Source organism: Cryptomeria japonica, chromosome 10, assembly GCF_030272615.1.
Source record: "Cryptomeria japonica chromosome 10, Sugi_1.0, whole genome shotgun sequence".
Lineage (NCBI taxonomy): Eukaryota > Viridiplantae > Streptophyta > Pinopsida > Cupressales > Cupressaceae > Cryptomeria > Cryptomeria japonica.
The window spans coordinates 70,660,068-70,948,425 of NC_081414.1; the positions used below are offsets into that span (position 1 = coordinate 70,660,068).

Consider the following 288,358-nt stretch of genomic DNA (forward strand, 5'->3'; position numbering starts at 1 on the left):
CTGAATCAAGAGACACCTAAATCCAAAAGAGTTTTGTGTGTCCCTTCTATTATGCGTTACTAGAGCAAAATATTGAGAAGTTTCTGCAATTTTCAAGAGGCAAGACACATTTGTATACTCTTGTGCAGTTTTATGGAAGCTTGGTGTGTATGTTCTAACCATTAAACGAAGACATTTTTTAAACAATTGGTGGATGGATTAAATAACACGAATGATGTCATTCCATGTACATTGCATCTGAAGTAGAAGACATTAAGGTTTTCCAGACTTTTCTATCATCATGGTTGTGGTGTGTGGAGGGTAGGTTAAACTGTAATGAAGTCTGCTAAGGTTACGTTGATGTGTTTTCATAGTGCCTATAGGTTAGGCAATGTGCATGGTTATATGTACAATAAAATCCTTTAAGATTTTGCACGAGCAATAAATAATGTTGCAAATAGCGGTTATTGCACAAGTAAAGAGGATTGATTAGCTAAACCTGCCAAAGTTGTGTGGACCAAATTAGTGCTATGCAAAGGATTATGGGTGTTGTTTGGCAAAATATTTTAGAAATACACCTCCTTAAGAGTGAAGAAAAATGTGGAGTCCTCAGCAAAATGCTAGAGAAAGATCAAAGGCCAAAGCTTATTGAAAATATATACCACTCTTATTAGTGGTCATCACAGGAAGGCAGTTAAATTTTTTATCTAATGCTTTGCAATCATTGTCGTTCCATTAGAGATCATTTTCTATCGATAAGAGACAATGATGAATGCATGAAGGGCTCAAGGATTTTGACGAGAAGAAGATTGTTGAATGTCCGAAAAACTAAGAGGGGGGGTAAATCAGTTGTCAATTACAAATTTTAACTATTCCATAGATCTATTATAACCAACTAATTGATTAATTAACCTGAACAGATGTAATCATGAAAGCACACACATACACAAAGAAATAATACACAATGAACACCAGTTATGACATGGAAAACCCAAGAAGGGAAAAACCACAGAGAATGTTAGTTCTTAAATATATAACACATAGTTAGGGTGACACTGGTTAAGGTGATTTTTACAAAGGTGTCTCACTTCAAGAATGCTCATTGTAGGAGGGCTCGCTGCCAGAAGAAAAGAAAGATAAGAAAATCCACTATTGTGACTCAGTTGTCACTAACTACAATGTTAGAACTACCTTTGGTGTCTAACAACACTCTACACACCTTCGTAGAACTTCTCACATCAAACATCAGTCAAATTTAGCTTTTCAATCTCGCATATCTTCCATACATCATTCATTCAAAACATCTTTTACTTATAATGTCCTCTTGACTACATAACTGTAGTGTCATAAAATTGCAACCCTAGCAATTTTTTACTGCATTAGGGTCCTCATGCATGTGAGTGCAAATCCTCTAGCCTAATTGGAGACCAGAGATTGCTCAGCCTTCAAAAATAACTTCTTCATTAGCCTCTGCATCACCCCATCTACACTCTGCCCTAGAGAAAGGGGTAGGACAAGGGCATGGTGCCACTATCCCCCCTTTGGATAGGGGTGTGGTACCCTTGTCCTCCCAGGATAAGGGCATGGCGCCCCTATCCCTACCCTATTTTGGGGGCAGGACCCTTCCTAGGGTTGCATTGTTGGTTGTGCATCGAGCGGGAAACTCCACCGATGTCGGTCTGTGATGAAAATCAGATCCACTAACATGTATTTAAGGGGGCATTCTTCCTCTCATTTGCATAAGTTGGATAGGTCTAGGTTGGATAGATTCAAGTTGCATAAGTGATCAAGCATTCAAGCATTCAAGCATTCTTTTCCATCATTAAGCATTCTCAAGTCTCCCTTCAAGGCTAGGTGTTGCATTCAAGTCAAGGATTCAACCATTGAAGAGAAGATTGATTTCAACATTCAATTTCACACAACAATCTCTATCAACATTGCTATCACAACCTCCCTTGAGGTGATTTACAATTCAGTCTTTCATTTACAGCTACTTGCAAGTACTTTCTTTCATTACTTGGTTAATTCCAAAACTAGGGTTTGACCTAAAGGTAAACCCCCAATCCCAACCCATTTTCCTCTCTTTTCTGTGTGTAGGTTGCAAGTGCGCAATTGTACTTCTAGATTCAGGATCCATTTACAGAGGCAAAAAAACCCTTTTCATTTCACGGATTTTTTCGGAGGACCATGTACATTCCCGCCATGATCTGGGCAACTTTTCCTCAAATTCGCAGGGCGACTTCATCTCAACATATTACTACCAGATCTAGGTGCACGGCTTCATCCCATATTCTAATTTCAAGTTATAATCAATTCTTTGTCACTTTTGCACTACATAATTCAATCAATTTCCTTTCCATTTCCAACAAGGAAGAGGGGATCAACTTAACATTCCCGATTCATTCATAATTCAATCTACCATCTTCATGTGGAGAGATTGAATCTAGTGAATTATCCTATCCTCTTCCTAATTTAACATGGTGAAAAGTATTTGAAGGGTAATCAATAGTGAAACTCTCATATCTCTTTCAGGGAAAGGGTAGTTTTCCTCATGATCTATCATTCACCATTTTTCCACGATTACATTTTGATGAACCTAGCGTCCTGCATGCTTTCCTTTGAACAACATTCCATATTCATTTAAAAGTTTCAAATTTCTGCAAACTTAGTGGTTAAATCATTAAAAACCCTAGTTTTTAAAATTAAAATTAAACTTGTGATTTGTAAAAATTGCTTGTGGTTATCTTAGATGTAAAAAAATTGTTTTGATTGTCAAATTCAATTTCCCCATTGTCTTGTTTAATTTGCAATTAAAATTTATAAAATTAAGAGGTTGCTTGTTAAAACCCTAATTTTCAAAAAAAAAAAAAAAAACATCTTGAACTTGTGCAAAAATTGGATTTCCATTTAAATTTTAGATTTCTGATTGTTCTCGGATTGGTATGTAATCTTACAATTCAAATTTTCAGTTTCTCCTCTTTTCCCCAAAATTCAAATTTCAAAATTAAGTGGTTAGGTCATCAAACCCTAATTTTCAAAATTAAGTGGATTTTGTGCAAATTTCAAATCAATTTCATTTATATTCAGATTTATAAACATTTTCCAAGATGTCCCTATCCATTAGGTTTGACCCTTTTCCAAATTTCAATTCAATTCCTCTTTTTCTTCAAAACCCTAATAGGGTCCTATTTTCACATTTGCGCCTTCATTTCACCCATCTAGAGATCGTAAAATTCGTCGATTTTGGGGGGTTAGCTTTGAAATCATCGTAATAATCATCCTTGAAAATTTTGACAAAAAATGGTTGGGCCATGTGCGTTCCCTCCACAGTCCTTTACTTTTTCCTGAAATTTTGGGAGATTGTTATGACTGTATTTAATAGCCTAAATTGAGAAGATTGGTTGATTTTGTCGATTTTTGATCCCTCTAGAATTGGAAATACCTTCAAAATTCAACATTTCAAATTTCAAGAATTTTTTTTAAAATTAAGAAGTTAATTATAGTCTGCCCTGATTTTAAAAATTTTGCTTTTAAAATTAAGTGGTATTCCTTTGGCCCTAATTTTAAATTTTCAATTTCCTTTCATTTTTGGGAATTGTGTCATTCCCTTCTTCCAACAAAGTTCAAGTTGTGTAATCACTATTTTCTTAAATTTTGCATTACTCAATTTTGTAAGCTTTGTTCCACAATTCAAAATTCAAATTTTCCCTCTAGTGCATGATTTTTACTACTATTAGTCCAACCTATCTCATCCCTGTTAGACGAAGCATTGGAATTAAGGCTTCCCAAGGTTTAATTACTAAGGAGATGGAACCTAATTTAGGTGACGTTTTTAACGAGGATCATGCTAATTCTTCCCATCTTAATCATGTGCCTATTCACCCCATTAATGAATCTCATCATGAAGAAGAAGCTTTAACTAAGGTTTCTTTAGATCAACTTTCCACATTGGACAATCAATTTGATAGCTTTCAACAATGGATGTCCCAAGAATACCCTAATAGTGAAGCTCTTCCATTAATTGAAGGCCTGGAATGCATGATTCAAAGTGATAAGAATGGAATTGATATATTATGTGACATTGCATATATTGTTGATTCTAATGTCATGCCTATCAAGAGTTGTGTCGAAACCCTAGGTTACTCACAACCTTCAACACAAGTCAATCCTTCAATTCCTTTGACTACTCCTATGACTAGTATTCCTACTTCACATCTAACATCATGGCTACTTCAACTCAAAATATCATCCCTACAACAATTAGTGATGGGAGCAATCCCTCTTCTTCATTTAATCCTCCATCTTTACCTATGTCTTCCATGAGTGTTCATACTATTCCTCAACCAATTAGTGTGACACAAGGGGGCAATTCCTTCAACAACTTTATTCCTCCTTTGAGTGTCCCTTTTCCTACCCAATCATCACCAATACCTACTTATCATAATGTCCCACCACCTTATTCTCAGTCCATGCCTTCTTTCAATAACATAACACCACCTTCTCAATCACCTATGTCTAACATCAATTATTCTACCGGAATGGCAATTAACAATCTTGCTCAAACTGTGTCTTCTTTACAACAAAAAATTGCTTCCATGAGTCAATCCAAGTTTAGTGTGCCCACCTTTGATGTTGGGATCTCACTTTCTCTTGATATTGTTAAAGTCGTGTCACCTAAACATGTCGAGATCCCTCAATTGTAACTCTATAATGGAAAAGGTTATCCTCTTACGTATGTCAAAATATTTCAAACCTTATGTACCGATTTTTCTTACAATCAAAGATTGCTTGCAAAACTGTTTACAAGAACATTAAGAGATAAGGCTTTACAATGGTATTGCTCTTTTCCTTCTTATTCTATCACTTCCTTTCAACAACTAGCAAATGCTTTCATCCAACAATTTCAAAACAACATTGGTCCTAAAATCACTTCAACTGATTTAATGCATTGTAAATAAGGTGTTAAAGAAAAAGTGATTGATTTAATTGGTAGATATAAGCATTTGTGTGCTCGAATTTCTTTTCATGTACCTGATAATGATATTCAAAGAATTTTCATTTTTAATTTACAAAAATATATCAGAGAAAAGCTTATTTTGTCTGAGTTTACTTCCTTTCCACAGTTGTGCACAACACTCCACAATTATCAACTGGTTGTGAGTCAAATGGAGCAATCCACTCCTATGGCTCCAAGTGATAAGGGGGAGAGTGTTCAACAACCATTTGTGAATTTCAAACCAATAAAAAGCTTCATCAAGTTCACTGATCCAATCAACAACAACAATGTGAATGCTATAATAGGTGTGCCTTCTATTTCAAAATTCTTCCAAAGAGAAAGACGGTTTACTCCTTTGAATGAATCTTTACATAGTATTATGTCTCCTTTGTTGCACAGAATTGTTATCAAACTCCCTCTTATAAAACAAATTGATCCTTCTAAACTTTCATCCCCTTATTTTGATAAAAATTATTTTTGTCAATTTCATTATCAACCTGGTCATGATAGTGAGAAATATTTTGCATTGAAGAATAAGATTCAAGACTTGATTGATAATAATACTATATTTGTGGTAGGTGTGAATGATAAAGGGAATAAATCAGTGGCTCCTCCTAATAAAAATCTTAAGATTTTCACTAATCCCTTGCCATCTCATACCTCTAACCTTATTGAGATTGTGCCTAATTCTCTATCTTCTGAAGAATTCACCTCTATGGCTCCAAACTTAGTTGATATGGTAGAAACATAGGATATGCCTAAGGATCCTTGTATTACATTTGACCCTAGTGAGACCATTAGAGCAACCGATGGCCCTTTATACATAGTTGCAAAGGTTAAGGATATCCCTTGTTGTGGTGCCCTGATTGATCCCTCTTGCATGGTTAATGTCATAACGGAAGAGTATCTTTTCACTTTATGATTGCATAAACCAATATATGATGCTTCTAATGTGGTTGTGAAGTTATTTGATGGCTTATTTTGTCCTACCATTGGTTCTATCACCTTTCTTATTGAGGTTCATACTAAATCCTTGGATGTTGACTTTGTTATCATACCTTCTTCTGAGAAATTCCTTGTGAAGTTGGGCTATCCTTGGCTATCTTCCATGAAGGCTATTGCTTCTCCAATACACAAGTGTTTGAAATTTCCTCACAATGGTGAAATCATAACCATGAACCATAGCTTATTTCATCCATCCAAAAGAAGCCACGGTGTTCCTATTGATTGCTTTTGGCCTAAACAATTTCAATCTCTTCCATTAAGGAGTGATTCTCTTTTCAATCTTATCAAAAATTGAACTATATGATTTTATCCTTAAGTCAACCTATATCTCCAACACTTGACATTCTTATTGTTCTTCATGATGAGGTTCTTCCCCTCATGAATAGAACTAATCTCCCTCCTAAGGAAGATCGTCAACCTATTCCTATGGATGTAACTTTACCTTCTCTTAAGGAGAACAACAATATTCTTCCTAAGGTTAGACCTATACCTCCTCCTCATGATGGACCTGGTCTCCTTCCTACACCTAATATTCCTCCTTTCTATGGCGCAATTCCACCTCCTTCCTCTTATCGAGAGAAGAGACCTACTTCTCCTATTGTTCAACTAAAAAGACCTCAACCTAAACCTTCCACTATCAAGGAGAGAAATATTCCTATTTTTTCAAGTGTTCCTCCTCCTTCTCAGCCTTCCACTAAGACTTGACAGAATCATTGTGCAAGAGAACGCCGATGAAGACACTATGTTTGAGCTCATGAAGCTATCCCTCAAAATATTCAATCTCCTCGGACTTCGACAATTGACATGATTCCCTTTTCTCCTAAGCAAGATGTTCAACCTATATCTCCAAATCATAAGTTTCACAAAACATGTGATGGTTTTACTCCTATTCATGCTCTTGCTCCTCTTTCTCTAAACTTTGATGAAGAAATGGGTGAAAATGTTATTTATAATGGTAATACAATTCCCAATGCTTCTGATAGTGGGTATGAATATGTTGACATAGACAAGCTATTCACAAACCCTAATCCTAGCTCCTAAAATTGAACAAAGTGACTTACAACATGAGCATAGTTCTTGTTTGGATCTTGTGATAGCTCCATCTGCTATGCTTGATGTCGCTCCTCTAGCATGTTTCTCACCTTCCCAAAATAGTGATCAACAAGATCGAGAGGTGGATGTCGTGCTAGATTAGTAATATTAGAACTGCAGATCTTTCTATCTCTCCTTTCTTTCTTCGTTATAACCATTCTTCTATGTGTACCCCTGTTCTTCTATTGTTCCCTTAATGTCTACTTGGGGACGATGCAAAGCATTGAGATCTTTTCTTTGTCTCTTTCATGTTGACTCAAAAGGCATCCTCTCTTCCCTTTCTTCTAAGGTAGTGTCCTTTGGGGAATGCAGATTATTATATGCATATACATACATGATATACATGAGTTATCATACAACATACTGACCTCGAGGAAAGCAAAATTACCTCATGTTTTTTGTTCTTTATCGTTGGGTTTATTCCTTGACTGGGGGCTAAATCCTTGCAATAACGTTCTCCCTCCTTCTCTCTCTTAGGTGTATCCTACCTTAAAGCAATCACTCCCGATAAGGCACGTGCGATCGGTTTAACATGGGGGCATACACTCCGCTCATACTTTCCTTCTTGTGCTACTTAGAATTACTAAGTGAACTTTGTTTTGCTTTGTAATCTTTTGTATCCTTGCTTTCATGACTCATAGTGAGGGGAACTTTTCTACTTGCAGTCATGGTTCTTCCCTTCTTCGTCTTCCCTTTTGCTTTGTCAATCAAAGTCGTAAGATCCTAAGTCCACTAGGGGCTTGGCGCATCTTGCCTCCTTGACGTGGTAAAAGTCTTTCAATCTTGTTTCCTTGTACTTTACCGATAGTATTGGCATACACTTATACTCCCGCTAATGTGGGGGCTAAATGTAGTTTCATAAAATTGTGACCCTAGTAATTTTTTACTACATTAGGGTCCTCATGCACACAAGTTCAAATCCTCTAGCCTGATCCAAGACTAGAGATTGTTCAGCCTTTAGAAATAGCTTCTTCCTTGGCCTCTACATCACCCCATCCACACTTTTCCCTGGAGAAAGGGGTAGGATAGGGGCATGGCGCCATTGTCCTCCCTTTGGATAGGGGTGTGGTGCCCTTGTCCCTGCCCTATTTTTGGGGCAGGACCCTTCCTAGGGTTGCATTGTTGGTTGTGCATCAGGCGAGAAACTCCCCCGATGTCAGCCTGTGACAAAAATCAAATCCACTAACATGTATTTAAGGGGCCATTCTTACTCTTATTTGCATAAGTTGGATAGGTTGAGTTGGATGGGTTCAAGTTGCATAAACGATCAAGCATTCAAGCATTCTTTTCCTGCATTGAGCATTCTCAAGTCTGCCTTCAAGGCTAGGTGTTGCATTCAAGTCAAGGATTCAACCATTGAAGAGAAGATTGATTTCAACATTCAATTCCATAAAAGAATATCTATCAACATTGCTATCACAACCTCCCTTGAGGTGATTTACAATTCAGTCTTTCATTTACAGCTACTTGCAAGTACTTTCTTTCATTACTTGGTTAATTCCAAAACTAGGGTTTGACCTAAAGGCAAACCCCCAATCCCAACCCATTTTCCTCTCCTTTTTGTGTGTAGGTTGCAAGTGCGTAGATGTACTTTCAAATTCGGGCTCCATTTGTAGAGGCAGAAAAACCCTTTTAGTTTCACAGATTTTTTGGAGGACAGTGTACATTCCTGCCACGATCGGGGCAACTTTTCCTCAAATTCATAGGGCGACTTCGTCTCGACATATTACTGGCAGATCCAAGAGCATAGCTTCATCCCATATTCTAATTTCAAGTTATAGTCAATTCTTTGTCACTTATGCACTACATAATTCAATCAATTTCCTTTCCATTTCCAATAAGGAAGAGGGGGTCAACTTAATATTCCCAATTCATTCACAATTCAATCTACCATCTTCATGTGGAGAGATTGAATCTAGTGAATTATCCTATCCTCTTCCTAATGTAACATGGTGAAAAGTGTTTGAAGGGTAATCAATAGTGAAACTCTCATCTCTTTGAGGGAAAGGGTAGTTTTCCTCTTGATCTATCATTCACCATTTTTCCACCATTACAATAACCTTCCAAGTTGGCCAAACATAATTTGAAATAGGTTTGCACTAAACATTCATATGGTGGAAAGGAATGATAAGTGGACCACAACACAACATACTTCATTGATTAGATCAACACGTCACACATCCATTACAAATACTAGAGCCAAAACAAGACTCATACACTATACAAATGTCGTGACACAATATCCAATTCTTGATCGAACTAAACTTGAAATAATGCTTCTCAACTTAGCAAAACAAGAATGGAACCAAGATAAACATGAATCCAAGCAATCAACACCATATCCAAAAAATAGAGAAATTCAGATCACAAACAATACTATCAATTACCAATCAACACTGAACATCATCCAGAGCACCAAATAGTTTGAGAAACATATTTCGGATCACCAACTCAGAAAACCAGTACCAATACAGTAGTTGACATAAATGACAACCATATTAGCACCATCAACATTGCATTTTCAACATAAGATGCCTCAAGTGGCGATGTCTGAACGGTGCTTATGGATCATTCAAGGATAAGTTTGCAGTGTTTTTTGAAGATGAGATACATTTTTTTAGTTTGCATTCAGATTGAAGACAAAATTCATACTCTACAAGTTGAAAATATCGTAATATTTTGTGTAGTGGTTGTGCTCTAATGAGATCACCTTTGTTTGATGATATTGCAATGAGAAGTTGTTTTGAGATACTAATTCAGATTGTAAGATGCCAAATTAGAGAATAATAAGTAGAACAATGACAATGGAGAGCAACAAAGGATACGAGTTCATAAACATTTGGTAGTGAAATAAATGTAAGAAAAGTGAAAATGTTTCCTCAAAGTGGGGACTTATTTTACTTAAGGAAGTACTACATTTGTAACATTTTCACCCAAGAATGAGACATTTTGGCATGAATTGCTAAGTGAGTGAAAAGGGTAAAACTTTCGGTTACATGTAAATGAACTCGAGAATTTATTCTACTCATAGGGGAGAGTAAAATTATTCAAAAACACTATTTGTTGGAAATTGACACTCATTGGATTCATATGTTGTCATTGATGGCAACATGACAACATGGTAACTTGGCAACAACATTCAAAGGAAGCATACACCGGCATTAGGAGGCATTCATCGGCAGACACCGACATTGGAGAATCCAGGGTTACATCGGCACCAGCACCAACATCCAACACTTCAGTGAAGCCGACATGAGTCTTGGACCCGAAGGAAGTTTTATTTGTAAAATCATTTTGTATAAGGCCGACATTGTATATCTTTTGTAATGCATTGTAAGCTGACATAAGACATATTTTTTGTGAAGGGTATATAGGTCAGTTTGTTAAGGTCATTATAAAACAAGATGAGACAGATTGTAATACATATATATGAGACTGTGTAATGTGAAGTATATGTATGTAGATCATTTGTATGTGAATATTATATCATGCAATGATTTGTAGATAGTTTGAAAAGCATTCTTGGAGGAGAGGAGATACCGGTAGAAGTGTTTAGGGTTTATGAACCGGTACAGAGCGGGACTATAACCGGAACTCTTTTTGGCATAGCAGATGCATTTTGTGAGTTCATTATTACTATTTTATTTCAGCAGAATCTTGTAGTCAGTAAGACTCTTTTGTGATGAGCAGTGTGCTCTAGGCAGTGTGCCTTCCTGTATTGCAAGCCCCCATTTTATGCAATATCTTTCATATGGCCTATGAACTAATATTGTGGGTCACAAATCCCACTGTAGTTTTTCCTCTTTGAGATTTTCCATGTATAAATTATGTGTTATGGTGTTCATTTATGTGGATGGTTTATTTGCTTCAAGTTATATGTTTCTTCATTTACCGGTTTATATGTGTATGTTATAAAAGGGTAAAATCATATCTTACTAGCAGAACATTGATTCACCCCCCCCCCCCCTCAATGTTCTTGGATCCCAATAATTGGTATCAGAGCCTGGTTCCTTGGAAGAAGTTTAACAGCTTGAGGAAGATCCTGAAACCAAAATCATTGAACATGGATATGGAGAAGCAACTTGAGATGGCTCTTGAGGATTATGATGCTGAAAGGATGAAGAATTCTGCTAATCAATTCATTCTTGTCCTGCAAGAAAGGTTATCATCTGCTCAAGCCAAGAGAAAGGAACTTTTGCAAAACCAAGATGATGAAGAGAAAAATGCACTTAAGGAACAATGTCAGAAACTGAGTCAAGCAAACATGCTCATGAAGAATGAAATGCAAGACTTGACTATGAGGCTATCAAAAGATATTGAGGACAGAAAGAAGAAGGAAGAAAATCTTGTTATATCTTTGAAGAACAAATTTGATGAATATGGCAGATTGACTCAAGAGAATAATTTGTTGAGAACTTATTTGGTACACTCCCGAAATAATGAACAAGAGCTTGAAAGACAAATAACTACTCTAAGAGATGATCTGACTACTGCAAGTGAGTAAAAAGAAAAATTTAGGATTAGTGTTGCACAGTTGGATGACTCATTGAAAAGACAAAGGCAGAATGATGATTCTAGAGGACTTGGATTTGTACGAGGTGAAAGCTTCGATACTGCAAATGAAGATCAGACAACTAGTATGCAGAACTCATCAGACCAGAGGAAACTAGTAAGGAAATCTAATGCTTATAAATTCAATGGTAGACGCTTTGTTTGTAATAAATTTGGGCATATGGCTAAACAATGTAGAAATAGAGCAAATCAAAACTACAATTCTATTCCCAGTCAACGCACAAATTGCAAGAAATATGGTCATAAATCGGAAGATTGCAGAATGAATGTCAAATGTCAGGCATGTGGAAATTTTGGTCATTTGGCTAATCAATGTAGGTCAAGGAATGACACTGGATATGTTAAAGAAAATCAAAAGAGAAATGTTACATGTTATGCATGCAACAAAATAGGTCATATTGCTAAACACTACAGAAGAAAGACTCAACCAGTTAGCAATGATAAAGAAAATGAGAAAGGAAAGCAGAAGGTAGATGAAATACAACAATACCACACCAAGAGATGGGTTAGAAAGTCTGAAGAACCAAGTGGAGATGGATCTACACCGGTAACTCCACCGGTAGAAAAGAGCATTCCTACACCGGTAGGAAATTCTACCGGTAACTGAGCCATATGCCTTAGGGGTTGGCAAATCTATTGCAAATCTTGCATATTCCCCGGAGGAGATCTAAAAGAGATCTGGAAGAGATCTGGAAGTTTTCTTAATAATTGAATAAGGTTTACCCAACATAAGACTGTGAAACCAACATCCGGTAGGGTACATCATGAAACATTTATGACAATGAAGGATTAAGGTTTACTCGTTGATAAAAAGGGAAAGTGAATTCATTTTCACTCACCCAGCATTCAAGCAATCCAAAGTGAGCAAAGGCATTCTAAAAGGATTTCCATCAATCATCTGAGAAGCAATCAAATCTTCACACCGGTGATCATTTTCAGGTATTTCTTCGAAATGGCATCCAAATCATCTGCTCCTACTTTCATTGCAAATCCCACCATTGTTGAAGTTAAGGATAGGCTGAGACCCATTTTCAAGGAAGTTCCCCAGATATCTAAGAAAGAAGACTTTGCGGGTGCATTCTCTAGGGTTCTCGACAATGTGATGTATGTTGAAGATGTAAGGGCATATATTCATTGCACCTTGGAGGATCTAGGTACAGAAGAGATAAGGGCATGTATCAATCTATGATACAAGAAAGCTCCAAAACAATCAAGACGAAATATAAGATCATCGAGGATCTAGGGTTAACCGATATCCTTTACATACCAGAATTCAAAGATGAGGTGATCAAATATGTTATGAGCAGGGTTCACAAAGAGTTCATCTGGATGGATCGACCCTACATGATCACAAAGGAAGCAATGCAAGCAGTCACCGGTTTACCCAAAGTTGGACAAGAACCTGGCAAGAAAATTTCCACCACTGCAGTTGAGAAGCTCACTAGTGCAACCTGTGATGGAAGATCTGTGAGGGTCAGCACCATCAAAGACACTGATGTAAAATTTGTCAGCATAACAATCGGCTATAAGGTAACGCAATCAAGTCGATTGAACTCTGTTGCTAGTTCCTGCATCCATGCTGCTTATCAGATGTTAAAGATTAATGAGAAGTATGATTTGTGTGAATGACTGAGAAGTTAACTAATGTTGAATCTCGAAAAGATTAAGAGTGTTAAGAAAGGAACTTTTAGGTTTGGAAATCTCATTGTTTGTTTAATGCTTTACTTCATGAATGAGCTACAGGGTTTAGGGAAGAAGCATTGGGCTCATGACATACTAGTAGGAATGCAGATCAAAGAAGCAATCACCAGTCTTGGTACCAGCAAGGATGAAAAGCTTTGGGGCTATTTCAAACATTTCAGGAAAATATGAGACAAAGGGAAAGAATATCAAAGCACATTGTGGAGAAGTACTCCATTGATATCTGTTTTATGGTAAAGACTGATGAAACTCTTATGGAGGCAATAGAACCTAGGACCATATGGGTCATTGAGCTTGGATATGAAGTGGATGATAGCATTTTTGAACTTTATGCAAAATTTTTGCTTGAAGCTCCATTGGATGATAAGACAGAACACTTTGGTACTGCTGAAGAAAAGGCTCTTGAAGTCAAAATTGGCTTCAACGGGAAAAGAAGAGAGAAGAAAATTGATAAGATGTATGCATTTGTACAGAATGTAATCCATAAGATAGACACTGAACTAGGTTCTGGATCCAAACCGGCAAAGTAACCGACAATGGTTAGTGCTCCTGAGGAAAAGATGCCTAAAAATTTCATTTCTTCTATCACTTCTGACTCTGATCGAGAGGATAATGAACCTCTAGCATTCAAAAGGGTACAAAGAAATAAAGTTGACCAGCCTCTGGTAGAGGAGAAGAAGGTGGAGCCAAGGAGGAAGCTTGTGATAAAAGTAACAAAACCTACTGCACCCCCACCTCCGGCAAGGAAACCTATTCAGAAGAGGAAACCAATCACATCCACTCCGACAACCCACAAGAAGAAGAAGAAGAATAAGAAGAAGAGTGATGATGCTACTGAAACTGGTGAGGCTACAATGACCTATGCCAAATTGATTGATGAAATAACCAAGGATTGAATTTTGAAGAATGTATCCATTTATTATGAAGATTTAGAGGATAATGAGCAGAATGAGATTGAAGAGGCAATTTTGTTACACATAGATATATATAAGAAAGCCTTAGTAGAAATTTTGAAGGAAATTCCTCTATCACTGTACAATGAATTAGATGTTAGAAGACTTGATGCAGTCAAGAGGGATAGAGAAATTAAGGAAGTAGAACTTTTGGGTATGTGTGGTTCAATAAACAATGAGGAAATGAAACGATGTGTTGATGTTGCAAACATAATAGTTTTTAGTAGCAAACCCCGACAAATAAGCCTAATGATGGGTAGGGTAAATGAGGTAGTAAATGGGACCAAAGATGGTTGGACCAAATTCTTCCAAAAGAATCATGATTTTTTCACCTCCCAACAAGAATTTGTAAAAGCAACAACTTCCACCATCCCAGACAGATCTAAAGGGAAAGGTATTTTGGGTATTTCATCTCTAATTTTGAATAAACCAGCAGTAACTATAAGTATACAGACACCATCGACAGTAAAGGAGCGTGTACAGACAATACCGACAAAGACAACTTTTGAACAAGGCAATGTACAGGGTACTAACAATATTGTGGATAATACTCCACTGACGGTAATTGATACTACACCAAGTGGTGAAGTCACCGATGCTAAGGAGGATAAGGCAAAGGGAACTGAAACTATACCGACAATTAATATTGATTCCCCAACAAAGGTTTTGGCAATTGACACTTCTCAAGTTGAGAAGAAATCAATCACTAAGATGAGTCCCACTGAGTTAATGATGATGGCTACTCAGAAACTAATAAAGGAGGGATCAACAAATAAAGGAATAATAGATCACTCAATCACAGTTTTGCACAGACTAATTCCTGATTGTAAGATTGAAAATAAAGCAAGCCTTTCCGACAAGCTTAAGGCATTAACTGAGCATATATCTAACAACTTTCAATCTTTGCAGCAAATTTTAGACTGACAAGCACTTGAGAGATTTACTATGGCTAAGAGAGTCACTTTTGATCAGATTATTGAAACAGAGAAGAAGAAAATTAAAGGAAAATTGATTCTTATTGAGAATTGTTTGAAACAGTGTACAAATATCTACAGGGTCTGTTGTAACATAGAAACTCTTACAGCAAATGTAGATAGCAGATTAAAAGATTTACATGATAAGGTTGCCAATGTTGCAAATTATTTTGATGGATTAACCTCACTAACAACATTTGTTGATGGACAAATTTTCTCTTTGGAGAACCAAATTTTTGCTTTTGAAAAGGAAAGAGACAAGATCATTAAGAGAGAAAGGAGTCTTAGATGGTTGGTGAGTCCAAGATTGGATTCACTTGGTGTACATAAAAGGGAATGTATGGATGTGATTGCTAAGCCCACACCAACAAAAGTCAAAGAGAAGGAAACATTTGCACACTTACTGAGTGGATTTGTATCCATATCTGAAACCTTCAAAACCACTTGGGATACATATTTACAGTTGGTAGACAAGGCTTACCCAGAATTTTTGAAATTGGTCAAGCTCCGGTAAAGTAATATGTATTTATTCATTCTTTAAATTATTTCACCGGTCTTTGGCATTGATGCCAAAGGGGGAGTGTATATAATGTGAAAAATATCAGACAGAAAAATATGGGAAGGATATCAAAAAGGAGTGTATTGCTCAGGGGGAGCATACTTCAGGTTGAATCAACAGGGAATCCATTTTTCACACGAGTGTTGCCATCAATGCCAAAGAGGGAGATTGTTGCCAATTGACACTCATTGGATTCATATATTGTCATTGATGGCAACATGGTAACTTGGCAACAAGATTCAAAGGAAGCATACATCGGCATACACTGGCATTAAGAGGCATTCACCGACAAACACCAACATTGAAGAATCCAGGGTTACACCGGCACCGACACTAACATCCAACACTTCAGTGAAGCCGACATCAGTCTTGGACCCGAAGGAAGTTTTATTTGTAAAATCATTTTGTATAAGGACGACATTGTATATCTTTTGTAATGCATTGTAAGCCGACATAAGGCATATTGTTTGTGAAGGGTATATAGGTCAGTTTGTTAAGGTCATTATAAAACAAGATGAGACAGATTGTAATACGGATATATGAGACTGTGTAATGTGAAGTATATGTATGTAGATCATTTGTATGTGAATGTTATATCACACAATGATTTGTAGATATTTTGGAAAGCATTCTTGGAGGAGAGGAGATACCGGTAGAAGTGTTCAGGGTTTATGAACCGGTACAGAGCAAGAGTATAACCAAAACTCTTTTTGGCATAGCAGATGCATTTTGTGAGTTCACTATTACAGTTTTATTTCAGCAGAAGCTTGTAGTCAGTGAGACTCTTTTGTGATGAGCAGTGTGCTCTAGGCAGTGTGCCTTCCTGCATGTGCAGGCCCCCATTTTATGTAATATCTTTCTTATGACCAGTGAACTGATATTGTGGGTCACAAATCCCACTGTGTTTTTTCCTCTTTGAGGTTTTCCACATATAAATTATGTGTGTTATGGTGTTCATTTATGTGGATGATTTATTTGCTTCAAGTTATATGTTTCTTCATTTACCAGTTTATATGTGTATGCTATAAAAGGGTAAAATCATATCTTACCGGCAAAACACTGATTCACCCCCCCCCCCCCTCCCCCTTCAGTGTTCTTGGATCCCAACACTATTTTGATGCGTCAAAATAATTAATATTGTTGGGTGATTAAGCTTTATAAATGAGTAAAAATATTTTACAAAGAGGGAGCATATTGGGGAGGTAGCATTAAAATATTTCACTGTGAAAAATATTTTCAGAAGGGGTTGAGTGTAAAAGTATTAAATATCTTTCACATGATGTTAAAATTATTTTCGTAAGAGTTTTGAAGCAAAGGGGATTATTTGGCCTAAAATAAAGTGCAAGTTACATGCAAAGACAAAAGACAAGATACAAAAAAGAAAAAAATATTTGTTGCAAGTAAAAGTGGGAAAGCTTAGTTGCAAGAAAGGTGAAGAGAGGGGGAGAGTGTAGGAGTTGTTTTTGACTACCAGGTGTCAAAGGAATGTCAGGGAAGGAGCAGATTTCAGTTGCAAGGGTGCATAAAGAAGAAAGAGAAGATTGAAATTTAGATTTGAAGATCAACAACATAAAATAATGCCAAGTGTCATGTTCAAATAAATTTTAGGGCTTCTTCTTTCTGTCTATTGATTGTTCTCTTCTCTTCATTTTGAGGGGTTCTAATGTAATGTTCTGGAACTAAGGATTTCATGTACAAGACTAGAATTAGTGTACGTAGGATGAAATTTCAACATGTAAATGTTTTACTATTTTAAATAGCTCTTTACCAGAGTGCATGAAGGTTTTATATGTTTTATGTAGTTGTCTCCTAAATGTATAATCACTATTTTATGAGATAAATGATCAAGGATCCTTTGTTTTGTCTCTGCAAATATTTTTGTAGTGTTTTCCTTGTTTTTGCTTCTCTTCAAGGAAGAGATTAAACTGCTTTTAACAAGTTAGAGAGATAGTGTTGTGTATGGGAAGGATTAAGAGGAATGGCTATATAATAAAACTAGAATAGAAGATATTTATGTAATACATTAATAAATTATGAATTCACCCATTTAGGTTTAATCTATTTGGGTAGAATATTTGCATGCTATAAGTTGACTCTATTGCCCTAAGGAAGGCACTGGTCATGGGGTTTATACCCAGTTTTGAGCATCAAAAATAATCTCAAAATACCTTTTCCCTTTCTATTGTAGGAGTAGTTTTAGTATGGAAATCAGTCCCAATTGCTCAGTGAATGTTGAAAAGCTAAGATTATAACCTAATTCAAGGTTTGTAGACCTTCCTTGGTATATTTTCATTAGGAATATCTACTGTAATTTACGGTGCCATGAGTATAAAATGCAGTGAGTCATTTAGGCATTAATAAGGGAGACCTTCCTTGGTTTTGTAAAGCCAAAAGTGCATTAACAAATCAATATCAACATTGTATTCATCTATTTTATTACTAATATATATACTCCATCTGCATGAACAATGTAAATAAAAATCATCAAAATACACACTTAATCATTTAAAAGCATTCAAAACAATCTTTCTTTAAGTTAATGATATTAATTATGAGCACTCCATATAAGAATTCATCATTCAAATTTAAACAAATACTCCATTTAGAGCCATTTAAAACATTTACTTATGCAAGATGCATTCTATGAAAACTAATGTGGTGTGTGAGATTCCATCTCCATACCAAATTCAAAAAGCTAAAACAACTCTACCTGAACCAAGTTCTCACCTTCATTCACTTTCATCTGTTCCTGCATTCACTTGCACTCGATTGTTCATTAGCAATGACAATCCCCAATTTTCACAATAAAATAATTTAAATAATTCATTTGCATTTGAATTTCCATTTCAATCCAAATTCAATTTCATTAACAATCTTAATTCAATTTCGATTCCAATTTCATATCAAATTTGATCTAGTTCAATTTCAATTTCATTTCTATTTTAATTTCATCCATATAACATAAAATATAAATAATTTTCATAATTTAATAATTGCAATAAATATGGATATAAACGATACATGACAAGGAACATATGTCCCAATCCTTCATTCTTATGTCTCTTGTCTTTCTTCCTTTTCACCTCCTTCCATGCCTCTTCCTACTCCTGCCTTACTAACGGAGCTTGTCCCACTACATCTTGACTCTCCACCTCACAACCTTATAAAGGCATATTACTATTTCTCTCCAAACATTCCAAAGATATTGAACCTTGTAAACGCCTCTTCTCCGTTAAACATCTTGCTTTGACACCATTCAAATCTGGGTTCAAAATCCTATCATAGACTTCAATAGAAGGTAAATCATTCTCCAGATCCTTAAGACAATTGTCTTCTCCACAAAAAGTTTTGGGATCACTCTTTTGGCTCTTATCCTTTTTCTCCACATAATAATGAAGAGGAGACATATCTTTCCACCAAGTAGCTGCTTTTTCTATTTTGCATTTTGTACATTGAGCTAAAATGTGTCTTGTTTGGTAACACCTTCTACAGTTGAAAGGGATCCCTTCATAGTCCAAAGATTGTATCTAACAACCATTCATTGTTTTAATCGAAATCACTTATGGGAAATCTTTAGGGACAACCATCACCACTAGAAGTTGAGCATATATTGAATGGAAAATATTGGAGGAGCCCTTTGTTGGCAAGATACATTATTCCAATGAAGATTAATGCATGGAAGATGCTTAGGGGTTGTCATTGATGGTAACTCAATTCGCAAATCCCATCCAGTGTACATAGATTTGGTTTACTGGAAGTCATTTTGTTCATAGACATAAGTCTGGAAGGTGGAACGCAATAACCGCTAGAGCATGAGATCATTGTGTATATCTTGATTTTGGTGATGCAATTTTGGTTACAGTGATCAAGGAAGTTGATTCAAATTTTGAGGTAGATTATCTCGTGATCCTGATATTCGGTGTTGATTCATGAGAAAGTTTACAGGTCTGGTATCTGGTAATTTCGTTAGGGCAGAGCTATTTTGGTGTAACATGTGTTGCGGATTTGTTGGGTTGATTTTGGTGGCCAATTCCGTGTTCGAGGTGATTGGGTCGATTTATGGGAAGCTTGTTATCATCTTGTTTTGGTCCACATTTGGATTTGTGGATGGATTGAGCTGAGTTGGTGATACACTTTTTCATGTTACATGTTATGCAGTTTTTGGAAGCCGACTTAGTAAATGATTCTTTTTGTTGGTGTGGATATATAAGATTGAATTGGTTGATCATTTTGATGCATGTTATGAGTGAAGGAAGTAGGTGTGAGTGAATTTATAAGGTTGGTGAATGTAATTGAAGATTTTGGTGCTTTGGTGTGTGACAAAGCAGAATAAAAAATCAGTTGCAGAAGATAATAAGAGCCAAACCGGAACTACTTTTTGGCATCTAACTATACTTCAATTTATTCATTATTGTAGTTATTTTTAATAGCCTGTAAGGTAGTGAGTCTTCCTTCGGGTTGTAACCCTTTTATAATTGAGCAATGAGCTCTAGGCAATGTTCCTGAATGCAAGTGCATTCCCCTCATGTAATATTATCATACTTCTGGCCATAGTATAATAATATTGTGGGTTCAAATCCCACAGTGGTTTTTCCCTTTTTGGGTTTCCACATAAAAATCTTGGTGTTATGATTGTGTGTTTTCTTACTTTATGTTTCTGCATTTTGCTTTCACTCTTATGCATCTAGTGGTGTAAGAATCAGATTAGAAAGTTTGAAAATTATAAAACACTGATTCAACCCCCCCCCCCCCCTCTTAGTGTTCATTGATTCCAATAATTGGCATCAGAGCTTTGTGCCTCAGAAGAATCCTAATAGTTTGAGGAAGATCTGGAAGATTGAATCAATGGACTCCGATTTGCAGAGACAACTTAGTGTGGCACTTGAAGATCTTGATGCAGCAAGAAACAAAGTAAGTTCCCTGAAAAGAAATGTGAATGCAACTGAAGACTTCATTGAGGCATTGAAAGATCAAGTGAGGAATTATAAAGAAGAGAGAAAGGAAGTGATGGATAAGTTGAAAGAGAAAATAGAACAAAGCATTGACAATCAATCCCTACAAGACAAGAAAGATTAGTGTGACAAGATTGCTAGAGAGAATGCAGTCCTGAAGAATGAGATGCAATCTATTGTGATGAAGCTGACAAAGGAGATTGAAGACCAGAAGAAAAATGAAGAAACCTTGACTCGGTCATTAAAGGATAGATCTGATGAATGTTGTAGATTAACAGATGAGAATCATTAGTTGAAGCTAGAATAGGTGCAATGCAAGAGTGATGCACAAGAACTTGAAAGGGAGATCATAATTCTGAGAGATGAGCTTTCTACTACTAATGAGTACAAATAAAAGTTCAAAGCAAGTTCAACCTAGTTAGATGAGATGTCAAAAAGTCAGAGACATGGAAAAAACATGTGAGGACTTGGATTTGAGAAAGGAGAATCCTCCAGTTATGGAAAAAAAAATCATTAGAAGAATAAGAAACCTCTAGTAAGACAGCTTAATGCCTATAAATTCAATGGTAAGTATTTTTTTTGTGGTAAATTCAGTCATATGGCAAGTCAATGCAGAAGTAAGATGAATAATGGGATGATGAACAATGTGATGAATAATGGCTCTACCTTTATCGATCAACCTTTCATATGCAACAATTTTGGTCATAAATCAAACATGTTCAGAACAGTGATGAACAATTTTTAGAATAAGAGATGTTATGCTTGTGGAATGTTTAGACATATTTCTAACCAATCCATGATGAGACCAAATCAAATGAACATCAGGCCTATGCAAAGAAGTGTTGTTTATCATGCATGCAACAAACCTGGTCATATTGCAAGATATTGCAGAAGCAGGAATGCTCCGATAAACAAGAATAAATCAGATGAAAAGGGCAAAGCTGAGGTGGAAGAGATTAGAGATCAGCATAAGAAGATGTGGGTTAAAAAGGAAGATTCAAATGTGCATAATGGTTCCACACCTGATTTTGGTTTTGGAACCTCATCTGGTAACTAAGGCGTATTGGCCTTAGGGGGAAGTTTCTCATGCAGATCTTTAAAACCCCCTTTTGGAAATTTGTAACTGGTCAAGGATGGTTGCAGATGATGGAGATTTGTTGTGCAATTGATATCTAGAATATTTCATGACGGTTTGAGTATCTGGTGATGAATTCCTAGAGATGCAGGGTATTCGAAAGCTTTTAGGGTTGTGCATTTATTACAACTTAAAGTTAGGTTTTTGGAGGATAAAAAGGCATTTCACTCATTCATTCCTCACATTGCGAGTAAAGAGTAAAAGCAGAAGAGCGAAGCGAACAAGATTGAGCAGTCATAACAGAGCTTGAAGTGATCAGTCAAAGATTCTTTACATCCGGTTGAGAATCAAAAGGTATTTGTCCATTTGCGAGTTATCCTTTCATACCCTAATTTCAAAATGGCATATGCATCTGGTCTTGTGACCACACTTGTCATCAAGATTACTGAGAGAGCTAGGCCCGTATTCAAGAGGCATCCATTCAAATATGTGGAAGATGATTCAGAAGGTGCTTTTTCCTCTGTCCTACATGGTGTGCTACATAACGAAGATATTAGGGCATACATTCACTACAACATCGAGGAGCTTGGAAATGCGAACATGCTTTCACTGTATACCAAGCATATGATGGATAAAATGGGAAATTTGAAGCCAAAATTCAAGTCATTGTAGGATAAGGGTTTCATCCAATTTATTCATTTTTGGTGTTTGATGAACCCGAACGGGTCCGATACATCTTGATTCAAGTCCACGATGAGTTCATATGGCTAGACCAACCTCACAAGAGCACCAAGAAAGCCATTCAGGCAGTTACCTATTTGAATGCATCTAGTGAGATCCCCAGTCTAAGAAAAGTTTAGAACACCGCAATGACAGCTGTTATCAGATCCCAATATGACAACCAGTCAATGACAATTAGGGATATCATTGAACATGATGTGAGATTTGACTTGATGGTGATGGGATAAAAAGTGTACCAATCCAGCATGCAAAATTCTGTATCCAACACTGCTATATTTGTAGCTTATCAAATGCTAAAGGAAGACAAGAGGTATGATCTTTTTGTAGTTCTTCTCAGTGAGTTGTTGAGAAATCTAAAGAATATAAAGCAAGACAAGAAACTTGTTTTCAAATTTGGTTCCCTGATTATTTGTATAGCACTGTACTTCTTGAATGAGATCCCTGGTATTGGAAAGATTCAATAGGGTTGAGATAAATTGATGGTGGTTCAAATCAAGGAAGGATTATAGGGTCTAGGTTATACATTTACACAAAAATCTACTTTGTGGGGATATTTGAAATCATTTTAAGCCATGATGCAAAGTAGAGAAAGGATCCCTAAAGAGATTGTAGAAAAATATGAGAAAATCATATGCTTTATGGTTGATAAGGACCATGTTGGCATTTTTGATGATTATGTTGTGATTGTCATTGATGGACACACACTTGCATTGAGATCATTTTTGTATGTATTAATTAAAGCTCAACCTATACATGTTCCAACTGGTATGATGCATTATAGTCCTTAGACTATTAGTGTTTTGCAGAAAGTCTTTACTGATCTGAAGTGGTATGTTAACCCCAAGCGATTCAAGGATCTCAAGCGGTACGAAGGATCAAAGCGGCATAACACATGTTTCCCAGTCTTCATTTTGTCAAACCGTCAACCGACATTTTGCTTGAACTGGTATTTTGTATGAACCGGTAATACTCTATGATGAGTTACCAACAGGCATTTTGTGATGAGTTACCATCCACCGATTGTTTGACGGTGCTGACACTTTAACGATGCTTTTTGTGTCGTGTTACCAGATACGTATAGATGCATTGAACCTAGGAAATTATATTGTAATCCTATTGGACTAACATGAAATTAGATTCCTTTATAAGGACATCATGTCTAGGGTTTTAGGTTGTTGTTGTTGCGGTTGATGTTGTTGCTAGGGTTTAAGGTGGTTGAGGAGTCAAAGAGAGTATGAATGTATAGAAGACTGAAGTAATGCTAGAATGCATTAGGAATGAGCTATCAAGGATCTAACCAAGAAATCTGTGCTATTTGCTAGATCACTCACTTGTTGATTACTCACATCTTCGACACATTTGTAGCCCTTTTGTAAATCCTCTAACAAGGTGGTTCACATCTGTGGATCTAAAATCCTCTAGCAAGGTAGTCTTTAATCGGACTTATCTCCTAACAGAGATTGAGATTCCTAATAGGATCTGTTCTGGTAAAGAACATCGTAAGACCTTAACCGATCTGGTTCCTATTCTACAAATAGTTACTTGTGAGTTCCATCTCACCGTGGTTTTTCCCATTTGGGTTTCCACGTTGAAATCTCTTTGTGTTATGGTGTTTGCGCTTCTGTGGGTGAATGAATTATTTGCTATTTGGTTTGCATGTGTGCTAACCGGTTTGTCTGCTAAACTATTTTACCGGTTTACTATTAGTCTTGCAAAGTGTTTAAGTACAAATATTGTTGGCATACTAATTCACCCCCCCTCTTAGTATTCATCAGACCAATGTCACATGGAGGCAGTTGACCCAAGAACAGTTTGGACCATGCCCATGGGGTATGATGTGGATACAACTACACTTGTTGCATATGATCAACACCTGTTGAGTCAGCCAATATATGATAAAGAAGAAAGGTTTGATACCTACAAAGAAAAAGATCTTCATTTGCACAATAAGTTTACTAGATCGACAAGAAAGAGGAAAGTAAGGAAGGAGGTTGAGGAGCTAGCAGAGCAAATGGTTTTATCAAAGGAGGTTGTGCAAAGGGAAAGAGAACAAAACATACTAAAGGAGGAAGACATGGTGAAGCCCAAGACTAAACCGGTCCCCACTCCTCCCAAGCAGGCCAATCCAAGACAATGTCAGTCTGCACCTACCTCCGGTATGTAGAAGCCTGTCCCTCCACCCAAGTCACAAATAACATCAACCGACAGAGCATAGAAGAGAAAGAAGGAGAATCCAACAAAAAAATATGTAGCTATTGAGGAAGAGACTAAATCAGATGAAGAGGTTAGAGAAGTAAAGAAGACAACCACTTATGCCAGAGTGGTGAAGAAGCCTCTATCAAATGGAGCTCAACCAACAAAGAAGCCTAAAACACAAAGTGAATCATCTTAAAAGGCCAGAGCAAAAAGCATAAATCAGAACTTGATGAAGCTCTTAAATCGGGTAAGCTTGAAGGTTCTTATACTATTGTGCCCCCGAAATCCTTGGATGAGATTATTAATTAAATTGTAAAAGAAATAAACTTGAAAAACCTACCTATATATTATAAAAAAATTGATGATAAAGATAAGAGAGCAATTGAGGAAGCAGTTGTTGAATACATGGATGTTTATAGTAAGGCATTAATAGAACTATCATCTATGATTCCAAAGGAGTTATATGACGTTTTGGATGCCAGGAGGCGTACAACTAGTCTAGAGGATGAGAGAATAAAGGAATATGTATTAGTAAATCTATCCTCTGTCATTTCAAAAGATGAAGTTATTAGATTGCTAAAGCTTGCAAAGGAAAGATTCTGAAGCAAGAAGAGAGTTAATAAGATTATGCTCAGGAAGATAGATGAGATGACTAAGAAGATAGAGACAATTTTGAGATAATTTTTGATAGATCAGAGATATGATGTATATCTGATGTACAATGACACTCATCCGACAGAACAATCTCATGACTCATCTAGTCTGGAAGTGCATAAAGTTGTTCCTACTAAGCAAAAGGATCAAACACCTGAGGAGGCCATTTTTGAAGGCACAATCAAATGATCAAACCCTAGTTGATGATGTTGATGATGCCAATGATATCTCTGGTGAAGCTGAACATGAACTTTCGGTAATTGAAGTTGTGTCAGACAAGGATTCGAGGAGATAGATGAAGCGAAGAAGGGTAAGGATGGTGATAAAGATGAAAGTACAGTGGAAGAGAAAGAAGAGAAGAAGGCAGACCAGGCTCGGGTAATAGTGGCAAGAGGCACTGTACCTGATAAAGGGAAACACGTTGCTACTAATTTAGATGATTTTGGTCAAGGGCCGATTGATTTGAGCTCTGTCTAAAGTTGGCAACTCTTGCTCAAGCCAAAGCCAGTGAGGACTTACTTAAGTCCCACTATGCTGACAAAGAGTTGATATCATTGGCAGGAGATGTGTTGGAGAAAATTATACCATCTTTCCAACCGGACATATTTGATCCCTTCGGTAAGCTTAAGAGTTTGTTGAATGTTGTAGGTTCTCATTTTGAGTCCTTGGAGAAGGAAGCAAACACTAAAATTTTGAATCAATTCAATGTTATGGGATTAAAACATTTTTTGAAGATGATTGAAGATGATAGAGTTAGTTTAGTGTCTGCCATGAAAAGTATTCAGGATGCACTTGATGAAGGTGGTAACTTATACAAGTCATGTTTAATTTTGCCAAAGTTCACTATAGACATTGACAAGAAAATAAGGGGACATGAAGGCCAGCTAGCGAACATATCTCAGTCATGCACACCTTAATCAGTCCTAACCAACAGTTTTGAACCCCAACTTTTGAGTATATTAGATAAGATCAAGAGTTTAAATCAAGAAAAGGAAAGAGTTTTGGGTAGAGTGTTAGAAGTGAGGAGTCTTATTACTACCCGGATAGATTCATTGATGAGTAGCATGCAAGATGCTAAGGATGCGTTGGATAAGCTTGTTCCAACAGATAGAAGAGGAACAAAGATGCATGCTTACCTTTTCAGCAAGATGATCAACATTTTGGAGAGTTTGAAGAAAGCATCCAAGATAACCATTTGTTGTCCCTTAGAACAATTTTTGCAGACATATTCAAATTCTTGTGAGCATCTGTACATATCTTTGTATATCAATTTTGGTAGATTCCTATTTTTGGCATTGTTGTCAAAGAGGGAGAGAGCAGAGTGAAAAATGGTGCTAATTATTAGGGGGAGCTTGTAGATTCTTGGTGAGTTTGAAATTTTGAAGTTTTGCAATCTTGAGTCTACATTTTATTTTTCACAGTGTTGTCATCAATGCCAAAGGGGGAGATTGTTGGCAAGAGACAATGTTCTGGTGAATATTGACGCATGGAATATGATTAGGGGTTGTCATTGATGGCAACTTAGTTTGCAAATACCATCCAGTGTACATAGATTTGGTTTACCAAAAGTTATTTTGTTCATAGGCACAAGTCTGGAAGGTGGAACACAGTAACCTGTAGAGCATGAGATCGTTGTGTATATCTTGATTTTGGTGATGCAATTTTGGTTGCAGTGATCAACGCAATTTATTCAAAGTTCGAGGTAGATTATCTTATGATCTTGATATCTGGTGTTGATTCATGTGCAATTTTATGGGTCTGGTATCTGGTAATTCGATTAGGGTAGAGCTATTTTGGTGTAACGTGTGTTGCAGATTTGTTGGGTTGATTTCGGTGATCAGTTCCATGTTCGAGGTGATTGGGCTGACTTATGGGAATCTTATTATCATCTTGTTTTGGTCCACATTTGGATTTGTGGACGGATTGAGTTGAGTTGGTGATACAAGTTTCATGTTGTATGTTATGTAATTTTTGGAAGCCGACTTAGTAAATGATTCTTTTTGTTGGTGCAAATATATAAGATTGAATTGGTTGATCATTTTGATGCATGTTATGAGTGAAGGAAGTCTGTGTGAGTGAATTTGTAAGGTTGGTGAATGTAATTGAAGATTTTGGTGCTTCAGTGTGTGATAGAGCAGAAAAACATAATAGAATAACAAATCAGTTGCAGAAGATAATAAGAGCCTAACTGAAACTGCTTTTTGGCATAGTTAGATGCTATACTTCAGTTCATTCATTATTGTAATAATTTGTAATAGTCTGTAAGACAGTGAGCTCTAGACAGTGTGCCTGAATGCAAGTGCATTCCCCTCATGTAATATTATCATACTTCTAGCCATAGTATAATAATATTGTGGGTTCAAATCTCCCCATGTTTTTTCCTTTTTCGGGTTTCCATGTAAGAAATCTTGGTGTTATGATTGTGTAGTTGCTTACTTTATGTTTCTACATTTTGCTTTTACTCTTATGCATCCAGTGGTGTAAGAATCAAATTAGAAAGTTTGAAAATTGTAAAACATGATTCACCCGCCCACCCCTCTTAGTGTTCATTGATTCCAACACCCTCATCCACCATCAAAAAACTACCTAAAGAGTTTCCTATAGCCTCGAGACAAAATTCAAACTAGAAATGTAAAGGAAGGTTAGGAAGCCTAACCCATATGGGAATTCAATCAAAGGATTTAGTAGTTGGGTTGAATGTTGGATGCCAAGGTTTCAACATGAGAAAATGGTTCCCATCCCAACTCCACTAATGATTGTAGAGAATCTTATCCCTATCATCCACCACTTCAAAAACTACTACAAAAATTCCTTTGGCATTTGGGTAGATTTGAACACATCCATCCAAAATGTGTTCCCAGTTTGTAGAGATCCAATGGTAGAATTCTCATAAGCTCGTCCATAGACATTTGTGTGTGAGCTTGAATTTCATCCTTAGAATGTTACCTATAACAAGTTAGTTTCACAAAATACAATGGAAATGCATACAGGAAATCCAAAATCCACCAATGAAACTGCATGAAATACATACCAAAATAAAACATTATTTTACCTTCATGTCTTATGTCTCATTGTGTCCTAACTCCATTGTTCCTGGTTGTAGATGGTGTGCTCTCAGACAATGCATTGTTGGCTTCCAAGATGGCATATGAAGAATGGACTGATAACTTGTAGTTAACTGATAGTATGATATGCAAAGCTACATGATTATGCTAAAATGCTATATGATAATTGTTATTTCTATTTGCTTCAAAAACTCACAGATGCATATGATTAGCTTGCAAAATGCACTTGAAGTTTCTTGAAGTCTAACTCTCTCTCAATTGAAGCTCTTGATTTTATAGACCTTGAGAGGATAAGATGATGTGGCTCAGATCAACGGTCATGATCAGATCTGCGAATTTGAATGGTTGTGAGCAAAGGTGAAGGTTGAGAGAAAGGGGGAAGGAGAAGACAAGTGTCACTCATCTCACCTTGACTGGGTTGCTGACTAAGAGAATCTAGGGATGGTTGGAGGAAATTTAGGCATGGTAGGACAAGTGGACTCAAGTCCTTCCTAAGATGTAGAGGGTGTTGGAGAGAATATAGGAAATGGTTATGAAATGTGTGTACGCACACAATTTTCATTAAGTTTGGAAGTTGGAGATAAATGATGAATTAATATTTAAGGAATATTAATTTCCTTAGCCACATGTTTGATGAGTTGGCAAAGGGAAGATGGAGATGAAGGGTGAGTTGGATAAAGGGATTAAATAATTTAGGAAATCATTTAATAGTCGAGACTATAGGATAGGAGAATAACCATTAAATATTGGATATTTAATTGATTGGAAGAGATAATTAAATATTAGATATTTAATTAACTTGGTTAGAAGGAATAATTAAATATTAGATATTTAATTAAATTAGAAGAATAGGATAAATTAATTAATTAATAAAATATTAATTAATAGAAAGATATGAAAATGAATTAAATTAATTAATCTTTTCGAATTAACTATTTAATAGAAGAATAAATATTAAATATTTATTGAATTGCTCATAGCCAATTTTTAGGTGTATACATTTTGCCCCTCTTTGAAATGATGTCGAGACAACATTGTTTCAAAGATTAAATCAAGTCTCGATAATGCTTGATAGAAATTGAAAATCCAGATTGTGTGCCCCCTCAGGAGATTGATCATGAAATTGTCAAAAATTTTAGTGTGAATGATTAATCTCGTGATAATGTGATAAGAAATTTAGTCAATTAAATTCATTTGTAAAAAACAAATTAAATTGCCCCATTGTTGAAATTAATTACTCTTGAAATAGTAAATATAAAATTAACCAAGGCTAATTTTAACTTCATTGTTATCCTTGTCAGCTTTTGGAGAGAATATTATTGTTGAGGTGGCCAAAATGGTGATTCCAATGGAGTGTCATCGATTCGAGCAAGTTCAGCGATATCAGTGGCCAGCCGAGTATGGGTATCCGGTATGTATCTTATCCCGAGCTTTGTTTTCAAGTTTTCGTTCAAAATTTCATGTTTTAGGTGCTCTTTTTTGAATTTTTGAAAATTTTGATTTTTTCAATTTTTAGATTAGCGCATTTGCAATTTAGTTTAACACATATGCAATTTTGGTTAGCACAAATACTTGATTTAGCGCTTTTGCTTTGTATGTTAGCACAAATGCATAGATTGTTAGTGCTTTTGTGTGTTTTAGCGCGTTTGTTTGATTTGTTAGCGCAAATGCATGAAATGGTAGCGCTTTTGCATAGAATAGCGCATATGCATTGTTGTTTAGCGCATATGCTTCAAAAGATAGCGCTTTTGTTTATAATAGCGCATATGCATCATTGTTTAGCGCATATGCTTGATAGGATAGCACTTTTGTTCAAAGTTGGTATTTTTTATAAGTGCGAAGGTTTAAAATCACTTTTGATGATTAGATTTAACATGTGTAATACACAATGTGGATGAAATAGAGTCTTGATTGAGTGATTGCATGATTGATAGATAGTTTTGATTGCTCGATCGAGTATCTTTGAGTAGCTTGATTAATAAAGTAGCTCTGATTAGCTTGAGTGATAAATTGGATTATTGAGTAGCTGTGATTAGCTTGATTGATAGATTTGATGATTGATTAGCTTTGTTTAGCTTGATTGAGTAGCTCTAAGAAACCGATTTAATTTCTGATGCAAGAGCTTAGCAGAGTTTTTAATCAAACTCAGTGATTGATAATAAACCATGGTTGATAGGTTTAAAATGATTTGATAGCTTAAGTTGCTTCAATTTGATTTGATTGATTGATTTGATTGGTCGATAGCTTGATTTGATTGATTGAGTCAGTTTGATTTGATTGATTGGTTGATAGCTTTGATTAGATTGATTGAGTAGATTTGATGATTCAGTCAGTTTGATTTGATTGATTGGTTGATAGCTTTGATTAGCTTGATTGAGTAGATTTGATGATTGAGTCAGTTTGATTTGATTGATTGGTTTCTCTGGAAAAACGGGAGAAACTTGATGTTTTCCAGTGTCGGGAGAAATTACCGGCCATATGTCATTTAGTTCCAGAGTTGTCCCAAGATGAGATTAGACACACAGATGCCTATGGTTTACGTCATTTATTGTTTATGCCAGAGATTACGCATAATAGAGGTTTGTTGACTGCATTAGCCGAGAGATGGCATAGTGAGCATAACACTTTCCACCTATCGATGGGTGAGATTAGTGTTACCCTAGAGGATGTCTACAGGATTCTGCATATCCCGGTGATGTTAGTGAACAAATTTGCTCTTTGTTTTTAAATGGTTAATCTTAAACTCTGTTACCTTATTCTAAGAACAAATGATTCACTGAACAGTTGGGTAAGTGTTATTCTAATCACTTCCCTCTGAATTTTTGCATAGGTACAGCTCCCTATCTTGGTTTTTCATGAAATGTGTTTTATTTTTATTTATATCTGAATGAAAGCTTTTAACCAGAAAGCGTGTAAGGCCACCTATTTCATTCTTGGATGAAAGGCTGCAACTTTTTCTCATGTCTCATAAAATAATGAAAGCTTTTTCCTTAATTTTCAAAGCATGTAACTACAACAAATGAAACAAAGTTCAATATACTTCTTCCACCTAAACTAATAAAAGATGAACAGATTCAAGGAAAATAAATCTGACCTCAATCATGAATCTTTTCTAGAGTAAACAACACATTCAAAGGAAAGAACATCAAAGGAATAATGAAATACTGCAATGAAACGATCAATTACTGTTACTTGATCAGATGAACACATGCAAAGAGATGTTATCTATTCGGATTCAAAATACACAGATCTTTCTTCTCCCCCAAAACAATATGATCAGATTTCATATATATATCCTTATGCAACAAAGGCACAAAAATACATCTGCCAATCTTTTTCCAAAACAGATCCCAATCATCTGATTCTTCCTTTGGTTAAGAACAAAAAATACCAAAACAAAAACTTCAGTCTAAGTTCACAAAATTAGTTACTAAAATCTAACCCTTCTACCATCTGTTTTACTTAATTTATAGTCTAAACGGGGGAGGTCTCCCTGAAAACTCGACCACTCCCCGATAAAACAGTTATAAAACCAACAAAGAGTATTTTGGGACCCCAAAGTTTCTGTATAACCATAAGAAATGTTTTAAAAATAAAGAAAACTAGCCCTAAGTGAATGCATTATGTCATATTCCATCATTATCATCTTCTCCGTCTTCGCGGGCATCATGAGCAACTGTGAGTTCTTGAACCATGGATTGGCTCGGGACTTTCATTGCATTGAGTTTCGCCTTTGCCACCTCTTTATTCCACTTATGTTGCACCATCTTCTCTGAGTGTTTCGGCAGTTGATCGTTCCCAATGAAAACCATAGATTCGATCCTAGCCACCTTGGTTATATCCTCCGGCATGAAGCTACTCTTGACTCTGATCTTCTCCATGTTCAACCGGAAAGATTTGATTGCTTCCTGTGTGCTTGACCCATAGATTCCTAACTCCCAGTCATGATCGGGATTAACCACTTTATTATCCTTGACTATACTGCTTTGCAAATCCTGGAGTTCATAGACAGAGGTTCTTGCATCCGTAATCACCGATTGAAAGGTGAGCACTCACCACATGATAGTTTTCTTCAACACAAAAAGTTGACATTCATCGACCACCAACTTAATTGAATGTTCTGTCAGAAACCTGGTACTTTCATATTCTTCGATTTTGGCAAATAGAGGCAGGACATTTTGCCATTTGTGCTCTTCTTTCTCCCATGGTACAAGTTGGTTTTGGATTTCAGAAATCAAGCTCTGTACTTCATCACACAATTTCTGGGAGTCGGTTATGTACTTTTCACCGTCTTTGATTATTTGTTCAATCCACTTCTCAACCACTTCAGCGATGCTCTTAGCCCGTTGAACTTCGTTCATCAACTTCTTGTTTTCCAGAGAAGTTGGGTCGAAATTCTCAGTGGCATGGGATATTGGAATTGCTCCAAAGCAACCGATACTTTCGATGAACTGAGCCAAAACACTTATGTGTCTTTTAAGTTCTCTTTTCTCCCGTCCATCCTTCTCTGACAGGGTAAGTATTTTCTTGCTGACACTTGGAAAAAATGGTTATCTGTATCTTTGCTCATCTTTCCCAACTCTACTTTTGTGATTTCAAAATCTTCAGAACCAACCTCTCTATTTTCATCTTTCGGCTTGTATGAGGCAATTTCGGCCATCCATTTTCCAGTTTCTTTGTCATTATTTAGGTGAGCAGTGGTCTTGAACCTTTTCGGCTTTGGATTCTTCTCGGAGTACTTAGCAACCATTTCCTGAATCAGAATGGTCACAGGGAGAAAGCTCCTTTTCTTGTTCACTGAGGTTGTTAACCATTTAGGGGTCGCAGCGAAATGAGTAGTTCCTTCAATCATTTTTGGTGGTGGCGTCATTGCCATAGTCACTGTTTGGGAGTCTAGAGCACAAGCAACTTCACCATCCAAATCTTCAATTTCAAAAATCTGAGCCTCAAGCATGACATCTTTTACTCCCATATCCTTGACCTGGTCCATCTTCCTCTGGGTGACACTACGTGATCGAGTATGCTGAGGGGTACTGAAATCCAGAGTTGGGCTAGACCTGTGTCTAGGCTGAGCCGACTTGATTTCCTTACCTACATGAATAGGAGCACTGGTAGAAGGACGTTTTGGTGAAGATATATTTTGTGCAGAAAGGGACTTGGCACCTGGCTTTATTGCTTTCTTTTTAGCCACCCATGCCATAGTTCTTTCCAGAACTCGTTCAGTCCTCAATTGTATGTCATCATTTTCCTCCTCATCCCAATTAATTGGGGGCATTTCAGTCTCTGCATGGGCTAAATATCCTGGTTCAAACAATTCAAGATAATCCTCTTCGAGCCCTTTAACATCTAACTTTATTTGCAAAGAGACAACCGGTTCTAGCACCAATCTCATGTTTTCCCTTTTGAAAACTTCAAGTTCATCTGTACAGTTTTCCCAGAAGTCTTCTAACTATGGTGTGGGAAGATAAGGCATTAAGCCAAGGCTCCGAGAAAATCCCTTATTGTCAAACCCCTTCCTTTCAGAATACAAAGAAAAATTAAAATTCCTAAGGTCTACTCCTATACTTAGTGCATCAGACATTGAATTATAAGACAACACTCCCAATTGTATTAGAAAATGACCTTCCCACTTGTCCTTAGGCTGTGCCTTCTTGATCACAGAGGTCAGTTGCCTGCATACTTATGCTAGAACAAAACAATCAGAACAGAAGTGGGGGAGCTTGAAGGGTTCCTCTTCAAAGCCTCCTACTCGTATATAGCAAAAGCGTGGGAACTGGATGTAAAAACTGCCAAACTTCTTAATCAAGGTCTGTGCATCATCTGAAATCCGTTTAGCCTTTGTACCCTTCAATTCATGACACATATCACCTAGGAATGCATTGTGTATCCTTCTGAAATCTTGTAGGGCATTGTCTTTTTGCAGCATAGGATAGAACTCATACACCGGAACATCTTCCTCAGTGGGCTGCTTTGGTATACCTGTTAACTCTTTAACACAAGCTAGACAATACAAGAGATATGAGGACATGAAGAAGTTTTGTTGAAACTGCTTGGCTAGACTCAACTGCTCTCTCATTGAATCAACAATTAACTCTGCCCAATCCAAATATTGTTTTCCTTCCAGAACTAATTGCACATAGCAATATATCCAATCATCAAAGCTATAAGCTTCGACAGAACCTCTGGCTCGATGCAATAGAAGCATCACATCATGGATATGTGACAACATGTGGTTCTTGTTAGGATTTTTAGGTAACCTAGAACCACCTCTCTGAGGGACCTTCAACCAGAATTTCACCACATTATTTCGGTGTCCGGCTCTATCTGCATTGAACTCATTGATTGACTGGGCAGGAGAGAAATTAGAAAACTGGTAATCTGGTATCTTGAAAACTGAAGCAATCACCTCACGGTCAATGGCAAGAAGGATTTCACCATTATCTCTCTTGATAGTTTCAGATACAGGGTCATATCTAGCAATACACTCCCGAACCAACTCTGGACAAGGAATTACTGAAGGAAAGGTTGCGGCTTCTAAAAGTCCACTACTCAAAATCTCTATACAAAAAGATTTATCAATACCCTTGAGCACCCTTTCTTTCAAATCTTCAAGGTTCTCTCCTTTCAGGTCAGTATCACTAACTATGGCTTCTGTGGATGCCAAGCTAAAGACGTTTCCAAACAAATGCAGAGTGGACCTCATAACTTCAAAACAAGAAACCAAATTGATTGCAGTGAAACCTTCTGTATGAGAGAAAATGCAAGGGAAAACACTGGAGAAAATAAGGAAAAACTCACCTTCACAGTTGTCTAATCGGACGACGGCTAGCAACAAGAAAGACTCCTATCTAGGGATAACATAAACAAAAGTCCAACAACAAGTAACAAATGCAGAACGCAAATGATTTTCATACCTTATTGAGAAAGGTAATGATACAGAGACATTAAATGCAATGATTTCACAATTTCAATCTGGACACGGCAAGTTGATAGATTAGACCTTCGCATGCATGCATTGAATGCATGGCGGCGTGCTTTTAGAAACTGCCAGTTCCCAAAACGTTCACTTACTTCGAAAAAAAAAACTAAAGAATGACATCACTTTAAGATATGGTTCTCCCTCTCCGTATTTAGCAATGAATGCACTTCCCAAAACATTAGAAACCACGGGACCCACCAACATTGAACCCAGATGAACATCTTGAACCTATTTCTTGAGTGTTCAAGTAGTTCAAGATGTACGCCGCGTCAAACTGTTGACCACTTGCTGTGTTGAACACGTTGAACATATTTGAACCCTTTGAACTCAGTTCAATAAGTTCAACACAGATGTTATATCACCGAACAGGAAAAACTTTTTGGAAGAGCCGCTGCAAAACACTTAGAGAAAATGCTAGTACAAAAAAACTTTTTCTAAACACCTTGGAACCTATTGAACCTAAATGAACCTGTTGAACCCAATTCAAAATGGTTCGACGTGTTCAAGGAGTTCAATCAATTGTCTGAACCTGACTTAAATGACTAGAAAAAGGATTTGAGGATGCATTAAGGACTTGAACCAAGGTAATATAGCATGAACTAGGACTCCAACATAAAAATGAAAAGATGACCCACTCTTGCCATGAGGAATAAATGGCATGGTAACAGGTGACTAGGGAGCTAGTGTAGTACGATTATTAGGATCGCGTTGGAACCAAGGCTTGCAAAGTCATTTTTGCTGATGAGAGCATCAGTAGAGGAGAGATCTGATGGGTAGACATGGTGATGTACTATGAGACTCTTCCTGTTATTCTTGCTGGTTTGATTGGTGGATTTATATATCTTGATAGTAGATCTCGAGGTTTATCGGTTGGATGGGGTGAGGTTCTACTGAGTATGATGCAGCATCGTACACGATATGCTTGGGGTGTTTGTATGCTAGCACATTTATATCATGATCTACACCAGGTTGTGTATGATGAGAGTGCTAGTTTATCGATAGGATGTACTTTATTACAAATCTGGTGCTAGGAGCACATTGCTATTACTCGGCCTATCCATCACAGAGTTCGTGGAGAGAGGCAACCATATGTTTATTTTTATGTAGGTATCGTTACTCAGCCCAAGCTGGGTAAGATGGAGTATTGGCGTTGGGTTCTTGATTCTTTAGATAGTATTATTTGGAGACCATATGTTGATTGTGAGCGATGGATGATGCACAGACATTACCATTTATCATGCAAAGTAGATATCTCATTGGTCGTACACCCTTCATTGTTGAGTGACAGTTGATTGGTCGAATTTTGAGACAATTTGGTATCATTCAGCCTATGCCTACTGGTGTGACAATTTATGCTCGGCAATACGGAGATAGGCGAGACTAGGGACCATCTTTGTCATTTGAGATTGCTCGTGCAGAGTTTGTTGCTACTCCGAGAGTGGCTTACGATATGAGATTACACATTCTTGATCCTAGGGTTACTGCAGAGTATGCTCAGTATTTATTAGCTCATCCATTTCCTCAGATTACAAATCCAATAGATCCTCCTCTTAGCTCAGGAGATGACGATGATGATTCAGATGATCCTGTTAGCAGGAGACAAAGACGTAGACGAGAGCTTAGAGCTGCACATAAGGCTAGGAGAGGCGGAGATGATGGTGGGGATGGAGGTGGTGGTGGACCTGGATGGAGAGGACGTCGATTGAGAGTCCATGGAGGACCATTTGGACCGGCTGGCAGGATTGATAGACCTCGTCCTATGGGTGGGAGATATGGTGGACGGATTGGGAGGGATACTGGCAAGGTAGGGGTGATATCACCTAGAGGATTACCATTGAGAGGGGGTAGGGTGACTGGATTGGATGGGGGTTGTGGGAGAGGTATTGATTTTGGACTGATTCAGCCAAATCCTAGAGTTATTGCAGCTCATGGTGGTGATGATGAGGATCCTAAGGATCATATTCCCCTGATTAGACGACGGGTTCAGAGAGTTACTCGAACTGAGGTTCCAGCAGTTGGATAGGTTGGTGGTGAGGGAATTGGGATTCATGCACCACAACAGGATCTACCAGAGCAGGTTGCACCAATGCAGGATATGCCAGATGTAATTATATCAGAGCATGATGTGCCAGGGCATGATACTATTGATAGTCTGAGAGCATAGATTGATCAGCTTCCAACACAGATACAGACTCTTATGACTGAGAGAGACACAACTGTTAGGAGACAGCAGGATATTCAGGGTCTTCTAGATCATATTCAGTAGGTTGGATCAGGTACTCTCTCAGCGGACACTGTTAGAGCATTATTTCATGTCGGGAAGGAGACTTCCTACTGGCGACGACGATATGAGGAGGCAGTTGCAGAGAGCCAGAGAGCAGGTAGTTATCAGACCACCGTGTTGATGGACACTAGCAGTGGTGGGGTCATAGGACCTCCTTAGAGGCATGGTGAGCATGGTGGATAGGCATCTAGAGGATCTTCTTGCCCACAGCCATAGAGACAGACTAATTCAGGTGGTAGTGGTACAGGACAGTCGTGACTTGATTTGGAGCATTTGTATTGTTTATTTGATATCATTGTATACTTGGACTTTTATTGTTTTATGATGATCTATATGCAGACATGGACTCTATATGATGATGCTTTTATTATGCATGTTACTTTATTTGATGATGTTCTATATGCTTATATGATTTGATTTTATGGATGCTTAGATGCTTGGATTAGATGGATGCAACGAGATGATGGATAATGATATGATGATAATGACTTATATGATGTAATGATAAATGTTTTTGCTTTGATTTTGATGATTTTGGATGCAAATGAAATTTATTACTTAACTGATGTTAATGCAAATGATCTATATGAAAACGCAAATGAATGATTGATTAATGTTTATGATGATGTACATACAAATGATCTATATGAAATGTTTCTTTTGAATTTTTTATGCATGCAACTAAATGATAAATGGAATGATAATGCAAATAATAATGATACACTATATGGTTAATGAAATGCACTTAATATAATGATAAAATGTAGCTAAAATGAAATGAATAATGATTAAAAATGAATGCACCTACAACGATTAAATGCAATTTGTTTTTATTTGTCCAAGTATACTCAATCTTTATTTATGACCGTTGATCTGCTAATGAAATGATATGCTTATAATGCAGCTGACAAATGAATGCTTATAATGCAAATGAATAATGAGCTAATGAAATGATCTAACTAAAATTTATACTGCCATTCTTCATATGCTATCTTGTAACAGTGCTTGATTTCATCATTGAGCTTTAAAATGTTGTAAGAAAATACAAGCAACTTGACATAATGATTCAAGATGACCTGAGTATTTCTTACATGGATTTTGATATAGCAAGTTAATACAAGCAAATTGATATAATGAATCAAGTTGACCTGAGTATTGCTTGCAGAACACACAATGAGTATCTCCTTTCATGCATGACTTGGAACGTCCTCCTTGATCTTTTGCCGATCATATCCTAAGACAAGTTCATACCATAGTAAGAGATAAACCATAGACAATAATCAAAGAAAATAATCATGCCCCATCATAGCTCCTCTAGTCATGGACATCCTTGAGTCGCATAGAGTACATGATTAGTAAAAATCAAGATATAAACATTGAATCTTGTATGTCATTCACATGTTCTTATGGTCATTAACTAATATAATCATCTTGATGAATGATCTTTGATAATCCTTTATAGCTTGCGGGTTGATTCTTCATTTTCTAAGTTTAACGATTCAGATGTTGATGAGATGCCTTGATTGATTTGTTGCTTTTTTGCTTGTTATCTGTTTCAAAACCCTAGATGTTTTTGGATTTTCTAAGTTTTTCGAATGTTTTTGGATTTTAAAGATTCAAAAGATCACCTTAGCAAAAGGAATTAGGATTTTGCCCCCAACGGAAACAAAAATTATTATGGATGTATGAATTGATCAAGATCCAAACCATGGCGGGACACAAATGCAGATATGATTGATTCTGATAAGATCTAAGACAGTGACTACGACAAGTATGTCAAAGATTAATAACTGTTGGTAAGCTGCATATTTTATATTTTTTTTAATGGTGCAGAGCAATGGATGCGAAAGATGGAATGGATAAGCTAAGATAGATGGAAGCGATAGGTGTGATAGGATGGAGCGGATAGGTGTGCAAAGTGATCTCATGGATGGAAGAACTCACTTTTTAGATAATACCTATTTACCAGTTTTTCACCATCTAAATTTATTGCATTTTTTTTGTTTTATACTTTTTAGGGCTTTTTTGCTTTTCTGATTTTTACTAATTTCTTCAAGACTTTATATCTCAAGCATAGAATTTCTTGAGATGGATAGAATTGATAGGTTCATCAAACCAATCACCTTCAGGGGTAGATAACTTGTATGCTCCCGATCCATATGTTGCTACTATGACAAAAGGTCCTAGCCAATTTGGTTCAAATTTACCTTCTTTTCTCGGATTCTCCCTTAGAACTATGTCTCCAATTTGGAAAGTGCGCGGCTTGACTCTATGGTTATAGCTTCTTGGCATTCTTTATTGGTATACATTCAAATGGTCTGTTGCATTTTGGCAACGTTCCTGAATTAGTTCTAGTTCCTGGAGTTGAGAGACTCTTTGTTCTTCTTCTGGTATAAGACCATGCAAGGATACTCATAGAGAAGGTATCTCTATTTCTATAGGTAATATAGCTTCTGATCCATAGACCAAACAATATGGATTTGCCCCTGTTGGAGTGCAGACACTAGTTTGATATGCCCAAAGAGTAGGATTTAGTTGAATGTGCCAGTCTTTTCCAGTTTCATTGACTATTTTCTTCAAGATTTTTAAAATAGTTTTGTTTGATGCCTCAACTTGACCATTACCTTGTGGATAATATGGAGTAGAGAATCTATGTTGGATATGAAACTATTCACATAACTCTTTCACATCTTGATTTTTGAATGGTCTTCCATTATCAGTGATAATGGTCATAGGAACTCCATAGCGACAAATTGTGTAATTCAAGATGAATGATGATATTTGTTTTCCTATCACTATTGTTAAAGGCACTGCTTCAATCCACTTAGTAAAATATTCAGTAGCAACTAGAATGAATTTATGGCCGTTAGAGGATGAGGGATTGATCTTTCCTACCAAATCCAGGCTCCACTGTGAAAATGGCCATGATCTTGTCATAGGATATAACTCTTGTGTTGGTGCATGAATTAGATTTCCATGAATTTGACATTGTTTACACTTTTTAGCATAGGTGAATGAGTCTCTTTCCATAGTAGGCCAAAAGTAACCCATATGAATAAGTTTCTTAGCCAATGTTAAACCACTTGAGTGTGTACCACAAATACCCGCATGAATGTCATTAAGAACTCTCTCAGATTCATCTTTTTCAAGACATCTCAACAATGTACCATCTAGACCATGCCTATATAGGATATCAACAATAATGGTATAGCGAGAGGACTGACGGATAAAATTTCTTTGTTGATTACGAGATAATTCCAAAGGAAGGATATGATCTTTTAAATATTGGTAGGTTTGACTGTATAAGGATTGACTGGTTCCTGATATATGACAAATTCGATAGGTATGCTGGGATTGAATGGTAGGGGTTAAGATATCTTCCACAAGAAACTCGTAACGTTGTTTATTCTCTTTATTTTGTAAGAGAGATGCTATTGTAGCCATTGCATCTGCTGCTTTATTTTCATTTCTGGGAATCTGGGTGAATGTGATTTCTTTAAAATGTCCTTTAAATTCTTCCACTAGCTGTTTGTACGACATAAGCTTATCATCCTTTGTTTGATATTCATTATTTATTTGATAAATGACAAGTTGTGAATCACCATAGACATGTAGTTCTTTGACATTCCATTCAATGGCCATTTTGAGCCCTATAGCCAATGCTTCATACTCTGCAATATTATTGGTGCATGGAAATCTTAGTCTATATGATTTCGGAATTGTATGTCCTTGAGGTGTGATGAAAAAGATTCCTGCACCTGATCCATATTGAGTATAAGAACCATCAAAGTACAATTCCCAAAAGTTTGTACTTATTGTCAAGATATCTGCATCAGGAAATTCGATGTGCAAAGGCATGTCATTTTGTAGAGGTGCATCAGCTAATTGATCAGCAATGACTTGTCCTTTGATGGCTTTCCGGTCAACATATTCTATGTCGAATTCACTCAGTATCATAACCCATTTGGCTAGTCTCCCTGTTAATGTTGACTTGCTTAATAAATATTTGAGAGGATCTATCTTTGCTATTAGTTTTATAGAATGACTCAACATATAATGTCGTAGCTTCTGAGTTGCAAATACAATTGCTAGACATATCTTTTCAATTGATGAATAATTTAACTCATATCCAACAAGTGTTCTACTGATATAATAAACTGCTCTTTCTTTTCCTTCATCATCATGCTGAGCTAGGAGAGCGCCTAATGATACGCTTGTTGCTGAGACATAGAGTAACAAAGGTTTCACTTTGGTTGGTGCTATCAGTACTGGAGGACTCATAAGATATTCTTTTATTTTCAAGAAAGCTTCTTCACATGTTAGATCCCATTTAAATGGAATATTTTTATGTAGAAGATGGGTAAAGGGAAGACATCTATTGGCCAATTGGGACATAAATCTTCTGATTGATTGCAACCTTCCTTGTAAAGATTGCAATTGACTTATGTTCTTAGGTGATTCCATCTCCATGATAGCTTTAACTTTCCAGGATTGACTTCAATTCCACGAGCTGATATAATGTACCCAAAGAGATTTCCAGAGGTTACCTCAAATGCATATTTCTTTGGATTTAATCTTAATCGATATCTTTCCAGCCTGTCAAAAATCTTGCTTAGAATGTTCAAATGTTATTTTCTTGTGTGAGATTTTGCGAGTATGTCATCGACATAATCTTCCATGAATGTATGCATCATGTCATGAGAAATTGTCGTCATAGCTCTTTGATATGTCGCTCCTGCATTCTTAAGCCCAAATGGCATAACATTCCAGTAGTATGTTCCCCATGCACAGGTGAAAGTTGTCTTCTCTTGATCTTTAGGTGCGATTCTTATTTGATTATATCCTGAGAAGCCATCCATTAATGAAAACATCTCATGCCCTGTTGACAAGTCTACTATGATATCAATGTTTGGTAGCGGGAAATCATATTTTGGACATGCTTTATTCAGATCTCTGAAATCTGTGCAGATTCTTATGCTCTTATCTAGTTTTGATACTGGTACAATACTTGAAACCCATTCTGGATAAGCAACTGGTCTTATGAAACCCACTTCCAATAGTTTCTTGAGCTCAGTTTTTACAAGGAGAGCAATATGTGGGTGCATCTTTCTTAGCTTCTGCTTAACAGGTTTTGCTTTTAAATCCACATTAAGATGATGCATGATAAGATCTGGGTTAAGCCCTGGCATATCTGCATAAGACCAAGCAAAATTTATTTGTCGTTGCTTAAAGAATTCCATGTATTATTTCCTCTCTTTTTCTGATAATGAGGCAGCAAAATGAAGTATTTTAGGATCCTTTGATGTATCAATGTTTACCACTTCTATTGGTTCTATCAGGATAGCAGATCTTTCTTGAAAATATGCAGGAAAAATGTCAAACTTTCCATCTTTTGACGCCTCAAGGAGGTTTTCATCATCAAATACACCCTTTATTTTCTCTTTTGATTGATCTAATGTTGCCATGAAATGGTTTTCAACAATAGGTCTCTTTCCTTGTTTTATTTCACTTTTGTGATTGAAAAGTTTGGCATTCTCCTGACTATGAAAAACTTTACTTGTATGTAGTAGAAGATATCTTAGGTGGGATGGGTTCAATAGCGTTAAGGTACACAGCTAAGTCATGATCATTGGAAAAGACATTTAGTTCGGGGTTGTCTAAATTACCCCAATCAATTAGTTTAGGATGAAGAAGGGGTAAATCATAATCACTGTCATCATTAGGTGTTTCAATATTCATGACATAATGATCATAATTTAGCATAGAATAGGTATTATCATAGATTAGATATTTTTGAGGATTGTCTTTCTCAAGCATTTATGAATTAGTCTCGACAAGATTAATATTAGCATTTTGTAGTTCACACTCAAGTGGTTCTTCAATTGACGTTTGTCCCTTAAATGAATGGATTATATCAACACACACGTCTTTGGTACTACAATTTTCTTCTTGATTGACTTCATTTGCATTTTGGAGTTGATAGACTTGTGTACATGATAAAGAGGATTCTTTTAATAGATTTTGTCTCCTTTCAAACTCAGCTTCTTCTGGACTAATAGTTAATCCAACTTGACTATCTCTTATTTCTTCTATGGTTCTTGCATATCTGATCCTTGTTTGCACTTCTTGTGGCATTGTGTCATTGTTTTTGTCATTTGCTTTTCTTTTTGCATACACCTCTTTTCTCTGAATTCTAAGTTTCTCTTGTCTTCTTTCTAATTTTATATTTTGTTCTCTAATAGACAAGTCTTATTTTGTAATAGCTGCTTGATCTTCATTATGTTCTTTACTTGATGTAGTAGATAAGGCATCTGGTCCCCATTCATACTTATTGGAATCTGTTTCTGAATTCTGATCTAAGATTACTCAACTATACCATACTGGAATGTCATGTGGTGCAAAAAGTTCCTTGATTTCTGTCATTTCTATTTTTACTGCCTCTAGAATATCTTGTTCAGATTTTGCCTTTGTTTGTATTTTCAGAACTTGTTGACAAGATTTTTCTTCACCTTTGACAGTAGTCTCTTCTTCTTTCTTTTCATGATCTTCTTGCTTCTTTTGCTTATTGGCTACTATTTTGCCGCTTGATGTAGCTTTTCTTGCCAATTGTCTCCTTTAGAAACTGATTTCTTTCTCCATTTTTGTTGTTGAGTATTGTGTTGCTTTTGATTAGACTTCAGGTATCCCAAACCGGATTTATCTTCTGTGGATTGTGAGTGTGGACAAATAGGTTTTGAAATACCTTGATGTTGCTTACCAATTGGTCCTTTTCCTTCATATCCCATCTTTTGCATGATTTCATATCCTTTGCCATATTGTTTTATGGGAATATTGCCTTTTGCTGCTGTTGCTATAGTTTTATCTTCATCTTTGTATAACCAACCAAGAATGTCTTTGTCTTCATTTTCCTCTTCAAGGGTTCCAACACTAACAAAGGTTCCTTTAAACATATGTTTTGATTTCTTGATGTCTGTGACTGAATATTTGCAGATTTTCCATATGACTTAGGGGAAAGTGGAAATTTATTCAAAGAATACTTTCCCATTCCTTCATCATTTAACTTGAGCTTTTCTTCAAAAGTTTCCCATAACTTTTCTTGAATTTCTTTAGTAGGATATAATAATTCTCTGTTATGTGGAACTGTGGTATCTTGTGTTGGCTTCAAATTATTGCAATATTGACTAGAATCTGCAATTACAGTGATCTCTTGCCCTTCGTGAGGAAATTTCACACATTGATGATATGTAGAAGGAACTGCTTGTATCTTGTGAATCCAGGGTCTTCCCAGAAGAATGTTGTAGGAGAGATTCAAGTCTAAAAATTGACACAATGTATCCTTTACCACGGGTCCTATCTTTATTGGTAGCACAACAGTTCCTTTAGAAGAACGTTTTGCTTCATCGTAAGCCTTGATGGTTATTTTCTTTTTCGGGTCCACTGCATTCTCTGAATATCCCAAAGCTTTTATCAAACTTAATGCACAAATATTCAAGCTAGCTCCTCCATCTATGAGTACACGTTTGACACAAGTTTTATTAATGGAGACTTCAACATACAAAGGAGCATTGTGAGGATGTTGTAAAGATGCATCATCATTTTAAGAAAATGATAAGCAATGAGGGGCTATAAGGTGTCCTACCATGTTTTGGAACTGATCTATATCCAAATCTTTTGAAACCGTTCTTTCCACTAAAGCTTTCTCCAAAATTTCCTTATGCATAGGTGAAATCTTGAGAAGTTCCAGAATTGATATTTGAGCGGGTATTCGTTGTAATTGCTCTACTAAATTGTATTGTTGTGATGTGGATGTTGAGTCTTTTGCTATACGTGGAAAGGCAACCTTTGCTTTGCTTCTTGTGATAACGTTGATTGGTTTTGAAGATTGATTTTCGTTAATAATGATCACATTTACTACATCATCGTATGTATAAGTGTAATTTACTTTGGGTTTTCCTTTGTCATTTTCCAATTGGGATGATTCACCTTTATCATAGTTTGGAAGCGGAGTTTTAAAAGCTAAGTGTGATTCATTCGTCTTATGGCTATCCACCGTGATGGTTCCATTATCAATTAGATCTTGGATAATGTGTTTCAATCTTTGGCAATCATTTGTTAGGCGTGCTTTATTCCGATGATAATTGCAAAAGTGATTGTCATTCCACCAATTTGGCTTAACTGGTGGTTCATAAATTCTTGCTTCTGGTAAAACAACCAATTTGTTAGCAAGCAAAGTTTTTAGAGATGATTCTAAAGATTCTCCAATATTTGTGAATTTTCTCTGAGGATTAGAGAAAAAGGATTTGGCTTTATTGTTTTCCAGATTGTTGTTGCTTGGGATTTGACTTGATAGATTGAAAATTGGTTGTTGTTGTTGTTGTTGTTTTGCAGTATTGTTATCATCATTTCCTTCATTGCTGACATTCATATTCTTTGGCCAGAACTTGGGTTTGTCATTGTTGTTGTTGTTGTTGTATGAATTATTGTAAAGTTTTAGTTCTCCTTTCTTTACCATTGCGTTCTCTATTTTTAGACCATTTTCGATCATTTTGGCAAAAGAGGGAGGACATTGCATCCTTAGTCGATAACTCATTTCATTGATAAGATTATCAATGAATATGTCCATTTTTTCTTGATCAGGTACATCCCGGGGATACCTATTAAACATGTGTTTCCATCATTGTAAAAAGATCATACAGGATTCTCCATTCTTTTGTTTAACATTGCAAAGATCTAGCATTGTTATTTCATTCCTTATATTGTAGGAATATTGTGAAATAAACCTATTCACAAGTTCTTCAAAGGATTTGATTCTGGATGGCAATCTTGAAAACCACTCATTTGATTGTCCATTTAAACTCCTAGGAAAAAGACGCATAAGGTAAGTTTCCTCATGAGCAAATTCTATTCTCATAGTACAAAACTCCCTAACGTGATCTTGAGGATCAGATTTTCCATCCTATTTGTCATATTTAGGGATCTCGCAATGTTGCGGAAATGGCATCATATTCAAATTTTTATCAAAAGGATATAGGCATATATCTTGTAACGAATATTTCTTGGAGCTTGTCCCATTTTGCATGTCTTGTATTTGCTGTTGTAGAGCTTGTATTTGTTGAGTAAGGTTTGATAAGGGATTATCTGCATAGTCTCTCCTTGTTTCATCATGAGTCTTTTTGTCACTACGCTCTTTTCTTTTATCATCCCTTTCTTTCCTTGTTTCTTTGTTGTTCATATCTTCATTATTTTGCTCATCTGTGTTTTGGGTGTTACTTGTCTCCGCGTCTTGTTTTAAGCTTTCTATGTTAAAGTCTTGTGGTAGTTTAGCTCCAGATTTTGCCAACATCAAGAGATATTTTTCTTTTTGTTTTGCCAACAATTTTTCCATTAGCCTATCAAATTTGAAATCTTGTTCAAGGTCTCTAATGGTGCTATTGACTACTTCTTCGTCAACAGCGGTAAATCCAAAAGTGGTATCTTCTTCCTCCATTTGTTGTTGTTTTCTAAGTTGTTTGTATTGGGCTCTAGTCCAAACTGGCATGTGATTATTTCAAAGTTGTCAAAAGTTCCCAAGGATAAGGTCAATAGGTGATTATTGGTTTAGGAAGATATGCTTTATTGATCTTACCACTATTGTTTGTTCGTTGGCATAAAGCATCTCTTTATTGAAAAGCACGTCTTTGTAGAGTTTCACTGTCAAATTCTATACCGCAACCATGTAAGTAGCGATGAAAATGGTGTAGGAATGTCCTACGTTTCAGCAAGATCTTGCGATTGATATACAAGAATCTTATTATCTTCTGAGTAGCTTTGTAACTGGGTTTTCTTTTCTTAAGGTGATACTTAAAAGTCATATAAGCATTTGACAGTTTACAAATTTGATTCCAATGTTGGTGCAATTTTGGTTTTGATGTAACCTAAGTTCAAAATAGGAAAGATATATCCAAGATTAGGAACCTAGTATAGATAGATCAAGCTTCGTGATAGAGGATTTGATTATCCTGATGAGAGACTTGACAAGGATGTTGATTTTTGCACTTAAGATGTTTGAATCAATAGTTTGCTGAATGTTGATGTTTATAGAACCTTTTGGGAATAACCTATAGGATTAGCAACCTAGTTGTTTTGAGCTATCTTGAAAATACGTGATGGTTTAGAGACAAACATACTTCAAGGATTATTTTGATATTTTGATGTTTTGATACTTTGATTTTGAGTTGGTGCTTCAAGTGTTGGAATGCTTTTTGTTTTATCCTTTTGATCACACTTTTTAGAAATTTGTTGATTTTCGATCTCTTGTAGATGATAATTTTCTTCAATTTTTTACCATTTGGAACATGTTACAGGTATAGAAGACACAATTTTTAATAAATGAAAAGCACAAGCAAGTACAAATCCCTATGGCAGGCTGAGACAATAGTTGTTGAATCTCACATGGAGTTTCCCCCGAGGCTACGCTATTCAAAGCGAATATTTAGATGCTTGACCCCATTGGCTCCACCCTCAACACTCACTTCTTCGAGGCAGCCAAGCACCAGTTTCCATGAAATCTCCTCATGGCAAACTTTATATCTCTACTAGGAACCGTATGTGTGTGAGCCACTTTAGAGGTCCGACCTCCTGCGCCAACAACTAGAAGGTTTTTGGCAACTAGTACAAATAGTTTTTAGTAAAGGCTTCCGGTCATGTGGCCATACATGTGACACTTTCAACTTTGTAAATATAGAAGGTTCCCAGCCTATAGAGTTTACGCTCCATAGGGTTTATGGGGAAACATAGTGTCGGCATGAACTTATCAGCACATGTTGTTTGAACTTCTGTCACAAACACGATTTATTAATAGTGGATCGGAAGGACTCGGTATTAGCCCATTTCCACTTTAGGTCGTTCCCCTCTCACTAGCCCCCTCAAGGCAGCTCGAGAAGGTAGGCCCTCTAAAGGATTCAATTGCTTGAAAGTAAAGAAAGCGTAAAAGAGTGGGTTTAGCTTTTTGATCACCCAATTAAGGGGAGAGCATATACCTACCACTTTCGAGATACAAAATACAAGTGTTCTTTTTAACTTTCCATAGCAATGTGATCTATCCTCTACTTGGAGATGTTGCTCCAACAAGCATGGTGTTTATTTTAGCCCCATATAACAAATGATTTTCTAAACTAGGAATTGAAAATCCTGATCAACAAAATGAAAATCGTTGCAAAAAGTAACTTGCTTCGTAAGAATAGACAAGTTAAATGTTCTTTTTATCTTGCAAAATATAAGATTGATTGTGCTTTTTACCTTTGCAAGAAAATGAAAGATTGTTGTTCTTTTTAGAGCCCAAAATTTGAGGTGTGAATCCTAACTTTGCAAGAAAGTAAATGTTTGATTTGTTGTTCTTTTTACCTTGCAAATGTGATTATTTTTATAGCCCAAAAACAAGTGAGGTACTTTTTAGAACACCAAATTTGAAAAATGAAGTTCTTTTTACCCAAAAGGAAATATGAGTTCTTTTTAACCAACTTCGAAAAAGCTAGAAAATAAATCACTAAATCCTAACTTAACTCCTCCAAATCTACAAGAAATTGTTAAAAACCTGCAAAATAGTAAAAAGTTAGTGAAAAACCTTAGGTGGGCTTCTACAAGCCTAATTTCAAATCACGGTTACAAACTTTTCTGTCAAATGCGCTAACCTACGATGCAAAAGTGTTAACATGCGTTACAAAAGCGCTAACCTGCATTACAAAAACGCTAACCAATGATGCAAAAGTGCTAACCTATGATGCAAAAATGTTGATTTTCAAACAAAAGCGCTAACCTACATGACATATGTGCTAACCAATTATGCAAAAGTGCTGATTTTCAGACAAAAGCGCTAACCTACATGACATATGTGCTAACCAATTATGTAAAAGCGCTAACCTATGATGCAAAAGCGCTGTCAAAATTCACACATGCGTGAATCTGCATTACAAATATGTTAATTTTATTTTTGTGAGATTTTTAAAGATATATTCGAAGTCCAGCCCCACGGTGGGCGCCAAAATGTGTGAGCTTGAATTTCATCCTTAGAATGTTACCTGTAATAAGTTAGTTTCACAAAATACAATGGAAATGCATACAGGAAATCCAAAATCCACCAATGAAACTACATGAAATACATACTAAAATAAAACATTATTTTACCTTCATGGCTTATGTCTCATTGTGTCCTAACTCCACTGTTCCTGGTTGCAGATGGTGTGCTCTTAGACAATGCACTGTTGGCTTCCAAGATGGCATATGAAGAATGGACTAATAACTTGTAGTTAACTGATAGTATGATATGCAAAGCTACATGATTATGCTAAAATGCTATATGATAATTGCTATTGCTATTTGCTTCAAAAACTTACAGATGCATATGATTAGCTTGCATAATGCACTTGAAGTCTCTTGAAGTCTAACTCTCTCTCAACTGAAGCTCTTGATTTTATAGACCTTGAGAGGATAAGATGATGTGGCTCAGATCAACGGTCATGATCAGATCTGCAAATTTGAATGGCTGTGAGCAAAGGTGAAGGTTGAGAGAAAGGGGGAAGGAGAAGACAAGTGTCACTCATCTCACCTTGACTGGGTTGTTGACTGAGAGAATCTAGGGATGGTTGGAGGAAATTTAGGCATGGTAGGACAAGTGGACTCAAGTCCTTCCTAAGATGTAGAGGGTGTTGGAGAGAATATAGGAAATGGTTATGAAATGTGTGTACGTACACAATTTTCATTAAGTTTGGAAGTTGGAGATAAATGATGAATTAATATTTAAGGAATATTAATTTCCTTAGCCACATGTTTGATGAGTTGGCAAAGGGAAGATGAAGTGGAGATGGAGGGTGAGTTGGATAAAGGGATTAAATAATTTAGAAAATCATTTAATATTCGAGACTATAGGATAGGAGAATAACCATTAAATATTGGATATTTAATTGATTGGAGGAGATAATTAATTATTAGATATTTAATTAACTTGGTTAGAATGAATAATTAAATATTAGACATTTAATTAAATTAAAAGAATAGGATAAATGAATTAATTAATAAAATATTAATTAATAGAAAGATATGAAAATGAATTAAATTAATTAATCTTTTCGATTTAACTATTTAATAGAAGAATAAATATTAAATAAATATAAAATATTTATTTAATTACTCATAGCCAATTTTTAGGTGTATACAATTTGAATCTCCCAATTAGACATAGCCTAAAAAAACTCTTTCATTATGCAATACCTCATTTTCAACCTCCACATCTAAAGTCACCAAAAGAAATTCAGCAGGGAGCGATTTAGCTTGAGAAAAATTGGCCCTCTTAGAGAACATCCCAAATTGCCCATTAGTACCATTGAGAACATGCTTTTCTTTTGAAAGCCCTATTAGGTGGTTCTCACGGTGCCAGTTTATCTCCCTTTTACCCCATTTGGAGCACCTTGCACCCGAGAAGGAAGGGTGCTCCAAACCTCCATCGAACAGGGGTTTTCCCCTACCAACATCATTTAAGTCACCCTTGCAAGCATTTATCACTACAACATTCTTCTCTCGCCTAAAAGCATGATCCTCCCCCCACCAATGTTGGTTGTCTCGGGCAAGAGATAACCAATCCCCTCAAAATAGACTTTACAAGACACTCGTAGAGCTTCTTTGCAATGACACAACCCTAGCTCCAAAAGTCGTCCACAACGGCTACATCACTCCCTCATATGGATGTATATTTATCGTTTATTAGAATATATATTATTTTATTTAGATTCAAAATTTAAATAAATAGGAAAACAACAAGTTTAATATATAAGTATAAATAAAGGAAGGTGTTAAAGATTTTTTTTTTTTTTTTTTTAAATTAATATAAAGTTAAATTTGTAAATATTCTATATTATTACAATTCACTTTAATAAATAACAAGTCTATCACAAGTCTATTGTTATACAATATTTTTGATATTTTAATTTGAGATTTGCAATTATATTAAATTTTAAAGATATTAAAATGATAATCTAAAAAACATTTCAATTCTTTTATTTATTTAAAATGTTGAAGGGATTAATAAATGTTCTTTTCAAATCAATCATTTTTAATGTTCTTTTCTTAAGTGCATGTTCAAGTTTCAATTTCTTTGAATTTTCTTCTATATTTCATCTAATGTAATATTAAAATACATTTAAATTTTATCTTTAATTTGAATAAACATTAGATTTTAATTAAATATCAGCATACTTCACATATATTTCTCTAAAAAAATGTAGCATTAAATTTAACCAAAAATATCTGAGAGCATACTTTACATATATTTCTGTATAATTAGATATCTGTATACTTTACATATATTTATCTAAACAAAGTAACATTAGATTTTAATCAGAAATATCTGACAGCATACTTTACATATATTTCTCTAATAAAAATATATTAATTTATTAGCTAAAAACAGTTAATTAGAGTTAAAATGTAAGATAAAATAAATCTAAATACACTTTTTTTAAATCGACTTACTACTTAGGTATAAACTCAAGGAGTGGAATTGCTTCACGGCTAAACTGTTATGCCCATGCTGGGCGTGTTCAAAATCTGGCCTTAAATCCAATGCATTAAAATTTGAAAAAAAAACAGGAAGTACCAAATATTTCAGAGTTGGGGAAATTTGGCGCGTTAAGAAATTGAAGGAATCACCACACTCTTAGATGCCACGCGGCCCTTGGATTCAGCGAAGTAGTTCAGTATCGGCGAGGACCTGGTCAAAGCAACCCCACTAAAATTTGTAATCGATGGAACCAAATTCTGTCCGCAGACATTAGAGATGCGCCTGTTTCAAAATCAATCCAGTCTTCCTATGCTGCCCTTCCACGAGCACATAATCGGAGAGCTCCTCCAAGATGACAATGGCGGGCTGGTGGTGCTGGGTTCGGGTCTCGGCCTTCATAAACTCATCGCCTCTCTCATACGACTACACTCCCATTCAGATGGCCTCCTTTTTATACTCTCCACTTCCGACTCTCAGCGCAGAGCCCTCACAGAAGACCTCCGCCTGGCGGCGCCCATTGATATAGACAGTCAATATACGTCTCAAGACAGAGTCGAATTTTATTCCCAGGGCGGAGTTTTCTTCATCACGTCGCGCATTCTCGTTGTCGACTTGCTCAACGAAAAGGTACCTCTCAGCAGAGTCGCAGGTCTCATAATTGTCAACGCCCACAGATTGACGGAAACCTGTACAGAAGCCTTCATTGTGCGTCTATATAGATTTGGGAACAGGAAGGGTTATGTTAGGGCTTTTTCCGATAGACCCCAGTCCATGGTTGCGGGTTTTTCCAAGACGGAGCGTATTATGAAGTGCTTGTTTGTGAGGAAATTGCATCTGTGGCCGAGATTTCAGGTAGGTAACATGTTGAGGAGTATACATATTAATTTTGTTTAAGGTTTAGGGTTTGATGAGTTATCAATATCGAAGTATCTATTTCTTCATGACATTTTAAAAACATATGCTTGTGTCATTTTTTCTAAAACTATGGTATTGAAACTCCTGTTCAACACAGACTGGTTGATCATATTTTAGATTTGAACTACTTGGTAGAAAACACAATAAATTCTCGGGACGTCTTAGCAAACTGAAAATCTGTAAATATTTGACGTATGTTTCATTGAATTAATTTGATTCTCATGTATTGCCAAGCAGAACAACATTATCAAATTCACAATCAACCATATGCCCGTATTGTTGATGATTAAACAGTGAAACTAGGAAGGAGCTGCAATATAGTTGTAACTCAGTTTGAGTCAAAGACATGTATTCTCAAAACTGTTGGACCGAGCTACTTATATTGTTTGCTAAGTAGATTTTTCATAACCGTTTTCCATTTAGTGTTGCCCAACAAATGCTAAGGCAATTCATGATTAAAGAAGGAAACTTTACAGACTAGATATATAACTATATTTCTTAAGAATGTTTGACAGTGTTTAAAATTTCTCCTTTTATCTGATACATTCTTCTCAAAGTGAGTGTAGGAATCACATGCTCTCAATTATCTTGATTTAGTACCAATCGGTGCCCTGTATGTTAATCCTACATACTGATAAGCCTAGGGGAGTGAGTATATGATATATGAGCTCATGTAGAACGTCTTCGTTCGCTCAAGCCTCCTGAGTTGCAAATCAATATTGTCACTGATAATCCTTGCCCAATTGATCCTCTCTTTTCCTAGTGACACGATCTATATGAAGTAGAACATCCAAACCTCGAACTGAAAGGCCTGTGGGATCCCAAAGACTCGGCTGATAAGTGTGACTAAGTCACCAAATTCTTCCTTGAAGTCAATCTTGTGGAGCCTGGATATACTTTGCCTGCTCTTTGATAACCAATACTTGTTGATAATCTCTTGACACCCATTTGGATCATTGTCGTAGACTACCTTTGCGCTATTACTGCTCTTGTATATCATGTTCTTGAATTGAGGTATATGAAAGGCCTTGCTGATTGCCTCTTCGGAGATGTAAGCTATCTCCCTTCCGTCCAGTGCCACAATCACTCTCCTATTTGAATCATAATGTCTCGCACATTCAACGATGAGCTCATTGCTTGCACTGCCAAAGGGAAGCTAGCTGCCTTCACGATACTGCTATCCATCATTGCCTTAGTGTACCCGATTGGTTTGGTGGTGTAGAGTGGGCTTTGAAATTTCTTCATGTCAAGCTGGCCAAGGTTGCGATCGCCCACATTGCCCCAATGCGATGTGATCTTTGACTACACATTAACGTTCTTCGAATCTTCTTTGATGGGTGCCAATTGTGCTCCCGCCATCTTGCACCTGTGAGAATTGGCTAAGTTAGTGCCATGTAATGACATTTGCTTGCAAATATGTAATTGATTACCTAGGCATGAAAACCCTAATGAAAATCTTGTAACCCTAGGTTACGCCTTCAACCATTGACTAAGTATGAGTGATCAACCTAAATGATAGTAATTCCAAAGATACATATTTTAATGGCTGACAAGGTAAATCAATACTGAAATAAGATCTGATATAACAAAACAACTTGACTTAGACCTACAAATTGATCCAAAGCAAACTGATATATAGATTGGATTGCCTTCTTTGGATATTTTGATCAAACACAGTGATCAAAATATATACAAATTTGCTGCCATCAAACAAATAGTGCTGTCACCTTTATATATTTGCTGTCTTCTAATTGTTTTCAGATGAAATCACGGACAGTCAAGCAATTCGCTTGGGGAAATTTGTTAATATAATCAGTTCCGCTGCCCCTATATGATGACCTGCAGTCACACTCAAATGTGAATTACTGTATGTATGATCAGATTCACACATATTCATCATTTGAATATCATCTTACCAGTCACCAACTTTGCCGATCTGAAAATAATATCACCACTCTTGATGGAGGTATTTGCTGATGACAAGGCAATTTGTCTTGATGAATTGATAAAGTTAAGCTTGCTGCCTTTATGTTTGCTGTCAACTGTGAACAGCCATGTCTTGAATTGGAATCGCTTTGTCCACAAATTGACCACTGAATGTCACCTTAGTCCCTTTGTCAAATTCGTTGCATGTGGTGATGAATATGCTGCAAGGTATTGGTGTCAAAATCGCTAGATACTGAGGACAAATCAGAATTGCTATTGAAATGGGATTCGCTGTATGATTGCAAACCATTGAGATCAGAATTGCCGTGCCTTATGATCTTGCCAAAATCATTGCCTCTCAAACATGAATCGCTGTCAATCACTGAGTCTTCAAAATCACTTGTGCATACAAGGTTTGAACAGCATCGTCACCTTCCAAAGTCGTATTGCTGATGTTTACAAGAATCGCCTTCATAAGCTTGTCAATTTATGTTGCTATCAAGTTGATTTGATGGTGTAATTGGTTAGCTGATTGAATCGTAGATATGAGAGTAATGTCGATTTCAAATTGATCAAATGAAATGATCAATTTCAAGGTTATAGTCGCTTAACGAGATTGATACTCCATCACAAACCTTAGGCGATTTCATTAAATGAATTGCATTTAAGATTTAACCTTCATTTACTGGCTTCCACTGATTTTCAAATATGGGTGCTTCTTTCTAAAATCGCATTACCTTGTTGGAAGATTGAAGGGGGGTTTGATCGCCACCTCTACTAAATGAATTGGGGCGCATTTGTAAATGCTTTACAACATATATTAAATGATCGCCCTTGATGCAAATTGGAAGGGCTTTGAACTTTATATTTCAATCATCAAATGCGATCCTCCATTCGCATTAATTCAATCATTTGATTTCCATTATCTTAAATGCGTCATGTTGTGTGATCCTATTTAAATGGGATTTCATCATTAACATCTCACCTTGAACTTAGCCTTCTTGGATTTGCAATCGATTGACAAGAGGTGAGCATCTCTCATTAAATGCGATCCAATGATGCTTCTATGCAGTGCTTCGAGTTTTGCAACTCAGGTGACTTAGTGCAATGAACCATACCTCATTGAATGCCATCTTTTATATTCATCGAGTTGACATATACATTGTTGCTAAGCTCACCACCTTTATTAAATATCTCTTAATCAGTCACCATTGAAATACATCAAACTTTGCATTCAAATCATTAATCGCCTAGGCTTAGCATTCATAGAACTTTGGTTGTGATAATGCTGGTTGCCTTGGATTTAATGAGTCCCATCGAACTTTCACATCTCAAGCATCAATTTTGAATACTTGCATTTGTATAACACCCCTTATTAAATGCCCTCTTATCGACCTCTTGAATCGCTTTTGATTTCCAAAATTTTGCATTGAATGCATGGTAGGCGCGTAGGCAATGCATGAGATGTGCGAGAGCTACACACGATAGGTGCGAAGGCTACGCACGATGGGTGCAAAGGCTACACACGATAGGTGCGAGACCTACGCACGATAAGTCATCTCCATGCCTAACCCATGTGATGTATGCATCCCCAGATTTCCTAGGTGCACCGCAAATGAATATTAATTTACATTATAAGCATTATGCAAGGTGAAAAACACACCTTATGCCAAAAATAAACAGGCTCAAAGTTTAATTTATGGCCTTGTTGGGTCAGCTTCTCGATGCTTGATTTGGTTTTAATAAATTGAATTCTTGAAGAGTAACAAAGCATATATATAAAATATTCCAGTACTGTAACTTATGTAAAAAAGACATCCAAAACATAGATAAAGTAAAATTTACATGATTAGCTGCATGCTACCCAACAGTCTAAGCGCACTTAGATGTGAGAAAACCAAGGCATTGTGAACCTTAAAAGAGCCTTGCCTTTCCTTTCAAAGAAGAAGAAAACAGCATTTAAATGTGATAATCTGTTATTGTTAAGTAATTTATTTTTGCAATGTAATATTCTGTAATCATTGACTAATTATGTATTGTTTCTATAGGGAAAGGTTAAAAAATACTGTCTAGTAAAATTTGTGGCAAATGTTGATTTTCAAAGAATTAACTTTTTTGATAAAAAATAATTATCAATAAAGAAAGCAAACTGGTAGATATTAGCCGTTAACCCTTTTTTTTTCTGAATTCAGGTTTTTGTATCTGATATACTGGAGAAGGATCCTCCTGAGGTTATTGATGTTCGAATGCCACATACCTCTTTAATGTCAGGAATCCAATCTGCAATAATTGAGGTCATGGATGCTTGCTTGAAGGAGCTTAGAAAGACTAATAAAGTTGATGTGGAGGATCTGACGGTAGAAAGTGGACTTTTCAAGTCTTTTGATGAGATTGTGCGGCAACAACTGGATCCAATTTGGCATATTATAGGGAAGAAAACGAAGCAGCTGGTCAGGGACTTGAAGACGTTGAGGAAACTGGCTGATTATTTGGTTAGGTATGATGCTGTGACTTACTTGAAGTATTTGGATGCATTGAGGGTTTCAGAGGGTGTGAGATCAGTTTGGATTTTTGCTAACCCTAGCCATCGAATTTTTGAGTTAGCAAAGAAACGTGTTTATCAGGTTGTGAGATCTGATGGTGGAAAAATAGGATCTGCAAATGGTTTGATTAAAGGTGTCAGCAGAGTAAGAGGAGATGCAAGCAAGCGCAGGAAAATAAATGTGAACGACATAAAAGAAAACAAGGGTAAGAGCCTTTGGTCCTTGCTTGGCTGATGCTGTAGGTTGTGTACAAGTGAAATGTTCTGTATGTAGAAGTTTTTAGGTAGTAGGTAAAAGAGATCTTTTAGGTCATGGGCTATTACAAACTTGATGTTTGATGTACTCCTTGTTATAACAAGAGAACCTTTTTACTTTACCTAATCTTTACTAAGCTTGTGAGTAGACCAGGTCTTGGTAATACATCTACACCACAAGTAAATAATTTAAGAAAACATAAACAGAAGCTCAGAAAATTTGGCAAATCTTGATCAAAAAATTTATTCATATTTTATAAATTTTGCTAAAATGTTAGAATTTTTTTTCAAATTTCTCAAGATTTTAAGCCTTATTTACAGAAATTTGCGAAATTTTTATTGCTTGATAAATCATAAATATCAGGTGAGAATATGGGAAAATCTTCCAGCATGGTGTAAACTTGAATGTTGCCACTTATGTCATCTTATCCACTGTGTGGGGATTTGAACCCCGACTATCATAATACTGGAATCTGTTAACAGTGATATGATAAGTTTAGATACTGGGATCAATTATCTTCGTTAATTGGCCAATATTAGACACACTGATTTCTTCTGATTTTGTAACATCTGGTAGTCTAGTATTAGGACTCCTGTTGTATTGTGTATCCAACGTGAAATGTTGTTTGATGTGTTTACCTCTGGTATTTGGTCACATGCCATGCTGTTGGAGATTCTCAACACATCGTGTTTATGTTTGTTATTGATGGCCATGGTGGCCACGGTTGTATAGGATTTTATGACATGTGGATATATATTGCAACTTTAATTTAATGATTCATAGGGTTCAAACCATCTTTTCTGACAGCAAGGTTCTCTTTTTCTTGTACTTGTATAGGAGCTGAAGCATCGACTTTAGACAGGAATGGAGAAACTTCGAATGATTTGTCAAAAGAGGCCTTGGGTGTTGAGCTAGAGGTTGTTGGAGAGGAAATGCCCAAATGGAAGGTGTTGCGAGTGAGTGAGTCCTTCCCCTACATTTAAGTTTTCTACAAATTATTATGGAATAATAACAGACCGACTTTGAAAGTTTTAAGGTCCGCTTTTCTGTGTGCTTGATATTAAGTAGTCATTCATTGAGAATAGACTTTATTTTCATGTCAATATGTTGCCTTACCATGATAACTTGAAAATTGATTTAAACTATTTTTTGTGACCAATCAGTATGCTAGAATCTTATGCAAAAAGAATACTGACAACAATGTTAGCCGCATTATTGTATACGGGAATACGACTAGTTAATTAAGTTGTAATTGGGTTTGTTAGTTAGCAGCCGAGCGGTGGTAGTTGCGGTGTGATGGTTGGCACTCACACCCCCTCGGTATCTTTATATACTTCAAAATGTAACTTGCAACACACAATTAGGAATGGAATAATATCTCTTATACTTGTTTGATATCTATGGTGTTATTATTCTGCATTACGTGCTTTATGTCTTAAGTTATTCACTCGAGAGGGCAAACATTTGGTGCCGTTGCCTAGACGTACTCGGGAACGGAAGACGCGGATGGCGCACGGACACAATGGGCCTACCCATTGGTGAAATAAACCCAGAGGCCGACGACACGCGAACAGAACTTTACACAGGAGAAGACACGGCAACGCGAGAATTTTCAATTTTGCTCCAGGTAGCCATCCAGACCTACGTCCGACGACAGGCGGAAATCCCACCAAGTGCTGTGTGGACAACACTGGAGGTTAGCCCGGTAGTAAACTGGTTGATGATCCACCTCCCTCGGTTGCTTGCACAGGCATCGCTGGCACAACAGGTCCGCCTGGAGGAGATTGCCCAGGAAGAGCGACGACAACAAATCCTACAACGCTACGAAGAGAACAGTCGACGGGAAACGGAACGAGATGGCGCCAGGCCAGGAGGGAATTGAACCTTGAACTTTTTATATTCAAATAAAAGTGTCATTGACACGAGTTGTATTGGAGGAAATGAATTAATAAAGACGTGTTTTGATTTATGTATTGTGAGTTATGGAAATGTGCGACAATTAATGCCAAACCTATTGAATAAAGATAGAAATAAAAAAGCAGAAACCGACGAGTGGGAGGCCGCGTAGAGGGCCTTGATTCTGGAGCAGCAAGTAGAACGTAGACGGAGGCTGAGGCAATTTGTCGAAGGACGACCTGCCGAAGGGTGGCTCGAGGGGAACCAAGGAGGTGTCACGGAGGGTGCAGAAGCCAATGGAAATTTCTACGCGTCGCCAGAGCATCGTAGGACGCGGAGCCACGAAGAGTTTCTGGAAGAAACAAGGTTACGGCGAAATCTAGTCGAGGAGACTCGGGATCAGTTTAGAAACTTATCCCTTACACCACGGAGTGAAGAGCACCAACGGGAACCAGGAGTGGGCGTGGGTGAGAGCGAAGGGGAGGGCAACTGTACGGCTGTAGGTGCAACACACGGCAGACAGAACACGGTACCACCAGTCACCCACGCAGGACACACCACGGGCGCTGGAGGAAGCTGTGCAGGGGCTCAGACACAGCAACAACCACCACAGGGGAGACGACCCCCATCAATGGTAGGTAAACAGAAACTGATTCCCAACAACCTTGAGGGGAGTGGCCATAGACTGGTACTCAGATATGGACAAAGCTAAAGTCGACACATGGCCCGACTTGAAGGAGGAGTTTGGGATAGAGTTCCGTCTCCTGAGAGATGACAACGAAATAGTCGCCGAGATCTATGGAACAAATTAGAATAAGAACGAGACAGTGCGAGCTTATAGTCGGCGGCTGAAGGAACTACTGGGAAAAATGGAGAGTCAACCAGCAGATGGGTTGAAAAAGCGATGGTTCGTGGAGGGACTAAAGCATTCCCTCCGAAAGAAGATGAAAATCGTTCCACCTACATTGTACGAAGACACATATAATAGAGCGATGGATCTCAAGAGCGAGACCAAGACATCGAAGAAAAAGAAGAAGGATAGCTCGTCCGAGGAGGATGACTCGTCACAAGAAAGCAGCAGCGACAGCAAGGTTGCCAAACGGGTGCAAGCGCTCCAGAAAGACATGGAGCGAATGAGAAGGGAATTCAAAACAATGAGAAGCACTAGTCGGACCGAAGGGGACATATGGTGCACTGAGTGCAAAGAAGAGGGGCACACAAAGGGTACTTGTCCGAAGAAGGCATTCTGTGAGATTTGCCAAGTGATGGGACACTCCACCAAGGAGTGCCCAGACAACATGAAAACCCGAAGCACGCAAATGAACCAGGTGCTGTTCACGGAGCAAGCTACAACATCCGCACCAGCGGGTACGGGCCAACAAACTAACACAACGACATCATTTGGAGGATATCGGGATAATAGACGTGGCGGCGGAAGAAATAATAACAATAACAATAACAGAAACTGGATCCAGTATGACGCCAAGGGCCAGCCAATGATTCAGTGTAGGGCCTGCAATCAGTGGGGACACTTCGCCCGCGATTGCACGAAGGAAGCCAACCCTCGGCACCTCTGCCGATGGTGTGGGCCAGGCGACCATGAGGATGCAAATTGCCCGAAGCTTGGTGTAAACCTTCTAAACATAGAACCTACGAAGGCAGAAGTGTTGGCAATCACAAGGGCGCAGGCTAAAAAGATTGCCTACCCAAATCCCCACACGGAGACCGAGAGAGTGTGGGAGGCCAGAGACGAGATCGCAAAGGAAATGGCCGCACAAGGATAGAATAGCCACCAGACAGCAAGTCCACCACAGACGAGGGGAGAAGAGGAAATCTTACGGCAAATACTGTAGGTAGAGGTACTCGTGAGAATTCAAGACCTCCTGGAGACCATGCCGCAGCTAAAAACGGCTATCTTAAACTCTGTACCCCCACAAGTAAAAATGAGGGAGGTCGTGAGCCCCACAACCGACCCCGTGTTTAGGGAGGTCGTGAGCCCCGCGGTCGACCCCATGTTGTTGGTAGTCAACAGCGGACGCCACCCGGCGATGGTAGAAATGGGTATGCTGGGGACTACCTTGACAGACACTATTGTGGACGGAGGGTCAGGAGTAAATGTACTCCCAGAAGCGACATGGAAAAAATTGGGAAAGCCAATGTTGTGGCCCCCTACGTTCAACCTGCTAGGGGCAGACCAACACGGGAATAAACCCCTTGGTACCTGTTGACGTGTATTTTGTACACAATCAAACACAGAATAAAATACCCAAGGGTACCTTATCCTCTCTTGAATAAAGCCTCTGATTGCTGAAGATGTCGCGAAAAAGGATCAATCAGGATGACTCCAAGGTTCTTTGATGTAGAGTCTCTACGTGTGGATAAGCACCAGTGGTCGTTGTGAATGCTGTTTCATCAAGGGGCCTTACGTTTCCGTTATTGCAGGAACAGGATTTCCTAAAACTAACAAGTTCTCAAAAAAGGATCAAAAGATAAGGTTTGCAAGAGATGAATACTAATCTAATCCTAAGAATGACTCAATGTAGGTTAGACTTGGTAAGATTCTACCAATTTCAATATTGCCAAAACATAACAACTCAACTAAAATTGATGCGATCTTCTAAGGTGACTAATGATTTTCCACTTCATCAAGGATCGTAGACACTACCATGAAGGTACATATCAATGGTTCAATGATGATTGAAGGTTTAAGTAATCCAAATATCTCCAGTTGACCACACAAGGCGTTCTTACAATCAGTAAGAAGCTAGTGGTTTGGAACGTGAATCTCACCAAAGATCAAGCCCAACACTTAGTCCTTCAAATTTAAATACTACTTCGACCAAGAATGATTCAAGAAAGTAAGCAACCATGAAAGTAGCCACAAGATTTGCAATAAAACACCATAACTTCAATATTTTATTGATCTCAAAGCCAAAATAGACAACAATTGCTTGAAATTCTCTCTTCAAAACTCAATCTTGCTACAAAATAACTTTCTTCTCTCCAAAAGCTCTAATTCTATTCTGCTATTCTCTATCTATACTCTAATTTCTAATGACAAAATGAAAATGAATGAGGGTATATATAGCATCCTCAATTACAATGAACGGCCCAGATCAAAAGAAGATCAACGGCTGAGATTCTGACACCTAAACCCTAATTATTGTTTTATTACAAAAAGTTCCCCTTTTATTGAACAATATTAAATGCATAGCCAAATATTTAATTGGCACAAAAATCTAGGAAACATAGACCAATGATAATTAAGGTGCCACATCATCTATAACAACCTCTCTTCTAGAACCTTGTTCCCTTTTCAATGCTCCTTCTTAGCATATGCAGTGAATCTAGACACAATTCCTTCAATCTCAGCAATAGGAATCTCTGGAAGATTCCTCATTCGTTCCTCCAAGTGGATGACCTGATCAAAAGCCTTGAGAAGAGCTATGTCCCATCCAGGCTCGAGTTCTTTGATTTTCTCAATCAGGAGCATAGTAGCGAACATTTGATCCCTTTGCTCATCTGTGATAACATTCTCATCTTTGCAAAAGATGACCTTGACCTTCTCCTCCAACTCTTGAAGATTCACATCTGTCTCATCTTCAATCCTCCTGCCAAGAATAGAACATAACACCTCAAACACCTTGTCCTGAATTGGATGGATGACCTCCTCAACTTGATTGCATTTCGTACTAATGTCTTCGAAAAGAACTTCCTTCATCTGAAGTAGAGTTGACCACTGGAGTAAATTATGAGCTCCTCCATCCATTATCTTTTCTTGTGCTAAGATCTTCCTTGGTGTTTGCCTGATTACTTGCAGAACAGGAATGATAACATCTCTAGTGTGGGCAAAGGCGGCTACTGTTATCATTAGGTTGTGAATGATCTCAAGGACCTGGATAGCTCGATGGGTGGTTTGCATCATTCTTGTTATGAACTCAATGGCAACGGTATGGGATTTGTCAATCCAAGAGCTCATAAGCTGGACCAAGCTCTTAACTCTTTCTGCCTCACCAATTGATTCAAGGGGAAGTGCCTGCACGGGAGATACTGCTGGATCCTGACGTCCCAAAGGCTGATTGAGATGGCTAAAGTAGCCTCTCCAAGCACCGACCTCTCGCTCAAGCTTTCTATTCTTTTTCATTTCTTCTTTAAGCTTGTCTTTAAGTGCCTCAAATGAATCAGTTGCCTCATCCAGTGTCTGCTCGGCTGTGAGTGGACCAAGTTCAAATGTCTCTACATCATACTCTTCTGCAAGGATTTCACCTTCGTACTTGTCCACTGCTGGTGTAGCTATCTGCAACTTCCTGGACCCTGTCTCATCTCTGATCATCTTGGACATCTTGGTAGCCTTCCTTCTCTCTGTTACTCCCTGAGAATTTCCAACAAGGCTCTCTAAGTCAATTACATTATCTTCATCTTCGATCACAATCACCCTTGTTAGCCTCTCCTTAACCAATCTGGAATGGCGGACCTTGTCTCTCTGACTTGTATCTCTTTAGGCAATGGTTCTTCTTCTCGGAGAGGAGATGTCACTTCATCATTATTCTTGTCTTCATGTAGCTCATTAACTTGAGGAGATTGACTTGATGAACGTTGAGGTGCTTGCCTTTCTTCATGTTTATCATTCTAGACCATTGATTCCATAGATTCCTCAACTTCAAGTACCCTCTTCTCTTGTCCTTGACTTGTCCTTTTTTCATGTCGGGAAGATGTGCCAAGTGATCTTGATGGGCCTCCTGCTTCTTCTTGGAGGGTTCCCTTTTCTTAGGTCTTTCTTTCCTCTTCGTGCTTCTAGGATGAGGATTGCCTTCACTTACGCATCTAGGGTGAGGATTGTCTTCATTTGTGCTCCTAGGATGAGGATTGCCTTCGCTTGTGCTTGCTCCTCCTTCCCTTGGTCTTTCCTCCAAAGTAAAAGTCATAGGTATGTTCTGTTCTCTCAACTTTTGATGTTGAACATCAACCCATCTGCGAGTACAAGACAAAACTGGAGCCATCAAAGCTTTTAAGTCAAAAACCTCAGGTTCATTCCAATCTATCTTTATTGCTTTGTCTTCTCGGTCATAAGATGATTGGAGATGTTTGCCACTGTCCTGAGCTTGATCAGCTACTCTGTAAACTTTGCATTTCCTGATGAGATCCAAAGGTATCCTGGAATGCATCTTTCTTTTCACTTCTAAATCATCTGAGAGATTCATCAAAAAATCCTCTATCTGAAATTCATGCTTGTACTTTCTACCAACTGTTTCTTCTATATATCCATAAGGATCAAATTTCTCTCTCAAGGCAAAGAATGAAAATGAATATAAGGCCAACTCTTTCTTTGCGTCATCCATGGCTGGAGCATTAGGACATACCTCAATTGAATTCCCTAGTATGATAGGCACAGGAATTCCATTTCCATGCCTGTGTCTGAATGCCTCTGCATAAGCTGCCAACTGCCTAGTCACCTCAAGTAACACTATCCTGTCTGTCGGATATCTTGGCAACATATATGGAGGTGAAGGACACCCATGAACTCTAATATATGTGAACTTCTGGAATTGGATAAACCAAGCACCATACCTCTTCACAAGCTCTTGTGCATCTTGAGATATCCGATTGTGAATCCCGCCTTGCAATGTCCTGGTGATGTTCATCGTGAAGGTATCATTAACTAACTTGTAGTTACTTCCAGGTGGATGATGCAAATGAACATAAGATTCACAAACTCTGACTTCCCCGGGCCCTCTTCCGATCACTCCTCTGTGAGGTAGCCCTGCATATTCAAAACTCCTGATCAAGGCATATATGATGTATGAGCTCATGTGGAATGACTTGGTAGCCTTCAGTCTTCTCAACTGCACGTCCAAGCAATGGCTAATAATTCTAGCCCAATGAATTGTCCCTTTTCCTTGAACTATCACTTGGATGAAGTAGAACATCCACTTCTCAAAATAGAAGGCTTGAGGAGCCCCTGTAACTTGATTGAGTAAAGTTATCAAATCTCTGTAATCCTCCTGGAAGTCGATCCTATGTGGTGTGTTGGGAATCTTGCTCAGGCGAGGACGACTTCTGAGTAACCAATTCTTATTGATGATGCTCAAGCAAGTGTCTGGATCATCTTCGTACATGGACCTGTTGTGACCATTTCACAGATCGCCCCATTAAAATGGGGACCCCCTCTTTTTGCTCGTTTTTGCTCGCCTTTCTCTTTGCTTTTTAGGATTTTGGTTTAGTATGCCAGTTGTCTGGACTAGGGTCAAGCCTTAGGGTTTCTGTTACTGTGTTTTCAGGCCAGAGTCCAGTCCAATTTTGAATTTGAGAGCTTCCTCCCGAGGGATGCAATTTTGGAAATAAAGTGAATTCGCCAGAAGCTACGTGAGTTGTTCTAGTTTCAGTCGGAATTTTGAATGCAAAGTCCAAAATTTGTCTAAGTGTGAATGATGAGATTTTTGATTTTTTTTGAATGATTTTGACTGAATTTTGGAATTTTGATGATTGATTCTGGGCATTGGAAATCACTTGTTTTTGCTTTGTGAAGTGTTTGAACTCATAAAATCATGATATTTTAGCCTGTAGAAGCAAAATCGCTCCTGTCCCTCCCTGAAGGACCGGAGCTTGTTTTTCAAAATTTTACTGTCTTTGCAGGATCAAGACGAATTTCGGATTGGAAGTGATAAAGGGAGGCATGTTCTTTCCGTTGAATATAATTTGAAGAATTTCACAAGCATGGAAATGTGCCAGGAGCAAAAATCGCTCCTGTCCCTCACTGAAGGACCGGAGCTTAAAATCCAACATTACCTTGTCCTTGCAAGATTTGAGTGATTTGACGATTTGAGGAGAACCAAAGAAGTGCATTTTATCAGTTGAATATAATTTGAAAGCACAAACATGAGGAAAATTAGACCTAAAAGCTAATTCGCTCCTGTCCCTCAGCCAGGGACCAGGGCGAACTTGATGTTAGCTCCTGTCCCTCTCCCAGGGACTAGAGCGATTTTCCTCATAGGGCAAAATTCGAGCGAAGATTAAGTAAGTTTTGAGTTTGAAGCAAGTAAAGGAGGTATAACGAACCTGTTGAAGCCAAATTAAAGATTGAAAGACGCCTGATGAACTCCATATTGGCCTAGGCGCTCCTGTCCCTCAGTCAGGGACCAGAGCGATTTCTTCCTTAGATCAATTTCTTGCCAAGTTAAAACGAACTCCAGGCCAAAGATGAATGAAAGGGGGCAGAACGAGTCCATTGAAGATAATTTTGGAAGTTAGCAAAGTGTGATTGAACTTGAAAATGAAAATTCGCTCCTGTCCTTCAGCCAGGGACCAGGGCGAAATGTTAGTTATCTTGCCTTCCACCCAAATTCAAGTCACTCCAAGTCAAGGTGTAAGGTGGCAATGACGTTTTGAGGTGTCTCGACGAAGAAGGAAGTTGCAAGGACCGCCAAAGATGAAGGAATTGCACTATATGCTCAAGTTCGCTCCTGTCCCTCAGTCAGGGACCAGAGCGAAATTTGTAAACATGCTTAAGTTTTGGATGTTGATCACGTTTCAAGCGTTCAAGAAGGATCAAAGGACACTGTTTTACATTGTGAAGGCGATTGCAAGTTGATAGAAACAAAGATGAGCCCAGGATACCAAGAATCGCTCCTGTCCTTCAGGCAAGGACCAGGGCAATATTCATTATACTAGCCAGTTCTTTCAAAAATCACGCTAAGTCAAGGACGTACAAGGTTGCACAAAGTCTAAGGTGTCTTGAGAAGATGATATGCGAAGGAGTTAAACATCAAAAGGTGATCAACTAGAGCAAGGAGACAAAATCGCTCCTGTCCTTCAGGCAAGGACCAGGGCGATATTTACAAAATCACTCATTTTCTTCCAAAGATCACGTCAAAGCAAGATTATATAAGGATGAAAGCGTCATTTGGCGATGAACAAGAAGCCAAGGTGTAAAAACGACGAATTTAGGCTAGAGCATAAAGATCGCTCCTGTCCCTCACCAAGGGACCAGGGCGAAAATCCTTCAAACATCAAATGTGCCTCGTAAAAGCCGAGTAAAGCAAGCGTGGAATGGAGGGATGGCGTTGTTGCTTGCCTCATGATGAAGATTGGTGATCGAAGAAACAAAGATCAAGGAGAACATAAGGTTCGCTCCTGTCCCTCACCAAGGGACCAGGCCGATATCAACCTTAGAAAGTATTCGTCTACGAAATCAAGTCAATCAAGCTCGAGATTCCTTGCAAACATGCCAGTTTCAACGTGGAGATGATGGTTTTGAACGTAAAAGGCAAAAGAATCAAGACTAAGATGATAATTCGCTCCTGTCCCTCTCCCAGGGACCAGGGCGATATGGTTTGTACCCTTACCTCTCCAAATTTTGGCGCTAACACATTTTTTGAATTTTATTAAATGTTAAAAAATCGATAAAATTTGAATATTTAATTAATAGCATTTAAAATTTGCGCATGAGCATTTATTAATTAATTTTGCCTTAAAAAAAAAAAAAATCGAATTAATTAAAAACGAAGGCATTTAATTAATTAATTACTATTTTAAATAAAATCAAATTGAGTGCTTGGATTTAAATTCTTTTATTTTTACAAAGTCGGCCCTTGGTTTTTATTTAAAAATTGCTTTTAATTACCTTATTTTTACCAAGTTGGCCTAGAGTTAATGGAGGGGGTGAGCGCCTATAAAGGAAGGGTAAATCATTTCATTTTAAATCATCATTCAAACAATCTTTGCATGCGAAATTATCATTAAAGGAGAAGTGCGAATTGTGTTCAAGGAGCGAATTTCCATTCAAAGGAAGGCGCGAGCATCATCAAAGGGAAGTGTGTGTTTGTTTCAAGTGAGGCGAACTTGCTATCATCAAGACATTGAAGACCCCCCCCCCCCCCCCCCCAAAGGTGGCGAAATGCTAAGGGAACGTTCATTTGAAGGGAATCACGTTGAAATCTTCCAAACATCAATTTTTGCCTAGGCAAATCTCTTTATTTTGCATTTTAGAGTTAAGCTCTCAAGTGAGGTATGGCGATGTGATCCCTTGTCTTATTTTGAATTTTGATCGTCATAGCCTTAAAATTTGAATTTTGAAATTTTTTTGAATTTCAGTAGCTCAATCGCATTTAGGAAATGATAACTCGAGGACTTATCATGAAGTTTCCTAAAATTAATCTAATCTAGTTATGCATTGCAAAATCTGTTACTTATTATGAAATGTTGTGTAGGTGTTACAATGGCGACCCCGAAGGCGGGAGCATCCACTAGTCGTCCAGCTCTCATGAAGGAAGATCAAAAGAACGAAGAACTGGAGACCAAGATCGTGTCTAAGTGGAGCAACATTGGAGATACCAACTTGGGCAACTTCAGTACGAAGAAGTTTCGAGAGGTCCCTTACATTGGCAAGCCATCACCTGTCGCCAGGAAGATAATTGAGAGTGGCATCATTAAGGCGGCCGGCTTCCCTCCAGCAGTTCAATGCCATGAGTTGATGATCGAGTGTGCTCGTCATTATGATCCACAGTCCAGAACGATCATGTCCAAGGAGGGAAACACTTTAGCTTATCTTTCGGAAGAGGCTATAAGTGAGGCTTTCCATCTTCCAGAGCACAGAGATATGGTCTACAAGAGCATAGAAGGAGCCAGGTCCATGTACGAAGATGATCCAGATGCTTGCCTAAGCATCATCAACAAGAACTGGTTACTTAAGAGTCGTCCTCGCCTGAGCAAGATCCCGAACACACCACATAGGATCGATTTCCAGGAGGAGTACAGAGATTTGATTACAATGCTCAACTGAGTCACAGGAGCTCCTCAAGCCTTCTACTTTAAGAAGTGGATGTTCTACTTTATCCAGGTGATAGTTCAGGGAAAAGGAACAATTCATTGGGCTAGAATGATTAGCCATTGCTTGGACGTACAGTTAAGGAGACTCAAGGCTACCAAGTCTTTCCACATGAGTTCATACGTCATATATGCCTTAATCAGGAGCTTTGAGTACGCAGGACTACCTCACAGAGGAGTGATTGGAAGAGGACCCGGTGAGGTCAGAGTTTGTGATTCCTATGTCCACTTGCATCATCCACCAGGAAGTAACTACAAGTTAGTTAATGATACCTTCACGATGAACATCACGAGGACGTTGCAAGGTGGGATTCACAATAGATTATCTCAGGATGCACAGGAACTAGTAAAGAGGTACGGTGCTTGGTTTATCCAATTTCCGAAATTTACTTATATCAGAGTTCATGGATGTCCTTCACCTCCATACATGTTGCCGAGATATCCGACAGACAGAATAGTGTTACTCGAGGTAACAAGACAGTTGGCAGCTTATGCGAAGGCATTCAGACGCAGACATGGGAATGGAGTTCCTGTACCTATCATCTTAGGCAATTCAGTTGAGGTATGTCCTAATGCTTTAGCCATGGATGACGCAGAGAAGGAGTTAGCTTTGTATTCTTTTTCATTCTTTGCTTTGAGAGAAAGCTTTGATCCACATGGATATATAGAGGAGACAGTCGGTAGGAAATTTAAGCATGAGTTTCAGATAGAAGATTTTATGATGAATCTCTTAGACGATCTTGAAGTGAAAAGAAAGATGCATTCTAGATTGCCTTTGGATTTCATTAGGAAATGCAAGATTTACAAAGTGGCCGACCAAGCTCAGGACAGTGGCAGACATCTCCAGTCATCCTATGATCTAGAAAGCAAATCAGTAAGGTTAGATTGGAATGAGCCCGAGGTTGTGGATTTAGATGCTTTGATGGCTCCAGTCTTGTCTTGTACTCGCAGATGGGTTGATGTGCAGCATCAGAAGTTGAGAGAGCAAGGCATAGCTATGACTTTCACCTTGGAAGAGAAACCTGCCGAAGGTGGAGCTAGTGTAAGTGAAGGCAATCCTAATCCCAGAAATGCAAGTGAAGGCAACCTTCGAAGTGCAAGTGAAGGCAATATCCATCCAAGAGGCTCGAAGAGGAAAGAGAGACCTGAGAAAAGAGAATCTTCCCAGAAGAAGCAAGGGGCCAACCGAGATCGCTCATCCGGCACATCTTCTCGACAAGAGAAGAGGACACTTGAATTAGAAGAGTTTATGGAGTCAATGGTACAGAATGATAAAGAAGGACAGGCACCTCAAGGGTCACCAAGTGGATCTCTCCAAGATTATGAGCTACATGAAGACAAGAACAATGACGAAGTAACATCTCCTCCCAGAGAAGAAGAAACATTGCATAAGGAGATACTGGTTAAAGAAACAAGATCTGCCATCCCAGATTGGTTGAAGGAAAGATTAACTAAGGTGATCGTGATTGAGGACGAAGACAATGTAATTGATTTAGAGAGCCTTGTTGGACATTCCCAGGAAGTGACAGAGAAGAGGAAGGCTACCAAGATGTCCAAGATGATTAGAGATGAGACTAGATCCAGAAAATTACAGATAGCTACACCGGCCGTGGACAAGTATGAAGGTGAGATCCTAGTAGAGGAATATGATATAGAGACATTTGAGCTAGGTCCATCCACAGCTGAACTGACGATGGATGATGCCACCGATTCATTTGAGGCCTTGAAAGACAAGCTTAGAGAGGAAATGGAGAAGAAGAGAAAGCTTGAGAGAGAGGTCGGTGCATGGAGAGCATATTGTAGTCATCTCAATCAGCCTTTAGGACGTCAGGATCCAGCAAGATCACCCATACAGGCACTTCCCCTTCAATCAATTGGTGAGGCAGAGAGATTCAGGAGTATGGTCCAGCGTATGAGTACTTGGATGGACAAATCTCATACAGTCGCCATGGAATTTGCAACAAGGATGATGCAGACCATTCACCGAGCTATTCAGGTTCTTGAGATTATCCACAATTTGATGATAACAGTAGCTGCTTTTGCTCATACCAAAGAGGTTATCATTCCTGTCTTGCGAGTAATCAGACAAACATCGAGGAAGGTCTTAGCGCAGGAAAAGATCATGGATGGAGGACCTCACAGTTTGCTTCAGTGGTCAACCTTACTCCAGATGAAGGAAGTTCTCTTCGAGGACATCAGTACTAGGTGCAATCATGTTGAGGAGGTTATCAACCCGATCCAGGACAGAGTATTTGAGGTACTACGTACCATTCTTGGCAGGAGGATCGAAGTTGAGACAGATGTGGATTTGCAGGAATTGGAGGATAGAATCAAGGTCATCTTTTGCAAGGATGCTAATATTATTACAGATGAGCAACAGGATCAGATGTTTGCTACCATGCTCCTGATTGAGAAGATTAAGGAACTTGAATCTGGTTGGGACGTTGCTCTTCTCGAGGCATTTGATCAAGTCATCCACTTGGAAGAGAGAATGAAGAATCTTCCCAAGATTCCAATTGCTGAAATCAAAGGAATCGTGTCTAGATTCATTGCATATGCTAAAAAGGAGCATTGGAAAGGGAATAAGATTCTAGATGAGAGGTTGTTATAGATGACATGGCACCTTAATTGTCATTGGTTTATGTCTCCTAGATTTTCGTGCCAAATTTAATAATTGGCTATGCATTTAATGTTGTGCAATAAAAGGGGAACTTTTGTAATAAAACCCTAATTAGGGTTTAGGTGTCATAATCTTGGCCATTGATCTTCTTTCGATCTGGACCGTTCATTGTAATTGAGGATGCTATATATACCTGTTGTGACGTTTTCACACATCGCCCCATTGCAAATGGGGACCCATGTTTTTTGCTTTTTAGGGTTTGTTCTTTAGGTTTTTTAGGGTTTTGTTAGTTAGCCTTTGCATTTTGAGTGTTGCCTAGGTGATCAATAGGGTAGCAAGTTCGGCTTGAGTGAGGTCCTGATCCTGAATTTTGGCTAAGTCTGGAATGTCCTGATCCTGAAATTTGACTAAGTTTGGAAACTAAAAAAAAAACCTCCAAAAACTAGATTTTGCAATATAACTCCTGGAGGTTTGAAACCACTCTCAAACATCCTGAAACTATATATGGAATATAACTTAAAGTAAATGTTATATTCCATAAAAATTATCCTGATAGAGAGTGCGAAAAGTCAAATTTCGCTCATGTCCTTCACTGAGGATCCAGAGCGAATTTCGCTCCTCTCCCTCTCCAAGGGACCAGAGCGAATATACTTATTTGAGCTATTCCTGACCGTGTTTGGACGAATTGAGACATCAAAGGCATGGTAAAGGACGAAATGAGCATGATAGAGCATCCAGACTTGATCAAAAACAATGAAATGATGAAGTTTTTGCCTAGAGGGTCAAATTCGCTCCTGTCCCTCACTGAAGGACCAGAGCGAAATTCTTCATAAGGTACGATCTGGGCAAAGATCAAGCAAGTTTTATGTTTGAAGGCAAGAAAGGAGATGAATTGAACCCATTGAAGACAAATTGAAGATTATCAAACGTCAACAAGGGACCCAAATGCCCAAGTTCGCTCCTGTCCCTCTCCAAGGGACCAGAGCGATTTTTGTCTTAGACAAATTTCTTGCCAAGTTACAATGAATTCCAAGGCATGGATGAATGAAAGGGGACATTACGAGACCGTTGAAGATAAATTTGGAAGCTGGCGAAATGTGATGGAGACTACAAGTACAAATTCGCTCCTGTCCCTCTCCAAGGGACCAGGGCGATATCTTAGTTATGTTGCCTTTTCCTCAAATTCAAACCACTCCAAGTCAAGGAGAGAGGTGGCAAGGACATTTCGAAGCGTCTCAATCAAGCACAAAGTTACAAGGTTCGCCAAAATGAAGGATTTGCACTTAAAAACCTAGGTTCGCTCCTGTCCCTCTCCAAGGGACCAGAGCGAAATCCTCATGAAGCTCTAAATTTTGAAAGTTTATCAAACATCAAGTATCCAAGGGGATCAAAGGGACTTCATTCTACGCGATGAAAGTGATGGCAAGTTGATGGAAGCAAGGACAAGCTCAAAAACTTGAAGTTCGCTCCTGTCCCTCAGGAAGGGACCAGAGCGATATTGATTATATTGGCCAAATCTCTCAAAAATCACGTTAAGTCAAGGTTTTGCGGGGTCATACAAGGTCTAAGATGTCTTTTGAAGATGATATACAAAGGTTTTTGACGTCAAAATGTTATCAATTGAGCCAAGGAGCCTATATCGCTCCTATCCTTTGGACAAGGACCAAAGCGATTTTTATTAAAACACTTATGTTCCGTCAAAACCAAGACAAGGCAAAGATAGGCATGGTCAAGGATGTCCTTTGGAAGACAATGAACGAAGAACAAAGATCAAAAGTTTGCAAATTTGAGCCAGGACACTAGGATCGCTCCTGTCCCTCAAGAAGGGACCAGGGCGATATTTGCCAAAGCACTCATTTTCCTTCGGAGATCATGACAAAACAAACTTGCAAAGGGTTCAAAGCGTTGTTTGAAAGGTAATAAAGGAGAAGTTGATATCAAGAAAGGAGAATTTCAAGCAAAAATTGATGGATCGCTCCTGTCCCTCTCCAAGGGACCAGGGCGATAATAGTCATGAGATGCATTCATTCGCACAAACAAGTCAATTAAGCTCAAAGATCCTAGCAAAAATGTCTAATTCAACGTGGAAATAAATACTTTGGACGTCAAAATTGCACGAATCAAGACCAAGAAGGTAGATCGCTCCTGTCCCTCAGTCAGGGACTAGGGCGATGAGGTACGTATTTTCATCTTCAAAATTTGGCGCCCAAAGCAAGTATTTTTGAATTTATTTTAAATGCTAAAATTCGATATGTTTTGAAAATTCAATTATATGGCATTTAAATATTGTGCTTGGTATTTATTAATTATTTTGCCTTTAAAAAATCGAATTTGATAATTTAAAAACAAAGGCATTTAATTAATTATTAATTAAAAAATCAAAAGAGCGCTAAGATATGGAGGTCGGCCTTTATTACTTATTAAAAAATCGTTTAAAAATTGCTTTACCAAAGTCGGCCTATATGGTGGTAAGAGGTGAGCACCTATAAAGGGGAGGTGAAAATCATTATTTTCACATTATCATTTTCATCTCATATGCGATCAAAGGAAGAAGTGCGAATTGATATCCAAGGTGGAGCGAATTTCATTCCAAGCAAGATGGTGCGAACTTGAGGTTTCCATTTGTGCAAACTTGCCAAGGACATTGAAGAACACATCAAAGATATCCCCAAGGGTAGCGAATTGACAAAGAGGACGTTCCTTATCATTGGAGATCACGTCAAAGTCATCTAATTTCAAATTTTGCCTAGGCGATTTTCTTCATTTTGCATTCTAGAGTTAGCTCTCAACTAAGGTATGGCGATATTTGTTTTATTGTTTTAGTTTTTGATCGTCATAGCTTAGATTTTGAAATTTTGAAATTTTGAAATTTTGAATTCATAGCTCAATCTTTTTTAGGAAATGATTAATAAAGGACTTATCATTAAGTTTCCTAAAATTTGCTCTCTAATTTATGTTATGTATTGCAAAATCATGGTACTAATTTTGAAATGTTGTGTAGGCATCAAATGGAGATCTCTTCAAGGAAAATCAAGCCGGATCCAGGACGGTCTTCGCTAGGACGGTCTTCGCCAGGACGATCAAGTAAGGACATGGGCAACCTCTTTCAATCCAACGTTCCAAGGCGAGGTACATCATCATCTTGCACATCAAGGACAAAGGGAGTTAGAACAAGAGTTAATTAAAGATAGCCTCTCAACGACATCAAATTGAATATCTACCAAGTTACAAGTGTCAGATGAGGTGGCATCCTAGTCATCACTCCTCCAGTCAGTGTGGTCCACCTCAGCATGTCCAGATTCAATGTACCTAACTCATGGAAGGTGGCACAAACTCCGATGTACCTACCCCGGCTATCCATTGGTCGATTTTTCTAGAGGAGACATGTGTCCAAGCAATACAATTTTATCATTGGTTGAGCATTAAATGTTATGTAATGGTTGTAACAAACCCTAATTAGGGTTTTCATTGTAAAATCTTGGCCATTGATCTCGAATGGATCTAAGCCATCAAATTGTATTGTGGGCACTATATAAGCCCAGGCATTTCATTTGTAAAGGGTAATTAGCAATAAATTAGCAATAGCTAGAGAGTTAGAAGATAGAAAGTAGTTAGAAGGTGATTAGAATAGCAATTAGAGTAGAATAGGAGGACAAGGCAAGAAATTGTTGCCATTGATTGTAAACAAACTCCATTTTCATTGAAGTAATGGTGAAATATGTCGTTTTCTTGCAATTTGCATGGTTTCTTGTTGAGTCTTCAATCTTAGATGGTAGATGATTAGATGAATGGAGGAAATGTGATTGATTGATGGTGGAATTCGTATATCCATACTACTAGCAGTTTGTTGATTGCAGACTTGCCTTGTGTAGTCAACTGGAATCGTTCAGCTTAAGCTCAATTTCAATTTGTTGCCTCTTCATTGATATGCATCAACTTGGATGGTATCTATGCCTGCGGTGATGATTTGAACATCATAAAGCTTCCCTTAGAAGATCGCACTAGTCTTGTGTAGATGTTCCATTGATGTCAAAACAAGATCTAGTTAGAGTTTCATCAAAAATCAAGTCATTGCTCCTACATTCTTAGTATTAGGATTAGATCCTCTCTTCGCCCTTATCCTTTTTTTCATTTTTTTTTCAAATCCAAGTTAGTAAGAGCCTGTGTCCAGCAAAGCAGATCGGAAGTTCAATCATCACATGTAAGTCCCCTTGTGATCCCAGCAAATCACATCATACCATTGGAGCTTGTCCACACGTAGAGACCCTACTAACAGAACCTTGGAGTCTTCCTAACTGATCCTTTACGCGAATCTTCAGCAATTAGAGACTATTTTCTCAAGAGAGGATAAGATGCCTATTGGTATTTTATTCTGTGTATGATTGTGTACAAAATACACGTCAACAATACCCTCATTTCTTTTCATTTTGCATAAGGAGAAAACTAGAAAATCATAGAGTTAGAAATTATTGATGTATTAGAGAGATTAGAGTTTAGAAGCAATTTACTTTTGTAGCAAGATTGAGTTTTGAAGAAAGAATTCAAACAATTGTTGTACATGATGGCTTTGAGATCAATGAAATATTGAAGTTATGGTGTTTTGTTGCAATTCTCTTGGTTATCTTCATGGTTGTTCATTTTTCTTGAATTATTCTCAATCAAAGTAGTGTGTTAATTCGAAGGACAAAGTGTTGGACTTGATCTTTGGTAGGATTCGCTTTCCAAACCACTAGCTTCTTGCTGATTGTAGGAACGCCTTGCGTGGTCGACTGGAGATATTTGAATCGTTTAAACCTTCAATCGTTGTTGTATCTTGGATATGTACCTTCGTGGTAGTGTCCTTGATCTTTGATATATTGAAAAATCATTTGTTACCTTAGAAGATCGCATCAATTTCAATTGAGTTGTTAATTTATGGCAATATTGAAGTTGGTAGAATCTCACCAAGTCTTGTCCACGTTGAGTCATTCTTAGGGTTAGACTAGATTAGACCTCTTGCAAACCCTATCCTTTTGATATTTTTTGAAAAGCTTGTTTAGTTTAGCAAAATCTTCGGCAACGTAAGGCCCCTTGATGACACAGCAATCACAACGACCACTGGTGCTTATCCACACGTAGAGACCCTACTAAAAAGAACATTGGAGTCATCCTAACTGATCCTTCTTGCGATATCTTCAGCAGTTAGCGACTTTATTCAAGAGAGGATAAGATGCCTTTGGGTATTTTATTCTGTGTATGATTGTGTACAAAATACACGTCAACAGGACCTAGCTCCTTCCAAGCTTTTGTAAATCATATCTTTATGTTCTGGTAAATGAAGAGCTTCACTGATAGCCTCTTCTGAAAGGTAAGCCAAAGTGTTTCCTTCCTTGGACACGATTGATCTTGATTGTGGGTCATAATGGCGGGCACACTCGATCATCAGCTCATGACACTGGACTGCTGGAGGGAAGCCGGCCGCCTTGATAATGCCACTTTCAATTATTCTCCTTGCGACAGGTGATGGCTTTCCAATATAAGGGACCTCTCGAAACTTCTTCACACTGAAGTTTCCCAAGTTGGTATCTCCAATGTTGCTCCACTTTGACACGATCTTGGTCTCCAATTCTTCATTCCTTTGATCTTCCTACATGAGAGCTGGACGACTAGTGGGTGCTCCTGCCTTTGGGGTCGCCATCTTGACACCTACATAACGTTTCATAATGAGTAATATATTTTGCAATTTAAACATTTAGGAAACTTCATGATAAATCGTTGAATTATCATTTCCTAAATATGGCTACGTAATTTGAAATTCAAAATTTCATCAATTTCAAAATTGAGACTAGGATAAATCTCGCCATACCTCTTCTTGAGAACTAACTCTAAAAAAACGATGCAAAATTAGGCAAGTTCGCTAGGCAAAATGGTAGATTGAAGTCCTCTAGCAAAATGCGCTTCCTTATCAACTTCACCACCTTTAGTCTTCAACGCCTTGAGGAAAATTCGCTCCACCTCTAACCTTCAATAAAATTCGCTCCTCTTAAATCAAATTTCGCACTCCTCCTTGTTCTTCCAAATCGCACTTGAATAAATGATTGAATGATGGGTTAAAATGGTTCAACACACCCCCATTATATAGGCGCTCACCATTGCAATTTCCCATAGGCCGACTTGGTGAAAATAGACCAAAATAAACAAAATTTAATAAAAGAAGAGGCCGACGTTATTAAAATATTAAAATAATACCCCAAGCGCTCTATCTTTTAAATTTAATTTAATAATAATTAATTTTAAATGCCTTTATAATTTAAAAATTTTGATTTTTTTAAGGCTCAAAATTAATTATTAAATGCTATGCGCACTTATTAAATGTCAATTTAATTTTTTAAGTATTTTGGAGTTTTAGCGAAATTGACATTTAATGTGATTTAGAGGACATTGGCACCTAGGCATGGTAAAAATATCACTTTGTTAAGAACCTCGCCTTGGTCCCTGGGAGAGGGATAGGAGCGCCCTTTCATTTTTGGCCTTGTATTTCTTGCTTTTCACGTTCAAAGTCTCTTCCTGGACGTCCAAAATAGCATTTTTATTGGGAACCTTGAGTTTAATTCATTCCTTCTTTGGAAGGAGTGTGCCTTAAAGCACTTTCGCCCTGGTCCCTTGGTGAGGGACGAGCGTTTTGTCCTTGGTCCTTGTCTTCCAAATCGCCAATTCATGTGGTGGGGTAAGCAATGATCCTTATTGTCCCTTCAGTGCATTTTCAACTCGTTTTCTCAAGACAAAATGAGCACATCCAAGGATTTTCGCCCTGGTCCTCCAGTGAAGGACAGGAGCGATTTTTACATTTGAGCCCAGGATCGTTGATTTTTGGGGTCAATTCTTTGTCCATCATCTTTCGAAGGACATTTTCCATCTTGTATCGCCTTGTCTTGGCGTGGCTTTGGAGGAAAATGGTTGATTTTATAGAAATCGCCCTAGTCCTCCAGTGAAGGACAGGAGCGATTTTTAGTCCATAGCACAAATTCTTAACCATATCAATATCTAATTACCTCCAAGGCGTAAAACATCATTCCTTACTCCATCTTGAGTCTTGGAAACAAAAGTAGCATTCAAAATGTTAGGCTATTAGGCAAATTTGAAGATTTCGCTCTGGTCCCTTGGTGAGGGACAGGAGCGCCTTAGCCAATTTTCATCAAGTTTTATGGTCCTTGCAACTTCATTCTTCTTTGAAGCATTTTAAATATCATCGCCATCTTGTGCTTTGGCCTGGATTCGTCCAAATTTGGAGGGGAAGACTTGATAATGTGTTTTTCGCCCTGGTCCCTGGGTGAGGGACAGGAGCGCCTAGGCAATTTTGAGCTCACTTATGTTTTGCTAACTTTCCAAAATTATCTTCAATGGATTGATTACGCCTTCCTTCATTCATGTCAAACTTGAAACTTGCTTTTCCTTTGCCAAAAGTTTGTCGTGTGAGAAAATCGCTCTGGTCCCTTGGAGAGGGACAAGAGCGCCTATTGCAACTTGGGTTGATTCTCTCCTTTGTAGGCCACTCAAGTTATATTCAATGAATAAAACACACTTCCCTTGACCTCTTCAAATCGCAAAATTACTTAGATCTTGCAAGGATAATGCAAATTTGGAATTCAAGCTCTGGTCCTTCAGTGAGGGACAGGAGTGCCTTTTGTCCTCAAGGCCAAATCTTTTCACTTTTCATCTCAAATTTCCTTTGCTGGGGAAGATATCATCTTTTTACAATCCGTGAACGAGACCCCAAATCCAAAGATGGTCCAAGAAGGTGTGTACAAAGAAAAATCGCTCTGGTCCCTTGGTGAGGGACATGAGCGAATTCATCTTTCTAGACAAAAAGTTCAACCTTCCATCGCTTTCGACTAAGTCTGGATACTCCATTATGCTCATTTCATCCTTCATTGTATCCTTGGCGCTTCAATTTGATCGATCAAGGCCAAGAATGACTTAAGTAAACCATTTCGCCTTGGTCCTTCAGTAGAGGACAGGAGCGAATTCACCTTAAACCTTCAAAATTTATCATTTTCGAGTCTTCAAAATCTTCAAAATCTTCAATTTACGTCCGATCATCTCCTGGCGACCCTGCACAAAACAATTAAAGGAAGTTAGAGACAGATATGCACCAAATAACATTTTCGCCTTGGTCCCTGGGAGAGGGACAGGAGCGATTTTGCCTTTATAAGCCAAAATATCGAAAATTTAGGTCTTCAATCACTTCACAAGGCAGGGTTAGGTCATTTTCAAGGCCAGGAATCAGTTATCTTGCTTCCAAAATTTGGTCAAAATTTACCCAGACAAAAAAATGCACAATTCTATCATTAAAATGCTAACACTTAGACCTAACTTGAATTTGCCCTCAAAATCCTGACTGGACCTAACCTGAGACATACTTGACTTCCTGGCAGGCTCATCCTATTTCAAAAATTGCAATCTTCGGGAGGATGCTTAATAATCTTTCAAAATTTGACTGGACTTGGCTTGAAAATATCCAAAAGAAACCCTTAAGGCTTAACCCTAGTCCAGACGACTCACTCACTTACTCAAAACCTTAAAAGCAGAGAGAAGAACAGGCAAAACAAAAGCAAAAAGAGGGGGTCCCCATTTGTATGGGGCGATGTGTGAAATGGTCACAACAGTACCCTCATGGGCCAACAGGTGATGGTTGGCACGTAGCCATTCGTGCTGGATTTTGTAGTAATCCCCCTGAAGCAGAAAGGATATGACGCCATTCTCGGGCGTGGGTGGCTCATTGCAGCAAAAGCAAACCATAACTGGAAGCAGAATACCCTTTCTTTGGAAAACGTCGGGAGGAAGTACGTGATCGATCTCCGTATGTAGATGGTGAGTGAGGAGTTAGCCTCCTCCTCCGACTCGGAATCTAAGGGAGACCAGTTAGCGGAGGGTGGAGATGGACGCTGCATGGAATCTAGTGACGAAGGGGTGTTAGAACTGGAGGCATGCTCAGGGGACGACGGGGACTCTTTGAATGGCCTCTTCCATTGGCAAATGGGAGATTATGAACTATTTAAACCCTCGTGCAATGTATTGAGCATCGAAGAAGAACTAGATATATTTCCCCCAGAATATGGCGAGTACAAGGAAGGGGAGGCATCAGTGAATGAGACGCCGACACACCAATTCCCGAAGGGGGAGCCCATTAAATATCAGGAAGCCAATTTAAAGGAAACAAATCTCGGGGAGACAAGTGACCCCAAGATCATCCTTGTCGGAGATGACTGGAATCCAGTGCTGAAGGCCGCAGCCTTCAAAATTTTCCTTGAATACAAGGATGTCTTTGCATGGACATACAAGGACTTGAAGGGCGTGCCCCCAGAGTTATGTGTACACTGAATAACATTGGTACCGGGAGCCCAGCCGGTGAGGAAGCGGCCTTATCGAATGAACAAAAATTATGCTGCATGGGTGAACGACGAAATTGAGCGGATGTTGGAAGCGGGCATAATCTTCAAAGTGCAGACAAGCGAATGGGTGTCTTTCATTGTGATTTCCCTCAAGAAAGAGGCCAATCAGATCCGGATCTGTGTAGACTTCTGGTGCCTGAACGTTGTCACTATTAAAGACCCGTCTCCCATACCCTTCACCGACAGCATCTTGGAGGAAGTAGCTGGACATGAAATCTATTCCTTCATGGATGAGTTCTCTGGGTACAACCAGATATCCATCACGGAGGAAGATAAGTTGAAAACAACCTTCGTGGTGGAGGACGGTGTGTACGCATACAACCGAATGCCCTTCGGTCTATGCAATGCACCTGCCACCTTTCAACGCATCATCTTGCACATCTTCGACAAGATGTCGGTGGGGAACTTCAAAGCCTTCCTGGATGATTGGTCTATTTACAACGGACAGGACACCCACTTAAAAACTCTCGGGGAGTGCCTAGAGAGATGTCGGAGGGCACGGTTGGCCCTCAACCCGAAGAAATGTAGATTCATGGTACCACAGGGAAGATTGTTGGGACACATTGTGTGTAAAGAAGGATTGAAAACGGACCCGGACAAGATTCGGGTGATAGCAGAAATGGAACCTCCTACGGACGTCACGGGGATAAAGTCCTTCCTTGGTCATGTGGGGTACTACAGGAGGTTCATCAAGAACTTCGTTGACGTGTCCCACCCGTTGGATAAGTTGACAAGGAAAGGGGAACCATACATTTGGGCAGAGCCACAGAGCAAGGCCTTTGAAGAGCTGAAGACAAGGTTGATGGCAGCGCCCATACTGGCATACCCGAATTGGGATAAGGAATTCCACGTTCATGTGGATGCCTCAAACTATGCCATTGGGGCTACATTAGCCCAAGTAGGAGGACACGGGTTGGACCACCTCGTTTATTTTGCCAGCAGGTTGCTCTCGAAGGCGGAAAAGAACTACAGTACCACAGAACGTGAAGCCCTCGGTATGGTCTATGCCGTACAGAAATTCCGTCATTACCTCCTGGCCACACCATTCACATTTTACGTAGACCACCAGGCACTCATGTACTTGGTAAACAAGCCCATTATCCAAGGGAGGATAAGCCGTTGGCTATTGCTACTACTGGAGTTCACATTTTTAATTGTGGTAAGACCAGGGCGAAGCCATGTCATAGCCGACCAGCTGTCTCGGATTAAGTCGGGGGAACCTCCAGAGGGAGTAAATGATGATTTTCCGGATGCTCACTTGTTCCAAATAGCCGTACTCCCTTTGTGGTACAGGAAGATTGGAGAGTACCTATCGACGTCCTAATTTCCGGAGGGTATGCTCCAAGGGAACAGAGAAAGCTCGTATTAAGGAGCAGGACTTTTTCGCTCATCAACGGGTTACTCTACAAAATGGGGCCGGACCGCGTTGTGTCATGGAGGAAGAAGTCTCGAGCGTATTAAGGGAGGCACACGAAGGACCCGCAGGGGGACATATGGGCCCAAACACTATAGCCCGCAAGGTGCTTCTAGTAGGACTGTGGTGGCCAACGGTACATCAGGACGCCAGGGAGTGGGTCGTGGGGTGCGACACTTGCCAACGGGCGGGCAAACCTTTGAAGCGGGACTTCATGCCCCTCAACCCGTCGCATGCACAGGAACTCTTTGAACGATGGGGACTCGACTTTGTGAGTCCTCTTAAGGCCAGCCGCACACGACGGTGCCGGTACATTGTAGTTGCGATAGAATACTTGACCAAGTGGGTGGAGGCAAGGGCTCTCTCGGATAATTCGGTAGTAAGCATAGCGAAATTTATTTACGAACAAATCATTACGCGATATGGTATACCTATTAAGTTGACTAGTGACCGGGGGGCCACTTCGTGAACCATGTCATACGGCTGTTGACATCAGAGTTCAAGATTTTTCACTCATTATCGAGCCCGTACTACCCACGTGCCAATGGCCAGGCGGAGGCCACAAACAAAATATTGGTATCGGTAATTTACAAGTCCTGCGGGGTAGAAAAGGAAGATTGGGAGGAGAGGTTACCCTCTATACTATGGGCCTACAAAACGACTTACAAAGTGACCACGGGTCAGACCTCGTTCCAACTCATGTACGGACAAGAGGCGGTGGTGCTAACGGAATTCATGGTGCCAAGCTTTCGCATTGCAGTAGAGAACAGACTCGGGGATATGGAGAGTCTGAGGGAGAGACTGTATGCCTTAGGTAAGTTGGACGAAAAAGAAAGCTGGCACAATGGGCCACAGAGGCAGCCCAACAAAGATGAAAGGTGTGGCACGACAAGCACCTGTGGCGAATGAAGTTTACTCCTGGACAGCTAGTGTTGAAATTCAACGGGAAGAACAAAATTAAACCTGGGAAATTCAAAGTGCGATGGCTAGGACCCTTCCGGATACGCGAGGTCAATACGAACGGGGCGATTAAGTTGTGGACGCTGGACGGGAAGGAGATACCAGATGCCGTCAATGGGTCGAAATTAAAGGTCTATCACGAACGGAGGGAACCTGGACCCTCCAGTCAGTCAGTCCGCTAAAAATTGAAAAAAAAAATTCAAAAAAATTCAAAAAAAAAAAGAAAGAAAGTGGCCACCGAAGGTGGAACCACCGTGCGGTGGTCCCACCGTGCGGTGGTCACACCGATGGTGGGGCCATCGGCGGTGGATGCCACCGAAGGTGGTCACCTGCACACAGCCCCGCACACAATAAAACCCCCGCGCAACATTAAAACAAGGAGGACAGCCGCGCACACCGCACAGCCCAGAACACCACGCAAAGGGAAAAAGAGGCACATGCCGTACAGCCCACACAGTCGCACATGCCGCATAGCCCCGAACACCACGCAGCCACACAAAAGGAGCAAAAGAAAAAAAAGGCGAAGGAAGGGAAAAGAAAAGGAAGGGAAAAGAAAGGCATAGCAGTCATGCACGAAGACAGCCCAGCCGCACAGCAACAACCACACAAAAAAAAAGGAGGTCGTTACGAAGGTGTCCAACGACCATACAATTTTTTTACGAGAAATAAGTTATACAGAGATTAATGGATTCAACAGGGAAAAGAAGTTGGAAAAAACAGTTGCATGCTTCCTCCAATAGCAGCCAGAGGGATAGCAATATCAGGAGTACGTGTTGCAGGCGACACCATGGATGCCAGCGCCTGACAAAAGCAAAAACAGAAGGCACCACAGGCTGCCATAAGTGCGAAAAACACAGTGATGCCCCAGAACATCACCTTTGAAGGCTTGAATGGGTCGGAATGCCGGAAATGGTGGCAGGACACTCTCGAGGATGATCTAGTAAAGCGAAACCTCCGAAAGGCGGAAGTGGAGTGGGCTATTCAGATGCCCGTGTTTCCTATCCGCGAGTATGAGGGTGCCCTACGGTTCATGGTAGACACCTTCGACAGGCACACATGCACCAGCACTTTCGAATACCTCGGGAGGGATGTTACCGTATCTTTCAAAGCAGGGGACTTCACGAGAGTATTCGGCATCCTAGGCAGACAGGGCAAGAAAATAGAACTGAAGGCTAAAAAGATGAAACGGTGAGAGGAGCGGTGGATTAAATTAATCTCCAGGAACTTGACGACAGCAGAGTTGGACAACGTGGCTAGTGCCACGAAGGGTCGAGGAATCCATAAGACTTTGGTTGCGGAGGGCCACTGGATATGCATTATGGATGTCATCAAGAGCAGATTGACAGGGTCGGGTAGGGCGTCGGACATCGCCCTCCCTCAGATTATGCTGATGAACGGGTTGATGAATGGCATCGTGTATGATTGGGCCGCGTTACTCGCAGAGCGCATGTATGAGTTTTTGACGTTGCAACATTGCACATTCTATATGCCTCACTACGCTATAGGGTTGTTCCTGGAGGCCACACGGGAAGTAGTGCCCGAGAAAGAGTTGGAGATACGACCACAGGGACCGTTGACAACAGGTTATTGGAGGCACTTGGACATTGGGCACTCTTCCGCGAAGCGAAAAAGGGTGGTAGATACGGCCTCGGCTTCAGGGGAGCCTGACAGTGGGAGGGATTCCAGTAGCACAGAGGAATAAAAAACGGAAGAGGAGGACGATAGCAGCCGGGCAACGGAGGAGCCGGTACGAGTCCTGTTTGCCTGTTGTGACGTTTTCACACATCGCCCCATTGCAAATGGGGACCCTTGCTTTTTTGCTTTTTAGGGTTTGTTCTTTAGGTTTTTTTAGGGTTTTGTCAGTTGGCCTTTGCATTTTGAGTATCGCCCAGGAGATCAATAGGATAGCAAGTCCGGCTTGAGTGATGTCTTGATCCTGAAATTTGGCTAAGTCTGGAAACTGAAAAACCTCAAAAAACTAGATTTTGCAATATAACTCCTGGAGGTCTGAAACCACTCTCAAACATCCTGAAAGTATATATGGAATATAACTTAAAGTCAAATTTCGCTCCTGTCCCTCCCAGGAGGACCAAGGCGAAGCGCTCCTGTCCCTCTCCAAGGGACCAGAGCGAAAATACTTATTTGAGCTATTCCTGACCGTGTTTGGACGAATTGAGACATCAAGGGCATGGTGAAGGACGAAATGAGCATGATAGAGCATCCAGACTTGATCAAAAACAATGAAATGATGAAGTTTTGCCTAGAGGGTCAAATTCGCTCTTGTCCCTCACTGAAGGACCAGAGCGAAATTCTTCATGAGGTACGATCTGGGCAAAGATCAAGCAAGTTTTATGTTTGAAGGCAAGAAAGGAGATGAATTGAACCCATTGAAGACAAATTGAAGATTATTAAACGTCAACAAGGGACCCAAATGCCCAAGTTCGCTCCTGTCCCTCAGGCAGGGACCAGAGCGATTTTTGTCTTAGACAAATTTCTTGCCAAGTTACAATGAATTCCAAGGCATGGATGAATGAAAGGGGACATTACGAGACCGTTGAAGATAAATTTGGAAGCTGGCGAAATGTGATGGAGACTACAAGTACAACTTCGCTCCTGTCCCTCTCCAAGGGACCAGGGCGATATGATGATTATATTGCTATTCTTCCAAGTTCAAGCCACTCCAAAATGAAGAACAAGGAGGCAAGGACGTCTTAAGACATCTCAATCAAACACGAAGTATCCAAAGTTGCCAATATTGAAGGATTTTACATCAAGACTCCTAGTTCGCTCCTGTCCCTCAGGAAGGGACCAGAGCGATATTTCCATAAAGGCATAGATTTCAAAAGTTAAGCAAGTGTCAAGAGACCAAGGAGAATCAAGGGACTTCATTTTACGCATCGAAAGCAATGGCAAGTTGAAGAACGCAAGAACAAGCTCAAAACCTTGAAGTTCGCTCCTGTCCCTCTCCAAGGGACCAGAGCGATGTTTATCATATTGGCCAAATCTCTCAAAAATCACGTGAAGTTAAGGTTTTGCAAGGTGGTAAAAGGTCCGAGGCATGATTAGAAGATGATATACAAAGGCTTCAAACGTTAAACGATCACCAATTTGTATAAAGAGCCTATATCGCTCCTGTCCTTTGGACAAGGACCAAAGCGATTTTCATTAAAATACCCATGTTCCTTCAAAATCACGACAAGGCAAGGGTAGGCAAGGTCAAGGACGCCATTTGGAAGACTATGAACGAAGAACAAAGATCAAAAGTTTGCAAATTTGAGCCAGGACACTAGGATCGCTCCTGTCCCTTAGGAAGGGACCAGGGCGATATTTGCCAAAGCACTCATTTTCCTTCGAAGATCATGACAAAACAAACTTGCAAAGGGTTCAAAGCGTTGTTTGAAAGGTAATAAAGGAGAAGTTGATATCAAGAAAGGAGAATTTCAAGTAAAAATTGATGGATCGCTCCTGTCCCTCTCCAAGGGACCAGGGCGATAATAGTCATGAGATGCATTCATTCGCACAAACAAGTCAATTAAGCTCAAAGATCCTAGCAAAAATGTCTAATTCAACGTGGAAATAAATGCTTTGGACGTCAAAATTGCACGAATCAAGACCAAGAAGGTAGATCGCTCCTGTCCCTCAGTCAGGGACCAGGGCGATGAGGTACGTATTTTCATCTTCAAAATTTGGCGCTCAAGCAAATATTTTTGAATTTATCTTAAATGCTAAAAAAAAAAATCGATATTTAATTGAAAGCATTTAAAAATTGCGTTTGGTATTAATTAATTATTTTGCCTTGTAAGAAAAATCGAATTTGTTAATTTAAATGACAAAGGCATTTAATTAATCATTTATTAATTAATAAAAAAACAAAAGGAGCGCTAAGGTTATGAGGTCGGCCTTGTTATTGATTAAAAATCGTTTTAATTGCTTAATTTTTTCAAAGTCGGCCTATATGGTAATTGTGGTGAGAGCGCTTATAAAGGAGAAGTGAACATCATTATTTCCACATTATCATTTCACCATCTTACATGCGATCTTGGAAGGAGAGGTGCGAATTATATTCAAAAGGGGTGCGAACTTGAAAATTCTATTGGTGCGAACTTGTCAAAGGCTTGAAGATCACGTCAAAACTTGAAAGGTGGCGAAATTGCTATTTTGAAGGGAGATCACGTTGAAGACCATCTTATTTCAAATTTTTGCCTAGGCAAATTCCTTTGTTTTGCACTCTAGAGTTAGCTCTCAAGAGAGGTATGGCGATATGGATTTGTTGTTTTGATTTTGATTGTTGATCGTCATAGCTTAAATTTTGAGTCTTGAAATTTTGAATTCTAATAGCTCAATCGTTTTTTTTAGGAAATGATTAATAAAGGACTTATCATTAAGTTTCCTAAAATTTGCTCTCTAATTTATGTTATGTATTGCAAAATCATGGTACTAATTTTGAAATGTTGTGTAGGCATCAAATGGAGATCTCTTCAAGGAAAATCAAGCCGGATCAAGGACGGTCTTCGCCGGGACGATCAAGCTAGGACAGGGGCGACCTCTTTCAATCCAACGTTCCAAGGCGAGGTACATCATCATCCTGCACATCAAGGACACAAGGAGTTAGAACAAGGGCTCGTTGAAGAAGCAAATAATTCCAGATGAATTAATTAAAGCAAGCTTCTCAACAACATCAAGTTGAATATTTACCAAAGTTACAAGTGTCAGATGAGGTGGCATCCTAGTCATCACGTCTCCAATCAGTGAGGTCCATCTCAGCATGTCCAGATTCAATGTACTTAACTCATGGAAGGTGGCACAAACTCCGATGTACCTACCCTGGCTATCCATTGGTCGATTTTTTTGGAGAAGACATGTGTCCAAGCAATACAATTTTATCATTGGTCAAGCATTAAATGTTATGTAATGGTTGTAACAAACCCTAATTAGGGTTTTCATTGTAAAATCTTGGCCATTGATCTTGAATTGATCTAAGCCATCAAATTGTATTGTGGGCACTATATAAGCCCTGACATTTCATTTTGTAAAAGAGAGTTAGAGAGATAAAAATAGAAATAGTTGAAAGCAGTTAGTAGATAGAGAGTAGTTAGAAATTGATAGAATAGCAATTAGAGTAGAATAGGAGGACAAGGCAAGAAATTGTTGCCATTGATTGTAAACAAACTCCATTTTCATTGAAGTAATGGTGAAGTGTGTCGTTTCTTGCAATTTGCATGGTTTCTTGTTGAGTCTTCAATCCTAGATGGTAGATGATTAGATGAATGGAGGAAATGTGATTGCTTGATGGTGGAATTCGTATATCCATACTACTAGCAGTTTGTTGATTGCAGACTTGCCTTGTGTAGTCAACTGGAATCGTTCAGCTTAAGCTCAATTTCAATTTGTTGCCTCTTCATTGATATGCATCAACTTGGATGGTATCTATGCCTGCGGTGATGATTTGAACATCATAAAGCTTCCCTTAGAAGATCGCACTAGTCTTGTGTAGATGTTCCATTGATGTCAAAACAAGATCTAGTTAGAGTTTCATCAAAAATCAAGTCATTGCTCCTACATTCTTAGTATTAGGATTAGATCCTCTCTTCGCCCTTATCCTTTTTTTCATTTTTTTTTCAAATCCAAGTTAGTAAGAGCCTGTGTCCAGCAAAGCAGATCGGAAGTTCAATCATCACATGTAAGTCCCCTTGTGATCCCAGCAAATCACATCATACCACTGGAGCTTGTCCACACGTAGAGACCCTACTAACAGAACCTTGGAGTCTTCCTAACTGATCCTTTACGCGAATCTTCAGCAATTAGAGACTATTTTCTCAAGAGAGGATAAGGTGCCTATTGGTATTTTATTCTGTGTATGATTGTGTACAAAATACACGTCAACATTGCCCCACCCCTGCTACCGATGGACATGCCTGTGCCATCATCTGGAGTGGGCGGCCCCTATATTCCGGCCTTCGGGCAGAGCCGTACACCTGTTACACTTGGTCCCCTCCAGCATGAGCACCAGGAAGCATCACCGGGCCCAACCACGGCAGCACTTACCGAGGACATGGCAGAGTCAGGGACGGAGGAGTCACCGCATTGGGTAGTGGTTGCTGAGGAGCAGGGGCTGATGGAGGTGGTGAATACCGAGCCCCAGGTGCGGTTGGACGTCGTGTGTAGTGACGCAGTGGTGACTGTTTTTGCTTCCTTGTTGGAGGAGCCGACGACAACGAACCATCCCCCGGTCGTAGAGATGCGTGTCGACCTCGTGGCTATGCAGTGTTGGCTCACACAGCGGTTTCAGATGACACTGGCACAACTAGAGGGAGCTGTTGTATTCTCACCGTGTCGAGAGACTAGAGCAGAGGTAGTAGACTTGGATGACTCATCAGGAGAGGCACATGGACTCACAGTTGGGAATGAGGCAAGGGAGGTCGCCACTGCTGGGCAGGCGTTGGGAGATGGTACACCTTCGGTGGCAGAGGAGGTACCTTCACAGCAGGATGCCGTTGCGTTCGTTCCACCAGAGACTTCACAGCCTTCAGCGCAGACAGTGGAGGATATTGAGACCTATCTAGTTGACATGGCTGATATTGAGACCTATCTAGCTTACAGTTTATGCGGGTGGGCTGCCCGACAGCCTTTGCTACCTGCTTTGAGTCTCAGGGTTGGCCGACTACTGAAACAGAGGAGATGCTCCAGGCTTGGAGGCTGCGTCAGCCCGTTGTGGAGAGTCGCGTGACAACAGTTGTTCGCGAGATCGAGCAGGTCTACCGGGATGCCTATTATACATTGAGGTGTACACAGCAGGAGTCTACAGTCAGGGAGGCTGCACGAGTAGCGTTGGAGAAGGAGGTGGCCAGTCAGCAGGCCTCATGGGCAGTCGAGAGAGCGCAGTTGTTGGCACAGTTGGAGGTGGCCCGTGCGGAGACGGTTGAGACCCGGGGAGAGAAGGCCGAGGTAGAGACTCGTCTGGCGACTGAGCAGAATTTGAGGAGCCACGTGCAACAGGAGTTGGATGTCGTTAGTGCCGAGAGGAGTTTGTTGCAGACTCGGTTGGTTTGCACGACGGATGCAACGGATAAAAAAGTGAAGGAGTTGCTGGAAGCCGCACACATGGTGAAGACAACTTTGGAGAAAGTATTGGTGGCAGAGCGAGATGTGACTGTACGCACTCAGCAGGTGTATGAGCTCCGCGCCCGTTTGGCGGCCCAGACACCGGCATCTCAGCCTTCTGTTTCAAGGACGCTCCTTCAGCCCCCTCCCTAGTTTTTTCTGATATGTCTATAGTCTAGGTGCATGATCTCCATTTTTGTTGTAAGTCACCTGGAGACGACTTTTCTTTTGGGGGGGATGATGTTAGCCGCATTTTTGTATACGGGAATACGACTAGTTAATTAAGTTGTAATTGGGTTTGTTAGTTGGCAGCCGAGCGGTGGTAGTTGCGGTGCGACGGTTAGCACTCGCACCCCCTCTGTATCTTTATATACTTCAGAATGTAATTTGCAACACACAATTAGGAATGGAATAATATCTCTTATACTTGTTTGATATCTATGGTGTTATTATTCTGCATTACGTGCTTTATGTCTTAAGTTATTCACTCGAGAGGGCAAACAAACAATAAGAGTTGAAAATATCATTTTTTACTTCAAAGCTTCACAGAACTGTGAATTTCAAATCAATTTTGGCTAATCTTATCTCCAATTTTATTTATTTTGCTCTTTCTCAAATTTAAATTATCTTGTTTTATATCCATTGTATTATAATTAAATCTTTCCTTACATTGTTGGCGGGTGATTAGGACTTTTAGTTATTATTTTTTGTTTAGTGCTATTATCTGATCATGGATATGATAATTATGGGTTATATGTGATAGAGGAGAGTCCATTATTTTTTCTTGATTATAAATTTTTCTGAATCGAAACAAAAATAGTGGCCCCTCCATGATTCATCATCGCATTTTTCCCACCCCACATTTTTAGTTCTAGATTTAGTTAGCTGTTAGCCATTTCTGCATTTCTTGGAAATTTGAAAGCAACAACCCTCTCTCACACATCTTGATGAGTCACTATCCTAAATAGGAATTGACTTTTTATTTAATAAATTTAGAAGAAGATGTTGTTCGCCTTAATGGGTTACCATCCTAAAAAGGTATCGATTTATTATTAAGTAGATTTTGAAGAAACAGTAAATAATCAAATTGTTGTTTAGAATATTGTGGAAAATAACATAGTGACAAAATTTCTTATTAACACATCATTTGTAGCAAGGGTGCAGTTGCTAGTTTGTCCTTACACTAGTATAGAAAGTTTTAAATATTATTCTAACTTGATAATTTTTTTAATGTGTGATCAGCTTCGTCATTACACATTCAAATTTCAGACCTTTTCAAACTATGGCCAATACAACCTCTGAAAAATGTGTAACATGCTTAACTTACAGGAATGTGATAGAAAAGATGTAGCAGAAATTTTACTGTGAAACCATATCCAAGAGAAAAGCATCTCCATAGTATAACTCTATACAGTTCAGTAAAGTACTTTTTGATCTTTGCTGCAGGCTGAATCCTATTGATCATCATGGTAATTTTGAATATCATGCTTGTCACGACTGAATTGATTACCGCAGTATGCATTTAATATATCATGCAATTGATATGGTGGTAGTTGGCCTCCAAGTAAGCTGTTAATAAGCTGTGGAAGGATGGTATACATAGTGATCTTTAATTGCTGAAAACAACCACGAGAATTCTCACACATTGTGAAACAAAAGTGATTATGCTTGATTCATGTAATTTGCACTAGGTAGAATAATAAAACAAGCTTTTCTTATCCTACCAAGAAATGTATTACATTTAGCAATCAGAGCTCCTTGAACCACTATGGAATATAACATGTTCCATATTTGCACCTAAATTATTTGATGGTTAAGGCTGTCATGCAATCTGATATTTCATATTGCTTTTCCAGGCATTGGAAAGCACAGCTGTGTATTAGAAGGGTCTGTGCACGGGTTAGCACAAATGGGTCATTAAAAAACTATATGTTAAGTCTTACATGAAGATTAGTTTGGTTATTTAGGTGAGAAAATGATAGGATTAAATTTCCTGTGTAAAAGGTGACTTTTCACAAAAAAAACTTGATAGGAAAAAATAATGTCTCCTTTGAAGCTTGAATATGTAGTACGTTTTTTTTACTGAACAAGACTACCTTTTTCTTTCTGCACCGAAGGCCCCTTAAAGCCAATCAAATCATGACAAGTCAAAGTCTCCAAGTGCATTGAATCTGACTCATCAACAACTATACATGTGGAGGACTAAGTTCAATGTACCCAACCTCATTTCATATTGGTCCTAGAAGGATGTGTAATCAAGCAATGTAATGATCTCATTGGTCAAGGAGGAGTTACTTGTAACTAACCCTAATTAGGGTTTTATTGTTAAATCTTGGCCATTGTTTTAGAATCAATCATGGCCCTTGAATTGTAAATGGGATGTCTATATAAGGTCTAACCTTCTCATTTGTATAGGATAATAGTTTATTTGTAGAAGAATAGTTGGATAAGTAGGAGTAGAATAGGAGTGAAGACAAAGATTGTTGCCAAGGCTCGATGGAATAAGCATACTACTTTCAGTGAAGATATGGTGGATATTGTGTGTTATTTCAACATGTTGCATGGTTTCTACTTCTCAAGTTTCAATTCAAGTTTTAGATAAAGTTCATTGATCTTAATAAAGAAATGTGATGATATGTGATGAATTCCTTGGTTCATACTTTTGTGGTTTGTTGATTGTAAGCTACAATGTAAAGTTAGCTTGAACCTTGTTATTGTGGCTAAGTTCAATTGTGGATATTTGTTCAAGTTGCACCAGTATTGGGTATTTGTATGAATATTTGCAATAATGAAAATCATTCACTACCTTAGGAGATCGCATTAGTTTTGTGTATTTGTTGTTTCATGACAAAGTAAAGCTTGGTTTGAGGAATTTGTCTATCAAAGCATTATTCATTATTATCATTGTCCTTAGGATTATTATAGATTACCCCTAAACCCTTTCCCTTTTGATATTTCTTTGTTTAAGTGAAGTTAGTTTGCAAGTTCCAGCTGCAATTCATAAACATAAATCCCTTTGTGATTACCTGCAATATCACATCATTTCAACTGAGTCTCCATTTTCAAAGTAAAGACCTGACTAAAGAAACCTCCGGGTTACCTTATTTGATCACAATGTTTAGCATATAAGTTAGTATTTTATTTTGTGTTCAAAACTTCAAAGTGCATAAAAAACACGTGAACAGGTCCTAGGCTTAGTGCTTTGTTATGCATTTATAAAATCCTAGCCTTAGGCGGGGCATGACAGTCTGCCCTTTATTAGAATATTAAAATAATGTTAATTTTAGTATTAATGCTCAATAGTGTATATTCTATTTTAGTAAGATCTTCTACGATCTTCTCAACAGTTTCTTATTAGAAACTTGCTATTCTTGTAAATACCCTTGTATTATTTATGAGCGTCTTGCTCATTTTGTAAATCAATCAATTTTTTGAAATCCATTGCATGTCTTGCACTGTTTTATGGTATCAGAGCTTGAATAAAGAATTTGTGAATTCTTTTCCGAGATTTTTCGAGCCTCTTAGTTTTGCTGTAGATTTTCGAAATTTTTTTTGTGTTCAAAAGTCCGTTTTGGACTGTGTTTATGCCGTGTAACAGAATTCTTCCTGTTTGTGTCTGTCTGGTGAGGGTTTTCGGCATTTTTCGGCGCGGTATAGACCCGCCATTTTTTCTGCAACCTGCAACTTGGTCAAACCCGCGTTTTTTGACTTTCGGCTAGGGTTTTGACCCTCTAATTTTAGTCGAAATTTTTTTCTGAGTACAGATTCGTGGTGGGTTTTTCGAGATCTCAATTGGGTCGCCGTCAGAATTTTCTAGGTGCCTTGATTTTCGAGCCAGTAGATCTAGATTTCGACAGTAGATTCCTTATGGGTTTTTCGCAAGGATTTCTGGGTTGTCTTCGGATTTTTCTGGGTTAGCCGGAAATTTTTTCTTGAAATTTGTGCCAGCTGTACTTCATTTTTTGAAGTTTGTACCTGCATCTGCCACTGTTTCTGCAGTGGGATTCAAAATTTTTGAATTTTGTGCCAGCGCCTCTTCTCAGTTTTTTCGTTTTCAGTGCATTGGGAAACGTGCAAATGGCTTCTCTAACCAACCTGATGTTAGATGGCAGTCTACACTTTAATGGCAACAATTACAACATCTGGAAACAACGTATGTTGACCATTTTCGAATATAGGCGTCTTGACCAGCTTGTTTTGGGAAAAGAGCTCAGTCCTGGTACACCTGGTGCAGATCAAGATAAGTTTGATGAACGCAATCGGGAGGCAGTTATGCTTCTCAAACTCTCCGTGATTGATGATCAGTTACCGCAGATTCCTTCCGGCAAGACAACTTCCGACAACTGGAAGCATCTGAAGGAATTGCATGAGACATTCGACAAGAGCCGAGCATTCTTTCTGAAGAATCAGCTGTTCTCCATCATGATGGACGAACACATGTCCTTACAGGAACACCTCACGAGGATCAAGGACATTCGAGATCAGCTCGAAGCTATTGGTCAGACTATGGAGGAAGAAGACATGGTAGTAATCACTTTGAAAAGTCTTCCGAAATCGTATGAACACTTCATTGAGACCCTCAATATTACTTCAACTAATGTTGACTTGAAGTTTTCAGAATTGTGCACCAAACTTCTGCAGCAGGATCGCTGGAAACAATAGTTTGGTAGTAGTACTACGTCAGCCTCCTCGGAAAATGCCTTTACAACCAAATCCTTTCACAAGGATAAAGGCAAATTTCAGTCCTCTCAGCCTTTTCAGTAGAAAGTCTCTTCTCAGACACAGGATGATGCTAAGAAGAAGAATGTGTAGTGCAATTACTGTCACAAGTACGACCACATGAAGAAAGATTGCTGTCAGAGGCTCGCTTCTGAACAAAAGAAGCAAGGAGGGTCACACCAGAAGGCGCATGTTGCTGAACATTCCGACCAGACCAAACTTCTTCTGCATTCTCCAACTTCTATGATACCCATGGCATCAAACGCCAGTTGACTACACCCTACACTCCTCAGCAAAACAGTGTTGTCGAGCGTCTCAATCGTACGGTTGTTGAGATGGCTCGCTCAATGTTACAACACAAGAGTGTTCCGAATAAGTATTGGGCTGAAGCAGTGTTTACTGCTGTCTACCTCCTTAACCGCTCCCCTACTCAGCTTGTTAAGGGGAAGACTCTAGAAGAGGTTTGGTCTGGTCGGAAGCCTAAGATCAGCCACTTGAAGGTTTTTTGCTCTGTTGCCTATGTTTGGATTCCAGATGCTAAGCGCTCCAAGTTGGATTCCAAAAGTCAGAAACTGATGATGATAGGATACAATGATCACCATAAGGCCTATAGACTGATAGATATAGACACTGAACGTCTTATCTTCAGTCATGACGTTGTATTTGATGAAGACAGAGGATTCTTTTAGTCCCCTTCTTCTGACCAGTGTTCTGAGGATCAGCCTGTTGACGTGTATTTTGTACACTATCAAACACAGAATAAAATACCTAAAGGTACCTTATCCTCTCTTGAGTAAAGCCTCTGATTGCTGAAGATATCGCGAAAAAGGATCAATCAGGATGACTTCAAGGTTCTTGTATGTAGGGTCTCTACGTGTGGATAAGCTCTTTGTGGTATGATGTGATTTGCTGGAATCACAAGGGGACTTACATTTGATGCCTGAACTTCTGATTTGCTTTGAATATTGCTGGAACACGAGATTTTCACTAGCTTAGATTTGAAAAAAGGAAAAAAGATGAGGGCGAGGAAAGGATCTAATCCTAACACTAAGAATGTAAGAGCAATGAATGATCTTTGATGAAATTCTAACTAAGTCTTGTTTTGACATCATAGGAACATCTCCACAAGGCTAGTGCGATCTTCGAAGGAAAGCTTTATGATGTTCAAATCATCACTGCAGGCATAGACACCATCAGGTTGATGCATATCGATGAAGAAGCGACAATTGAAGTTAAGCTTAAGCTGAATGATTCCAGTTGACTACGCAAGGCAAGTCTGCAATCAACAAACTGCTAGTAGTATGGATATACGAATTTCACCATCAATCAAGCACATTTCTTCCACTCATCTAATTATAAAATCAAACATGAGAAGTATAAAGACCATGCAAATTGTCAAATCGACCCATAAATTTCACCATTTCTTCAATGAAGTTACAAGTCTTTTACAACAACATCTTGGCAACAATCTTTGCCTTCTCTCTCTACTCTACTCTAATTGCTATTCTCTCTCTATCTTCTAACTGCTCCCAACTATTCCTAACTATTCTAACTATTGCTAATTATTTACAAAATGAAACGCCAGGGCTTATATAGTGCCCTCAATACAATTCGATGGCTTAGATCAATTCGAGATCAATGGCCAAGATTCAACAATGAAAACCCTAATTAGGGTTTGTTACAACCATTACATAACATTTAATGCTTGACCAATGATAAAAATTGTATTGCTTGGACACATGTCCTCTCTAGAAAAATCGACCAATGGATAGCCGGGGTAGGTACATCGGAGTTTGTGCCACCTTCCATGAGTTAGGTACATTGAATCTGGACATGCTGAGGTGGACCACACTGACTGGAGAAGTGATGACTAGGATGCCACCTTGTCTGACACTTGTAACTTGGTAAATATTCAACATGATGTTGTTGAGAAGCTATCTTTAATTAACTCTTCTGAAATTATTTGCTTCTTCAACGAACCCTTTGCTTTGACTTCTTGTGTCCTTGATTTGCAGGATGATGATGTACCTCGCCTTGAAACGCTGGATTGGAGGAGGCCGCCCTTGTCCTTGCTTGATCGTCCTTGAGGAGAACCTTCCGACTTGCAGATCCTTCGAGCTTGGAGTCGCCATCTTGATACCTACACAACATTTCAAAATTAGTAATATATCTTGAAATCTAAAAATTAAACTTTAAAAGGAAGATTCAAGATTTTAATTTAGGAAACCTCATGATAAATCTTGAGTTATCATTTCCTAATTTAGGATTTTCAAAGCAAAATTTAAATCTTCAAAAATGGTGCCAAGGTGATTACGCCATACCTCCACTTGAGAATTAATTCTAGAAAAAGATGCACAAATAAGGTGAATTCGCTAGGCAAAGTGTAGATCAAAGCTCCCTTTAGCAAAATGCGCCTCCTTTAGTCTTCTCAAGCATCAACTCCACCACCTTAAGTCTTCAAAAAATCTAGAAATTCGCCTTCAAATGTCTTCAAAAAATCTGGAAATTATCCTCCAATCTAGCAAGAAATATGCCTCTCCAATGGCCTTCAAGATGAATTTCGCCATCCTTAGCTTCTCCACACTTAGTAGAAATTCGCTCCTCAAATTGCTCTTCCAAATCGCACTTGAAATGATGAGTGAATGATCTGAATAATGAAAAACATGCCTCAAATATATAGAGCGCTCACCATTTTATTTCCATGGGCCAACTTGGAAAAATAGGCCAAAAGATAAATAAAAATTCATAAAAGAAGAGGCCGACTTGATAAAAACATTAAATAATACCCCAAGCGCTCCAATTTTATTTTTAATTTAATAATAATTAATTTTAAATGCCTTTATAATTAAAAAATTCGATTTTTTAAAGGCTTAAATTAATTATTAAATACCATGCGCCTTTATTAAATGTCAATTTAATTCCTTTTAAAACATCTTGGAGTTTTAGCGAAATTGACATTTAATGCAATTTGAAAAATATTGGCGCCCAAGCATGGAAATAATGGTTATTAACAAGATCGCTCTGGTCCCTTGGTGAGGGACAGGAGCGATTTCATCTTTTGTCCTTGGTCTTTGTCCTTCATTCTTCCGTGAAACCTTTTAAATATCATTTCGACCTTGTGTCTTGACTTGGATTCGTCCGAAACTGGAGAAGGAGGTTAGCTAATGTGTTTTTCGCCCTGGTCCCTGGGAGAGGGACAGGAGCGCTTTTGCATTTATAAGCTCACTTGTGTTTTGCTATCTTCGAAAATTATCTTCAACGGATCGATTGTGTCTTCCTTCACCCACCTCAAGCGCGAAACTTGCCTTCCTTTTGCCAAAAACTTGTCTTGAGGGAAAATCGCTCTGGTCCCTTGGAGAGGGACAGGAGCGCCCTGGCCTTTATGAGCTCATTCATGCCTTGTTAACTTTCAAAACTATCTTCAATGGGTTGATTACGTCCTCCTTCATGCCTTTGATGTCTCAATTTGTCCAAACAAGGTCAGGAATGACTCCACTAAGCTTTTTCGCTCTGGACCCTTGGTGAGGGACATGAGCGATTCGCCTTGGACCCTTGGAGAGGGACAGGAGCGCTTTTCGCTCTGGATCCTCAGTGAAGGACAGGAGCGAAATTTGACTTTTCGGACTCTCTATCAGGATAATTTTAATGGAATATAACATTTAAGTATAAGTGACATTTCCTTCCTTCTATGTTTCTTCTTTCTTATACTTTAAGTTATATTCCATATATACTTTCAGGATGTTTGAGAGTGGTTTCAGACCTCCAGGAGTTATATTGCAAAATCTAGTTTTTTGAGGTTTTTCAGTTTCCAGACTTAGTCAAATTTCAGGATCAGGACATTCCAGACTTAGCCAAAATTCAGGATCAGGACATCACTCAAGCCGGACTTGCTATCCTATTGATCTCCTCGACAGTACTCAAAATGCAAAGGCTAACTAACAAAACCCTAAAAGACCTAGAAAACAAACCCTAAAAAGCAAAAAACATGGGTCCCCATTTGCAATGGGGCGATGTGTGAAAACGTCACAACACAGCCTCACAGTGATCTTCTTCCATTAGGTTTGCCTGATGGGCGGGATGATGCAGAATCCATTTTTGATGATGCACTACCTGAGTTCCTTGCGGAGAATAATCCTCCTCCTACTGCTCCTGTTCTTGATCCTAAGCCTCTTCCAGCTCCTCCAGATGTTAGCACTTCTACTCTCCGACCTAAATGGTGGGCCAAGACCATTGGTGATCTCAAGGATACTGAGCTCATTGAGGGTAGAACATCCCGTAATAAGAGCAAACAACAACATATAGTCAATTTTGTTCTCATGGCTAACATACATAGTGTTTTTGAGCCTCAGACATATTCAGAGGCTAAAGGTATACTTGAGTGGGAACAGGCTATGGAAGCTGAGTTCCAGAGTCTTCAGAAGAATCATACTTGGGCCCTTTCCGATCTTCCTTCAGGGAAGAAGCCCATTAGCTGCAAATGGGTGTACAAAGTAAAATACAAAGCTGATGGAACCCTAGACAAGTATAAGGCTCATCTTGTTGCTCGTGGGTTCTCACAGAAAGAAGGCATTGACTACGAGGAGACTTTTGCTCCTATAGCCAAAATGAATACCATACGGCTCGTTCTTGCCTTGGCAGCTCAGTTCAGTTGGAAAGTCCATTAGATGGACATTGAGAGTGCTTTTTTGAATGGTGACTTACAGGAAGAAGTCTACATGATGCAACCCCCAGGATTCAAGGTTGCTGGTCAAGAACAGAAGGACTGTAGACTAGTCAAAGCACTCTATGGTTTGAAACAAGCTCCTCGGGCTTGGTACATGAAAATTGATAAGTACTTGACAGATCATGGTTTTTAGCGGAGTCCATCTGATGCAAACCTGTATATCAAGCATACTAGTAATGATGTTCTGTTTGTGGTTGTCTATGTGGATGACTTAATCATTACTGACAGTTCAACACATTTGATCACTGGGATCAAACAAGATTTGTGCCGCACCTTTGATATGACAGATTTGGGACTTCTACATTACTGCTTAGGAGTTGAAGTCTGGCAGACTGAGAACAGTATCTTTCTCTCTCAGTCCAAGTATGCCAAAAGTCTTGTGGACAGGTTCAGAATGCAGGATTGCAAACCTGCCTCTACTCCTATGGAACCCGAGCTCAAACTTTCAGCTCAGTCATCTTCACCAGTTGTGGATGAATCTTTGTTCAGGCAACTAGTGGGCAGCCTCATCTATCTTACTGCCACTAGACCTGACATCAGTTTTGCAGTGAGCTACATTTCACGCTTCATGACAACTCCCAAGGCTGATCATTGGATAGCAGCGAAGCGTGTGCTGCGTTATGTGAGTGGCACTCTTGATTATGGACTTCTGTACACTCGGAGTTTTGATCCTACACTCAGTGGTTACACAGATTCTGACTGGGCAGGTTCGGTTGATGACCGTAAATCTACAACAGGGTATGTGTTTAGTTTGGGATCTGGTGCTGTCACATGGACTAGTAAGAAGCAGCAGGCAGTGGCTCTCTCCTCGACAGAAGCAGAGTATCGGGGAGCAGTTAAGGCATCTTGTGAGGCGGTTTGGCTTCGACGAATGCTTGCGGATATGCATGTTTCCCAGGCAGGTCCAACTCCCTTGTTCTGTGATAATCAGGGAGTGCTCAAACTCGCCAAGAATCCAGTCTTCCATGAAAGAACCAAGCATGTGGAAACTCATTGTTACTATATTCGACAGCTGGTTGAAGACGGATCTATCCAGTTGCTGTATGTTCCTACCTCGGAGCAGCCAGCAGACATCTTCACCAAGCCCCTCGGTCCTGATAAATTGTAAAATTCAGGGGGTCTATAAGTGTAGTTAATAGATTGAGCATTAAGGGAGGGTATTAGAATATTAAAATAATGTTAATTTTAGTATTAATGCTCAATAGTGTATATTCTATTTTAGTAAGATCTTCTACGATCTTCTTAGCAGTTTCTTATTAGAAACTTGCTATTCTTGTAAATACCCTTGTATTATTTATGAGCGTCTTGCTCATTTTGTAAATCAATCAATTCTTTGAAATCCATTGCGTGTCTCGAACTGTTTTACCCTTCCCAGTTTTGCTTGTCCTCAAGCGATAGTTGAATGATCATGGAGTCTAATTCATGATCCATTTTTTGCTGCGCTATTTTGATATTATCATAAGTTAAAGATTCAAATTAAGACATATATGTTTTTCTCCTTTAATTCGAATTTGAGTTATGACCAATAGTTGGAAATCGGTAAGTGTTGTGACCTTTTCACACATTGCCCCATTGCAAATGGGGACCCCATTCTTGCTTTTTGCGTCTTGTTAGGTTAGGGTTTTTGGCAGTTAGGCAGCAATTTTGAGCTTTTAAGGCAAGAGTCTTGTTTTTTGAAATGATCTTGCCTAGAGGTTTTCCATGTGTCAATTAGGGTTTGAATTTCGAATTTTGAAGTCAATAGGTTCTAATGTTTTAAAATGTTAAAATGTTTACATGATCCTAAATTTTGTCAAGTCTGAGGTTGCAACAAGTTTTAAATTTGAACGTAAAAGATGTCTAAGTGTTGCAAATCGGTGTTATTTTTGTGCTAGAGCATCAAAAGGTCCCTATAGGAGTCGTTTTTCCATTCCTAGGAGGTTAAGTTAAGTCATTTTGCACAAAATTCCAATGGATTCCAGTTTGCCTCCATTCGAATCCAATTAAAATGATGAAAGTCCTGATGCGAAATGATAAAATTTGATAAGTTTGGGCTTTTTTAGTGTGAAAATCACCATTGCCTGGATGGGAGACGTTTTTCCCCATGTAATTAAGGTATAAATGAACACTGGCTTGATGGAGGGCGTTTTTCCATTGAGTTTCTTATGTTTATGGGAAAATCCGGATGCATCTGGATTCTCCACTATAGTTGTCTTGATAGAGGTCGTTTTTCCACTATACCTTTTGAGCGAAATTGAACAAGGAAAGTGAGTCCAGATGACCCACGTTTTTCCACCAGAGGTGAAGATGACCAAGTCAAGTGCTACAATGTGTCTAGATGAGGTTTGATTTTCCACTAGGCTGGAAAATGAGCATGACGGAGTTAAGTGTGGACAAAATAGTGTTGTCCCAATGAGGTGTGTTTTTCCATTGGGATATTTTTGGGAATTTTAATGAAATTTTATTGTCTAGATGGAGTTCGATTTTCCCCTAGAGATTATTTAACAAGTTTTGAGTCTAGATGAAGGACATTTTTCCACTGGGAGGTGCCTTTGCATGAAATGATGAAATTAAGTTGTCCAGATAGGCATCAATTCTCCCCTGGAATGCAATTTGTGGACAAATGGATGAAATGATGATAAATTTTCTGTGCAAATGAGGGTCGGTTTTCCCCTCAAGGTTGCAAGTGATGAATTAAGGTGAATTTTAATGCAAATGTGTGTCCAGATGGGGATCAATTTTTCCCTAAGTGGCTGGAATTAAATGCGATGAAGGTTTTAAATGACAATTGTCCCCCCAAATAATATTAGTTTACCTTGCCACAATTATTAATAATCAAGTGTAATGCATTTAATGACAAATTGTGGAATCCCAATGCAAATTGATTTTCCACCAGGCTGATATAAGGCAAATTCTGTATCCCACATTGCTTGTGTGGTGAACTTGGAAGGTGAAAACATGAATAAAAGGACCAGCCAACACTAAAATATTATTATATTGCCAATGATTTCACAGGTTAAAGATTGATTGAAGACACCATTGCTGGTTATGTTGGCATTATTGGCATTAAGTTATCATTGATGTCAACTGGTTTGGCATGGTCACCAGTGTGTAAGAAGTGGTGACCGGTATAAGAAACGTAAGACATATGATGTCAATCCTATTAGTTTTAGTGATCAGATTTAAGTAAACTCAGAAATTAACTTAAATGTAAACACACAAGAGACACAAAACACAGTATACCCTGGGAAAACCTCCCTCTTTGAGGAAAAACCCAGCATCAAAGATCCAGATCAAAAACCCTTTAGTATGAGCAAATTACAATTACAATAAGGATCAGATCACTTATCTGATAAGACTCCCAATCTAGGGTAGTGCTTTGTCAATGTGAATTCCTTTATGTGCAGACCCTAATTTGAAGATGCACAGGCAGGGTTTTGGCTGTAAGGTAGATGATTGTCTCAGCTTGATATCACCCAACAAATCTGCCAATAAGTCTGCTACTTGAAGATGCACAGATCCGAACTGGAATTGAGCTTGACATGCACAATGTTTAGCACATATGTGAAGGAGATCTATAGCCTGGTCTAGCATACAAATTCGCCCAGCTGTTATGAAGCAATTCGTTGATTTTGTGAAGACCAATTTGCTGAAGAAGAGCAGAGAGGATATTCGCTAGGGCAGAATATTTTATTGCTAGGAATGATTGATTGAATGTATATATCTGATTGCCATTATTGAGTCTTGTTATATACAAGACTTAATCCTCTTACATAGGTCGTCCTAGCCTCATTAGGCCGACTTCTTCATATTATTTTCCTTTTGACAAGTTTGGCGCCCAAATCAAGTTACATTTTCCAATTGGGCCCAACCCAATAATTTGATTACAAGTTATATAAATAATTGCGTGTCACACGTTTCATTTGGGGTTGGACTCAATTACAAGTTACATTATGAGTCTCCCTTACATTTGATTTAACTTAATCACAAGTTACATTGTGCGATTTTGGGCCCAACCCAATAGTAATTTAATTGCACAAGTTATACACCAAATTTGAATTGCATTTATGCAACATTTAAATTTGAAACATAATCCGAGCTAGCTATAATTTCAACAAATCCATGTGTGAGTAAGCAGACAAAAGGAAGGTTACCGGTACACATGCATTGTGTCATTTACCGGTAAGGCATAAACCGGTATGAAGGTTGGCTGGCTGTTTGTGATGAAGAGACAGAATGTTATATGAATCACAACAATACCCGGTGAGCGGAACAAAAAGAATGGCATGAAGACATACCAGAAGGCAAGATGAATTCTCAGGAGGATGTGCTGTCGGTAAGCATGATTGTTCAGTTTGTTGGTTATACCGGTAAGGTGAATTGAATCGGTAGTCAATCTTGGTCAACGAAGAATGTTAAACCGACATAGCAAACCAAGCAGAGGTGGATGTTGACAAACATGACAGTTGGAAGCCAGGTGGTGATAAAGCACAGGTTGGTGAAGTGTGCATCGACGTAACTGTCAGCAAGCATGTCGACTTTTATGAAGAACCCGCAAGTCATGGAGGATGCCAGAAGATTGCGGATCGAGGAAGATAAGTTGGCATGCGATTGAACTTATCTTGCAAGAAGATTTGATCTTCGTACCCATTTGCTGAAGGAAACAATTGAGCCATTAATGGCGTATGACAGAGAAATGCAGAAAAGCATGGTGCAGACCTCCAGTTTTAGAAAACGCACATTGGAATGCGAGGCGTTGGTGGTGCTGATCGATGACATGAATATCATCTCTCGAAAAAGCAAATCGAATCAAATCCAATATGGATCGAGTTGGTGAAGGCAAAACCTAACACGATACTATTTGAATGCGGTTTTTGGCGGGAACCTTAGATGATAAATATGTGAGCTCGAGACAGAAATGATTTGATGCTTGATGTGAAGAAGGAGAGTGAAGAGAGCTTGAGCAAGGATAAAGATCATCTTCCTTAGAATTTATTCTAAGAAAGTTGCAGAGTGAGTTAGCAGGCGAACCGGTGAGAGGGTTTAACAGGCAGAGACATAGGAACCGGTAAACTATTGTAGGTCTAACAGTTAAGCTAACCGGTGAGGTGTGATTGATCAAGAAGGCATCCAAGTGTGACATAGTGTGTTGTGAGGCTGAGAGAGAAAGAAGAGAGGCCAAGAATCAGAGAGAGTAATCTGATAACCGACAATGTGAGATCCAGTGAAGAAGAGAAGGCTGTTAACCTGCATAAATCTATTGATCAAGTGTTGGAGAGCTTATTTGCAACCAGATGCTATAACTGTATCAAAATTGTATTTCATTGTACATCACCAAGTTGGAGCTTGGTGCAGGGATTGGTGCTCCTTGGGTTGGTGCCCTAAATCTTTGTATTTCATTGTTTCATTTGTGAGGCTGGATTGGAGCAGTAGACTCTAACAACATTTCTCACCAAGGTTTTTCCCATATTGGGTTTTCCTCGTACATCTGGTGTTATGGGTTGTATTTGTGTGTTTGTCTCTTTTGATATCCACATTTGTCTTACCGGTTTGATTGTTTAGTGCTTAGGGTGATAACCTATATTCTAAGGTTGTTGTAAAAAGGAAAATAATTTAGGAACCACTGATTCATCCCCCTCTCAGTGGTACATTGTGTTCAACAGGTTAGAGGGTTCAAACTTGTCCACGTGTGGGATAGCGCCATTGATGAAGGAGGACTCCAAGCTTTTATGTGAATGCCATTGCTGATTGGGATGATTTTGTGTGTGGTGCCACCATAGCTGGGAGCAGTGATTTTGTTTTGTCGCTGATTGCGCCACATTTATGGGGGATTGAAGTGATTTGTGTGTGGCACCATCATTTGTGAGGGGGTGATTTTGCTTAAGTGTTTATTAGGCGCTATTATTGAGGAGTTCGTGACATTGTTCTTGGGCGCCATTGCTGGTGCAAATCTGGGACTCCTTTCCTAGCAACAGTGATTTGTTCTCAGACCATTCCCAGCCATCATTTGTGAGAGGGCGACTTTGTTTTGGCACCATTATTGAAAGGCTGAAGATATTGTGTGAGGACACCATTGCTGGCTCAGTCTAAAGCACCGATACCAGCACTATTCTTAGACTGAGATATCATTCCTAGCCACTTTTTTGTGCCCAGGCATGGCCATTTTGGGGTTTTCAGAGGCAAAACAACCCAAGTGTGGAGGTGTGCCATGGCTGTGACCACTTCCAGCTATTAATGTGGAGTAATTTCTGAGTGTTTTCAGACTTTTGGGAGACATTTTCAGACCTTTGGAGGGTGTATCCAGACTTTGTCCTCAGAAAATCAGACTTTGTTATAACATTAAAATCTAAAACCAGTCATTTTATGAGTGTTTTCAGACCTCCAAATTAAGATTTCAGACCTGATATACACTTTTGAGCTTCAAATACTTCATTTTCTGAGTATACCAGGGTGTCTTTAGACTTATATTTTGTAATCAGACCTCACATAGGTCTGGAAATCAGGTTTATAGAGGGTTTTTGTGCCCCATTTTAATTGAAATTCATGAGATTTTCAGAGTTTATGTTACCATTGAAATTTCTGATTTTGAGCCTTTAAATGTAACAAAATTATTAGAAATCAGAACTTAGGAAATTCTGAAACAAACTATTAGAGATTTTTTGTCATGACATTAATTTGGAGCTTCGTATAGGTGCCATGTCTAAGGCTGGGATAGCAGCGAGGAAACATCAACTGAAGGTTGTCCAAGTGGAATTCTATCTGGAGTTGTTGATATCATCCCGATAGAAGGTTGCTGATACGAACATGGAGTACTTGGACATGAAGCAGATGAGGCGAAAGATGTTTGGAGTGAAGAATCATCTTCCTTCCACTTTGTTGGCTAATATCATGAAGAGTGGAATCTACAATGCAGCTGGCTTTCCACCGTCCATCCAATGGAATGAACTTATAATTCAATGTGCAAAGCATTATGATCCTCAAACCAGAATGATCATATCACCTATAAGAGGGCAATACTTGCGTACCTAGTTGAAGAATCAATTGGAGAAGTATTTGCAATCCCTCGAAAGGTGGACATGCAAGAGATGACTAAGGATGAAGCCTTAGCGAAATTTGAAATAAGAGTAGAAGCATGCATGACAGTTGTGAACAATGAGTGGGTCCTTGAGACAAGGCGTCACCACTCCAAATTGCCCAAGAGACTTCAATGTTCGGACTTCAAGGATGAGTACAGTGACTTAGTTTTTTTGCTCAACCGAGTCATAGGAGCACCTCAAGGGGCACTATTTGAGAATTAGATGTATTATTTTATTGAAGAGATATCAAAGGGAACGATGATCAACTGGGCAAAAATAATCAGTGATAACCTTGACTTCTAGTTGAGAGGTTTGGATAAAATGAAGACATTTAATATGACCTCCTACCTTGCATATGGACTTGTTAGATTTGTTTTGTACAAAGGATTGATATGCAAGGGCGAAATCGGGAATGGGCCAGGACAATACGGAGTTTATTAGTGCTATCTGCAAGTCCATATGCACAAGATTGAACATTACAGAAAGGTGAACGATGCTTTCACCATGTACATCAGAAGACTACTGTAAGGCAGTGTTGTAAGGCAGGATCCACAAACGGTTGTCCAAGGAGGCAATTGAACTTGTTGAGAAGTATGGATCATGATATATACAATTTCCTACCTTCACAAAGCTACGGATTCAAGTATTTCAATCTGAACCATACAAGCCTCCTAGGTATCCAACAGACAAGATGATCTTACTTGAGGTAGTGAGACAACTTTTGGAGTATGATTTCCTCCAAAAGGAGAAGCATAGAACAAGGATAACTCTTCCAATTGCACTTGGAAAGACATTGGAGGTATGCTACACTGCAGCCGCAACTAATTCAGTTATTGAAGAATTGGAGTTCTATCGTCTTGGAACCTACAAGAGTAGGGATCGATTTGATCCATTTCAGAACATTGTAATGATCAAGGGAGGAAGATTCACACATAGAATTGACATCGATGACTATTGGGCTAATCTCATGGATGAGCTCGCAGTTAGGAAGAGTATGTGGTCTCGTATGTTAGTGGATTTCATGAGGAAGTGTAATCTCTTCTCCATTCCAAATCAGGTTTAGGATGATGGTGACCATGTCCATTTGCAATACGTAAATGAGAAAGACAGGCCTATCATGTTACCCAGTTGGACACATCCTGAATTGGTAGAATTGAATGTATTGATGAGAGAAGTGAATGATTACTCCAGTGAATGGGTGGACAAGTATGTCAATGAGTTGAGAAAGATGGTCACCTTTACCTATGATAAGATGAGAAACACAGATTCTTCTCTCAATGATGATGAGAGAATAGTTAGCAATGTAAGGACACATAATGATGAGGAGATTCAGGCTCCCAAGTGAAGCATGCCTGAAGAATTGTAGGTAAAGGGCAAGGAGATTGCTAGCCAAAATTCAAGACAAAAGAAACATAAGTCCAACACTCCTTAGTCCACCTTGAGCTCCTCATCTGTGAAGGAAAACTATATGACAGAGAAGGATGATGAGTCCAAGCAAGATTCCAATACGAAAATCCTACCAAAGAATAATTAGGAGTTACATGCCATAGCACAATTGGCACCACGTGATGATGATGAAGAATAGTTGGGATCTCCTACAATCCAGTTAGAGGTCAACTTGGGAAACAATGCGGTGGATTTGACTAAGGACAAGGACATGGATGATGATGTTATTTCAGCCTTGAGAGGACTTGATTATGATATGAGCCTCGAAGATGGGATGGAAATTTTCACTATTCCTGAATGGTTGCTGCAGAGCATGGAGAAGAAGAAAATGATAGAGGTACAACCCGCAAAGGATATTGATGATTTCCTAGCCAGGGTTGGCAAGGAAAAGGAGCCAAAAAAGGCTAAGGTGTTCTCTAAGATTACTAGAGATAATGTAGTTGTGTGTATTGTACAAGTGGCTGTCTCGATGGGTGATAAGACCAGAGATATGGTCACCCCTATGGATTATCAGGTCACCACAATTGACCTTGGACCTACTACACAAGCAAGAAGTCTAGGAGTTAGATGACATGGTCAAGGCAATTGAGGCGCGATTGAATAGAACTATTGAGAAGAAGGAGATGCTTGAGAGTGAGAATAGGAGACTCAAGGATATATTGAAGGGATGAATTCCCAAAGGCGTGAGGATCCTACTTTTGTCTCACCCATTGCCATTGATCGTGGATTCTCTTTCGACTATGAGGCAACAAGGAATACACATCATGAGGTTGAAAAGTGCATTGAAGATATGTCGAAGCAAGCGGCTTATTTCCTAGCTCAGTTTGTTCGAGCATTTGACAAGACATCGATGCTTATATTCAAGATGCAATATTTGGAGGAGTTTAGGATGATTTCCAACCGGTGCAGGAGAAGACTATACCTTGTCTCAAGGTGTTGAAGTGAATCCCTATGCCTACATTGATCTAGGAGGGAGTTATTTAGGCGGGAGATTTTTATGATTTTCAGGGATGGTGTTGTTCATTGGTCATGCAGAGGTCCGCTTATGATCACGCAAGACAAGATTGCACAACGATGGAAGGATCGATCCAAGAGATACAATAAAAAATCCTTACATCCATTGAAGGGTTCTTGGGATTGGATGTCCATGCTTCCAATAGTTTGAACTTGGAAGGTTTGAAAGAAAAGATGAAGTTTATCTACTTCAGTCAGTTAGAACCTTTGAAGAAGAATCAGATGGATGATTTGGTTTCTCTCATGGTTCACATCCACAATTTACAAAAGCTTATGTTGGATTGGGAAAGTGCCTTTGATACTTGCTCAGATGCCTTGGATGTGATCGATGCACAACAGGAAGCTTTACCCAGTGTCACAATGGAGGAACTCAATTTAGTCTTAGCTAGATTAGTGGAGTATGCAACTAGAGAGATGGATGCAGGTCAGAATCTTCTAGAAGATTCCCTACTTGATGACTAGGCATCATCCTATTGGACCTCTTCTTTTTTGATGCAAACCCTAATTAGGGTTATTTTCGGGTAGTGTTGGCAAGATCTTGGCCCTTGATTCTAAATGAATTTTGGTCATTCATTTTATTTGAGACTCTATATAAACCCATTTGCCTCATTTGTAAGAGAGATTTTTGAGAATTGTCCTTTATATGTTGCAAGTTTGAATACAAATCATTGAAGTTTGGTGGTTTTTGTTTAGATGTTGTATGCATTTGTGGTTCTCATTGCCTCTAAATTTAGATCAAAACTTGTTTCAAGTATTTTAGATTGGATGAAAAGAGTGTTGAATGCATTTGAATGAAATTCGTATAATCCATACTAGTAGCTTCTTGCTGATTGTAAGTTTGCCTTGCGTGGTCAACTAGAATTGAATTGAACTTAACTTCAAGTATTGCACGTCCATTAGTATGCATTGCCTTGATGGTGCTAATTTGAACATCTACAAATTTACCTTAGATGATTGCACTAATCACGTGTTGAATTGTTCTTTGATGGTGAAACCTTGCCTATTTGAATTTCATTGAATCATTCACTGCGTCTTGCATTCTAGGTTTTATATTAGAATTTCTAAACCCTCACCCCTTTTGCATTTTATTTGAAAATCCCTTGTTAGCATAGATTGAGCTTAAATTGCAAAATCTTTCGAAAACCATTGGTAACCTATGTCCGTCCATGAATGAGTTCGATATTGTTAAGAACAATTGTGTAAGTCTCCAAGTGAAAACAACAAATCACATCAGCCATTGAGTTATCCATGTGTCGAGAATTGATCGTAAAAACCTTGGAATCGTCTTAGTTGATCAGATATTTAGCATCTGAGGTGATTTTGTTCAAGAGGGTAAAATACTTTGGTATTTTATTCTGTGTTCGTTTGTGCCTAAAACACACATCAATAGTAAGGTTTGTAATTTTTTCTCATCTTTCTGATAAAAGGAACAAGGCCATCTTGTGATAGCGTCAATATTGCTGTTATTATAGATTGCTCTTTACATGATTTCAAGACTATTGTCCTATGACTAGAACCTTGCTATAATTCTAAGCATTTTCATAATTGTTAAGCATAAAGTAATCATAGACACACATGGAGTACATGTGTAGCATCCCCTGCTGATATATGTCTGAATGTGTAGGGAATATTGTCAAACAATTGTCTGGTAACCCGCTGTCCTAGTTTCAGACTGTATAACCTGCGTGTTATGCGGTTTTCTGGACAATTGAATAACCTTGCATCTTATGCAGTTTTGGCTGATATAATACTTCAGACTTGTTTTGACAGCATTAACTTCGACTTACAATCAAAAGATGACTTGCAAAAGTTACTAAGAAGATAACCCTCTAAGATGAATGTGCAATTGTTTTGTATTTTTATGATGCAATTACATGAATCAAATGCAAGAATTGTACACCTACAGCAGACTGTTATTTTGACAAACAATTGTCATGTATCCTTGGATTAGCAGCAAGACTTCATGACATCATATATAAAGCTCAGAACCCACTCCTTTATTGGATGCAATTTCTTATACAAACTCAGATTTGAATTACATATATGTCTGCTCAAATCATATCATCTACAGCAGCACAACTGACCCAATTTGACATGGAAACAATGAAAAAGAACCTGGTTACATAATCACCCCAAATGGTAGCTGAAGAAGTAAGCAACATCCAATACAAATACCCATATACTGTAGCGGTACTGTTCACGACCACGGTAGCGACGACACTGTTCACGAACATTGTTCATGTCACCTTTGAACTTAGGAAAGCCTTCTAAACATGCTGGAAATGATGGTCTAGTCTTAGGAAAATGATTGGTCAAATACCCAGAACGATTTGCCCCTTCTATCAAATGCCATGAACATAAATGTGAGTCTCATGTGGTCTGATCGACCTTGATGGCAGACCTGTATGTGACTGAAATCTCCTCCAAATCTTCTTAAAATCACCTCCAATAGCTCCTCAAGAGTTCGTCTATTTTCTCCAAAAAGAGCAGATATAAAAATGGCTTCAATAGATCATAAGCTGAAGTCTTCTTCCCAAAATCGTTGAAGACACCTGATGCCAAAATGTCTTTAATATGAACCCAAACGAAACTAGCCCCTTGGCCACCAATGAATCTCAAATGAGACGACTGAAGTATCACCTCCTCAATGCAACCCCTCGAGAGATCTTTCACTCCTTCAGTTATGCTATCAATGGGAGTTTTCGTTCCCAAAGACAAAGATCTGCAGAAACCCTTGACTCCACAAAACCAATCAATACAAATATCAAACAACCGAATGCCCAACAATGAGGCTGCCTCCTCTATTTATTCTTTTCCCTCAAGAGGTCGGCCTCCTTATAGAAGAAATAAAATAATATTTAATTGAACTTCTAGAAGATCCCCCTTAAATAATAATAATATTATTTCAGTGACTATTATTTAATTTGCACCTTAGATAATTAAAATATCATTATGAATATAAAGTGCAACAAACGTGACATCATACGTGAGAATTTATTATCTCACGAAAAATCATATAAAATTAAAATGTGAAGCCATTAGTAACTGCCCAAGCGCCCCTCTTATCAACTCCTTGGCCTACTAGGCCAAACACCTCTGCGGACTGATCCTCATGAAAATGGGGACATACAACATGTTGGAAACTCATTAGGTATGAACCAAACACAAAGCATACACATGAAAACACGAAGCATACACATGATTATATGTAGACACGAAGTATACACACAAATACACATATTGTCATGTTCAACAATCTCTCATATTGACTTGTCATTATCATTTAGTCATCGTCATATTTTTGGACCAAGTTAATAGATCCCTTCTCATTGACTAGAATGCATCCATTGATTTATATTTACCCTGCAGGCTGGCAGAATCAAAGCTTTGTACCAACTGTAATGTCCTGTAATGTCCCCTTTTTAGTTCGTTCCTATTCCTAAGTGATTAGCCTATCATTTTGACCCTCGTAGGGTAATAATTGTGGATAGAGGATCTTCTGAGGCAGGGGCTTGGTTAATGTTGGGTTCTCGTCTTTTCTAGAATTCAGTATGTTCCAGTTTGGTCTTCGTTTGGTTCAAATTGGACTTTGTTTGGGCTCAGTTTCATATACTTACTATTTATAGTAAGTCAGGAGACGTTCGAGAGGGACCCTTTCTATTTTTAGTAAGTTAGTGGGTTGGACAGAGGATAAAATGGTCAACTCCCCGGTGCAGACAAAGTGAAGAAATGATGATTATTAATGGAGATATTAATGTTTTAATGGCTCAAATGATAATGAAATAATTAAAAGTGATATTATAAAGTTATAACTTAACTTTATAATTTGAGGGTCAAGTCATCATTAAAGGGGGCCATTTATTGAATTAATTTATGAGGCGCCAAGACCAAGGTATGAATATTAAATATTAAAAGATGCAAATGTAATAACATTTAATTATTATTAAATGTGCTTTTGGAGGGAAATCAACTTCTTCACGAAGTTATATATATTCAGTCTTGGGAATTGAGCCATTCATTCTATGAGCATTTGATAACTTGACATTTATGATTTCTTGGCATTTGGAGAAGGCAAACCCAAGGGTTTCTGCATTTCTGCAAATCAGGGCATTGGAGAATGTAGTCAAATTTGTGAATATTGGAGGTCATTTTTGTAATAAATTGGAGATGTCTCAAGGCTGCAATTAATTAATTTTGAGGACTGATATACTACAACAAGGGCGGCATACATAGAGGGCTCAATTTCATCAAATATTGTGAAGTTTCATCAGCATCAAGGGTTGCAGCATTGTTACAGAGCATATCGATTTGTACATCAGGTTCCTTATTGTTTATTTGCATTGTCATATCGATCTGCGAGTTGTTGCTGTAGATGCACATTTTATCAGACTTGTGAGGGCATTTAGATTGTGAGCCAAGAGTCTTGACATTGAGTATTGGATAGTTGAAATCATCATATGCGTTGTGCGTTCCAACTTGTATTTGGTTTAGCATAAAAAGAAGGTAGTACAAGGTTGCATGCCATTTGTTTGTCAAAATGCTTAATTGCTGCATATTGGTTATCTTAAGATGCATGAGAAGTGTTTGTTAAAATGTCCATTGACTGTAGGTGCACATTTTACATGTAGAAGTCATATGTATGCATTCAAAAGACAAAAAGAATTGCATTTGCATTTTAGATCTTGGCCTAGAAGTTTTAGTAATCAATTGCAAACATCTAAACTTCATTTGAAACCATTCCAAGTAAGCAAAAACAATTTGGAAACAAAAAACAGCAAGATAGAGGTTTCATGACAACTGTTTGACAAAATTCCTTGAGGTCCAAGTCAGCAATTAGAGATCAGATTTAGCAAAACCAAGGAAAGGTGCATAACACACTGAGTTATACTAGCTTTCTAAAACTGCATAACACACAAGTTATTCAGTCTGAAAACTAGAACAGCAGGTTATCAGACAATTGTTTGTTAATATTCTCTACACTTTCAGTCATACAACAGCAGGGGATAGTGTAGGGAATATTAACTTTGGGATTGTAAAACACAACCATTTTGCATTTGAATCACCAACCTGGACTCTTTCTTCCAACAAAAAAGCAATTAGTTTATTGGATTAGATGTGTCTGTAAATTTAATTTCTCACAAATTGTTGGGTGATAAAACTTGAAGAGACTCATCATTTACTAATCAAATTTCTATGTAAAATCTCAGAATATTTCCATTCCCTTTAAATCATAAATAATTTTACATTAAACTTGTTCTAATTTTCAGTTGGGTGGCAGTGTTTCCTTTAATCTTAAGACGAATTGTTTCTTTTTTGTAGCTCACCTAAACATTTTCATATTAATTTATGGTTGTCTAAGATTATATCTATATTGCTCCAGGATTTGGAAACAAACCCTGTGAAAATGGATATCTTTCTTTATATCTCACTTGACCTTCTAACATCATTGCAGAGTTCTCATGGATCATATTTTAATGCACCCAGAAGTGGAATAAGACAGTAGAAAAATTTATTGGAAAGGGAGACAGCCAGGCTTTGGGAACTGAACAAATTTGGTTTATACATTTAATGAAACAGTAGAAAACAGGAAAGCAGCAGCAGATGGAAAGAAACTGAATTAGAGATAGGTATCTGTGGTGGGGAAATGAGTATTCTTTGTTTCAGAAACAGGTTTGGGATTCAGTAGATCATATCAAAGGCTTCATTGTTTTAAACTCAGTCAGCCTCTTATCTTCAATTAGTATTGTTGTTGAGCCCCATTTTAAATATATTGCACTATAACTAGGAAATATGGAGAATGTGGGAAATTATTGAGAAAAAAATGATACATGGAGAAGTGTGAAAACTGGATGGTGCAAGTAAAAAATTGTTGTCATTTTTATGTTAATGCCAATTATAGGCATGCCTTGTAGAAATAGAATTAGTTTGTGCCAAAAATTGCATGTATGGGTGTAGGTGGGTTGACATGGTCCAGTATACTCCCTAGCTTGGATATGAGGTTGATACCTAGGGGTGTACCTTTTTTTATATATATAAGATAAATGGAAAGAAATCCCCTATGGACTTATACAAGGGGATCTAATATGCCAAATTGGCATCTGGCTTGATTGTAACCCAAAAATTGACTGTTATCTCTTGCCTGTTATCTGATGTCCGAAATATTATTTTGTCTTGGTTATGTTTGTAGTCTGATACAATGCACGATTTTCAATGTAACCATTAGAAAATTACCTGCATTTGAAATATAAACAAGATGGTACACATAAAGAAAGAAGGAATAAATATAAAAATAACTATATTCATATCTATAGGGGAATGACCAAAGTGGGTCAATAGGCCTTAAGTACAGCATGTTAGAACAGCTAATTAGGAGTGCTAAAAGCACTTTTATAATAAAAGGTCAAAAGGGAAAGAACTTGACCATTTTGAAAATCCAGGACCAAAAGAATCCAAACAGGTAAACCCTAGACAAAACATTATAAACAAAGCGATGTATTGTAAAACCGAAAACAGAGATCTTGTAAAATATCCCAAACATAAACTTTGAAAATAATTTAATAATTTAAAAAATGCATTTGCACGTCTTTGTGAGCTGTAAGGTGTTGATGGAAAGAGTACAACATATGAAAGATGCATTGTAAACCACGAAATAAAGCTCTTCATTTTCGGTCTCAGTGATGAAGGAAAGTCCTATCAATAATAAGTATATCTTTATAGAACTTATTTGCTGCTTTTTGAGGGTTTTGTTATTTTTGATTGTACGTGATTTTAACTTAGTTGTATTCAGGTGTGTGGAAAGGCTCAAGTTAACGAGGCCATTACAATTAATGCATACTCCAAATAAACATTGTTTCATGAATTTATTCTATAGTTCGGTTTTGAAATAAAAGTCTGCTGACAATGTAAACAGTAAAACCCAATATAAACTTTTGAGGTTTGATTGACAGGAAGTTTTGGAGGAGATAGAAGAAGAAAGAAAGAAGCGGAAAGTGTGTGAAGAAGGTTTAGATTCTTCTCAAGATGCATGGGATGATGGTGGTGGTACAGTTCTAGTAGCATGCAAAGATGAACGCTCATGCATGCAGCTCCAAGATTGTATCTATAAGGGACCACAGAAGGTACAAAAGAGTTATGCTTCTAATTTCGGTTCTGACGTAGCACTGTTAACTTGCAAAATTTGGATAGTAATGAGTTGAGTTTTGATTTTTCTGTAGTAATTAGACACTAATGGAAAGACTTAATGGAGCAGGGCCAAATTTTTAGCATGTACACATGCTTCAAGGATAGTTTTTAGAAAGCTAATGATTGTGGAATAAACTAACTTCTTTATTTTGATAATATTAGCAACAATATTGATAAACAATTTCCTCATCCTGTTGTTTTGGAGGGGATGGAGGTTCCTCCTCATCAGGTGAATCATCTTTCGTTTCAAACTTTTGAAGATTTTAGATATATCAGATTTGGCAATGGCTTCCTCAAATTTAGCTTCATGCACAGGTAAAAAATAAATGTTCTTCCTACTTAAAAGAGTGATGTTGATTGACAATTTCCTCAGTCCTGTCGTTCTGGAGGGAACAGAGGTTCTTCTCAGCAGATGAATCACCTATTTCAAACTTTTGAGGATTTTAGGCAAGTCAGATTTGTTAATGGTTTCCTCAAATCTAGCCGCATGTATACAGGCAGAAAAAATATGTGTTTGCTAATTAAAGCAGTGTTTCTTTCAGTTTTAGGATCGGCTGTTAAAATAATATACAAATTAATGAAAAAAATACCAAAAACAACTTTAACAAACTAAAAAACCCATAATTTTAAAAGTACAATATTATCTATTGATTTGATAATCCATCTGATAGACCGATAATTAAGGACATAGTATGAAGCATGATTTATATGGAAAGGTGCCAAAAAAAGAAATCTTGCATCATGCATTTTACATAGCTGCATTGAGAAACAAGCTCAGAAATAGATGTATTTAATTGATATCTTAGAAATTACTCCTTATCATTAGAATTGGACTCAGTTGCTCTTTGCAATGGCACCTGAACTGGATACACATCCCGCTCCTCATTAATTTGTGTGAGCTTTGCAAGTTCTACATCCCACTGTGCAGTTGTATTCTCTCTGCATTGAATTATTTCCTAATCAATAAGACACAAGGCACTAGTATAGCAACAAGCTTCTCTACTCTCCAAGAAGTAAGTTTGTTCCTCTTAACAGAGTGAATGAACCTATATTTTGTAATGCCCCCTTTTGAAATGAGATTTAATAATGAGTATATATATATAGTAAAAATAAAATACAATTATAAAATATAAATTAAAATATAATTAAGTTTAATGAATGGTCAAAAGGCATGAAATGAAGAGATGTGATTCTCTCAAACTTGAGGTATAAAAGGGAGAAGAGTTCATTTGAAAGGGGATACGGAGAGAAGAAGAAAGAATGGAGCATAGGGATTAAAGACGGATTAATGGAAGATGAAAGGAATGGGAAGAAAATAAGGATGTGATAAGGGCAGAAACGATGAAAGGTTGTGACCCTTTCAAAGGATGGTAATTGTGAACGGTTGTGACCCTTGCACAGGGAAGGCATGATGTAGGGGTGTGACATCTCCCTCACAATAGAGATATAAAGGGAAGAAGGTCTCATTTGAGGAGGAAAGGAAGATAGAACAATTGGGAAAAAATATAGGTGACTCAATTCTCACGAAGGGTGGTGACACAATTCTTATGAAAGGTGATGACCCTTTCACCAATAAAGTATAAAAGAGAAATCATTCCAAGCATTCATGATCACTTATCAATCATCAGTCATGAATCTACCCAAGCAATAATCAACTATCAAATCAAGCAAACAATCAATCAGAAAATCATTCTATCAAATCAGCTTTCCTTCCAGCATTCATTACCTTATCACTCATCAATCATTTAATCAACAATCACTTAATCATCCCTCACCAATTCCTCAAATCATACAATCAAAGGAATTCATTCAATCAATCAATCATTCATACAAATATCAACCAATACAGATTTCAAGCAACATTTAGCAATCATTGACTAAGAACTAATCACAACAATCAGCAAACAAGGAACAATAATCAGGATCAGAAACGTGTAAACAACAGACCCATGTTCAGGATCAGACTCTCACTAATCTGATTCAGACCAATTATAATCGGCATCTAATAATCTGAATAATAGCTCTTTTAGTATATATTTAGCTTATGCATTAATTGTCAATATTTATTTCTTATACACATGTATGATTGGATATAAATTGCATATGTCTGATTAATGAATCTATTGCAAATCCCTATCATGTATGGACGGAAGGTGGTGTAAGGAAGAGGGTAATCATGATGATTGCCATCTAATTAGGCCATCTTGAGTGGATGCCCATGTTGCCTACCATTGGGTCAAGAGGGCCAAAGTTCTGCTCTTGGGCATAGATAGGACAATCAAGAAACCCCCATTATGATCTCCTCTCTGACTCTACAATGATGGCTATTGACCTTAGGAGATGAGGCATGGATAGGGAAAGCAGGTACAAACACCCCACTAGGTAGGCCTCCCCGAGTGGATGTCCATGTTGCCTGCCACCGGGGCCAAGAGGGCCAAAGTTTTGCTCTTGAGCTTAGTGTGGGATGGCTTCTGGCGAACCTTTCATGCTTCTTCCCCCATACTCTAATATGCTTGAATACTGCAAAGTAATATAGATATTGTATGTGTTGATTTAAAGATTATTATATGTATGGGAGATATTTGTGTGTGTGAATTCTTGGTCATGGTCAGAGGATCTAAATCCCAGCCCTTATTGTTTAAAGAAGATATTCTACTTGATAAGGAACCTAACCCTAACCCTAACTTGTTGCAATTGTGATTCTAGGGCATAATCTAAGGTAAATCTAAAAGTGGACATTACATATTTCAACCAATTCCTCTCAGCATTAGAGGAACTATGAACTTGACAGAGGAGGTGAGTTGTAAATGTGTGTACCAATCTTGGATGCCCATCTAGTCACCACCAACTATTTTGTTTCTATTGTGCCAAAGCGGTCCTATCTATCTGTGCTAAACTCCTACAACCATTGAGTTTAGTGAATTCAATCTGCTATATTTTGATTTTTTTAGCTAAATCTGGATTGTACATTTTCTTGAAGGTCTTCATTAGTCTTCTTTTCAGCATATTGTCATCATTGAGGATAACTATAGTGTCATTTTCACATACCATTGTGGATTCACTGTATACAACAATGTGTAAAGGGGTGTTCAAAATTTCTCCATTGAATAATGTTTAGGACATGCTTGTCATAGAACTCTAGGATTCACTTGTAGCAAAGAAACACTGCTTAAATCAATTCACTTGTAGATATTTTAAGACTTGGATTGTTGGAATCCCCATATCTGATGGATGATTGTGAAAATTGAGGATATGATATACGTGATGTATCTCACATTTGACCAAAACACATCACTAGTTGTGACCCTTTTTACCATCTTCCCCTATTGCTTAAGGACTTCTCCCATCGAATCCACTCCTATGTCATGTTGTGACCTTTTCACACATCGCCCCATTGCAAACGGGGACCCCCTCTTTCCTGCTTTTTGCGTTGGTTGGTTTTGGGTTTTTGCAGCGTATTGGGCAATTTTGAGTTCCTGGGCCTGAGTCTCGGATCTTTGATAATGCCTAATTGTCGTTTAGGGTTTTGAAGTTATAGGATCAAGTGCGTAAAAGTTGAGATTTTAAATAATGCTAATTTTGTGTAAGTGTAGATCTTTTGAGCGTTAACGTGTTTTTGAACGTCCTCGTTGGTGATTTTTAAGTGCTAAGGTATTTCATGACCTTTAGGAGTTATTTTCTTGCTCCTAGGAAGTTATTCAATTTGATTTTGCGTTTTAGCCCGATAGGTTTCCTTTTGTTTCGTGCAAATTTGGTAAATTTGCCTAAGTCCCAACGCGTTTTATTGAAAATTCTAAATGTCTAAATGATTTTGAGTGGTTAAATTGTTAAATTCGTAAAGAAAATCCATATTCTAAGGGTCAAAATGTCAAAATTCTTGATGGGAGGTGCTTTTCCCCTCACATTTCCAATGACCCATGATTTTCCCCCACTCAAAATCCTGATGGGAGGTGAATATCCACTGGATTCCTGATGGACCTCTTTTTTTCCCCACTCATAATCCAGACATGGGGCGATTTTCCACCAGGGAGGTAAAAAATTTGAGTAAGTGTGGGAAATCCTCCTGATGACCCACGATTTTCCACCAGGACTGCGGATGATTTTAATGTTGACTAAAATGATGATTCCTAATGCCTATCGATTATCCACTAGTGTTTTTTATGACGAGATTTTAAGGATTTTGATGTGGATAGTGATTCCAGACATGAGGCGAATTTCCACCAGTGATGATTGATGATTTTTGATCTAGAAAAGTATCCTGGCAAGGGTCGAATTTCCCCAAAGTGATTTTTGAGTTGGATGACGAGATTTAAGTTGGAATTTTCATTCCAGATAGGGGTCGATTTTCCCCTAGAGGCAAATTTGTGCAAGTTTGATGAAATTTGATTGGGATTTTTATCCCAACATGGGGCGATTTTCCCCCAAAGGCATTTTTAATGATTTTTAATAAATTTTTCATTGGGATTTTTATCCCAATATGAGGCAATTTTCCCCAAGGGCCACAGTTGGTTAAATTTTTAAATATTTTTTAAATAAATGCCCCCAAATTTAATTATTTTTGTGATCATTAACGATTATTTAAAAAACAAAATAAGTAATAAATGATTTGCAGTAAACATTAAATGATTTCTACCTTCTAGAAGCGAATCAATTTTCCTCAGGCAAGTATAAATATCAAAGTTTTATCCCACATTGCTTGTGTGGTGAAAACTAGTTTAAAAGGAGGGAGGCCAGCAATATTTTATTAATATATTTGTTGAGTGTGGCATCCAAGTGGCTAAGTTTGGCGATTTTGGTGAAGTGTCTTTTTGACACCATTTGGGCGGGAAGTTGTTTTTATTATTCATTTTCTGCCTTCCCAACCTTGGGCAATTTATTTTGGCAGCTATTGGAGCTGATTTGGAAGACATTTTTTTTTAGACTTTGGCGATTTCCTAGGGTGGCGCTATTCGTGGAGTTAGGCGATTTTGATTGGGAGGTTGATTTCCTCCATATTTTGGTGATTTTCTTCCATCTTGGGTGGCGCCATTGCTGGAACTTATTGTTGTTGACTTCAGACCTGTACATTTTCCTCCATTGCTGAAGTTTTCTTACCTCCATTGTCGGCTGGGCACATCATTTTCAGACATACATTTCATTGCCAGCTCATTTTTACCTTAAGCGATTTTGTCTAGGGGCTGTTTGGAGGAGTTCCAGGTGCATTTTCAGACCTTATTGTTGCTGTCGCAGACTTGAGACACCATTGTTGCAGTCTGTCCTCAGAAAACTTCATTTCCAGCCACTTGTCAACTTTGGCGATTTTACTTGGAGGGCATTTTTACACCATTTTGGGATCATTTCTAGGGTATCTTATCACTTTGCAAGGTGCTGGTAAGTCTGAAACGTGCATTATCAGACTTCTCTTAAGAAAACTTTTATTTTACCAGCCATACATATTGTTGATGTGTTTTTTATGCACATAACATTTCAGAATAAAATACCAAGGTAATTTACCCTCTCTTGAACAAAATCACCTCACATGCTAAGAATGAGATCAACTAAAATGATTCCAAGGTTTTTACATGCCAGGTCTTGATGAGTGGGTAACTCAATGGTCGATGTGAATTGTTGTGTTCACTTGGGGACTTACGCAAATGTTTGGATTATCATGAATGATGCGGAGTAGGTGTGCTGACAACTTAAGGTTTATCAATATGGCTTTGGATTTTACTTCTTACCAAAAAATGGGCAAAAGGAATAGGGTTCAGGAAATCTATTCTAAGCCTAGGAATGTAGGAAATGATGAATGGATCTAGTGGAATCAAACTAGTCGAGGTCTCACAAACAGGTATTGACACAAGCTTAGTGCAATCGTCTAAGGTATACTTAAGGATTTTCAGGCTATCACCATCAAACGTTGACACCATCCAAGTTGATGCTTGTCAAGGGACGCGTAATAGTTGAAGTTAAGCTTACTCAAATTTCCAGTTGACCACACAAGGCGCACTTACCAGCAGCAAGAGGCTAGTTGTATGGATTAAGGATTCCTCACAAATAAATTCAACAAATCTTTCACTCAATCTAACATACATGAAAATAAATTCTAATCTAAAATTCTAATCTAACTTGGAGGAATTGAGAACCATGAATGCAAATACAACACTTGAAGAGCAAAATCACCAACAATTGAACAATGATTATGATTCAAATAGCTACAACATATACCAACAATTCTACAAAAACTCTCTCTTACAAATGAGAGACAAGGAGGCATATATACAGTCTCTTACAAAATGGATGGCCAAGATTGATCCAAGATCAATGGTCGAGATCATGCCAACAAAACCCTATAATTGCCCTAATTAGGGTTTACATAAAAAATGGCGCCACCTACATATGTCCCAATGAAAAGATATACCTAGTCATCAAATAAGGAATCTTCTAGAAGATTCCTCCCTGCATCTCTCTCTCTCCTAGCATACTTTAAGAATCTAGCCAATACTAAATCTAACTCTTCCATGGAAATGCTAGGCAAGGTATCCTGTTGTAAATCAATCACGTCCAATGAATCCGAGCAAGCATCCAAAGTGTTCTCCCATTTTGGCATGAGCTTCTACGAACTATGAACATGAATCAACAAAGAGACCAAGTCGTCTATCTGACTCTTCTTCAAAGAGTCCAACTGGCAAAAATCCATAAATTTCATCTTGTCTCTTAATTCGGCTAAGTGTAAACCACTTGCATCACTAACATCAACACCCAATAATTCCTCAATTGAGGCAAGGATCTTCATCTGAATGTTCTGAATCAATCCTTCCATCTCCATACAACTCGACTGGGCGTTCTCATAAGTTGATTTCTTCACGGCTAATGAACAATACCAGCCATGGAAATCGTATCTGTCTCCATTGTACACAATGTTCTCGCCGACCAAGGTGGAATTAGGAATCATCTTCAAAGCCTAGAGGCGTGGAATAGTCTTCTCTTGAATAGGCCGAAATTCTTCCCAAACTCCCTCCAAATATTGGATTCTGAATGCAAGCCCCGTTGTCCTATCATATGCATGGACAAACTGAGTAAGGAAACCATCTGCCTGCTTTCTTGTATTCTCAATCCACTTTTCACCTCCGAGAGTATCTCTTGCTGCCTCATAGTGTGAATGTATTCCATGGTCAACTGCAATAGGGGAAATAAGGGTGGAATTTTCACGCCTTATCCCTGCAATACTCTCTAAGTTTGATATTCTCTTCTTTGTACCTTTCTTTCTCCGCAATCTCTCTGTCTAACCTTGCATCGATTGCCTTGAGGTTTTCACCAACCTCGTGAAATTTTTGCTTTCTGGATGTACGACCAAGGGCAACTGAAGTGATCTGGAAATCCATAGGAGTAGCAATGTCAACTGTCACGCCTGCAATAGGAACAACAATCTGTGCAATCCGCATTCCTATTTCATCTCTAGCTACGTGCGACAAAATCTCTGCTCTCTTGGGTTCTTTCTCCTTAGCACTCCTAGCTAGGTAGTCATCAATGTCGTCAATAGGCTGTACCTCTATCATTTGTTTACTTTTCTCCATACTTCTCATCAGCCATTCAAGAATAGCAGCCATCTCCATACCATCATCGAGACATATTTCTCAATCAAGTTCTCTCAATGTCGAGATAACATCATCATCATCATTAGGATTATTCTTGGTCCAATCGTATACCTCATTTCCCAAACTAACTTCCAAAACGACAGTAGGGGATCTCGGCTGATCATCATTCTCATTAGGAGGTGCAGATGTCACTGTGGCATGAAACTCCTGAGTATTCCTTGGTAGTATCACTATGTTGGAACACTTTTAGGTTTCCTTGTTCTGTTCTGTTATTTCAATCACTTTGATTGATGAGACACTAGGAGGGGGTGGAGGAATGATAGTCTTTTGTTTCTTCTTCACCTCCTCAATCTTTTTCCCTTTGGCCTTGACTTCTCTTGGCGTGTTCTTCCTTCTCTTGGGAGGTTGACTCTCTTCGTCTGTATGAATCTTGACATCACTGATAGTCTGATCATCCCCAAAAGTAGACTCTTCCGGCTTCATCCTTTCATAAGTGAAGGGAACACCCATAAAAATTAACTTATTCATCTGTATATCTACCCATGCACGGGAGAAACTCAAGATCTCTCTCATCAATACATTTAGGTCAATCTCTTCTGACTTTGACCAATTTGGCAATAAGATTGCCTTCTTCATTTCACTCTCATACTGTGGATGCGTATGATCTTTGTCATCTAACACTCGATTAGGAATGAGGAAACGTCCACACTTCCTCATGAAATCCACTGACATTTTGGACCGCATTCGTCTCTTCATTGCTTGCTCGTCCATCAGGTTGGCCCAATAATCTTCTATGTCTACTTTGTGGATGAACTTCTCTCCCTTGATCCTTGCAACTTTCTTATCTGGATGAAAACTTTCTCTTTTCTTATATGTAGCAAATCGATAGAATGCAAGCTCCTCACTTGCAGTGCTGGTGGCTATGGTAGACTGGCAAACCTTTGACGTCTTCCCAACTGAAATAGGGAATGTCATGCCTGTCCTATGCTTCTCTCTTTGAATGACATCAAACTTTAGAAGCTGTCTCACCACTTCCAACAAGATCATTCTATCGGTCGGATACCTAGGAAGTCTGTAGGGTTCAGATTGAAACCCATGAATCCTAAGGTACGTGAAAGTGGGAAGCTGAATATATCACGATCCATATTTCTCTATTAACTCTGTTGCCTCCTTGGACAATCTTCTGTGGATTCCGCCTTGCAGCATCCGTGTGATGTACATAGTGAATGCATCATTCACTCTCTTATAGTCTTCAATTCTATACATGCTCAGTTGAGGGTAGCATTCATGACTCCTGAATTGTCCTTGCCCATTCTCGACTTCACCTTTGCATATCAATCCTTTGTATGAAACAAACCGCACAAGCAGGTATACCAGGTAAGAAGTCATGGCAAATGACTTGGACTGCTCTACATTCCTTAGTTGAAAGTCTAGATTGTCACTTATAATCTTAGACCAATTTACCAATGTCCCTCTAAGACAATCCTGGATGAAATAAAACATCCATCTATCGAATATTGCTCCCTGCGGCATCCCCATCACTCTGTTGAGTAGGAATATCAAATCACTATACTCCTCTTTGAAGTCTACGCACATGAGTGTCTTGGGAGCCTTGGAATGATGAGACCTAGGCTCAATCATCCACTCTTTGTTTATCATATTCTTGCATACACCCATCTTCTTCGTGTATCTTTTTGTATATTCATCCTTGGTCACATCCTTCATATTTGTTCCGCGTGGAATTCCGAACACCTCAGCAATAGCATCCTCAGCAAGGTAGGCAATAACAATGCCCTTAGGAGTCTTGATCATTCGCGTGAGCGGATCGTAACATCGTGCACACTCCAGGATAAGCTCACTGCATTGTATGGACTGTGGAAATCCAGTGGCATGAAAAATACCACTCTTCATAATGTTTGCATATGCTGGGGAAGGAACTTGATCTCCGACTCCAAACATCCGCTGTTGCATCTGGTCGAAGTCTAGGAAATGCATGTTTGTATCTGTGATCTCCTTCCATCTGGATGAAATCTTAAGCTCTGGATAGAATCCAGTCTCCAGCATCTTCAGTAATTTCTTCCTTTCCTTGAATCCGAACTTCGACATCGTACCTGTACGAGGCTTGAAGTTAGACTTAGGAAAATAAATAATGCTCTTGATAAAATTCTTGACTTTTTAAAGATTTTAGCTAATTTGAGCATGAAGTCAGGAAAATGATCCATACTCTTTGTAGATTTTGACAATTAGATTCAAAGTATGACAATGCTAGGGCATGGAAACCCTCTGTAAAATTCATTAATACCTCCTTATGCTTAGAAAATATGCAAGTTAAAATGCAAAGGAGTATACCGGATCAACGATGACTAAGGGAAGGTGTGAAAGGTCGTGTTTTCACACAAAGTATGTCCGAGGACACCTTCCACAATCAACAATGGAGGTCAACAAATCTGAAAACAACCTGAAAATCAGACTTTTAAAACATGTTGTAATCCTTCAAAAATATGCATAACTTGATAAAACTCAGCTTTGATGATGGAAACAATCTTATCCAGGAATGTAAGGACTTAGTTAGAACATAGAAGAAGGGGCAGCATCTCCCCAAATCTACAACTTTTGATGATTTTGTTGTGGGGTCTAACACACTTGAATAGGTGAAGGGCAAATTAAAGATCTCGATACATGGAAGCAAGGATTCGAAAATGCAATCAGTACAGTTTTGAACTCATTGGCTGAGGACCCTGTCCAAAGTGAAACATATCATTTAATTATTGACTAAATCATGGAAGTTGATTCTACGTATCATAAGTTCACCTTGGAGGTTGCAATTGTACCGGTCCACAGGACAAAGGAAGCAATAAATAAGTTGCAAGGCTTAAGAAGCTTTGTCTGGCCGGTGGATGATGTTGATGTGCTGCACAAAAAGTACTTCTCTTTAGAGGAGGATCAGCCAGAGGAGGATCAGCCAGAGGAGGAGGACTAGTTCGAATCAGTTCCATTTTTGCACCTCCTATATTTTGGGATAGGTTTCCAGTTTTGGACGGGGAGATTTGAGCACTCATTTTTCACTCATCAGTCCCCAACGTACTTGACAGATCCAGCACACAAGTACAATTGACCCTGACAAAAGATGTTGGAGAAGAACGCCCTTGCACCAGTCACATCAAGCCTGCTGCTCCAACCTCTAGAAGATGTCCTTGCTGTCGCCATCATCTATGATCTCTTGGAGTTTTTGAAACACGCATTGTAAAGATGCCTTAGGGCATATTTTAGCTTGTAGTCAATAGGATTTTGAGAGGTGTCTTCTTTGACTTAAAGCTTGTTTTGCTCCCTTGTGTTATAAAAGGGAATTCAGGGCCAGGAAGAAAGAATTCTGAAACTTTTTGATTTGTATGTGCTAGAAAAGCTAAGAGTAATGCAAAGACAGTTGGTCATTTTGCAAGCTTAGTGAACTGAACAGTTTGTCATGAATGTATCAATCTTATTTTGAAAATCAATAAAGAAAACATTCATTTTTTGGCTCCCATCTTTTGTGTTATATTGTATGAGTTGAAGTGTTAATGACATGTTTGGCATGTCTTTTCTAATGGAGAATGTATGTTTCCTGATGGGTTTCATTTCAAGTAAATGAATTAAATTCTGTCTTGAACATTGCAATATTTGTGTGAGAGAGTGTGAGGAAGTTATGGATGCATTCTTATTTTAAGCACTTTAAGCAAGTCCTATGTGCTTAGTATTGAGTCTTAATGTTGATAACATGATACTGTTTGTCACTAGGCCTGCTATTTGACTCTGTATTCCCTTTGAATAAGCACTAGTCGTACTATCTTAAGTTTCAGGGTCATTCTTATATTCTTATTTCACCTTTTATATTCTCGTCTTTTACTTTTCTGCACTAGAGTAGTTATTAGTTTAGAATCCATCTCAATGTGTACAAGAATGGTATAAACCAAGGTTGAAAGCCATAAACAAAAGTTTATTTACATTTCCTTGGTATATTTTCATTGAGAAATCTGCTTTGTTCTACAGTGTCATAAGTCTAAAAGAGTTGAAAATTCCTCAGTTACTATATAGGGGAACCCACCTTGGTCTTGCAGAGCCTAAAGTGTAGAAGATCTTAGTTTCTAACTGAGTTTTGTTCGTTGGCCAAGTCCTATTATGAGTTTGTTGATAAGTTAGTGGCAATTTCTTTAGAACTCAGAATCTGTTGATTTGGGAACCAACACAACCATTGACTTGAGGAATCCTATGGGATAGAGAACAAAGAGACACCTTTTGAAAGATTTGCTTGTTTAACTAGTTTACCAAGTTAGTCTTTATATCTAATGGCTCATTGGTATGTTAGTTTCTTGTCTTTCTGATTAATCAATTGACACCACTATTCTGGCATACAATACTTTGATTATATTTTCTTAGATTATTTATATATGTGTGTCTTATCTTGTAATCAATCAAAGGAATGAATGGAGGAAGTAAGTTAGGGAATTGCAATTTATCGATTCTCCCAAGCTAAGTAGGCCACCCCAAGATGGAATTGTCATAGTGGGATGTTCCCGCCTCTTGTGGGCCAACAGGTGAGTTGTCATAGTGGGATGCTGCACATTCTTGGGCTTAGTTGAGTTGAGCAATTTACAGGCACCCCCGCAAGGCTTTCCTACCAAACCAAACTATGATTGGTTATGGGGAGAAAGATATGTTTATCATTCTATGTAATATATTTGCTATTAATCTATGTATTTGTTTGTCTATTCCTAAGTTTATTGAATGACTAGATGAAGTTACTCTTATATATTGAAAAAATGATAAATTGTATACTAATTTAGGACAAAATTCAGGTAATCACTGGTTGGGGACAATATTTACAAGGAGTTATGGCAGATGTTACTTCTTTTAAATTGGAGCTGGGAGTGTTTTTTAAATTTATGAGGCTTCGAATAATATCTCCTATGTCAGTTTTTTTAACGATACGTAACGGCAAAGAGGATAGTAGTGATTGTGTTGAGAGGAGCCATAATGACTTTAAAAAAATCCGAGTGTATGCTTGGCACAAGAGGCGTGAGGAAGCCGAGTATAACAAAACCATGTATTGATTGGTATTTTTTTTGAACTTGGTAAATTTTCGGTGAACGAAAACGTAATCATAAAAAACATATTTCAGTTTTCTTTATCGACAAATATAAAAAAAGCCACAATTATGGTGCCGTCTGAAGGTGTCACTGTTGGGTGTTGAATCATCTTGAAGAAACGTCTTGTTTGTTAATGGTGATTGTGGGAAGTCAATTCTTTTTGTTTTTAGTTTATACGATTTAGGAGCTGAGTTGTGCTACTAATCAACACGGTTTTTGAAGTGGGCTTTTTGGGAAGTTTGAAAATTTTTTTTTGGAATGTTTTCTTAAGTATTACCTTCTGGCGTGTGTCGTTGCTTAAAGGATATGTATTGATGCGTGATCACTAACGAGGACAAGTTTATTTCAAGGACGGTTCATTTTCTTTTGGTTAATGGCTGGAGATAACGTTGCTGTTAAAGTGACAAGTTATTGAGGAAGGAGATTGAATGAAGTGAAGAGTTTTTTTTAGTGTGTTGCTTTCAGGCTTTGCAGAAATTTTACAGGGACAGATATAATCAAATATATTGTGATGTGAAGTCAGTCCAAATTTTTTAGAGTTGTGAGTTCAAATTTGTTTTGAGTTGTTTCTTCAATTAGAGGTTGGTGCCTCTGCGTTTCTTTTTGAGTTGGTGCTCTACTTGAGGTTGGTGCCTTAGTTGTTCTGAATTGGTGCTCTTTGTGTGAGTTGTAGCTCACTTATGTAAATGGGTTGGTGCCCTCTTCTTAAATGAAATTTTTGTGCCATGGTTTTTTACCCGAAAGCGTTTGCCACGAGAAATTTGGTGCATGCATCTTTATGATTGTTCTTTTCATGTTTTATATGGTTTCAAGTTTTAAAAAGTAACACATTTTTTGTTTTTGTTTCAGCTTCATATGTTTTGCTTCCTAATACCAAAAGGAGTAAACTAGATTTTAAGAGCTTCGAATATTTCTTTCTTGGGTAGTGAATAATCTAAAGCACATAAACTTATTGATGATTACAGTAACAAAATCATAATTAGTTTGGATATTAATGTAAAAAATTTAGAAGCTTTCTCTGATTGTATCTCCAACTAGCAAGTTATAAGTGATCAGTCTAGAACTAGTGTTGTTCTTTGCCAAATGAGGTTACTTTGCCACCGATATGTTTGGTCACACAACATCAAAGATCAAAGTGGTATTCTTCAAACAAACATAACAAACATTAGTCTACTTGATTATATCTAATTTATCCAAAGTTGCAAGATTCAACATAGCCTCTATCTCAGTAGGGGTACAAAAAATAACATGACGGGTACCAGACTCTTTGGAATTAAGGTGTCTCAACCTGCAATTTCTAAGTTATTTATTTATTATTATTTTGCATTTCTTGTAAATATTTAGCATTCATATTATTAAAATAATTGTCCTCTATAATTAAGAGGCGTTGGATTTTGAATTGGCACTTTTGTCACATGTCAGTGCCTTGAAAAATAAGTTATTAGTTGTCAAAAGATGCCCATTAAGTAGTCTAACATGGAAAACCTATTTTTAAGAATGTTATGACAAATTGTATGACAATTGTAAGGGCTAAAAATAGGGGAGATAATTTTGGACGTGAGAATCATGTTTGATGGACTATTTATGATGATTATGACATGTGTAAGAGAATCTTTGCATAAGCTATCGATAGTTTATGACACATGCAATATCATGACAACTTGTAAGAGGGTGTAAGAGTCATGTAAGAGACTATGTTTAGCATGTAAGGGTCATATGGATTTTTACCATGGTATTTTGGAACCTTGTTTTGATGGTAATGTTTTATGGTGGTATTTTAGGCTTCCATGAGTCTATATATTGAGTGCGGACACATTATGAGAAGTTTTACAGGCATATAGATGCTATCGGATTGGATGTAGGATTGAAGGAAGATGAATGTATTGTAATATCTTTGCAGATGTAAGAGTCATGTGAGAGACTATGTTTAGCATGTAAGGGTCGTTTGGTTTTGACCATGGTATTTTGGAACCTTGTTTTGATGGTAATGTTTTATGGTGGTATTTTAGGCCTCCATGAGTATATTATAAGGGTGGACACGTTATGAGAAGTTTTACAGGCATATAGATGTTATCAGATTGGATGCAGGATTGAAGGAAGTTGAATGTTTTGTAATCTCTTTGCAGATAATATAAACTTGTCCTCATTTTTGGTGGAGTTTTTAACCCGAAAGGGTTTTCTCCACGTAAATCTTATGTGTATGGCTTGAGTATTGATGATTTTCATTGTTGCTAGTTAATATTATTTCAAATCTCCATTGATATTCTATAGTATAATTCTTAGATTTATAAGTTTATTTCAGATTTCCATATTGTCGTAGTTTCCTTCATTTATAACTTTCTACCCTTATCTTAAAACACTTGTCTTTTTTCACTTTGCTCAACTCATTCAGATTTGATGGTTATGCTCTTCATGTTGTATCCTATAAAAAAAAAAACAAAAAACTTCAAAAATCCAAGGTCAAGAACTGAAAATACCTAATCTATTATAAATATGCAGCATGGTTGCTTTTAAAATCACACAAAAGAGACATTCTTAGTTTGTGTGCAGCAGGAGCTCATGAGTAGGAATTTTTTTGAGCATTTGAGATAGGTGTTTATTTTCCCTGCTTCGATTCCCACTTGATCCTCTTCTGTTTAGGGTTTTTTTCAAAATCTACATGGCTTGACAGCAATGCATCCTTAGCTACGGCTAAGGATGTATTACTTGCTACCAAGCAATGTATAATGTTTTCAATAAATTTATTTTATAAAAAAAAATAAAGCTATAGGTATTTTTAAAACTCAAAATTGAAAGAGCTATAAAACTTAAAACCTAAGGAGCTCTCAGTTTAACTTTTAAAAGGATTTATTAATTATTATTTATTTTACTATGCTATAAAATTGTAATCTTATTTTAGGGTATACTTTTAGATTTTTTAATAATTTGTTATACTTACTTTTAATTATTTCTTAAGATAGGTTTTGCTAACAAGCAATTTATAACTCAAAACTGAAGGTGTTCTCAGTTTAGCTTTAAAAAGGATTGATTAATTATTATATATTTTAATATGCTATTATCTTATTTTAATGTATACTTAAAATTTTTTAATAACTAGTTTATTTTAAAAATATTTTTTGAGATAGGTTTTGATTCTAAAAATTGTTATTTAAAATAATACGTTACAAATAATATTTAAATATCTTTAATCGTTGATATTAAATACTTCCATGGTAGGGGAACTTGAAAAATAGTCATATCATATCTGTGTCCATGCAACACTGAGTTTATATGATATAAAGTTATGCGGAAGCTTTCATTCTTGAGGGAAAACAGATTACTTTCCTAAATAGGTCTCTTCCCAGGACTGCAGTTCCAAACTGGATGTATCAGGTGAATGCTCCTGCTTCCATGGATGACCAGGAGTCTGAAGTACCTGCACAAGATTTTTATGTCTCAGGGATGCTGTGGAGACTGGCATCAATGCCTAGTTGTGGAGGCCTTTTGTTAGTTTGTTGCTCTAGTTGAGAAACAATCGCATGCACTTACCCACCAGCACTTATTTTTAAAAATTGTATGCATATGTTTGAAAGCAGGGTAGGTTAGTCAATGTTTCTTGTAACAACATAGCTTGCAATCTTTGTAGCTGCTGTTTGTTTCAATGTGGCATATCTTTTGCAGCTGATTTGCCACAGCCTTTGGATCAATTCCAAACCAATGCCTGGCCTTCTGTAATTTTTTTTTTCTTTTAGTATAAATTTACTGTTTTTATTAAAAATAAGCATTCAATTTATGGAAAAGTGGTGTTTCTATCGTTCCTGGAGTTGTCCTTGAATAAGCAATGTTTCTATTGAAGTGGTGTTATCAGTATTAAGGATTTTTGTTGGTATTACTGTAAAGACAAAAATAAGCATCTGTTTTTATTGCCACTGCAGCTCATGCGTGAAGAATGGGAAAAATATTTGTTGGGCAAGTCAGAGTTACATGGATTACGGACACATAAAAAAAAGAAAAACCAAGGGCTTAAAGGATTTGGTATTTTGGATGGAAATATTCCTGCAGGATTTGGAGATAATTCCGAATCTGGTAGCACATATAGGCTAGAACAGGATGCTTTACTAGCTGCAGCTGCTCAGGTTGCAGTTCATGACAAAGAGGTGATCCCTGTTGGAGATGATCTTTCTTTAGGAAAGGGAGTAAAGGGTCAAGGGAGAGGGAGAGGGAGAGGGAGAGGAGGGAGAGGGGGAAGAGGGAGAGGAAAAGGGAGAGGGAAGAAAGATACAACAGTGGGGGTTCATGCATCAATAATGAAATATCAAGGAAAGCAAGAAAGAAATAAAGCTGAGATGTCTAAAGAATCTGAACTGGCGGATACAACAAGTACAACAGGGACATTGGAAAGTAAGGGAGCTTCTTCAGAGTGTGTCCAAAATATTGATGAGGTTGCTTTCGATGACTCTACTGAAAATGTGAATGCAAAAAGAACAGGGAAAGATTGTGATGATCCAGAAATCAACTTTGCTAAGCCTGTTCCCATTGCACATTATTATGCCCTTGAAAATGATCGGCTTATACTAGATATTGTGAAGCCTTCATATATTGTAGTTTATGATCCAAACATGGGGTTTGTCAGGGAAATTGAAGTTTACAAGGCAGAAAATCCTGGAAAACCATTGAAAGTGTACTTCCTGTTTTATGAAAATTCCACCGAAGAGCAGAAGTTTGAAGCCAGTATACGCAGGGAGAACAATGCATTTGAATCCCTAATCAGGCAGAAATCTATGATGATGATTCCTGTTGACCAGGTCAGATTTTTAATTGAAGTACTCATCTTTTCAATCTATATTGTAAATCATGATTTGCCATCTAGAGACTTCTTTTTTATGTTTGTTAATGACACTGCTGTAACGTCTCAGTAAACTCATTTTTTTATATTTCTAATTAATAAAATATTCACTTGCATCATTATACATTGAAATAACAGGAAGGTATACAATTGTGTTAGCTAATCTTTCTAACAGCATTAGGGATGCGACCTAATTCTATCTAACATATGAATATTGTCCTTGGCTGCTTAAACAAATTTATGGATGAAAGTGTAGAGTATGATAATTTTCATTATATACAAAGAAACTGTGTATCTTACAATCAGATGTGTCATTTGTAAGTAAGGCATTTATGCACGGTTAAAATGATATGTTTGAGAGGCTTTGAAATTTGAGTGACTTCTCTATACAAATTTGAGAAGCTTTGGCAGTATGCTGTGGTGGAATTTAAGATGAAAGATCTCCCATTTATTTATTGTGACCATTTGACCTACAATGCATTATTTGTATAAGCCTTTTCCTGTAATACACTGTTACATATACCTTTTTAGTAGGAGATCTTTCTTTACTTGCTTTTTAAATTTATGACAATTTTGATTTTCCATCATGTTCAAAAGAAATTCTTTGGGTCATGTTAGCACCCCATTTTGTTGTGTCCCATTTTGATCTTCTCTGCTTCATAAGCCTTCGTTTGGTCATGTTCATCCATTTGTTGAAAACCGATTTGAGATACTTTATAATAAATGGAATACTCGTAGAGTACGCCGCGAGTTTTGAACGATTTTTTTGCTTGGCGAGTATATATGCCATTAACTCGCACAAAAACTGTAGATTTTTTGGGAAAAACTCAGCTTGGCAAAAACTTGGCGAATCTTTGGCAAAAACTTGGCTGCATAAAAAAAAGAGGCCCAAACATGTCAAAAAATTATCTAATTTTTTTTTTCAAGTCAGTCTCATTCTCTTCATCATAATATATACATGAAATATAACATTTAAGTATACTTTAAGTTATATTTCATGTATATATTGGCAGGATGTTTGAGAGGGGTTTTAGATCTCTAGGAGCTATAATGCAAATTCAAGGTTTTAGAAGATCTTTTAAATTTTCAGACTGTCAAATTTCAGTAATTAGTAGGCTCCTATCAACATTCTGTTGCTCTTTCTTTCTCACTCACTTTATCTGCCCTGAATTCTAGACCTATCTATCTTCCTATCACTATTCCTCTATCCCCTCTCTCTACCACTCTATCTCACTCTCTCCTCTCTCCCCCAAGATTTAGACCTATCTCTCTACCTCTCTCTCTCACCCTCAGACCCCTTTGAGGGGTGCTACCCTCAACCTCATTTTGGCGAGGTGGAGGAGCCACATCAGACTCCTAGGACTTGAGCTTCTAGTTCTATCCCTCGAGTAGTTTTCACTAGTGCTGGGAAGAGGAAGATGTAAAATGTTTTGATGTAGTATTTACTTTTAGTTTTACAAAAGCAATTTGCTATTTCATTTTGTTTTAGTCTGTCAACCATCAACATTCCACAAGAGGATACCATTTTGTACCCAATTTGCATTTAAATCAATCAAATATATCTAGACTCAGCTTGTTTCTTTTGTGTACTCATTGGATGCATCTCCTCACTGAATTTTGCAAAAAAATAAATTTTTTAATTAGATTTAAGCAAATTTTGAAGTTGCCCAGTTTTTGCCGAGTTTTCTTTGGGCCTTGGCTAGTTTTTGTTTTTGGCGAGCAGTTCAACTATGCTTTATATGCATCTACATGTTTAAGTGTTTTCCTGTTTGTTGCCTTTCACTTTGCATTACAGCCATTTGTTCCAAGTTGATGCATCTATGTTTAAGTGCTTTCTCTTGTGGTGCCTTTCCCTTTGCTTTACAGCTATTTGTCCCAAGTTGGAGAATCTAAAGTCAACGTGTTTTGTTGGCTTTCTTGAGAGGTTTCAAAACTATTTGCGGAGGCCGAAGGGGTTGTGACAACCTGGTGTTTCGTTGACATGCGAGGGAGGAGAACAAGAGGCAAAGAGGAAGTTCGCAGTAGGAAAGGACAGGGCACCGATATCATTTCAAAATATTTTCAAATTGTTTGAGCGCCAATGGTGGTGGTGTTGAGTGCAGTAACTTGCCTACCTTCCTTTAACTGTACATCCACCACCCTGCCTCTCCTTTTTTGAGCACCATTAATTCTAAAGGTGATGCTTGCAGATGGGTATGGGCTTCTATACTCCACCAATATAGTAAGGGCACGGTCAGTGTATGATTGAAGTGCTTAAATGATTAAAACTCTAACAAGAAGACATGGGTGTTGTATGCAGCTATAGGAAATTGTAGATTTCTAGGGTATTTGTGCAAGTCTCCATGTTTCCCAGTTTTGGGTGACTTGCACAAAGTTATATGAAGAGGTGGTTTCAGTTTTTCAAAATGAGAGATCAGAGGGTATCATTTTTGACAAAGGAGCAGTTTGAAAACCAGCAGGAGAAAAATACTCACAGGATGCCCTAGGCTTTTGATTTCTAGTTATGGGTAGTATAATTTTTATATTGTAGAAAGAAGCTTGTATGACACAACTCAACATACAAGCTCTATGTCGTGTCTTATGCATATGTCTTAGATAGGTCCTCGATAATGTTGTAGCTATGGTAACATTATTTGGGATCATGATTGACTTCGCAAACCAAAAGTATATTTGTAATTCAGTTATTGGGTAAATTGAAGAACACTAATTTTTTATCTAACACAGCCCAACTTATTTTTATTATTATACTAAAAAAAAAACTAAAGTTGGATCCAGGGTGGCAGACCCAAGTTGAGGGATAATGCTTCTTGTGTGTTTTTAATGGAGCATTGCATTTTTGTAAAGTTTCAAGCAAGATGACTGAAGTCCTAATATTTGATAAATGAAAATATTCTTCTAACATTGCATTAATCACACAACTGTTGAAACTTCAAATATAAAACTAATACACAGAAAATTTACACCTTCAAATCAGCCTTTCATTTGTTAGAAAAACTTACAAGGAAACCTCTACAAACTGTTTATCTAACAGCTGTATGACATTGTTCTATCTTGCTCGTATCTTTACACTATTCAGCTAAAAATCAAATCTTCCAAAAAGCATCCATATCTCTTACAAGAGATGAGTTGAAATATATATCTAAGTCATTAGTGTTTACCTACACTTTATTAGACTTAATCAGCTATATAAAATACTTTCATTTTAATCTTTTGTAATGTCCCTACTGGGAATATTCCTGATTTGTACGCTTCCAAACAATAATAATCACTAAAACTGATATTAGAAATATTAAAGATCAAGAAATTATGATAATATTCAAATTAATACATCATAGCATCATTAATATTCGAATCAATACATCGTAGCATATTCCTCGCAGCTAATCACATCGTGAATTCCTTGGAAATGCTTGCAAATGGCAATTATTAAGGTTGGTCATCCTTGACTTGCCAAGAGGATGGATGGTGGGGCGCCCTTCCATCCCTCAGTCCACCTTGGGGACTTGCTGTCATCCTTGATCAAGCCTAAGAGTATGGAAGGCTGGCTGTCCTTCTAACTCTTGTTCAACTTGATAAGAGCATGAAAGGGGGGCCATCTTGTCATCTCTCATGAACTTGAAAGGGATTTTGTCCTTCCTATTTGCAAGACACTTCCACAAATTCAAAACTGATTTCTCAATGAATTTGCTAGATTATTGCTAACTAAGTACCTCCTGATGAATTAACATGTTTACCCTCAAATGGCTATTGTCTGCTGTATATACTTGTTTTTTTAATCTGAATTTATTCTTCAATTGATGATCTGAATTCTTTTAATTGTTTATGGATCATGCCTTCTCTAATTAATCGATCACCCCTTTTATATCTTTAATTGATGATCTGAATTCTTTTAATTGCTTATGGATTATGCCTTCTCTAATTGATTGATAGCCCCTTTTGTATCTTCAATTGAGGGGGAAAGTCAAATCTTTTCATAAAGCCCATTGCTCTTGCAAGAGTTGTACCTTTTCAAGACTGGGTGCTGCCTTGATAGTCTTTATCTAATTTTTAATTATGATCTGTTTGCTGCCCCTAAACTAATCTCAGTTGGCCCACTTTAAAATAAATAGCTACCATTTAATTCTAGTTGGCCTCCTTTGAAAAATCGCATGCCTATTTTATTTTTAATCATAGTCAGCCCCTTGCTAATATTTTTTATTTCATTGCCTTGGCTTTATTATTTATTAAAACTGTGATAAAGGTAGTGTTCTTCATGGCAGGGGCATGACATCATTAAAAGTGAAATGCAAAATAGAATAAATTGAACCACTTGAACTATTTTCTAACATGTTTACACTAAACTTGTACAAAAGTTTCTTTCTGATCTAAAAAATGAACATTTTTTTAATAATTTTATGGCTTTGAACCAACTTCCAAACCTTCAAAAAAGGTGGGTGGTGAGGCTGTGGCACATTAATTAGGCCTAACGGAATGAGAATGAAATGGATGTTCCCTGAAGACTACATGCCCTTGAGTGTGCCCAAATTGATTCAATGTTTGATTACTCAAGGAAAATCCAAATTTGATCCAATAACATTGAAATTTAGATATTGTTTTTTCATCTTTTAGTGTTTTCAGCTGGTTGCGTTTGACCAATAAGTCTTGGCGAGTTTGGCTAGTCTAATAGACTTAGCGAGTCAAGCATAATCTGCTGAGTACTAGACAAATTTTTGGACACTTGCACCATTGCTGCAGAAATTCATTTGTAGTAATTACATAGCTGTTGTGGAAAGTCATTCATAGAAATTACATTGTTACTATTGAAAATCATTCGAAAGTAGACATAGTTATTGTAGAAAGTCATTTCACAATAGTTTTGTAGTGGTGACAATGAAGAGGTAGGCTAAAGAAAACATGTTTCTATCAATCTCTTTCTTTCGTGTTGAGATGGAGGGTTTGAATATGGAGCTACATGATGATAGCTATGGCACAATGGAGTGGCAATTAAAAAGATGGGGTTCAACCTTAGTCAATTTGAATGTGGTTCACTTCACCCAGCCAGTTACATGTGGAATCCAACTTTCTCAAAGGGGAAACGTGTAATGCTAGTAGTGACTTGGTTGTTGACTGTTGTTAAAATTACACCCACATCTTAAACATGATAATAGCAACCTTCATGATTATTTCAACTTGATTGGTGTGGTGCTCAAGTCCAAGATCATAAGAGACTAGGAATTGGAAGGTCCCTTGAGTTCAAATTTGTGACTTTCAGAGGTGAGCAGGTGATGATGGATGCCACTGAAGCTATGAGTGGCAAAGAATTGGACGTAAGGAGTATCACTGTCAATTAGGCTTGCTCTAGAACTATCAATAATGGTTGTAAGCCTTCAAATTTGTTTATCATCTGTAGGTACAACACTTATGGAAAAGGAAGATGCACCTAGGTTTCATCTTTTGGGACAAGAGCTTGACAACAAATACATTATCCTTATTGGAATCAGTAGTGTAACAATAGGTTTGCCTACGGTCCCTCTTGCACACCTTGAGTTCCTTGTGGGTTCTTCATAGAAGGACCTTGTTGATGTGTTTTTTGTTCACGACCAAACACAGAATAAAATACCTAAAGGTACCTTATCCTCTCTTGAATAAAGCTCTCCAATGCTGAAGATATCGCAGAAGGATCAATCAGAGAAGCTTCAAGGTTCTTGTATGTAGGTTCTCTACTCGTGGATAAGCTCTTTGTGGTATGATGTGATTTTGCTGGAATCACAAGGGGACTTACACTTGATGACCTGAACGTCTAATTTGCTGGAATCACAAGTCCTATTCACTAACTGGAAGACAAACAAATGGCAAAAGATGCAGGGTTCAGGAAGTCTACTCTACTATCTTGGATGCGAGAAGATGGATGAATGACTAGGTGGAGTCCTACTGGGCTGGGTCTCACCATCAGGTTGAACAATTCAACACCAACTCAGTGCGATCTTCTAAGGGATGCTTCCAATACGTTCAAATCGTACACCATTTGACAATGATCACCATTCAAGATAATGCATGAACAATAGACGTGTAACGACTTAAGATTAAGCTCATTTTATGCCAGTTGACCACGCAGGGCGCACTTACCATCAGTAAGAGGCTAGTGGTATGGACTAGACAGATTCCACACAGGTGCATTCAACAATTTTCTTCACTCAATCTAATCATCTATCATAAAAAATGAAGATTCAACAAGAGACCATGCACATTGCAAAGAAACAACATATTCCACCATATCTTCAATGAAAAGAAGTCTTTACAATTAAGGCAACAATGTCTTGCCTTCTCTTCTTAATCTACTCTAATTGCTATTCTACTATTCTGGCCTCTATTACTAACTATTAACTATTAGCCATTATTGACTAACTATTTGCCTTTACAAATGAGGAGCCAGGGCTTATATAGTGCCCACAATACAATTCAATGGCTTAGATCAATTTGAGATCAATGGCCGAGATTTTACAATGAAAACCCTAATTAGGGTTTTGTTGTGACCATTTCACACATCGCCCCATTAAAATGGGGACCCCCTCTTTTTGCTTTTGTTTTGCCTTATCTTCTCTATGTTTTTAGGGTTTAGATTAAGTGAGTGAGTCGTCTGGACTAGGGTTAAGCCTTAGGGGTTTCTTTTGGATGTTTTCAAGCCGAAGTCCAATCAAATTTTGAAGGTTATTACGCATCCTCCTGAAGATTGTTTACTGAAGTTAGGGTTGTCTTAGGTTAAGTCAGGGTTCTTTTGAGGTAAAATCAATTTTTTCTAAAGTGCTAGCATTTTAATGATGGAATTGTGCTTTTTTTTTTTGCCTAGGTAAATTTTGATCAAATTTTTGAAGGCGTGCTGACTGACCCTGGCCTTGAAGATAACCTAACCCTGCATGATGAAGTGATTTGAAGACCTAAATTTTGGATATTTTGGCAAAATCGCTCCTGTCCCTCTCCGAGGGACCAAGGCGAAAATGATATTTGATGCATATTGGTTACTGACTTGTTTAAATTGTTTTGTGCAGGGTCGCCAGGGGATATAATTGGACATAAATTGAAGATTTTGGAGATTTTGAAGACTCAAAAATGATGAATTCTGATGGTTTAAGGTGAATTCGCTCCTGTCCTCCACTGAAGGACCAAGGCGAAATGGTTTGCTTAGGTCACTCTTGGCCTTGATTGATCAAATTGAAGCACCAGGGACGCAATAAAGGATGAAATGAACATAATGGAGTATCCAGACTTAGTTGTTAGCAATGAAAGGTTGAACTTTTGGCCTAGAAAGGTAAAGGCGCTCCTGTCCCTCACCAAGGGACCAGAGCGATTTTCTTCAAACACACCCTTTTGGACCTTTTTGGGATTTGGGCTCTTGTTCATAGCTTGCAAAAGGATGGTATCTTCCCTAGCAAAAGAGATTTCGATGTAAAAAGTGAAAAAATTTGGCCTTGAGGACAAAAGGCGTTCCTGTCCCTCATTGAAGGACCGGAGCTTGAATTCTAAATTTGCATTTTCCTTGCAAGATTTAAGTGATTTCGCGATTTGAGGAGGTTGAGAGAAGTATGTTTTATTCGTTGAATATAACTTGAGTGGCCTACAAAGCAGAAAATCAACCCAAGTTGCAATAGGCGCTCCTGTCCCTCTCCAAGGGTCCAGAGCGATTTTCTAAAAAGTGTAAATTCCTTGCAAAAGACAAAGCAAGTTTGTGATTGAAATGGATGGAATAAGACATGATTAGCCCATTGAAGATAATTTGGAAGGCTAGTAAAGGACAGACAAGCTCGAATTCACAAAAGCGCTCCTGTCCCTCTCCAAGGGACCAGAGCGATTTTCCCTCAAGACAAGTTTCTGGCAAAGGAAAAGCAAGTTTTACGTTTGAGATGAATGAAGGAAGGCGTAATCACTCCATTGAAGATAATTTTGAAAGTTAGCAAAACCCAAGTGAGCTCATAATGGCCAAGGCGCTCCTGTCCCTCACCAAGGGACCAGGGCGAAAAATACATTATCTAGCCTCCCCCTCCAAATTTGGACGAATCCAGGCCAAGGCACGAAGTTGCAATGATATTTAAAAGTGCTTCAAGGAAGAACGAAGTTGCAAAGACCACAAAACTTGATGAAAATTGGTTAGGGCGCTCCTGTCCCTCACCAAGGGACCAGAGCGAAATCTTCAAATTTACCTAAAAGCCTAACATTTTGGAATGCTACTTTCGTTTCCAAGGAACAAGGAATGATGTTTTATGCCTCGAAGGTCGTTGGAAGTTGATGCGATCATGAATATGTGCAATAAGCTAAAATTCGCTCCTGTCCTTCACTGGAGGACCAAAGCGATTTTTCCTAAAATCAATCATTTCCTTCCAAGACCACGCCAAGGCAAGGTTGTGCAAAGTCAAAAATGTCTTTAAGAGGATGGTGAACAAAGAATTGACCCCAAGAGTCAACGATCCTAAGCTCAAATGCAAAATTCGCTCCTGTCCTTCACTGGAGGACCAGGGCGAAAATCCTAGAAAGAGCTCATTTTGTCTTGGAGAAACGAGTTAAGCATGCATAGAGCGAGCAATAATGATCCTTGCCTACCTCACATCATGAATTAGCAATTTGGAAATGAAGTCCAAGGACAAAAGGTAAGATCGCTCCTGTCCCTCACCAAGGGACCAGGGCGAAAGTGCTTTAAGGCACACTCCTTCCAAAGAAGAAATGAATTAAACTCAAGGTCCCCAATAAAAATGCTATTTTGGACGTCCAGGAAGAGACTTTGAACGTGAAAAGCAAGAAATACAAGGTCAAAATGAAGGGGCACTCCTGTCCCTCTCCCGGGGACCAAGGTGAGGTTCTTACAAATCAATATTTTACCATGCCTAGGCGCCAATGTCCTCTAAGACACATTAAATGCCAATTTCGCTAAAACTCCAAAATATTTAAAAAATTAAATTGACATTTAATAAGGGCGCATATCATTTAATAATTAATTTTTGAAGCCTTAAAAAATCGATTTTTTTTTTAATTATAAAGGCATTTAAAATTAATTATTATTAAATTAAATTAAAAAATGGAGCGCTTAAGGTATCTTTTTAATGTTTATTTTCCAAGTCGGCCTCTTCTTTTATTTAATTTTTATTTATTTTTGGCCTATTTTCCAAGTCGGCCTATGGGAAATTGCAATGGTGAACGCCTATATAAGAGAGGTATTTTTAATCCATCATTCAATCATTTGTTCAAATGCGATTTAGAGAAGCAAGGAGGAGTGCGAAATCTGGTCTAAGAAGGAGTGCGAACTTTGTTGGAGGCTAGAGGTGGAGCGAATTTTCCTCAAGGCAATGCTTGCAAAGTCTGGAGGAAGACCATTTTGTTGAAGGGAGGGCCTCGATCCACATTTTGCCTAGCGAATTTCCTTATTTTGCATCGTTTTTTAGAGTTAGTTCTCAAGAAGAGGTATGGCGAGATCTCCCTTGTTCAATATTGAAATTTTGAATTTTGAATTTCCAATTGCGTAGTTATATTTAGGAAATGATAATTCAAAGATTTATCATGAAGTTTCCTAAATTTAAAACTTGAATCTACTCTATATGTTTAAATTGCAAGATATATTGCTCACTATGAAATGTTGTGTAGGTGTCAAGATGGCGACCCCAAAGGCAGGAGCATCCACCAGTCGTCTAGCCCTCATGAAGGAAGATCAAAAGAATGAAGAATTGGAGATCAAGATCGTGTCAAAGTGGAGTAACATTGGATATACCAACTTGGGAAACTTCAGTGTGAAGAAGTTTCGAGACGTCCCTTACATTGGAAAGCCATCACCTGTCGCAAGGAGAATAATTGAAAGTGGCATTATCAAGGCAGCCGGCTTCCCTCCAGCAGTCCAGTGTCATGAGCTGATGATCGAGTGTGCCCGCCATTATGACCCACAATCAAGATCAATCCTGTCCAAGGAAGGAAACACTTTGGCTTACCTTTCAGAAGAGGCTATCAGTGAAGCTCTCCATCTGCTAGAACATAAAGATATGATTTACAAAAGCTTGGAAGGAGCTAGATCCATGTACGAAGATGATCTAGACACTTGTTTGAGCATCATCAATAAGAATTGGTTACTCAAAAGTCATCCTCGCCTAAGCAAGATTCCCAACACACCACATAGGATCGACTTCCAGGAGGAGTACAAAGATTTGATAACTTTACTCAATCGAGTTACAGGGGCTCCTCAAGCCTTCTATTTTGAGAAGTGGATGTTCTACTTCATCCAAGTGATAGTTCAAGGGAAAGGAACAATTCATTGGGCTAGAATTATTAGCCATTGCTTGGACGTGCAGTTGAGAAGACTGAAGGCTACCAAGTCATTCCACATGAGCTCGTATATCATATATGCCTTGATCAGGAGTTTTGAATATGCAGGACTACCTCACAGAGGAGTGATCGGAAGAGGGCCCGGGGAAGTCAGAGTTTGTGAATCTTATGTTCATTTGCATCATCCAACTGGAAGTAACTACAAGTTAGTTAATGATACCTTCACGATGAACATCACCAGGACATTGTAAGGCGGGATTCACAATCGGATATCTCAAGATGCACAAGAGCTTGTAAAGAGGTACGGTGCTTGGTTTATCCAATTCCAGAAGTTTACATATATTAGAGTTCATGGGTGTCCTTCACCTCCATATATGTTGCCAAGATATCCGACAGACACAATAGTATTACTGGAGGTAATTAGGCAGTTGGCAGCTTATGCAAAGGCATTCAGACACAGGCATGGAAATGGAGTTCTTGTGCCTATCATACTAGGGAATTCAGTTGAGGTATGTCCTAATGCTCTAGCCATGGATGATGCAGAGAAAGAATTGGCCTTATATTCATTTTCATTCTTTGCCTTGAGAGAGAACTTTGATCCTTATGGGTATATAGAAGAAACAGTTGGTAGAAAGTACAAGCATGAATTTCAGATAGAGGACTTTTTGATGAATCTCTCAGATGATTTAGAAGTGAAAAGAAAGATGCATTCCAGGATACCTTTAGATCTCATCAGGAAATGCAAAGTTTACAGAGTGGTTGATCAAGCTCAGGACAGTGGCAGACATCTCCAATCATCTTATGACCGAGAAGACAAAGCAGTAAAGATAGATTGGAATGAACCTGAGGTTTTTGACTTAAAAGCTTTGATGGCTCCAGTTTTGTCCTGTACTCGCAGATGGGTTGATGTGCAACGTCAAAAGTTGAGAGAACAGAACATATCTATGACTTTTACTTTGGAGGAAAGGCCAGGGGAAGGAGGGGCAAGCACAGGTGAAGGCAATCCTCATCCTAGGAGCACAAATGAAGACAATCCTCACCCCAGATGCGCAAGTGAAGGCAATCCTCATCCTAGAAGCGCGAAAAGGAAAGAAAGACCTGAGAAAAGGGAACCCTCCAAGAAGAAGCAAGAGGCCCATCGAGATCACTCATCTGGCACATCTTCCCGACATGAAAAAAGGGCAAGTCAAGGACAAGAGAAGAGGGTACTTGAAGTTGAGGAATCTATGGAATCAATGGTCCAGAATGATAAACATGAAGAAAGGCAAGCACCTCAACGTTCATCAAGTCAATCTCCCCAAGTCAATGAGCTAAATGAAGACAAGAATGATGATGAAGTGACATCCCCTCTCCGAGAAGAAGAACCATTGCCTAAAGAGATACAAGTCAGAGAGACAAAGTCCGCCATTCTAGATTGGTTAAAGGAGAGGCTAACAAGGGTGATTGTGATTGAAGACGAAGATAATGTGATTGATTTAGAAAGCCTTGTTGGAAATTCTCAGGGAGTAATAGAGAGAAGGAAGGGCACCAAAATGTCCAAGATGATCAGAGATGAGACAGAGTCCAGGAAGTTGCAGATAGCTACATCGGCAATGGACAAGTACGAAGGTGAAATCCTTGCAGAAGAGTACGATGTAGAAACATTTGAACTTGGTCCACTCACAACCGAGCAGACACTGGATGAGGCAATTGATTCATTCGAGGCACTTAAAGACAAGCTTAAGGAAGAAATGGAAAAGAATAGAAAGCTTGAGCGAGAGGTCGGTGCTTGGAGGGGCTACTTTAGCCATCTCAATCAGCCTTTGGGATGACAAGATCCAGCAGTATCTCTTGTGCAAGCACTTCCCCTTGAATCAGTTGGTGAGGCAGAAAGAGTTAAGAGCTTGGTCCAGCTTATGAGCTCTTGGATTGACAAATCCCATACCGTTGCCATTGAGTTCGCAACAAGAATGATGCAGACTACCCATCGAGCTATCCAGGTTCTTGAGATCATTCACAACCTAATGATAACAGTGGCTGCCTTTGCCCACACTAGGGATGTTATCATTCCTGTTCTGCAAGTAATCAGGCAAACACCAAGAAAGATCTTAGCACAAGAAAAGATAATGGATGGAGGAGCTCATAATTTACTCCAGTGGTCAACTCTACTTCAGATGAAGGAAGTTCTTTTCGAAGACATTAGTACGAAATGCAATCAAGTTGAGGAGGTCATTCATCCGATTCAGGACAAGGTGTTTGAGGTGTTATGTTCTATTCTTGGCAGGAGGATTGAAGATGAGACAGATGTGAATCTTCAAGAGTTGGAGGAGAAGGTCAAGGTCATCTTTTGCAAAGATGAGAATGTTATCACAGATGAGCAAAGAGACCAAATGTTCTCTACTATGCTCCTGATTGAGAAAATCAAAGAACTCGAGCCTGGATGGGACATAGCTCTTCTCAAAGCTTTCGATCAGGTCATCCACTTGGAGGAATGAATGAGGAATCTTCTAGAGATTCCTATTATTGAGATCGAGGGAATTGTGTCTAGATTCACTGCATATGCTAAGGAGCATTGGAAAGGGAACAAGGCTCTAGAAGAGAGGTTGTTATAGATGATGTGGCACCTTAATTATCATTGGTCTATGTTTCCTAGATTTTTGTGCCAATTAAATATTTGGCTATGCATTTAATATTGTTCAATAAAAGTGGAACTTTTTGTAATAAAATCCTAATTAGGGTTTAGGTGTCAAAATCTCAGCTGTTGATCTTCTTTTGATCTGGGCCGTTCATTGTAATTGAGGATGCTATATATACCCTCACTCATTTTCATTTTGATATATAGAGATAGATAGAGAATAGCAGAATAGAATTAGAGCTTTTTGGAGAGAAGAAAGTTATTTTGTAGCAAGATTGAGTTTTGAGGAGAGAATTTCAAGCAATTGTTGTCTATTTTGACTTTGAGATCAATAAAATATTGAAGTTATGGTGTTTTATTGCAAATCTTGTGGCTACTTTCATGGTTGCTTACTTTCTTGAATCATTGTTGGTCGAAGTAGTATTTAAATTTGAAGGACTAAGTGTTGGGATTGATTTTTGGTGAGATTCACGTTCCAAACCACTAGCTTCTTACTGATTGTAAGAACGCCTTGTGTGGTCAACTGGAGAGACTTGAATTACCTAAACCTTCAGTCGTCATTGAGCTTTGGATATGTACCTTCATGGTAGTGTCTATGATCCTTGATGAATTGAAAAATCTTTTGTTACCTTAGAAGATCGCATCAATTTCAGTTGAGTTGTTATTTCTTGGCAATATTGAAATTGGTAGAATCTTACCAAGTCCAGCCTACATTGGGTCATTCTTAGGAATAGATTAGAATTTATCCCTCATAAACCCTACCTTTTGATCTTTTTTTGAGAACTTGTTAGTTTTAGGAAATCCTGTTCCTGTACGGAAACGCAAGGCCCCTTGATGAAACAACATTCACAACGACCACTAGTGCTTATCCACACGTAGAGACCCTTCATCAAAGAACATTGGAGTCATCCTGATTGATCCTTTTTTGCGACATCTTCAGCAATCTGAGGCTTTATTCAAGAGAGGATAAGGTACCCTTGGGTATTTTATCCTGTGTTAGGCAGTGTACAAAATACACGTCAACAGGTTTGTTACAACAAACTTAATTTTGACCAATGAAATAATTGCATTATTTGGACACGTCTTCTCTGGAATATTCGACCAATGGATAGCCGGGGTAGGTACATCGAAGTTTGTGCCATCTCCCATGAGTCAGGTACATTGAATCTGGACACGCTGAGGTGGACCAATCCGATTGGAGGAGTGATGACTGGGATGCCACCTTGTTTGACACTTGTAACTTGGTAGATATTCAATTTGATGTTGCTGAGAAGCTAGCTTTAATTAACTCTTCTGAAACTGTTTGCTTCTTCAACGAACCCTTGCTTTAACTTCCTTTGTCTTCGATGTGCAGGATGGATGGTGTACCTTTCCTTTGAATGCTGGATTGGAAGAGGTTGTCCGTGATGATGCTGGACCGGAGAAGGTCGTCCTTGTCTTGGTCTGGTCCTGTGGAGGTTGTCATTTGATACCTACACAAAAGCTTAAAGTTAGGGTTTGAGCATAATATCTTAAGGTATAGGATTCAAGACCTTTCAAGGAAATAACTAAATATTAATTCGAAAATGATGATAAATCTAAGAATTATGAATTTTCAAATTAAATTAAAATCAGATTGTACAAGACTTACATTTTCCAAAGGATTACTATGGAAAATCCAACTAAATTTTGAATAAAAATTTCAAGAATCTGATTCTTCATACCTCTTCCTCGAATTTTTAGCTATCAACCTTGAAAAATGAATGAAGGGAGATGAGAATTTGCTGGACAAGGACGTTTGATCTGAATTTCAGGTCCTCCTTTGGATGAATTAATCTTCAATCAGCCTTCAAAAGAATTTCGCCTTCAACTAGCTTCTCAAAATCTGGAAATTCGCCTTCAAACACCTTCCAAAATTTGGAAATTATCCTCCAACTTGCTCAATTTCGCACCTCCAAATCTGCTCTTCAAGTTCGCATGAGAGATAATGAAAGAATGATTTGAATTTGTTAAAATACACCTCCCTTATATAGGGCGCTCACCTTGATTTCCCTCAAGGCCGACTTGGCAAATAGGGAATAAAATAAAATAAAACTCCTCTCAAAGGATGGCCGACTTGTTTGTAAAGGCACAATAATGATTTTTGAGCGCTCAAGCATAATTTTTAATTTTTTAAATTAATTCCAAAGCTCAAAGGTGGATTTTTTCATTCATTTCAAGGCCTAGAAATTAATCAAATTATGAATGCCTTAATTTATGCGAACTTGTTTTAGTCTTCCAAATGTCTTGTAATAGGCAAATTTAGTGAAAGACTATAGGCTAGTTTAGGGAATGTTAAAGCTTGATTAAGGCTTGATGAATCTTCATTTTCCTTGGGCATTAAAATATTCAAAGTGATGGAGGCTTAAATTATTTCAAGATTTGTTTGAACCTCACATCCAGACTTGCACACTTCATGAGTCAAAATTTTCACAACCTAGATTTGCAAATTCCCATGCCCTTGTCTTCACAATCTTGCAATTTGCCCTTGACTCACTCAAACAAGGTTGAATGATAGGCTTTTTGATGATTTCGCCCTAGACCCTTTGGAAGGGTCAGAAGCGATTTTTCCAATTAGGACCTGAATATCCCATTTCTTTCTTGACTCCAAAATTTTTCAGAAGGTGAGCTCATGTTTGTTTTGACCTAATCAAAGTCTTGCATTTCAAATTTTAGTATTTCACATGAGTAATTTAGGTGAAAATGTGAATTTTGCCTTGGACCCTTTGGAAGGGTCAGGAGCAATTTTTACTTTTTAGGTCAAAATTCACTTTAGTTTGATCATTGACCTCCTCCAAGGCAATCTCCAGGGTATATTTATCTCCATCACTAAGTTGGCTCATCAATGTTTTGAAGGAAATACCATCTTTTAGGAATTTCGCTCTGGACCCTTTGGAAGGGTCAGGAGCGAAATTCACCTCTCAAGTCAATTTTCTAGTCTCCTTCACTTCAATTCATCAAAACTTACTCAGTTTGAGTCCACTTCTCAACTTGCTATCATTGATTTGATCTTCACAAGGCGAAAAGGGTCACTTTTGTTCAACAACCTAGCCAGGGACAGGACCTATCTTGAATTTCGCTCTGGACCCTCTGGAAGGGTCAGGAGCGAAATTTACTCTTGAACTCAAAATTCACACTTTTTGAAGGTCCAAATCTCTCCAAGGCATTCCAAATGGCTTTTTTCACTGTAGTCTAGGCCTAGTTTTACTCAGATCTTGGAGGAAAAGGTGACACTGATGTTTTTCGCCCTGGACCCTTTGGAAGGGTCAGGAGCGATTTTCCTTGCTTAGGCTTACTCCTCCATCATTTTAACTTCAATCCACCTCACAAGGTTAGGACCTCACAAGGTTAGGAAATAGTCTTCTTCATTCACTCCATCCAAGTTTGATTTGTTCTTGCAAGGCAAAATAGGGGATTTTAGGATTTTCGCCCTGGACCCTTTGGAAGGGTCAAGAGTGAAAATCTTCCTCTGACCTAGAATCATCACTTTTGGAAGCCAACATCAACTCAAAGGTGGTCTCAAGGGCAATTTCTAGCTTGGTCTAGTCTTGTCTTAGCATAAACTTGAAAGGAATACACAGGTTTTAGGATTTTCGCTCTGGACCCTTTGGAAGGGTCAGGAGCGAAAATCAGGTTTTAGGGCAATTTTCCCATCCTTTCATCTTCAAATCACCTCCAAGGCATAGAACATCTTGCCTCACTCCTCTCCAAGTCATGAAAACCAAAATCTTGTCTTAAATTGCAAGGAAAAAAGGAGAATTTAGAAATTTCGCTCTGGACCCTTTGGAAGGGTCAGGAGCGAAATTTTCATTAGGCTTCAAAACTTTCCTTCTTAGCAACCAAAATCCACTCTAAGGCAAACCAAATGCCTTCTCACACCCTTGTCTAAGTTTAGTTTTGTCCAAAATTTGGAAGAAAAGATGACTTTGAGGATTTTCGCTCCGGACCCTTTGGAAGGGTCATGAGCGAAAATCTCTTCTAGGCTCAATTCCTTCATCTTTCATGATTTCTTGCAACTTCAAGTCACTCCTAGGGACAATTCCTTCTTGATTTTACCTTATCCCACACTTGACTTAGCAAAATTTTGATAGCAAAAAGAAGTTTTGAGAAAATTCGCTCTAGACCCTTTGAGACCCTTTGGAAGGGTCAGGAGCGAAATTCTCAATCTTGACCAAAAATCTTCATTTTTTCAACTTGAAACTTCTTTGCAAGGTAGGATTTCATGTTTCATTGTGCTAGGAATAAAGTTTCATGTCCAAGAAAGGCTAAAAATAGGTTTACAAGGAATTTCGCTCTGGACCCTTTGGAAGGGTCAGGAGCGAAATTTCCTTTCCTGGCCAGAATCCTTCATTTTCACAACTTCTAAACATGCCCAAGGATTTCAATATGTTCATTCTTCCTTTCATCATGTCTTGGACACCTCAATTTGACCAAACCAAGCAAGAAATGTCTCTTATAGAGATTTTCGCTCTGGACCCTTTGGAAGGGTTAGGAGCGAAATTCTCCATTTGGGCTAAATCCTTCATTTTTTTCAGTTTAAAACAACCTCAACAGGCAAAAGCAAGTTATTCTTCTTCCATCCATGTCAAAAAACTTGACCTTCTTCAATGCAAAATAAGAGCCTTTGGGAATTTCGCTCTGGACCCTTTGGAAGGGTTAGGAGCGAAATTTCCCTCGTCCAAAATTCTTCATTTTCTCATGCTTTCAAATCTTCAAAGGTGACAAGAATGTCCAACCTTCCTTCCAAGATACCCTGCACATCAAAATTTAGCCAAAGTTAGGGAGAAATGAGCTTTAAGAAGATTTTCGCTCTAGACCCTTTGGAAGGGTCAGGAGCGAAAATCTCATTCCAGACCCTATTGCTCACTTTCAAGTTTCAAACCACCTCATAAGGCAAAGTTGGGTCATTTTCCAAGCTAGGAACAAGGTTGCAAGTCTATACAAGGCAAGAAATAGGGTTTATGATGAATTTCGCTCTGGACCCTTTGGAAGGGTCAGGAACGAAATTCTCCTTTAGGCCAAAATCTTGTTCTTCAAAATCAATCAAACTCCCTCTCAAGGCAAAACATACCCATTCATCTCCGATCAAGCCAACGCCTATCCAAAATAAGGAGGAAAACAAGAGTTATAAAGATTTTCGCTCTGGACCCTTTGGAAGGGTCAAGAGCGAAATTCCTAATCTTGGCCAAGATCTTGACTTCATTTTCACATTTCTTCATTCAAACAAGCGTTTTTACCTTCATTCAAGCCTGGGAATGCATTAGTTCTAGGTTTTGGTCAAAGTAGAATGTCTTATGGAGAATTTCGCTTTGGACCCTTTGGAAGGGTCAGGAGCGAAATTTGACTTTTTGAACTCTCCGTCAGGATCATTTTATGGAATATAACATTTAGGTATAAGTTTCCATATATACTTTTAGGATGTTTGAGAGTGGTTTCGGACCTCCAGGAGTTATATTGCAAAATCTAGTTTTTGGAGGATTCTTCAGTTTTCCAGACTTAGTCAAATTTCAGGATCAGGACATTCCAGACTTAGCCAAATTTCAGGGCATTTGAAGATCAGGATGACATTCCAGACTTCATCACTCACCAACTCGACCTAACTCAGACCTTCAAGGATGATACCCACTCACAAAGCAAGACACAATTAGCAACAAGAGCAAAACCAGGCCCTAAAGAAGACTCTCAAAGAAACCCTAATTCTGGGGCACCTGCTGACTCCCCTATCTCAAGCAAAGCCTATCATCCTATTGATCCCCTGGCGACACTCAAAATGCAAAGGCTAACTGACAAACCCTAAACACCTAGAAAGCAAACCCCAGAAAGCAAAAAAAGTAGGGGTCCCCATTTGTAATGGGGCGATGTGTGAATACGTCACAACAGACCCATAGGGAATGTGGGGTGCTTGGGATGGAGCTTGGGTGATCCTGGGCCAAACCTAGATGAACCCAGGGGGATCCAAGGGCTGCCCAAAAATTAAAACAACAGATTTTTTTTTTCAAAAACACTTTTGTAAGAAAAACAGTGCTTGCGTATACAATTTTTTCTTTAAGTGATAAAAATGTGAAATTGGCAAAGGCCTTAGTTGTGTGTCGGCTTAGATGTTACTGTTGCGCAACTTGCCAAAAAATATCTTTAGATGATGTAGCTGGTATAGTACATGGCTAGTGGAAGTGGCATCTTTAACTCATTGTGATTCAAGTGAAATTGAACCAAATGTCGGCTTTGATGCTTTTGCTGAAGAGAATATGAAGATTATTAACTATTGATTGTAATTTTCATTGTGTATTGACATTTGACAAACCATTGGATTATGAATTTACGAGTATTTTCATTTTTGGAAATTATGAGGTATATATATATGAATATATATATCGAATCTGTACTTGTCCCAAGGAAATTTTTCTGCTGTAACTGTACCAGGTACCCATACTTGTATCCACACCCGAACGAGTAACTTAGCTCTAATCATTAAACCATGCTGGAAATGTTAATAGATACTCTTTCGTCAATTGAATTGCAAATAGATAATATGGCATGTATTATTGACTGGTTGTCTTCTTTAAAGTAAATTGATTATCGATAAAACCATTTTTGTTGTTGTTTTACTTTTAATAGATAATCAATTTACTTCAAAGAACTTGCTATTCCTCCAAGCACACTTGTTTGAGGTAAGGTTTCCCTGGTTCGAAGGTGTGGTTTTGAGAAGAATGCAGGCAATATGGATTGCATAGACACGGGTGTGCAAGGTATAGAGTGTGTTTTCATTATATAAAAATGTCATACAGTGCATCCATGGATTATACAAAACATTGGTAAATTGATGTAATTCTGTGGTTACAAGTATGTGCCAGGGGCATTGTTTAGATGCTGGGTGCATACAAACGTAAAAATTATTTGGGGTGTTCTGTATAGTTTGTAATATCCCCATCTTTAACTTAGGAAGTAACAAGAAATATACAGTTATGTGATCAAGGGTGGCAGCCTTGATAACCAAATTCTGAATAGTTAAGAGTAGAAAATAATAAAACGTACATAGTAGGATGTAGAACAATAAGGATAAAGACAAGATAGAGAATAAATGCCTAGTCGTTGGGGCATAAAGACTTGCAAGCGTCCAAAATCAGATGGCCATAATTGGCTATTGACTAAATATATGTCAAGGAGGACTATTAGTTCAATACTTTTCTTAAGAGGACCGTGATTAGATATATCCCCAAATCAATGATTGGCCTTAGATAGAGTAATATATGGACCGATTGTTAGCAACACCAATAAGGGTAATGAAGACCATTATGAAAAGTAGCAGGCGATCAGGATACTAAAATAAATCAACAGAGCATCAATTTGAGCTGCGGTGATGATAGTACCATATGAATCACTAAGTATCGAGAATCGTCAATTCCTACATCAATGATCATCAGGGGCAGTAATCGATAATCGGTTTGTAACACATTTATTAGCATTCGTATTCAAGACAATCCATGACCAGCAAATACGTTGAGTAGTGTTGATGTGTTTTTTATGCACTTCATACATAGAATAAAATACCAAGGTATCTTATCCTCTCTTGAACAAAATCCTCTCAAATGCCGAACTAAGTGATCACTTGAGGTGACTCCAAGGTTCCAAATGTCAGGCCTTGACGTGTGGATAAGCTCAATGGTTGATGTGATATTGCTGGAATCACAAGGGGGGACTTACGTTTATACTTGAACTCTTGCTTGAATGCTGTTGGAACGTGAAATTTACTTGAATTGAAAAAAGATAAAAAGGATTGAGGGATATGAAAGTTAATCTAATCCTAAGAATGTAAGAAACTATGAATGACTTGTGAAATTCTGCTAGACATTGCTTTACCATGCAAAGAACAATCCACAAAGCTAGTACAGTCTTCTAAGGTGATCTTATGATGTTCAAATCACCACCAACAATATAGACACCATCAATGTGATGCATATCAATGGGTGAGTAGCAATCGAAATTGAATTTTAATAAAGAGTTCAGTTGACCACACAAAGTATTTGGCAATCAGCAAAATACAAGTAGTATGAACATGCAAATTCAATCATTAATCATCCACAATAACTTCCATCCATCTAATCAACATGAAAAACAAATGAGAAGTAGAGACCATGCAAAATGTTGAATCAACACATGAAATTCACCATGTCTTAAATGAAAATAATATGTTTCTTGCAACAATCTCCTTTTCTCCTACTCTACTCTAGCTATTTGCTATTAACTATTGATCAACTATTAACTATTCACTATCAACCTGCTATTGAATGGCCAGGATCAAGTCCAAATCAATGGCCAAAATTGAATGGTAGAAACCCTAATTAGGGTTTGTTACACCTATTACATAACATTTAATGCTTGACCAATGATAAAATTACAATAAATGGGACACATATCCATCATTGAATTTTGACCAATGAATGATGAGGTTGGGTACATCGAACTTTGTGCCTCCACATGTAGTAGTTACTCTCTCTGTTGGATGAATCAAGTGCATTGAATTTGGATGCCTTGACTTAAGAGTGATATGATTGGGTTGAAGATGACTAGGTGCCGCCTCAGCTTACTCTTGTAACTCATCACAAAGTGTAGGTGATTAAGGCATATCTCTTGATACTCAACATTTCCAAGTCTCGTGATGAATGATGATTCTGCTCAATGTGATGTTGTAGTGAATGAGATGATGGTGGGAGATATTCCCAAATTGCATCATCCTTGGGGATCAAGCCTTCTAGCTTTGATTAACTCTTTTGTAACTATCTCCTTGATCCTCTTACACAATTTCACCTCCTGACTTGTGAATTCCTTCTTAGTGTAATGCATTCACTCTTAATACTTGTAATGGTCCTGGATTCCTTCACTTGAATCCTTCATCTTAGATTACTCTCTTGTACTGGCAATGGTTCTTGGATTTCCGGAAGAAATTCAAGATAGAAAATTCCTTCTTTTAGCACCTTCATCTCTTATGCTTACTCTTTCATGATATTGATCTCCACATTATGATGATGAGTCTTTATCCTTTGCTTGCAATGTTGCTGAATTATCTATCCACCTTCTTGTGTACTAGAAATGGTGAAGATGAAGAAAGGTTTCAAGTCATGAATTTCTTCGCTGTTACTCTCTTTCAGCACCAAGGTCTTCTTACTCAACTTACTTCAAAGCATCTTTATCATCAAGAGATTAGGTCAGCATCACATTCATTCATCATTGCTTTTAAGTTTTCAATCTTTGAGCTTTCCTCAAGTCGTAGATCCTAGCAAGTGAGGGAGCAGATTCATTATGGCCGGGGTTTTCAGCATGAAGTGGAAGTAAACCCAAGCTGGCTGGGCTTTTGGAGGGTGACTGGAAATAGTGTAATCCACTGCCCCTCTCCTTCAACATTAACATCTCTTGCTCAATTAACTTTCAAGGCATCCTTATCTTCTTTCACTAAGGCATTTTGTCATCAGCATTACTCATTATTGTCTTCCAAAACTCTTCAAGTACTTGACTTTCACAAGGTGTGAACCCTAACAAAGAGCGGGTGGGGCATCCAAGCCGGGGTTTTCAGCATGTGAGGGAAGTAGAACTTCTCCAAGGTAGGCTGTGGATTTCAAGGTAAAGTGGAAGTAAAGTGGAAGTTTGCAAGGACTACCTCTCATCACTTTACCTTTCCTTAAGCTTATTCGTTTGCTTGATCAAATATTCATGTTGCTCTTCCATTGCCAAGTTTAAGGGAAAATCAGTCATGATGGCCGGCCTTTTGTACATGAAGTGGAAGTCCTCCAAGGATGGCCGTGGATTTCAGGGGTAAGTGGAAGTTTGCAAGGACTTCTCTCATACTTAATGGCTACTAAATCGCTTTACCCTTCCTCAAACTTATTCACTTGCCTGATCAAACATCAATGTTGCATTAGAATCTTCAAAGATTGCCAGGCTTTTGACCAGCAAATGGAAGGCTGAGTTGGATGGAAGGCCGGGGGTTTGAAGTGGAAGTGGAAGGATGTGAAGTATGGTTTCAAGTCATGCATTCCTTCTTGTCGCTCAGCCTCCACACTAAGGTTTCCTCCTCTCAATTCACTTCAAAGCAACCTTATCATTCATTAAGGCATGTAGATAGCATCGCCTTCATTCACCATTGCCTTTAAAACTCTGCAAGCACTTTGACCTTCACAAGGCGTGGATTCTAGCAAGTCAGAGACAAAATCATCACCCACCCTCCAGGCCATGGATATGAGGTAGTGAGGGAAGTAATACCTCCTGACCAAATTCACCAAGTGTAAAGTAATCTCCTTATAAGGTTTGCTTGGTGCTTCCCCTCTTTCATCGTCACCTAGACCTTGAATTTTTATCCTCAAACATTTCATCTCGTTTGTTTGATCATCACTTCCTTGACCGTCCCTCACCTCCATGCTTTGACCCAAGGAAGTCCACTAATTCACTTGACTGCCTATCACCCCTAAGATCCATACCTTGACCTAGAAGTTGCACTGCATTCCCTCTCAAGCAAGAGGCTAATAGCTAAAGAAACTACTGCCAAGCTAGATGACCAGCTAAAACAACTACGCTAGAAAGCAAAAAGTGGGGGGTCCCCATTTGCAATGGGACGATGTGTGAGAACATCACAAGTAGCAATAATATCCACGTGGATACTAGGAAATCACGATTATGCTATGATTAAGTAGATCGACCAACCATGATATCAAATATCATTACACTAACTATTGGTAAGATAAATTAGCATAATCTACATCTGAAGGTATATCAAGACAGCGATACCCAAGAAGAATCAAATAATAAATGAATATGATTCTTAGACAAGATTGGCTAAATTCAAGAGTTGCGATTAGTGATAGTAATGAAAGATGACAACATGAAAGGACGTGAGATGTGACTTGTCACTTATTGCTTCATCTTGGCTAGATATAAGAAGAATTAATTCCTCTGTTAGAAAGCAGCGAAGTTTATGTATCTCTTTTATATCCTGTTCGGATTACTCAATCTGAGCGAATTGACCTTGAGTCATTAAACTGGTTGCATATAGAATACATTTCAGATCAGAGAAAGCACCACCATTGTTGCAAGTTTTAATCGGACATATCAGAAACAGCATCAGAACTTGTTGCAAGAATATAATTCCATATCTGAAACAGCAACATATCGCTTTAAGTGATATTGACATCATATATATTGCATACATTTAAAAGACTAGCAGAAATAGCTAGCAAATCACTACAAGCTATTATAAGACATTATAGCGTATACTCCATTGCCAAATCACAGAAGGCTACATCATATTGTATAACAAGATCATCCTTGCATAGTTCTTTCAGTCATATCAGACATAGAAGAGACATCATTGTGAATTACACTAAGTGCAGATATAAAGATCATTTCATCTTAGTATATATCAAATTTTCCAATCAGAAGTAGCAGTGATATTGATATTATTCATAAATATGTATAGACTGTTCTTCAAATACTATCTATATATATCTTTTCAATTGTACGAGTTTATATTCATAAGTGGTTTCACAGAACATAATAATCAAGGTTTAAAGAAAAGAAGTCTCTTGCAATTGATTTTGCAAGGTAATTGTCCCTGCTTCCTAAGTGTTAAATAAAGGTGACATTATATAGTTCTTGTCTTGTTGTTTGACTAGGCTTCCTGTCCAGTAAGTTATTAAATTCCAAAAGATCTGATGTGAGTTTCTTGTGTCTCAAAACTATCCTATAAAGTATAAAGGTTCACATCTTCTTTCACATTTGAGCATCTAGGTAACTTGTTGTGGACTAGACTAATGCTACATCTATAATGCTCAAAAGGCCTCTACAATAAGGTAGGATGGTCCCTGGAATTTGTTGAGAAGTAAATACTTGGTTGCTTCTCCAAGTGTAATGCAATTATATGCGAAGTTTGTATAATGCAAGAACAGATTTCCTCTTGTTGTTGGTATGTCCTTATTTCTTCTTGCCTACATATTCCAGCACCCGATGATTTTAGGTGCCCAGGCCGGTACAATTTGTTGCATGCTAAGGTCTCTGTTTATAATGCTTTTTAAAGTAAATTTCTGTAGTCTATTTTTTCTCTAATGTTAAATAGTTAAGGAGAGTCATATTCCCTATGTTTATGAAAATTTGAACTCCCTATAGTCTTTCTGAACATATGCGTAATTTTTGTAATGGAATAAGCTGTATTCACCTCTGTAATGTGCAAGAGACCACCAAAAGAAAATTTAGTTTTTACTTGCCAGTAATTCATCTAAAGGCTGATTGGCTGGTTTCATTTTAACATCTGTTTGCCCTCTTCCATATTTCAACTTGCACTGATATTTTCTGCTCTTTTATGTCTATGTATATCAGGATGGAAGATGTCCAGGTTCAAATGCACCTACAGAACCAATATCAGGTGCGTCACAAAATGCATTAACCAGAAAGGCAGGTGGAAGGAAGGCACCAGAGAAACAGATACAGGTTCATTATATTTTTGAGAATTTTTTGTGGTGTTTTTTTTTTGTCAACAAGATCCAGTATCAATTTCATTTGCATACAGATGTTTTTTTGTCAACAAAATTCAATATCAACATCATTTGCATGTATGGGGATAAGATAATTTGCATCCAATAGAATGAAGATGTTTTGAAGTGCAGGTTATAGTTGACATGCGTGAATTTAGGAGTAGTCTCCCAAGTGTCCTCCATCAACAAGGTATGAAAATTATTCCTGTAACTCTGGAGGTGGGTGACTACATTCTTTCTCCGGATATTTGTGTTGAGAGAAAAAGCATTGCTGATCTTATCAGTAGCTTTTCCTCTGGCCGCCTCTACCATCAGGCTGAAACAATGACACGTTACTACCGCATACCAGTGCTACTCATTGAGTTCTCACAAGACAAAAGCTTTTATTTTCAGGTAATTCAAAGAAAGTTGATTCTATAATTTTACTCCATTTTCTTAAAGTTTTCAGTTCCTCATCTGGTTGACAAATATATTTTCTTTTATGTTTTGCTTGCAGTCTGCAAATGATATTGGAGAGGATATTTCACCGTTCAATATCATATCTAAACTTTCCCTTCTTGTTCTGCATTTTCCCCGTCTCAGACTTGTATGGTCTCGTAGCTTGCATGCAACTGCAGAAATATTTGCCTCACTTAAAGCAAATCAAGATGAACCTGATGTGAGTACGGCCATGCGTGTTGGTGTTCCTACTGAAGATGGTCTGATTGAAGGAGATATAAGGTGAAAGTAAATTTGTTTTTGTATCTGTCATTAGCATTGTGATAGTAAATGATATTAACATACTTGTATACTGAATTCAGAGCTGAGAACTATAACACCACAGCCGTGGAGTTTCTGAGGCGCCTTCCAGGTGTAACTGATGCTAATTATAGATCTTTAATGGATGGTTGCAAAAGCTTAGCAGAGCTAGCTCTTCTTCCTTTGGAGAGACTTGCAGAATTAATGGGAGGACAAAGGCCTGCTCGAATGCTGCGTGACTTCCTAGATGCAAAGTGCCCCAGTTTGCTGTAACGTAATGCATTCAATAAAGAAAGAATAAAATTTATTCATATTTTATTTATTATTGGGGTTCAAAAGCCCACCAATAATAACTGGTGCAAAGTGCCCACTTTGATGTAACCTCTTCTGTTTAAAAGTGGAAGAATGTGTCATTCATGTTTGATTTCTTTGAGATTCCAAAAGCTTCTCCTGGAATCTCTTATAGCATTTTCACATAAGAATTCCCTGTACACAACTCAATCTAGACTGTTGTTTGCCAGCATCCTTTTAATTTGCTTGATGAGAATTCCACTGATGGTAGAAGAAAACTATGTTGTGATTGTAGGGAAATAAATACAAATTGCATTCAGATGAGGGGGAACGTGAAAGAACACTTGTTATGTATCGATATGGTTCATGAGGGAAAATTGTATTATTCAATTACTTCAATCCTGTCTCTGATTTGTCGCTGAAAACCCCTTGAACTGGGTCTGGTTCAAACATGGTCTAGGTCTTGGGCTCTGCTAAATGGACCTGGACTCAACTGGGTCTGTTGCAGGGCAATACTGGATGAATTAAGGTATGTTTAGTAGAACTCAGACAGAATGTTGGTGAATCTGTCCGAAATAATTCTTTGAACTTTTTTCTTTTCTTTTCTGATTTAGTGTTGACTAAAAACTATAGAACTGTGAGCCTTGACCCTAAATGTGCTTTCTAAACCATTTGAAACACTAAAGCAAATTTATTTTATATCATTTTGAATCAAAAGAAAAAAACCAAATTCATTTGCGTAACTTTCATTCTTGATTACTATAAAACAATTAGAGTTAAAGATTGATCTTTGCACGTTTCAAAGCAGTTGGATTGCTATTCTAATGCATGTGCAAGAGCCCATTTGCTACTTGTTGGTTCCCAAAACCACAGATTGGAAATAAAAAAGAATTTGCCAAATTCCTCATTGATCCAATCAATTCTGGCCAACGAACAGGATGGTTGAAGACCAAATTCCTTTGCATTTCAGGCTCCACTAGACCTAGGCGGGTATACCTTAAACTCCAAAGCACAAAGAGACTTCTTTATAGGGAATTTAAACTTAATGCATAAGCTGTTTACAGGCTTGGCAAACTGACCTACAACTTTTCTATATTGTGTGCTTTTAATTGCTTAACAATGAAAAACAAAGTGTATTTGATTATAATTGAATATTTGTAAGAGAATGCTACTGGAACTTTAAGTAATTATGAAAGAACAATACTGATAGGAATAAGAAGTATGTTTCCCTGATGAGGACCTTATGCACACCAGAATTATTCATGAATACTAACAATAGACCAATGTCTTATCTGACAATTAATGTGTTACTTAGTGGACAAATATTTTAATCAATTTTGGAGACAGTTTGAAAAACTCACAATATGTAAGACTATCACTGCAATAGTTTCATTATGTGTTGCAAGAAAAACAAAAACATTTCTGTTTCTTATACAACAACATATGATGGCACACTACAACAAATCTAAATTAGATTTACCCAAAGGACTTGATTCATCAACACAATGCAACACAAAATGATTTGAAGATAAAACAACGAATCTTATATATTAGTTTTGGAATAAAAATATGTACAAAAGTTGCAAAATCACAGGTACTTCATGATGTTTTTGCTTGCACAAAATATAACTTTTCATTTTTATAGACTCGCCTTAACACAATACTAGCAATCCCAACAGACAATGTGAAAAAAATCCTCTTTTTCTTTACATACAAAATGACTCCTTATACATGTGAGTCAAAAGGCACAAATGGAAGAACACACCCTTTCATTAGTATAAACTAAAAACTGTCAAAAACCTAACTAATAACTCCCTAACTGTTATGACAACCAGTAACATTACAAAACATATTATAATGATAAAAATTAACTTTTTCCATCCAGCCTTTGACCGCACTTTTGAATATGCCGAAGATATCTTTCATCTTTGTAGGTGCAAGCGTTACAGATGATATCTTTGACTGCCACTTCCAATGTAACAAAATTCTCCAGTTGTTCCTCTGTTTCAGTCATGTCCAAGGTATCTGCATGGGCGATGTTAAGGGCTGCACTGAGTAGTGATTTACAATCAGAAATCCATTGGCCTTTATCCTTTATCATCCTTGTATCATCCACAACACTTGGGAATCCATGTTGGATAATCCCTTGATACTCCTCATATTCAGTTTTTACTTCAGTTGTAAATTTCTCATTAGCATTAATTAATTTCTTGACCTTGCTGACAACTGTCACTCTGTGTTTTATCTTGCAATAACAAATTTAATCTATCATAAATTCTTTGGTGTGATACATTATTATCCATATTTTTTTGATAAATAGTCCAGAATTCCTCTAATACTTTATGCAAATTCTCATATCTTTTAGTGATTAACACACGTTGCATCCGCTCTGACAGTTTGCATCTGTTTCTTTAACTTATCGTACTTCTGTAACAATTCATCATACCTCTTTTTTATCTTTGAACCATCTGTAATCTGTGGCACTGGATGACCACCTCTCTTCAATAATTCTTCATACAAAGCTTTGTATTTTTCCTTTTCTGCGATTTCCATTTTCATCTGAGCTTTGTTCAACTTTGAAAGATCTATCCCCATCTCTGCTGTGACCATGTGATCTATTTCTCCAACTTTTAGTTTCATCATATGGCCAAAGACCTTGTCAACATCTGTAATATTTGGCCTCTTATTTGGGGGATAGAGGGCCCATAAAAGCATAGCCTCATCATTTGTATCATATCTTGATCCAATAAAAATATCATTAACACCTTGAATGTCTAACTTTAAGTCTATCAAAAATAAAAGATGCACTGAGGTCCCAGCCTGCCTCATTCTCTGGTGTCACATCTGGCATTGCATCTCTTAATTTCTTTCCTTTAAATTGATACAAAAAGGACTTAAACTCCTTTGACTTAACAAATTCATCATTTGATACAAAAGATGTATGCTCTTCTAGCCTAGCATCCGAATCTACATTCAATGTTGCTACAATTTTGTCTTCAGCATCTGGTTCATCTTCTTTTTCTGGTACTTGAAGCTTAGAAACTATTTCATTATCTCCAGAATCACTTTCCACATCTTGTTCTTCTTCTCCTTCCAGATCCCCAAGTCTTTGCTTCCTTTCTTCCAATCTTCTTTCCAAGTCATCAACAACATTGCAAGTTCTTCTAACTCTTTGTTCTTGCACAGATCCTCATAGTCATCATACTTATGGAGATAATCTCCCAGGTTATGTCTTTTTCTGCACATGTGGATGTAACCTTCTGGGGCGTAGTTCTTCCTTGGCGTGTGTACATACAGATTGAATTCATCCACTAGCTTCTTATTTATGGCTTCGTAAGCTCTGGTAGAGACTATTTTGAAATCTCCAAACTAAAGAGTCCCAGGTAAGAAGGCTTGCTTGTGGGCACCCCCAAAGTGTTGTGCATTAGAGACACTCAATTGCCTCACAATCTCCAAGTAAGCAATTCGTTCTGGCACAAGCTTTGGTAGCACATAGGGAGCACCTTCGAATCCAAAAAGCCTAACAAATGTGAAATCTTTGCAAGTATACCAATCTTCCCAATTATGGTTGACTCTGGTATCCTTATATTCATGTGGCCTAAGAAATCTTTTAATCACTTCTGAGAATGACCCTTCACACGACACATTATAAACCTTGAACAATGGTTTAACAAAAAATTTCTCAAATCTCACATAGTGAGATTTATCATACCTCGAATCCCACAACGACACCCACAACTGTACAGGCTGAGCTTGTCCATCCTTGCCTTGAGGATTTACCCTTAAGCCATTTGACCATAGTCCTTTCAATCTTCCATAGAACAACACAATATGTATCAATAGTGAGTAACGCTTGAAGGACTTGTCAGGGTTACTCTGAAGATTCAGAAAACCCTCATGCAGTTTGTCGACCAGATAGGTTGCATAATCAAACTATCTTGGTTTGTGCCTTTGAACATCTGCTGCAAGAACCAATGGCCCCATCCGTGCTACATCTGGAGCTTCCATTCCTCTTACCTGTCCGCAAGCCATATATTTGTATTGTAAATACTGTCTAAAAATATTTACATCGTAGGGTGGACCATCTTCATCAGTTAGCTTCCCTTTCTCTGCCCCGTGGATGGCTAAGTTCCATCCTTGATAGGTCGTGTCCGTGGTTCTGTATTCTTCTTCCAATTCCTCAAAGGATGGAGGTACATCTGCTTCATAACTCAGATCAAACACTTCGTAGATTGTGGCCGTATTGAAGCGAATAAATGCATCACCACTGGGAATTTGGATGCATCTCTTCGTAGCATTGTAGTTCTTAACCAAGGTTTTCAACAATTCAATATTCACAAATACATTTGGAACTACGAGTTTACCTAGACCGGTAATCCACGGATTAGATATCGACATCAGCTTCTATCTTCATGAGTAATGGTAGAGGAACAATTCATGCCCCCTAACCCTAGTCCAGACATCACCAATTTCCTTATAATCGTCCTCTAGTTGATCATGGATAGGCAAATTAACCCTAGACCTTCGGGACTTGGCTCTTGGTGAGTTCATCTGGTCGATCATGTCCTGATTCAACTTTCGCTTCTGCACGCTTTCTCCACCTTTAGATTTCTTCGAGGCACTATCAGAGACTTCAATGACCTTCCTCTTGCCTTTAGAACCCTCCATATTTGAATCTTTCAAGCCTTCTGAAATTCATTTCTCTACGGTTCAATTGCACTTCAATCTTTCTGTTTGCTTCAATCTGTTATGCAAATTCCTTGTACAAACTCCCATATATAGATTTGACACATTAGAAGCATTTACTCAATTGAAATCCTTCTATGATTTGCCTCGTGCGAACACAGACCTACTCGTTGTCCGCATTTAATAATGGCGAGCCGATTCGTTTAGAATCAGATTTTACAACGGCTAATCGACAAAACTCCTCCCGATGATTTAATCATTTGGCACCACCCGTATTGTATGCTTTTCCAATTTGTACATGCAATGATGATGTGGCTTTCTGTCTTTCTGATCGGCATAGGTTTCCTCGATCAATCCATCGGCTTCGACATAGCCATTTTTCTTTCATTCCGTTGAACCTGACCTATCTTGATGAATCCTCCTTGTTCATCATGTTGCAAAGCTTATCGGGTGTCGGGACAACCTATCTTATGTTTCTCCGATGATCCGATGAGATCGGGCTCCAACTTGTCTATCTTTATGTTATTTTGGCCTATCGGCCTATGTTCCCCCGATGAGGTCTCCTTCTTAGCAACTACCTCAGCTTCCTCATCGGGTATCGGTGTAGCAGAAAATGTCTTTTTCCGATAAACCAATGCTATCTCGATGACTTCACCTTGTTACTTTCCTAGTCCCTTCTTTCGGTGTAGGCTATCGCGATGGAACCTCATTTCCATCTGCCATGATATCCATTCTATCGAGTATCAAGGTAGCTATTTTTTACACTTTCCGATATCTCAATGACTTCAAAGTATCCACTCCACATTCTCCTTCATCGGTGTAAGTTATACCGATAGCCTCATCGGCTATTGACATAACACTTCTCTCATGCCTTCGATAGTGAATGTTATGTTGATGAACCCTTTTTCGTGATTGCTCCTCGGTTAAGGTCGTTCTGATAAAGTCATCTCCTCAGATCAGCGCACTGAGTCACCTTCCATTATGAACTTCTTTTTAGCTCTCCTTCGGACTGGTCGGTCTGGGTTACGCCGATAGATCCTTCCATTGTTTTGACTAGGCGGTCTTGTTGGGGTAACTTATGCCGATAACTCAAATTTGAAAATCATGCAAATTAAGCTCCTCTTCATGAATGCTGATGCTTCCAATCTTCCATGGAGACTTCATATGTTCTATTAAAATGTCAGATTCCATCACATAGGCCCAATCTCTGTCATGATGAAACCTCTTCATGTAGTCCCCACTCAGTGCCAACCCTTAACATGCCCAAGTGATACTTGTCCATTCAGAAAATAGGTCACAGTTGGATTTTTCTGATGCTGCAACATAGCTCCTGCACATACAACCCAACAGTAAATGCTTTTATGATAGAAATATACATAGAATGCATCATTAAATAACATAAAAATATTTTGCAAAAATATGTGCTAACACTACCAAAGATTGCAAAAGGGGATTTTAGGAAAATAAATGTGTTTTTTTGGTTCATTGTTCTTTACGAATAGTCTCTCTTGTTTTGTTTTGTTTCTTTATATAAAATGAGAGAGGATATGTTTATTTTTTATTTTCATTTATTTGGAATATGTTGTTTTCCAAGTCATCATAGATTTTAAAATGGTTGCTAGATCTAGTTTTGGGGACCAACCTTGCTGTAAAACATGCCCAAATTCATTTCTTTGAAAGTATGTTGACCACTTACATGTTGTAGATGCCGGAGGATATGTTTGGGTTTGTAGTGGGTGTGATTTGTAATATACAAGCTCATACAATCCGGTGAAAGTTCATTTGTGTGGCACATGATGAATGGCATGAAAGTTTGCCCAAGCAAAAGGGATGGATTCATGCCAACATTTGAAGTGATGGAATTTATTGGAGAGCATGATCAAGTGGATGAAGCAATTGCTAGTTGAACATGTCATCTTTTTGCAAAGAAGGGACCTCAAACAATGAGGCTCCATCTATTCTTGGGCTTGCCTTAAACAATACACACTAAGCTTTGATTGCTTATGTGGGTGTGGGCCCATTTCTTTCCCCTTAATGTTCACTACCGTCCGTTTCCGTTAAAAAATAATCACCATTAACATTCAAATTTGATTAACAATGTTTCCACTTGTTTGATTGCATAGAGCAAAGCGCATGGAGGGCACTCATCTACCTTGCAGCTGTCATTTAATACCTCACAACTGAGATATTTTCACAGCCTTTCCTGCTTTAATGTCTTTATTATTCATTTGTTAAATTTTCATATGAAACATATGTTAATTATTTTTGTTCTTTTCCACTTCCCCTATTTCAATATTACGACGAGAAAGAATTTTCTATGGCTTTTTTGCTAACTTAACAATTTTGAGAGTGGAGATTTTGTAGGATGGGCTAAAACTGTTTTTCTGAATCTTTACAAGTCATAGCATTCAATAAAATTCAAACACAAAGATTGGTATGATACAATCACCATAGAGGGGTATCTTGCACCAAAATTGTCCACCTCGACACAACAAATACATTAATTAAGGTTGCAATATTGTTCTCTTTCAAGTCTCCTTTAGGAAAAGATTATGTTTCACTTAGCTTTCACATCTTTGTCAATATAATTTTAATTACAATAGTCAAAATAAACTCAAGCCTTTGTCAGATTTGTTTTTATTAAACATGTTTCAATTTGTTATTTTAAATTTTTTTTTTTTCAATTTTTAATGTTTGTTATTTTTATTTATGTACATATGTATACTTTATCATGATAATATTATTTAGATTTCATGTAAATGTACATGAAAGAAAGAACAATGATGACATAAATCTAGTTATTTAGATTAACACTATAAGACAAACATAAAACATCACATTCAACATAACAGATATGAAAAATTATATAAAAATATTGAGCAAACATATAATATAAATATTTTTAATAATTGTATTTCTAAGCTATATTTATCTTTAATATGCTTGCTTAATACTTAATATTTGCATAAAAAGAAATCCATTAGAAAACTAGATAGAGAGATCAAAATACATCAACCTAAAATCACAATCTCTAAGAGAAACATGGTATACCTATAATTGTTGGCTACAATAATCTACAAAACTTTGTCATAACTATCACTAATACTAAAGACTAATATAGGACTAATTACATTACAAGCAATATAATCATTTCTTTGTCAAACATGTGGTTAGGTTTAGTAATTATGTATTTATGTTTGATACATGCCAACATGTAATCTCAAAGTACTATGATCCCATTGCTTGTAGGTGGGGAGAGCACTCAAACCATGATGGAAGAGTGAAGCATGTTTTTCCCAGTCAACCCAGGATGGGTTTTGACAAGCTCTTTACTGGGCTATGCAAATAGGGACATAATATTGAGAAGAAGATATGGAAGTCGAAGGAGACCCAAAACACAACCACATATAATCAGGTAAGTATTAAAACATCACACAATGGGGTTGTAAGTATTAATTTGGATAATCCAAAATGGTAGGAAGCAATAAATATTTTCAAAGGTAAGGCCTATTTTATGAAGTGGGTAGGGGAATGTTCAACATTTAACCATGTACGCAAATGTTGTGATGAATACTGGGGCACATCCTTTGATATGAAAATCCTTCCAAATGGTTTCTATTTGGTATTTTCAGACAATACAAGAACTAAGCAATGGATTTTAAACAAGACTTATTATGATCAATTCAAGCAAAAACTTCCAATAACTAAAATATTTAAATTTATACCATTAAATCTTGCAAAGAGTCATAAGATAGTGGTTTCAATCTAAGCTATTAGAATTTACCTCAAAGCATTTTATTAATACTTCCTTTGATGAATTATAGTTTTTTATAGGGGCAACTTTGAGATTCTCACTTGTAGGACTTTGGTCCATTAATGACTTAGATTTTACTTCATAGACTAATTAATAGGGTTTTGTCTTGTCTGAGGACTCTTGCCAACGCTTGTGATTTAGTCAAGCTTCATGATAAACCTAAATCACACAAGCAATCAATGAAAAAACACATACAATGAACAACAATAATATAGTCTTCTTCATAATCAAGAGACAAATATTACTACCTTGTTTAGGCATGTAAGCATTCAAAAAAATGATTACAAATCTAAATAAATGCACATACATACCTACAAGACTTCAAAATCATCACATGATCATTACCAAACATTAACAATCATCTACCTAACCGAGTTCTTCCTTTAGGTTGTCATCATGCAATCAACAACTTATTAGTCAATCACATGTGTCAATCTTTCTTCACTTTTCTAGGTTACCAAATGGACAAACTATGTCATGTTGAGTTGTTTTGACAAACTAGCTGGTTCACAAACCCCTCCAACCTATGAAACATTGTAAATTTTTCAATATAGCCAAATTTGGAAACCCCCAAATCTAGAAACCCTTTAATCTCTTCAATAGAATGAAGTCCAGACTAAGCCAAAATGCCATAAAAAATTTCTCTTGCAAAAACTTTTAAAAATTCAACAACAAAAATAGAAGCTAGCTAAAATTGAGACAATAAATATTTATGGGGATATAAGATTAGGCCTGTGAACCAAATGCTCCCGCACCAACTTATTTCCTCTTGGTGACATGTGTCAATTAGAGATCAACTCTAGGACTTCCATGATCAAGGGTTTACATGGGGAATTGATGATTAAAAATTAGTATGAATTGGAAACAAAAATAGGCTTCAATATTACAAAGGAAGCTAGTCTTAAAGGACAATCTTGATAGATGAATTCACATTATAGGACTCTTAAGACTTAATATAATTTTTTCAAGCAATGACCTCACATACTTGAATATTAAACAAAAAAAGTATAAATTCAATTTTATAGGACTTTATTGATGTCTTGGACTCCCCTAATTCCCTGCCGAATACTTGTGGACTTAAAACATCTATCAATTTATACTTTACCTATCTTGCAAATGTACAACTTTCAATTGATACCAAACATGTCATGATACCTCTCAAATTCTTCCAATAGTGCTACGACTCCTATTTCTTGGAATGACCAACCAAATGTGATATTTCCCATGTGAAGGTGACACATCTCAAATCCACTCAAGTTATTGCAATGCCTTGATGGACTTTGTTTTCTTACATAGTTGAAGAAGGACAAGATTTCACAGTGATGATAAAACATTTGAAACCCTGTTGGATTTTTGCAATATCCAAAATGCATGGCTTTATTTGCTAAATAATAGAAAAAGTGTTAAAAATGGTTATAATAGCTTGGATGAGCAAATCCTAGGAGCTCATAGTTTACTAACATACTGTTTAACCTATAAGAACATGATATAGTCATGCTAACCCCACCATGCCATGCTTATAAGATTGATTTTGACTCATTTGAGAGTTACCTTTTGTAGTCTTGAAGTTCTCTATAGAATGATTTCAATGTAAAAGTTGAATGAAGTTGTCTGGTTCAAAGCATATGTATGTTTGTAAGTCTTGAATGCTAGGGAATGCATGAATATTGAACTATTATGCTTTGTATCTGTTGTCATTTTATGACACCCTTGTTCCATCACTGAGAACCGATCAGAGATACGATCCATGGATCGACACTGCCTCAGTTGATCAAGGAGAAAAGTAGTGGATTTACGAAGTGTGAAGTGTTGTCTTGTTTGGAGGAAGTTCCTTTACTTGGTCTTCTTTTCGAAGTTCCCCAGAACCCCGAAACCTTGAGGTTCCGAGGTTCCTTCCTTTCCTTGTCTCCTCTTCTGTTCCTTGGAACTCTGGAACCCCGAGGTTTCAAAGTTCCTTCTGTTTGCCTTCTCTTCTTCCCTTTCCCGTAACTCTGGAACCCTGAGGTTCCAAAGTTCCTCCTTCTCTTCAGTTCCTCGGAACTCCGAAACCTTGAGGTTCCGAAGTTCCTTTCCCTTGCCTTCTTTGGAACTCCGGAACCCCGAGGTTCCGAAGTTCCTTCCTTGCTCCTTTTCCAGTTCCCCGGAATTCTGAAACCTCTAGATTTCGAAGTTCCTTCCCTTGCCCTTTTATTTTCCTGGAACTTCGGAACCTCGAGGTTATGAAGTTCCTTTGCTAGGTCTCCTCTTTTCCTTTCCTTGTGTTCTTCCCTTTCTCGGAACTCCGAAACCTCGAGGTTCCAATGTTCCTTTCCTTGTTTCCTTCCCCTTCTCTGGAACTCTGGAACTCCGAGGTTCTGAGTTCCTTCCTTGTCTTCCCCACTTCGGGAACCTGAGTTTTTGAAGTCCTTCGACTTCCTTCCGACTTGCAACACTTCCGGATGGCGTGATCAACACTCAAAGATTTAAATGCTTCAACGACTCTTGTGACTTGTGCGCCTTCTTTTGTGGAGCTACATGTGTGCATTTAATGAGTTTTCAAGATTTCCATCAAGAGAGGTACAATGCCATGCTTATTGTGGTTACCTATGTCATGCCTGCATGCTCTGACTTTGGAATGTCAGTCAATCCACCTTCTAGAAGTACCTTTCTTCTTAGGATTGGATTGTCAAGGTATGGCCAGGTTGCTTACATGTACACAATGTCAGGTGCATGCACTTCCCTGCATTCTTTGACTGACATTTCCCTGCACACACAAGGGTCAAGGCTTCTATCCCTTGACCAATGGTCTCTCCTATGCGACCAATTTTCTATATAAGGCTGTTATGCCTCATTGTAAAGGGTTCTGTCCCTGTTGGCTTGAGCTATTCTATGCTCTTTTACTTCTCTTAAAGACTTGCATATTTTTGCATTTCTGCAACTGTAAAATTTTCCACTGGCCTTTGAATGAATTGAAATCATCATTCTTGCCTTACTTCAACTTATGGATGTTGTGTATTTGTTCTTACCTTCATCACAGGTGTATGTTTGTGGCTTTCGATAACATATATGCTGTGTTAACCTATTTCTGGGTGTAACTTGTGGGAAGCCTTCTCCCCTCTTGACATTCAACGAATTCTAACCTCCATACATGCGTTGGGGTCATTCATACAACTGAAGTTTGTGCATCTCCTGGGTATTTTGGTTGATTCTTTGTGTCATTTTGGGTAGGGAGAGAAACAATCTCTTATCTTGGTGCATCACCTCCTTTCATTTTAAGCATTTTCCTCTTCCCTTTTCCTCTGCAAGCCATTAGGATAGGATTAGAAGTAAGATTTTGAAGTGTTGAGTTGGTTCAACACCTGCACTTGGATTGAGAAGGAAGTCGGCCTTCTCCGAAGATTCAACCCCCTTGCACAAGGTCCCACACTTTGGAGTTGTTTCCATGTTTCACAAGGCTGCTGAGTTGATAGCTCAACAAGGGTGCAAGCTTTTGTGACAGCAGTAGCATCTAGCACTTTTTCTGTAGTAATTTTATTTATATGTTAATAAAAAAATATTGCTATATTGTGTTTGGATTTTTATATTGTTTCTTGGTTCAATAGTTTTACAATCGTTGAATTATATCAAGTTTGTTGGTTGAACTTAAGTCTTATATGACTTATAACACTCCTACAAACCACTTATTAACTAAAATCTTTCTTTTGATTCTGCTTCAACTTCACTACCTTAAATCTCAATTCTTTTTAGAAATTGTTCTAGGCAAAAAATCTTGTATAAGTGATTTCAAAGTTTTTCCTTGCATTGATTTTGCACATATTCCTAAGGAAAACAGAAGCAATTTAGATTAAAAAATAAACACATATATGTTTGTTGGATATACAAATTATTTAAGGCACACTGATTATCAAATATCTCTATAAATAAAATTATGGTTAATATCTTGACATCAATGAGAAAATAATAAATACCATTTTTCAGTTAATGTCAATTCTACATATAGTAGTATACGAGTAACTACTTTGATTATAGAACAAGTGTTTGTTGTTGAAATCAAATAGGGAATATTAGAAGTTACACATACAAAGGAGGATTTGGTGGAGAAAAGAGTGAGCATTCTTAGTCTTTATGACAAGATTCAGATTTATGGAGAAGAGATTAATATGCAACTTCACAACAAAATTACATTGACCATAGAACAATGTGGTACTTTATCGTAATAAAAGATGGTTGGGAAGATGAATTTCCAAATGCATTGAAAGTTTGGTTCATGTGCGTAGGGAAACAAACTTGTGCAAAGTGTTGAGTAGGCAAACTGTTCACTGATTCTATTATCTTGCAGTTATTTGGGCCTAGGACTTTTAAATAGACTAAAGGAAAGCTTGAATAGGAAGCTACCATGAAAGTGGAATTTGACTTCTTAATGAAAGCAAGACTCAAGTGTTGTCAATATGGTCACCAAAGGAGAAATTCATTGGTTGTAAATAGATTTATAAAGTCAAGTGTAAATAAAAAATAGATTGCTTCATTATTAGAGAGAGGATAGACTGGAGAAAATTGAGACTATGTTTTAGATTGCAAAGCAATTCATTGATACTTGCATGAATTGCATAACTTGTTAAAAAATATACTTTATAACTACACTACCCATCCAAAACCATTGCATCAAATACATAATAGACCTTTAATAAAAAAACTTAAAAAAAAAACTTTTCATGTCAAGACATTTTGAATAAGGTCATTTCAAAGTTTTCTTATGAAGCTTTGTTCTACATGTAATTGCAACCTACTTCTCCTATGAGGAACCTAGGACAGATAAGGTTCTAAATCCTTTTCAACAAACTCCTTTTGTTAATATCCACCAATCAGGGTACTCCATTAGAAGAGTGTACTTTGAGGCATTCTATCAAATAGATTATGATGTAGTCAATGTAGGGAGATCCAATGGAAGACATCCCATCCTTGTAGCCTAACAAAAACACCATGCAAGATATACCAGTAACACAATGCCAGAAATAGCAGAAAGAACAACCGCTAACAACACAAAGTACATAACCAGTAAACAGTATGAATAAATCTTATAACAACTTGAAGAATTACATATGCCACATGCTGGATCGCAGTCTAGGATACACACAATTCTTACAATACAAACATAAGATCCGCAGATCATCCACATATCAAATCGGGCAAAGGAAATAGTCTGTCGGTTCTACCCTAATCCGGACCTCAACCCTCTTGGCTTTAGTCCACCGGACTAGAATCTTGCCAGTTCTACATCTTCGCTCAGTCTCTAAACTCTGTCTTTTGTTGGTATTATGGATATGTTGCTTGGTTTTGTCATTGATGTCAACATTTATCAACACTTATCCTTCTGGAGATCTTTTGATTATGTTCACTGGCAAGTTTAGTGACCTATGCACAGTCATCGGTATTTGGTTCACTTATAGGTTATATTATTCATCGGCACTGAGGATAACTTGTTATCATCTGGAGATCACTTGGTTATGTCAAAGACATGGTTTGGACACTTGCTTTTGGAGATTTGATTATTGATCTAACTGGGTTGACATATTTGTTGTTACCGACAAATTGGTCTAGGTTATGGACCGACATGCATTATCTATTCCAAATCAACACAACATGTTATGGAGACGGTTTAATCAATTAATATTATTATTGAGCCGACATGATGCATCGCATCTTGACTTGTTGTAATTGATTTTTATTGTAATATTCTTAGTGAGCCGACCTACACATTTGGTCTTAGGTTTTGGTATATATGTAAGATCTCAATTGTGAGATTAACATGGTATGGGTATGGTATGTAATAATGTATTGTAAGGTTATATTCGGTATATGCAAATATAAGCATAGCTACTCACGCAGAAATCATTTGAAGATTCAAGGAAGGTTTGAAGAAGACAATCAGAGCTTAATCGGTATTGAATCTAGCATAGAAGATGCCACTTTGAGTAGTACATTATCATTGGATTTAATCATCCATTTTGTAGTTAGTGTGACTCCCATTCTGTGATTGAGCAGTGAGCTCTAGGCAATTGGCCTTTCTGCATTTGCAAACTCCATTTGTAAACATATACTATCTATAGTAGTACCATCTGATTGTGGGTAAGGTTTCTCACTGTGGTTTTTCCCCTTACAGGGTTTCCACATACAAATTTTTGGGTTATGTGTTTTGGATATTGTTTCTCTTTTTGTTTCATGCATTAAGCTTCACCGGTATTGTTATTAATTGTTAAACTGTCAACCGACATTAAGTTTGGTTTACCAGTATTATGCATCAAGTTTGATTAAGTTATATTTGGGTTGAAATTAATAGACAACTGATTCACCCCCCCCATGCCCCCCCGCCCCACCCCCCCTTCTCAGTTGCCTCCAGGTCCTAACAATTGGTATAAGAGCTAAGCTCTCTTTTTGCGGAAAAAAAACAACTTGAGAAGATTCTATGGCAACTAACTATTTCAAGAAGGACAATCCGAAACTTGATGGAACTAACTATGGTATATGGAAGATCAGAATGGAGACACATCTGAATTGCATTGGAAGAGACATATGAGATGTTACAAAGAATGGCTATGTTGGTCCTACACAAAGTCAACCTAATCCACCAAACTTGGCTAAAGATCAGGAGAATGATTGCAAAGCAAGAGAAGCACTTTTGAGCACATTGTCAGATCAACAAATCATGGGATTATCAGACCGATCTATTGGTAAAGCTATTTGGGATAAGTTGGAGACATTGAATGAAGGTGATGCCACTGTCAAAATTGCAAAACTGGAATGCTTTTGGGTCAGGTATGAAAATCTGAAAATGGAAGAAGATGAACGAATTTATGCTTTTATGGAAAGAGAATGAAATTGTTTTGGGTATACAATGTTGTGAAGGATCCTTAAGTGAAGATGAGATTGTTTCTAAAGTTTTAAGAGAATTGCCACCATCATACAAAATGAAAGTAACTGCTATTAATGAACTGAGAACAATGCCTAATACATCAGTATCTAGAGATACTTTGGTTGGAAAACTTTCAGCTTTTGAGCTTGAGGAATTTGGTCTTGTTGCTACAATTAAGACAGATTTAGCCTTCAAAGCATAATAATCATCTGCAACATCATCATCATTTGAAAAATCTAATTGGAAAGCATTTTATGCAAAAGAACTTGAAGACATCAGAAAGGAAAATGAAGAATTGGAAGAACTTGAAGCACTATTCGCAAGAAAAATGCCTAAAGGTCCAGTTGGAAGTAAGTATGAAGGTAAAACATCATTTAAATGTTTTAACTACAATAAAATTGGTCATATGGCATCTAGGTGTCCTGATAGACATGCAAGATTAAGAGAAGAAGCTAAAAGAACATATAAGCCTAACCCTGAATATTAGAGATACAAATTTAAGAAAAATAAAGACAAATCATGTTACTATGCTGATGAAGGAGTTACTAACGATTCTGATGAAGAACCAAGAGACAATGGATGGGCTTTTGTTGTAATAATAGAAGATCAACTGACACCTACTGTACGACCAGTAGAGCAGGCCCTGATAGCTAAAATTGAAGAAAAGGATGAATGGATCATTGATTCCGGATGTTCACATCATATGACTAGTTATAAAAGTAAATTCTTAACTTTTCGGGAATACAATGGAGGTCTAGTAATATTTGGGGATGATAAAACTTGTTTGATCAGAGGAAAAGGCACTATATCTTTTGATGGTAAGCACAATACTGACAATATTTATTATGTTGAAGGTTTGAAGCATAATCTTTTGAGTGTTGGTCAATTAGTTGAAAAAGGATTTTAGTTACAATTCAAGAATGGTAAATGCAAAATCATGAATATAACTGGTTTGGAAATTGCAACCGATAATCAGACTAGAGGTAATATCTTTCATTTGAATAACAATGAGAAGACATGTTTGATTGCACATATTGATGAAAGTTGGTTATGGAATCAGAGACTTTGTCATGTAAATTTTGATTGCATTGTAAAGATCAGTACAATTAAGGCAATAAGGGATTTACCTAAGATTGTAAAACCTCACAATCTGGCATGTAAGGAATGTCAATTTGGAAAGAAAGTTAGAACAACTTTTAAGAGTATTCCAAAAAAATCCAATAATATTCTTGATTTAATTCATACTAATTTATGTGGTTCGACAAGAACTAGAAGTCTACAAGGAGATAAATATTTTATGCTAATCATTGATGATTATTCTAGAATGTGTTGGGTTACTTTTCTCAGGGAGAAATCAAAAGCTTTTGGGAAATTCAAATTATGCAAGGCAATGGTAGAAAATGAAACCGGTAAGAAAATCAAATGTTTAAGATCAGATCAAGGAGGTGAATCCACATCTAAGGAATTTAATACATTATGTGAAGTGAATGGAATCAGAAGACAACTATCAGCACCCCAGACACCTCAACAAAATGGAGTTGTGGAAAGGAAGAACAAAACTATTCTAGATGCAACTAGAAGCATGATATCAGAAGCAAACCTAGCTCATGTGTATTGGAGAGAAGAAGTGAATACATCGGTTTACACTTTCAACAAAGTTCACATCAAAGGTGAAACCGATAAGACCCCTCATGAACTATGGTTTGGTAATACTCCTACTCTTAAATATTTCAGAATATTTGGAAGCAAATGTTACATTAGGAGAGATGAGTATATTGGCAAATTTGATCCTAGAAGTGATGAAGGAATATTTCTTGGGTATTCATCTAAAAGAAAAGCATATAGATGTTTTAATAAGAGATTGCATAAAATCATTGAGAGTGCAAATGTGAAGATAGATGAACAGCTCAGAGGTAATTCAAGGTCTATGGATTTTGAACGGGCAGTTGAGATAATCATAAATGAACCTACTCTGAGTGCACCGATACAGAATGTAGATCCATTCACACCGACATCATCAGAGAATTCCATGGTGACTGAAGAACAACAACAAGTGAATACACCCAGGTATGTTAGATTGAATCATTCTGAAAGCCAGATAATTGGGAATAAGTATCAAGGAGTTATGACTAGAGGAAGACTGACAAATGAAGAGGTATGTTTAATTTCTCAAATTGAACTAGCATCAGTTAATGAGGCATGTGATGATAAACATTGGATTAAGGCTATGTAAGATGAATTAGAACAACTTGAAAAGAACAATACATGGACACTGGTTCCCCGACCTAAAAATAAAAATGTAATTGGAACTAAATGGGTATTCAGAAATAAAATTAATGAAGATGGTAAGGCAATCAGACACAAAGCAAGATTAGTGTGTAAGGGATATTCACAGAAAGAAGGAATTGATTACAATGAAACCTTTGCACCGGTAGCTAGAATTGAGGCAGTCAAACTATTTCTTGCATTTGCAGCACACAAGAACTATAAAGTATATCAAATGGATGTTAAATGTGCATTTTTGAATGGTGATCTTGAAGAGGACATTTACATTGAATATACTGATGGATTTTCTTTGACAAATGATAAAGATATGGTTTGTAGGTTAAGGAAAGCTTTATATGGATTGAAGTAAGCTCCTAGAGCTTGGTACGCTAGATTGGACAAATATCTTTTGAAGCTTGGTTACACTAAAGGTAATGCTGACAACAACTTATATTTCAAAGTGACTAATGATGACATCTTGTTTATTGAAGTTTTTGTTGATGATATCATTTTTGGAGGAGAAGATGGACTGTGTAAGGATTTTTCTAATAAGATGCAGGAAGAATTTAAAATGTCTATGATTGGGGAGATAAAATTCTTTTTAGGATTGCAGATTTCACAAACTGATAAAGGTATATTCATATGTCAATCAAAGTACTTGAAGGAACTACTAAAGAAATTTGGTATGGAAAACTCTAAACCGGTAAGTACTCCTATGACTACAACTGAAAAACTATCATTGAAGGATGATTCAGCCCCTGTTAATCCGACAAGATATAAATCTATGATTGGAGGTTTACTGTATTTGACACAAACAAGATCTAATATTATGAATGCAATATGTATTGTTTCAAGATTTTAGAGTAATCCTAAAGAAAATCATGAATCGACAGTAAAAAGTATTTTTTGGTATTTACAAGGCACACCGAATCCTGGCTTCTGGTATCCTAAAGATAAATTTTTTGATTTATGTGCATACACCGATGCTAATTGTGCAGGAGATGTAGATGACAGAAAGAGCACCATTGGCGGAGCATTCTTTCTTGGTAGCAGATTGATTTCATTGTTGAGCAAGAAACAAAGTTGTACATCATTATCAACAACAGAATCGAAATATGTTGCAGCAACAAGTAATTGTACTAAGGTATTATGGATTAAGAAAATGTTGAAGGACATAAAGGTAAAATGCAAAGAACTTATAATCATCTATTGTGATAATTCAATAGCAATTGATATATCTAAGAATCCGGTATTTCAATCTAAAACTAAACATGTTTCTACCAAATACAATTTTTTGAAAGAGAATGTTGAAGCAAAAGAAGTGAAATTGGTTTATGTGAATACTAAAGAGCAGATTGCAGACATTTTTACTAAGCCTTTGCCTTAGGAAACCTTTGAATATCTCAGAGAGAAGCTTGGGATTATACCCTCACCGGTAGAGACTTAGACAATTGGAGATTGGCATCAGACCGACAAAATTTACAGAGAAACCTTTTTTCGGCTTTGATGGAGGAGAGCTACTTCTCAGGGGGAGTAGTTGAATAAGTTGGTTCTATAAAATGGTTGTATCTAGTATTTATATTACTTTGGCATTTGATGTCAAATGGGGAGAGATATCTATGGAAAAACACATTATCCTTTGGGGAGAGATCGTTCATTGGGGAAGAGATTTTTACTCTCTTCATTTGTATTTTAATTTATGGTATTGATCTATTCTAGAGATTGTTGGTTTTTGGTTTATTGGCATTTATGCTTTAGATGGTTTTGCCATCTTGTGTTTCCATCAATGCCAAAGGGGGAGATTGTTGGTATTATGGATATGTTGCTTGGTTTTGACATTGATGTCAACACTTATCAACACTTATCCTTCTGGAGATCTTTTGATTATGTTTACTGACAAGTTCAGTGACCTATGCACATGTTGGTATTTTGGTATGGTTTTGTCATTGATGTCAACACCTACTAACACTTATCAACTCTAGCACTTTGAAGAATTGGCAATGTTCATCGACAAGCAAGTGACTTATGCACAATCACCGGTATCTGGTACACTGACAGGATATAATGTTCACCGGCACCTGGAATGACATGGAAAACACCTGGTTATGTCGAAGACATCATTTGGACACTTTGTCTTGGAGATTTGTTCATTGGCATATTTGTATTTGCATATTTGCTATTACCGGCAATTAGGTGCAGATCATTCACCGATAGACTTATCTATTCCAGATCAACACGATACGCTATGGAGATGTTTTATTAATGTTGTAATTGCATTGAGCCGACATGTTGAATCGATTATTGCATCGGATATTCTTTTATTTGTAAATTGATTTTATTGTAATATCCTTTAGAGCCGACCTACTAAAATTGGTCTTAGGTTATGGTATAAATGTAAGATCTTATTTGTAAGATCAAGTGTGGAATGCGAAAAAGGAATTGTGTGAAGGTATATGCGAGAATAAGCAGAGCTATACACACAAATATCATTTGAAGGTTGAAGGAGGGTTTTGTAAAGACAATCAGAACTACACCGGTACTTAATCCAACATAGAAAGATGCTAATTTGAGCAGTACATCCTTATTGGATTTAACCATCCAATTGTAGTCAGTGTGACTCCTATTTGTGTTTGAGTAGTGAGCTCTAGGCGTTTGGCCTTTTTGCATGTGCAGACCCCATTTGTATACTCATACTATCTGCAGTAGTATCATCTGATTGTGGGTAAGGTTTCCCACCGTGGTTTTTCTCCTTACAGGGTTTCCACATACAAATATTGGTGTTATGTGTTGTGGATGTTATTGTCTTTCTGGTTCATGCATTAATCTTTATCGGTACTGTAAATAACTGATAAAACTATCTACCGACATAAGAGTTTGGTTTACCGGTATCAAGTATTAAAGTTGGTTAAGTTGTTTTGGTTTGAATTTATTTGACAACTGATTCACCCCCCCCTCTTAGTTGTCCTCGGGACCTACCAATTGGTATCAGAGCCTAGTCCTCTTTTTGCAGAAGTTTAACAACTTGAGGAGATCCAATGTCTACTAACTATTTCAGGAAGGACAGTCCTAAACTTGATGGAACCAACTATGGAATATGAAACATCAGAATGGAGACACATCTAAATTGCATTGGAAAGGACATCTGGGATGTTAAAGAGAATGGCTATACAACTCTTACAACTAGTCAGCCTAATCCACCAAACTTGGCTAAAGATAAGGAAAATGATTGCAAAGCAAGAGAAGCACTTTTGAGCACATTAACATATCAACAAATCATGGGATTATTAGACAGGTCTACTGCTAAATCTATTTGGGATCATCTAGAAACATTGAATGAAGGAGATTCCATAGTCAAAATTGCAAAACTTGAAAGCTTCCGGGTCAGGTATGAAAATCTCAAAATGGAAGAAGATGAAAGGATTTTTGCTTTTATGGAAAGAGTAAATGAAATTGTTTTGGTAATAAATGTTGTGGAGGAACCTTAAGTGAAGATGAAATTGTTTCAAAAGTTTTAAGAGGATTGCCACTGGCATATAAAATGAAGGTTATTGCTAAAAATGAGTTAAGAACAATGCCTAATACATCAATAACTAGGGATACATTGATTGGAAAACTTTCAGCTTTTGAAATTGAGGAATTTGGTCCTGTTGCTACTATAAATACAAATTTAGGTTTTAAGGTATCAACATCATCTGCACCATCATTTGAAAAGTCTCATTGGAAAGCCTTTTATGCAAGAGAACTTGAGGAAAGCAGGAGGGAAAATGAAGAACTTGAAGAACTTGAAGAACTTGAAGCACTATTTGCAAGGAAAATGCCTAAAGGTCCATTTGGAAGTAAGTATGTAGATAAATCACCCTTTAAATGCTTTAACTGTAATAAGATTGGTCATATGGCTTCTAGATGCCCTGATAGACATGCTAGACTAAGAGAAGAAGCTAGAAGAACATACAAGCCTAACCCTGAATATCAAAGATACAAATTTAAGAAGAATAAAGATAAATCTTGTTATCTTGCTGATGAAGGAGTCACTGATGATTCTGATGAAGATCCAACAGACAATGGATGGGTTTTTGTTGCTATAAAAGAAGATCAACTGACACCTACTGTTCAACTGGTAGAGCAGGCCTTGGCAGCTAAAGTTGAAGTTAAGGATGAATGAATCATTGATTCAGGATGTTCACATCACATGACTGGTGATAAAGGTAAATTCTTGAACTTTCAGGAATATAATGGAGGTCTGGTAAGATTTAGGGATGATAAAGCTTGCTTGATCAAAGGTAAAGGTACAATATCTCTTGATGGTAAGCATAATACAGACAATGTTTACTATGTAGAAGGTTTAAAGAATAATCTTTTGAGTGTTGGTCAATTAGTTGAGAAAGGATTTCAGTTACAATTCAAGAATGGAAAATGCAAAATTATGAACATAACTGGTTTGGAAATTGCAACCTGTAATCAAACTAGAGGTAATATCTTTCATTTGAATAACAGTGAAAAGACATGCTTGATTGCACATATTGATGAAAGTTGGCTATGGCATAAGAGACTCTGTCATGTAAATTTTGATTGCATGGTAAAAATCAGTACTACTAAAGCAGTTAGAGATTTACCTAAGATTGTCAAATGTCACAATCCGGTATGTAAGGAATGTCAATTTGGAAAACAAGTTAGAGCAACTTTTAAAAGTATTCCAAAAAAATCCAATAATTCTCTTGACCTAATTCATACTAATTTATGTGGTCCAGCTAGAACTAAAAGTTTACAAGGTGATAAATATTTCATGCTAATCATTGATGACTATTCTAGAATGTGTTGGGTTACTTTTCTTAGAGAAAAATCAGAAGCACTTGGGAAGTTCAAACTATTCAAAGAAATGGTAGAGAATGAAATCGGTAAGAAAATCAAATGTCAGAGATCAGATCAAGGAGGAGAATTTACATCAAAGGAATTTAATACATTCTGTGAAGTGAATGGAATCAGAAGACAATTATCAGCACCCCAGACAACACAATAAAATGAAGTTGTTGAAAGGAAAAACAAAACTATCTTGGATGCAGCCAAAAGTATTTTGTCTGAAGCAAATCTACCACATGTATATTGGAGAGAGGCAATAAGAACATTGGTCTACACATTCAACAAAGTTCACATCAAAGGAGAAACCAGTAAGACCCCTCATGAACTATGGTTTGGTATTACTCCTACTCTTAAATATTTCAGAATATTTGGAAGTAAATGCTATATTAGAAGAGATGAGTATATTGGCAAATTTGATCCTAGAAGTGATGAAGGAATATTTCTTGGTTATTCATCTAAGAGCAAGGCATATAGATGTTTTAACAAAAGATTACAGAAAATTGTTGAGAGTACAAATGTGAAGATTGATGAACAATTCAGAGGAACTTAAATGTATATAGACTTTGAACCGACAACAGAGATTCTAACAAATGAACCTACATTGAACCCACCGGTACAAAATGAAGATCTAGTTACACCGGCATCATCTGAAAATTCCATTGTAACTGAGGAACAACAACAAACAAAGACACCCCGATATGTAAGATTGAATCACTCTGAAGATCAGATAATTGGGAACAAGTATAAAGGAGTTATGACAAGAGGAAGAATGACAAATGAAGAGGTATGTCTTATTTCTCAAATTGAACCATCATCAATTAATGAGGCATGTGCAGATAAACATTGGATTAAAGCTATGGAAGAGGAACTCGAACAAATTGAGAAAAATAACACATGGACATTAGTTCCCCGTCCTAAAGACAAAAATGTGATTGGAACAAAATGGGTATAAAGAAACAAACTTAATGAAGATGGTAAGGTAATCAAGAATAAAGCAAGACTAGTGTGTAAGGGATATTCTCAAAAATAAGGAATTGATTATAATGAAACCTTTGCACCAGTAGCTAGAATTGAGGCAGTCAGATTATTCTTGGCTTTTGCAGCACACAAGAACTACAAAGTATATCAAATGGATATTAAATGTGCATTTCTGAGGAGATCTTGAAGAAGAAATTTACATTGAACAACCTGATGGATTTTCTTTGATAGATAAAGATATGGTTTGCAAGTTAAGGAAAGATTTGTATGGGTTGAAACAAGCTCCAAGAGCTTGGTATGCAAGATTGGATAAGTATCTTTTGAAGATTGGCTTTTCTAAAGGTAATGCTGACAACAACTTATACTACAAAGTGACTAATGATGACATCTTGGTTATAGAAGTTTTTGTTGATGATATAATCTTTGGAGGAGAAGATGGATTATGTAAAGACTTTTCTATTGAAATGCAAGAAGAATTTGAAATGTCTATGATTGGAGAGATAAAATTCTTTTTAGGATTGCAGATTTCACAGACTGATAAAGGTATATTCTTGAGTCAATCCAAGTACTTGAAGGAGTTACTAAAGAAATTTGGGATGGAGAACTCTAAACTGGTAATCACACCTATGACTATAAATGACAAATTATCACTAAGGGATGAATCTACACCTGTTAATCCGACTAGGTACAAATCTGTGATAGGAAGCCTACTGTATTTAACACAAACAAGACCTGATATTATGAATGCAGTATGTATTGTTTCAAGATTTCAGAGTAATCCTAGAGAAAATCATGAATCAGCAGTAAAAAATATTTTCCGGTACTTACAAGGCACTACAAATCTTGGATCATGGTATCCTAGAGATGAAAACTTTGAATTATGTGCATACACAAATGCAAATTGGGTAGGAGATGTGGATGATAGAAAAAGCACCATCAGAGGAGCATTTTTCCTTGGCAACAGATTAATTTCTTGGTTGAGTAAGAAACAAAGTTGTACATCTTTATCAACAGCTGAATCAGAATATGTTGCAGCATCAACTAACTGTACACAGGTATTATGGCTTAAGCAAATGTTGAAGGACGTAAAGGTAAAATGCAAGGAACCCATAACTATCTATTGTGACAACACTGCAACAATTGATATATCTAAGAATCTGGTATTACATTCTAAAACTAAACATGTTTCTATCAAACTGAATTTTCTAAGGGAGAATGTTGAAGCAAAAGAAATATAAATGGTTGATGTTAATACTAAAGAGCAGATTGCAGATATTTTCACTAAACCTCTGCCTAAGGAGACCTTTGAATATCTCAGAGACCAACTTGGGGTTATACCCCCACCGGTAGAGACTTAGAAAGTTGATGTTTGTCATTAATCGACATAATTAACAGAGAAATATTTTATTCCAGCTTTGATGAGGAAGCTACTTCTCAGGGGGAGTAGTTGGTATATTGAATTGGTTGGTATTTTGTATTTACATCTAGTTTTGTATTGAATTTGACATTTGATGTCAAAGGGGGAGAGATTGGTATGGAAAAACACAAGAAAAATACATGTCACTCCCAGAGGGAGAGATTGTTATTTTGAGAGAAACTGATTACTCTTTGTATCTGTATTTTGATTTCTGGTTATGATCGCTTTTTGGGAGATTGTTGGTATTTTGGTATGGTTTTGTCATTGATGTCAACACCTACTAACACTTATCAACTCTAGCACTTTGAAGAATTGGCAATGTTCATCGACAAGCAAGTGACTTATGCACAATCACCGGTATCTGGTACACTGACAGGATATAATGTTCACCGGCACCTGGAATGACATGGAAAACACCTGGTTATGTCGAAGACATCATTTGGACACTTTGTCTTGGAGATTTGTTCATTGGCATATTTGTATTTGCATATTTGCTATTACCGGCAATTAGGTGCAGATCATTCACCGATAGACTTATCTATTCCAGATCAACACGATACGCTATGGAGATGTTTTATTAATGTTGTAATTGCATTGAGCCGACATGTTGAATCGATTATTGCATCGGATATTCTTTTATTTGTAAATTGATTTTATTGTAATATCCTTTAGAGCCGACCTACTAAAATTGGTCTTAGGTTATGGTATAAATGTAAGATCTTATTTGTAAGATCAAGTGTGGAATGCGAAAAAGGAATTGTGTGAAGGTATATGCGAGAATAAGAAGAGCTATACACACAAATATCATTTGAAGGTTGAAGGAGGGTTTTGTAAAGACAATCAGAACTACACCGGTACTTAATCCAACATAGAAATATGCTAATTTGAGCAGTACATCCTTATTGGATTTAACCATCCAATTGTAGTCAGTGTGACTCCTATTTGTGTTTGAGCAGTGAGCTCTAGGCGCTTGGCCTTTCTACATGTGCAAACCCCATTTGTATACTCATACCATCTACAATAGTATCATCTGATTGTGGGTAAGGTTTCCCACTATGGTTTTTTCCCTTACAGGGTTTCCACGTATAAATATTGGTGTTATGTGTTGTGGATGTTATTGCCTTTCTGGTTCATGCATTAATCTTTATTGGTACTGTAAATAACTGATAAAACTATCTACCGACATAAGAGGTTGGTTTACCGGTATCAAGCATTAAAGTTGGTTAAGTTGTTTTGGTTTGAATTTATTTGACAACTGATTCACCCCCCCCCTCTTAGTTGTCCCTGGGACCTAACAACACAGTCACTGGTATTTGGTTCACCGGTAGGTTATATTGTTCATCGGTACTGAGGATAACTTGTTATCATCTGGAGATCACTTGGTTATGTCGAAGACATGGTTTGGACACTTGGTTTTGGAGATTTGATTATTGATCTAATCGGGTTGACATATTTGTTGTTACCGACAAATTGGTCTAGGTTATGGACCGACATGCATTATCTATTCTAGATCAGTAGGACATGTTATTGAGATGGTTTAATCAATTAATATTATTGTTGAGCCGACATGATGCATCACATCTTGACTTGTTGTAATTGATTTTTATTGTAATATTCTTAGTGAGCCGACCTACACATTTGGTCTTAGGTTTTGGTATATATGTAAGATCTCAATTGTGAGATTAACATGGTATGGGTATGATATGTATAAGTTATTGTAAGGTTATATTAGGTATATGTGAATATAAGCAGAGCTACTCACACATACATCATTTGAAGATTCAAGGAAGGTTTGAAGAAGACAATTAGAGCTTAACCGATACTGAATCCAACATAGAAGATGCCACTTTGAGCAGTACATTATCATTGGATTTAATCATCCATTTTGTAGTCAATGTGAATCCCATTTTGTGATTGAGCAGTGAGCTCTAGGCAGCTGGCCTTTCTGCATGTGCAGACTCTATTTGTAAACACATACTATTTGTAGTAGTATCATCTGATTGCGGGCAAGCTTTCCCACCATGGTTTTTCCCCTTACATGGTTTCCATGTACAAATCTCTGTGTTATGTGTTTTGGATATTGTTTCTCTTTCTGTTTCATGCATTCAGCTTCACCGGTACTATTATTAACTATTAATCTATTTATCAAAATTTAGTTTGGTTTACCAGTATTATGTTTTAAGTTTGGTTAAAGTTGTATTTGAGATAAAATTATTAGACAACTGATTCACCCCCCCTCTCAGTTGCTTCCGAGTCCTAACATATTTTATCTTCTATCTTCTATCCTCTCAAATGATTCACAAACTTCTATTTATACCATCCGCAAATATTAATAACTTGATCAAGTCGGCCCAAAGCCCAACCGGTTCATGAAATGTGTAAACAATAACAAGTCAGCTAAAATAATTATGAACGACTTCCAATGCACAAAACATCACGCGGTTCTTTGGGAACATTGAACAAGGCACAATAAACATAAATCAACGATCCGCAAGTCATGAGAATCAACTGCAACCCAATCCAACTTCGCTCAACACACTACCAAACTAACCAGTAAGAACATATCAACCAGGCCAATACTGGAATCAACAACTCACCGAAATTAAATCCAAATGCCATGAAACTCGAACATGATAAAGACCATGAACACAAGGGAATAAATCCAAATCCACAATGCTAAACTCTCAAACAAGAAGAAATGCCACAATCTCCAAGCAATTCCACTACTAACTGCTCAACCGGTAAGAACTACACCGATGCTCCTGCATCAGTTTAGGCGCCTTGTCCATGCTTTCACGTTTTGTATATGCTATAATCAGGTTATTCCATTGTAACAAATTTCTTGGATGCATTCTATCGAAACAATTTACGTGCCTTGTCTGCTTACAAATTTTACATACATGTCTCTAAGGGCAGTCACAACTACAATATCTACAAAATTCCTCTATCATTCATTCATATACAAAAAATGTTATAATGTCAAACAATAATTAACTAATTTAAATTAATTAATCATAAATATTAATCAATTAAGTAAATTGATTAATATATATTGAGTAGGTTGTATTATTCAATTATACTCAATATTGATTCTAATAATTAAAATTATTTGAATTAAATAAATATTTGATTTTAATATGTTGAGAGGAATTCTGCAATGATATTTTAGAAATAAATTCTTCTTTTATCTAAAAATTGACAACAATTTATACATCAAAATATTGACAATTAGCAATAAAATAAGTCTTAAATAAAATATAAAATAAATAAATAAATAATTTTCATTTAGGAAATTGAATATTTAAATTTAACTTTTTAATTAAATTTGAAACAAAATCCTACTTGATTATTTCTTGGATTGATAAGATTTAAAAATGATTAATTGTAGGGAACTATTTTAGGGAAAAAAAGTGTTGAATTATGACATTAAAGTGATCTAAGAGCAAAATATGTATATTATAGTGCCATGAAGTTCATACTTATATGTAAAATAAGGTAGGAAAGGTTAGAAAAAGGAAATGAGTGATCTAAGAACAAAATGTGCACTACATATACTTTTGTAGAATAAATTAGGAAAGGTTAGAAAAATGAAATGAGTGATCTAAGAGAAAAATGTGCAGTACATCTGTCTCGTTTTTGTTTTGCCTTGTTAAGGATAAAATCTAGCAAACCACAAGAATAGATAGACAAAAAAAATAGATGGGCTATATAGAGGAAGGGGATTGACTTTCAACTTAAACTGAGTAGATATTTTTTCTATTCATTTGTAGCTGGGCTTGTTTAGAATAAAATCTAGTGAAGTTGCATAGAGGAAGAGGGAAATATTTCTCCTAATATGTATGGACTGAAATCTTATGTAAAGAAATGTTGCAAGAACTGTCAATGCACTAACATTTCTTTGACTTCACCTTTTGTATTTTGAAGATAATAGGAGCCTTGACTATTCTTGTTTGCAATAACATATGGTCCAAGCCAAAGGACATCAAACTTACTATGTATGACTTTATCCTAATTCCTAGCATTCCACATCAAGACCATATCTCCCACATCAAACCTCCTTTTTGTAGCACTTTTATCAAATAAATATTTGGCCCACTGTTGCAACTTTGCATTGTTAAGTCCTAGAGACAACAGAGAGGGGGGGGGGTGTGGGAGTGAATCAGTTGTCAAATAAATTCAAACAAAAAACAACTTAACCAACTTAATGCTTAATACCGGTAAACCAGTTCAATATGCCGGTAGACAATTTTAATAGTTAATTGCTATATCGGTAAGGATTAGTGCATGAAACATAAAGACAAAGTCATCCACAACACATAACACCAATATTTGTACGTCGAAACCCTGTAAGGGGAAAAACCATGGTGGGAAACATTACCCACAATCAGATGATATTACTGCACATAGTAAGTGTACATAAATGGGGTATGCACATGCAGAAAGGCCAAGCACCTAGAGCTCACTGCTCAATCACAAATGGGAGTCATGCTGACTACAGTTGGATTGTTAAATCCAATAAGAATGTATTGCACAAAATAACATCTTCATATGCTGGATTCAGTATCGGTGTAGTTCTGATTGTCTTCACAAAAACCCTTCTTCAATCTTCAAATTATGTCTGCGTGTACAGCTCTGCTTATTCTCACATATACCTTCACACAATCCTTTTTCGCATTCCACATCTAATCTTACAAATAAGATCTTACATTTATACCATAACCTAAGACCAATTTTAGTAGGTCGACTCTACAAGATATTACAATGAAAACATTTTACAAACAATACAATATCCGATGCAATAACTAATTGAACATGTCGGTTTAATGCATTTACAACAATAATTAATCATCTCCATAGCGTGCCATGCTGAACTGGAAAAGATAAACCTGCCGGTGTAACCCTCGACCTATTTGCCGGTAACAACAAATATGCAAATATCAATATACCAATAAATAAAACTCTAGGACAAGATGTCCAAACGATGTCTTCGACATTACCAAGTGTTTTCCATATCATTCCAAGTGCCGGTGATCATTATATCTTTCCGGTGTACCAGATAGCAGTGACTGTACATGAGTCACTTGCTTGCCGCTGAATGTTGCTAATTCTCCAAAGTGCTAGAGTTTTAGTAGGTGTTGACATCAATGACAAAACCATACCAAAATACCAACAATCTCCCCCTTTGGCATTGATGACAACACAAGATGGAAAAACCATCAAAGTGCCAAAATAGAAATGCCAAATACCAAAAACCAACAATCTCCAAAAAGAGATCATAACCAGAAATCAAAATACAGATACAGAGAGTAATAATCTCTCTCAAACAACAATCTCTCCCCCAGGGAGCAACATGTGTTTTCCTTGTGTTTTTCCATACCAATCTCTCCCCTTTGACATCAAATGCCAAAGTTACAACAAAACCAAGTTCATATACAAAATACCAATCAATTTAGTATACCAACTACTCCCCCTAAGAATTAGCTTCCCATCAAAGCCGGAAAAAAAGATTTCTCTGTTAATTCAGCCGGTTGATGACAATCATCAACTTCCTAAGTCTCTACCGGTGGGGGTATGACCGCAAGTTGATCTCTGAGATATTCAAAAGTCTCCTTAGGCAAAGGTTTAGTAAAGATATCTACAATTTGCTCTTTAGTATTCACATAAACCAGTTTTATTTCCTTTGCTTCAACATTTTCCCTTAGAAAATTCAGTTTGATAGAAACATGTTTTGTTTTAGAATGTAATACCTGATTCTTAGATATATCAATTGCTACAGTGTTATCACAATAGATAGTAATAGGTTCCTTGCATTTTACTTTTATGTCTTTCAACATTTGCTTAAGCCATAGTACCTATGTACAGTTAGTTGCTGCTGCAACATATTCTGATTCTGCTGTTGATCAAGATGTACAACTTTGTTTCTTACTCAACCAAGAAACTAGTCTGTTTCCAAGAAAGAATTCTCTCCTAGTGGTGCTTTTTCTATCATTCACATCTCCTGCCCAATTTGCATCTGTGTATGCACATAATTCAAAGTTTTCATATCTAGGATACCATAATCCAAGATTTATAGTGCCTTGTAAGTACCGGAAAATCCTTTTTACTGTTGATTCATGATTTTCTCTAGGATTAGTTTGAAATCTTGAAATAATACATACTGCATTCATAATATCAGGTCTGGTTTGTGTCAAATACAATAAACCTCCTATCATAGATTTGTATCTAGTTGGATTAACAGGTGTAGATTCATCTCTTAGTGATAATTTGTCATTTGTTGTCATAGGTGTGCTTACCGGTTTAGAGTTCTCCATCCCAAATTTTTTTAGTAACTCTTTTAAGTACTTGGATTGATTCAAGAATATACCTTTATTAGTCTGTGAAATCTATAATCCTAAAAAGAATTTTATTTCTCCAATCATAGACATTTCAAATTCTTGCTGCATTTTAATAGAGTTTTTTTTACATAATCCATCTTCTCCTCCAAAGATTATATCATCAACAAATACTTCTATAATCAAGATATCACCATTAGTCACTTTATAGTATAAATTTCTGTCTGCATTTCCTTTAGTAAAAGCAATCTCCAAAAGATACTTATCCAATCTTGCATACCAAGCTCTTGGAGCTTGTTTCAATCCATACAAAGCTTTTCTTAACCTGCAAACCATATCATTGTCATCTGTCAAAGAAAATCCACCAGGTTGTTCAATGTACACTTCCTCTTCAAGATCTCCATTTAAAAATGCACATTTAATATCTATTTGATAAACTTTGTAGTTCTTGTGTGCTGCAAAAGTCAAAAATAATTTGACTGCCTCAATTCTAGCTACCGGTGCAAAGGTTTCATTGTAATCAACTCCTTTCTTCTGAGAATATCCCTTACACACTAGTCTTGCTTTATTTCTGACAACCTTACCATCTTCATTAAGTTTGTTTCTGAAAACCCATTTGGTTCCAATTACATTTTTATCTTTAGGCCGGGGAACTAATGTCCAAGTGTTGTTTTTCTCAATTTGTTTTAATTCTTCTTCCATAGCTTTAATCCAAAATTTATCTTCACATGCCTCATTAACAGATGATGGTTCAATTTGAGAAATAAGACACACCTCTTCATTTGCCAATCTTCCTCTTGTCATAACTCCTTTAAACTTGTTTCCAATTATCTGATCTTCAGAATGATTTAGTCTTACATACCGGGGTGTCTTTGCTTGCTGCCGTTCCTCAGTTACTGTGGAATCCTTAGATGATACCAGGGTAATTGGATCTTCATTCTATACCGGTGGATTTAGAGTAGATTCATTTGTCAAAATTTCTGTTGCCGGTTCAGAGTCTATATACCTTGAAGTTCCTTTGAATTGTTCATCAATCTTTACATTTGTACTTTCAACAATTTTCTGCAATCTTTTATTAAAACATCTATATGCCTTGCTCTTAGATGAATAACCAAGAAATATTCCTTCATCACTTCTAGGATCAAATTTGCCAATATACTCATCTCTTCTGATATAACATTAACTTCCAAAAATTCTGAAATATTTAAGAGTAGGAGTATTACCAAACCATAGTTCATGAGGGGTCTTATCGGTTTCACCTTTGATGTGAACTTTGTTGAATGTATAGACCACTGTACTGACTGCCTCTCTCCAATATACATGTGGTAGGTTTGCTTTTGATAACATACTTCTTGCTGCATCCAAGATAGTTCTATTTTTCCTTTCAACAACTCCATTCTGTTGTGGTGTCTGAGGTGCTAATAGTTGTCTTCTTATTCCATTCACTTCATAGAATGTATTAAACTCCTTAGATGTAAATTCTCCTCCTTGATCTTATCTTAGACATTTGATTTTCTTACCGGTTTCATTTTCTACCATTGCTTTGAATAGTTTGAACTTTCTCAGTGCTTCAGATTTTTCTCTAAGAAAAGTAACCCAACAAATTCTAGAATAGTCATCAATGATTAGCACGAAATATCTATCACCTTGTAAGCTTTTAGTTCTAGCTGGACCACATAAATTAGTGTGAATTAAATCAAGAGCATTATTGGATTTTTCTGGAATACTTTTGAAACTAGTTCTAACTTGTTTTCCGAATTGACATTCCTTACATACTGTATTATGAGGTTTGATAATTTTAGGTAAATCTCTAATTGCCTTAGTAGTACTGATCTTCACCATGCATTCAAAGTTTACATGATAGAGTCTCTTATTCCATAACCAACTTTCATCAATATGGGCAATCAAGCATGTCTTTTCACTGTTATTCAAATGGAAGATATTACCTCTAGTCTGATTACCGGTTGCAATTTCCAAACCAGTTCTATTCATGATTTTGCATTTTCCATTTTTGAATTGTAACTGAAATCCTTTCTCAACTAATTGACCAACACTCAAAAGATTATGCTTTAATCCTTCAACATAGTAAACATTGTCAGTGCTATGCTTACCATCAAGAGATATTGTACCTTTACCTTTGATTAAACAAGCTTTGTCATCTCCAAATCTCACTAAGCCTCCATTGTATTCTTGAAAGTTTAAGAATTTACCTTTGTCTCCTGTCATATGATGTGAGCACCCTGAATCAATGATCCATTCATCCTTTACTTCAACTTTAGCTATCAAGGCCTTTTCTACCAGTTGAGTAGTAGGTGCTGGTTGATCTTCTGTTATAGCAACAAAAACCCATCCATTGTCTACTGGATCCTCATTAGAATCATCCGTCACACCTTCATCAATAATGTAACAAGATTTGTCTTTATTCTTCTTAAATCTGTAACTTTGATATTCAGGATTAGGCTTGTATGTTCTTCTAGCTTCTTCTCTTAGTCTAGCATGTCTATCAGAGCATCTTGAAGCCATATGACCAATCTCATTGTAGTTAAAACATTTAAAGGGTGCTTTACCTTCATACTTACTTCCAACTGGACCTTTAGGCATTTTCCTTGCAAATAGTGCTTCAAGTTCTTCAAGTTCTTCATTTTCTTTCCTACTTTCTTCAAGTTCTCTTGCATAAAAGGCTTTCCAATCAGATTTGTCAAATGATGGAGCAGATGATGTTGATGCTTTAAAGGCCAAATCTGTCTTTATAGTAGCAACATGACCAAATTCTTCAATTTCAAAAGCTGAAAGTTTCCCAATTAATGTATCCCTAGTAATTGATGTATTAGACATTGTTCTTAACTTATTTATAGCAGTGACTTTCATTTTATATGCCAGTGGAAATCCTCTTAAATCTTTTGAAACAATTTCATCCTCACTTAAGGTTCCTCCACAATATTTAATACCCAAAACAATCTCATTTACTCTTTCCATAAAAGCAAAAATCCTCTCATCTTCTTCCATTTTCAGATGTTCATACCTGACCCAGAAGCTTTCAAGTTTTGCAATTTTGACTATGAAATCTCCTTCATTCAGTGTTTCCAAATGATCCCAAATAGCTTTAGCAGTATACCTATCTGATAGTCCTATGATTTGTTGATCTGATAATGTGCTCAAAAGTGCTTCTCTTGCTTTGCAATCATTTTCCTCATCTTTAGTCAAGTTGGGTGGAGTGGGCTGACTCTGAGTAGGAGTAGTATAACCATTCTTTGTAACATCCCAGATGTCTTTTCCAATGAAATTTAGATGTGTCTCCATTCCGATCTTCCATATGCCATAGTTGGTTCCATCAAGTTTAGGACTGTCCTTTCTGAAATAGTTAGTAGACATTGGATCTCCTCAAGCTGTTAAACTTCTGCAAAAAGAGGAGTAGGCTCTGATACCAATTGTTAGGTCCCTGAGACAACTGAGAAGGGGGGGGGGGGTGAATCAGTTGTCAAATAAATTCAAACAAAAAACAACTTAACCAACTTAATGCTTAATATCGGTAAACCAGTTCAATATGCCGGTAGACAATTTTAACAGTTAATTGCTATACCGGTAAGGATTAGTGCATGAAACATAAAGACAAAGTCATCCACAACACATAACACCAATATTTGTACGTGGAAACCCTGTAAGGGGAAAAACCATGGTGGGAAACCTTATTCACAATCAGATGATACTACTGCACATAGTAAGTGTACATAAATGGGGCCTGCAAATGCAGAAAGGCCAAACGCCTAGAGCTCACTGCTCAATCACAAATGGGAGTCACACTGACTACAGTTGGATGGTTAAATCCAATAAGAATGTACTACACAAAATAACATCTTCATATGCTGGATTTAGTATCGGTGTAGTTCTGATTGTCTTCACAAAAACCCTTCTTCAATCTTCAAATGATGTCTGCGTGTATAGCTCTGCTTATTCTCGCATATACCTTCACACAATCCTTTTTCGCATTCCACATCTAATCTTACAAATATGATCTTACATTTATACCATAACCTAAGACCAATTTTAGTAAGTCGACTCAACAAGATATTACAATAAAAACATTTTACAAACAATACAATATCCGATGCAATAACCAATTGAACATGTCGACTTATAGCATTTACAACAATAATTAATCATCTCCATAGTGTGCGATGCTGATCTGGAAAAGATAAACCTGCCGGTGTAACCCTCAACCTATTTGCCGGTAACAACAAATATGCAAATATGAATATCCCAATAAACAAAACTCCAGGACAAGATGTCCAAACGATGTCTTCGACATTACCAAGTGTTTTCCATATCATTCCAAGTGCCTATGATCATTATATCTTTCTGGTGTACCAGATATCGATGACTGTGCATGAGTCACTTGCTTGCCAGTGAATGTTGCTGATTCTCCAAAGTGCTAGAGTTTTAGTAGGTGTTGACATCAATGACAAAACCATACCAAAATACCAACATGCATTTCTCTTCTAGGCTTCATTTTTTGTCTAATCAAGTTCAACCAGCTACTCCATTGTTTCCTCCAAAGGTTTAGGGACATCATTACCATCTTCTTGAATGAATTTGTATATCGGCAGCAAGTTGTTCATGGGCATCCTGACCTAAGCTCCATAAACAATCTCAAATGGAGATATACTAGTTCTTTCTTTATGGTTACTTGATCTGGCCATAGTGCTAATCTTAACTTGGATTCCCATGCGTTCTTGTTTTTCTCAAGCACTCTCTTGATGATTTTCATGAGACTCTTGTTGCTGGATTTAGATCATTACCTTGAAGATGATATGGTGATGTGTTTGAGACAATTATACCATAGGAATCACATAAATATTTGAATTCTTTGGATCTAAAGCACATGACATTGTGCATTATTAATCTAGCTAGAACTCCAAAACTTGTTAATATATTATCCATCAAGAAGTTAATGACCAATTTTCTAGTTTCTTGCTTGGTAGGGATAACCTCAATCCATTTAGTGAAATAGTTAGTAGCAACTAAGATCCATCTATGTCCTCCACTTGACTTCTCACTTATCTCCCTTATAAAATATATTCCCCATTGATAAAAAGTTGTTTCAACTTGCAGGGTTCTCAATGGTAGTGCAACTTCATATTTAGTCCTCCTTGAGAACTTTTGACAAGTTTCACATTTCCTAATTTATTTGTGAGCATCAACAAATAGAAAAGGCCAATAATACTCTACTCTAAGCACCTTGTGAGCTGTGGTTTTAGTAGTGAAATGACCACCACACACCCCTTTATGTATTTCACTCAACACTTTTCTAGCTTGATATTCATCTAAGAACAACAATAACGCACCATTTCTATCTTTCCAAAATAGGTCACCACTAATAAGAACATAACATAATGCTTGGAGTTTTAGGGTTCTCTTTTGGTTGTTAGTTAAATCATCTGGACATTTCATATGATTTAGGAAATACACCACATGAGTGTACTAGGCATCCTTTCAATAGTGCATATTTTATCTTATGAATACTAAGAGCAGGGGGTGAATTAGTATGCCAAAAATTATTGTACTTAAACACTTTACTAGTCTAGCAGTAAACCAGTAAAACAGTTTAGCAAACAAACCGGTTAGCACACATGCAAACCAAATAGCAAATAATGCATTCACCCACAGAAGCACAATCACCATAACAAAAGAGATTTTGATGTGGAAACCCAAATGGGAAAAACCACGGTGAGATGAAACTCACAAGTAACTATCTGCAGAATAGGAACCAGACCGGTTAAGGTCATACAATGTTCTTTACCAGAACAGATCCTATTAGGAATCTCAATCTCTGTTAGGAGATAAGTCCGATTAAAGACTACCTTAGTAGAGGATTTTAGATCCATAGATGTGAACCACCTTGTTAGAGGATTTACAAAAGGCTTTTTGGGCCTACCCGGTTAAGGGCTTCAGACTTATCGAAGATGTGAGTAATCAACAAGTGAGTGATCTAGCAAATAGCACAGATTGCTTGGTTAGATCCTTGATAGATAGTTCCTAATGCATTCCAGCATTACTTGAGTATTCAACACATTCACACTCTACCATCTCTTACTGACATGAACATCTCTTCCATAATCACACTTACAAAAACTCTTCAACCACCTTAAATCCTAGCAATAACCTAAAACCCCAGACATGATGTCCTTATAAAGGAATCTGATTTCATGTCGGTCCAATAGGATTACAATACAATTTCCTAGGTTCAATGCATCTAGACATAATTGGTAACATGACACAAAAAGCACCCCCAAAGTGTCGACACCACAAAACAATTGGTGGATGGTAACTCATCGCAAAATGCTGGTTGGTAACTCATCACAAAGTATTACCAGTTCAAACAAAATACCGGTTTAAGAAAAATACCGGTTGCCGGTTTGACAAAATGAAGACTAGGAAATATGAGTTGTGCCACTTTGTTCCTTCGTACCGTTTGAGATCCTCGAACCGCTTGGGGTCTTTATACCACTTCAGATCGGTAAACACTTTCTGCAAAACACCGATAGTCTAAAGACTGTAATACATCATACTGGTTGAGCTTTAACTCATACATACAAAAAGTGATCTCAAATCAAGTGTGTGTCCATCAATGACAATCACAACATCAACCATAAAAAATGCCAACAATCTCCCCATTTGGCATTGATGGCAACACTTAGGAAAATTTTGACATCTAAGTGTGTTACAATAAAAAATATGCCATAATCAAAATTACTCCCCCTAAGCATATGCACTATCCCTTTTGTAGAAAATACAATGTATACTACTCCTTAACAGAAACAACATGAAAGTATACATCAAAACATCAAAATTTATATGCTTCTCCCTCTTTGCCAACAATGACAAAAATATTGCAGACTAACCCCTCTTTCATTAGTATTAAAATAATAAGTGTTTATGACAGTAAAGAGTAAAACTTGTCAAAAACTGATTTAAAGTCCTGCAAAAATTGCTTCAAGGATAAGGACCATGACTCAAGTAGGGATGTAGCCACCTCTTTCTCTGGCTGCATCTGGGAGACCTGTTCTTCCATGGCATCTATCGTGCCCATTTCTTGAGTGACTGTTAGGGCATCAAGATTTAGATAGAATTTTTGGAGAATATGTAGTCGTGGTAGTAGGATCAGTTGAAGTTCCTGCAAATTACATGTCTGATTGCTTATCTCTGCCTCTATTCTTGTAGACTAGATTTGAAGCTGGTGAATAGTTTGACCATATGTGGAGGAGTCATAGGGCATCTTGAAGGTGCTAATAAATGACTGCATATCAATTTGCAATTTGTCCTTCTTAGTGAGCACATCATCATAGAATAAATGAGGTTGACAAATCTTGCTGAGTAGTAGATTGCCCTCATTCATTTCATCTCTAATGTCCTTTTGTGCCTTCTGGAGATCAAACCAGAGCTTTGTTAACTTTCTCACCAAGGCAGTGTCCAGAGCCTTTTGATGTTCCTTCTTGGCATTTGCTTTTGTAACCTCTTCCAGGCTTTGCACCTGGTCTTCTACAACTGTGCATAGGAGCTTCAATTGTGCAAGTGAGGAATCGGTAATGGGAAGGTTCGTACCGGGTATCAAACTGGTAAGTGTTTCCACCGCAGTTTGGATAACATCTTCCTCCTTTTTCCTCCTTAGAGCATCCAATCACTCTTGAGCAAGCTTAATGCTCTGCAACAACTCCGATTCATTTGTAGACTAGAGGTCATAGGACTGGTAATGTCAACCTATTTAGCCTGACTACCGGTTGCCATTGGGGTCTCCACCTGTGTGCTCTTTGCTGCTGCTTCCTTGTCCTTGGCTTTTTGCTTATCTTCTTGAGCCTTCCTCTACTCCTCTTCTTCTTTCTTTCTTTTCTCTTCTTCTTGTCTCTTCTCTTCATCTTTTGGCTTCTTCTCTTCTTCATCCTTCTTCTTCTCCTCTTCCTTCTTTCTCTTCTCCTCATCCTATTTCTTCTCTTCCTCTTGTCTCTTATTTTCCTCTTCTCTTCTCTTCTTCTCCTCTTCGTTCATTTCTTCTCCCTTCTTCTTCTCTTCATCTTGTTTCTTATTTTCCTGTTCTCTTCTCTTCTTCTCCTCTTCTCTTCTTTTTCTCTTCCTTCTTCTTCTTCTCTTCTTCTTTTCTCTTATCCTCTTCCTCTTTCCTCTTTTCCTCCTTTTGTCTCTTATCCTCTTCCTCTTTCCTCTTTTTCTCTTATTTTCTCTTATCCTCTTCATCTGCCTATTTCTTCTTTTCTGCTTCCTGTTGCTTCTTTTCTTCTTCTGCCTACTTCTCTTGTCCCGTTCCTTCTGATGGTGTACCCTGAGTAACATTTTCACCATCTAAGGCGTCAACATCAATGGGGTCCATTTGTTCTGTGACTGGTTCTCCTTCACTGTCATATACTTCATCCGGTTTGCCAGTTTCTGGTTCTTGTTCAGCTTTCCTGTTGGCTTCAGTCACTTGATGCATCTTTAGAGCTTCTTGAGCATGAGTATGTGTATCTTTTATCACTTCATGAACCTTTCCTTCCAGTAACAGGAGTCTTCTTCTTCTCATGAAGAAGAGGCCTTTGTATTTATTCATAACTTCAAAAAGTTCTGAATTTGATACATCAGGAAAATATTGAGCAAATATTTCCTCCCTCATTTCCTGTTCCTTTTCTATGGCAATGCGCCATTTGTTGTCTAAATAATTATACAAAGAATCCAGTGTCTGAGATCTAATTTCTGAAGGCGACCGGTCATTAACACACAAATACTTAATGATTTCCTATTCAACTTCTTCCTTTTCATTATCATTGAAGTCATCAAAACAATCAATTAAATCATTCAACAATTTTCTCCTAATATTCCTTATAGTTCTTTAACAATGTGTCAAAGGTTTGTAAGAAGAAATATCAATATTTACTGGTGTAGATGTTGTCGGTTCATTCTTTGTCTTTTTCTTCGTTTGCCTAGTCTTCTTAGGCGGTTCTTCTGACACAATTTCTTTTGAGTCTGGTGTATTTCTTTTCGTCTTCAACTTCTTCTCAAAGACTTTGGCAGGTGTAGCTTCCGGTTTCTTCTTAGCTGGTGATCGCTTGGTCACTTTGGGACTAGCTGTAGTAACCGGTGCCAATGCCGAAGGCACTGCATTTCCTTTCTTTTCTGAGGGTTCTTCAATCAGTGTAACCCTTTCCAAATATGTGCCGGTTCTCTTTGCCTTAGGATCGAGGGGTGAGGCGATTAGGGTAGAAGCATACCCGTCTAGCATATCATACATTACCTCATAGCCCATAGGCTCCACTTCTTCTTGTCTGGGCTCAACGGACTCCATTATGCATTCATCCACTTTGATGGTGAAGCAGATGTCTTCCTCATAATTTTTGACTATATCATCGGATATTCTTACCCTTTGGTTCATTTTGCATCTGAACTCATCAAAGTATTTGTTCAACACTTCTGGATAGCCAGTTCCAACCGCTTGTAGACTTTCCTTGATTTTCTTTGTCATCGGTTGGTCAGTAGACCACTGAATGTCACCTACTCCTGGAAAGTAGCCTTGGAAGTAAAAGAACAACCCAACCAGTAGTTGTCCGAACTTAAATCTTAGTGCATTGTCTTGTTTGATCGAATTAAGATTCAACAGAAGTTGTCTTTGCATACAAGTGCACAGATCAAACGATACATCTTCCTTGATCATCCTGTAAGCTGCATTTACCATTGCAGCAGAGACATAATTAATTCTGCTAGCAGAGAACGTCCGGTAACCTATCACCATGCAGACATACTTGACCAGATCATCCTTGATTGAGTTGGCAGTCATTCCACGTGAGTCGCTCATTGAACCGATGAGCTTGGCCATTACAGTCTTGCTGACCTTCCTTAGGGCTAGCACTTCCGCTATGTTACAGAAATTGGTGACGACATGAATCGCTTCTGGTGTGATATCATGCATCCGCTTTAGGTACATCTTATCACTATGTACCCTGCTTAGAATAATGCGAATGTGATCATCCAAAAATTCTTTAAGAAAGTAAATTGCATTGTGAAGTTTCTTCTTTTCTAGAATACTAAATTTTGGTTTAATCTTCTTATCCATTTCACAGAACAAGCTCAGCTAGGAATGGATCACAAGAGACCCCAAGTCTTCAATTTTGCAGTCTATGTAATCGGAAATGCCTTCTTCCACTATAACACCAACAGGTACTTGAGACAGGGCATTGTATTTTGACTTTTGTTGAATGAAGTCCATAGAATCAACAGGTGCACTAGAGCTATCATGTGATGTGGAAGCCATGATAAATGAAGAATTATGAAAAAAAATACCTTCGTAGATCGAAATTTAGGGCTTCAAAATTTGAACTTCGCCACACACTCCTTGTTGGCATATGCACACTCCAATGAGACATTGTAGGTGATTGAAGGTTTTATCATTGATGGCAACCTTACAATCCGATGACACCGGCAAGATAGTTCACTGACACTCACATCACCGGCACCGACAGTGAAAGGAAGCATATGGGCACAAAGGCCGACAAGATTTTTGTTGTAATATATTTTGTTTATTATTTGTAAAAATCATTGTAAGATGACTTGGTAAGTTGTAAAATGATTCTTATATAAGAGAGATCATTATAGAACATTTGTAAGTAAGATAGAGGAATATATTTAGGCGAAATAAGGCAGACATATTATGTGAATTATAGGTTAAGGGTTTATGTAAGAAGCAGAGCAGAAACCGGTACTAGATTTGGCATTATAGATGCTATTTTGAAGTAGTACAAGACACTGGATTTGTATAATCCATTTTTGTAAGTCAATGAGACTTCCAATTTTGTATTTGAGCAGTGAGCTCTAGGCAGTTGGCCTTCCTGCATGTGCAGGCCCCTCTTGTAGTAGTAATATTCTCTTATGGCCAGTAAGTGAATATTGTGGGTCACAAATCCCACTGAGGTTTTTCCCACACTAGGTTTCTTCGTTAAATCCTAGTGTTATGGTGTGTTTTTCATGTGGTTGTTTTTATCTTTGTTTATTGCATTACTTTCTGCTTACCGGTACACAATATTAATATGCTCTACATGTTTTGAGTCAAGAAAATCTATAAACCGGTTATATACTGATTCACCCCCCATCTCAGTATCTATGGGAATCCTAACAATTGGTATCTGTAATACTCTAAAATTGGTCATCTAAACCATGAGCCCCTAATCTCGACAACATCACCAAGGTCCTAACCAAAGGCAATTAAATCAATCTTGAGCACATTATTAATTCTTTAATTATCAAAAATCACATGGCAAATCAACCACTCAGTATTAATTAAATATTTATTTAATTAATTGAATTATTTCAAGAATAATCATTTTGATCAATTATCCCATTTTAATTTATTAAATATCTTTGCATATTTAATTAATTAATAAATTTGCCATTCAATCATGCGAAAAGATTAATTTATTACAAAAGATGAATTAATTTATTACAAAGAGTTGAATTGAAACAAAACAAAAGTCAAAAGAATTGAATTGAGAGAGAAATCAAACTTGAGATATTATTTCTTTTTTTTTCTAAATTTAGAACTTGAAATCAGAAAAGCAATTTAATTGAATTGTTGAATTATTCTCTAAAATTGGAACTCAAAGCTTTTCAGAAAAAAGAAGTTCAGTTGCATTAAGAAAACTATTTCCTTGATTAAATTGAAGAATTATCTATTTTTATCAGATATGCATGGAACTAATTTATTATTATTTTCCAATGCAACTTGGACTTCTAATTTGAATGCATTTCAATTAAACTATAATTGGAATCTATCTCAAGGTTAACTCAACCTGATTTCTCAATTATTTTCAATTAATTCTAAATTGAGCTTTTTGTAATTCTCTATAAATTCAGTCTTCAACTCTCATTCCAATTCACCTCAGAGATTTTTGAGAACACGCTTGGAAATTATTATCACGTTAATTTCACTTTGGAGTCATTGAAATCATTGTGCCTTTTTAGATTACTTGTATCTATTTTACATTCATTATTGCTTGCATGCATTGTTGCTTGAATTTTCTTGAATTACTCATCCATCTTGCATCCATATAGCTTAATATCATATAGATTAAATCCTTCATTTTGGTGTAGTCTAGTCACTAGTATTGCTTATAAAAATCTGAGAGCAATCTTATACTCACATCTTTTAGAAGACAATTAGTTGCTTTGCTATGGTTTATTTCTTATTGATTATTGATTACTAACTATGCATATAATGACTTAATTGAAGTGTTGTGCTTGCAGCTATAGGTTCACTTTTTCACACACACATTTCTGGCGCCCACCGTGGGGCTCAAACCCACGACCACAAGGTTAAGACAGAATCAACCTCAGTCTTCTGTCGTCCTACACATGCCCATCAGTCATACGGTATAATACAGCAACTCATATGAACCAAAAATAAATTGTCGTCCGGTTCAGAAAACCCAGTCGTACGAGTTTCTATTTTTGTCAGACAGAACATTTAAAATTGCCAAAAACACAGTCTACAATGAGCATAATACTGGTTATCATTTTCCTGAGCATAAAATAGATCAAGATAGTGTACCTCTGCCATTTTTTGTTGCACGATTTGGTTGATCACCCTTCAGCTAGTTCAATCAAAACTACCTATCAAACTCAAGTCACTTAGATAATGTCTTACATAGGATATATCGTTCCTGAATCAGACTGAATCTTAGTTATGATTTTAGAATCAACCCAAGAAAATGTCCTAGACAGGATAGATCGTTCCTGAAATCAGACAAAATCCCAGTTGTTTCTCCCAAAACAATACGCTAAACCAAACAAACTAGCTCTGAAATTGATCTTGACCTCTGCATCACAAAACAACTCTAGGTCACACTAATCCATAAAAATGCCTATTCAAACTAGGAGTTCTCATAAGACAAAAGCCAAAGACAAAGAACAAACCTTCACTTATCAAGATAATCCATTCTATGTGAAAGATCCCCTCACTGACATACCATTGTCATCAGGTAGACCGATTTTTGATGAACCGAAATCTCCCACTATACATGAGACAAAATACAATGATGGAAACAAAAACGACCGTAATATTCCTAAAAATCATAATGACTCCTCATCATCGAGTGAGACTGACGAAGCTACTGAACCTCTAGAAAAAGAAATCCTTGACTGTCAGAAAGACAAAGACTTTAGAAAAATGATGAAAACTATCATGATTCGAGAAAAGGAAGACTATTTCTTAGAACTAGCAAATCAAGGTGCTAAACTTCTTGTTGGATATGATGTTCAAACACTTGTTACTAAGAGGAAAGACTCACCTATACTCATGGTACACAAATAGTTAATAGCTTTGCGAATAGAACTCACAGACCTGAAGAATAAGGACAATTCCCCGAACCAATATTCTCTGGAAGCAATATGTCCCTTCCCATTTGACAAGAATTTACACATGCCTCCATTCCCTTCATGAGTGGAAATCCCAAAATTTGATAAATATGATGGTACCTCAGATCCTCAAGATCACGTCAGGGAATTTAGTGCTGCTTGTATGGAATTTATGCACAATCAAATGTACCTTATGCATCTCTTCCCAAGGAGTTTAGGGGGTCAAGCAATGGAATGGTTCTCAAGTCTACCCAAAGGAATAAAAACATTCAAAGAACTAATCCAACTATTCTTACAACAATACTCATACAACATTCGACATCCTGTGACTATGATTGATCTTTGTAATACTCAACAGAAAATAGGGGAACCTCTTCTTACTTTTCTCCAACGCTGGAGAAGGATGTTCTCTAGGTACCCACGACCTATCCCAGACTCTGAGAAAATGGATATATTTGTTACTAACTTGGTCCCCAAACTAAAATATAGTGTACAAATGCAAGTACACCCATCATTTAACAAAATGGTAGATAATGCCATTTGAATGGAAGTTGTGCTCATAAAAAAGGGAGATATCACACCTTGGAAAGAAACACAAACATAATCTAGTTCTAAAGAGAAGAACAAGTATTGGAAATTTGCCAAAGACAACAACAAGAATGTTGTTAATAATGGAGTAGTAGACACTGTCAAAACCAACTCAAAATCAACAATATTCAATTTGGCTCGTGGTACACAAGCACTTAAAGCTGCTGAAATTGCAGCAGAAAATCAACCAATGAAAACAAAGGAATGGTTCAAAGAAAAGCCGTGGCTTTCCAGACCTAAGCATGATTTTACTCCTCTTGAAGAATCATATGAGTCGGCTTTCAAAACTCTATTGGAAAACAACTTGATAACACTACCAGATAACTCCAGACCATATGATCCAGATGTCAAACCAAGATGGTGGAGAGAAAATGAATATTGTGACTTCCATCGGAATAAGGGTCATAACATAAACAATTGCATGAAGCTAAAACATGAGATTTAGGATCTCATAGATGCTGGTAAAGTTGTTGTTGGGAATCACCCAACCAATGCTGATCATAAAGCATTTAAAGACCCTTTGCCTACTTATGAACAAGGTGATTCCTCAAAGACCAAAGGAGGTGCCAAGGTAAATTATGCTTATGCCAGCCAAGACAACATTATCAACATGATTGAACCTTCACACTCAGAATATTGCAATGTGATTATAGTTCAAGATAAACCAAATGAATCACGATATGCAAAAGCTCTGACCAGATCTCAAAAGAAAGTCACCCTCCAAGGAGCTAGCTCTTCCAAACCGGCTCAAGAAACATCAAATCCGACAGCTGTGCCAAATAAAAAAAAGGAATCAACCTTGGACAAATTTAAAAGATTAACCTCCTCATCATCCTCTGGATATAGCGTGGTTGAATAGTTGAAAAGGACAAATGCTCAAATTTCAATTTTTGAATTGCTATAGCTCTCATCTGCTCACAAGGAAATTCTACACAAAGCATTGCTCACTACTAACGTTCCAAAAGATTTAGACATTGATCGGTTTCACTCTATGGTGGGTCATCTGACTTCACCTCACTATTTGACCTTCTCTGAGGAAGATGACAACTCATTAAATCATCCACATAACCAGCCATTGCATATTGAAGCCATGATCCACAAACACAGAGTTAAACATGTTTTGATAGATGGAGGCGCGGGGTTGAATATCTGTACTTATCATCTGCTTACACAACTAGGATTCTCTGAAAATGTCATTGATCCAGGCAAGAAAATAACAATTAAAGCCTATGATGAAGAAGAGAGGACCTCCAAAGGTTTGGTATCATTACCAATCAGAGTGGGACCGGTAGAGAGAGATGTCCTTTTCCAGGTTCTCGATATTCCATTGTCATACAATATATTGCTGGGCAAGCCATGGATTCATGAAATGAAGGCAGTACCCTCAACATATCACCAATGCTTAAAGTTTCTTATAATGGAGCTGAAGTCAATATTCTGGCTGATACAAATGTCATCTATAATGCATTGACAAAAGGTGCAGATACTTTTGTGCCTCATAATAGGGCAGCCTCTCCAAATGAAGATCCAGAAACATTGATAGAAGACTTAGAAAAGAGATTGAAGATTACAGATACCGACATGGATAGCTACAAGATAAAACCGGTATTATCATTAGTTTCTCTTCCTCCATCACCAAAACAGTTAGGCAAGCCATCAGAGGCTATGAGAACACAAAATCCAGCTCCAAATATTATATATGATGGTCTCTTTATACAGTCTTCTACCTCCTTGGAAGATGAAATAGAAGAGGATGCTGTGCTTAACTGGCTCTATAAGGAAGATAGTCCAAATGAGGAGGTACGACATTGTGAGATTTCCTCAAACCAGAATAGTCGTGGTTACAAAATGATTCAGCGCATGGGGTACTCAGGTACTGGTCCTTTGGGCAAACAAAAGGAAGGTATTACTGAACCAATTCAGCTACAAACCAAATCCACACATGATAAAGCTGGACTGGGATACAATCCTAAAAAGACATTAGAACAAAAACATGTTTCTAAGTCTCAAGGCTTGAAAAAGATATCACCTTTGACATTACATGAAGCAAACGCTAAACAAATGAAAGAAGAGTGTAGGAAAGAGAGAGAGGAATCAACAGTCAAGAAAGAAGAAATAGTCAATGCTCAAGCTTTGACGGTATTAGCTACGATAATACAAGAAGTTGAGGTTCCTAAAGATATAAGAGATGAATTTGTAAGGATCAGAGAATTGTTTGCACCATTAAAAGTTCGAGTCACATATACTGGCAGGCAACAGGTAGATGATTTAGAGACTGATTCAAATGAGTATGAATGGGGTCCTGACTATCTTCCAGACACATCCGCTATAGAAACTCCAAAAGAATCTAGTGGTGTCATAGATGATACTCAAGAGTTGATGCGCCTAAAACTAGAGAAGGAAATACAAGAAATTAGACAAAAGAGGCAAGAAAATTATGAACAAGCACTGAAAGAAGGAACAATACCAGAAAGCTTCTCATCTATGTGTCTTTATCCTGAAACATAACAAATCAGTTATAGCACTACACAGGAAGAGTTAGAAGTTGCAGGACAAGAACCAGTTGTCAGTCCAGAAGAAGCTGAATGGAGTAGACGACAGAAAGCCACAGAAACAATGAGACCATGTCAACAGGTGTGTCAGATACAAATGACAAATGAACTACAATATGAAGGAATTTGTAGCATTAAAGATGTTAGTATTGATACCATACATATGCTTACTAAATCACCTGAAAGAGACTTGGAAACTTCATCAGATAACTCTGATGATTCTGATGACTCTAATGATAGTGCTGTTCATGATGATACCCATTCATCCTCAAATTCTAAATCATCTGATACAAACAATGAAAAATTGCCTACTAGTCTTATTGTTGTTAAACCATGACATGACGTCCAGTCTGACTTAGTTAATGATATTATAAGTATGCCTATTGGATTAGATCAATTAAATATTAACGTGAACTTTAATAATCATGATCTGACTCTTCCTGGTCTTGAGACACTTATGCAAGGTATCATTCTAGAACTTGACTTTTCGATCCATAGCTGTGATAACAATACCGTGAACACTCTTGAACCTATCCAAAATTTGTCCTTAATACATCCTGAATTGATTGACTGTACTTTACAGAATCAACCCATGGATATACCTATTTTTGCCAATGACTATACATTATCCTATTATCTCAATGTAGTTGAACCTATTAACTCTTCCACCAGTGAATAGAGTGAAAATATGACTGAAGAGGATATCAAGTATCTTAGTCGCAAAAATAGGAAAGATAAAAATAAAAGATCTGATGGCGAAAACCACATTGTGGCGGTGTCAGAATCTAAAAAAGAGAAAATAAAGGACGTACCTAAAGGTGAAAACCTCTCTAAGGCACCTGAAGGTGAGATACTTGGTATACTGCCCAGTCATTTTCAGGAGCGGTCTTCCATATTGATCGAGCCAACTCAGCCAGTGAATATCGAGAATCAAGACACACCACAAATTATTCATGTAGCTCAATCACTATCAGCAGAGGAATTGAAGGATTTCACTCAACTATTCCTAGAGAAGAAAATAAATTTTATATGGACATACTCTAATATGCCAGGCTTGCACCCTGATCTCATTATGCACCATCTTTCAATCACACCAGGAGTAAAACTAGTTAAACAAAAACTTCGTAAGATGCACCCGCATATCGCATTATTGGTCAAAGCTGAACTAGAGAAACTACTCAAAGCTGGATTTATTAGAGTGATAGATTATGTTGAATGGATTTCCAACATAGTACTTGTGTCAAAGGCAGATAAATCTATCAGAGTTTGTATAGATTTTAGAGATCTCAATAAAGCATGTCCAAAAGATGACTTTCCATTGCCAAATATTGATATGATAGTTGACATGACAGCTGGGTACGAGATGTACTCACTAATGGATAGATTCTCTGGCTACAATCAGATTAAAATCGCTCCTGGAGATCAAGAAAAGACAACTTTCACCTGTGCATGGGGAACCTTTTGCTGGAACATTGTGCCATTTGGGTTAAAGAACGCAGGAGCGACCTATCAAAGAGCAGTTACAACTATCTTTCATGACATGATGCATAAGAATATGGAAGATTATGTTGATGACACCTTAGTGAAGACTATGAAAAGATCAACGCATATTCAGGAGTTAGGTCCTATACTTGATAGAATGGAAAAGTTCAAGCTCCGATTAAATCCAAAGAAGTGTGCATTTAGAGTGACATCTGGTAAACTACTTGGCTACATCATTTCAAAGAAGGGCATCGAGGTTGATTCTGAGAAGGTCCAGGCTATAATGGAAATGCTGCCTCCAAAGAATATCAGTCAAATGAGAAGTCTACAGGGACGTCTCCAATCCATTAGAAGATTTATTCCTCAACTAGCAGACAAAGCTCAACCTTTTACAAAGGTACTAAGGAAAGGCGTATTATACAATTGGGATCAAGAATGTGAACAACATCTTCATCAAATCAAAGAGTATCTATCAAATCCATCGATATTGATGCCACCTATTCAAGGTAAACCATTAATCTTATACATATCAGCAACAGATTCATCATTGGGGGCACTTTTGGCGCAACAGGATGACAACAAAAAGGAAGGAGCTATTTATTACATCAACAGGATATTGGTGTCTTATGAAATGAACTACAGTATAATAGAAAAAGCATGCTTGGCATTAGTTTTCGCATCACAGAAAATGAGGCACTTTATGCTCGCACATTCAGTCAAGTTGGTGGCCAAAATTGATCCACTCAAGTATCTTCTTAATAAAACAACACTCACCGGATGATTGGCAAAGTGGGTAATGATCCTTACAGAGTTTGACATTGAATATGTGGAACACAAAGCCATAAAAGGATAGGTAATTGCTGATCAACTTGCTGAAGCTCCACTTGAGGATACTCAACCACTACACATTGAGTTCCCAGATGAATCGATAATGCATCTTACTCAACAACCCTGGAAGATGTTCTTTGATGGGTCCTTTACTCAAAATGGTTCAGGTGCTGGCATACTATTTATTACTCCTCAGAAGTACTCAATTCCAAAGTCTTACAAGATTCTATTCCCTTGCACAAACAACATTGCAGAATATGAAGCACTGGTAAATGGAATAAAACTAGCCATTGAATGGAAGGTTGTTGAATTACATATTTATGGAGATTCTCAGCTGGTCATCAATCAAATCAATGATACATATCAGACTCGGGATGAGAAATTGATGACTTACAAGAGGATGGTAGATGATTTCAAGAAGTATTTTGTTTTTGTATCATTCCAACAAATTCCTAGATCAGCGAATAGAGCAGCTGATGCTATGGCTACCTTGGCATCTATACTTGAGCTACAGGAGTCTAATTTTTGCTTTGATTGGTGGAAGAGTTATATTACCCTGCTTATGATTCTCCTGAGACCCAAATAGTCTGTTCTATTATTGGACACGACTCATCCCGATACAACCATATCTATTCCTACCTTTGTGACCAAATTATCCCTGAAAACCTTACTCATAACAAGAAGAGAAACCTAACTCGAAACGCTTCGCGATATGTTATCATAGCTAATGATTTATTTAGATGAGGTTTGAACGGTACTTTTCTTAGATGTCTAGAAACTGAAGAATCAAAATGTGCATTATCAAAAGTCCATGAAGGTATTTGTGGATCTCATTCGAATGGTTTTACTTTAGCTCGGAAACTATTACGGACTGGCTACTACTAGTCAGATATGGAAAAAGATACCATAAAATTTGCTAAGACTTGTGAGAAATGTCAGCTTCATGGAAATCTCATACATGCCCTGGCAAGGGATCTCATACCATTCATTACACACTGGCCTTTTTAGCAATGGGCCTTTGATCTCATTGGTCAGATATATCCTGGTTCATCCAACAAACATAAATTCATCATAACGGCCATTGAGTATTTCACCAAGTGGGTAGAGGTGATTCTGCTCATCAAAGCAACTGGTAAACAAGTCATCTTATTCATCCTAAACTATATAATTTGCAGGTATGGGATACCTTCGTCCATCATGACTGATAATGGAGGACAATTCAAAAATAAAGACCTGGATGAACTTTGTGAGAAATTCAAAATAAAGCAACACTGGTCATCAATATATTACCCTCAAGGTAATGGACAAGCCGAGGCGTCTAACAAAAACCTACTGACTATCTTGCACAAAACAGTGAACAAATCCGGGAAAGATTGGTATCTGCAGCTCAATCCGGCACTATGGGCTTACAGAACAAGTATCAGAACACCTACTGGGGCTACACCTTTCTCTTTGGTGTATGGGTCTGAAGTAGTATTACCTATTGAAGTAGAAATACCATCTCTAAGAGTTTCGTTGCAAGGTCTTGTTACTGATGAAGATCGTAGAATATCTAGATTGCAAGAACTCAAATTGCTGGATGAGTGTCGACAAGTGGCGTTTGATCATTTAAGAGTGTATCAGAAGAGAATATCCAGAGGGTATAACAAGAAAGTTCGACAAACAGAATTTCAAGTTCGTGACCTAGTTTTGAGAGAAAATCCAAAAAATCAACAGTTTCAAGACAACAAAGGGAAGTTTGAACCCAGTTTGAACCCAACTGGCTGGGTCCCTATATTGTTACTGCAGTCTTTGGCTCTGGTGCCTATCAACTCTCAACATCGGAAGGAGAACAACTCCGAGAACCGATTAACACCATCCACCTGAAAAGATTCTTTACTTAGCATTCTCTGCTCCAGCAAATTGTATAGCTGAAAAAGTCCTGAAAAAAATCCTAAAAATTGGAAAAGTCTTGAAAAAAAAAAATGGAAAAATCATAAAATGCAAAAAAAATTAGGAAAAAGAAAAAAGAAAAAAGAAAAAAGAAAAAAGAAAAAAAAAATGTAAAAGAGAAAATGCCTTGGTGAAAATCTGGTAAATAGGCACCTTGGTAAAAAAAAATGATGATGATGACTCTCTGCCAAACAGGTGAAAACCTGGCAAACAGGCGCCTCTTGTACTCAAGCGCTCCATCTATCAACGCAACGTTGGCATTTCCTTCTTTCAAGTATCTTTTGCTTTCGCTTGTACATATTTTCAGTCACTTTTGTGACATCCTGGTTTGTTGGAACCCTCATGACTTGAAGCAGATCAATGTCCTAGTCTTAGGTTACTCGACAAAGCACATTATATATCCTAAGCAGTGTCAACCAAGTCATTATTTCCGTCAGTAAAACCTGGTCAGCCACTCCGAGTTAGTCATCTGTCTCCTGACTACTACAGAGTTTTTATCACTGAGTTCACAAGCAAAACAACATAACGAAGAACAATTACTAAACAGTTTGAGCTATGAATCAAAATTTTTCTTTGTATGCTATCTTTTATATTGGTTTTCGATTATTATCCCCCTAAGTAACTCGAGGAAGTCTGTATTGACTAAGAGGTGCAAGGATTGGGGGCATAATATTTTCTTTGTTTTCTGCTTGTAGGAATGATCTCGATGATCTGGAAACATATAAATTAGCTGGGTGTCTATGATAAGAGCCTTCACATTAAGGTGAAATCGCCTCACATACCTCGACTCTGCTTATTTGTATGCTGCAAGGAGGTCCATGTCATTTCTTTGTTTGTTTTGAGGGAATTTCTTTATGATGCAATTCGGGTCCTTGCGAAATTTGTCCAAGGATATAAACAAAAAAAGGGTCATTGCGGACAAGATAATTAATATTGCACATTGAAAAAGAAAGGAACTCTACCTTGCCTGTTGTGTTCGTTATGCTCAGTGATGAATCTTAAGTATTTTAAATCTAGTGACTAGGTTAAGGTTGCATTTTGCATATCATTTTGCACATCATTTTGCATTTCATTCTGCATTTTAGTGAATCTAGGGTGATTTTGGTGTGATAATAATAATCTCTTTATCTTCAGAATGAGAGCTAAAAGCATCATCATTTCTTACGCTAAGTGGTCTATTTATCATTATTTCTCTGATCGAGTACTTGTGTTTTGAGATGTTTAGCTGCATACATAACATTTCATATAGATTCATTCATTTTATTATTAATCATTTGTATTCATCTTATTACATAGAACAAAATTTTTTTTTGCACTGCTCATTTTCATTCATTTATTTGCATATGAAAAGAAACAAAAACATAGACATCCATTATCATTTGTAATACATACATTCATGCTGAAAAAGAAATGCATACATATAGAATAAAGCATATAAAAACATCTCATAATCGAATTGACACAAGTACAATGAAGTCAAATCGGATCTCGTATATATATATATATAATATATATATATATATATATCATCTCAAGTCTAAGAGTACAAAATGATGTCCAATGACATGTACAAACTCCCATCGGAGCAAGAATCATATAGGCTACAAAAAAATGGGTGTGTCTATAAAAAAAATATCCGAGCTACAAAAAGAATCATCTAGCTGGCACCCTCTCCCTCATCACTTGGTGGAGGAGGAGGAGCTTGATGCCCAGGATCCTATCGAGGTGCTCGCGCTCCCTCTGATCTGGCTATATACTGTGAATAAGGTTGCAACTACTGTGCAACAGGAACTACAACACTATACGTTGCTACATAATAAGATGCCCTACTGCTCTAGAGAAGGACCTCCTGTTGTAGAGACTCTATCTCTGCTCTAGACTCTCCTCTCAAAGCCGCAATTTGGCGATCATGCTCAGTCCTCACCTCAGCCAGCTATCGGTCTCACTCCGCCAGCTGAGTCTGCGCCACTAACAACTATGACTGTAGCTCTGCAAGACGTGCTCTCATCGACCGACCCGTGTTAGCCCCGTGCTCTCTCGCAGGCTCTCCGCTGCCATCTTCACCACCATCTCCACCTGTGGCTCCGCCTTGCTCCTCTCGCCGTTGACGGACCTGCCTCAGAGCTGCTCGCTCCTCCTCTCCCCCACCCAACCTCATGCCTAATCTTCCAAGGGATCCACCCTCTCCCCTCTGCTATCCAATGTCAGCTCGCACTCCGCTGCTGCTAGCACCAGGATCACCACCAGTCCGTTGTGGAGCATCTGGTCTCTGGCCCTATCCTTTCCTATGACCCTGTCTCTGTGCCTATCCCTATGCCGGTGCGGGGACATCATCCTCCACATCCTTAATATGAGGAGAATTCTCTCCAGGATCCATAAACCGAGGGAATGGATGCTGCTCCAAATAATCCCTATACTGGGGTAATACCCCTGCATCTTCTATATCCTCTAGGTAATCCCACCTCAGGCGGTGTAAACCTATTAGCTCCTGCATAGCCAAGGCATAAGATATCCTAGGTTTCCAACCCTGCCTCTCCTCATCAGCATACCTGGCATATGCTGTAAACTCCTGTGAGATCCCCTAAGGCCGGCCATACTGCCTCATCACTCGTGAAACGATGAATCACTCCACAATAGTCTGCGATTTCCCAATCAGTGGGCGTGTGACAAATAGATCTTTGCGCACTGCCCGCCAGTCATCCCATGGATCTAAACCTCTGTATGGTCGCCATACAATAGCTATCAAGTCATCGAGCTGCCGTCTCCAGAAGTTTGTCTTGCCCAGATGGGGCTGCGTGATATATCTAGCATATCTATAAATGATCGGCTGTCCTGGCTCTCTGCTGTCTGTCACTATAGGCCGACACACAAGAAGGTGCTCCCAAGCCCATACCTGCAAAATGTACACCCCAATAGCCATGCTCTGCCCCTCTCTATAAACGATCTCATGCATCTCTTGATACATGTGGGCCAGTAAGCAAGAACCCCAGCCAAGTCTCTGAGGGGACTCTATCAATCGCTCGAGCATCCGACCCCATCCGCTCTAGAAACCCTGCTGCCCTTGGTCTGGCATCAAAAAGCACCTAATAAAACCTGCTAAGACACATGCTACCAGATACTCCTCACTGTACCTGCTCATTAGTATATCCCAACTCATAGAATGAGTCAAGATATCTGGATCCCTGAATACATTCCTCAGTGCCTGCAGTCCAGGTAACAATGTGGTATCATAGTCCACCTTATCCCCAGCAAAAGGGATACGAAGGATACTGTACATATCCTCAGGAGTGATGGTCAACTCCCCAACTGGCAAATGAAAGGTATTATGCTCCGAATGAAATCATTCTACCAACGCCGTGAGCATCCTGTGGTTCACACGGATATCAGGTAACCTCATCAAATGAGCCAAGCCACATAAATCAACATGAGCCTGCTCAACCTTAGACAAATCCCAAACTAAAGCCATTGTGGGCGAATATACACATCTGAAGAGCACAGGAGGTAAACAAACCTGCAAAACCCAACAACGAACATCAGAAAACATTCCAAATTAGCCTACAAGAGAAGTTAAACATCACGCAAATCCAAATAAGTTAAATACAAAACCAAAATTTCATGTTTACACTTTCAAAAATTGTCACTATTTTTCAAACGACAAAACACAGTTAAATAGAATCTCGTATGAGTCAGGAATGACTCTCGTACGAGAAAACAACCCCAAACGACAAAGTTTTATACATCGCACAACATAATGGTCTTTTAACCGACCTATCGTACGACACAAGGGTTGGTTCCGTATGACAATTCTAATGAGTTGAAATGATAAAACAAAATTTGCCAGTTTCTCGTACGAGACAGGATCCTGTCTCGCACGATAAACTGAGAAACTCGACTTAAAACCCGTCAAAAACGTGAAAAATACACAAAAAAATTCAAAATCGGAAACATACAGAGGCTAAAGATTGATCACTTATCGCTGGCTCATAGTTTCGGGGATGATTATGTCTTCTCTGGCGCTCAAATCGATGCTAACGAGTTGGGACCATCATTTTTCTTCTCAAAAGGCTTTTTGAATTTTCAAACTTGGAGGGTTAAAATGAATTGAAAATGACACTTTTGTCCTATATATAGCCTAAAACCTAATTTTTCAACTTGCTCCGATGGACACGAAAATTGTACCCTTAGCTAATGTGCCTGCTCTGATTCCATTTTCGGGATCGAAATTGAAATTCAAGATCGTCCTACTAGTCAATTTCACAATTTTGACCACTTAGCATTTTTTTTCATTAATGCTCATTCTTTCTTCAAATTACGCTCAATTTCAATGCCAAATCTTAATTCAATTTCAATTCTACACATCCACATTTCAATTCTACCAATCAACTCTACGCTCAATTTCTCATCCATCATTGCCAAATCTTCAGAAAAATCCTCAGAATCAATTTGTGCTCAAATAACTTATTTTCACCATACAATTACCTCTAATCAACTTCCCTCGCTATCTTTCGATTCGCTCCTGAGGGGGCATACTCATGACCTTATGACTTCACATCTCACAAGTCGAGAATTTTTTCAAATCTTCATCAAAAGTCGAGCAAAATCATTCCAATTAAAGAAAAAAAAAATCCTTATTGCTAAGGGGCATCTCAACTTCATCGCTTCACATCAAGTTGAAATCTCTCGATCATCTGAATCAATCAATTGCTAGGGGCATATCAGTTTCATCGCTTCAAATCAAGCTGATATTTGTCTTTCATCTGAATTAATCTCTTAACATTAATCAGTTTCATCGCTTCAAATCAAACTGATTATTCGTTTAAACTCAATCAAAAGTTTAAAGAGTTTCTTTGGTCATTCTAAATCTAAGCAGGTGTTCAGTATTCATTTCTTGATCAAGCTGGACGGTTTATTCCTCGCTCGTCGTGTCTTGATCAATCAAGTTCAAGATCAATTTTTATCATCATTCACTGTATCTAACATCAATCAAGTTCTAGATCAGTAAGATCCACTTCTTGATCAATCAAGTTCAAGTTCGGTATCTTTGTTTTCTATCGTTCCTCAGTTCAATCAAGTTCGGGATCGGTATCACTTTAATCAGACCTCATTTAGCTTTGTCGCTTTGAATCAAGCTAACACCTCGCTTTTTATCTAGTTCGTGATCAGTCAAGTTCAGAATTGACATCTCTTAGACATCACACATTCTTTGAATCAAAGCGCTGCTCGCACATTAATTCAAAGAGGGGCAAATGTAATACCCTAAAATTGGTCATTTAAACCATGGGCCCCTAATCTCGACAATATCACCAAGGTCCTAACCAAAGGCAATTAAATCAATCTTGAGCACATTATTAATTCTTTAATTATCAAAAATCACATGGCAAATCAACCACTCAGTATTAATTAAATATTTATTTAATTAATTGAATTATTTCAAGAATAATCATTTTGATCAATTATCCCATTTTAATTTATTAAATATCTTTGCATATTTAATTAATTAATAAATTTGCCATTCAATCATGCGAAAGGATTAATTTATTACAAAAGATGAATTAATTTATTACAAAGAGTTGAATTGAAACAAAACAAAAGTCAAAAGAATTGAATTGAGAGAGAAATCAAACTTGAGATATTATTTCTTTTTTTTCTAAATTTAGAACTTGAAATCAGAAAAGCAATTTAATTGAATTGTTGAATTATTCTCTAAAATTGGAACTCAAAGCTTTTCAGAAAAAAGAAGTTCAGTTGCATTAAGAAAACTCTTTCCTTGATTAAATTGAAAAATTATCTATTTTTATCAGATATGCATGGAACTAATTTATTATTATTTTCCAATGCAACTTGGACTTCTAATTTGAATGCATTTCAATTAAACTATAATTGGAATCTATCTCAAGGTTAACTCAACCTGATTTCTCAATTATTTTCAATTAATTCTAAATTGAGCTTTTTGTAATTCTCTATAAATTCAGTCTTCAGCTCTCATTCCAATTCACCCCAGAGATTTTTGAGAACACGCTTGGAAATTATTATCACATTAATTTCGCTCTGGAGTCATTGAAATCATTGTGCCTTTTTAGATTACTTGTATCTATTTTACATTCATTATTGCTTGCATGCATTGTTGCTTGAATTTGCTTGAATTACTCATCCATCTTGCATCCGTAGAGCTTAATATCATATAGATTAAATCCTTCATCTTGGTGTAGTCTAGTCACTGATATTGCTTATAAAAATCTGAGAGCAATCTTATACTCGCATCTTTTAGAAGGCAATTAGTCGCTTTGCTATGGTTTATTTCTTAATGATTATTGATTACTAACCATGCATATAATGACTTAATTGAAGTGTTGTGCTTACAGCTACAGGTTCACTTTTTCACACACACAGTATCAGAGCTTGGTCCTCTATTTTCAGAAGCCTAACAGCTTGAGGAAGATCTTGACACCGGTAGAGATGGAAAACTTGATGAAGCAACTTGAAGGAGTTCTCTCAGACTATGATGCAGAAAAACTAAAAAATATCAAACTTGAAGATGATCTAAAGGCCGCTCAGGATATTATTCAAGCACTTCAAGAAAATCTTACTATTTCAAGAAACAAGAGAAGAGAACTTTGTGAAAAGATGCAAAATGAGAATGATGAAAAATAAAGTCGTAATGATATGATAAACAAGCTGAAACAAGAGAACATGACAACAAATAATGAGATGCAGGATATGACTATGAGATTTTGTAAAGAAATTGAAGATAGAAAAAAGAATGAAGAAGATTTGACTAGAAGACTAAGTGATGTTGCAAATGAAAACACAAGACTCAGTTATGAAAATGATTTATTGAAGACAGATTTGATGCACACTCAGAATGACTCCAATGAACTGATGAGGCAGAAAGAAGTCTTAGAAAGAGAACTAGATATTGCAAATCAACATAAAGAGAAATTCAAGAAAAGCTCAGAGGAACTTGACAACTTGCTGAAGAATCAAATACCTAAAGGTGAAACTTCTAAAATTGGCTTTGAAGTTGGTGAAAGTGTCGATATTGCAAACACATAGGATCATAGCAAACCGGTAAGACAACCTACTGCTTATAAATTTAATGGAAAATGCTTTAACTGTAACAAGTATGGTCATAGAAAAAATGAATATGGATCTAGAAATTATTAGAATATCAACACCCCCACCGGTCAATGTTCAAAATGCAACAAAATTGGTGATAACTCTGAGAATTGTAGAATGAATGTGAGATGTTATGTTTGTGGAAGATTTGGACACCTATCTAATCAATGTAGAACACAAACCGACATAGGTTATGAGAAAGCTATTCAGAAGAATAATGTGACTTGTTATGCATGTAACAAAATTGGGCATATTGCTAAATTTTGTAGAAGCAAGTCCTCACCGGTAGACAACAAAGGTCCTAGTTTGAATGGTAAAGAAAAAGTTGAAGAGGTTAAGCAATAATTTTCAAGACAATGGATCAGGAAATTAGAAATGAATGTGGATAGGAATACTCCTCCATCGGTAGAACCAAGCAACATTCCACTGGCAGAACAAAGTAGCACTCCACCGATAGGAGTCGCTTCATCAAATTGAAGAAATTTCCTTGAGGGTTTGGCAATCAATGAGACATATGCTATTATTCCCTCGGTTGATGGTAAAAAGTTGAATTTACTTCTATACCGGCAGATATGTTAAGTGGATACTTAACCGACAAGCATTAAATTTGGTAGTTGGAAAAACTGACATTATAAATTAATGTTTTTGGCTCCATTTCACTTCACTGAGCATTCAAACATTCGAAGAGCGCAAAATCTCTAGAGCTAAGGCATTTCGAGCAAAGAGGCGAAGCACTTCAGAAATCAATCCTTCCTAAGGCAAAAAAAAGTATTTATAATCATGGCATCCTCCTCTGCACCTGAATTCATAACAAACCCTACTGTGGTCGAGGTAATCAAATGCCCTAGGCCCGTATTTCAGCTAGTTCCCAAGATAGCTAAAAGAGATGACAATGTAGGTGCTTTTTCCCAAATTCCTAAAGGAGTTGTTTATGCAGAAGACCCTAGAATCTATATCCATTGCTATATAGAAGAATTGGGAGATGAAGAAATCAAGGACATGTACAAATCTTTTATTTGTGATGATTTCGGTAGAGTAAAACCTGAACACCAAATTATTGAAACCCTAGGATTCACAGAAATCCTTAGCATTTCGGATTTCCCCAAGGAAGTTATTAGGATAGTATTGAGTAGAGTACATGGTGCATTCTTTTGGTTAGATTCAATCCATAAAATTACCAAGGAAGCGGTGAAAGCTGTAACAGGGTTACCCTCCACCGGTAGTAGACCAAACAAAACAAAGAAGGTCTCAAATGACCTAGTAATGAACTTAACTGGTGCAACATCCGATAGAAGGTCTCTAAGGGTTATGATGTGACCGATATAAATGTTAGATTTGTTAGCATGATCTTAGGATACAAAGCAACACATGCAAGCAGACTTAACTGAGTTTCCGGTTTATGCATAAAAAGTGCACATGATATGGTAAAAGAAAATGTGAAAATTGATGTATGTGAATGACTAAAGGATGAATTGATTGAAAATTTAGGGAAGATCAAGAAGGATAAGAAAGGAACATTCAGATTTGGTAATTTACTTGTATGTTTAATGCTACATATAACCAAACAAGTGCCCAGTATAGGTAACAATAACCTTGGATTTGACATACCAGTAGGAAAACAATTATCAGATTTATTCAACAACATGGGTGAAAACAAGGAAAAGAATATCAATGAGTATTTTCAAGCACTAAAGGCCAGAATGAACAAAAGAAATTAGACTATCACAAGAAATTGTTAACAAATACAAGAATGATATATGTTTTGTAATTAAAAAGGATGAGATCTGGATGGAAGCAGTTATCCCAAGAACAATTTGGGTTACTTAGATGGGCTATGAGACTGATGATCACATCATTGAAACATATGCTAAAGCACTTATGGAAGCACCAAATGAACCTAAGGAAGAAGTATTTGGTAGTGCTAAGACCATTGAAAGCCAAATTCAATCTAAGAAGAGAGTAAAGAAAGTGGAAGCAACTGTGAGAAGAGGGTCAAGGTAGGCTAAGGCTATAAAAGAAGATGTACTGAAACAAACTGGTATCAGTGAAGATGAGTTACAGGCACAACAACTAGAAACTCACCTATCACTGGTAGCAACTTCTTCAGAGAGTGACAAGCCAACTGAATTTAAAAGAGTTGTAAGGAAAAGACAACCTTCACCGGTATCCACACCCTCTCCTAGAAGAACTAGACAAAAACAATAGGCAATGAGGTCTTCGGTAAAGAAGACAACACCAAAGAAAAAGCTAACACCAAAGAAGAAAAGGACTAAACAAAACATTGCTCTGATTGACAGACTGTTGGATGAAATCACAAAAGAAGGAAACCTCAAGAACATAGAAAAATTGTATGACACACTATCAACAGATGACAAAGAGCAAGTTGAAAACAGTGTTATTTTACACCTGGATATCTATAAGAAGTTTTTGATGGAAGTTGTAGATGAACTACCAGATGAATTATTCAAGAGACTAGAAGCAAGAAGACAATCTGTTGTAGAACTTGACAAGAAGATCAAAATTGAAAAATTACTTGCTGTTTACCCAGTTAACTCTCCAAAAGAAATAGATGATCTGATTGCAAAGGCCAACCGGTTAGTATTCTCTACTGCACACCAACATATTACACTAATGGCAGGAACAGTAAAAGAGGTAACAGAAGAAACAAAAAATGGATGGGATATATTCCTTGTGGAGAAGGAAAAGTAGGAAGATTACAGGAACCCCAAGCCTATCAAAGTCTATTAGAAGGAAAAATATAAGGGTAAAGGAAAGGTTGGTGGACCTCCTGGTATCAAAATAAAAGATAACTTATCCCCACCGCCTTTGATTAATCCACTGGTAACAACAACAAAAGACCAACCGGCAGATGAAAGTATGGATGTATCACAAGAGGATACTAATCCTAATCCTGAAGTACTATACACAGTAGATGTTGATACTCAAAAGGTCAACATTGTGATAGACAAGGACACAACTGGTAAATTTGACATGGCTAGTGAGCCATCGGTAGCTGACAACACTGTTAACACTGAAGGTAAACCAACAGATGGTAGCACAGGGAAACACACAGAGACACATACAGAGAAACAAGCAGAGCAACAGGCTCCAGAACAACAACAAGTTCATGTGGAAACAATGCCACCGACAACAGGAAAAAAACAAAAACCCTTGCTTAAGGAAATGGAAACATAGACTGACCTACCAGAGGTCACTACAAGCATGGTTACTTCCTCCACCGGTAGAATTCAGAATGTTGGTTCCTCCTCAGCAGGCTACAAATGAACCAATGTAACTGAAGCTCTTTTAGATTCTTTGAAGAAAATAACTGATTGCAGTTCACAAGCTTATTAAGCTATAGATGACACAATCCCAATTTTGAGGATGATAGCTCCAAAATGCAACATAGATAATAAGGATTCTTTGAGTCAACTTGACACTTTGTCGAAGTACATTACTGACAACACAGTGACAGTTGAACAAATAAAGGAACATGCATTCAAAGATAGGTTGGAAATTGAAAAATAGAAATTATTTGAAGATCAAATAAAGAAGTGTACTAGGGAGTTTGACACACTTCTACCGGAACTATGTAACATATTAAAGGAATTTAAAACTCTGTACAAAGATACTTGCAAGACAAACTTTTTGATAGTGGACATAGATAAGAAAATGAGCAAGATACAAGAAGAAATAAATAAACTTGCAGACAATTTTGTTAATTCACCTGATACATTATCAGTTTTTGAGCAAAAGATAACAGGTTTTGAGGAAGAGTCACTAAAGCTAGAGAGAGAAAATGAGAGAATAATAAACAAGGCTAAGAATCTAAGACTAAGACTGAGTCCAAGACTGGACTATCTAGCATCCTTAAGAAAGGAAATATTTGAGGCATTAGTATAAGGACAAAAAACACCGGCAGAGCATATGCAGTAACTCACCGGTACAGTTCAAAGAACAAAGGTAGCAATAAAAGACAATAAGAAGTTTATGGAAAACATACATTTGGTTTTGGCGGATCTCTTTCAAATTGTAACCACCCAGCTACAAGGTTGAGACAAAAAACTACAACTCTATTGACACCTTGACAACCTTTGTCATTGATGCCAAAGGGGGAGTAGTAGTATGAGAAAATAATTAGCAAAAGACTTATCTACTCAGGGGGAGCTCACATATTTTTGGTACACATTTTTGGATTACAAGTTTTGGAATTTTCTCATGAGTGTTGCCATCAATGCCAAAGGGGGAGATTGTTGGCATATGCACACTCCAATGAGACATTGTAGGTGATTGAAGGTTTTGTCATTGATGGCAACCTTACAATCCTATGACACCGACAAGATAGTTCACTGGCAAGATCAGACTCTACACCAGCACTCACATCACCGGTATCGACAGTGAAAGGAAGCATACTGGCACAAAGGCCGACAAGATTTTTGTAGTAATATATTTTGTTTATTATTTGTAAAAATCATTGTAAGACGACTTGGAAAGTTGTAAAATGACTCTTATATAAGAGAGATCATTATAGAACATTTGTAAGTAAGATAGAGGAATATATTTAGGCGAAATAAGGCAGACCTATTATGCAAATTATAGGTTAAGAGTTTATGTAAGAAGCAGAGTAGAAACCGATACTGGATCTGGCATTATAGATGCTATTTTGAAGCAGTACAAGACACTGGATTTGTATAATCCATTTTTGTAAGTTAGTGAGACTTCCTATTTTGTATTTGAGCAGTGAGCTCTAGGCAATTGGCCTTCCTACATGTGTAGACCCTTCTTGTAGCAGTAATATTCTCTTATTGGCCAGTAAGCGAATATTGTGGGTCACAAATCCCACCGAGGTTTTTCTCACATCGGGTTTCCTTGTTAAATCTTTGTGTTATGGTGTGTTTTTCATGTGGTTATTTTTATCTCTGTTTATTGCATTACTTTTTGCTTACCGGTACACAGTATTAATATGCTCTACATGTTTTAAGTCAAGAAAATCTATAAACCGGTTAGATACTGATTCACCCCCCCCTCTCAGTATATGTGGGAATCCTAACACTCCTTCAGTTACTGAAATACCGCTTTGCATTCTACACTCCTTCAACAGATGATAGCTTCAAATTCTTCTCCAGGTTTTTGATAAATTCCTTGAATCGCAATGTAACTCGCTTTTCTTCATTCTATCCTTGAAAACTTCTTTGCTCGAGAAAATGATAGTGAGAAATGATTTAAAAGTTCCTTTTAAATAGGTTCTCCACCTACCATAATAAATGCTCCACTATTAGGGTGTAAACCCTAATTTGCCTTTTACTGTTTTCGGTCTTCTACCGACTGACATATATGTCATACCGGTTAAGGTCTTTTATTGGTGTCAACCGGGGGTTCAAGATATTTCACCATTTTCTCCCCCTAAGCTTTTTGTAGCTTAGTTTGCCGGTTATGAAATTTCCACACTAGGTGCAGAAACCGGTTCTTCTTGCAACACTCCTGGTTTCTTTTTCTAGGTTTTGGTCATATCCACTTGAACAATTTCAATATCAATCTTTCCTTCCAGAGTGACCAGTATGTCATCCGATATGTTCTTTCTTGTTCTACAGAATCTAGAAATGTGACCCAGTTTGTTGCAATGATAGTAGACCATTCCAGGTGCTCTCCATGGTCCATTATTCATGTTACAGTACTTCCTCTTGTATGTTACAGCAGTGTGACCATGACAATGATAGATCAAATAGTTTTCTCTCCATCCGGTTGCCGCTTGATAGCTACCATTTCTTGACTAATGATTAAAGGTATTAAACTAGTTGGGATTCTAGTTCACAAAAGGTTTCGGACCAACTCCTTGGGTCCTCTGAGGATATCTTCCAGTGTTGCTCATAATAGACCTGCATTGAGATGCTCTATGCCCAAACTTGTTGCATGCATAACAATTACCATTGAATTTATGAGCTTTAGGTACATTGTTTATAAAGTAAGGAAAATTATTGTAGGCTTTGCTCCTACACACATTAGCAGTATGTCCTTCTTTAAGATAGTTAAAGCAAACAGGCTTGAACTTTTGCTTACCTTTACCTTTGAATGCCGGTTGCTTCTTCGATGCTTCAACATTTGCACTAGAGGTCTCACCTTTCTCATGACCAGAGTAACCAAGTCCATCAGTATTCTTGACAGGTTTGGCTGATTCAAGCTTTTGCTCTAGCTTAACAGTACTCTTGTTGAACTTAGCAAGTATTTCCTTTGACTCAGAGAGTTCTTTGGAAATAGCAGCATTTGTTTCCATCAAGTTTGCATTCTCAGAGATGGCTATGTTCAATTCTCCTTGCATGTCTTCCTTTTCCACTTTGCTCGCATGGAGTTGAGTGGTTAGGGCACTGATTTCTTGTTTTAACTTGGAGATCTCATGATCTCTATCTTTTACAAGATCTTCAACTTTCCTCCAGTTCTCAAGATCTTGATACATTCAGATAGTCATTCCTTCCAACTCCTTTCTTAGGTTGGAATTGGATTCATTCAAATTTTCTACTTCTTGAATTAGGGCTTCCATGTCTGCTTCATCAGAGGAACTATTTTCAGTTAGCTCCATCAGTTTTTCAGCATGTTCTCTCCTTTTTGCCTGAGAGGCCTTATATTTGACTATAAGTTCATCACAGGCTTGCTCAGACTGAGTGAGCCGATGAGTAAGTTCCCTCATAGTGTATTCCCCCATATCTCTTTCCAAGTGGTTAAACTTATAGAAAGGTTGGCTCTGATACCAATTGATGAATACTAAGAGGGGGGGGTGAATTAGTATGCCAAAAATTACTGTACTTAAACACTTTACTAGTCTAGCAGTAAACTGGTAAAATAGTCTAGCAAACAAACCGGTTAGCACACATGCAAACCAAATAGAAAATAATGCATTCACCCACAGAAGCACAATCACCATAACACAAGAGATTTTGATGCAGAAACCCAAATGGGAAAAACCATGGTGAGATGAAACTCACAAGTAACTATCTGTAGAATAGGAACCAGACCGGTTAAGGTCAGACTGGTTAAGGTCATACAATGTTATTTACCAGAACAGATCCTATTAGGAATCTCAATCTATGTTAGGAGATAAGTCTGATAAAAGAATACCTTGCTAGAGGATTTTAGATCCACAGATGTGAACCACCTTCTTAGAGGATTTACAAAAGGCTTTTTGGGCCTACCTGGTTAAGGGCTTCAGACTGGTCGAAGATGTGAGTAATCAACAAGTGAGTGATCTAGCAAATAGCACAAATTTCTTGGTTAGATCCTTGATAGCTCGTTCCTAATTCATTCTAGCATTACTTTAGTATTCAACACATTCACACTCTACCATCTCTTACTAACCTGAACTTCTCTTCTATAATCACACTTACAAAAAATCTTCAACCACCTTAAACCCTAGCAACAACCTAAAACCCCAAACATGATGTCCTTATAAAGGAATCTGATTTCATGTTCATCCAATAGGATTACAATACAATTTCCTAGGTTCAATGCATCTAGACATAATTGGTAACATGACACAAAAAGCACTGCCAGAGTGTCGGCACCACAAAACAATCGGTGGATGGTAACTCATCACAGAGTATTACCGGTTCAAACAAAATACCGGTTTAAGCAAAATACCGGTTGCCGGTTTGACAAAATGAAGAATGGGAAATATGAGTTATGCCGCTTCGTTCCTTCGTACCGTTTGAGAACCTCAAACTACTTGGGGTCTTTATACCGCTTCAGACCGGTAAACACTTTCTGCAAAACACTGATAGTCTAAAGACTATAATACATCATACTGGTTGGAACAAATACTGGTTGAGCTTTAACTCATACATACAAAAAGTGATCTCAAATCAAGTGTGTGTCGATTAATGACAATCACAACACCAATCATAAAAAATGCCAACATTATCCTCATTTTCACTCAGATTGTTGATCTATGTAGCTTCAAGATTAGTTTCATCCATCAACCTTGCTAACCCTTTCCCTCTAACTAGCTTAGTGATTTGAATCTCAATGTTGAATTCCTGAATCTTGTTGATCCATCCACCTTCTACTAGTTGTTTCCAACTGGACAAAAATGTCTTTTACTACTACATTGGGTACACATGCAATGAATTTATCACCTATAAAGTAAGGTCTAAAGGTTTTCACATCTTTCTCAAGTGCATAAGCTTGCTTCCCATCCATGTCATATTTTAATTCCAAAGCTAAAAGGGATTTGCTAAAAAATGCAATAGGTTGTTCGTACCCTTCTTTATTCTTCTGTAACATAGCAACTACAATTATATAAAAACAAGAAAATAAAAATATTTGAAATGACTTGATGAGATTTGGGGATTTGAAAATCGGTTCTTCTTTTATAACTCTCTTGATGGTCATAAAGGCATCAATAACTTCAATAGTCCAGTCTATTTAGCTCCCTTCTTTAGTATTTTGTAGATAGGTTTAATAATCTCAATAAAGTTTATCATAAACCTTCTAAAAAAGTTAACTTTCCCAAAGAATGATTGAATAGCCTTCATAGTCTTAGGGATTGGTATCTTGTTAGTAGCTGTTGCTTGGTTTGGATCAATTTTGACTCCTTTTGAAATAATATGCCCTAGGAGCTTTCCTTTGGTCACAACAAAATGACACTTTTTGGGATTAAGGGGAATTCCATATTCCAAATGCATACATTGGTCCTCAAATATCTTTGAAAAAGTAGTAAGGTCATCTTATTAGACCACCATGATTATGTTAATCAAGTCAGCAAATGCAACATCCATTGCTCTTTGGAATGTTGCTCACACATTTGTCATCCTAAATGGAATTATCACAATACATATGTTCTCCAAGGAGTAGTAAATATTGTCTTATAATCCTTAGATTCCTTTACTTTCACTTGATTATATCTAGAAAAACCATCCATCATAAACAACAACTCACAACCTATAACCTTCTACAACATTGCTTCCATATGGAGAAGTGGGTAGTTATCTTTCAAAGACGAGACATTTAAATTTCTAAAATCAACGCACAGTCTAATTGATGGTATGATGAATCAATAAGGATCTAGACAACTACTGAGAGGGGGGCGGGGGTGAATCTGTAGATGAAAAACTAACTAAACTTTCACCAAACTCAAAAACAATCTCTCAAGTCAATCTAAGAACTAACTGGTTCAAACTTCAAACTTCAAATGCCTCTAGATTTGGCCTTTGAAGTCTGATTTGGATGAAACAAAAGGCAAAATTGACTTTCTTGGACCTCCTCAATGCAATGGTAACCTCAGATTTGACCCATCAAGCTTCAATAATAACCTACAATAGAAAACTCCAAAATACACAACCCCAAATAGCATCAAATTTCTCTCAATTAGCAAACCAATGACACTCTTATGGCTCTGATACCATGTGAGATTTTTCCAAGATCAAGATGCAATGGAAAGCACAAATAAGAGGAGATGAAATACAAGACTCAAGAACGGGTTCACATGTGAGAATCCCCATGTTCAAGTGCCCAAAGTTCTCCTCAAAATCTGAACCATCACAAGAAGTGTGATTATCATGTGTAGAATCATCAAATGTGAAATCATCATCATCAACAAAATCTGAAAAGGAGTATAACTGAGATGCATGATCAACCACCCCAGTCACAATGATAGCTCTAGTCTCCAAGTCTCTAATGAAAACTGACTCAGGTGTGAACTCCACAACTCTCTTAGTTGCACCATGTGTGATTTGATAGATAGAAAGGAGATTGTTTGTGAAGTGGGTTACACACAACACATTATTGAAGGAGTTATCCCCAATGTCAATAGATCCTTTCCCAATCACATCTATGTATGTATGATTGCCCATCAAAATCTGCGGCATGGTGCAAGGCTCAAATGTAGAGAACATAGACTGCGATGATGCCATATGATGAGAAGGCCCTGAATCTAGAAGCCATCTCTCTGAATCATGACTGATAGTAGCACATAGATATTTTCCTTTTCTTGTTCCAAAAGATTGAGTCTTCCCACTTGTAGAAGCCATGAATGCTTTCCCTTTTCCTTTTGAATGTGAGGAAGTGGAAGTTGATGAATCATCCTTCTTGTAGACATTAGGCAAATCAATGTTATGTTTTTTGATGATATGTATGAGCTCATCAATCTTCTTAGAATGGCAATGATGCTCCTCATGACCAAACTTTTTACAATAGGCACAAGTAGGTCTCTCCCTCTTTGGTGAATTATCCCTCTTGGAAGAGGATGTATCTCCTTGTTGTGGAGAGGATGATGCTTTGTCTTGAGGCTTTGATTGCCATTTCTTCTTGTTTGAGTTGTCCTTTCCTTGATTTCCTTTTCTCCCTTGATTTTCCACTAATTCTTGAGACTTAGAAGCCTTAAGAATGCCCATTCTTATCAACTTAGTTTGTTCCATCATCAACATTTCATTGAAAGCATCAAATGTAGGTATTGTGTAGCTTGAACCCATTATCATCCTATGGGTTTGGAAACTAGAAACAAATGCTGCATATTCTTGTGGAAGCTTTCCTATCAAGTTAAATATCAATTGAGTATCCTTCTTATCAATGCCACAATCTTTGAGTTGTGCCCTCAACTCATTTGCCTTAGTGACATAATCTTGTATAGTATCAAAGTTCTTGGGATCTAACATGGTGAGATCACTATCAATTTGATATCCCCTAATCTCATCAACTTGACCATACAAGTCTTGAAACTTTTTCCAAGCATCCTTGATTAGAGTACACTTCTCAATATGAAAAATGAGATCCTTTGATACATACTTTCTTAAGGTACCAAGTGACCAACTGGATCAACCTTAGGATCAACAGGAGCAACAATAGTTCCATCAATGTAATGAGTTAGTCCTTTTTCCATAAGTTTACTCCATGCATCAATTTTCCAAGTAGCATAATTATGAGGAGTTAAGAGAGGAAACTTAGAAGAACCCATAGCAGCAGAAAGGAAGGAACACAAGAGCACAAAAGCACAAGAGACACCCCCCCAAATTAACTCAATCAAAGTACCCCCCAAAAATGATGATTTTGACACTTTATATGTAGTGCGTGTACAATAGGCCACTTGCAAAACAAGGCTAAGTGGACTTCTGATTTCAATTTACAACTTCTCAAAATGAGATCTAAGAGACTTCAACAAATATGCTAGTGATCTAAACTGAGATCCAAGCAAAATGCAAGTACCAAATATGCCAAAAATGGCCAAATAATGAAAGTACAATTTCTACTTAAAATTACTGCAAATAAATGGTAGATTATGAAAGTAGATAAAAAAGTATGCACTTTCAAAAAAAAATGCCACCTGAAAAGGAGTCCATATGAGCCCAAATGAAGCCTCCAAAGTTGTAAAAATTGGGATTTCATGATTTTCGAAAAACCTGTATCCGAGAAATAGAAAAATCCTACACCATTGTACAGATCACGAAATTCTACCCCAAACCAAAAAAATTTCTTGAAAAAAGGAGTTCAGATGAGTGAGATATTGCTATTTGAAAATCGCCTGCAAAATTATAATTTCTTGAAAATTTCCACTGCGGCTTCAAACTTCAAATGCCTCTAGATTTGGCCTCTGAAGTCTGATTTGGATGAAACAAAAGGCAAAACTGACTTTCTTGAACCTCCTCAATCCAGTGGTAACCTCAGATTTGACCCATCAAGCTTAAATAATAACCTGCAATAGAAAACTCCAAAATACACAACCCCAAATAACATCAAATTTCTCTCAATTAGCAAACCAATGACACTCTTATGGCTCTGATACCATGTGAGATTTTTCCAAGATCAAGATGCAATGGAAAGCACAAATAAGAGAGAACAAAATAGATGATAGAAATAAACTATATTCTATCAAGATGAAAAATATGATCAACTGGATCATTAAGCATTACATACAATGAATATAAGCTTGCTTATATAGGCAATGCTTTATGGATATGTGAGCACACAAACATGACATGTGGCTCAATAAGAAACAAGGGTAGGTAGGAAATAGGTGTGGGTAGGTAGGAGAAATAATATAATAGTCCACATGAGGTGGATCACCCACTGAATGTGGAGTGTAACAACAAGATCACACCATAAAAGGTGGAATTTCTCCTACACACACTATCCCAATGTGGCACAAACATCCAAGTGTCTCATACCCAAACTACTATGAAATGCATTTTGTAAGTAAACTTAAGTAAGTGTAATAATATCCAAGATGAATAATTATTTACACCAACAAGCAGTTAAGCAAATTAACCATAAAAACATTCACCACTTGACACATTGATTTTGATGTGGAAACCCAAATGGGAAAAAACACGGTGAGGATGAATACCCATAAGTATTTTGAACTATTCTGAAGTTTCAGAGCCAAGCCTGTTAAAGTTTTACAAAAAGTCCTTTTAGGAATAGATCCTATTAGGGACCACCTAGTTAAGGTTAATGCCCTATTAGAAGCAATACCCTGTTAGGAGTAACCTCTGTTGGATTTTTGGCATTAAGTTGTCATTGATGTCAACCAGCATGATGGATATTCACATAAGTGTGACCAGGAAGAATGAAGGGCTACCGATAAGATACAAACCAGTCTAAAGATTGGTTGCTTGTTTATGACGAAGAGGCAGAATGTTAAAGTTATCTCAAACTACTGGAGGCAAAGATGTGTTACAGGTGCAGTGTGCTCTACTGGTTAACAAAAGAAGAAAGCTCTATTGACAAAGGAATGTAGCAGTATGAGTTTGCTGGACTGACTATGTGTTTGTGGGCCACATCTTGATCGTTGTGATGCCAAGTGGAGCAGAGGTGGCAAACATGCTGTGGTCGGTGAAGCCCCATTGATAGGGTTGTTCAAATAAATAATCACCATAAATGAAACAACCACAAATCATGGGATTGTATTTGACTGTTGCATCTCAAGGAAGAAAGGATAACAAAGAAAGATTAGGGACTAGTTGGTGCTTGAATCAATGCAACGGAAATCTAATTCAGGAAGTCCTTGAAAAGGAAACAATTGAAGTGTTTTTATGTGTCGATGGATTACAAGGCAGGAGATCTTGTTTGAGATTGCTATTTTCAGCAAATATGCATTGGATAATGGAAATAGTATATAGATGCATTCTTGAAGGATAGGTGATCGATCCACAGATCTCATGAAGATTGTGTCGAGAAGAGGAAACCCTAACTGCTCCGAAGTTTGAATTGCTTTCTGGCGGGAAATCATAGGATAAAAAGAGGAGAGCTTGAAGCAGAGCATTGTTGATGCCATAGAGAAGAAGAAGAGAAAAGAAAGAGTTAGTAAAGAGAAGAATTACTTGCCTTAGAAATTATTCTAAGAAAGTTCCAATATATGTGAGCAGACATATCGGTGAGAGGATTCTATCGGCATAACTATAGTCTTGCAATTGAGCCTAACTGTCAAGGTGTGGCAAGAGCAGACAACATCCAAGAGTAACAGAGTGTGTTGATAGACTATGTGAGAGAGGAAGAGAAAGATAATAGAGACTAAGAATCAGAGATAGTAATCTCACAACTGGTAGTGTGAGATCTAGTGGAGGAGAAAAGACTGTCAACCGACAATGGGTTATTTGATCAAAGAGTTGCAGAATTCATTTGCAACAAGAACCCTTAATCATATTGAAATAGTATTTTAATATACATCGCCAAGTTGAAGCTTAGTGCAGGGGTTGGTGCTCCTTGGGTTGGTGCCCTAAATCTTTGTAAGTCAGCATTTTACCTATGAGGCTGAATTGGAGTTGTCGTATCCAACAATTTTTCTCACCGAGGTTTTTCCCACATTGGGTTTTCCTCGTAAATTTGGTGTTGTGAGTTTTATTTGTGTGAATGATCTCTTTGGCCTTCCATCTTTCTCTACTAGTATGATTGTTTAGTGGTTAAGAGAATAACTGACATTTTGAAGTTTATCTTGAAAGTCAAAAAGGTTAGGAACCATTGATTCACCCCCCTCTCAGTGGTACTCTGTGTTCAACAATTGGTATCAGAGCGTAGGTTCCCGGTTATCTTTAAACCTTAGGTATATTCTGGAATTAGAACAAAATGGCAAGAAATGAGTCTACTTCCTCAAAAGCCCCCATCTTTGATGGATCCCACTATGCCTTCTGGAATAGAAGAATGGAGACCTATATTTCCTCCATAGGTTTTGATGTATGGATGTCTATCAAGAACGGGTATGTTGTTCCTAATGCTCCTCCCTTTGATCTAGATACCATAAAGGAGTATGAGAATAATGCAAAGGCTAAACATGCTATCTTGAGTGGACTGTTTGATAATGAATTTGTCAAAGTCATGCACTGTGTTTCAACAAAAGAGACTTGGGACAAATTGCAGAGGTTGTTTGAAGGAGATGCAAAACTCAAAGAAGCCAAGCTGCAAACACTAAGGGGCCAACTTGAAAGCATCAAAATGAAAGATGACAAAAAGATTTCAAACTATCTTCACAAATTTGATGAAACTATGAATACTATTAGAGGACTTGGAGAAGAGATTGCAGATGAGATTCTTGTCAAGAAGGTACTTAGATCTCTCACACCCAAGTATGATACTAAGGTGTCTGCCATAGAAGAAGCCAAGGATTTGAAGAATTTTACAAAGGATGAGTTATTTGGCTCTTTGACAACCTATGAGATGAGAACAACTGGTGATACTTCCTTGAGGATAGAAGCAACATTCAACATCACCAAAAAGGGCAAAGTGTTAGGCCCAATATGGAAAGCTAATGTACTGAGAGGGGAGGGGTGAATCAGTACTTCAAAATTTTTCTTGAATAATAACTTTACTGTTATGCATAAACCAAATAGTGCAATAACATAAAATAAAGTTAAAACAAATAGGTAACAATCATAAATGAATCACTCCATAGCACATATATTTTGGTTACGCATAAACTCTTGGTTAGAGAGAAAAACTGTAGTGGGGATGGCACCCACAACTTCACTACTGCAATAATAAAGAATGCTTGGTTAGAGCTACATTTAGCTATTTCTGATAGCTTACCCTGTTAGGAGTATCAAGATCTGTTAGATCTACCTTGCTAAAGGATTTTACAACATTTATTCTGAATGCTGCACCTGGTTAGAGGCTTTACAATTTATAGACTTGGTTAGAGTCTTTTACCTTGTTAAAGGTTTCTCTTTCAACTTCACAATATTACAATAAAATCATTACAAATATCTGCATCTTTACATTTGAAATGTTATAGCAGATTCTATGGGCTCAGAATAAGATTACCTTGCTTATAGCATACCTCGGTAACCCATATAGTAACTCGGTAAACGCTTCTGTTTACTCTATTTTTTGACTGTTCTCTGAAAACCTTCTTGGTGACCTCAGTGTCTCTATAACAGTCTTCCTACATTCATACATGCACACACCTTGCTCTTAACTCATGCTGTATAAATAGATCTCTTAAAATGGTGATCCAATTCATTGCTTCGATCTTACAAACAAGATTTATCGAATGAATAACTAAACAAAATATTTCATTGGTTAGATTGTCCTTGCAATCATACACAATCTTTTGGTGCAATTTTCAATGTAATAACAGTTAGATGTGCCTCGATCTTGTAACACGTTTTCATATACATGTCTAGGTTCAATGTATTTGGTAACACGTTTCACTCAGTGAATATCAACTCGGTGTGTCATCTTTACTGCTCGGTAGTCTCAAAAAGATACTCGGTGGACAACTCGGTGTATACTGTGTTCTGTAACTGCTTTCTTCTATAACCGACTAGACTGTGCATACTGACTTCTCTTTGTGTATACCGACTGCATGATTCGGTAGTGCTTAACTGACTAGAATGTATAGTATGAATTTGAATATAAAACTAATGGCAACTTGATAAGTAGTAACAATCTCCCCTTTTGACATTAGTTGAGATGTTTGACAAAAACTACTTTCAAAGTCATAACTCAAAATTCTATATACTTTGCAAAATGACTATAAATGACAATATATACAATAGTCAATGAAATAGTATAATTAGATATACTCCCTTTATCATTATACTATACATAACTCTGATTTTGTATGCTCGGTTCTGTGCTTGTGTGCTCTTTGCTTGCTCTGCATACTCTGTATACTCTGCTCGGTATATTCCCCTTGTATACAATACTCAAAACTATATTATCAAAACTGTATGACTCCCTAAATATAGTATATTACTCCCCTTATGTAGTATTACTCCCTTTTTTTGACAAACATTAAAAACTTAATTTCCATCCGGGGGCGGTAACTGATCAAAAATAGATTTAAACTTCTTCCGAGCGTCGGTGAGTGCAACTGAGAGTGCATCCTTTACACTTTCCATTAAAGAATTTTGTGCTTGAATATTAGCTAATAGTGATATTAAGCCATCAAGAGTGCTTCCCTCTTGTGTAGTAGTTAGGCGTGTAGCTCGGTGAATCTGTTCTTGAACTGATGAAAGATGAGGAAGGAATAATGTTTGGAGGGTCATTATATCCATCCTAATCTTATGCTCTTCATTTCTAAGTTCTAACTGTTGAGCCATGAGCTGTTGAAGCTTGGTATAAAAATTCTGAACTGAATTTGGCTCTGTGGTCAACTTAGTTGAGAGATCGGTGATCTCTTTCCCAATTGCATCAGTTTTATTCTTGATATCTTTAATAAATAAGGAAAATGTACAAAGTTTTTGAAATAAATAAAGAATATGCTTGAGTTGAGGGGACAACTCAGCAATGAATTTGACAAGCTTGACTTTTCCTATAGCTAGAGTTTTTTGTACCTCTTCTATCATTTTTGCAGTAAGCTCTTTATCTTTTAGCTTGCTCAAGTACTCAGATGCATCAACTCCAGATGTTTCTATTTGATTAAGGAGTTCATCCAGTTGAATGTGGATGGCTGCATCGGTTGACACTGTAGCTCATGGTAGCATTTCTGTTAGCAATATTTTCACCTTCTATAGTACTTTATTCTTCTTTTGAATGGCCATCTATTTTTCTTGTTTGGCCTTTGCTTTGCATAGTTCACTGAAATCAATAAGTGCTTGCCCCTTTAATTTTGAGATATCCACATTGGGCAACACTATCGGTTTAGTTAAATCAACTTTAAAACTATGCTTTTTAACTTTCTTCTCTTTACCTTTAGTTGGTTATACCAAGACAATTGCTTGTGAGGCTTGCTAACCCTCAGTAGGTTGCTCAGTAGAGGCAACACTTTGGTCGGTTTCTGTAGCCGTTGTGGTGTCCTTGGGTGTCTCGGTACTGGGGGTCTCAGTTGTAACATTTTCAATGCTTGACGATGCTTGAGAGGTTTGATCTTTAGTTGTACCTTCTGCTGCTTCAGACTTGTGACCTTCGGTGCCTTGTGCTGTATCTTTAGGATCTTTGGTAGAGACAGGTGGCTTGACCGGTAGATAAGGTTGAACTTGTACTATCATAGATTCACTAGATACAAGTTTTGCATAGGTAGTGCCTTCTATCATTTCTTGCTCCAGTGCTTCTGCATCCATGACATCTTCATCAATTTGAATAGTGTCAGCCGGGTCTTGCTTGGTAGCATCAGGACCTTGCTCGGTGACATCAGGATCTTGCTCGGTGACATCAACAATTTCAACTTGAGATTGTTCACTGACATCTTTTAGTTTGAAGATTTCTTGCCACTTTGCTTTTGTCTCCTTTTCTACATCAATGTATAGCCCATTCATCAATTTTAAGGCTCTCTATTTGACAAGAAATTTAGAATAGTAGGTTGTCAAATGCTCCTTTATTTCTGCTATAGACATATAAGGAAATAGATGGACTAGACTTCCTTCTCTAATTTGTTTCTTTGAGTCCATTGCATATTTCCACCTGTTATCAATATGTAAGTACAATTCACTCGGAAGTGACTTTACTAGTTCTAATGGAGCTAGCCAAAACTTTAGAAGTGTGCAGATGATAGCTTCTTCAATTTGTCGCTTCTCATCATTATTCCTAGTCTCATACTTGACATATCTAAATCCTGCAAATCTACCATATTCTTTAAGATTGGCACAAAAGTTTTCAACACTATGAATATTTACCTTCTTGCTTTTTACAATCTAGAATTTGTTGCCATCTTCTGATTCTATATCACTAGACTCTTTTGCCAAAATGAGTCTCTGAGTAGATTTCTTGTAGGTTTTGGTTACCTTGGGAATAGTAACACTCTTTTGTTTCTTAATCGGTGATGCAGCTGATGCTCTACTGTTGGGTCTCTTTGTTGGTGGAGTCGGTAGGGCCTTTGTAGTGTCCAGTTTCCTTCTTTTCAAAACTTTTCCCTTAGGCAACTCGGTACTCAATGTTATTGCTGCCTCTTGAGCTTCAGATTCCTCTTAGGTAATGGCAAGAGTGCCTTTGATAGGTGCAGAGGAGGATTATTCTCTGAATTTCTTAGATAAAACCTTTATCATCTTTGTAGCTTTTCTTGTAGCTTTAGGTACTACAATGCTCATTTTCACCTTTTCCTTAACTTCTTCATAAGTTCCATATCTTAGTTCAGTAGCATGCCTTGGCAGTGTAAGATATGCATCAATTTGTTGTTGTGTGATATCATAGTCAATCTCATAACCCATTGGTGGCAAAGATTGAGTCCTAGGTTCTACAACATTCACATAGCAGTAATCGGTGTCTACCTCAAAACATATATCATCCTTATATTTCTGTACCAGCTATGGTGGTATCCGGTACCTGTTGTGCATCTTTTCTTGAAATTTGCTGAAGTAGTCATCCATGATATCATTAAAATTATCTCCCTATTTCTTGATAGAGTCATTAATTTGATGGGTGATAGGTCAGTGTAGCTCCCAAACTACTTTACTGACTGAGGGAAAGAACTTCTCAAAGCAGAAAAACATGCATACAAGAAGTGAACCAAACTTCAGTGTATTTGCCGAGTTGTTCTTTTTCGGCTTCCTTATTGTGTTCAGGTTATCAAACAAGTTTTTCAATAACATTTCACATAAATCTACTTTCATTCCCTTTTTCACTATTTTATAGGCTAAGTCAACTGCTGCACAGGATACACTATTTTCCCTTGCTGATTGGAAGAAACAGTAACCAATTATTCTAATTGCAAATTTAAGTTCTGCATCAGTGACATTAGTCAGTTTCAGTCCTTGGTAATAAGATTCTACTCCAGTTAAACTGATTAACTCCTTCTGTGATATCATTTTCTGTGCTCGTGCATGATCATAGATAGGATATTCGGTGATCACATGAATGATTTCCTTAGTGATTTTAAATGGTTGCTCCTCTAGCCACATAAAATTATCATGAACTCTGCTTAAAACAAACTTAACCCACTGGGGTTTGAACACACGAGGATAGGCTAGGGCTTTAGTTAATCCCTTGATTTTGATATGCTCGAACTTGCTATCCATTTTACCATCGGTACATAGCTCATCATATGTGTCACTAATCTCATCATGACTGAGTTCTTCAACACGACATTTGGTGAAGAATCTAACATCTTCGACTAACAAGACTCGATCTGGGATGAGTGAAAAGGCAGTTTTGTCATTTGGTTCAGAGGCAACTTTAGGAGTCAAAGTGTATTTCAGTGAGGGCTTCTCCACATTCTTGACAACTATGGGATCTTGGATCTTGGGTGCCATTTGTAAATTTCAGATAAAACTTAGCAAACTATCCTTAGGGTTTGATGGTTTACAAACGACAGACGATTCACACTCGGTAGATAATAGCATTTTGACAAGATCGAAAAACCAGCTTGACAATGCGATGAGATTTGATGTAAATACCTTGGATTCGCTTTGAATGAAGTTTGATTGCCTTGATTCACTCTGCTCTGCTCTCTTGAAAAATTGGTGAATGAAAATGACCACGAAAATACCTTTAAGTACACAAAATACCTTATCGAGCTCCGTGCGGGTTAGGTCAAAACATTAAATGCATTCGGTTTACCTTTAACCGATTTACTCTCTTTTCTTTCATTTTGACCGAGTAACCAAATTTCCTTGTTTACCGACTTGACAGGTTTTCTGTAAAGTACTTTTGATAAAATTTCAAACTTACTAATGCATCTTAACTATGCAGATTTTGAATTTAGTACATAATAGAATAGGAACTGTGGCTAGGAAATGTGGAAATCATCAAAGCAAATCAATATTAATCTAGCTCAATCACTAAAGCTCAAATGCAATGATCAATCCTAAAAACACTCAGTAAAGACATGAAAACAAGACATCAATTCAAGATTGAAAACTAAGCAAACCAAATGCAGACTTGGATGTCTCCTTCATGTGGCTCCATTGTCCTTCTTTCTCCTTCAAATAGATTTGTTTGTGGCTCTCACCTACTAGTGCATAAGCATGATGTGAAAGCAAGTAGATAAGATTGTAGCGCAAGAATACTCGAAGCGTGATTGATTCGACCAGGTAGTAGTCTTGATTGAAGAAATTCATCCAATTTATAGACAAATTGGAGAAAAGATCAGATTAGCATGAAAGTGATTTGAATGGAAATTCAAGTCAAGAATAGAAAAATTATGACATGTGTATGACAAATTGCTATGCAAGGATTTATGACAATTTATGACAAATTGCTATGCAAGGATTTATGACAAGATTTTGAAATAGAAATAGACATTTAGGAATTTAGGAGAAATTAGAAAATTAAGTTGGAAATAATGACTTGGAAATTAGGGAATTGATGAAAATTACATAAATTAATTAATAATTTCTCATTCATTAATTAATTTACAAAAATAGGAGGAATTAATTAGCCAATTAAATAAATATTTAATTGTGACAAGAAGACCTAGGATAAATAAATGACTCATTTATCCTAAAGAGAAAATGGAGAGAAAATGACAAACAAGGTTAAATGAATAAATCATGAAACCCTAGAAGATAAATTAGAAATGTAAGGGCAATAATTAGGTCTTGATGTAAAATTGATTTGATGTCGATTCGATCATGATTTTGAATTGATAAATGATTTGATTGATAAATGCACCAATTGACAAGGAACAATGACTAATTGATCCAAATTGGCATGATTAAGAAGGACGATGATCGATGTCAAATCGATCGCAAAATGACAAAAATGACAACGATCGATGACAAAATAGATTGCAAAATGACAAGATTGAAAATGACCATGATCGATGACAAATCGATCGCATGATGACAAGATTGATAAGAGGACAACGATCGATGACAAATCGATCACAAAATGACAAGATTGATAAGAGGACAAAACCCTAATTAGGATTGACGATGTCCAAAATGATGACAAATGAGCTTGCACATTGATACGATAGGATAAGATTGACCAAAATCATGACTGAAGATTGTTGTCGACAAGACCAAATTCGAGAGCAAGATAAATGAAGAATGCAAAAGAAGGACTCAATGCTCACAAATGATAAAGACCAAGTGCGCAACATAGAAGAAATGTTAATGCGACGCAAAAATACCTAAAATAAGGCAATGCACCAATGTTAAAGTATGACTCCGCAAGCGTTGACCATTTTTAGACGTCTACAGGAACTGTTATGATTTTAACCTTCAGAGAATGTAGTCCCTTCATACCTTTTCTGATTAATTTGGAATAGGTGCACCTAACTCGGTAGGTAAGGTGCTTTCTTCATCTGACATGATTTCCTTCTTTTTCCAAATCATCTTGAATTTTTCTTTTATCTCTTCAGTGTCTCCTCTAGGTTGATCTCTGTAATCTCCAGCTAAATGTCCAATTTTATGACAATGAAAACATGCCATACAAGGATTTCTCCATGATCTTCGGTTGTTCATTCCAAACCTTATAAAATAGTTAGCACTTATGTGTCCATACCTTCCACAACATTCACACCATATCCTTGTATTGTAATCCCATGGTACTACTGCATATTGTCGGTAAGGATCTGTGTGAGTTCGGTAACCAGTAGTGTTTGCTTGGTGTGCATACCACATGTGGTTCTTTTGCTTAAACCAACACTTCTTGGTACTATGTCCATATCTATTGCAGTTTTTACAAAACCCTTTGAATTTTGCCTTCTGATGGTTGTTAATAGACTTTGTCCTACATTGATTAGATGTGTGACCATATTTATTGCAATTGTAACAATACTCATTTGACTTAGTGATATTCGGTTGCTTACCTTTTCTAATCTGGCATATGTTGGTAGTATGACCTTGATTTCCATAGTAGTAGCAAATAGGCTTCTTCCTTTTGATTTTATTCCTGTTTCCAGCTTGCTTTGATGATTCTCCTCTCTCGGTAGTATGACTTCCTTTCTCGGTAGAGTCTTTTCCTTTGTAACCGAGTCCTGCATCTTTGTTGGATCTTCTTGTATTCAGTTGCTCATCCAACATCTTTGATGCTTCATAACTCTTCTTCAATGTTTCTTTGGATTTCTTCTCTATTTTAAGTTCATTAGTCAACCTTGATACTTCACGTTTCAATACTTGATTCTCATCATTCTTTAGAATTGCTTCATGATGTGCATAGCCTAGTTGATTTGTCATATTTTGTTGAATCCCAGTCAACCTTATGATTTCATCATTCTTATCAGATACTAAGATTTCAAGTTGTTGTTTCTCTCTCTGTAGATCTCTTGCTTTATCCTCAGCTATCCTTAATGCACCTAGATTTTCATTCATCTGTGTGCTGAAATGTTCATGTTCTCTTTTCATTGCTTTTTGTTAATCAACCAATGCTTTGTTCTTTTCTTTCAATACTCCAATCATTTCTTTATTTTATTCAGATATACTATTCTTAGATGATGTCTCAATTTGTTCCACTAACTCTTGAGAATCCTGCAAGTTATCATATAATCTTCTTCTTACTTTCAGAGATTTTTACATTTGCCTTTGCATGTCTGCAATCACTTGATTTGCATGATCCAACTCTTTTTGCAGATATACAATCCTCCGAGATTGTTTATAGCCTTCCATTGATAAGATATTTCTCTTTAGGTAGTTAAACCCTTTTCCAAGATTCAAGCTCTGATACCAATTGTTAGGCCCAATATGGAAAGCTAATGTACTGAGAGGGGAGGGGTGAATCATTAATTCAAAACTTTTCTTGAATAATAACTTTACTGTTATGCATAAACTGAATAGTGCAGTAACATAAAATAAAGTTAAAACAAATAGGAAACATGGGAACTGAAGGGGAGAACCGTGACAATGGTAGAGGCAGGAGTGGGAGCGGGAGCTCAAATTTCAAATTCTCAGCAAGGTGGGAACCCTGGTTCCAATGGTGAGATCAGCCAGATCAATGGCGCTGGTCCTATTGGTGATAAGGACAAGCCCCTGAACTTCCCAGTTGCTGTTGCTGACTCATAGTCTGATGGTACTTTGTTTGTGGTGACAACAGATTCATTTGGGCATTTGGGGGAAGGGTCCAATGGGGGGTCCATTCCATGAGATGACCCTGTGGATAGCGGGAGGGAGGGAAAAAAATGGTCTTCCCTTTTTGGAACTAGGCCAACTAGTAAATCCTCTCTTCCTCCTGTTAAGAACATTTCTGACCCTTCCAGTGGTAAGTTTGCTATCTCCATCCCTGACCAGGTTCTAGACCATAATATCAATAGTATGTTGAACTCCTTGGTAGGGAAATTTATGGGTTCATACCCCAACATTGAAGTTGTTAGGGCCTTTGTCAAATGAAAATGGGCTCTTAAAGGAAATGTTGAGGTCTTTGCACTACCCAAGGGTCTTCTGTCTTTTTCCTTTTCATGTGAAGAAGATAAGGTTAAGATCTTGTGCGGGAGTCCCTGGATGGTAGGAAAGATAGCTCTGGTTCTAAGAAAATGGCATCCGAAACTTAACATGAATGACTCTCTTCTGGCCCAAGTTCCAGTTTGGATAAAGCTTCCAGGATTGCCTCTTGAATATTGGGCAGAAAGTATCTTCTCTAGAATAGCAAGTTCTTTTAGTGAGTTGCTCTCTATAGACCCAGTCACTGCTTCAAAAAGAAGATTAACCCATGTAAGGTTCTGTGTTGGAGTAGCCCCTGAGGCAGATATGCCGAAATAGATAGACCTAGTTTCAAAACTGGGAACCTAGAAGCAACATATAGAATATGAAACTATTCTTTTCTTTTTGCTTCCATTGTAAAAAAGTTGGTCATTGGGCAAAATCCTGCCCAAAAAAGCAAAAGGCGGAGCCCAAGTAGCTCAAACCTCAGACTGAAAGTCAGAATATGCCAGAGAAACAGGTGTGGCAAGTTAAAAATATAGAAAATAAGGAAGAAAATTCCAATTACTTTTCTCCTTTGGGGGAACAGAAGGAAGCCTCAAACTCTATCTTCAGTCCCACTACTCAGGAAGCAGAGAGAAATGAAATGACCAAAGCCAGTCCCATAAGAACAACTCAAAAAAAGGAATTGAATGATCAGAGCGATCCTCCAAATGCGATAACTGAAGTGGTTGATGACACATACAAAAACAAGGCAGTGGAAGCAAGAGATTACCAACCTGAGGAAGGAGAGATCCCTGATCCCCAAGTTGAAAGGACTGACTCTACTGTAGCCATACCTAGTTTTGAAATTCAAGAAGCCCAAAATCGTGCAATTTTGGGTATGAATCTTTTGGATTTGGATCAGAATTCATGAACATCAAACAATGTTTCAACTGATTCTAGAGCTCTTAAATGGGGTAATGAAGAAGAAATTTCCAAAATCCTCATCAATCTAGAAGCAGCTCTTGTGACAGAAAGGGAATGGAAGTAGCCTAAACACAGGAACAAGAAAGCAGCAACTCCCTCGACATCTCTGATAAGGAAATCTAGCAGAATAGCTCAAGTTGATGTGGGATACATCTCCTCTTCCCCAGGATGACCCTCTAACCACAAAGTAAGAGACATGGAGGCCAGCAAGAACATAGTAGATGGAACTCAAAGAACTCTCAAGGAGTTGGGAATTGGTAAGTAGCTATGAAGATAATTTCTTGGAACATAAGGGGACTAAATAATCCCCATAAACATGATATTATTAGGAATATGATAAGAGACAACAATCTTGACATTTTTCTTATTCAAGAAACCAAAATAAGTAGAGAAAAAGTTGAATCTTTGAAGTTCTTCAAAAATGGCAATGTTAGTGGGGGTAGTTCTGAGGGTTCTTCTGGAAGCATTGCTACCATCTAGAATCTTAGCACTGTTAAAGGCCAGGTCATTATTCAGAAAAGTAATTTTTCTTGTATCAAATTCGAGCATCTTAAAGATGGTTCTTCATGGGTTCTCACAAACATTTATGCTCCTATACCTTAAAGGTTAGAAACTCTTTTTGGAAAAAGATCAGACAGGCTAGGGACAACTTCAAAAATCTTAGTTGGATGGTTATGGGGGATTTCAATACACCTTTGAAAGAGGAGGAAAAATTTGGAGGTAGTCCTTCTCAGCTGGAAAGTAGGATGGCCCTCATGGATTTTATTAATTCCCAAGCTCTTAATGACTTGGAGATACAGGGTTGCAATTTCACTTGGACAAATAGGACAAATGGTAATGACCTTATTCAAGTGCGTCTTGACCGAGCTCTCATTTCTGATGACTGGTATAGTCAGTACTTCTGTTCTTTGTTTGCACATATTTGGGTTGGTTCCAATCACTTTCCAATCACCTTCAATGCTGATCTAATCAATAGAAGGAGAAACTATCCCTTTAGATTTGAAAAAATGTGGACCCTTCGCCCAAACATTAAAAAAAATATTCAAAAATGGTGGAGTATCCAAGTTGAGGGAATGACAATGTTCAAAGTTGTTAAGAAGCTCAAAAGTGTGAAGGACAACATTCGACTCTAGAACAAGAACAACTTTGGGAATATATTTGAGGCTAAGAGTAAAATTCAGGAAAATCTTAAAGAAATACAGGACCAGATCAAGAAGGATGGTTTCAGTACTATGTCTATTGTTGATGAAAATGAGATCCTTAGGAAATACCATGACATTATTGCTAAAGAGGAAATATTCTAGAAGCAGAGATCGAGATGCATTTGGCTCAAGGAAGGGGATAGGAATACAAGATTCTTCCATATGTCGACTATCAAGCATAAAGCAGCCAACATGATTAACAAGTTAGTTGTGGAAAGTGGGGAGCTGGTCAAGGAGGATGAAATAAGGAATGAAGCTAAGAGGTATTTCTTGGACCTCCTAAAGAGGGATCACAGTCTGGATGCTAAAGCTCAGTCCTCTTTTCTTTAGAAAATCCCTTGTCTCATTAATGCCCAAAATAATGCCTTCCTCTCTTCCATTCCATCTTTCTTAGAAATTAAAAATGCTGTTTTCTCCTTTGATGGAAACAAAGTACCTAGACCTGATGGTTTCCCAATGCTCTTTTTTCAAGAGTTTTGGGACATTATTGGGATTGATGTAGCCAATGGGGTTAAGGAATTCTTCGGGGCTAGAAAACTCTTGAAAGAAATCAATGGTACTTTTATTGCCCTCATCCCCAAGATTCAAGGTGCTAACTCTTTGGACAAGTTCAGACCTAGTAGCCTCTGCAACTCCTTTTACAAGATCATATTTAAGGTCCTGACTTCCAGACTTTTGTCTATCCCCCCTGCCTTAATTAAACACAAGTAGAATGGGTTTGTTCCTGGAAGACAAATTGTTGATTCCATTATTACAGTTCATGAGAATATTCACTCTCTTGTGAGAGTGAAAAAGCAGGGTCTCATCCTTAAGCTTGACCTCTCCAAAGCCTATGATAGGGTTGACTGGTCTCTTCTTCAGAAAGTTCTTACTTCTTTTGGGTTTACCCCTAGAGTTGTGGATCTTTTCTCCCAACTTATCACATCTGCGTCCTTTGCTATCCTTGTCAATGGTTCTCCTTCAACTTTTTTCCCAATATTGAGAGGTCTTAGGCAAGGAGATCCTATCTCCCCAATCCTTTTCATTATTATGGTAGAATGCTTTGGTCGGACCATGGAAAATTTGGTGCAACACGGATCCTTTAAGGGCCTCCAACCTTCTTCTACTGACCAAATTTGTACACACCAGCAGTTTGTTGATGATACAATAATTATGGGAGAATCAAGTATCTCGGAAGCTAAAGTACTGAAGAGTACCTTGTGCAAATTTGCATCTGCAACAGGTCAGCTTATTAACTGGGCCAAAAGTGATGTCTTTTTCATTAATACTCCTGAGAGAAGACAACAAAGGATTAGCATAATTCTGGAGTGTAAGATTGCTGACCTTCCTGCTACCTACCTTGGACTCCCCATGGGGATTGCCCCTCCTGACTCCTTTTGGAGTTCTCTAGTTGATAAATTTCACAGAAAACTTGCAAGTTGGAAAGGGGCCGTCAAGCTGGTAAGCTCCTTCTCTTTAAGGCTTCTCTTCAAAGTATCCCTATTTATGCTCTTAGCCTATTCAGAATTCTAGTTAAGTATGCTAAAGCTATTGAGAAAATTCAAAGAAGATCCCTATGGTCTGGGGTTGAGGAAAAGCAAAGAATGTCCTTGGTGGCATGGGCTCAGGTCTATAGGCCGAAAAGAAAAGGTGGTTTGGGGCTCAGGAGGATTCGCCCTTTAAATGAAGCTCTCTTGTCTAAACAAGCTTGGAGATGGTTTCACTCTAATTCTGAATGGTGCAAAATTTGGAGAAGTAAGTATTCTCTTCTATCTTCTTCTCTCTCTTCTTTTTTTAATTTGGATTTTAGCATAAATGGATCCCATATTTGGAACCATGTTTCCAAATGTAAAGATGTGATTGCTAAAGGAGTGATATGGAAACTTGGAAATGGCAGAAAAGTTAGATTCTGGGAGGATCCCTGGCTTTTTGATAAACCCCTTTTGGATTCCCATGAGTGGGCCTCCCATGCCCCTTCCTGTATTGGCTCTTTTGGTTCCTTGGTGGCAGATTACTGGAATGAGAACAATTGGCAGAACATTGATAGTATTCACCCTAGCCTTTCTAAGCTCAAAACCCAACTGTCTGCTATTTGGCTGAATAAGGAAGAGGACTCCCTGATTTGGAAACATGATCCCAAAGGAATTTTAACTATGTCTTCAATGTATTGTATCCTATCCCCCCCCCTCCTATAAATCCTTTCTGGTCTAAAGCTTGGTTAAAAGGTCTCACTCCCAAAATCAATTTTTTCTTCTGGACTATCCTCCAAAATAAGATCCTTACTGTTGACAACCTAAAATGCAGAGGTTTTGCCTTTCCAAATAGGTGTGTGTTGTGCTTTCAAGAGGAAGAGTCAGTGGACCATCTTTCCCTCCATTGTTCCTTCTCAGCCTCTATTTGGGAAAGTTTCCTCAAGAGCTTTAGTTTAGCTTGGGTGTTTCCCAGTAACATCAAAGATTTGTCCTCCTCCTGGCAAATTCAATGGAATAACTTTTTTCTAAGATGTATGTGGCAACTCTCTCTCCCTCACATTTTGTGGGGTCTTTGGAAAGAAAGAAACAACCGAATATTCAGGGATGTGTCCCTAAAACAAGACATTGTTTTTCAGAAAATTCAAAGGGCTATCCAAGAAAATATGGGAATCATGGAGGTCTCTTGTTACTCAAATAACTCCCTGAAGTCAAATATCTTAAGAGTGTGGAATATGAAGATTACTGATGGTCCTAATCTCAACTACAATAAAAGGCTTGAAGCTAAATGGAAAACCCCTCCCCAAGGCTGGCTCAAAATGAATTTCAATGGTGCAGCCAAAGGAAACCCAGGTCCTTCAGGTTGTGGAGCTATTATCAGAGATTACAGAGGCATTTGCAAAGGTATGATTGTTGTCCCTATTGGTACTCAAACCAATCATAAAGCGGAAGCTATGGCAGCCCTTCAAGGCATTACCCTAGCCAAAAAATGGAACTGCCCCTATCTTTGGATAGAAGAGGATTCTAATAATATAATAAAGTGCCTCAATGGGACTTCAAAGCCCTCTTGGTCAATTCACAATATAATTACTTTTGCTATCGACATCATTAGAACCTTTAAAAAATGCCATATATCCCATATCTATGGGGAGGCCAACTTTTCTGCTGATTGGGCTGCAAATGTGGCGGTTAAGAATGAGATTATTACCACGTGGATGGGTGAGAGCGGTCTCCCCAAAGATGTCACACAAATCATAATTGATGAAAGATATCGAAGTACCCCAAAGACTCTTGATTGATAGGCTAATTATGAAAAGTATTGATGTAAGCACCTCGAGTTACTTCTATAATGAGAAAATCACTCATTATAACATCAAAGCCAACAAAACATGTTTTATAATCTATCAGATCATTAAGGCTACACACGCTTTCTGGGTTTTTATTTTAGTTCCGAAAAGCTCTTTGTTTTACTAGTTCTGTAAACTTCAAAATTTGGCTGTGAGAAATGACACCATGGGTGGAAATAGGAGACAATATGAGCCAAGTAGTTGCAAGGGGTGGAAACAAAAAGAAGAGGTGTGGGAAATTTTGCATAAGGGTGGTCTTTCGAGCTTCATAGAGAGACTCCACGGTTATGACGGGAAGGTAACTAGCCTCTTCTGCAAAAATTGGAAGAAGGGCATGCTAAAAATGGGTGACCAAATGGTGGAAATTGATGAAGAATTAATAGCTAAAGCTATGGGCCTCAATAGGGAGGGCTGCAACTTCTACAGAGACAGGAAGGTCAGCAGGGAAGCCATCGAAAGGTACCTAGTTACAGAGAAAGAGAAAAAAAAACTGGTAAAGTTGAGCAAAACCTATTACTCACCTAGGGCTTTTGCAAAACCCTGGTGGGAAATTCTCTTTGTTTTAATGCGGTATATAACTCTAGATGGTAGGTTTACGAAAGTCTATGGGTATCACTTTATTCTGTTAAACCATTTTAGGCATAATGATAAGGTAAAGTTTCCTTACTTCTTGCTCTGCTCAACGAATGCCTTCCTAAAATCCTACAAAGAAAATCCTCGGGGCGATACCGCAATGCACCAAGGTCTTATGGTCCTCATTTATGACCATTTAAAGGCTAGTCAAATCAACCGAAAGAAGCTCTTTGTGGACTCTGAGGAAGAAATGTCTGATTCTGATTTTTCGGAAGAGGAGGATTCAGACAATGATTCCTTGACTGATAATGAGGATAGCTCTGATGATTCAGAGTATGAGAGTAGTAAGAAGAGGAAATCAAGACCCTCTTCTTCTAAGAGCAAAAAACATCAAAGCAAACCCTTGATCAGTATCTCTTCGGAAGAAGAGTACTCTAATTTCTCTGAAGAGAAGAAGAACCCTAAGGGGTTGTTGAAGAAGAAAAGTAAAAACCAAGCCCAGACCTGAAAAAAGCATAAGAAAATAGAGGAGACTGGCAAGGAATGGGAAGATGACAAGCAAACTAGGACCCTAGAAGCCGAGCATATCTTGGAAATGGAGACAATGGAGGAGACTCTCAGGGCTGCTGACACTATTTCCACCCTCCATATTCCTAAAAATGAATAGGTAACCCCTAGAAAAGTGACTCCCTCCTCTGGCCCTCCTCCCGAGGCCTTGAATGGTTTTATGAAAACTATTGAATGGCTTATTGATGGGTATAAGAAAGCAGTGGATAAGTATAAAAAACTTTTCAACAGAGTTCTGATTCTGGAGACCATTAACATTGGTGAGGGGAATACAATAGCTGATTATATCGAGGATCTGAAAAACACTATTGCTAAAGTGGAAGACATCAAAGATGCTTTTAACCCCAGGTTTGAGAAGATTGAAAAGGAGATGCTGGACAGAAAAATCCTGGTGGAAACTAGTGAAAAAACACTCTCGAACACAGTCATCAAAGTGGAAAAGATTGAGGAGTGCCTTAAGAATATTGCGGAGTAGAGCCTCAGCATTCTGAAAATCTCGACCAACAATACCCATACCCTCATCAGCAAGCTTGATGATGACAAGGAAATCCAGGAAATTGACTTGGACGCTGAAGGAACAGGGGAAGCCTAAGGTCCCAGAACCCGCACCAGAGGCAAGAGGAAGTTAAAGAAAGTGAATAAGGATCTGGAGGAGCTGAAAGTAGTTGGGGTGACCTATGATGAGCTGGTGATAAAGGCAGAGGATCTGCTAAAGAAAATTGCTATGTAGTGTCTCCTTGGTCTCTTTGCTGTGTTTTGTTGGTTTGCTGTTCTTTCTGTTTGCTGGTCTTTTGGCTAGTCATTTTGTATGTGGACCTTTTTTCCTTTTGTTGCTTTCTATCTTTCAATGATGTAATGGTTTTGGGTCCTTAAAACCTATTTTTCAATCAATCAGAACAATCATACATGATTAACTCCATAACACATATATTTTGGTTACGCAGAAACTCTTGGTTAGAGAGAAAAACTGTAGTGGGGATGGCACCCACAACTTCACTACTGCAATAATAAAGAATGCTCAGTTAGAGCTACATTTAGCTATTTCTGATAGCTTACCTTATTAGGAGTATCAAGATCTGTTAGATCTACCTTGCTAAAGGATTTTACAACATTTATTCTGAATGTTGCACCTGGTTAGAGGCTTTACAATTTATAGACTTGGTTAGAGTCTTTTACCCTGTTAAAGGTTTCTCTTTCAACTTCACAATATTACAATAAAATCATTACAAATATTTGCATCTTTACATTTGAAATGTTATAGCAGATTCTATGGGCTCAGAATAAGATTACCTTGCTTATAGCATACCTCGGTAACCCATATAGTAACTCGGTAAACCCTTCTGTTTACTCTATTTTTCGACTGTTCTCTGAAAACCTTTTTGGTGACCTCATTATCTCTGTAACAGTCTTCCTACATTCATACATGCACACACCTTGCTCTTAACTCATGCTGTATAAATAGATCTCTTAAAACGGTGATCCAATTCATTGCTTCGATCTTACAAACAAGATTTATCGAATGAATAACTAAACAAAATATTTTGGTTAGATTGTCCTTGCAATCATACACAATCTTTTGGTGCAAGTTTCAATGTAATAACGGTTAGATGTGCCTCGATCTTGTAACACATTTTCATATACATGTCTAGGTTCAATGTATCTGGTAACATGTTTCACTCAGTGAATATCAACTCGGTGTGTCATCTTTACTGCTCGGTAGTCTCAAAAAGATACTCGGTGGACAACTCGGTGTATACTGTGTTCTGTAACTACTTTCTTTTGTAACCAACTAGACTGTGCATACTGACTTCTCTGTGTGTATACCGACTGCATGATTCAGTAGTGCTTAACCGACTAGAATGTATAGTATGACTTTGAATATAAAACTAATGACAACTTGATAAGTAGTAACACAAAGAAGCAGCTACTCAAAAAGAATCTAGTGAAGACTCTGATGCAGAAGTAGCAAACTTTGTCAGGAATCTCAAAAGAGGATCCGATTAGTACAAAGGAAAGCTATCACTTAAATTTTTCAACTATGGGAAGGTAGGACACTTTGTTGCTAATTATCCTCACAAAGAAACTGGTGGAGATGAGTCACGAGAGTTCAAAAGATCTGTTGGCAAAGACAGAGAAATGAAAGACTATTGGTAAGGAAGAAGAGGCTACCAGAACTAGAACAACCTATATACTATCGAGGATGACACAACAAATGAAGAAAATGCATCAGAAGATGATTACCATGAGAATGACAAAAAAGTCAATCTCTTCATGGCACTTGATAGACGAGTTGATGAAGATGAGGAAGAGGAGGAGTTTGAAGCTGAAGTGGATTTGGAGAGCGAACTTATCAGTGCTCTTGAGTAATTGAGAAAAACAAGAAGAGAACTCAAGAGGGTTAAGTGTGTTGCAGTAGATGAACAAGATCTCTTTAAGCAATCCCTGGATGAGTCTTGTCAAGTCATATCTGACTTGAAATTGCAACTGGAAGAAACTAAGAGGATATGTGAAGCTACAACCTTTGATCTGACAAAGAAGGATAAGGAGCATCAAGAGTTGGAAGCAGAAATAGTAAATCTCATAAAGGAGCTTGAAGAAAGTAAGAAAGAAATAAAAATAAGGAGCAAGTATGAAGGTAGCACCAAGGCCTTAGACAAGATGTCGAATAAACAAAAACAATGCAAAGATATCGGTGGATTAGGCTTTGAAGAATGTCAAAGTTCAGCCTAGAAAGATAAATCCGACAAAGAAATAATGTTCACCTCCTCAATTAAAGGTGAAGAAAAGAAGACATTCACTATAGGCAATGATATCGATAAAAAGACATATGCAGATGCTATTGGAAATCACCACTCAAATCGGTTTACAACAATAAACTAGAGGTCACACTTCTTGTACCAACATGTAGATCCAAGGAGAAATGTAATAATTAACCATGAAGGATTCATCAGATTCAACAACATTAAGGGAAGACCCCCAATGAGGCAGTTCCATTCGGGACCAAGACAACCTAACCGATATGTTCCAAACTTTCATGGTTATTGTTATCAGTGTAAAAAATTTGGGCATAGAATAGTTGACAGTAGAATAATCAATCAACCCTCTATGAGTTATGAAAGTAGAAATCCATTTAATGCACTCTGGGATATGAATGTTGTCTGTCATCAATGCAATAGATATGGTCATAAGAGTTTTGATTGTAGAAAGAATAAACCAGTACCCTACAATAATTTTAAGGATGTTCCCGTAAATGGAAATATAAAATGCTATAACTGTCAAGAGTTCGGACAAATAGAAGAAGATCAATCAGAAGAAGACAAATCCGGATCAAGAGACCGTAACTGAACCTGAGCTCAATATAGGAGCTGACAAGAAGAAGGAGACCAAACTAGTTTGGGTTGAGAAAGAAAAGGAAAAGGAAGAATCAAGTCTCATAGTACAGACTACCTTACACGCTGAAAGAAAAAATCTATGGGTGGTAGATAGTGGTTGCTCAAACCATATAACTGGTGACAAAAAGAAATTCATTAAACTTGAAGAATGGAATGGTGGATCAGTAAGGTTTGGAGACAATTCTTCCATCAAAATAAAGGGAAAATGAACTCTAAGCATTGATGGAAAATTGAAGGCACATGATTTATATTATATGGAAGGCCTAAAGCACAATCGATTGAGTGTGAGTAAGATGTGTGACAAAGGTTACAATTTCACCTTTGACTCAACCGGTTGGCAGATAAAGAAAGACAGTACCGATAAAATTGCAGCAGAAGGAAAGAGAACATATGTAAATGTTTATAATCTAAAGGAATGATATGAGTCCCAATGTATGTTAGGACAAGTAGATGAAAGTTGGCTATGGCACCAAAGATTATGATACATAAATTTTGATAACCTTGTTGCAGTAAGCAAAAAGGGGTGTGTGAGGAATAGTTTAACTATCATCAAATCGGTAAACATATTTTGTGATGAATGTGTAAAAGGTAAGCAAAATAAAGCGAGTTTCAGAACAAAAGAGCACAACACCTCAAGACCAATTGAAATTGTGCATACAGATGTGTGTGGTCCAACTAGGACAAGAGCACTTGCAGGTGAAAGATATTTTATGCTCTTCATTGATGACTACTCAAGAATGACATGGGTCACCATTCTACAAGATAAATCACAAGCATTTGAATGATTCAAGATCTTTCGAAAGATGGTTGAAAAAGAAAGTGGGTACAGGTTAAAGTGCCTAAGATCAGACAGGGGTGGAGATTTTACATCAAATGAATTTGAAGATTATTGTGAAAAACATGGAATTAGAAGGCAATACTTTGCTCCTAGGACACCACAATAAAATGGTGTGGTAGAAAGGAAGAACACGACTGTCAAGGAGATGGGCAGAACCATGTTAAATGAGGCTAGTTTGCCGGACACATATTGGAAAGAAGCTGTTCATACAATTACATATACCTTAAACTGGGTTCAATTAAGAACAAACAACAAAATGACACTTTATGAGTTGTGGTATGAATGGAAGCCATTAGTCAAATACTTGAAAGTATTTGTAAGTAAGTGCTTTATCAAGAAAGATATGGATGGTCTAGGAAGTTTTGATTCTAGGAGTGATGAAGGAATCTTCCTTGGTTACTCATATAACAACAAGGCCTACAAATGCTACAATAAAAGACTAAGTCATTGAGAGTGTGCATGTAAAAGTTGATGAAGATATGCAAAAGGGAAGTCAACCACAGATTAACTAGTATGATAACTCTTGTGATGATGATGATGAAGTTCAGTCAGATACTGAACCAGAGGTAGCATCCAAGAAGGCTCCCGACCGGTATGTATAGCTGAATCACCTGGAAGAGAAATTTTTGGGAAATAAGAGTGATGGTGTGTAAACTAGAAGACGACTTGCCCAAAATGATGAACAAGTCAACCTATGTCTCATGACTAAAGTTGAACCTAAAACATTCAATGAGGCCAACAAAAGACAAGAATGGATGGATGCCATGGAAGAAGAACTGCAGTAGATTGAGAAGAACAAGACTTGGGAATTAGTCCCTAGACCGGAAGATAAGAACATCATTGGCACTAAATGGGTCTACCAGAACAAGATGAATGAAGAAGGTAAGATTGTTAGGCATAAAGCTATACTAGTGTGCAAAGGATACTCTCAAGTAGAGGGGATTGACTTTGAAGAAACATTTGCACCGGTAGCTAGATTAGAAGCAATTAGAATGTTTCTAGCCTACTTTGCCTACAAGGGCTATAAAGCATACCAAATGGATGTAAAATATCCCTTTCTAAATGGAAATTTGGAAGAAGAAGTGTACATGGAGAAACCAAAAGGGTTTCTGCTACATAACGATGAGACATTTGTGTGCAGGTTGAAGAAGGCCTTGTATGGTCTAAAGCAAGCTCCTAGAGCATGGTATTCAAGATTAGATCAGTACCTGAAGGAGCAGGGATTCAAAAAGGAAAGTGCAGACAACAATTTGTACATAAAGAAAGATATGAATCACATGATCATTATGGTTGTATATGTAGATGACATTATCTTTGGAGGAAACAAGGACACTCTCTGCAAAGAATTTGCTGATAAGATGTAATCAAAATTTGAGATGTCAATGCTTGGTGAATTGACATACTTCCTTGGGTTGCAGATATTATAGAAAGATAAAGGAATCTTCATCTCACAAATCAAGTATGCAAAGGAGATGCTGAAGAAATTTCAACTGGAAGACTGTAAACTGGTAAATACCCCCACATTAATTGATAGAAAATTGAGCAAGAATGATGAATCACCAGTGGTGGATTAGACCCTATACAAATCCATGATAGGCAATCTACTGTATCTAACTGCTTCAAGACCGGATATAGTTTAGGCAGTATGCATGGTGGCCATATTCCAAGCTGCACCAAAGCAGTCACATATGAATACTGTTAGCATAATTTTTAGGTACCTACAAGGGACACTCAGCTATGGTTTGTGGTATCCTAAACAAGGGGATTTTTATCTTGGAAGCATACATTGATGCTGATTAGGTAGGTTGCATTGATGATCGAAAGAGCACAAGTGGTGGTGCATTCTTTCTAGGTGACCGGTTGGTCTCATGGCATAGCAAGAAGCATGACTTAGTCTCTCTATCTACTGTTGAAGCTGAATACATTATTGCTGCTACATGCTGCTCTTAGGTGCTTTGGATGAAGCAGACCCTCAAAGACATACAAGTAGACATCACTGATCCTATTCTCATCTGGTGTGACAATTTGAGCACAATCAACATAGCAAAGAATCCAGTCATGCATTCTAGAACAAAGCACATTGCTATCAAGTATCACTTTCTTAGAGAAAAGGTTGAAGGACAAGAGGTAAGGATGGATTATGTTCCTAGTGGTGAACAAGTAGCAGCCATTTTCACCAAACCTTTACTGGTAAGCACTTTTGAGTACCTCCGACAAAAGTTGGGAGTTGTGTCATCTATCTAGTAAGGCTTTATGTGGTTCAGGGAGAGCTGATAATGTTCAAAGGGGGAGCTTGGTACGGATCAAAGGGGGAGTGCACAATACCCTTTGTCATTGTCTCAAAGGGGGAGAAATGTATCGGTATAGGGTATCTTGTGAGAAGTTGACATCAATACCAAAGAGGGAGATTGTTGGCTTTTTGACATTAAGTTGTCATTAATGTCAACCGACATGATGGATATTCACATGAGTGTGAGCATGAAGAATGAAGGCCTATGGGTAAGATACAAACCAGTTTGAAGATTGGTTGCTTGTTAATGATGAAGAGGCAAAATGTTAAAGTTATCTCAAACTACCAAAGGCAAAGATGTGTTACAGGTGTAGTGTGCTCTACTGACAAAGGAATGTACTGATATGAGTTTGCTGGATCGATTGTGTGTTGGTGTGCCACATCTTGATCATTGTTATGCCAAGTGGAGTAGAGGTGGCAACCATGTTGTGGTCTGTGAAGCCCCATCGATAGGGTCGTTGAAATAGATTATCGCCATAAATGAAACAACCACAAATCACATAATTGTATCTAACTGTTGTGGCTTGAGGAAGAAAGCATAAAAGAGAAAGATCATGGATTAATTGGTGCCTGAATCAATGCAAAGGAAATCCAATTCAGGAAGTCCTCGAAAAGGAAACAACAGAAGTGTTTTTATGTGTCGACGGATTTCAAGGCAGGAGATCTTGTTCAAGATTGCTATTTTCAGCAAATATGCACTGGATAATGGAAATCATATACATATGAATTCTTGAAGGACATGTGATCGATCCAAGACACCCTCAATCAGATCTCATGAAGATTGTGTTGAGAAGAGGAAACCCTAACTACTCTGAAGTTTGAATTGCTTTCTGGCGGGAAATCATGGGATAAAAAGAGGAGAGCTCGAAATAGAGCGTTGTTGATGCTGCGGAGAAGAAGAAGAGAAAAGAAAGAGTTAGTAAAGAGAAAAATTACTTGCCTTAGAAATTATTCTAAGAAAGTTGCAGTGTATGTGAGAAGACATACCGATGAGAGGATTCTACCGGCATAACTATAGTCTTGCGATTGAGCCTAATCGGCAAGGTGTGGCAAGAGCAAGCAACATCCAAGAGTAACATAGTGTGTTGAGAGACTGCGTGAGAGAGGAAGAGAAAAATAACAAAGACTAAGAATCAGAGACAGTAATCTCACAACTGGTAGTGTGAGATCCAGTGGAGGAGAAAAGACTATCAACCAACAATGAGTTATTTGATCAAAGAGTTGCAAAATTCATTTGCAACAAGAAGCCTTATTTGTATTCAAACAATATTTCAATATACATCACCAAGTTGAAGCTTGGCACTCCTTGGGTTGGTGCCCTAAATCTTTAGAAGTTAGTATTTTACCTATGAGGCTGGACTGGACTAGTAGTCTCCAACAACTTTTCTCACCGAGGTTTTTCTCACATTGGGGTTTCCTCGTAAATCTGGTGTTGTGAGTTTGATTTGTGTGAATGATCTCTTTGGCCTTCCATCTTGCTCTACTAGTATGATTGTTTAGTGGTTAAGAGAATAACTAACATTCTGAAGTTCATCTTGATAGTAAAAAAGGTTAGGAACCATTGATTCACCGCCCTCTCAATGGTACTCTATGTTCAAGAACCTCGGTAGTAGAGGATTTGAAATCCAAGCTAATGGATCACCTGGTTAGAGGATTTAGATAACACTAATCCTATTAGATCTTACCCGATTAAGGGATTTGACTCTTGTAATTGTTAGAGAACAATAAGGGTTTGCTGATCTGGTGAATAGCACTACTCTGCTTGATCAGATCCTTGTCATGATTCTATTTGCCTTCACACATATTGTAGATACACCTTCTGGTTTGGCAACCAATCACACTTAGACTTAACCAAAATTGCGAACACTACAACAAAATAACTCATCGACCTTATAAACAAAACAATAGGTCGGTAACACATCACAAACCTAAGATCTAATAGAGATTACAAACAAATCGGTTCAAGTATAACCATTGGATTACATAGCAGTCATTGCACATTATTCAAGACAACCTCGACCGCTCCTAGATCACTGCTTCATCAATTCCTATAACTCATCACGTGGTTTCCACTTCATGCAATGTACCCATTCATTCCCAAGATAAAACCATTATCTCTACGCACCAAAAACCATTTTAAACTCTTCACATACAACATGCATTGTTGGCAAATGCACACTCCAATGAGATATTGTAGGTGATTGAAGGTTTTGTCATTGATGGCAACCTTGCAATCCTATGACATCGGCAAGACAATTTACCGGCACCAGCAATGACATACTCTACACTGACACATAGAACACCGATAGTGAAAGGAAGTATATCGACACCCAGGCCGATAAGAATTTTGTTTATAACATATTTTGTAATTAATTGTAAAATCATTATAAGTCGACTTGGCAAGTTGTAAAATGACTCATATATGTATGAGATCATTATAGAACATTTTGTAAGGAAGTAGATAGGCGAAATAAGGCATACCTATTATGCAAATTATAGGTTAAGGGTTTATGTATGAAGCAGAGGTAAAACCGGTACTAGATCTGGCATAGTAGATGCTATTTTGAAGCAGTACAAGACATTGGATTTTCATAATCCATTTTGTAAGTTAGTGAGACTTCCCATTTTGTAATTGAGCAGTGAGCTCTAGGCAGTTGGCCTTCCTACATGTGCAGGCCCCTATTGTAGCAGTAATATTCTCTTATTGGCGAGTGAGTGAATATTGTGGGTCACAAATCCCACCGAGGTTTTTCCCACACTGGGTTTCCTCGTTAAAATACTATGTTATGATGTGTTTTTCATGTGGTTGATGTTATCTTTGTTTATTGCATTACTTTTTGTTTACCGGTATACATTACTGATATACTATACATGTTTTAAGTTAAGAAAATTATCAAACCGGTTAGATACTGATTCACCCCCCCTCTTAGTATCTTTGGGAATCCTAACAATTGGTATCAGAGCTTGGTCCTCTATTTTCAAAAGCCTAATAGCTTGAGGAAGATCTTGACACCGGTAGAGATTGAAAACTTGATGAAGCAATTAGAAGTAGCTCTCTCAGACTACGATACAAAAAAGTTGAAACATATCAATCTTGAAGATGATCTAAAAGCTGTACAAGACATTATTCAAGCACTTCAAGAAAATATTACCATTGCAAGAAACAAGAGAAGAGAACTTTGTGAAAAGATGCAAAATGAGAATGATGAAAAGGAAACTCTTAGTGATCTGATGAATAAGTTGAAACAAGAAAACATGACAATGAAGAATGAGATGCAGGATATGACTATAAGATTTTGTAAAGAAATTGAAGATAGAAAGAAGAATGAAGAAGACTTGACTAGAAGATTGAATGATGCTGCAAATGAAAACACAAGACTTAGTTATGAAAATGATCTGTTGAAGACAGATCTGATGCATGCACAAAATAACTCAAATGAACTCATGAGACAGAAAGGTATCTTGGAAAAAGAACTGGCTACTGCAAATTAGCACAAGGAAAAATTCAAGAAAAGCTCAGAAGAACTTGGTGACTTGCTGAAAAATCAGAAACCAAACGGCGATACTAATGGCCTTGGCTTTGAAACTGGTGAAAACTCCGGTACTGCAAACACACATGATCATAGCAAACTGGTAAGGCAACCTACTACTTATAAATTTAATGGCAAATGCTTTAACTATAACAAGTATGGTCATAGAGAAAATCAATGTAGATCTAGAAATTATCAGAGCACTAATACACCCGCCGGTCAATGCTCCAAATGCAACAAAATTGGTCATAACTCAGAAAATTGCAGAATGAATGTAAGATGTTATGTTTGTGGAAGATTTGGACACTTATCTAATCAGTGTAGAACACAAACTGGCATAGGATATGGGAAAGCTATTCAGAAAAACAATGTGACTTGTTATGCTTGCAATAAGATTGGACATATTGCAAAATTCTACAAAAGTAAGGCATCACCGACAAATAATAATGGTGCTAGCTTGAAAGGTAAAGAAAAGGTTGAAGAGGTAACACAAGAATTCTCAAAACAATGGATTAGAAAGTCAGATCTAAATATTGATAGTAACATTCCACCGGTAAAACAGAGTAACACTCCACCGACAGGAGACTCTTCATCTAACTGAAGAAAATTCCTTTGAGGGTTTAGCAACCAAATGTGAAACATGCTATTATTTCCTCAGTTGATGGTGAGAAGTTGAAATTACTTCTATATCGGCAGATAAGTTAAGTCATTACTTAACCGACGAGCATTAAATGTGGTGGTTGGCAAAATTAACATTATAAAACAAGTGTTTTGGCTCCATTTTCATTTCACCGAGCATTCAAATCTTCGAGAGCGCGAAAATTCCCGAGTGAAGGCATTCCAAGCAAAGAAGTGAAGCAATTCATCAAGCAATCATTCCTTAAGGCAGATAAAGGTATTTATAACCATGGATTCTTCATTTGTTCCTGAATTCATTGCAAAGCCTACTGTTGTCGAAGTTATTAAATGCCCTAGACCTGTATTCCAATTAGTTCCTGAAATTGCCAAGAAAGATGATAATATTGGTGCATTTTCCCAAATTCCTAAGGGAGTAGTTTTTGCTGAAGACCCTAGAATGTATATACACTGTCATATAGAGGAATTAGGTGACGATGAAATTAAGAATATGTATAAATCTGTAATTTGTGATGAATCCAGAAATATCAAACCTGAACACAAGATAGTTGAAACCCTAGGATTCATTGAAATTCTCAGTATCTTGAATTTCCCCAAGGATGTTATAAGGATAGTACTAAGCAATGTACATGGTGCATTCTTCTGGTTGGACCCAGTTCACAAAATCACAAAAGAAGCACTAAAGGCTGTGACAGGGTTACCTTCCACTGATAACAGACCTGATAAAATAAAGGTCTCAAATGAGCTAGTGATTAACCTAATTGGTGCAACATCTGATAAGAGATTCTTAAGGGTAAATGATGTAATAGATATCAATGTCAGATTCATCAGTATGATCTTAGGCTACAAAACCACACATGCAAATAGGTTAAACTCAGTCTCCAGCCTATGCATAAAGAGTGCCTATGACATGGTTAATGATAATGCAAAAATAGATGTATGAGAATGGCTTAAAGATGAACTAATTGACAATTTGGGAAAGATAAAGAAAGACAAAAAGGGGACATTCAAATTTGGAAACCTACTTGTCTATCTAATGCTACACATAACCAAACAAGTACCCAGTATCGGTAACAGAAATCTTGGTTTTGATATACTGGTAGGCAAACAGTTGTCAGATTTACTAAACAACAGGGGAGAGAACAGAGAAAAGAACATCAATGAGTATTTTCAGGCACTGAAGGCCCAGATGAAGACCAGAGTTAGATTGTCACAAGCAATTATGAACAAGTATAAGGATGAAATCTGTTTTGTTATAAAGAAGGATGAAATTTGGATGGAGGCAGTTATCCCAAGAACCATCTAGGTTACTGAAATGGGGTATGAAACCGATGACCACATAATAGAAACATATGCAAAATCCCTCTTAGAAGCACCTAAGGAACCAAAAGAAGAGGTATTTGGCAATGTTGAGACTATTGGACAACAAATTCAATCAAAGAAAAATGTTAAAAAGGTTGAAGCAACAGTTAGAAAAGGATCCAGGCAAGCAAAAGCTATTAAGGAAGATGTACTTAAACAAACCGGTATTACTGAAGATGAGTTAGAAGCATTTCAACTGGAAATTCACCTTTCACAGGTTGTAACTTCTTCAGAAAGTGACATACCAGCTGCATTCAAAAGAGTTGTGAGAAAAAGGAAATCTTCACCGGTATCTTCACCTTCTCCTAGAAGAACAAGACAGAAACAACAGGCAGTAAGGCCCCCAACAAATAAATTAACTCCAAAGAAGAAAAAGGTGACTCCTAAGAAGTCCATAGCTCCTATTGATAAATTACTAGATGAAATTACTGAGGATGGTAAATTGAAAAATATTAGCAAAATGTATAACACACTATTAGATGATGACAAAGATAAAGTAGAGAACAGTGTAATATTGCACTTAGATATTTTAAAGAAATTTTTGATGCAAGTTGTTGATGAAATATTGACAGATCTCTACAATAGAGTTGAAGCTAGGAGAGTAGGTATTATTGAACTTGATAAGAAAATAAAAATTGAAAAATTACTTGCTGTACATCCTTTTAACTCACTTGATGAGATAAATAAATTGATCTCAGAAGCTAACAGGTCAGCATTTTCAACTACTCACTGACATTTAGCACTAATGGCAGGGAGAGTAAATGAGGTAATAGAAGAAACAAATAATGCATGAGACATATTCCTTGTAGAGAAGGAAAAGTAGGAAGAGTATCGAAGCCCCAAACCCATCAAGGTATATCAAAAGGATAAGGGAAAAGGTAAGGTTGGTGGACCACCCAACATAAAAATAACAGACAACTTATCCCCACCGCCTCTAGATACTCCACCGGTAGTTACCACTGACAATCAACTGGCTAGTGAGAGTATGGACATAACACACGAGGACACAAATCCTGATTCTAAGGTGTTATATACAATGAACATTGACACTCAGAAAGTCAATATTGTGGTAGATAAGGATTCAACAAGGAAAACAGATGTAGAAAATGAGCCATCGGCAATAGATAGCATACAAGGTAAACTGATAGGTGACAACACTGAGAAACAGGTAGAGCAACAGGCTCCCTCATAGCAATAGGTTCATGCAGAGACAGTACCACTAGCAACAACTGAGCAATCCAAACCTTTTCTTAAAGAAATGCAAACACAAACTGACCTACCAGAGGTCACCACAAGCAAAGAAATTTCTCCCACTGGCGGAATACAGATTGTTGGTTCTTCCATTGAAGAAATTTGACAAACAAATGTGACAAAAGTTCTTTTGGATTCCATCAAGAAGATAACAGAGTGTAGTTCACAAGCATACAAAGCAATTGATGACACAATTCCAATTTTGAAAATGATAGCACCCAAATGTAATGTGGATAATAAAGATTCTTTGAATCAACTTGACACATTGTCTAAGTATATTAGTGACAACATTGTGACAGTTGAACCAATAAACAAGGAAGCATTCCAAGAGAGACTAGAGAAGGAAAAACACAAATTCTTTGAAGAGGAAATAAAGAAGTGCATGAGACAATTTGACACTCTTTTACCGACACTATGTAATACACTAAAAGAATTTAAAACTTTGTACATAGATACATGCAAAACAAACTTCTTAACAGTACATATAGACAAGAAGATCAACAAGGTATAGGAAGACATAAATCAACTAGCTGATAATTTCATTAATTCATCTGAACCATTATTAGTTTTTGAGCAAAAAATAACAGGTTTTGAGGAGGAAATTTTGAAGTTGGAAAGAGAAAAGGAAAGAATAAAAGGAAAGGCAAAAGATCTAAAATGGAGACTTAGTCCAAAATTGGACTACCTCGCCTCCTTAAGAAAAGAGATATTCAAGGCTTTAATTCAAGGATAGAAAACACTGAAACAACAAATGAAAAACCTCACCGGTACAATTCAGAGGACAGAGGCTGCATTAAAGGATAGTGAATGGTTAACTTAGAGCTTGAATTTGGTATTGGCAGACCTTTTTCAGATTGTAACCAACCGGTTACAAGGATAAAGCTGGAAACCACACTCAATTGACACTTTGACAACCTTTGTCATTGATGCCAAAGGGGGAGTAGTGGAAATGAGAAAAATAATCAGCAAATGGATCATCAGCTCAGGGGGAGCACATATTTTTTGGTACACAATTTTTGGTAAGACAATTCTAGCAGATTATTTTTGGATGACAATTTTTGGATTTTTCTCATGAGTGTTGCCATCAATGCCAAAGGGGGAGATTGTTGGAAAATGCACACTCCAATGAGATATTGTAGGTGATTGAAGGTTTTGTCATTGATAGAAACCTTGCAATCCTATGACATCGGCAAGACAATTTACCGACACCAACAATGACAGACTCTACACTGACACATAGAACACCGGCAGTGAAAGGAAGTATACTGGCACCTAGGCCAATAGGAATTTTGTTTATAACATATTTTGTAATTAATTGTAAAATCATTATAAGCCAACTTGGAAAGTTGTAAAATGACTCATATATGTATGAGATCATTATAGAACATTTTGTAAGGAAGTAGATACATGAAATACGATAGACCTATTATGCGAATTATAGGTTAAGAGTTTATGTATGAAGCAGAGCTAAAACCGGTACTGGATCTGGCATAGTAGATGCTATTTTGAAGCAGTACACGACATTGGATTTTCATAATCCATTTTGTAAGTTAGTGAGACTTCCCATTTTGTAATTGAGCAGTGAGCTCTAGGCAGTTGGCCTTCCTGCATGTGCAGGCCCCTATTGTAGTAGTAATATTCTCTTATTGGCCAGTAAGTGAATATTGTGGGTCACAAATCCCACTGAGGTTTTTCCCATACCGGGTTTCCTTGTTAAAATACTATGTTATGGTGTGCTTTTCATGTGGTTGATGTTATCTCTGTTTATTACATTACTTTTTGTTTACCGGTATACAATACTGATATACTATACATGTTTTAAGTTAAGAAAATTATCAAATCGGGTAGATACCGATTCACCCCCCCTCTCAGTATCTTTGGGAATCCTAACTTGCATATGTGGCATAATCATTACCGTTCATCGTTTGACCATAAACCAATACAACCAATTCACCAAGCTCCATCGGTTAGGGTTTAGCACATCAACATGTAGGGTTATCAGTTGATCTCACTGCTTCTTAAGTAATACCGGTTCCCTTCACTAGCTTACCTACAGGTTACAAAACAACATCATAACAATATCATTACTAGTTATAATTGACATCAATGACAACAAAAAAGTTCATCAATGCAATCTTCAAGCAAATGCCAACACTAATGTCTCTATTCTTATTCCTTACTAGCTCTAGGTTAGAGACCCAAGAAGAATGTCAGATGGGCTTAATTAGTCATCCATCTCTAAGATTAATTAATTCCTCTTGCATCTTAGGTACGAATGGAGGATTTATTGGTCTTTTATTTTGTTTAAATTTCAATAGGATGTCATGTTGGAAGAGATGCTCTCTATATGTGTTGAAGTCATCATATGACCATGCAAATACATGTTTGTACTTTCTTCATGACGCAATGAGCATTGTTCTAATCTTAGGATTGATTTATCTTCCAATGTAAACTTTCTTGGGAGATGCTTGAGTCCCCAAATTCACCTCCTTAAGATCTTTATTGATAGGGGTAGGCTTAATGGCAAGAATGTCATTACCATCAAAAAACCTCTCGAAGGCAACTAGTCCCTTTGGGATTTTAAATTCATTTTCAGCTAAATCACCTCATTCCCAAACATTGTATTTTTCCATCTACAACTTCAACAAATGCATTGAATTTAATCTCTTGAGTTTCATATTTGTGATGTCGTAAATTATCACTGAGCCAATTTACACCTCATTTTTGTGCCCCTACTTTAGCGCGTCTCCCCCTTACCTCTTATCTAGGTCCATTCAGTGTCTCGACTCCATTTTTATGCTTAATACACCTACCAAGTGATTCCCTAGAGAAATGTCCTCACTTGGCCCAGAATATGGTCCCTACTTGAGGAGGACCAAGGTGCTAGCACCATAGTGCCCAATGCCTCAATCCCCCTCTTTGAGGGCCAATTTTCAAGGAGGGGGTGAGACCTACTTCTTTGGCGGGAAATAAATTGGTGGCTCAATATGACTATTGGAGGTCGGCTTAATCGGTAAATTGACCTAAATCCTCATATATAAAGACATTAATCAGTTAATTTCAATTCTAAGTCTTCACATTTAGGTTATTTAAGGATTCAAGCATTGAAGTATTCATCATCAAGTATTCTCAGAGGTCTTCAAGGCTGCATATCCTTCAGTCAATCATTAAGGAGAAAATTACAACATTCATATGCAAGCATGTATGTGTGATTAAGGTTTTGTCATGTTCACGCCATTTCATACAACAAATGTGATTACATTCAAGAAGAAAAGCACCATTACCAGTCATTGCAAATTTGAGGTATACTTTTCCATTATTTATTTTAGTATTTGCAACATTTCATTCAAGATTAATTCCTAAACTGGGGTTTGACTTAGGCAAACCCCTATTTCCAACCTATTTCCTTTTCTTTCTATGTGTAGGAAGTAGGTACGGAGTTGTGATCTCCAGGATAAGCTTTATTTACAGAGAAGAAACAATCCCACTAGAGTGCGAAAAGTGTGGAGGACCAGAGCGACTGTCACACCGATCTCAAAAAATTAGTACTCCTTATAGGAATGGGTCTGAATCCTCTTACAATCCTTAGATCTAGGTTCGTGGCTCAATCCAATAACTGTATCTCACTGATTACATCAATTTCAACCTGTTTACCCTGATTTTAGCATCTTCAACAAATCAATTCAACTCAAGGGAAAGAAGAGGCTCATTCAAAACCCCCTTGGAATTAGATTAGCATTTGGACCTATTAGGTTTGGATCTATATAATTCCTATCTTTCTCTAATGTAATGGTCCCTAATTTATAAATTACTGGTTTCTTCCTTCTATGGTGGAAACCCTAATTTTTCACCATTACAATATTGGTCCACATATTAGAGAAATTTTAGTAGGTCATCATCTTCATTAAAGACTTGCTAGTTACATATGTTGTCACGGATTGAAGGCCTTGTTTCACTTCAATCTTTGAGGTATCTATAAGAGTGATATCATTACTCTTCAAAGTAATATTAGCTAGGAAATTTGCCATGATAGTTTTAGATCTGTCCACCCAATCAATAGAGAAAGCATAAAAAAACTCAAGAGCACTCCACACAACAAATTTATACTATTTTAGTCTCTTATTCTTTGAAGAATATTTTGGTCTAACTTGTGAAATAATTAATTCTAAGTCTCTATACATGGTCAACATTTTAATTCCATGTTTCATAGCTAGATTGAGCCCCAATAGCAATGTCTCATACTCAACAACATTATTTATGAACTCAAACGACAACAAGAAAGAGTACTTAAACATTTTACCATGGTGCAATAAAAAATGCACTTGCTCGAGATCCTTCTCTATAGAAAGCATTGTTGAAAATTATCTACCACAGTTCCTGCTAATCATTTTAAAACCCATCAATAATTAGATCAGTATTTTGCAATCTCGGTTCAAATGGTTCTATTTTGAAACTCCTAATATCAATGTCACATAAGCTTACCATTTGATTGGCGTCAATGTGCTTAACTATATCTTTTGACCTTGGTTCCCTGTCTAATCTAACTTATTTTCCATTCACATGTATTGTTGCACATGTTAAATCCAATGATACTTTTCCACCTACAACTATAGTCCATTGTCAAGAAAGTAAAATTGCATATTTGTCATGCCCAAAATTTAGGGCAAGAACGGGATAATTTTTTTTTTTTCTTTAAATAACAACTATATAACAATAAGTTTGCTAACACGACATGCACTAACATGTTTTGTCATAACTATATTCAAGCTAACTCTGATACTAAATCAAGTAATGAAATTAATTTAAAATTTATTTGCGGAGTACTAAATGATTTAATTTATTTTCTCATCAAACTTAGTCAGTAGATTAATTAAATCAAACTCATTAAAATAGTAGATGAAGATAAAATAAATCTCCAATGGCCAATTGACTTATCCTAAGAATTAATTAAATTAGTTCTGACACTTAGTTATATAGAAGTCCATGTTATATTTTAACGATAATTAACTTATGAACAACTTAACTTGATTAAAGGGTCAATCATAATTATAATGAAAATTCGTTCTATAAAGATTATCTCATCTAACACCTATATTTAGGTGGAGCTATTATAAAGCAATTTATTATAAAATTTCTACAAGGTTAAACTTCATAAGAATTTTAAATTTAAACATTTCAATTTCTACCTTAATTAAAACCCTATGTTAAAATAAAACATATATAAATTATATCGCTTAAATAAATATTAAATCTAAATCTATTTTATCCTCTTATAATGTCCAACTCCATTTATAAATATTACATATATATATATATATAACTACAAATATATATTAATATATATCTGTAGCTATATATTTTATTACTTGTATTATTTACCTCATATTTCTATCTCTTCCAGCAACCCTAACCTAGAATGAATACTATATAGTACCCCTTATTTTATTAATTCTATAATCCTTTCTATTCTACCCCTAGCCCTACCTGGGCTAGGGTTTTGTATTTTAGATTTATTTTATTTTGTTAATGTGGAGCAAGGCGGAGGAGGGCCGAATCCCTGGAGCAGCGACCATACATCTAGGCGAGGCAGAGGTTGAAAACACGGCGGCGGTGACCCTCGGGCGCCACTCACTATGGACTACCACAGTGGCAGCGTGACTGTGGACGCCCACAATGGCAGCCCTTGGGCCATCCGCTGTGGTCACCCATAGTGGCACCGCCCACTGTGGTCGCCCACAGTGGCGGCTCCCGACCGTGTCGTCCACTGTGCTAAGCACAGTGGTTTCAACTCTTCCGCCGTCCACTGTGCTTAGCACAGTGGCCGATAGCCTATAAAACCTCCCTTTTTTTTGTATTTATTTTTTATTTTTTTTTCTTTTAGGTATTTTGTTTATTAATTAAAAAAAACAAATGAACAAATATATATATATATATATATATAAGTTTATTTTCGCTTATTTTTAAGAATGATTTCCTTTACTCATAATATATAGGCATGCAAATTTATTTATATATAATTATATGTATATATATATATATATATATTTAAATATAATTTTATGTTGTAACGAGGGCATAAATTTTCTATGCAATAAATATGCAGGTGATTTTATTCGGAAACATAATTAATAGAGTATATGCTTTCTTTAGATAGATAACATTATATTTATTTCCTTTGATTAAAATCTTCATTGCTAAAAGAATCTAGATAAGTCATTTAAAGATTGATTTATTTTCAGCAAAAATAAGGTAAAAAGCAGAATTAATTCACTTAAAACAACATCTCTAGTATTTTAATTAATTCATTTAATCTATTTAACTATAGATTTTATTTTCTGGACATATACAAAAGAGAGTGTTAATAAAATTACACAGCAATTATAGGTACATGAAATTATTTTAAATCAATAGTCTATTTATCTCTAGGTTTTATTTTCTGCAAATGAGCAAAATGACAGAATTTAATAAATTCTAAACAACAACTTTATTTATCTGGAGTTATTTGGATTTAACCATAGAGATATTTAAAAAGGAAATAGACTGAATGTTTAGATTCTAGAATTAACATGTAGAATAAATATTCATTATCAAAATTAGCATGCATACTACAATACTTCAGTTACCTTAGGGAACTTATTCAAGATAAACATATTTCTTTTGCAACAAAATATTACTTACGAAAATACTACATTTCTTTAGAGCACATTTAAAATACATTATAGCCTTCAATACAAATGGGACCTCTCATTTCTATTAAATGAGGATCCTTAATTAACATAAATACATTATCATTTCTAAGTAACTACGATATATAGTTTTCCATTCACCACTGCTGTAACTTAAGATATAAACTATTCTATTTCCGATTCTTTTCTGCAACACAAAAGTCCAGCAACCTCTACTTGTCTTCTTTCTTTCTTTTTCAACAACCTGCAATTAAATCATAGGCTATGACCATGGAGTGCTCACCTCCCAGCCTAGGCTAACTGGTAGCCACCTCCGAGCTCGGAGAACCAAGCCCTAGACAAGTAACAAACATGCAAACACAGAAGACAGAATACACACAAACTCAAAACACACTCCCAAGCCCGGGCTACACTGCACCACACATTGGTGATGTCTTTTCAAGGGTGGTAGTGGACCAAGTACCCTGAGGAGACTGCAAGTAGGGTAAAACAAATAGCCACTTCATGGCAAACCAAAACATATAGCCACCTCATGGCAAACCAAATACATCAAGTATAACATAATCAACCCCTTATTCCTTATGCCCCCCAAGGCATTCATGCCTTATTTCCCTCCTTATGACCCCCGATGCATAAACAAGACATGTAGCAAGGGTCACATAAATTCCCTTGTGATCGCTCTCATAATGAGAGTCTCTCACTCGAGGGCTGTCACTTCTACCACCCACAAGATCCTCCTCTCTCCCAAGAGTATGAGGTCTTGATGACTCCCAAAAACACATACAATGTATAAACACAAAATACCAAATAAATTTCCAAGAGAACATGCACGGAAACTAGTCTTTTACACAAACATTACTTTCAAAACTGTAGCGTCCTAAAATTGTGACACTTGCAATTTCGACTGCATTTGGGTCTTCACGATGGCGGCGCAACGTTGAACCTGAATGGAGACCCCGAAACCTGTTTACGACACCAAAAACTGCATTTTTCTGCACCTTGGCCTGATCCCTCCTTGCACCCTACTATCCTGGGAGGTGGGACCATGGCGCCTAGCACCCTGGTCCTTTAGGATGAGGGCGCCCAACGCCCTGGCCCTGGCCCTATTTTGGGCCCGGTCTCTTGTGGGCATCCGGTCTTTAAGTTTGCAATTCGAGAAATAATGTTTCCTGGTCGGCCTAAGGTCGGTAAAATCAGTCTATCAACCCTAATTGACAAGTATATAAACTACATTTCCCCTCCCATTTGAGGAGGTAAGAAAAGAAGGAGAGGAAAACATACGTGTACAAGACGCGGAAGCGATATTCAAACATTCAAGCATTAAAGTATTCAAGCATTCCTTCAAGTAATTGAGCATTCTAAGTCTCCATTCAAGGCTAAGTGTTGCATTCAAGACAAGGATTCAACCATTGAAGAGGAGATCACATACAACATACAACATACTACATACATTACACCTTCGCATGTAAGAATACAAACATTCTTACAACAAGGTATCAGTACTTGTTTACATTACAAACATTTACATTTACAACATTCTCATTTCTTGGTTAATTCCAAAACTGGGGTTTGACCTAAAGGCAAACCCCTCATCCCTAACCCCCCAATCATCCTCTCTTTTCTGTGTGTAGGTTGCAGGTACGCGGCTGTAATTGAAGATCTGGAATCCTTGTGCAGAGACGAACAGATCCCCCTTCGTTTCGCGGATTTTTCGGAGGACCGTGTGCACGCCGGGCGCCATCGTCCTATCAAATTTTGCTCAAATTTGCAGATCAACACCAGCTCGACATTTTACTGCTAATTCCAGGTCCGCAGCTTCATCCCATATCCCTATCTCTGTTTTTAAGTGAATCTTTCTTGCTTCTACATGCATTCCTAGTTCAATCTTTCTATCTACATTCTTTACAAAAGAGGGTATCCTTGATGTCTTAACCCTTGAAACTCATTTAGAATCCAATCTTACATTGCGTGGGATTGGATCTTGTGGGTTTCAACCCCTCTTTTAAATGTAAAGTCTTCCCTAAGTGAAAACCATCAACCCTAGTGACTCTCCCTTCTCTCTCCTTGGAGTTGGGGAGGGGAGAACGACTAGGGTTCGATTTTTCTGCTTTACATTTTGGTGAACCCGACGTGAACATCCTCATTCTGATTATTCATGGTTAGATCTGAAAATTTTTCTTTCCTAATTATATTTCAATGTTTGATCTTTTGCAAATTTTAGAGGTTGATTGCATAAAAACCCTAAAATTTTCTTTTTTAAGTAATTAAACTTGTGAAATGTTTAATTATTAATGCTTGTTTCAGATCTACCCTTCTATTGCAAATTGTCAACTCATATTTGTGCTTTAATTCTGAAAATTAAGTGGTTAAATGTCAAAACCCTAATTTTCAAGACTTTTTTGATTCAACCTTTGACTGATAATTTCACTAATCAAAACACCTCCAAATCGGCTGTAACTTTGGATTCCGCAATAAAATCACAACATCTTTCATCCCTAAAAATTTGGAAAAAAGTTGCAAGGACCGTGTGCACCCCGAGCGCCCTCGTCCCCAACATTTTTTCCAAAATTTCGGGAGCTAGATCTTATTGTATTTTTCTGCTAAAATCCAGAATTTTGGCTGATTTTATCAATTCTAACACTTTCAAAATTAAAGTCAAAGTTGGTTTAGCAATTGCTTGGATTGAGGCTTCTAATCATTCAAAAATTGTTGAAATTGAAATTCATATCAAAATTGTGTTTCTTACAGTCCTAAATCTGAAAAGTGTGTTGGCATTCATTCGAAATTTCAGTGTTTTATTCAAATTTTTGCAGTTTGTGACTTTTGAAACTAAGTGTTTAATTGCAACAACCTTGATTTCCACTTTCAAATTTGAATTTTGCATGAAATTGAGTCAATTTTTAAATTTCAAAGCCTGCATTGCTTTGAGCATTCCCTCTAAAATCATAAAATTCAAAATTTCAGTTTCCCTCTCTTTTTCAAAATTCAAAATTTGCATTTTTCAACAATCTTGGTAGGGTTCAATTTTGAGATTGCAATTTTAATTTGGCCTATCTACAGATCGTAAAATCTCTCAATTTTTTTAGATTAGCTTTAAAATCATCGTAACTTTCATCCCTGAAAATTTCGAAAAAAGTTGCGAGGACCGTGTGCACTCCGTTCGCCACGGTCCCGGACATTTTTTCCGAAATTTCGGGAGATTGTCCTGATTGCATTTAACAGCTTAAATCTAGGAGATTGGCTGGTTTTATTGAAATTTGCTACCTCTAAAATTCAAAATCTTCTCTCTCTCTTTAGTGCATGAGTTTTACAACAATAAGCCCTACTTACACTATTCCCGTTAGACGAAGCCTTAGAATTAAGTCTTTCCAAGGTTTAATTACTGAGGAGATGGAACCTAATTTGAATGGCCTTTTTAACGAGGACATGGGTAATTCCTCTAATCCTCTTAATGATGAAGAAGCTCTCCATGAGGTTTCTGTAGAACAACTTTCAAAATTGGATAACCAATTTGATGATTTTCGACAATGGATGTCTCAAGAATACCCCGATAGTCAAGCCCTTTCCTTAATCGAGGGTCTAAAATGTATGGTTCAAAGTGATAAGAATGGAATTGATATTTTGCGTGGTATTGCACACATTGTGGATTCGAATGTGATGCCTATGAAGAGTTGTGCCGAAAATTTAGGTTATACACAACCTCCTACTCAAGTTAATCATTCTATTCCTTTGACAACTTCTATTGCTAGTATACCTACTTTTACATCAAACATAATGACTACTTCAATACAAGACATTCCTCCTATGATCACCAGTCATGGGGGCAATCCCTCTTCTTCAATCAACCCTCTTCCTTCATTCATTCCTTCAATGAGTGTCCCTATTATATCTCCACAAATGAACATGACGCAAGGGGGCAATTCATTTAACCATTCCATTCCTCCTTGTAGTGTTCCTCCTTTCCAATCATCTCCTATGACTAACTATCATAGTGTCCCACCACCTTACTCTCTACCTTCTTTCAATAACATAACACCTCCATCACAATCTAACACGTCTAATATGAACTCTTCGACTGAAGCGACCATTAACAATCTTGCACAAACTGTCTCTTCTTTGCAACAACAAATTGCCTCTATGAATCAATCTAAGTTTAGTGTGCCCACATTTGATGTTGCGAGCCCACTTTCTCTTGACATTGTTCGAGCTATTCCCCCTAAACATGTTGAAATTCCGCATTTGGAGCTTTATAATGGTAAGGGTGATCCTCTAACACATGTTAAGACCTTTCAAACAATATGTATTGATTTTGCTTATGACCAAAGGTTGCTTGCAAAACTGTTTACTAGAACATTAAGAGATAAAGCCCTACAATGGTATTGCTCATTGCCTTCCTATTCTATTTCTTCTTTCGAACAACTTGCAAATGCTTTTATTCAACAATTTCAAAACAATATAAGTCCTAAAGTTACTTTGATTGATTTAATGCATTGTAAACAAGGTGTTAAAGAAAAAGTGACTGATTTCATTGGTAGATATAAGCATTTGTATGCTCAAATTTCTTTTCCAGTACCTGACAATGATATTCAAAGAATCTTTATTTCTAATTTACAAAAAGATATTAGAGAAAAACTTCTGTTTTCTGAGTTTACTTCTTTCCAACGGTTGTGCACAACTCTTCACAATTATCAACTGACTGTGAGTCAAATGGAACAAGCAAATCCTATGGCTCCGAGTGATAAGGGTGATAGTATTCAACAACCATTTGGGAAGTTTAAACCAAACAGAGAGTCCATTAAATTCAATGAAAACATCATCAACAACAATGTGAATGCAGCATCAGGTGTGCCTCCTATTTCTAAGTTTTTCAAGAAAGAAAGAAAGTTTACTCCTTTGAATGAATCATTGCATAGTATTATGAATAAGTTATTGGAACAAAATGTGCTTACTCTTCCTCCTATAAGGAAAATAGATCTTGCAAAGATTAACTCACCCTATTTTGATAACAAATCTTTTTGTCAATTTCATCGTCATCCTGGGCATGATACTGAAAAATGTTTTGCTTTAAAAGGTAAAATTCAAGATTTGATTGATAATAATACTATCTCTGTTTCTGGTGTGAATGATAAAGGCAACACATCTGTAGCTCCTCCTAACCAAAATCTTAAGATTTTTACTGATCCATTGCCTTCTCATACCTCTAATGCGATTGATACTAATGATTCCTCTGTCTCACCTGATGATCTTGTGTCTATGACTCCGAATGTGATTAACTTTGTAGAGCAGCAGAAAATCCCTAAAGAACCTTCCATCACATTTGATTCCAGTGAAACTATCAGGGCACCTAATTGTCCTTTATATATAGTTGCAAAAGTCAAGAATACACCTTGCTGTGGAGTGCTTATTGATCCTTCTTGTATGATTAATATCATTACTGAAGAATTCCTTTTTACTTTGCAATTGAATCAAGTGATCTATGACGAAACAAATGTGGTTGTGAAATTATTTGATGCATTTTCTTCTCCTGCAATTGGTTCTATTACATTACCTATTGAGGTCCATAACAAATCCCTTGATGTGGACTTTGCTATTATTCCATCATCCGAACAATTTCGTGTGAAGCTAGGCTATCCTTGGTTGTCTTCCATGAAAGCTATTGCTTCTCCTATTCACAAGTGTTTGAAATTTCCCCATAATGGTGAAGTTGTTATTGTCAATCATAGTCTCTTTAAACCAGTTGAAAGAACTTCTAGCATTCCTATTGATTACTTTTGGCCTAAACAATTCCAATCTCTTCCACCACGGAGTGATCATCTTTTCAAATCTTATCAAAAGTGGAAAAAAGATATGATCCTATCTCTAAGTGAACCTAGAACACCCAAACTTGACATTCCTATCATTCTTGAGAAGGAAGTTCTTCCTTTGAAAGATAAAACTAATGTCTTTCCTCAAGAAGATCCCCAACCCATTCCTATGAATGTGACTATGCCTATATCTAATAAACTTCCTAAAAGTAGACCTATACCTCCTCGTCATGATGGACTTGGTCTCCTTCCTAAACCAAATATTCCTCCCTTATATGGAGCAGTTCCTCCTCCTTCCTCTTATGGAGAGAAGAGACCTTCCTCTTCTCCTATTGTTCAACCTAAGAGACCACAACCTAAACACCCAAGTGAAAAGGATGAGAACATTCCTCCTCCTCAATCTTCTCAACTTCCTACTAAGACTAGACGAAATTGTTCTGCACGTGAACGCCGACAAAAGGGTCGTCTTAGAGCTCAGGCAGCTGCTTCTCAAACTTTGCAATCCGCAAAAACACCTTTAGCCAATATTATTCCATTTTCTCCTCAGCCGACGATTGAGCCGAAATCTCCTAAACATAAGATGCATGATGGTCTTGATCCTGTGCGAGTTAAAGATCCTATTTTTATAAATCTTGATGATGATATAGATGAAAATGTTATTCATGATGAAAATGTTACTCCTCTTCATTCTGATAGTGAATATGCATATGTTGATGTTGATAACCATTTATCTAACGAATTTTCTAAAGCACTTATCCTAGCTCCTAGACAAGAACAACGTGGCTCGCAACATGAACATAGCCCTTGTTTGGATCTTGTGATAGCTCCATCTGCTGTGTTGGATGTTCCTCCTCTAGCATGTTTCCTACCTTCCCAAAATATTGATCAGCAAGAACGGGGGGTAGATGACATGCTAGACTAGTTTCATTAGCATAGCAGACTCTCTCCTCCTCTCGTGATCTCTTTTGTTACTTCTTCTATGTGTTATTCTCGTTCTTCTATTTGTTGTCCTTAGTGTTGTCTACTTGAGGATGATGCAAAGCATTGAGATCTCTTTTGGTCTCTCTCATGTTGACTCAAAAGACACATGTGTTCCCTTCTTCTAGGTGACCTTCCTTGATTGGGGAATGAAGAACAATTATGCATACATACATATGATATACATGAATTATCATACAACATACTGACCTCGAGGAAAGCGAAGTCACCTTGTGCTTTGTGTTTTGTGTCTATTATCCTTGGGCTTATCTCACACTTGGGGGCTAAATCCTTGTGATAACATGCTCCTTTCTCATTTCTTATATGTATCACTACCTTAGAGCAATCAACCCCGGTGAGGCATGTGCGATCACTTTAACGTAGGGGGGCATACATCCCGTTCATATCTTTTCAAGATACTTGAAAATTTCTTGACAAATTTAGCTTTGCCTTGAAAATTTTTGATATCTTTCTTGCATGACTCATAGTGAGGGAACCTTACTACTGACAGTCATGGTTCTCCCTCCTGATCTTCCCTTTTACTTTGTCAATCAAAGTCGTAAGATCCTTAGTCCACTGGGGGATTGGTGTATCTTGCCTCCTTGACGTGGTGAAAGTTTTTCAATGTTGTTTCCTTGTACTTTACCGGAAGTATGAGCGTACGCTGATACTCCCGCTAAAGTGGGGGCTAAATGTAGCATCCTAAAATTGCGACACTTGCAATTTCGACTGCATTTGGGTCTTCACGATGGCGGCGCAACGTTGAACCTGAATGGAGACCCCGAAACCTGTTTACGACACCAAAAACTGCATTTTTCTGTACCTTGGCCTAATCCCTCCTTGCACCCTGCTGTCCCGGGAGGTGGGACCATGGCGCCCAACGCCCTGGTCCCTGGCCCTATTTTGGGCCCGGTCTCTTGTGGGCATCGGGTCTTTAAGTTTGCAATTCGAGAAATAATGTTTCCTGGTCGGCCTAAGGTTGGGAAAATCAGTCTATCAACCCTAATTGACAAGTATATAAACTACATTTCCCCTCCCATTTGAGGAGGTAAGAAAAGAAGGAGAGGAAAACATATGTGTACAAGACGCGGAAGCGATATTCAAACATTCAAGCATTCAAGTATTCAAGCATTCCTTCAAGCAATTGAGCATTCTAAGTCTCCATTCAAGGCTAAGTGTTGCATTCAAGACAAGGATTCAACCACTGAAGAGGAGATCACATACAACATACAACATACTACATACATTACACCTTTGCATGTAAGAATACAAACATTCTTACAACAAGGTATCAGTACTTGTTTACATTACAAACATTTACATTTACAACATTCTCATTTCTTGGTTAATTCCAAAACCGGGGTTTGACCTAAAGGCAAACCCCTCATCTCTAACCCCCCAATCATCCTCTCTTTTCTGTGTGTAGGTTGCAGGTACACGACTGTAATTGAAGATCTGGAATCCTTGTGCAGAGACGAACAGATCCCCCTTCATTTCGCGGATTTTTCGGAGGACCGTGTGCACACCGGGCGCCATCGTCCTGTCAACTTTCACTCAAATTTGCAGAACAACACCGTCTCAAAATTTTACTACTAATTCCAGGTCTGTAGCTTCATCCCATATCCCTATCTCTGTTTATAAGTGAATCTTTCTTGCTTCTACATGCATTCCTAGTTCAATCTTTCTATCTACATTCTTTACAAAAGAGGGTATCCTTGATGTCTTAACCCTTGAAACTCATTTAGAATCCAATCTTGCATTGCGTGGGATTGGATCTTGTGGGTTTCAACCCCTCTTTTGAGTGTAGAGTCTTCCCTAAGTGAAAACCATCAACCCTAGTGACTCTCCCTTCTCTCTCCTTGGAGTTGGGGAGGGGAGAACGACTAGGGTTCGATTTTTCCGCTTTACAAAAACATATGCAGTAAGAAAATCATTATAAGAAAAAAAACAACCAACCTTAAACTGCCCAAAAGTATACTAGTTTTGTTGAGGATGAGCAGCCCAATTCCACTGTTCTTCTCTTTCTACCCTTAGCCAAAATTCTCAAACCAAAATCTATTGTTTTTCTTTACAAAATTCCTTTGTCTCCAAAAATGGAGAGTGGGTGATTATCCACTAATTTTCTAATTCTTGCTTAAGAAGCCCTTTGTGAGAGTTCTCACAAGTTTCCAAAAACTGAAAAGGAAGGAAAGGTAAAATGGGAAAGGGAACTCTCATTCGAAAGGGAAGGTTTACAACTCAGTTAGAGCCTTCTAATTTCCATTTTCGCACAACTTAAAAAGTCACTTTTTAGGGTGTCTAAAAAGTCACATGAGAGTAGAAACTTGGCTAAAATTATCCCTAACCCTTAGGTATACCTTATGGGCTTGAGGAAACCCTATTAAACTACCCCTAGGTGTCCATTTAACCCTTTTTAAACCCCTTTGAATTTTATTTTCGGGTCAAACCTATGTTGACCATCCCAAAGATTCTTTACCCAAGGCATTTTTGGAATCTCATTACATTAAATGAAAAAGCTATAGTTAAAAAATTCCCACCAAGAGACAAATTTAAAAATCCAAACATAAATCCACACGTGTCAAGTGACACAAAGAAAATACTTTTATGAATTTATACATGAAATCATCTCTTGTGGATTTTACATAAATCAATTAAATAACACCTAACACACATGCATCATTTACTGTTATGAATAAAATACAACACAAACGGCGTGTTGTCTCTCCAAATAGACAAACCTTGGCTTTACGAACATACGTAGGTCTAGGTTTGGTTCTCCGTAATATTTCCATGGTCACATGGATATCTTTTCCTGCGCCACTCAAATACACATTAGTAATTTCCAATAACCTTGTATAATATTAAACACATGAGTTAGAATACACACCAAACACTTCGCATACAATTTATATTTGAACAATTCAATATATCTCATATGCAATTAAATCCATATAAGCAATTATCATAATTCTCATAATTTTGGTCCACACATAAAACATACATCTTAATTCTTTCATCATAATTAAAGTCCTGCAAATCTAATAATGACATATATCATCTCCAATTTATCCTATTCTAGAATCATATAGAGTTCTTTATCATAAAGCATATAAATGAAGCACCAACATTCATCAATGTTATCCAATCACGAAATCATATAAGTTCTACATCCAGACATAGCTGACATACGTTAAATCGAGATTATCTGATCAATGGATCTTTTAGGATTTCAAATTCATAACATATCAAAATGTACACCACAAGGTGCAATAACTCTATAACCTGGTCCAATTACCTTTCTCACCAATCTATCTGTCTAATACAGTTCATTCTATTGAATTATAAAGCATTTATTAATAGGGTCAAACATGGTCAACTAAGTTAATCCAAGTTGGGTTTGGGGAAGGCCTTACATCCTCCTCCCCTAGAGTTTGACTTACTCCTGGAAGTCGCATGCATATAATTTACTAAGTAGGGACATAACATTTCCCATAATTTTCAATAAGTTACTTAAAATCTTATCTTGCCTACTCGAAGGATGAAATACCAAAATCAATATTTCTATTGTAATTAACTTATTGTCTTCGCAAGGTTAAATTCTTAGTATTGTTATTACATTTCCCTTTGATTCTTAGGTAGGTGTTTTACAATGTTTCATCTTTCAACAATTTACATTACTGCGCCATCCAATTCGTATCAATAACACACATCAACTCTCACAATTAAAGTTACACATATTGAATTTTCTAGGAGTCCTACTTTGTTTAGGATTTTTTTTTAAAGCATGTTTATCCTATGGTATTCTCGTCCAAGCATGTTACTTAAGAAAATTGACATCACACTTAACCAAAATGAATCTACTTATTTTACATCAAGGCACCTCATTAGGGTGTTAATAAACTATTTGCTAAACCGTCCTAGGTGCATAATTTCTTCCAACTTTCTTTTTAGATAACAAGGCATAATCAAATTTAGGTCCTTCAAAACCGCCCCTATATAGGGTAGTTTTCTACCACTAAGGATTAAAATGTTTTTATATTTCTAGGCACCAAGGTTCAAGTTTCATAGGGTACATTATTCCAAATTCCCAAATATTTAAGGTACATAACAATCCCATTCTAAGGGAGTGATGATATTATTAATACTTATTTTAGATACCATCCACGCAATCATCTCCATACACATGCCAAATTTACCAGTCGACAATCACTACTTTCGCAGTTCATTAGGTCTAGGTCACACTATTGTTATAAATTTTCTCTTTCAGATTACTCGCAATTAATATTACTTAGGAGGATATTCCTTCCTTTATCTTAATTTGATAAAACACATTCTTTGTTAATTCTTGTGCCTAATTTCACTCCTTGTGGTATTGTCCCTTGACACGCTATCAGTGGTTCCATGAACATGATAGATATTACACAACTCACATCACTAGGGCTAGTTATATCAACCATCAAAATGATCACTTGACACTTTTCAAAAATACAAGTTACTTCTGCCAAGTCCAATAAAAAGAAGAAAAATGCTGGCAATTGAAAAATATTAAAACTAGAAACATGGCAAGTGCCATAGCTCAAATAAAAAAACATAAATTTAGTGGTCCTGTCATCATAAATAAAAAAAATAGATAGAAAGTACTAGCCCCTAGGTTACAAAATGCTATTCAAAGGAGAATAAAAAAATAATGTCGAATCAAACTCGAGACAAGATGACCATTCTAGCCATGCTATAGGGAGTAACCACAGCACATCACTCAAGATCACGTGTCTTGAGAGTGTTAGGAAGTGATTATTAGACTCTTAAGGTTCTTAGATTCTTTATAATCCTTTATTGATTTATGAAATAAATTATTATTCACAAGAGATCACAATCGTTTGATAGATCATGTTTCATTTTAACCTTCACATGCTTACTATTTCAAGCAACACTTTATGATATAACCACTATCTATTCAGGGTTATTAACATCCTTAATTATATTCTAACAGGTGCTTGCACTAGCTCAACCATTCTCCGTCCATTCCTCTTGCACTAATATTTTTGAACACTTAATTATACACAATCTATGCTTAATTAGAAGTTAAAGCTTAACAAGCTGATCCAACGAAATCTTAGGTGTCGATAAAACTGCTAGGCGATAGGATTAAGAAAATTACTAACATAACAAATACGATAACTCCTATTCTCAAGTGGGTTGAATAAATTTAATAAGGGCAATAATAATTTCACTCAAAAGTCTCTTTCATTATAGTTGTGTTTAATAGTACTTAATTTGGTCGTCTTCTACTAAATAGACATTTACATAGTTACTTGGTTCAATATTAATTATTTTATATATATCCAGTTTTCTCCATCCTGTTAGTACATCCTTCCTTAATAACTCAATTTATTATTCCTCTATTATTTATCTTAATATGCTAAACCTTGATTCAATGTTACGTGGTAACTCAAGCCTCGACACTTTCATGTCTTACACACACGGTAGACAATTCGGTACAAAAATTGACACTTGTTTACCTAGAACCACTTAGAATTTGTATAATGTAATCATATAATATTACTAGGGACATCATTTGTTTTCTTAACACCTTATGCTAACTCCTTATGTTTTCACCTCTAACATTCTCTTGCCTTCATTAGGTAGGAGCTTGTTGCCAAGTTACTAACACTTATGGTTAAGAGCCATTTGGGGTGGAATTATTGTCAAGTAAGATCGATAACGGTTGATAACAATTTTCTATCCACACATTTCAAGACGCATTCCAAGCAACTTGGAGAGTGGACTTATTCTCTCCTTCCTCACTTATGCAACTATGGAATCAAGGGGGTGTGCACTCAAAAAGTGACCAACACCCATCCTTTTTAACTAAAATTTAGTAAGAGAGGAAAGTTGTCTCGTTCCTTATTTCTTATTTATATTTACTTACTAGCCCATTTCTGGCCTACCACATTCTTTGATCTCTTTGCTCTAAACAACCCATCTTACCACCCTAATATCCAGTTACCTAATTACGGTATAACATAAGGATGTCCATTAATTACCCATGTCTCAAAACTCCCATAATTTCAAAGTTCTCCCTTAGCTAACTACATAATTCGGCTCCTTATCTATGTTCTCATAAAATATTTTATACTACCAACTGATTCTCTTTAAAGCTTTGGTATTATATTATTGTTATATTATTTTTTTTTAAGCCATTTCCATCTGTACATTGTTTCATCCATACTTAATGAGTTTTCACATACTTTCACACTTGAGTGTCAAAATTTGTAAAGCTTCTTCGATTGTGCCTAATAGTTAAATTGTGTTACATACAGTCTTGTACCTAGCGACTAACCATGATTGGGTTGCACTTTCCTTCTTAGTTTTCTGAACGAATATTAGTTGCTTATTCCTAGATTATAAGATCTTAATTCTTTTACACTCCTTGCACTTCAATGGAGATTCTTTGTATGATTCCTAAATCAACTCTACTCTCTCTTCCATTATTTTCTTTCTTCAAGATTATCTTCTCATAAAGGAACTAGTTGAGGTTTTACTTGCTTGTTCCCCAATTATATAACCATGGATGAACTCAGGGTTTATTGTAAATACGTGTTTTTACCCAAGAAGTTCATGCCTCCTTTCTCCTTATTTAACTCTGTAGACACCCAAAAATGGTCAACGCTTGCGACGTCATACTTTAACATTTGCGCATTGCCTCATTTTAGGTTTTTGCGTCGCATTAACATTTCTCCTATGATTCGCACTTGATCTTTATCATTTGCGAGCATCGAGTCATTCTTCTACATTCTTCATTCATCTCGCATTCGAATTTGGTCTTGTCGACAACACTATCCAGTCATGATTTGGATCGATCTTATCTTGTTGCATCAATGTGCATGCTAATTTGTCATCATTTTGGACATCGTCAATCCTAATTAGGGTTTTGTCCTCTTATCAATCTTATCATTTTGGACATCGTCAATCCTAGTTAGGGTTTTATCCTCTTATCAATCTTATCATCTGGCGATTGGTTTATCAATCTTGTCGTTTTACGATCGATTTGTCATCGATCGTTGTCATGTTCGATCTTGTCATTTGCGATCGATTTAATCATCGATCGTGGTCATTTTTAATCCTGTCATTTTGCAATCTATTTGTCATCGATTCTTGTCCTTTTGTCAATCTTGTCATTTTGCGACTGATTTGTCATCGATCGTTATCTGTCTCAATTGTGTCAATTTGGATCAATTTGTCATTATTCCTCGTCAATTGGCGCATTTGTCAATCAAATCATTTATCAATCCAAAATCATGATCGAATCAATATCAACTATCCTTTGTCAAGACCTAATTGTCGTCCTTGCATTTCTAATTCATCTTCCAAGGTTTTATGATTTATTCATTTAATCTTGTTTGGCATTTTCCCTTTAGGATTAATAAATTACTTATTTATCCTAAGTTTTCTCATTACAATTAAATATTCATTTAATTGGCTAATTATTCCTCTTTGTGAGTGAATTAATTAATAAATGAAAAATTATTGATTAATTCACTAATTCCTAATTTTCCTAATTCCTCCTATTTTTCTAATTTTCCTAATTTCTTAATTCTTAAATTCAATTTCCTCCTATTTCTCTCCTAAATTTATGGAAATGACATAGAAATTTGTCATAAATTGTCATAAGTTCTTGACATAGAAATTTGTCATAGAATTTGTCTTGACATAGCAATTTGTCATAGAATTTGTCCTTGCATAGCAATTTGTCATAAATTGTCATAAATTGTCATAAATCCTTGCATAGCAATTTGTCATAGACATGTCATAATTTTGCTATTCTTGATTTGAATTTCCATTCGAATCACTATCATGCTAATTTGTTCATTTCTCCAATTTCTCTATAAATTGGATGATCTTCATCAATCAAAGCTAATCCCTATCAGACTATTGAACTTACGCTTCGAGTATTCTTGAATGTCAATCTTGCTTTCATAATTAGGTGTATGCACTTGAAGGTGAGATCCACAACAAAACTAATTGAAGAGGAAAGAAGAACAATGGAGCCGCATGGAAGGAGCATTCAAATCGTCATCTGGTTTGCATAATATTTAGTTTTGTATGCTTTGTTTTCATGTCTCTATTGAATGTGTCTTAGGATAGATTCATTGCAATGAATGCACTTGTGATTGAGTTATTACGTTTATCTCTCTTGTGATGATTCCCTAATTCCGATGCTACATTAATTGGTGAACCCGACGTGAATACTAACCTTCTAACCCCTTTACTGTGTTTTGGAGTGCTTTCAAGTTGATTTTGCAGGTCAAAAACCCAAAAACAGGGTCGTGCAGGGTATTCTGGACACTTCTGTGCCTGTGTCCTGCATCTTGCGCTTGTGTCCTGTATCTTGCGCTTGTGTAGGTGACATTCTGCGCTTGTGTCAGATATCTTGTGCCTGTGTCATGAGTTCTGCGCTTGTGTAAAGTCCAGAACAGAGGTGAAAAATGCAGTGTTTACTTGAAATTTTTGGTGTTTTTGCATTCTGTTTTCTGTGCTTTGGATTTTGGTACTAATTATTTGTGCAGAATCTTGGCATACGCATGGCAAAGACTATAAATCAAAGTACTAACATGTGTTATGCAGAATCGATGGTCAAAGACAACAAATCAAACCTCTAACTTGGGTTTTGCAGGTTGCCTTGGAGAAACAGCCAAACTGTGTGTTTGAGATTTTTAATTAGGCACTTAGTGATTTATAAATAGGTGGGAATGAACATTTGTTTGCTTTTATTGTTAAGTGTGACATTGGAGTAGGAGAGTATGCTCTCATCCTTCATAGGGTGATCAGAAATCCAGATCTTCGATACCATGCTTGTGTTGTTGATTGTTTGTCACCCTTAGAGGGCCTGCCTTCCCGACCACTTTGCTTTTACAAGCAAGTGATAATCATGAGAAGGGAATGACCCAAAGTGAGTACGGCTAGAATTCCTTGGCATTCTAACTCACTATAAAAAAAATACCCGATGAGCGAAAGCTTTGAAGGAAGGGTTACGTGGGAATTGCAGTTACTTGGGAAGTGATGACCCTTGAACTCTTTCTCATATCAACATCTAAGTAGGGCCTCTTGGTCTAAATCGTGCTTGCGCGACTACATTTGTTTGGTATCTTGATGGGCTTAATGTCTCAATCATGCTTGCATGACATCAAGGAGTAACGCTTAACAGAAATCCTTACTAAACACCTTGTTTTTAGAGGCCAAAAACCCTTCTAGTTGCTTGAGAAGGACAAATTCGGATACTTGGAAGAGATACTAAGTTCACCATGGGGAGATTCCATGGGGACTGATGCTTGGCTGCCCTGAGAAGTGAGTGCCGTGGAGGGGAGCCCGTGGGGTCAAGCATCTATGTATTCTCCTTGAATCCCATAATGAGTCTACCTCTCAAGTACCTAATGTCTTTGCCTACCATAAGAAATGTGGAAATGAGCATGATTGTCTTGAGTCTAAGTTGTAATATCTTGTATTCTTTGCTTGTCAAATGTTGAATTGCATCCCATTTCAAAAAGCAAGATAAATTGATTCAAAACAAGGTTAAACACAAGAGACATTCATCCAACAAAAGCTCAACAAAGTTTAAAACTCATCTTCAAACATGGTTGTCAAATATTGTTCAAGATCTTGTCTCAAGAAGCATGTCACTTACATTTAGGTTCATCCTAGGTTGCATTTTGCAAAAGTCATTGTCAAGTACCAAGGTTAGGTTTCACCTAAGTCATACTCCTTTGCATATCAATAAGGGTCATCCATTTGCATATGTCCTCTTGCATTAAAGTCATACCATTGTCATACATTGCTTACCCTAGGTCTCTTCATTAAGTTTAGGTCATTATCATATCATATTAGGGTTATTTGCATAGTGATTGTCCCTTTGCATATAGTCTCAAAAATTAGGTTTGGTCATACTTGAGTAATCCAAATCTTTGAATAAACCTTAAGTCATTGTTAAGAAGTCTAGACCTTATCAAACCTTTGTCTTTTTGTCATCAATATCATTTGGTCAAACCTAGCTTAGTATCCAAGCATATAGGGGAGACTTTGTCATTTTGTCTTTTGTCACTTGGTCCTTTTGTCCTTTGAAGTCTAGACATCATTTCAATTTCCTAAGGGTCTCTTTTAGATTTGCATTCCAAGAAGTTTGTCAAAATCTTGAAAAACAACCAAAAACATAGGTTGCACTCTTGTCATAGATTGCATTTTCATCTATTTTAGTTTGCATTTAGTTGCATATCATACATTATCCTTGAAAAATTCCAAAAATATTGCATTTGCATAGTGACATGTCTATTGAAACAAGGTTCCAAGCACCAATGATGCAACAAAGTTTGACATATCAACCGACAATGCAATCAAATTTTAATCCAAGGCAATATCGATCAAACTTTTTATGATGAAACAAATGTCCAAATACAAAAACTAGAGGAGAAACTAGCTCAAGAACAAGAGATATTGGAACAAAGAGTGAAAAACATTGAGAAGAATAGATCACAAATGTCCAAAATGTTTCGAAAACTTCCAGGTCGGAATCCAAATATTGAGCCAATTGATGTAAGGTCTCTTATCGAACGATCAGACATACCAGCTCTCCTCTCCCAAATAGAGATGATGAAACAATTTCAAGAAAAGAGACAACATCAATTTCAACATTATGTGCCTCCACAACAAGAACAAGGTGTTTACTATCAATCAAATTTTCAACCATCACAACCAATTGTTCAACATATACAACCAATACAACCAATGGTCCAATTTCAACAATATGTCCAACCAACTATACAATGTCCACAAATAGCTCAACCAATGGTGGAATATCAACAAGTTCAAGTTCAATCAACATATCAATGTCAACAACAACAACCAAACATTCAAAAACAAAGGTT

General features: G+C 37.4%; 1 protein-coding gene across 1 annotated transcript; it reads left to right on the forward strand.

Moving 5' to 3' along the window:
- The first annotated feature begins 52,301 nt into the window (after positions 1-52,301).
- LOC131033272 (DNA repair endonuclease UVH1) lies at positions 52,302-161,656 on the forward strand. Its single transcript, XM_057964447.2, has 9 exons — positions 52,302-53,159; positions 57,341-57,896; positions 58,784-58,902; positions 117,095-117,265; positions 133,941-134,810; positions 160,119-160,229; positions 160,406-160,666; positions 160,770-160,993; positions 161,074-161,656. The coding sequence occupies exons 1-9, from the start codon at positions 52,584-52,586 to the stop codon at positions 161,282-161,284; spliced, it is 3,099 nt and encodes a 1,032-aa protein (XP_057820430.2). The 5' UTR covers positions 52,302-52,583; the 3' UTR covers positions 161,285-161,656.
- The last annotated feature ends 126,702 nt before the right edge of the window (positions 161,657-288,358 follow it).

Excerpts from the sequence above, each read along its gene's own strand:
- LOC131033272 (XM_057964447.2), top strand. The coding sequence starts at position 52,584 with ATGCGCCTGTTTCAAAATCAATCCAGTCTTCCTATGCTGCCCTTCCAC. Across the intron at positions 58,903-117,094 it reads CCAAATGGAAGGTGTTGCGA|GAAGTTTTGGAGGAGATAGA; the intron begins GTGAGTGAGTCC and ends TTTGATTGACAG. Across the intron at positions 117,266-133,940 it reads TCTATAAGGGACCACAGAAG|CTCATGCGTGAAGAATGGGA; the intron begins GTACAAAAGAGT and ends TTGCCACTGCAG.